The following is a 206,309-nucleotide window of genomic DNA, read 5'->3' on the forward strand; positions in this document are numbered from 1 at the left end:
AAATGTCCGTACGTATAAACAAAATTCCAAAAATCTAAACAAAGTCCTAAATAGGCTATGCGGCTTCCCTAAATTCAAGTTGCAATTGAATTACGGAGTTGAGTTCAGCAGGCAAGGTTCTAGGAGAATGGAATAATTGGAGGAGGGGCCTTGGAGGGCTTTTGGGGCGGCTTGTGAGTTCTTGCATTCACTTTCTAGTTTCTACATGCGCTTCCCTTTCAGGCACGTAGCAAGAGTTTGATGTTGGGGGGGGGGGCACATACATTTAATCGATCGACGTCCTGGGGAGGGGTCTAAAAAGTTCAACCGATCTTGGAAATTGGGGGGGGGGCACGTGCCCCCCCCCCCCGTGGCTACGTGCCTGTTCCCTTTATCTCATATTCATGATTGAGAAAAGGGGGGCTTAAAAATGGGAAGGGGGGGCCTGAGTTCCCAAGCCCCCAATTAGAACCGTTTCAGAATCAAGTGAATCTGGAGGTACATTCCCTTTGTCTTCTTTTCTTTATATTTCCCTTTTCCTTTCTTTCTTCCTGCCATTCTTTCTGTTCTATTTTTTTTTGGGGGGGGGGGGGGGTAGCGCCTATTTCTCTCATAATTTGACAAATTAGATTACACTTCCAAGCTTCAAAACATTTGCCGTACTTCCTCAACTCAGATGGATTTCACTCGATTACTACTTTTATCAGAAATTTATTACCACCATTTCAGGAGTGAACAAAAATATTGTTTTTCCTTTTTTTTTTAAATCGTTGCCAGTAGGCGTATTGGGAACGGTAGAGTGATGTCACGCAATAACTTGCTCCATAAATTGAATTTACCGCTCAACATGATCGTTTTCTTTACATTTTTTGACATTGAATATCATGTCAATTTTCCATCATGATCAAAGAAAATAAACAGAGATTAAGACACATATTTGCTAAATTACCGCAAATTGCCATGGTCCGATCACGATGATTTTCACAGTATGAAAATATTTGTTGAAAATTCCAATTATTATCAATAGATAACTTTAACAACATGACCGAACATCTGCTCAAGAAGCGGTGTTTCCGGCATGGGCACATTGCCAACTGATTGCCTTTCTCAAAATTTGAGAGATGGGTTAGCCTATATATGCTATTGGGGTTCATTGTTCAAGGCTCATCAGTACTTTCATAATATGGCCCAGGCTTTTCTACACCGAATAACATTTTAGTTGCCATGGGAACATAATAATCAAAATCATGTTGCATTAACCTAATAAGGGTATTCCTCTGCATTTCTTTAGCTTTATCCCTGATTTGCTGTTTATTTAAAACAAATCTAATTTCATGCATTGAAACATATTCTGAAAAGAGATATATGTAGTGCGCCATCTACTGATTTTGGAGTTATATCCTTGTCTTTTATTTCAGCATCATATGAAACAAGTATATAGATGCTATTAACCCATCAACCACGCGATTATCTGGATACATATAACCAGAGGCGGCGCTCGTGGGGGGGGGGGGGGGCAGAGGGGCACATTGCTCCCATTTTTTCAAGTACCCTAAAAGTGCAAATTTCATTAAACGGAAAAATGCCCCCTTTTACTTAAACAAGTGTCCTTTCTCGTTTTTTATAAGTACCTCTTTTATTTTGAAAAGTGCCCCTTTCCATTATGATAAGTGCCCCTCATTTTCTTTAATAAGAGCCCTTTTATCTTCTCATAAATGCCCCTTTTAATTTCTGATAATTTCCCTATTTAAATCTGATAGGTGCTCTTTTGCAACAAGTGCCCCTTTTTCCATTCTCATAAATGCCCTTTTTCATTTCTGATAAATGTCCCTTTTCAGGTACAAGAAATGCAATGTTTACCTCTGACAAGTGCCCCCTTCACCTCTGATAATTGCCTCTTTTCAAATCAGAGAAATGCCCGTATTACTTTGACAAGTGCCCAAATTCGTTTGTAATAATTTACCCATCCCCTTCTGATATGTGTTCCTTCCCCTTTTCATAAATGTCCTTTTCTGCTCTGATAAATACCCCTATTTAAATTTGATAGGTACTCATTTTCCTTTGATAAATTCTGATAATTGCCTCTTTTCAAATCAGAGAAGTGCCCGTATTTACTTTGGCAATTGCCCAATTTCCTTTGTAATAATTGACCCTTCCACTTTTGGTATTTGTCTCTTCCCCTTTTCATAAATGCCCTTTTCACTTTTAATAAATGTCCCTTCATTTTCCTTCAAAAAATTCCCCTTTTCCATTCTCATAAGTGCCTTTTCTTTCCATCTCTGATAATTGCCCTTTTGCTTTGACAGGTGCTCCTTTTCTTTTCTATTAAGTGTCCATTCCCATTTTAATAAGTGCCCTCTTTCCCATCTTCATTACATGTGCCCCTAATTTGAAGCGACTTAGTGCAATCTTTTCTTTAATTTCCCCCAAAGCACACTCGCTACGCTCGCTCGCATTCATAGTTGATAACATTATGTTAGTTATTGTAGGCCGTTCAGGCGCGTACGCAGGATTTTGTCAAGGGGGGGGGGGGGGGGGGGGGGGGTTGACATTTATAAATCGGGCCGAAAATTTCGCAACGACACAGCCAGCCACTGAATAAGCGGGGGGGGGGGGGGGGGGGGGGGGGGGGTAAGAGGACACTCTTCTTTTTTTTTTTGGTCCCAAAAAAAATCGCAACGACTCAGCCGACCGCTGGATAAGGGGGGGGGGGGGGGGGGGGGTAAGAGGACATTTTTTTATATTTTTTATTAGGTCTCGAAATTTGACAAATTTGACATTTTGCTCCGTTGGGGGGGGGGGGGTAAGGTCATGTTTTTAGGTCAGCCATGGGAATTTTTTTTTTTTTTTTTTTTTTTAATAATTAACCCCCCCCCCTGTGTACGCGCCTGAGGCCGTTTCAGTCTTTCATGATTAGATTGTGCTTGAAACCCATCGGGATTTGTTTTTGTCTTTCCCTCTTCATCACAACCAACTGCAAAGTATGATGCTCCAGCATTATCTTGTACCATGTAAAGAGAGAAACAGATATTGAAATCATCCCTGATAATGTAATCATAACTATGTAGGGGTATATACCAATGTCTAAAAATTGAATATTTTTGCTTTGAGGTTTCCCTTTGTAGGTACCGCTTTTTTTAGTGCTTCCCCCCCCCCCCCCACCCCCTTTGGAAGACGCTCCGCCGCCTCTGGATGTAACTTCCCCTTAGACATTTAAACCCTGGCAAATGGGCAACTACCCCGTGTTAACCGGACACCTACCCCTAAAATAACTATATACCAATTTGAGTAATACCACATGATAAATACTTTTAAGAATAACTATTAAATAGTTTTTCCCCTACGAACAATAATTACTTCTCTCAAATGGTGTCGAATAGTGATGTGGCATTGGTTTTCCTGTCTATTTCCTTTGTTCCTTTATATTTTTTTTTTTATTAGATTCATATTTATTTTTTTTACAAATTATTGCATTTTCTTTCTCCACTTCGTTTATTTCTTATTTTGCCAAACTTGTTTAATTCATGAATTTTGGTATATGATTTTAATTCTTCTTCTCTATTTTTTTGTACCGATTCCACGGCTAATCTTAATGGTGACTTCACACTTTAGTTTTAGACTGAGGAGGGGAACTTTGTCAAAATTTTAAATAAACTTTTATTTCAGATTGCCATCATGTGCAAGATATTATCCCACAACAATTCATTCCTGTATTGTACAACAGCAATGTTTTTTTCTTCTTTCTCTCACTCTGTCAATATCGAATGAGAGTGAAAAAGTGAATATCAGGCTTCATAAAAGGAGTCAACCGTAAATAAATTAATCGTGTCAGGAGTATAATGCAGCAACTTTAACTCATTTGTAGTATTTATCAGCCCCCCCCCCCCTAAATTGCAAATACAAGTATGTGCTTATAACAATACTTAAAAGGTGTCAATGTGAAGGCCTCCTCGAAGACACAATTTTGACTGGAATAAAATACATGACTGAATTCCATATTTGCACTGCACATGTGTGATATTATGCCGTCACCAACCCCCCCCCCCCCTCCCATACCAGGGTGATAAGGGGTCGCATACTTTTCACGAACGTATCAACATACCAAGAATACGGCTTGTGTGTGTCTGTTTTTCCACTGAATTGAGAACCTAATCGGCGCGATATATGATCTTTAAAAATGTGCCAGACGATGACAATGTTTTTAAAAAAGGATTCGGCCCGCGACCAGAGTGCACTCTGTAGCATTTTTGTTGTTGGTGCGGCTAAAAAAAATGCTACATTTCATGATTTGCTTCTATTTTGCTATTTACATTAAACAAACGATTATTGCGTTTCCCCTTAAAAACGTCACCATGATTTGATTTGAATTTGAATTGAATTTACTCGGACATTATGAAACACGTCCCAAGAAAACAAACGAACAAAACAAGGATTGATAACAGACATAATTATGTGTCTGTTTCAAAGATATGAAAAGCATCATCAAAAGTATAGCATTTTGTCTCCTAAATATTGAGTGCTTTTTTCAATTCATGTAACTAATAGTTTTAAAAATTGTGGAAGCTTCCATTTTATTTGAAAAGGGTATGCTTTAAACATTTAGATATGCTGGGGTAACGCAAGTATGTTTTTCAAAATATTTTTGTTGAAAAGAAACGAAAACAATAACAATGTTTTTGTAATATCAATATTCAATCAAATTAAATGATGTAGGAAGAAAACAATGAAATTTAATAAATCGATTGCTATACTCGCTCGTACTTTTATTATAACTGATCATAAAGTAATCGTACCAATGCATGAGCGAGTGTAGCGATCGAGACTTTAGATTACTGTTGCTCATAATCTCCGTCGCTACAACATTGTAAGCTAGAATTCTGGGTCGCTAAATTTGCTCGTACCTTCATCAAATCATGACGTATAGCGCGTCGGAGTTCGCAACATTATTGTCAACTGCAAATAATCATTTGCGATATCAAAATGTATTATACTAATAGATTATAAAATCTTTAACTTTTAGCCAGTCTATATTTTTCATACATAATAATAATACTAGGCATTTATATTGCGCCGTCTATCTAGACAATTCTATTCCGAGGCGCAAAAATGAATTATTACCCCAGCCATTACAGCGCTCTAGCATTTCATTTCAAGGAATTTACCCATCTACCTCACGTGGGTCTAGTGTGGCAAATGTAGATTAATGCCTTGCCAAAGGAAATTAGTGCCGTATCGGGGATCGAACCACGACCTTCGAATTTCAAGTCAAGTACAAGCTTAAACCACTCGACTACGTCACTTTGGTGGTGGTGGTGGTGGTTATTTTAAGAAAGCATAAATGCGTGTTTAGTAAGCAACCACCCGGCCGATGGCTTTAGGTCCTCTCCGAGGGACCTGAGGATTAATGCCTTACCAAAGGGCATTAGCGCATCGACTTGGTTCGAACCCGGGTCACCGGATTACACTGCTACCGACTGAGCTATCGCGCCTTCATAGATAATTATTTTAATCATTGCCATTTATTTATCTATCTTTCAACACGACAAGATCAATGCAATCCTTTCGATCCGTAAAAACGAATTCAATAATTAACAGGCCTAATTAACAATCTAACAAAATGATCAATAGTAAGTTGTATGGGTACTACTGGAATATACAACAAAAGAAACTTGGTTTTTAATGTATAACAATTTAAACAAAACAAAAACCATTCAATTAATTCCAGTTCAATTCAAAAAGGAATATGTCATGAGCTAGAAAACCGCTTCCGACGAGCTCCGAGATAAAATGCCGGCTTACAAGGGTGTCTAGTCCATATCTAGACAAACGTTTATGGCTCATATACATTACGTGCAGTCGAGAACATGTCTGGTTCCAAGAACATCAATATTTATGAATCTGAAACAGGAGAGGATTTCTTTAGGAATTAGATACTTTGAAACTCTTAATTTATGAAAGAAAGATTGCGTGAACTTTTATACTTACTAAGACAAACTTCGGCTCTTTATTGGTGAGTTGTTCTTGTGAAATTGTCCTGCTGTAATCCTCCTTCCCGATTTCTTCATGCTTGCCGTTCGGTGCGTCTTCCATCTTCCAAAGATTCCTGTGGGCCTCGCTCTTGGTTGACGTCTAACTCTAATCTCTTGAACTCCGTGGTCGTAAAATCAACCCGATCTTGACGTATCCCCTTGTGATTTATGCTCTGAACTTGGTTCAAGCCCTATCGAAAATCCTGGCTTCGAGAATCGTTTGTGTCAAAGAGGACGAAAGAGAAGGCGAGAGAGAGAGAGCAATGGAAAGAGAGAAATAATCTCATGACCCCCTTCTGAGCGAATAAGGTCACAACTCGTTATGTCAGGAAGAAAAAACAAAACAAGGAAAAGAAAATTTTCTATCAATCCCGGGTTTGTTGGCACGCGGCAGGGAACATTACGAGCACAGCTTGAAAAATAAATAGTACATCGACTGCCAAAGTTTTAGATAATTACATTATTTGGGAACGACAAATGCGATAACTTATTATTGTATCAGCATTATTTGGCAACGTATTGGTTTTGGTTGTATAACGGTTTTTATCTTTTTAATCCGTTTAAACTTTAACTAGAATGAGAAGCATTAACTGACTGAAGAAGGACATCGGTTCATGGGTCAGCATTCTATCTCGTAAAACTAGAGCAAAAATTGGTATCTGATTATTGAAACAGGTCATTACGCAGTCTGAAATGGGGATAATGATGATGGTGATGAAGATGATGATGATGATGATGATGATGATGATGATGATGATGATGATGATGTTGACGATGGTGATTATGGTGGTGGTGGTGATGATGGTGATTATATTGATGATGGTGATGGTGATTGTGGTGGTGGTGGTGATGATGGTGATTATATTGATGATGGTGATGGTGATTGTGGTGGTGGTGGTGATGATGGGGGTGATGATGATGATGATAATACTAATTTTCATATCAACGATAACTATGAAAATGTTAATGATGACGATGGTGCTAATGATGACAATGACAGGTCATGATGACGATGATGATAGTGACGACGAGGATGAAATGATGATGATGTGATGATAATGGTGGTGATGATGATGATACTAATAGATGATGATGATGATGATGTGATAATAATGGTGATGATGATGATGATGATAATGATGATGATAATGAGATGATGTGATAATAATGGTGATGGTGATGATGATAATAATGATAGATGATTATGATGGTGATGGTGATGATAATGATAGATGATAATGATGATGATAATGAGATGACGATGATCATTTTTATAATTACGGTGAAAGCAATTTATTAACATCGCAAGCATAAATACTCCCGGTCATCCGTTGGTTGCAATAAGGCAAAGTTTATTCTCTTGGATCGCTGCAATGAGTGCTGCATCACAATCTTAAATAGCTTCTTCCAAGTGTTGAATATGTCACCATAAAATATTTCATTATATATTTAATATTAATATATTATATCTTGTTCACTCAGGGTAGCCTCACCAGTATTATTACTGTTCTCCCTGAGGGCCCTGCAATCTTATCAATAGGCGGATAATGTTAATGTGGTAATTGTAAAATAAACTAATTTGCCACGAGCCATCTTTATATCCAAGCAGACCTCTATTCTTGAAACTGAATATTCTTCCAATATCATTATTACATGATTTTCAACTCTGTGTTTTTATGTATTCATATTATCACAACCTATTACCAGAAACTGATGTAATATATTTCAGAGCAATAACGATATTCATAGATATAATACGAGGACTTCAGCAGACACTCGTGTAATATATTGTCATTCTTTATTTTCAAACAGTATCTTTTTATGCCAAGGACCCACTATTTGGAACAAACTACCCCCTAAACTTAAACAGTGGGCATCTTTAAACAATTTTAAGCATAATCTAAAATTTCACCTGATGCAGAAAATTTGAATTTGACAAACGCATTTTTTTATGTGTGTAATTACCGTTGTATTATTTTTTTCTTTTTCCTTTTTTTTGTTCTTTGTGTGTACATTTTTAGGACCATTCACCTATAAGTTTTTGTAACTTTTTTGATGATCCAACCACTTCGTAATAAATTTCCTTTAGTGTATTTTCCATTTTATTGGTTCATCTATGTTTGCAAGAAATTATTGTATTCTTTGCCTTTGTATGTTTTTATACAAGTGGTGAATAAATTCAATTCAATTCGATTCAATTCAACTACTTATATCGCTGCGGCTTTCTGATATTTCGTATGTTAACATGTTTTTAAAAATGATGAAATTCTCCCAGCATAGAAACTAGGATTCTCTTCAGGTGTTATGTTGCTCTTGACCTTTCTTGACCTTCATGTTACATGTAATGACATTACAATTCTTTTCTTTGTTCTATCTTTGTTCTATTTTGCTGTCTAAAACATCAAAATATTATTTCTTTTCCATTCTTCGGAATGCGAACACACCCACAACTCCTCCCACGGTAGTCCTTCGAAAACCTGACACCGAACTGCAGGTATCCTGTGCAGCAGCGGTTTCAAATAATGGTACGAGGCATAGCATCCCCCGTCAAATTATGGCTGTACAATTCCACTTTCAATAAGTAGAGGTGTCGTGGTCGAGTGGATATGTCACCGGACTGTGGATCACAAGGTCCGCAGTTTAAGTCCCGCCGCGCGGCACCAATGTCCTTCGGCAAGACATTGATCTACATTTGCCGCACTCAACCCAGGTAAGGTACACGGGTAACCGGTACGATTATTCCTACTGTGCGCCGATATCGGTAGCCGGAGCTAAAGCTAGCTAGGGTAATATTTTCCGAAGCCTTTTGGAAGCTTACAGAGACTTATTATTATGCGCTATACAAGAATGGACTATTATAATCATCATTAATATTAAAATATCCTACACTAACTACACTCCTTATTACAATCCTGGTCCAAACACTGCACCTACACCTAAAAGTTCGATAGTTTGATCTGCTGTTTCTTGACCTTATATACCATGATAACGACATTTCAATATTATTTGGAAGCCCTGTCTAAAACCACAAAATATTTTTCTTTGCCATTCCTGAGAATGCACAACACACCCCCAGTTCCGCCCATGTCATGCCTTCGAGAACCTGAAACTGAAATTGGAATCCTGCAGTGTTCACCAACAGGACGCTCCAGGGGCAACATCCTGTCTCGTCATGCTCGTCCTTTCATGTACCCCCATAATAACATTTTGAAAAACAGACTGAAATCAAATACAGACATCGAAAACCACAGTTGTGTTTTCAAACATTAAACATTCCCAAGGTAAAAACCTTGCTTGGATAGAGGAGTATTTACACTGTAATCTATTGAATTGATAATACGTGTTTTGTCAATGGATCCACACTGCCACTTTGTGAAGCAGTTCATTGCCCCTCAAAAAGAAACAACAAGAATTAAAAGAAAAATTACAACTACCAACGGAGCTCAGACAACATTCTGGATCAATGAACTTTGAAAGCTTTTAACCCTATTTCTACAGCACCCCCAGCGATGGAACACGAACGTTCTGCTGTGCTGTGGGTTTTTTCCTGGGTGCTGTAGAAATAGGGTTAAAGATTGTACGTTTAACCCATCTGTGGCTTCTTCTTTTTTTAGTTCATTGTTTATAGAATCTATCCATACTTATTATTATATTATCATTTTAAGGACTAACATCCCATCTACGAGTAATTATTACTCATAATTTTACTACATTTAAAACTTTACCAAATGCCTACACAATTGTACACGTTTTACATAGTTACTTGATAACATCCATATAGTTAAGGTCACAAGATGGCTTTTGAATGACTTGATTCTTACATAGGGGCAGTGGCGAATTAGGGAGGGGGCAAAACACATACAATCATGTGACCCTCTTTTAAACACCATGGTTAAATCAAGTACACAAAAATGTCCCCTTTACTGATTTTTTTTTTCTCTCGAAATTGCGCTCTCCCCTTACTTCTGGATGCACCCCTAGTCCCCTGCATAATGAGCACATTTAGATAGAGAGAAAAACGTAGCAAAGCTTAAGATTAAGTTAAGAAATTACTCCTAATTGTCCGATCAAAATCGGGAACAAATCGGTCTTACTCCTACCCAGTTGGCGAGAATCCTACATGACTGTAATCATGGATGTAGGCACTTTTAAACATTCGCCCCTACCCCCCCCCCCCCCCCCCCCCTCCCCTCCTCCTTCTCCTCGTCCCCACCATATGAATCCCAGATTCAGCTTCGGATGATGAATGATTAAGAAAACAAGACTATATACTAGGAGGTAAAAACAAAACCTTTTCTTAAAGAGGAATGCAATTCAAATGGAATTAGTAAATACAAAATGCAAATAGAAATTTTCTTGATCATAAATCTACCGAAACGCTTATACATGCATTTATTACATGCCGTCTTGATCAATGCAATAGCCTTCTTTATGGCCCTCCGGACTCGCACATTGCAAAACTCCAGAGAATCCAAAACTCTGCTGCCAGGCTTGTAACACGCACGCGTTCTTGTGAACACATCACCCCAGTACTTCGCGAATTGCATTGGTTGCCGGTGACGTACCGCATTATGTACAAAATCTTAGTTTTAACTTATAAATGCATTTATGAATTGGAACAATTTATCTGCAAGAATTAATCGAGGAATACAAACCCTCACGCAGTTTACGGTTATCTTCACAATTAAACCTCGTATCTACTTCTGTGTCAACTCTTTCTTATGGTAATCGCTCCTTTCGCAAAGCTTCTGCTGAACTTTGGAACAGATTACCTTTAAATGTAAAAAGCTGTCGAACCCTTAACCTGTTCAAAGCTAGTCTCGAGACACATTTATTCAAAATTGCGTTCGATGATTAATTAACTCTGTTCACTTTGACGTGTATTTCATATGTATTGTAATTTGTATGTTTATTTACATTTTTAATTTTGTTTAAGATGTAATTGTATATCAGTCTATTTTGTGTGTATAGCGCTTAGAGACTTCGGTGGTAAGCGCTTTATAAGTAACGTTTTTATTATTATTATTATTATTAACGTCGTAATGCCCAAAGTACCTTTATTTATATTTAGTGTAATGTAATCTTAATACCTGACACGCTATAAAGCAGTAGCATGGGATATAATACACCTGTGAATTAAGGCTTACGTAATTAAGTGTGATAATACTGTTGATTAACTAGATATCATTGTTTTAATTTTTATCCCTGTTTCACGCCCCTCCCACTCTATTGTATAATTACCCCCTAATCTCCTCGCTCTCCGTGTCTCTCTCTCTCTCTCTCTCTCTCTCTCTCTTGTTAGTCTCTCTTCCCTCTCTCTCTATCCCGAGTCCGAGCTCCCCCTCTCTCTATTTTCCCATCAATTCTCTCTTTCTTTTTTTGTCTCTAATTATCCCTCCCCCTCTTCCTCCTCTCTCTGCATCTCTGTTTTTAGCATACAATAAACCCCCAACTCTCTCTCTCTCTCTTTCTCTCTCTCTCTCTCTCTCTCTCTCTCTTTCTCTCTTTCTCTCTCTCTTTCTCTCTCTCTCTCTTTCTCTCTTTCTCTCTATCTCTCTCTCTCTCTCTCTCTCTTTCTCTCCATCTCTGTTACATGCTTCGGCTAATAGGGCACAGCGTATACTATATAACGAAGTTATGCCCCTGCTAACGCCTTTATGCAAACCACTACAAGAGGAATTGTTTGTTTTTACCTTTTTTGCATGGAGGGAGGGGGGATCCGCTCTTTCTCTTTAACATCAATAATTCTACTTTTGTCTTTTTTTTACCAAAAGATTCCTCCGTCTCTTTTCAAATATCTCTGTTTTACTATCATACACATACGTACAAAGAACATTGCAGACATTTTGTATCAAGTGCCAGTCTCTCGTAGTAATTTCTCTTTGCATGCTTCACAGTAAAATAATTAATTTTTGCTTTCAACTATTAACAATAAAACCAAGCAATGTAATACATTAAACACAAACGTAAAATCAAAATGTAAATATCGATATTTTAAAACCAAAGACTTAATATTCGCTTGCATTCTTACACAATTAGTGACACACAATTTAATAACTTTAAATCAAATAGTATATGTAATAAATACTGGTAATGTTACGTTAAAACGATAAGGCAAATTCACGATTTCAAAATACTTATATACCTGATACCAAAATTATGTGGAAAGAAGCAAAAGTGATTTCACAATTATCATGAAAAGCTTTCTGGGATGATTGCCTATTAAACATTTGTACCTATCTCTGAAAACACAGCATGAATGTGAATTTATCGACCGCGTTCCCCGTATTACGAGAGTAACATTTTTGATCCCTATTCACAGTATGCTTCCGACATCAACAACGCCCCCATCTCCCCCATTTTGCAGATGATTATAATAATAATAATAATAATATTTAATTTTTATATAGCGCTTAATACAAATGTCTCTAAGGGCTTTACAAATATATATTATTACCCCGGTCATTGGATTCAGTGCTTGCCCGCACACACTGTGTGCACAATCTCCACTCCCTGGGGAGCATTCCAGCCGGGCGTTACTTGACGCTCACAAGCTGTTTGACCAACAATAACGGTCGCATCCTACCGGGTACCCATTTAACACCTGGGTGGAGAGTAGCAAGTGCAGGTTAATATCTTGCCAAAGGATATTAGTGCCGTGTCGAGATTCAAACCCTCGACCTTCGCATCTCCAGTCAAGCGCCTTAAACCACTCGACCACGACACTCCCACGTAATAGGTCTACGCTCCTGCATCACTATAGCGGCACATTTCATGGCATTGGTTTAATGTTGAAAATGAACACATAAAAAAAGGAAAATATTATGGTGTCTCGTACAATAGGCCACGTTATGGCAATGACTAAAATAACAATTGATGCAATTACAATAAAAGGCGAGTAAAATTGTGTATGAGATAGAACGGTCGTTTAATTTTGATGTTCATTGACCTGAATTGATAAACATTTCTTAAATTGGCAATCTTCCACAACCTGATATTCTGAAAGTCAGACGACGTAAAACCATGTGAGTGCCTAGATATATAGCAGAATAAACGGCGTATGGTGGGGGGGGGGGGGGTGGACCCGAGGCAGTTCCATGGATATTGAGAAATTCTGTTAGCTATTCAACTATACTTATAAGGCCATCGAAAATTAATTCCCAGTTTCTCGTTCGGGTTTATTTTTATCTCGACAATTTGGAGATGGGGGTTCGATGTTACTTTATATTTTTCTTGTACATGAAAAATACTTCTTGGGCAATTGTAAAACAAAATGGAAATAAATGTATTTTATTTATCCAGGAGCTCACAAAAGGGTGAGAATGCATTACATTACTGATTTCTGTCATCTGGCTGTCTAAATATATTCATATTCAATTCAATTTATCATTTAAGAACAAAAATTATAAAATGACAACAACTTTTGAGGTGGGCCAAACAAGGAAGGAGGAGGGGGACGAGAGATTAAGAATTCACTTTGTTTGGCCTAATGATTCTATCAACGAGAATCAGCATAGTCTGGCGATATATATAGCCGTAGGGGGTTGAGTGGAGAAGTAGTGGTATGGGACAGTAACCTTCCTATAAAAACAAATTTAAAAAAGGAAGAAACGCCTTTTCTAATCCAGCAGCACAATAATTAATTGAAAAAATAGAGAGAAGTGTAGTTACAATTAAGATACCATCTTTAGTCAATATAGAGGTTGCCACGTGATAAAAACCACATCACTTTCATCTACCCATGATGTTACCCGTCATTAATGATTTACTGGTTGTCTATGTACATCGAGATTGTTCTATAGTATCAACATGAGAGAACTCCGAAATATTCACTTCTACGAACGAGCTTGTATAGCTATACAGCCAATAACAGAAACAAAAACCATGAAGAGTTTGGCCGACCCGATTCGAGTTGGGCAAAATCACAATATGGAGATTACTGCTATGTTGGACAAGCACGAAACTAAACGAATTGTGCCATGCTGTGACCAACTAAATCCAAGTTGGTCAAATACTGTGGAAAGATGGCTTCGTAGCCATAGACGATATAGCGCCGTCTATAGGAGTACTTATACAAAGTACTTTCTACGTCCTTAATCTGCTTTCAAACGCAACGTGAATATTAATTTTTTTTTTATTTTGCAAGAATACCAAGAAAACAAAAGGCAAGTGGTATATAGGCCTACTACTTTTTTAATGAGCTTATAGTGCGTATGCGAAACAAGCGGAACATAAAAATATGTATTTCTGTTGCCACAAATAATGACATTCATTTTTCTTGAAGCTTTCCACTGTGTAAGCGTTTTAATTGCGAGAAGAAAATAATTGTTATTTTCAGTGGAGATGATGCGTGCTTAAAAACGTCAATTGCATGTCCAAAAGCCGTTGCTAGACTAACGCACGAAAAAACTGTGGAAAGAAATGGATCTGAAGCCGTAAACGCTATAGCGCCACCTAGGAGTACAATAAATTAGTTTCTACTTTCTTAATTAATCGCTTTTAAACGCAACATGAATACTAGGTGTTACTTGGCCAGAATACCAAGAAAACAAATTGCAAGTGGAACTATTTTTAAAGGTGCATTATGTGTTTGATTTTTTTCTTCTCCAGCTGAGTGCGTATGCAAAATAATCGTAACTAAGAGGTATGCATTTCTGTAGCCACATGTATTTTTCTTGAAGCTTTCCACTATTTGTAAGCGTGTTAATTGAGAGAAGAAAAATAATTGTCATTTTCAGCGGAGATGTGGGTTGCTTAAAAACATCACATGCACGTCCAAAAGAAGTTGCTAATTTAACGCGCAATAAAACATACCAAGATGAATAAGACCAGATCATTTTTAGGGGGCAAAGAAAGGCCAACGTTTTTGAAAACTTCAGGAACCTTTTCGGACAAATGCAATCGAATACATAAAAGGAAGCAGAGCCCAACTCCATCAAATAGTTTTTGAGTCATCATGGACAAAATATTTTGATAAGTTTGGGAGACAGAACGTTTTCATTTTCATGTATCATAAATGTATAAACTATTTTCAGGTATTGTTCCCTGAAGATGAAAAAAATATTACACCTCCTAAACTTATTTCAAAATATAATTTTCCCCTCTCCCCCCCCCCCTCCCTCCCCACCAATGTCAAATCCCCCCATTAATATCTCAAACCAGATTAAATAGAGTTCCAAGGGCCCTTCCTCTGTCAATGTATTTAATAATATGAGAGATACTGAAACTGCTCAAAACTCTTTTAAAAGATTGTTAATTAAACTTTGTCGTTGTCTGCGAGTGTTATTGTGGAATCCACAAATGTTTTTTATGAAGAGGGGCGGGTACATCATGCCTTTCCATTTGGAATAATCGTCGTCATGCAATACTCCGACGATCTCGTAGTATCTGACATCGTAATATCCGACATCGTTTTATCCGACATCGCATTATCCGACATCGTATTATCCGACATCGTCCCATTGATGCCGATGTCGACGTCACCACCAGTATCGACATGATGACGGGCAAGGTCCGGGCTAGGTTCCATCTCCACCATGTTCCTTTCATACGAGAACGCTATTCCCATTGCTCGCTCACCATCCACACGCTTCCTCTTTTGATTGCCTGATATAGCAGCGAAACTCGGTGGGTGACCGCCGTCCATGTCGGTAGAGGGCAACGACGCTCTCGGACTGTCTCTCGACGACGACGTCGACATGCAAACAATCTGCTTGGCGGCTTTCCAAAATGTATCGTTCGTGAAGGAGTAGATGACTGGATTGAAGCATGAGTTAACGTAAGGCAAGAGAAGGGAGAGGTTCTTGAGTTCGGGGTGCAGAGCTGTCGAGAAGTACTGCTGAACGATATGATAGGTGGCAAAGGGTGCGAAACAGATGATGAAACCTACGAAGACATAGAGAAGACTCTTGCATATCTTCCAGTGCGAGTTGCGGTACCGCTTCGGCACGGGGCCGCCGTTCAGGAGCTCACTTCGCAAGTACTGGTTACTTCGTTTGACGTGGACGACGATGCGGACGTAGATGATGGCGGTGATGATGACGGGTATGTAGAAGAGAAGGATGTTGAGATACACGGGTTTGAAGTCTTTCCACCACGGTCCGAAGGGGACGATGGCCTTGCAAGCCCAGGGCAACTTGCCCGGGTAAGAGATCGCCTGTCCTTCTCCGCTGTAAATACTCTGAAACATGAATAATGAGAACAACAAATTTATAACAAATAATCACTAAAAGACAGTCAAAGTATTGACAGAAAACGTTTGGCACTACTAATAGTAGTATTAGTAGTTTCACGCTTTTAAGAGACGCTTAAGAATACACCAAATGAACTGTACCAGAGATCAGTCATTTTTTTTTGTTTTAAATGATATTTTATTTCCTTCCTCATAATTTCACATAACAAGAAATTATCAAATTAAGCAATATAAAACAAGATCTTTGATACAAGACATTTCATGAGTTACATCAATCAATGAACATGGAAAAAAAAGGGGGAAAAAATTCTTGCATGTAACAGTGTATAATCAAAATAACCGTAGAGGAAGGTTTAAAGTGTAGATTTTTTTGTTTTAAATGATATTTTATTTCCTTCCTCATAATTTCACATAGCAAGAAATTCACATAACAAGAAATTATCAAGATAAGCAATATAAAACAAGTTCTTTGATACAAGACATATCATAAGTTACATTAATCAATGAACATAAAGGGAAAAAAAAGGGGGAAAAAAAAGTCTTGCATGTATCAGTGTATAATCAAAATAACAGTAGAGGAAGGTTTAAAGTCAGTCATCGATGTGTAAGAGAAGGCCATAGCGCCATCTCCTGGTGGATCACGAAATGAATTCAGCAGAACTATTTAGTATATATTTCCCATGTTTTTTATATTTTGTTTTTATTGGATAGCCTCTAGCCGAATCTAAGATAGCCAGTTTATGAGATGATTCATAAGAATGTATCCTACTATGTTTTTAAATAGGCCTTTACTTCTTAATGTCGTTCATGGTTCGTCATCAACATTAATTTTCACAGATCTATTTGACGATTGTATAATTCATTGAGAATTTCTTTGACTCTACTAGATTTGGAATCATTCACCATATGTATCCTACTATGTTTTTAAATAGGCCTTTACTTCTTAATGTCGTTCATGGTTCGTCATCAACATTAATTTTCACAGATCTATTTGACGATTGTATAGTTCATTGAGAATTTCTTTGACTCTACTAGATTTGGAATCATTCACCATAAGTATTCATGAGCTTCTTTCCAAGAAGCTCCATCTTGTACACAATATTGGAGACGGAGAGAGACAGTACGCACAACTCTATATCGCCGACGATGGTTTTAGATACAAAATTAAAATATTTTTCATTAATTTAATGAAAAATTCTTTAATTTTGTATCTTTATCGACAATATCTTAAGAACTTCGTCGAATACGTGACTGACCTCAAACATGAATGCGACAGGTAGAGCAGCGGTGAACGATGTCAACCAGACGAAGAGGAGAACGAACTTGGTTCGACTGACTGTAAACTTGCCCTTGTAGAGAACTGGGATACGAACTGCGAAAAACCTTAAAAGGAGAACAAGAAGCATAAACATTATACACAGTTATAATCGAGGAATGTAGGCTGCATTATTATAGTGCTGGAATATTATAATTGTCATTATATACCTCTCTTTAGAAATCTAGCCATCTGATTGGTCGAAATTGGAATCGTGATTTTAGCCATTCCCGTAAAGAAACGAACAATGCAAATGAGGTTCCCGCAAGATTCCAGGAACCGAGAAAATAGTAAAATTTTGCTGCGATCCCCATTGGTTTACGTGTTAAAAGTTAGTTTGAGCGAGCGCGGATACCAAACTGTGCTTTTTGTCTGCGATTCCCAAATGATCAACAATTTCAGTCACTTTTCCGGCAAAGATAAACAGACATTTTCTCAGACATCCGTGATGTTTTAACCAATCTTTACTCAAGAAAAGGATAATGTAAGAATTCTTGGTAGACTTTTTGTGTCAATTCCATATCGACTGCTTTCATATTCGAGGCCTGGCTGTCGGCTCTCGGGGACGTTGCATCCTCCCATGTCCCCTGGGCGCGCCGGCAACGTCTCCTTGAGCCTATACAACAGCCAGGCCTCTCATAGCAGTCGATATATCTATATTATCATTCATCATTATAATGCAGTAGCTATCGGAAAAATCATTTCGAGGTGGATGGGGAGTGGGGAGAGGTGATGTGGTTTTGTTTGTCTGTTTTTGTTGTTGTTGACGTACCTGTCAATAGCTATAGCCATCATGGAAAAGACGGTGCTATTGAAGCTGACGAACCGTAGGTAGCGATGGATCTGGCACTGGATGTTGGTCCCCCACAGTATCGGCCATGTTGAATGGTAGAATTCGGTCACGTGGAAAATTACCACCAGAGAGGTTAAAATATCCGCTACAGTAATCAAGATAGAGAGAAAAAATATGAAAATTGTGAAAATATGATTATTGTTAATTTGTACTTCTGACAAAATCGCAAGGACTTGAGAAAAAAACCAAGTTGAGGGCAGTTTCATATTACCTAAATCAGAGCCAACTATATATATAGCTTGGCCAAATTGGTTTCACTGGGTCACAACATGGCGCATATTCAGTATAGTTGCCCATATTGTGTCCAACTCGAATCGAGTTGGCCAAACTCTGTGTATAGATGGCTCTGACCTTAATAGATTATGTTCGGATAACGTGCTATTACGTAGAGGCGTCGCAGTCGAGTGGTTTAATTCACTTGACTAGAAATGCAAATGGTGTTGGTTCGAGCTCCTGCACGGCTCTTATGTCATTGAGCAAGGTATTTTATTTGCATTGCTTCTCTCCACCCAGGTTCTAAATTGGTACCCGTTTAGGATGCGAAGGAATTTGTGTTTGGATTGTGCATTTGCGTGCCCGTAAAACGGCGATTAGCTGGAGTGCTCCACATGAAGTACAGAATGTGCAGAATATGAGAAAATATAAACTTAATCTAAGTATACGGTTGTCACGATCATGAAAAGAGATAAAAAACATTATTTGAATTATATGGGCAACTACTGTATAGACCGCTTTTACGTCAACATGACTCAATATCCCAGACTTCCATCTGTTTTTCGCGAATTCACTCTCATCACTATTATTGGGTGTGTTTTTGAAAAAGAAGTTGAACATAAATTAATCATTAAAAAGGGCGTTATTATGCATTCTAAATCAATAATGAGGGGTATAAAGGATAATGGCCCTCGACAGTTGCTAAGAGACGTTACGATTTTGTTGTGAATTACAACTATACAGTGCGTCCCAGAAAAAACGAAACCGAGAATTATCGATGTTTGATCATTACTTAATCACAATTATAATTGATAAATTACACATATTTGGAAAGCTGAGATCCTCCTCTTTCATCTGATGGAACTCATATAATGCATATACTTTCACGCATGAGTGATTAAGATGAATTTGAAGAGAGGAAACCAAAAAGTCATTTGGCGGACGGTATCTGAATTCCAAAGAGAAAATCACTTTTCCAGAAAGTTGAGTTTCTGCCCTTTCATATGACACCTCAATCACGAAACATGAGCTAGGAATAACAAAGTTCTGTATGTTTAAAGTAGTGCTTGCATATCCATAAGTTTATCAAACGAATTCATTTTCACTGGCTGCCTGCCTAGCAACACACGGAATTAAGAAAAGACTTAACTCCGTTTCGTTGACAATCGGCCGTAGACGAAAGACTTCATGCATGGCTGATTGTCAACGAAACGGAGTTAAGTCTTTTGACAATTCTGTTTCTTGCTACGGCAGGCAGCCAGTGAAAACAAATTCGTTTGATAAAATTATGGAAATGCAATCACTACTTTAAACATACAGAACTTTGTTATTCCTGGCTCATTTTTCGTGATTGAGGTGTCATATGAAATGGCAGAAACTCAACTGTCTAGAAATGTGATTTTTCCCTTTGAAAATCAGATATCGTCCGTAAAATGAATTTTTGGTTACCTCTCTCCAAATTCATTTAAATCAATCATGCGTGAAATATGCATCAGGTGAGTTGCATCAAATCAAAGAGGAGGATCTAAGCCTTCCAAATATGTGTCATTTACTAATTATAAATGTGACTAAGTTATGATAAAAACGTCGATAATTCTCGGTTTCGTTTTTTCTGGGACGCACTAGGGAAGGCCATTTGATATGCATGGGAGCAACAAAATATTCTGAATAGGGGGGGGGGGGGGTGGGGTTGTATATTGTACAACGTGGAATTGAGGGAGGGAGTGAAAGGGGAGATTAAGACAGAGAGCGTGCGTGTGTCTGCGTGCGTGTGTTTGTGTGTGCGTGTGAGTGGGAGAGAAAGATAGAGAGTGTATGTGAGTGAGTGAGAGAGAGAGAGATAATGCTTGCACGATCGCTAGACTTTGACCAGTCGTAATGAACGCAAAACTTGATTGGGATAAAAAGAGATAAAGGACCTGGTTAGATGTGGATAGGGATCGATTCTTTTATAAAGGAAATCGTTCGAATTTAAAGTAGCATCTATACTAAAAAATAACGATGGCAGAACTCTTCTGAGAGTCTATTCAACTGTTTTGAGCTAGATCCCGGTTGTAAGAAACATGCTCTCACAAGAGGGAGGGGCGGAAGGAGGGAGAGAGGGAGATTAAGAGGGAGAGCGTGTGTGTGTGTGTGTGTGTGTTTGTGCGGGAGAGAGAAAGTATCTGTGTGAGAAAGGGAGAGAGAGTGTATCTGAGTGAGTGAGTTGAAGAAAGAGAGAGTGTGGGTGTGTGGGTGTGTATGTTTGAGTGAGTGAGTGTCAGAGAAAGGGAGAGAGAGAGAGTGATGAAAAGAGAGAGAGAAAGAGAGGAAGAGGGTGTGTATACGTGTGTTTGTACGTGTGTGTTTGACTGAGTAAGAGAGAAAGAGAGAGAGAGAGGGTGGGGGAGAGAAACTATGAGAAAACCAAGAGTGGTGCTTTACTGAGCAGACGGCCGTTTCTTTGTGGAAGAAAAAGCGGGCCATTCACACATTAAAGAATATCCCTATTTTCCGTTGAAGGTATCATTTCTACGTATACAACAAATGGTTAGTAAACAAAAAAGTATACGATGGCCATGAACCAAAGAAACAGTAATTGAATAACTAATTCAGTGCTCGCCTGCTTGTTGATTTAAGTGATATTTGAGCGGTGATTTTCAATTACTATGGCCATTAGATCGAACACATCGTATGACCGCTCGATCTCATTAAACCACGTAGTTTAATAGGTATTCGTCAGTTGGCAGCTTGGGGAGAGAGAGAGAGGGGGGGGGGGGTGCCACAAATATTGAACACTGAGGGAAAAAATGACATCATCCCTTAACCCTATTAAGGCCAGGGCCCATAATGCCCCCTCCCCCCGTCGAGTTTTTGCCGCTGCATCTAAACCCCTGAACCTTTGGCGCTGAAATTCAGTTTCATGAGTTTGTTCCCTTATGTCTTTTTTTGGTACCAATTTTGTGACCTATGGTGCTTTACTGAGCAGACGGCCCTCGCTTTGTGGAAGAAAAAGCAGGTCATTAAATAAGAATATTCCCTTTTTTCCGTTGAAGGTATCATTTCTACGTATACAACAAATGGTTAATAAACAAAAAGTATACGATGACCATGAACCAAAGAAACAGTAATTGAATAACTAATTCAGTGCTCGCCTGCTTGTTGATTTAAGTGATATTTGAGCGGTGATTTTCAATTACTATGGCCATTAGATCGAACACTTCGTATGACCGCTCGATCTCATTAAACCACGTAGTTTAATAGGTATTCGTCAGTTGGCAGCTTGTGGAGGGGGGGGGGGGTGCCACAAATCATGAACTCTGAGGGGGGGGGAATGACATCATCCTTTAAGGCCGGAGGCCATAATGCCCCCCCCCCCCCCCACCCCACCGAATTTTTGCCGCTGTATCTAAATCCCTGAACCTTTGGCGCTGAAATTTCATGTATATTTTTCCTCATGTCTCCCGCACATTTTGAAACCAAATTTGTTATGAGCGGACCTATGGTCCGGGTGTTAGGTGACAAAATATCAACGCATGTCATAAATAAATAAATATGAAATAAAAATTACCATCTTATTCAATATACTTCAATCTATCACCATGCTAATTTTCACAATACCTTCCTAGGCCGAGATCTTAGGGGAGCCATAATGCCTCCCCCCCCCCCCCCCCCCCCGGCCGTATTAAGACCTCAAATAGCACGGCCTTTTAGGGTTAATCACGGGGGCAGTGAGCAACAAGTGCATGGTCGACACCCCAACTCTAGTTGTATAGTACTTAAAATTTATTTCAAAAATCCATAAATGGTAAGAATTTTTAATGTCCATCGGGCCGCTTTATCAATTATGACTGTATATCAATCTCAATATATTTCAAAGATTACCAACTAATCATAAAAAATTGCCTACACTGTTAGAACGATGTTTAAAATATCACTGTTTAAAAGAATGTTGTTTAAAAAAGTAAACAACGTTGTTCAAAATCGAAAAATCAGTGCTCGATTAACTTAAACAACTATGTATTAAAAGACAAAAATATTTAATTAAACAGAGTTGTTTAAAAAGTCCCGGGGCGTCGTTGATATTTTCTCAATACGCGATTGCAATTTGCGCACACACATGCGATATGCACAAAGTACGTACATAATACATGCATGCAAGCATGCAGTGCTAGCGTGCAGTGCAAGTGCATACGAAAATGGCGGAACAAGGGCAAGGCGACGACTAATTGGTTCTTCTCGGCTTCGCCGATGGGGTTTAGGTGAAGTTATAGAGACAAATAATAATGTTGTCTGTCACTGCCATGAATATGATGAACAAATGTTGAAGTAAATTGGCAACAAGCTCTGCATGTTACAGTGTATACATCGTTGTGATTATTGCAGGAGTGGTTCCAGTAGGTCATTTCACAAATTCAAACAACCAGATAATAACCATTAAACAGTTCTGTTTAAAATTTAAGCAACTCCTTTTAAACAACCCAGTTGTGTAGTAATACTGAATAAACAACAGTTGCTTAGTAATTTAAACATTATTGTTTAAAATTTAAACAACTTGCTTTAAACAACCGAGTTGTGCAATTTTATTACTAAACAACTGTTGTTAAAAAGGTTTCCTAATTTTTAAACAACTAAGTGTTCAAAATGTAAACAACCTTAATTTGTTTAATTTTTAAACAACGTTGAGCGATTCACCGGTTAACTCGGTGTTGTTTAAAATTTTAAACAACTTGTTTAATTTTTTTCTAAGAAATTGAGAAAATATCAACGACGCCCCCGGGACTTTTTAAACAACTCTGTTTAATTAAATATTTTTGTCTTTTAATACATAGTTGTTAAAGTCAATCGAGCACTGATTTTTCGATTTTGAACAACGTTGTTTACTTTTTTAAATAACATTCTTTTAAACAGTGATATTTTAAACACCGTTCTAACAGTGTACATCAGCTCCTAAAACCAGTTTGAAGGGAAAAACATGCCACTCCAAAGAGCAGAATGACCAAGTTGACTTTATCATAACCTTAAAGATAAAGGCCAGTTATGGTCATGCGATTGCATTGTGAAAGAAACGTTGTGGAATCGATCAGAAAAGGTTGATCATCTAGCATATAACTATTGGTGTGTACTGCAAGGTTCTGGAATCATCAAAATGATAAGAAATTTGGCCCAGTCTTCGTAAAGTTACAAGCACTGTACACAGAAATATTTATATGGGACTACGCACAAGTGCGCGACACGTGCGTTTATCTCTCACATACCAATATATAAACTAATTTACCAAATATATCAATTAGTAGGCGGTTTCCCGGCAAAATTGTTAGCATCATGACTTAGTCAAAACATATTCTTTCACATGATTAGTAATAAGAGCTTGCATTTCATTTTTTGAAATTGGGGCATTTCCAATACTGGTATTTACCTTTAATATCATCAAAACTGAATTGAAACGCTTTTAATCCTCAGCACATTACATAAATGTGTAAAATCTATAAGCTAGGGCGAGGAAATCAATTTCATATTTATTTTTGTTAAAGATTCTGACTCAATCTCTGGTGGGTGAAATAATAGGAATCAAAACGTGTTCAACTGGATATTCAATACTGATAAAAGGACTGAGCGATAAGATCATGGAGATTATTTCTTAAAATTCCCCATCTATTTACTATAAATAGATTTATCCCTTACAGATTTTCTGAAAAAATAATAAGATATTAAATCTTCAAAGAGCTTATCTAATATGCTGTGTAGGTTGAAATAAATCCTAGATTACTTCATAAAAGTTCGGAAAATGCATCAATTATAGAAAATAATTTGTCCCCTGATCCTAACATCTCGAAAGGTTGATGGATTGAAAAGAATTATCGAGATTTTAATGCCCCCTTTCCGAAGGCACTAATCGTAGTTGGCAATACAAATATCATAGGAAATGTAATTTTTACCTTTTTTTCCGCAGAAAAAGGTGAAGCTACAATGCCAGACTAGCGCCATTCTTGCTATAAATCCTAATTCAAAATCATTTTGCTATAAAATCGAGATAATACATCGATACACCTTACTTTTCATACAATGTTGAATTAAGTTCAAACAAATTAGAGGGCGATAGAAAGAGGGAGAGAGAGAGTGCGAGAGAGAGAGGGGGGCGGGGCATTATACAACGAGTAGAAAGAGTTACATCTTTTAAAGACATTTTATCGCTATACACGATATTTTAAAATGTTCTAAATCGATATAACGCCTTCCTGACTACGGGAAGACTACCATAAAGAAAGTACATTTCTTTCTCCATTATTTTCGAGATTTCCTGATTCTTTTCTGTCATTTAAATGCATCACATGGATGACATAATATTTCAGGCGTGTTTAAGATTTCTTTCGATTCACAGGAATTCCCTGGAAATGATGACGTAGTCCATAATTTTAGAGAAATCTCCGGTCATTTAAAGATCTCCCTTTCTTTCTTTTTTTCATTGGAATGATATAAAAAAAAATAAAAAAAAGACACTTCAAAGTCTCTCCTTGACCTAAATTCGTCAAAGGAAACAAGGTATACGTCATTTGTCATTTTTGTCAGATATCTCACAAATGTGTGAGAGAAAGAGAGAGAGAGAGAGAGATAACCCGATATACTATTACAAGCAGATGCTAACACTTCACACTTCGCATTCGTAGCTCCCATTACATCACTCTAAGTGTAACATATGGTAACTTTTTTTTAAAGGGAATAGTTTACATAAATGTCCTTACCACCAACATCCAATGCATGCAATAAAACTATCATGATATATAACATTGTGCTCAAAATAATACAGTTTATCAATGATAGTATTTGCTAAAATAGAGAATGTTTTCGTTCTAACATGTTTAAGGTCTAAACACAATGTAACATTCCCTAAACAATGTCGACTGCGTATCCAGCATAGGGTTCTACCGTTGTATGCGCCTTGAAGACTGACGGAGAAAAATAAGGGATACTACATGTACTTAAAGATAAACTTGAGTTCTGGTAAAAAAAAGAAAATGAATTCTCACAGAATCTAACGAAACCTACACTGAATGTTCAAGATTACAAATAAATGTCACGTGCCAAACAAATTTGGAAGAAAATGTATACTGGCTGAGTAATGAGCATAGAAAGATAAGGAAATCAAGGTAGTACTAGCCCCGACACCATGCATGTTGTCCCATATACATCTTTCTGTGTAAGTGATTGTTACTTTACCAAGACTCTGCCAAATTTATGATGATTTTGATGACTCCAGAACCTTGCATTACACACCATTACTTACATGCTATATGATCAACTTTTCTGATCCATTCCACACCTTTTCTTTCACAATGCAATCGCATTACCAGAACTCAAGTTTATCTTTAATTTAACTTACAGTGAGTCTTGGATGGGTTACGCCCACTGGTTATCGAAGTATGGATACGCCACTAAAACGTATTTTCTTCACTCTGCTAATAAAAATACAATATCGGCATTCTGATCAAAAACATTTCGTTTATTTAATTCAATATACTTTCATAACAATATTTCCTTTGTACTATTCTTTTTGTTAATAAGACGTAGCTTTTATGCTCAGCATCTACCAGTAATTCGATTTGTCCTGGGCTATTGTACCTTCTTTGCCGTGCACACCTGATCAATAAAGTTATGATTTTAAAAGAGTGCACATTAGTGACATAATAGTGATCACGCTGTTGCTATAGTTCGGATGAATAGATACCTCTTTCAAAGTGAACATTCCGAAACTGTACTTTGTAAGGCCCTTTGGAAAAAATTGAAGTCTGATTTATTTTCTATTCGGATCAAAAGACGAATGTGGTATGCGATCAACATGGTATATTCTAAACAATTTCGTTCCCTTGAGCATTAATTTTAAGTCTGTTGTAATAACAGCCGTTTTTTTCTTGGGTTAACTCATTCAATTTTGATCCAAAGTCATGGTAAATTGCATTCAGATTTAAAAAGCAAAATAAATAGAAGAGCTTCATCGTTAACTCTCGCAAGTGATTGTCGTAAAAATTTGTTCAATAAAGCGACCCGGTTTTATGGTACATCGCATCGAAAATATAATTTGTTAGATGCATGCTTCTTACCTCTTCAGTCGTTATTGCGTTTTCTATTTTCTTTTTGTTTTTGTTTGTTTTCTTAGAATTTTGTTTCGTATTTCTTCGAGCCCAAATCTATGGTATAGGACTTCGTTTGATAAAATACGCTTACGCTAAAATGAACTATGAATTGTCATGATTAAATAGGAGAATTTTGAAAAGACATAAAGAACCCGCATCATAATTATCCTCGCCAAAAAAGAAGGACATAGGAAAGCAAGCAAAAAGGTACAAAATTAAGAAATGAAGCAAGAAAGAAAGAAAACTTCAGCAGAACTTCTGACGCACATACCACTTAACACGAATATGCTTTTCAAACGTATTTAAGCCCCTTATCCTCCATTTATTTTACTCCAAAGTCAAGGAGACCAACAAATATAATCCTTAGTAAAAAAAAGAAAAAAAGTATTAAAATGTTAACCTAATTTTGGTGAAACATCAGTCAATTAAGCTCATTCATTTCAGCTTCGTTGGCATTATAGAGGAATGAAAATACAAAGGAGGAAAGTAAAAACGAATAAAGAAAGAAAGAATAAGTAGAAGAAAGCAAAAAGAAAGACATGAAGATAGCAAAAAGAAACCAACCAGGTACTTTCTTTTACCTGAGAGAAATAATGGTGAATGATTTGAATTGGGTTAGGTACTACTCTTAGAAAGGACAAAATAAATCCCTTTCCGTCTTGATCCGAATTAATACGACATTGAAGAATGAGTAGATTATTGTCGAAAGAGTAAGTCATTAAGGCCATTAAGCATTCGAAATTTAAATGGAGTCACGTCAGCATCTTATTCCACAGGAATAGAGACATAATATGATTATGCAGATACTTACTTCAGGTAATCCGAACATAAAGCAGGGCTCCCACTTAGCCGAGTTAGAGCCTCGAGTTGTTGCGAGCTGGCGCGATCTTATGGCAAGCAGTTTTATCATTAAAACATATTTCTTGATATCAAGAATTTAATTCTTGATATCACGAAATCGAATTCTTGATATCAAGAATTACCATTGCTTTACAACATAAAATTATTTCTTGATATCAATTAATAATAAAACGGCTTGCCATAAGATCGCGCCAGCTCGCCACAACTCGAGGTTCCAACTCGGCTAAGTGGGAGCCCTGCTTAAAGGTAAAGACCAGTATTGAAAACGCCCAAATTTCAAAAAATGAAATGGAAGCTCTCATTAACCAATCATGTGAAAGAATATGTTTTGACTGATACATGATGATAACAAATTTGCCGGGAAACAACCTACTAATTCATATATTTGGTAAATTTGTTTCTCTCATAGTCTGTGAGAGATATAGGGTAGTCCCATATACATCTTTCTGTGTATAGTGCTTGTAACTTTACGAAGAATGGGCCAATTTTCTTATCATTTTGATGATTCCAGAACCTTGCAGATGCTAGATGCTAGATGATCAACCTTTTCTGATCGATTCCACAACGTTTCTTTCACAATGCAATCGCATGACCATAACTGGTCTTTACCTTTAAGGCATTATACAGTTGTTATGCACAATAGAGGTTGATGTCATACTCCCTATCATTCACTTTTCTTTTTCCATGACGACAAATTGAAAGCAAAACAAGGTGCTGGAGAATGGCGCAATAGGTCAAAGGGACTTTGCTTTTTACAATTCTCTCCAAAGACAGCGAGAGAGAAGAGACGAGAAGAGAGATAAAGAGAGAGAGAGAGAGAGAGAGAAAGAGAGAGAGAGAGAGAGAGAGAGAGAGAGATCAAAAGTTGAGGGACTTTCGCGTTTGTTCCTGTATAAGTTTTTTGGTTTTTCAAATTAGTATCCACTTTGTAGATCTGGATGATTGATCTCTGTAATTTGTTATACCAAACACCTGAAATATGTTTAACATTCCTTTCACTTCTTGATACTCATTGGTACCTGTGACAAAAACTATTATGCCATTTACTAGTTCATAGTATAGCAGGTAGCCGGTGTAATACGGAATTTTTTTCCAATTTCTTCTTCATTCATATTTTTTTTTTGTATACTGAATAGACCAGATAATTTTTTTCATAGGACTAAGAGACATCACCTTGTATCCTCTGGAAAGGGCGCTATATTATTATTATCATTATCATATTCATTATCATCATCATCATTAATGTTATAATTATTACTGTTATTATTAGTAGTTACTACTACTTCTACTACAACTGTAGTAGTAGAAGTAGTAGTAGAAGTAGTAGTAGAAGTAATAGTAGTATGATGACATGGAATAATTTTATGTATATATCCTTGGATAGATGAATAGAAAGATTGATCTCATATAAATCTAGAGGATATTAATTATTTATCTAACCTTAATCAGATTTTCAATCCGCCGGGTGTATATTGTCTCATATTGACATGGGTACCGGAGAGACAGTATTCAGATCAAACAATGGGTGATAGAGTAATTGCTATCCAGTGAATAATATATTGCAGGTAGTGTGGTACATGTAACTAGGCATTGTGCTTTAACTTTCCTCCGTCCGTCATAAGTGGGATTCCAGAAATACACCCATCGAGAAAAACTGGGAAAACTTGGAGAATCAAACTCTGTTTTAGGGAGAATGAGGGAGTGGTTGGATGTAAGAGAGAGAGAGAGAGAGAGAGAGAGAGAGGTGGGTCCTGGACTCTCTCTCCCTCTCTCCTTGAAGAAATAATCTATAACGGTATATTTCCATTTATTTGTTTAGGTATCTGCTCTTTCATAAAGAAGTGGGACGTTTCCCCTTTTCTTTTTCTAAATGGGCGAATTATTGATCGCGGAGGCATGATTTATTTATGGTACAAAAGTATAAATCATTCAGTGTTCAGATATGGTCAAATCTATCCTGAAATACCTTGTGTTGAAAGAGGAGTCATCTTGATCGGCGTTACCAACAAAATCAAAAGAAAAAGAAAAACCCATTTAAAATGTTAAAACATAAATCTAAGAAGTACCATAAACGCAATCCAATAAAACATACAATCCTTCAACTTTGCTGTTCTCCAAATTATGTTCGTAATTCATCATACTCCACCACGTATGGGACATTAATTAACAACGAACTTTCTATTCATTGTCATGGTCTCCAAGAGGAAAGATATATTATTTTTGTTATTATTACACTGATATCATTTTATTGCTACATTAATAGTATATCGCTCTACTATCGCTGTTTATCAAAGTTCAAAATTAAAGAATGTTAAAAACCAAACAATTCGTCGCGTGCTAATATTCAGGTGATTCTTGAAGAACGGGAATCGTTATAATTATTACGGAATAAGTTATTTTATAAATTCGGATGAATCCATTGGCAGATATCCGGAAGATGTGTTGAAATGATTGCATTCTGCTTTCTTACCCAAACTAATGCTTAGCAAGCGCTTTTTTTTTTATCATTATGCTTAAATTATGAAGTGTAATATAGTAAGAATGCATAATTGTATTTCTACTGCGAAAATGTGTCCCAGAAGCAAAATCATTTCTCAAAATAAAAACAGTATAACTCTCCACCGTTGTACATTATGACACACACACATGCACACGCTCGCACACACACAAACACGCACTGCCCTCCCACACCTTCATCCCTAAAACCCTCCCTCACACCCCACGCACAGCGATGTAGTTAAATAGCAATTAAATAGCAATATCAAATCTATTACCATTCGCTTTCAAATTCCACGTTACGTAAGGCATTCCTGCTCTCTCAAATTACTTTCTCCCCCTCCATTTCCGATTTGTCTCCCGTTTCCCCGTAATATATAATCACTGGCATCAATTGCAGGTGGTCTTCTTCCATTATACCTGATGTAAGTTGACGTCTTCTACCGGAGCTCATGAGTGTTATTCGGGAAGTTATCGGGTTCTAAATAGATACCAAGGGAATATTGGTGGAGTGAAGTTTTCTGTATACATTAATGATTTATTCAACCCCTTTGATCACTTGATTAATACATTTTTTCCTTTTTGGGGGCCGCCTCCTATTTTTTTTTTTTTTTTTTTCAAATTTTTTTTTTAGAAAAAACACATGAAAAACACTGCTAAAATGGATCTATTTCTGATTTAAAAAAAAAAAAAAAAAAAATGTCGGCGGCCATCTTGAAAAATAGCCTGTCAGGGAAAATGTACCGAGCGGCCATTTTGAGCGGCCATTTTGAAAGGAAAAAAAAGAAAAAAGGGTCTCCTCCTTCCTATTTTTCGAAAAAACAGGACGCTAAACATGTTTTTTTTTTTAATTTGGCCTAACAAATGATACGCCCACTTGTCCCTCCTACTCTTTTTCTCTTTTTAACCCTCGGTTTCTCAGCCCCGTAATATTTACCTAACCCGAGCTAGGAAGTCCACGGTGTTTTCGATAGCGGCAATTGCTAACCGCGGTGTATCTCTGTTTGGACACGGCGCGCGGCGTGTCTGCCTTCTCGGGTTAGCACCGCTTTTCCCTAGCCCTAAACTCTTTTAACTTCTGTTGTCACTTAAGCTCTTAGGACCGCACTTCAAGAGATAGCACCGCAATTGCAGTGTTTACCCTGCTTTTTCCAGATGACCAATTATCCTGTACTATCGGTGGGGCTATAGCTTTATTTGGTAAAATCGAGTGTGAAAACGAAGTGGGCTAAGGAAAATTTTGCGAATGTGAAAAGGATATTTATCAAGTCAAGGACCTGTCAAGATGTCTTCTCCCAATTCTGCGGTAAAGGGGATATTGCTGCTTCAAGTTTATCAGTCAATTTGAAATTACTTGTAGTGACACTGTCCACTGAGGTTTATCACCGTATAGTGCTCATCCACTTACCCCAGTCACGTATCCAGAGTTGTTGAAAAGGCGGAGGGGGCACAGATGGTGGTAGGGGTGGGGGATGAAAAACAAACTACTACACGGTCACACAGTTACACACACACCACACGCGCACAAACGGGGAAAGGTGTAGGGGCAGGGTTAAAGCCCCTCTAAAGTGTTGGGAGCACTTACGACACATTAAAGGCATAATGTGAAAGAGGATGTCATTTAAGACACACTTCTGCAAAAATCCCCCCCCCCCCCACAAAAAAGGGGGTTTGAAGACAAAATATATTGATAAAAGAATACATGAATTGGGTTTTCTGTTGGACGGAGAAAACCTAGATTTTGCATTCTTTCATCAATATTCGATTTCAAACACAATTATTTTGAAAATTCTTGCAGAAATGTGTCTTAAATAACATAAATCCTCTTTCACATTCTGATACAATTTAAGTGAAAAGTTGCATCAAATTTTTGGCGAATTAAGGGCTCCCAACACTTAAGAGGGGCTTTAATGTCTTGACCTGTTAGATCCATAGATGACCGTTTTCAGCAGATTTACGGGGGTGGCATTGCCCACCCCCCCCCCCCCACGTGCCCTCTGTCTATGCCTATGGTTTACCCTCATCTCTATTCCACTAATGCTCCTATCCGTAGGTTCCATTAATTCAGAAAAAGAGTGGGAAAGTGCCACGCTTTATCAAAGTGATGTCCACTCACAGATATCTCGCGGGAATAAATGGATACACATAAACCCCACAGCGACGATTAGCTTACATTAAAATTAGTGCTATTTGGGACACTCAGGCCATAAACAGATAGCTCTAAGGGTCATCTTGGAGAGGAATGGAAACGCAATCACATCTCCCATCACTAAATAGAATATTACAAACAACAATTTTGGTCGTATTCTTCAATTTGAGCCTTATGTTACCCCGAGTCTCAAATTACCTGTCCCATCGGGAAGTTGAAAGTAGCATTTACAAGATTTCGTTGATTGTAATAAGCTTTAGGCCAGCTGACCTGCTTTTTGTCACACAAATCTTGGTTAGAAAGCTCCGATGTTTTGCTTTTCTTTACAAAAGCCATTAATAACCTTGATTCTGCTGTATTTGCAATACTCGACTTGAAGAGTCTTTCTTTTATTCTAATATAATAATGTTGATGTTTCTTATGATAACGATAGTGGAATAATACGAAATACTCGATGATTTTTCTCTCCATAACAAGTGTATATTAATAGAGATTATTAATATGCTCCTATGCTCGTATGCTAAAAGCAATGACATTAACAAAAAAATGATGACAATAATAATAATGATATTAAAAGGGTACCTGGCAGGAATTAACTCCTTGAAATGCTAAAGCGTCGTAATGGTTGCCATGCTAAAGCCGGGGTTATTAATTGCGAAGCGCCACGAGTGTCAAGTATGACAGATATAAGCGCTGTACAAGACCCCACTTTTGGTATTATTATTATTATCAATCATAAACATAATGACATACTACTGGTTGTTTTCAATTATATTATAGGGAACATGTAGATCACGCAAATTAATAACTGACTCACGATCGTAAATGAGGACACAGTTCGAGGTTTTTTTTTCAATGGCAATGATTTACAAGTGGATACACGTCAAAGCAGAGCACTCGAAATCGTTTACAATTCTTTTTTAATTGCCCTACTGCCATTTGCACTGCAGAAAACGTTTGGAGCATGGCTATGACGGTGGATAGTTTTCATGAGCTGCACTAATTACCTTCCTCGTCGAATTCGGATATCCAAATTTTTGTAAAGAACATAACTTTAAAGGGGCACTGCACTACTTGTAGCTACTTGCGCCCTCTATATAACAAACAATGCATAATCGGTGACCATTGGTCCCCCATGATCCTCTTTTTCTTATGTTACCTGAGAGCTGAGTTGATGAGATAACCATCTGTCCTGTGACCTTGTACGGCGGTCTAATCCCTCCTGTAAACTATGGCAGATAAGCTTTAAAAGGGGCACTGCACTACTTGTAGCTACTTGCGCCCTCTATATAACAAACAATGCCTAATCGGTGACCATTGGTCCCCATGATCCTCTTTTTCTCATGTTAACTGAGAGCTGAGTTGATGAGATAACCACCCGTCCTGTGACCTTGTAGGGCGGTCTAATCCTGTAAACTATGGCAGATAAGCTTTAAAAAGAGTCGTGCTTCCAATTAACTCAGCGTCGTGATGTTTTAACATTCATTGTTCATAAGATGAAACGGTTTTTAAACTGATAATTTTAAGGAGAACCCCCCTCACAAAATCAGAGCGAAATCGCACAGGTGTATGGTTGTACCTGTATAACAACAAGTGGGGTCCATAGCTTTCAGTCCTATCAGAAGGACTGGGTGATGAGGATTGATGCCTAACCAAAACGGCACCAGCACATTACCTTGGTTTCGAACCCGGGATCTCACGGTCCAAGAGAGAACCACTCTACCACTGAGCCATCCAGCCCCATGGGCCTCTGATGATGAACCATACCTTGGCGTTCCCTAATCTACCCCAATAATTGTAATCTGTCGCTCCTAATAATAATAAATGAACAACGCTAATTGAGTACCTCATCCAATATGAAGAATATAAAAAAAGAAAATAGATATCCTAACATGGACATATCAGTGGGGGTATCCAGAAAGGGGGCGGGGTATGTTTGATTTGTTTTTTGACCAACCGAAATTTGCCGTTTCATTATTTGTGTATGTGTAACCGACTTCTCATTCTTCCTACGCTCGATACACCACTGCAATAATGCTCCTTTTTTTGCTAACGTATGATCATACACTGGTAATATATAGCTGAATCTGTACACTTTGGAGGAAAAAAAAAAGGTGCTTGCTTGTTACACACAGACCTCCCTGTAAAGTAAACAATTCAACAAGCACATTATTCATATGGAAGTAACACGTGCAGGAGAGACTTTACAATATCGGAAATTCTAAAGTAACCTTCCCACAGCGCTCAGTGTAAAGCCCCGGAAAGAAAATAAGATCAAGCCTCACAGAATTGGATATTACTGTCTCATCTTGTTAGTCCATGTTCATGATCTTCCTGGACCACTATACAACAGAAGCTCAGGAAACAGCTGCTTCGTAGTCGGTAACTTATCTAACTGTTTATAAAACTGCAAACACAGTACCCAACCCTAACCCTAACCATAATCATAACCCCTAACCTAACCCGAACCCGCCCCCTAACCCAAACCCTTACACTTATTATCACCATAACTGTAAACCTCACCCTACGTCTAATCCTCACCCTTACCCTTACTCTCACTCTAACCCTTGGCAGTCCTTCACTCTAACCCTATTCCTCACCCTCTCTCTAACCCTCATCATAACCCTCACTGTAACCCTTACCCTCACCCTAATCCTCACCCTCACTTTAACCCTCCCCCACTTTCACCATTACCCACACTATAACCCTAACCATCACCCTTACCCTCATCCTAACCCTTACCTCACCCTAACCTCACCCTCACTATAACCCTCACCCTCACTATAACCCACGCTCTAACCCTCACCCTCACTCTCACCCTCACCATAACCCACACTGTAAACCTAACCCTCACCCTTACCCTCATCCTAACCTTTACCCTCACCCTAACCTCACCCTCACTATAACCCTCACCCTCACTATAACCCACGCTCTAACCCTCACCCTCACTCTCACCCTCGCTATAACCCACGCTCTAAACCTCATTCTCACTCTCGCCCTCACCATAACCCATACTGTAACCATAACCCTCACGCTCATCCTAACCCTTACCCTCACCCTCACTATAACCCTTACCAGTCCTTCAATCTAACCCTATTCTTCAGCCTCTCTCTCACCCTCACCATAACCCTCACTGTAACCCTTACCCTCACCCTAATCCTCACCCTCACTTTAACCCTCACCCTCACTATAACCCACGATCTGACCCCCCCCCCCCACGTTCACCAGAACCCACACTGTAACCCTAACCATCCCCCTTACCCTCATCCTAACCCTTACCTTACCCTAACCCTAACCCTCACCCTCACTGTAACCCTCACCTTCGCTATAACCCACGCTCTAAACCTCACCCTAACTCTCGCCCTCACCATAACCCAAACTGTAACCCTAACCCTCACCCTCATCCTAACCCTTACCCTCACCCTAACCCTAACCTCACCCTCACTATAACCCTCACCCTCGCTATAACCCACGCTCTAACCCTCACCCTCACTCTCACCCTCACCATAACCCACACTGTAACCCTAACCCTTATTCTCATCCTAACCCTTACCCTAACCCTCACTATAACCCTCACCCTCGCTATAACCCACGCTCTAATCCTCACCCTCACTCTCGCCCTCACCATAACCCACTTTGTAACCCTAACCCTCACCCTTACACTCATACTAAACCTTACCCTCACCCTAACCATAACCCTTACCTAACCCTCACCCTCACTCCTACCGTTACTCTAACCCTAACCCTCACCATGTCTTTGTAAACAAATTATGGCGTGGTAATTATTTGTTCTAGTTATTAAAGAAAGGGAATAATTTGCATGTGAGAACTGGTGATGTAAAAAATTTGAAATATGAAATCTGATGATTTTACAGCAATAAAGCAAAATTAGATGGTCACGTGTATGACCGTTTGTTTCACTTAATACAGAATGGCTCAAAATAAAACTCAAACGCAACCCTGACCATCACTCTGTATCTTTGACGAAATACACTAAATTTGCCTAATAATTCCTTGGTGAAACAAACTAAAGGCTTTTTACAAAAATACTTAACAAAATATTTAAAAACATTTCCACATAGGGCCAACTAATGCAGCATACGCCAAATAATGTGCTCTTTGTTGAGGTCCTTTAAACTCGATTGTCGTGATGCAAGTCCATGTTCATGATCTTCCTGGACCACTATACAACAGAAGCTCAGGAAACAGCTGCTTCGTAGTCGGTAACTTATCTAACTGTTTATAAAACTGCAAACACAGTACCCAACCCTAACCCTAACCATAATCATAACCCCTAACCTAACCCGAACCCGCACCCTAACCCAAACCCTTACACTTATTATCACCATAACTGTAAACCTCACCCTACGTCTAATCCTCACCCTTACCCTTACCCTCACTCTAACCCTTGGCAGTCCTTCACTCTAACCCTATTCCTCACCCTCTCTCTAACCCTCATCATAACCCTCACTGTAACCCTTACCCTCACCCTAATTCTCACCCTCACTTTAACCCACCCCCACTTTCACCATTACCCACACTGTAACCCTAACCATCACCCTTACCCTCATCCTAACCCTTACCTCACCCTAACCCTAACCCTCACCCTCACTGTAACCCTCACCCTCGCTATAACCCACGCTCTAAACCTCATTCTCACTCTCGCCCTCACCATAACCCACACTGTAGCCCTAACCCTCACCCTTACCCTCATCCTAACCTTTACCCTCACCCTAACCTCACCCTCACTATAACCCTCACCCTCACTATAACCCACGCTCTAACCCTCACCCTCACTCTCACCCTCACCATAACCCTCACTGTCACCCTAACCCTAACCCTCACCCTCACTCTCACCATAACCCACACTGTAACCCTAACCCTCACCCTAACCCTAACCCTCACCCTCACCCTCACCATAACCCACACTGTCACCCTAACCATAACCCTCACCCTCACTCTCACCATAACCCACACTGTAACCCTAACCCTCAACCTCATCCTAACCCTTACCCTCACCCTCACCCTAACCTCACCCTCACTATAACCCTCACCCTCACTATAACCCACGCTCTAACCCTCACTCTCACCCTCACCATAACCCACACTGTCACCCTAACCATAACCCTCACCCTCACTCTCACCATAACCCACACTGTAACCCTAACCCTCACCCTCATCCTAACCCTTACCCTCACCCTCACCCTAACCTCACCCTCACTATAACCCTCACCCTCACTATAACCCACGCTCTAACCCTCACCCTCACTCTCACCCTCACCATAACCCACACTGTCACCCTAACCATAACCCTCACCCTCACTCTCACCATAACCCACACTGTAACCCTCACCCTCGCTATAACCCACGCTCTAAACCTTATTCTCACTCTCGCCCTCACCATAACCCATACTGTAACCATAACCCTCACCCTCATCCTAACCCTTACCCTAACCCTCACTATAACCCTCACCCTCGCTATAACCCACGCTCTAACCCTCACCCTCACTCTCGCCCTCACCATAACCCACACTGTAACCCTAACCCTCACCCTTACACTCAAACTAACCCTTACCCTCACCCTCACCCTAACCATAACCCTTACCTAACCCTCACCCTCACTCCTACCCTACCATTACTCTAACCCTAACCCTCACCATGTCTTTGTAAACAAATTATGGCGTGGTAATTATTTGTTCTAGTTATTAAAGAAAGGGAATAATTTGCATGTGAGAACTGGTGATGTAAAAAATTTGAAATATGAAATCTGATGATTTTACAGCAATAAAGCAAAATTAGATGGTCACGTGCATGACCGTTTGTTTCACTTAATACAGAATGGCTCAAAATAAAACTCAAACGCAACCCTGACCATCACTCTGTATCTTTGACGAAATACACTAAATTCGCCTAATAATTCCTTGGTGAAACAAACTAAAGGCTTGTTACAAAAATACTTAACAAAATATTTAAAAAACATTTCCACATAGGGCCAACTAATGCAGCATACGCCAAATAATGTGCTCTTTGTTGAGGTCCTTTAAACTCGATTGTCGTGATGCAAGGCTCTTTGAGGAGTAACGAGTACCCATCTTGAATTCCCAGAAGGATGGGTAAATATTTTGTTTTTAACCTTTCAAGAAACACAAAGTTTGTGTTTGCAAACTACCCATAACCAGACAGACTTTGCCGTCCCACATGCAATGCACGTAAGATTATGTTTGATGCACACACGGTCAGTGCATGCATGTACGTAATGTTACGTGAAATCAATACAGTCATGATGCACATGTGCAGGGGCGGCGATTTCTTTTCTATGACCGGGGGAGACGCAATGCGAGGGACGAGGGAGCATTTTGAACTTGAAGGATATTATGCGAGAGAGCGTAGCAACCGAGCAGGAAGACTTTTGCCATTTTATTAGTATAAACAATGCACTCTTCGGCCCACCGGAGCCTAAAAGTGTGTTGCAGTCTTTAGTCAGTATTTTGCTATACATTTTGTTCGCACTTTTTAAAAATTTCCGGGGGGGGGGGGAACGATCCCCCTAAAGAAATTGAGGGGACGTGCCCCCCACCCCCATCCCGCCCCCGGGTTCGCCGCCCCTGCACACGTGAGAGGCTTTTAAAAACCAGTCGTGGTGGTCAACACAATATCTTAAAAAAAGAACTTGGCAATTCCATTCAAAATATGTCATTCCAATCGAATCACAAATTTTCGTAAGAAGTTCTGACATTTTAACTTTAGAGGCGAAAGCTATACGTGGTTGATTCAAGGTATTCCTTCACAATTCAAATGGCTGTTTTTTAAGCGTACTAATCATTTAATCCATATCGTTAATTTACGTTATAATCTGTTTGTTTGAATAAAAAAATTCTTCTTCAGTTAAGCACTACATTGTTTCGTTCATTGGCGAAATGCATGCACGTATACACATGACGTAAAACTTGATAAAGTAAGATTTAATTTTATGGAGGTATAATATTGCACTAGATCTTTGTCATAACATTTTGCTTTACTTAAGAGGAAAAAGCTACGTGGTTGATTCAAGATAGTCCTTCACCATTCAATTTGACTCTCTTTCCATGCGTACTAATCATTTAATCCATATCGTTGATTTACTTTATAATCTGTTAGTTTGAATAAAATTTGTCTTGTTTTGTTTAGCACTATACATTGCTTTCTTAATCGATGAAATGCGTGCACGTATACACATGACGTAAAACTTGCTTAAATAAGATTATATTTTGTGGAGTTATAATATTGCCCTAGATGTTTATCATAATAGTTTGCTTCACTTAAGTTGATTCAGGATAGTCCTTCACAATTCAATTTGACTCTCTTTCCATGCGTAATAATCATTTAGATTATTTTACGCCTGGTTTACGCCTATAATCTATTCCAAGTTTTGATCAAATTCATCCTCTTTCGTCAAGCACTAAATTGTTATCTTCATCGTTGAAATGCGTGCATGTATGCATATGACGTAAAAATTGCTTTAATCTTATATTGTGCGGATAAAATTTTGTGGAGTTATTTATATTGCACTCGATCTCTGTCATAACATTTTGATTTACAACTTGCATTGAGTCATTTCAAAGATAAGATTGAGTTCTGGTCATGTGTGAACACTGTTCAAGAAACTTCATTTGACTGAACAAAACCTTGCTGTGGTTTTCTTTTCAATTTTGTTAAAAATGTGTGCCCAATCCAATTTTGTCATTATTTATATACAATATAAATAATTATAATATTTATGCCAATCACATGAATTCATGTATGGAATTGCAGTTTTTTTAATGAATGCATTTTACAAATGTTTTTTGTACAAAGATAAACCTGAATAAATTGAATCAAACTAAAACTGTTCTGTACCAGTTTGGATAGGATGAATATAGAGAACATAACAATTGACCTATAATCTGGTTTCGAAATTATAAAAATGAAAAGAGATTTGCTCATTAACATTCACGGCACAGGGAAATGGGTAAACGTACTAACATGTACCATGACATTTTGGGTCCTAACTTATCAGGTCATTCTCGTCATATTTCAAATAAGAGGGCATTTGAAGAAAAATTTAGAGGGCAATTCTTCCAATTCTCAAAACTGGCATACACAGAATGGGAAAGCCCACACTTTTTTCTTCATTTTTACCACAACTTAACTTTTGTTGTTAACATGTACAAAATAAGTGAGGTTGTAAGCCTACTTTAACTAGCCTTCCCTATATCTCACCCCTAATTTATTCATTTCCATGTCCAATTTTCTCATTAAGTGCATAATCAGAAAACACTAAGCTAGGGCCATGTGGCTGACTGATGTATAATACAACTTTCGTGAACAACGTTACAGCATGTCCGTGATACGAAAGACAAACGATAAGATTGTTACCACACTTCAGTGCTTTGCACTAATTGATTTTACGCTGTAAGATCGGTCATGTATATCAAGAGAAATGGTCAAGGATTTTTTCTATCATACGAGAATCCATGAGCAAAGTGACAATCTGGTATCAAGCTTATTAAAAAGTAGAGAAAATTATGAAGACAAAATTCGGCTGGCTTGCTAAGTGATATGCTCGCTCGTAATTAGGTTTACAGATGTTCACCCACCCCCCCCCCCCCGCACAAGTATTCGCGAGCTGTGTTCGTGATGTTGGGAAACCAAGTGTAGAATTGCAAATTTTAAGCAAATTAGACAGCGTTTAAGAGAATTTTGTTAACAAAGAAGATTGATTTCTAATATTATGGAAGCAGTGTGTATTTATACGACACGTCCACATCTAAATTAGATCACGCTTTCCATTACAAAAGCAAAATCAATGTAAAGTTTTACGGAAATAACACATCATGCTTCATTACAGTAAATTGATGTTTAATGAGATACTCGTTTACCAATTAAAGTTAAAAGCTTGTGTGTCATTCGCAATTTAAGAACCTTGGTGAAGGTTTATGGTCTTACAGATAGGCAATGTCACCCGGCCATGGTTGGACGCCTCAAGGATCAAATCTGATAGAAATGGAAGCGATTTTACCGAACGAATGAGGGGAATGACATACATGAGTGTGGGAGGGAATGGGTTGGGAAGGGGGGTAATGAGGGGTGGTAAGAACGAGGGTGTAGCATGCGCCAAGCCATTAAGAGGACGCTGTCACTGTGAGGTAGTATACCGGTCTCACTGGGAAACTGATATGTTAAAGATGAAGTTGAGTTCTGGTCATGCGATTGCATTGTGAAAGAAACGGTGTGGAATCGAACAGAAAAGGTTGATCATCTAGCAAAAAAGAATTTGTGTGTATTGCAAGGTTCTAGAATCATCAAAATGATAAGAAATTTGGCCAAGTCTTGGTAAAGTTACAAACACTGTACACAGAAAGATGTATATGGGACTACACGAACACGTGGCGTAAAAAACCTACCCCCGAGTTTTACGATGTTACTGACATATTTAGAATATAAAGGCATTTGAAGAGCCATGCTTTTCAGGGAACATGTCTTATCTGATGATCTTCCACACTTGCATAACAAGAATTATTACACTCACAAATTATTTTTCACCTCTTCCCAAAACTCAACCTTCTCTTTAATTTATAAGGCTTCTGATAAGGGAGAGGTTGCGAGAGGACCGATCGTATCGTCTTCTCGTTATTTTCCTATATTTTATCTGTCATTTTCTCCCATTTTATCCGCTTCCTTGTTTTCATTGTACTTCGGCAACCGATGGGAGGAAAGGTGCTCCATGTTAGATGTTTCGTATTGGCTATAATGGTGGAGCTTTTTATTTTATAACGATATAGACTGAAAACGGTCATATAGAGCGCGGAAAATGCATTTTCATCAAACTGACATATTTTTCACCAATACGTTTCTGAATTGCCGTAAGCCTGTCTATGACTTGACTTTGTAATGGGGGACAGTTTTTGCAAGCTGATACCGTAATTTTTGACGTGGCGCCACAGAACACGTTAACCCCATAGCGATATCCAAAATGTATCCCCAAGTGCGAACACAATTATCTAAAGTTTCTGCGGAGGTGTAGGCTGCCAAGCTAAAAAAAGAACTATTTCTCCGGATTTTAAATATACTTCATCGGAACATGATCCTGCTTGATCATTGCTTAGGGCATTTTCGTGCCATGCTTGATAACACCTACATTTGCGTGCTATTTCTTACTTTTGTTGGTTTTGACAATGATGATGTTTATCATTCCAAAAACGTGAAGACCGCACGAACACTTCTTAAGAAAACTCTCTGTACTAGACACTTTTATCAAGTCTCCATCGCAAAACTCAACGCACGAGTTATATAAAGTTACCCTAAAACCTTAACATAGCAAAAACCCGAGTGCATATCTCTTGTTCGAATCTAAAGTAACCTTTCTGGCAGTAGCACAGAGTTGTTTAAATCCTTGTCGGTGGTTCGTATTCTACTATATTTTAAACCAGCGTTGGGTTAAGCATTTGTTCGAAATCTGGTTCAAGAAAGAAAGCTAGTCTAAATTCTCCCTAGGTTTCCCTTTGTTTAACCTAGGACCTAGACCGAGGGTCGGGGTTAAATGTCATTTAATACGGGTCAATTAGTTCAGGATTTGAACATTATAGATTAGGCTTACATTGTCAAAAACAAAATGGCGACGGCTCTTGTATAGTGCGATAGTACATGTTGAACGGAACACAAAGATGATACAACGACTTAACTTGTTTTGCGCATACGCAGGTAGGGGCATCGAAAGACCTTTTTAAATGGAGGGGTGGAATTTTGGATCAAATTAGCCGACAAGGGTCCCTTAAAATGTCAACAAGTGAAAATTAAAATAAAATCGTCTGATTTATTACAGTTTCGAACAGATATGAAAATAAAAATCAGGTTACGCGATTCGTCATCGTGATTCTATAATATGCCAGCGATATCCCAGAATGTAGGTCCTAATTTGACATGTAACGTGTCACTTAACAAATATTTGGGCATCAAATTTGATAATATTACGAAAATAGTGTATTTACACAGCATTTTCATCATACAGTTGCTATGTGCTTTTGAGGGATACATAACAGAAAAAGGACCGGTAGAAAACAGAAAGGAGAACAAAATCGATACAAATTCAATTTTGAAACCTTTTTTTTTTCAACCGTAACACGATAAACCAAAGAGGGTTATTGATCACCTAATAAGACACCTAATAAGGCATCAAATTTGATAACATTTCGAAAATAGTATATTTAAACAGCGTTCTCGTCATGCAGTTCTGCTTTTGAGGGATACATAACAGAGAAAGGAGCAATAGAAATCAGAAAGGAGAACAAAATCGATAAAAATCCAATCTTAAAATCAATTCTTCAACCGTAGCACGACAAACCGAGGAGGAAATTGATCACTTAATCAGGCGTGCTTGAAAAATCAGCGATGTGAGAAATCAAAAGTGACCTACCGCAATAACGAATCGGGTTTAGGGACATGGTCACCTGATGGTTTCTGATATGCCAATGATTAGGTGGTCAATCAAGGGAGAAGTAGTGGTCTCCAGACAGTGGCCCGAATTCACAAAGGAGGTTTGTCGACAAACCTAGGTTTATGTGCGTCATAATCGTTTGACGCGTTTCAAACGAAGGTTACATAAACCTAGGTTTGTCGACAAACCTCTTTTGTAAAATGCGGGCCGGTATGTTCTCTAAACAATGATGCTATCCGGTAAAAATATTTGGTTTGCCTTTTTTTTTTTTTTGGGGGGGGGGGGTACGAGAAAGTCATGCTTTAAGACGAATTATAAGGTAATTTGATTCATTGATTGATCTTATTTACCGTGTATAAAAGCGTACAGATTAGTGCTTCCCTTCCGGGCATGCCATCCCGGACCTCCTGGTAACAGTCTCCAGTTGCCTTTTTTTTTTAAAGGAAATACCGAATTTTGATAGTAGTGTCAAGGAATTTTACTGGATTTTTAAAGAAAAATTCTAAAAATCAAACGGAATGTAAAGTGAACCTTAAAGTGAACATTATCATTCAACCATGTATTTTTTTAGCTCTAGAAACAGTGGCGGTTCCAGGTGAGGGCCGAATCAGCCAATACCAGCCAACAAATATAGAAAAGGGAAAAAGAAGAAAAAGAGAAGAAGAGAGGAAAAGGAAAAAGAAAGAGAAGAGGAAGAAAAGAAGAAAAGTACTATTCAAATAAAAATTGTTGCTCCGAGTAACGGGACGTATTAGATAGGATGGAAATCAAATCCCAGCGCAAGTTATGCGTATTGCCTGCATCAACGTATAAATCACTGGCTCATGGGGGATTTGGGCGACCTAAAAAATGGAAATGGGAAAAAGAGATAGCGGCGGAACGAAAAATGAGAAAAGAAAAAGAGAAAAATGTAAAAGAGAAGAAGATAGAGGGTATAGGAAAAGGAGAGAGACACAGAGAGAAAAAAGAGAAAGAAAAAAAAGGAAGAACATGAAACTTAAACTTACACTTACAGATTACATTTCCGACGAGTTGGCTCAACATGTGCCTAAGAAGTCCTTAAGAGAGGAAGAGAGTTTATTTCCGAAATGAAATTAAGGGGCTACGTGACTTTCAAGGAGGAAATTACAATTTCTATCACTCGTGACGACTATTTTGAATTTCCTAATTTAAAAAGACACCCGGCAACGGCTTTCCCCTTGCATTGTATAAAATTGGAGAGAGTTTTATGTAGTTTCTGTTTCTAACAACAACTCCCATGGATCTTTTAATTATTTACACAATGTCTTGCTGTCTGCTGCCTCGAGATCACTTGAGCGAAGAAAGTTAACAATGTTGGCCTATCGCAAGAACCCCTATCCAGTATTAGGACTAATCATTTTAATGCAGATAGATTCTTCTACCATTCTTGACCAGTAGTGTGTTTCAAACTCAATGAAGTGGGCATAATCTCACTGAATGTTGTGTCCAGTATTAAGGGCGTGTTGTGCTATTTGCTGCTAATCTGAAGGTTTCATGAGCGATAACAACTCTAATCCATCCCTTGAAATTTAAATCGCACTGCCCCCATTGTGTGGTCCTTTCAAAGAGCACGAAAAGTCCTCGGATTGAACATTCCATCTCATAAAATTGTCTTAAAGAGGGTAAGAGAGGTTATTTCTAAATTAAAATGAAAAGGCTATTTGACCTCATTTCATTTCAACTCAGAAATAACCTCTCTTTCTCTCTTGGAAACAATTTCTCTTTTAAAAATCAAATAAACTCGAGAGCATCCTGGGGCTCCGCCCCGGAAGCGTAATTTTTTTTACACGCTAGCCTGGCCAGTTTCGCCATTTATACTCGTAAAAGTGCGCTGGTGGGAAAGCGTACTCATACATATAATTATGCAGATACTTTAAATGTATAACTTTAGTCTTTAGTTATCTGTAGATGCCTCACTAATGTATTTGTAGAGCACAGCCAGTCTAGCTTTTAGTTAAACTAAAAATGCCTTTACTATATGTGTACATAGAATTTAAGTAGGCCTATGTGCACATAACATGTTATGAGTAAATACTATCTTTATGTTTCTCTTTTTGTCTAATAACAAATTAATTAATTGATATCAAGAATATTTTCAGTAATTCATTAAATCAAATATCAATTTCCTGGTACCAGTAACTCTCTTTTTCAATTGCTTCCCTTTACAAGGGAGTGGTGATGTAGTTAATAATAAACCAAAGAGGGAGAGATATGTTGTACAGTGTTAAAATGACAAATTCAAACTGATCGTAAACTTCTCCAATACCCCAATGTGGGGGACATGATAATATCATTGTCAATGTTGTCATATTGGTTGCTCACTAATGATTGCCATGCATGATGTTTATGTGTATATAAATGCACCTCGCATGTAGGCTGCTGGAGTCTAATATCAGTCGTTTTCATGGTATTTATCACAAAAATGGCCAGGCTAGCGTGTAAAAAGAATTTGCGCGCCCCGGAACCCCCGGCAGGGCTTTTCCATGTTGTACGGATCCACCAGAAAGCGAAATAAGCCCACTAAATAATTCATATTATATTCAAACGTCATAGCAATTCATCTAAATAAAAAACTCACGTTGGAGGAATTTTTATTTTTTATTTTGTATTCCTTCAAATTCCATGAAATTGTGTGTTCTTTTTCAGGAAACTCTATTTAAACAAGTGGAAGCACTGGCGGCTCTGTTTTTTAAACTGTTACAATTCTCCTTGGATCAGATATCGATCAATACAAACCTCATTATTTTCAGTATACAAGTGTCATTATTGTAAAATTTAGGACTAGATTGTTTAAGTCTGAAACAAAAGTGGGTAATGCTTGAGTCGTGCCCGGCTTTCCAGCAATCATAGTTAAGTTATGATCGATCATAAGAATTTTTAGACGAATGGCATCCCATGTTTCGGACTTTACAGCTTTCATAGAAATCACATCTGCACCGTCAAGAAAAATGTTAGAGAACCCCTGATATAGATTATAACATAATATGATATGACAAAATGATTTTCGGAAGGATCACCCTACTCAAATGTGCCATTACAGCACGGCTGTCTCTCTTATATCAACAATTTAAGAGGAGTTGTACAGGTAAGTTTTCAGATGTTTTGGTACTGTTTCTTAAGAACGAGGGGAGTTTGTTCCAGAGACGTGGGGCTAAGGACTGAAAGTATTTGAAACCAGCCTGTTTACGGGATTTGGGAATGACAAAGGTAGGAGCTGATGAAGGCCTAAGAGAATTTATGATGTTCTCTGTTGCTGAAAGAGTGAGAAAATGTATACAGGAAGGGTGGTCGACATAGATTTGAACAAGGTTTGAACAAGTATCCGGTATTGTATTCTATCAGCAACTGGTAGCCAGTATAGTTCATGCAACATTGGAGTAGCATGGGACCATTTCGGTTTTTGACAGATTAGACGAGCACATTTGTTTTGGAGACGTTGAAGTCTGCCCAGGTCCTTCTTACTTATACCACCAAGCAAGCATCCACCATAATAATCAAGCCTGGAGAGCACAAGTGCCTTAACAACATTGTGACATGTTTGTCGATTACTAAGTACCTTCTGATGTTTCATCGAGCGGTTCTTCTAACATTTAAAGGACCTGTGTGATGTTTATTTTTCCACATTTTCCTACAACATAATTATTATTTTAAAAAAAACGTCTTTAGCCTCCAATATTGTGGTGACGGAGTTTATGTTGACTCCAATATAAATGGAAAAGAAAAGGAACACAGAATGAGAGTGAGAGCGTGTGTGTATGTGCGTGTGTATTGGGAGTGTGTGTGTGTGTGTGTTTGAGAGAGAGATAGAGAGAGAAATGGAAAGAGAACGGGAGTATAAAAGAAAAAGAGAGATAACGAGACAGAGAAAGAAAAGAAGAAAAAAGAGAGAGAGAGATAGAAAGAGAAAGAGAGACAGAGGGGGAAGGAGAAAGAGAAGAAGAGAGAGAGAGGGAGATAAAGAGAGAGAGAGAAAAACAGAAAGAGAAAGAGAGAGAGAGAAAGAGAAAGAGATGGGAGAGGAGAAGAAATTCCGAGGAGGTGATACATAATATACGTTCACCACACATTTTTCGCTCAATCGCTTTACTCTCTTGCATTTAATGAAGCCTACACAGAAAATCATCGTCCCATACGAGATAAGCGCCCAAATTTCATAATAATTTATGGCAACCGGTAGGCCGAACCCAGGGGCCGAACAACATCTGCTTTCATATCAAGCTTTCCCAAACTAAGGAGAGGAGCATTGATCAAATCGTTAAAGGAACAGCGATGTCCTATAAACACTTTAGTGTGGTACGGTATGTCACTGAAACAGCTCCCGTAGGATTTTTGTGCCAAAGTTGATATTTTTGCATTTTTTGGATTCATTGGAGTCCAAGCTATCAGAAATTGATGGGGTTAAAATTTTCCCGAAGACACCAAATATCCCTATTGCGCGTTATGATATGCCATTTTGGCGCCCAATATGGATCCCCCAGGAAATGAAGGAGGGGTCTGCAAATTTGAACCTCATCATTTTGGGCCAATTGGGACCCTTTTGAAGCCGAAACAGCAACAACAACAAAAAAATCAACTTTGGCAAAAAAAACCTACGGGATTACATACCATACCGCACTGCTTGGTCGGACATGGTTCTTTATTTCTATAATAAGTGACTATGACAACGGTCAATCCACGACCTCGGAGATATCTTCTGATTTGAAGTTGTCTGCTCCTGTTAATCGAACATCAATCATAATTACAAGATCATGCAATGTCCCATACGAGATACAGTTTAAGAGCCTAATTGCCTATAGACCCCGCTACACATAATTTTACAGACGGTTCCTTTTCCGTGCAACGTTTCATTCCATGGTGGCAACCGGTAGGCCGAACAACGTTTGTTTTAGTTTTGGTATAGGGTCATGAATATGGTTCAAATGAACATATTGGAAGCATATGCGATCCTACAATATTCAATGATCTTTGTCGCAGTTGAAATCGAGTCACAAGTGATGAAATTGTGAATAATAAACTCTTTATGTTGTATAGCTCCCTCCCAAGATTGAAAATACTTTAGCTTCAAAACAACATTTCTTTACAGAAATCGACCGATTTCCTATTCCCGTTTGGAAATTATACATTAGAACTACATATTCCGAGATTTTCATGGTCGCATCTAACATTGTATTTCCGTATAGGGGCTATTTTAAATTTTATCAGGAGCACCGATAAATTTGATATTTCATTTCTCAAAATCATTAGCGTTTTAGATCCCAATTTGTTCAAAGTTGCTTATTCTAATACTAGTTTTCACAATGGTAATGCACATTTTAAAGTTCATAATCCAATCCTGTTGAAATATTGCCAAAACTTTGTCTTACCTTTAATATCAATTTTCCCCGCTAAACTGAAGCACATGGATCAAATTATTAAAAAAGCAGCGATGCTCTTAGTGGGAAATGGTTGTCTATGTCTATTATAATGGACCATGACAACGATTCATCCAAGATCTTGGAGCTATCTACTGATTTGTGGTTGTCTGCTCATTTTTGGCGCCACATAAATCATAACTGCAAGATCATGCAATTATAAAATTCCACGCTAGAAAATCAGAGAACGTACTTTTGACATTCTCTATCCCAAAGTTGATCTTTAATCTCATTTCATGTTGTGGTAATCGATACACAGAAATAAGCCTGGTTAATACAAATAGAAGCAGGTTGAGGATTGGCTAAGAGGAGCGGGCCGGGGAGGGGCGCAAACATGACTGATGACCTCGATCCCAGGGAAGCATAGAGTACCGAAGCTGTGACGTCATTAACAAAAAATCAAATTTTAGAATTTCTCATTTTTTTCCTCATTTTCCGAAAGAGCATCACAAATAATGTCTGGCTCCTTAGGAGCCAGAGCATATAACACTGAGTTCCTATAGGACATATATTTATTCAGATGGTCGTATCTTAGCCAATACTTGACATATTAAATTGGTTTTCGACATTTGGACATCATTTGTGATGCTCTTTCGGAAAATGAGGAAAAAATTGAGAAATTCTACTAATTGATTTTTTTTTATGACGTCACACTTCACCACTCTATAGTGTATGTAGCTACTGACTGTATTTTTCAGGGGGGGGGGGGGGTCATTTTCTTTCTTACCTTGATATTATACCTTTGCCAGCAAGGTTTGTATAACATTCTGGGTTCATAGCGCCCAATACATCGACAATGTATCTAAACACACACAAACAAATCAGCTATTAGCTGACAAGGGTAATCTAATCCACAAGTGGTGAATGGAATAATCAATTTGAATCAAACAAAACAATGTCTCTATCAAAGCGCTTTACAGGTCTGTGGTTTGTTTCGGACGTTTTGTTTTCATTCTTAACGTTTTCCTTCGGATAATTCAGGTTTAAAAATATTTATTTAAATATTTTTACATCGACAGAAAAATCAAGCTCTAATGATTATCCAGTCGTGTTTTTACTTTGCCTCAGATTCTTAAAAAAAATCATGGATTTAGATCATGCTGCAATCATAATTATAAACCTTTAAGTCATACATGTATCCAATGACTTTTACAAGCCTATCGCCTGTCTGGTTATCAAGATATCTATGATAGGAATTAGAAATGTCAGAATTCGTTTTCCTAACGTTTTTTTTTTATAACTCTACAGTCTTTTGGGGAAAATGAGTATGGTAAAACCGGTCACTCGTTTTGTCAAAGAGTTTTACTTTTTTGAGGCACTTCATGATCATTTTGAGGCGCAATTGTTTTAGGGCTTCAATATTACACCTGCACACCATGTCACAGACACTGGTACCACGTAGGGCCATGTATCTCAGATTTAACATTGTTAAACGATGCCTTAAATGGATTACATACGCATGGTACATAATGTGATGACATTGAAGGTTAATCGACTTAGATCTACGGGGATTACCATTTGGCAATCAATTTGAAAATACCTGAATGTGCCGATATACTTAGCCAGATTGGAAAAATTAATATTGAAAGGATGAATTCAATTTGAGTTGTTGGTATGTATATACATGTATGGGTTTCTATTGTACTTTATTTGTCTGTCCTGGGGGGGGGGGGGCGTTTCATGAAACAATTAGTCGGTGGTCACCGACTTATATAATGTTCACCGACAATTTAGTCAGCGCTGACTAAATTTGACCAATCACAGGCCTGGAAAATAGTCGGCGCCAAACAATTGTCGGTGAACATGATATTAGTCGGTGAAAAACACCGAATAAATGTTTACTGCCTGTTGCTGCGGAAGGGAAGCATATTTACACATTTGAGTTTTGAAATGGATTTTCAAATGAATCAACATAATCAACAACGTACGGTATATGAAAACTTTAATGGATATTATACACTATTTCATTACATAATGATGAATAATGGTTGAGGAACAAGTTCTGCATGAACCAAAATATACAATTGTAATCTGAAATGATGGATAAATAAAGTGAAACACATATATTCTGAGCGACTTTACTGTCTAATAAGGTACAGGCTTTTCACCAGCTTTCATTAGGTCCTGTAATTTATTGTTTAAGAAGAAAATCGAAAGTCTACGGAATTGCCAGCTTTAGATTGTCATCAAGAGAAGATATAAGAACGTATTAATACTGAATACAAATGTGACAGTGATCAAACGGTTGAATAGATGTCCCGACATTTTCAGCGTTAAAGCCCCAAATATATATGTGCAAGTACATCCAAACTGTATATCATTGAGATTGTTTATATTGCCAACACAATTCTTTGTATGGCGTTACGAAGTGTAACAACAAACACGAATTCAAGCCAATTGCTTTTATCTTATTCATATCTGAGCTCCTTCATCGTTTCTATTTTCTTTATGTCGTTTATTTCCTCTATACTCGTGTTCTTCTCCTTCTTCGTTAATTTTGCCATTGTAGTCCGCATCTTTTTAAGGGGAGGGCGTCAGAAAGAAAGAGACAGAGAAAGGGAAAAACACACAGAGAGAGAGAGAGAGAGAGGACTGGTGGAGGAAGAGAGAGAAAGGAGAGGAGAGGAATTGCAAAAAGGCAGAGATGGAAGGTGTGAGAGGGGAATAAAGGGAAGAGAGAAGACAGAGGGAGAGAGAGGGAGAGAGAGAGAGAGAGAGAGAGAGAGGACTGGTGGAGGAAGAGAGAGAAAGGAGAGGAGAGGAATTGCAAAAAGGCAGAGATGGAAGGTGTGAGAGGGGAATAAAGGGAAGAGAGAAGACAGAGGGAGAGAGAGGGAGAGAGAGAGAGAGAGAGAGAGAGGACTGGTGGAGGAAGAGAGAGAAAGGAGAGGAGAGGAATTGCAAAAAGGCAGAGATGGAAGGTGTGAGAGGGGAATAAAGGGAAGAGAGAAGACAGAGGGAGAGAGAGGGAGAGAGAGAGAGAGAGAGAGAGAGGACTGGTGGAGGAAGAGAGAGAAAGGAGAGGAGAGGAATTGCAAAAAGGCAGAGATGGAAGGTGTGAGAGGGGGATAAAGGGAAGAGAGAAGACAGAGGGAGAGAGAGGGAGAGAGAGAGAGAGAGAGAGAGACATTTCAATGACATTTATCTTTCATCTTGACTTTTATCCTTAATACTCTTTGCTGACGATTCATTGAAACATTGAATTAAAAAAATGTAACAATTTGGATTTCAGCAAAAAAACTTTCACTAAATCTTGATAAAAACCCATTTTATGATATTTAGCAATAGTATTACTTCATTTCCTGAACCTACAATTCCTAGCACACATGTATTCACCCAGGTTTCTAATAACAAATGTCTTGGTATTATAATTGATGACCGTCTAAAATGAAAATCCCATGTTACTCAATTATGTAAGAAGGTATCACGTAACACCGGTGTCATTAATACAATTAAACATTTCTTCGGGTGTAGGATTACCGAAGCATTTTTATACATACATTTTATAATTATATTACGAGCACTTGTAACTTTTTTTTTATTCTCAAGGGGTCTATAAAGTACAAGCCATGATTTTTAATTGACTCCTCCACTATGTTTTCACCATTGTGCCAATCCTAAGTGATTGATTTGAATGTCGTATCTTTTGTATAATATTATGTTATTGAATTTGTATGTATTGCATATTCATTTGATTATGTTATATATATATTTTTTTTTTTTTTTCCAAATTTTTATTGATTTTCGAAATTTTTTGTAACATTACAAAAACAACAATCATACAAGAATTAAATAATTGTATAACATTAAAAGAACAATAATCAAATACGAATCACTGTAACAATTACCCCCCCCCCCCCCCAAAAAAAAAACAACAATCAAACAAACAAACAAACAGACCTGATGTAAAAACTAAAAAATCAGTCTCGGGTGGTTTGAACTGTATCATTATCAAAATATAATTATGGATAATTAAAATAAATTCTCAATAGGGGACCATTTTCTATAGTGTATGTTTTCTTTGTGCTTTTGTTTAGCAATTACCAATTCTATATGTCTGATTTTGCAAATGAACATTTCAAAACCTATGAAACTTACTACTAAATTCCTGCATTTCTGAATATAAATGTATCTCTTCAATAAGATAATTAAGTGATTTAATAATATTTTATGTGGTCCCTTCCAATCCTTTATGAATCCAAATATCATTCTTTTCCTAGATAGATCCTCATATCTGACAGATAGCTTTAGACCAATTTTATCAACAAAAGCTCGTCTTAAATCTTCAGCAACCTTACACTCATAAAAAAGGTGTAAAGGAGTTTCAACAGAGGTCTCGCACAATGTGCAAAGTTCTGTCTGAACTTGCTTCATTTTAAATAGTCTCTCATTGGTATCAATTGTATCAATAATTGATTAAATGAACTTCCCCATTTCTTCCTGACTAGCGATACTATTGCCAAATATATCATGTAGTATTTACCTGGTACTCCTCTTGCTTTCCAAAGATTAAATGATTATGTTATATTATGTGGACAAAATAAAGAAACATTGAAAACCTTGAGACTGAGAAAGAGAGAGGGAGAGAGGAGACAGGGATAGATAGGAGTGGAGGAGAAAGAGAGAGAGAGAGAGAGAGAGGGGGGGAGGGAGATTAAGTGTCTATGTTACCATGGATACAAGTCCTAGCCTTATTACGAAAAAGGCACATCCACTTAAAAGTTTAAGACCTGATTATGAGATATACCCTAATATAAATTCGCGTTATACCACATCGGCAAAACAGCACTAAGAAATAAAGCTACCGGGATATAAAATAAGCAAAAAGAATTATGTGATCTAATTCAAAGCATTACAAAAAAAAAATTAAAAGAAAGATCTAGCACGCAATATTATATGACCTCCTTACGATATGATATAATACTATTGTTTTTAATATTATATTATATCATAATATAGTACCACAGTTATGTACGATAATGGCGCTATATATATATATATTTCAATGAATTATATATCTATGAACACATTTTGGGATTTATAGTTTATTCATGTATGTTTTTTATTTTCTATCTATCTATCTATTTTTTTTTTTATATAAATATTTTTTTAATCAATTTATTCAAAATAAATATGCATCCTTGATTATCTAATGGCTCGTTGACTTAATGAGTTATTTGCTATAAAATAATTCGGAAATAACGCGTCGACAGATGACTCAGGTTAACTGCTTGAGTTAGCTTTCATCCCCTGGATATAATTAATGTGACATTGTTCTTTCCAATAAACTGTTAGATTAACTGAATACCAACGGAGTAAACTTTGAATGACCTAGGAAGGGAAAAACACCCTTACATTTTTAGTCATGACGAGCCTTCAGAATAATGAACCCTATTTCGCTTTCGGAACCATGAACTCTGGGATAAACGAACCTCCGGAATAACCCAACAAATGTTCAGAATTATGAACCCTTTTCATGATTATGAACCCCTGGAATGGGAAATTTTGTAATACTGAATTTCGAGCCTTCGGAGAAACGAGTGTTTTCATTAGTCGTATACTTGAATCGTAATATTTGTACTTGTATACCGTATCCGAACCCAAAAATGATTCAATTAAAAGACACAATCACAGTTCTCGACATTATTGCAGTGGTGCATCCTTAATCAAATTCCGTACATGGACTTTCCGGTCAACAATTCTCGTTCTGTAAATAATAGATATTTCAAAGGCCTTACACAAAAAGGACACAGGTGAACTAGATGCAAACAAGGGGAAAGGATTAGGGAAGATACATGTATATCTTCTCTGTTGAGAGGTTGTATAAACATAATTTTATATATTCTTGAAGGGTCTTCTTATAGGAAAGAGCTTTATAAAGTAAGTATTTGTATGCCCTGTTTTAAAATTAGCAACAAGGCTGAATTTCAGTCTATATTTGCGAATGTAAGACTGGTTTGAAAAAATAGAAAGATGAACGGATCTTTCTCCATTATAAATGGTGGTTCAGACTGCTGAGTGATTTTTTAAGTCCTTTGTAAGACTCTTATCCAATTCCTTGATACGAAAAACAGCAATCTATTCTTAAAGTGTACAGATGCATCAATGAAGTCATACCTTTTGCCTCTTCTGACACTAAGCCTGAAAACATAAACAACACATAAACATAAACATAAACATGAACATGAACAACACATAACATGAACATAAACATAAACATAAACATAAACATAAACATAAACATGAACATGAACATAAACATGAATATAAACATGATATACAAAATATAATCCTTAACCTTAACATAAACATAAACATAAACATAAACATAAACATTATTTTTTTTGGGGGGGGGATCGGGTAATTACTTGGATGCACTTTATATCTGTTGGCATCTACATGTAGGTATTTTGTATTTCATATTCTATGCATGTATATATTCATATCCATTGCTTGTTTCTTTTCCCTTTGTTGTACAAATTTGAAACTATTATTATGAAGCCTCCAAATCACTCTCTAGCAAATGGGGACTTTTTTTTCACAAGGCCAATCTGGCTTTATTTTCAAGTTCTCATAATTCATTTTCTTACAATGTAATAGGCCTACTTATAATATTTATTGCTTTTTATTTCATGACTTGTAAATATGTATGTTTTTTGTCACGTACAACTGTCTGTACATTTTAGAAATGAATTGAATAAATGAACTGAACTGAACTGAACTGAATATAAACATGATATACAAAATATAAACCTTAACCTTAACATAAACATAAACATAAACATAAACATAAACATGAACATGAACATAAACATGAATATAAACATGATATACAAAATATAATCCTTAACCTTAACATAAACATAAACATAAACATAAACATAAACATAAACATAAACATAAACATGAACATGAACATGAACATGAACATAAACATAAACATAAACATAAACATAAACATGAACATGAACATAAACATAAACATGAACATAAACATAAACATAAACATAAACATAAACATAAACATAAACATGAACATGAACATAAACATGAATATAAACATGATATACAAAATATAATCCTTAACCTTAACATAAACATAAACATAAACATAAACATAAACATAAACATAAACATTAACATAAACATAAACATAAACATAAACATAAACATTAACATAAAGATAGACGTAAACATGAACATAAACATCAACATGAACATTAACTCATGAACAAGTAATTTCATTCTTGCTGGCATACGGACAAACAAGATTGATTTTTGGTATCTCGTCCGGATGTTTCAAACTTTGATGAGGTTTCCATTTTAGTTATCCTTCGACATTTTTCTTGTACATACATTATGCTATTGGGTCAACTTAACCACAATTATCTTAATCTAATTTCATTCCTGTACTCACTCAGGGGGCTCGTATAGCAAGGTGGAATTGCTTAAAAATGATTTGTGTGTGTTCCCTCGTTACTTAGATGTCCTAAGGTCCATATTTATTTTTGTTTCATAACAAACATATCAAAAAACAAAAGTGTTGAGGCGGGCCGCAGAATAAATTGATGGAGGAAGGGACGATAAACTAAGAATTGATTTTATTTGGTTTTACACATCAGGGAGAGCACCCAGGGGTGTAGCGTGAGCCTACTCATCGAGTGAGGGGGGGGGGGGTCAGGAACGATTGTGGGCACCGGTCTTAGTCAGAAAACTAATAATACAGATTAGGCGATGAGGGAGGTGGTCCATATAGACGTCTTCGTTGCTCGTTCTTCTCCCTCTCCCTTTTCCCATCGCTTTTTACTCGCTCTTGCTTTCTGTTACATTTTCACCACTCGATACAAGGGGGTACATGTCCCCCCCCCCCTCCCCCTGGAACTACGCCACTGGGATCACCATTACATGAAAGAGGAAATGTAGGTGAAAGGCAATGGCACTTAAAAACACAAGCCACTATTGTCCGTTTCGTCCACTTTTATATCAAGATCGATAACCTATTTTGCATTGAAGGTCAGCTCGAACACAAAGGACAGTTTGAAGCTGGAAAAGAGTTGTTTTAAATGATCATAAATATTTTATATATTTACATATTAAAAGACAGATTGCGATTTTTAAAAAAAAATCAATTAAAATTAATTTGTTTAAAAAAAAAGAGACGTGCAGCTCTGATGTTGTTTTTGTTCTCATTTAAACTTAATAATCATAAAAATGATTTATTGTCAATTATGGCGGTCATAAATATTGTGTCCTTCAATCTAAGCTTATTGCAGGTACTTTTCGTAATGCTATATATATATTAAAGAGGTTTATTCCTTAGTGGTTGCTCGATTTGGAATCCTCTAAAATATTTTAACAGCAAGAAAATGTCACATTTACATAATTGTTGTTTTATTGATGAGGTTGGACGTCGGTGTTACGTTCGTTCTGGGGTTGTTGTTGTTTCTTCATAATTATTACCATCGATGCTTGTGTAGCAGTCTGGTGCTACTTGTGTAAGCAGAATTTGTCCTTCCTATGATGTATTTATGGTTGTTTGCTCATCAAAGAGAAGATTTAGTTATGGTGGAAATGAAAACTAATCTGGGAGACTTCGCATTTTTTGAACGCCAGTTAGGAAAAAATCACAGTGGATAACTGTCTCCTGGGATTGATTGCTCTTAGAATGCCCACATATTCGAAAGGTAACAAGAAATAGCTGAAAACTTTGTTCCAAACGTTCGTGTTTATCCCATGCACATAATACTAATAATCGGCATTTCTATAGCGCCGTCTATCTAGAAATTCCATCCCGAGGCGCATGTATTATTACTCCAGCTTTAGCCTAGCTGCCATTACAGCGCTCCAGCATTTCAAGGAATTAAATCCTGTCAGGTACCCATTTACCTCACCTGGGTCGAGTGTGGCAAATGCAGATTAATGCCTTGCCAACGGACATTAGTGCTGTGTCGGGGATCGAACCCACGACCTTTGAATGTCAAGTCAAGTGCTTTTAAAACCACTCGACTACGACTCTGTCATACTCTTTGTGCTGTGCATATGAAATTCGCAAGATCGAGTCAATTTCTTTGTATTTTCATCATACTAAAAGTTATACAGCATACATCATAACGAAACCGGGCATGGTGGCTCAGTCGTTAGAGCGCCCGCCTCATGAACGGGAGGTCGTGGGTTCGAACCCCGGCCGAGTCATACCAAAGACTTATAACAATGGGACCTTCTGCCTTCTAGCTAGGCGCTCAGCATATTAGATTGGAGAAGGGTAGTAATAACATATTATGTTATGCAGGGCCCGCTGGAAGAACAGTTTCATAACTGAAGTGGCTACCCTGGGTAAATAAAAGTTATTATTAGTATTATTTATTATTAACCTTGACCGAAAATTGCGGTTCATGATTGTGTAGCCTGTATTATCATATCATTGATTTTCATTGAAGGATTCGTAAAGACATATATTTAGCTCCATGCAAATTGTTGTACCGTTATCAATTGTATGTAAATCACTCTCATCAGCCAAAACCAAGCACGAACAATAAGGCGCAAACTCATTTAGATGTCTATAGAAATGAATTGCCGACATTGCTGAGTACTCAATGATTTGTATTTTTGGGGTATGGACAAAAATAGCAATTATAGCTCACCTCCATCATACTTCGATTGGTGCGCACGCTTGATTGGATAGGGAATCGGGACGTCCTTAGGTTTGTGTTTATATGTAGTAAGAATAAAAAAGGGTAATATTTTTGCGACCCTGTCGTAATTGCTAATCCTGCTGCTTTACTTCAATTCATTTATACAACAAACGTTCACCCATATATTCATGTCAGCCTCCTCCCCTAGAAAAATGTATGTTGTTTATTTAATTTTGAAATTAGATGGTGATTATGTTCATCATCAATTTGTTTTAATTTAAATGTTCATCGCATTTTGAGCGGCACGGGACCTTGGTTTAGTTCTAGAGATTTATCCTAATGAGTTTTTAGGACAGATTGTCTCTGATCTTCTATTTCAGGAGAAATATGAATAAAATTCAGGAGACAGTATTTTTATAATATAGTCATTGTCATCGGTTACATTGGCCTGCCCCTAGAGACTGTTAAATAAAGTATTATTCCACTGCCGCCAATTATGCTAATTGGTTGTCCAATGAAGTAGGATTCACACCACAATAAGCAGAGAAAGAACAGGGATTTACGTTACTTTCTCATGCGAAGGTTGCTCCGTGTCAGTTTCCTTTATTAACAGAATTAATAACTTAAAGGGGCATGTTCCCCGTATTCCAGAGGGCGCTCAAAATACGTACGCGCTGGCGGACGGCGCTATAGCTGCCTATTGACACCAACAGAATACGGCTCTTACGCAGATGGCATGTTCCGATAACAACACTGGCGGGAACGTGTCGCTTTAAAGCCCGGATCTAACCCTGTCGGAACCCTGTACCTAACCCTAACCGTAAAGCTAAACCTAACGTAACCTAAACGCCAATTGCAAACCTCACCCTAACCCAGTAACCATATACCTTTGATCCTCCCACACCAACTACCATCATTGTAAACTAATTACCTTGGTGGCACCATGGACCTATGGTGACACAGACTACCAGCATTGTAAACAAAACTAACTTGGCGGCACCGCCTATACCAGCATTGTAAACTAAACAACTCTTAAAAACTGGCTCATGATATATAAACAACTGTTTACCCCTCCACTTTCCTTTATATAATACACACGTTTCGGTTCTGTTTTGAACAGAATGAGTCATATACGGTACAATCTTAAATAATTCTGGTATTCTTTATCGCGATTTTTGTAATTTCCATTAGTATTATTAGGTTTTTTTTATCCCGAAATCTAAACTGTGCAACAAACAAATTTCCTATTCATGTGCATGCATGCAATAGTTGAAGCTTTAATATTACGGTTTAATTTTTCTCGTGGCAGTCATTATTCAGTCATGGATTGATTGAAAAAGTGAGAGATTGAGATAGAGTAAGAGGGAGGGAGAAAGAGAGAGAGAGAGAGAGAGAGTGAGAGAGGGGGAGAGAGAGAGAGAGGGGGGGGGGGGGGCAGAGAGTGAGATAGAAGGAGATGCCAAGGGAAAGAGAGAGAGAGAGAGAGACGCATCTTCCACAGTGCTGTAAAGAAGCAGCGTCCATGTCAGTGTTACAAGTCCCTAGTCCGCCCCCATATTAAGTACTGTTCCAGCCTCTGGGATTCCTACAAGATCTCTGATATCCAGGATCTTGGAAAAGTACAGCACCATCACTGGGGGGGGGGGGGGGGGCAGGGGCTACAAGAGAACCAGCAGATCTGCGCACAAGATAGTCAATAGCCTCTTTGCCATTCCTTTGGAAGCACTGTTTTTCTACAACAAATCATGAACACGGAAGAACCATGATGTTACCTTCAATATGCACAAAGCCACAAGCGACATACACAAGTTTGCATTTGCATGTCCAACGCTTCCTCCCAAAATGAAACAGCCTTCCATAACTTCCAGGAACTACTCCTGATGCATCTCACTCCCCTCTCCACTCCGCTTGCAATCTTAAATTCATCTTCGTGATAGGTTGCATAGCCCTTTGCAGGTTACCAAAAGAAAGACGAAGAAGGAGAGAGAGAGAGAGAGAGAGAGAGAGAGAGAGAGAGAGAAAGAGAGAGCAGCAGCTGCTTGCATTCAACGTATTATGTAGTGGTGGTTATGTTTACAGTATAATTGTCATATTAAACACATGAAAATGATATGTAAAAAAAAAGAAATTTACCAATGTTTTATATGGATTTGCTTTGCACATGGTCAGAAATTCGATATGTAAATAAATTTGAAGTAAAAGATATTCCCAATGAAATACTGTGGAATAATAGTAATATTGTAATTGATAATAAACCTCTGTATTTCCCGTTGTGGATAAAAAAAGGAATTTGTCTAATCAAACATGTTATAAATCAAGGTACATGGATAGATAACTCTCTATTCAATAACCATTTTGATGTAAAAAATCTGTTGTTTTTATTTAAAATGTCAAAATTAAAAAAAGCATTCCCAAAATATTGGTCACAAAATTTACGTTTAAACAAAGCTCCAAGTCTCAATGAAACAATGTACATTGAGACAACTTTAAATGTTATAAACGTTGAATTTACTACGGCGAAAAGTTATTATAATTTAATGCTAGAAAGGAAAAAAGAGAAAATTGGTTTTCATTTTTGGCAAAATATTTTAGGCCTACCAGAAACATTTGTTTGGAAAGATGTATTTCAGTTCAAATTTAATAACATAAGAGACAATAAGATCAAACAATATAATTTTAAATTAATTCATAGAATACTGCCATCTAAAGACAATCTCTTTATATGGAAAATCGTACAGTCTAACGAATGTGAAATTTGTCGTGAAAAAGAAACTATTGAACATTTTATATTTCGTTGCAAGAAATTAAGAGTTTTCTGGAAAATTATCTCAAGAATTATATATTTCATTTTTAAAATAGAAATTGAAATTGATATGAAAATGTTATTGATTGGATATAAAATAGATAACAGAAAATATACTTTACTTAAATTTTGGATAAATTATGCTCAACTAGTTATATACAAAGACTACGTAAAGCGGAACTTTGGAGAAGTACCAACCAATCCAAAGAGGTTAATAAATAATTTTATTTCATCATTAAAATGTTGTTTGAAATACAAAGAAAATATAAAATACTTCGATATTGAGGAAGTTAAGAAAGTATTAGAAATGTTAAAATGATCATTTTAAGATATTATGTTGATCTTGTATATAATTCATGTTTCATTTTACTTGTTTTGTAAATAATATATATGTATTTTGAAATGGAACAATAAAGTCCATCTGAAGAGGTAAAGAGAAAAAAAAATGTAGTGGTGGTTATTTTACCTGACTGCTAAGAAATCATAAATGCTTGTTAGTAAGCAACCAGAGGACCGACGGATTCAGGTCTTCTCCGAGAGACCTGGTTATGAGGATTAATGCCTTACCAAAGGGCACTAGCGCATCGCCTCGGTTTTGAACCCGGGTCGCCGGATAACGAGACCACTGCTCTACCAACTGAGCTATCGCGCCGAGAGAGAGAAATAGAGAGAGAGGGAGGGAGGGAGGGAGAGAGGGAGGGAGGGAGAGAGGGAGAGAGAGAGAGGGAGAGAGGGAGACAGAGAGAGAGAGAGGGGGTAGGGAAGATGAGACAGACAGTGAGGGCATGATTTTTGGAATAACTTTAGCATAAACTTGCGGTTTATCTATATTATTTTCACTCTTAGGTTTCATTTGCAATAAACAAGGCACAAGGGCACAATTTTGACGAGAGCATGATTTCATCGACCAACCAGGGAGACCCTCCCATCTCTCTAGACCAACCTTGGGCAATTTTAATCTACCTTGTCCATCGCCTGTTGAAACGGCGGAACATCACAATTTCGTAATCCGGAAGGATTTCTATTTTTATTGGATTTCAAATGGGTTATTTTAGAGTTCCCTTGAAATTCATTCTCGGAAGTGTGTTAGATCATTTTCACGGGGGTAATTGACAGTTATCTTCTGTCCTAATATCAAACTTTACTGATTCTGTACTCGGCAAAAAAGAAATTTTGCATTTCTTTGAGTGAGTGAATGTAATGTCTCCTTCTCATCTCCTGCCCACGCGTGATCAATCAAATCACACGATTAAATCTGGAGTAAAATGACATTTCCATGTCAATTAATTATTGACTTTATTATTGACTATCATCCATCGTCACGTTCATGGTACACGTATACAATACGATACACGCACGTACATAGGACTTGTCCTCCAATGCAAAAGCTTCCAACTTGTTTTGTTCCAAATTTAATTGTCTCTTTCGCGCCTATTGAATGGTAATTTTATTGTTGTCTCGAGGGCACAGAAAACTACAATGAAATCTTTATTAGTGCCTGATTTCCGCCACGGCAGCCTTCCCAAAGAAGAAGGCCGAATGATTCAACATTTCCATTTTCCATGCATTATAGCACTACTTGGTGTGAAAAGGGATGTATTGCTCGTTTTTAATTAGTAACTCCTTATTTGTCTCAATTCACTTCAGGTTGACCCCGTAGGGAACAAAACATTTCTACTAGACCTTCTGGAGCGATTTGGTATACGTTTCAAATAAGGGACTTTTAGATTTGCGTGGACTGATACGTGTGACGTCCATTTAAGGCAGTGCATTAAAAGGACGTCGATCGTATTATTCCACATTGTCTTCGTGCGAATCTAAAAGTCCTTATTGTGAGCTCTGCGAGGGACTGGAAATTAATACCTCTCTGCCCTGAAAATGTTATCGAAACACGAACCATTTAATCGCTCAGATTACAGGAGAATGTGGAAGTTTATCCAACCTAAAGACATTCGTGCCTCTATTTGCCAAGAACGATTTCACCTGGAAAAAGAAAGGTACGATGATTTGTCTGACATTCCCTTTCTTAGCTTTAGAAAATAAAGCAAGGAAAGAAAAAGGAAAGAAAAAACTAGACCATTGTGTGTGATGAAAGACCACAATCGAACAATGCATAGAAGAGACTTTTGGCTCAGGAATTCTTGTCACTGTGGCCTTACTACATAATTACTATAATTTGTTTAATCGGCAAAGACAGAATCAAGGAACAGTGAATACAAAACGATAGTAAGATTTTAAATGAGTCACACCGGTAACAGAAAAGGAATAACTAAATAAACTACTTACATAAGGGCTTCTTTTCCAATCCATGTGACTTTACATAAATACGAAGCACGGAAGAGCGAGATAGAATATTGAAACACAAATAGAGAACTTCTGTAACGACCTTTTAGCATTGTAACAAATAAGATGTGACTTACTTGCAGCTAGGTTGAGGATGTACAAAGCGGCGTTGGATCGTCGAAACTTCTGTTTGGTGTAAACGAGACAGACAAGGGTGTTGCCGAATAATCCACACACACAAATGCATATCAGCAATGGCAATTCGAACTTGATGTCGACCACCTCGCTATCCGTGGTCATTGACGAGATCGTAGTGTTCCACTCCATGTAATCAATCTCAACGGACGAATTCCCGAGCTGTATTTCCACGGCGTCCATTGGGCGTTGCGTGGCGTCATAGTCTGTCATGTTTGGCAGATAGTTACGTTATCCCGATCACGGAGGCGGCAGTATACACTCAGTTGTTACAAACGAACAACTTAAAATTCCATAAGTATGACCTAGTGTTTAAGCGTGTTTAAGTCACGGTTTTAATAGGATTACTTATTGACGTAAAATGCACGAGTGATTCTAGGGTTAAAGATTGTAAAGGTATATACCAGACAACAAAAGCTTAAAAAGGTAATCACATGAATGAAGGGAACGCAACCCTGTTATCACGAAATGAGTCCTAAAAACGAAATAAACGTAAACACCACACGTTCGTTTGGGTGTTCAAAACAATGTGATCACTCAAGACTCGATCAAGTACAAGAGCAGCCGATACTGATTAGACGGACAAATGAAATCCAGTAGAATGTGAGAAGTGCTGGTAATGATGATTTTATGAGGTATTGCGTAACTTGAAGTAGCTTCCAGCCGTGGTATCCATTATATATAATCAGGCTACATTGTTTATACGTCTTAGCAATAATGTTAACCTTGTCCACATGCTCGTTAGCCCAGCCGTGGCGATGTTTCAAGTCGAGCTTTCAGGCACAGCAGACGACGCGAAGGTCACGTGTTTACAAGCTTTTTGATTGGTGGTTCGCGCGCCCGTACCGCCCGACGCCATGCCCTTCTGCGAGCGCAATGATGCATGTGTTATATCGGCCTTACGGTGTATACTGACAAAATGTTAATGAATGTGTTATATGTCTTACCATACTTTACTTTATATGCCATATCACATTCAGACTATATTTCTTATTATTCTAATCTAAATCATCAAATAATATACATTAATATTTATGCTCTGTAATCCAATACTTTCGTACGTCTCATGTATTGTTTTGATACAATCGCATTTGTATTTCATATTTAATTATATTTTTTACACGGCCCCATTGTAAACCAGCTTAAAAGGTGATCTTTTTTGTTTACCTTGTTTTTAAATAAATAAATCAATCAATCAATGAATCAATCAGTCAATTAATCAAATAGACTTCAATTTAAACAAACAAACAACATCATCAACACAAACACAACACACATAGAAAAAACACTATCGTTTGAGGGAAGGAAACACGAACACTTCCTACTCAAACGCAAAAGACAGGAAATCAGGAAAGAAAAGAATAATAGCATAAGACGATAAAGAGAAGGATCAATGATGTCTTATGAAATCTTTTTGTTTTTGTTTAATTGTTATATATTTCTTCAGTAGGTTTTATACACAAATTATTAAGGAATAAGCTGAACGTAGCAAAGACATGCATTTACTATATGCTTGCATGACTTGTTCATTAGACTATTTGAAATGCACAACAACAAAAAAATCCATATCTGAATGGTTTGATGAATATTCTGTTATTTTATAATTACATCATAATGTACGCCACAAGAGTTCAATTTTACTTCTCCTCTTGATAGTCATCAAAGCTTCTATGATGTTATCCTTCTTCAAAATAGTCCTTCCTCTGTTTTCTATATTCTATTTTCATCATTTCTTTCTTCATATTACTCCAAATTATTTTCGTTTAAGCGCACACTTCTTCTCCCTCATTGTTCAGTTCATGAAGAGAGGGATGAATACAAACGGAAATGTGCAATGAGAAAAATGCGACCATATGCTAAAGATGGTTATGATATAACATGGTATTTTTGAGATAAGGAAAACGGAGATTCGCAAGAAAATTTCGGCAACTCGTGAAAGACAGTCCAAGATTAAAGAAGAAAAAGAAAGAAAATGTTACCTTGACGCATAACTGAAAAATTTCTTACTTGACTGAAACACCGTGTTTATTCTCGAATACCTCGATGAGCATTATTAAAACAAAATAGTTCTACCTTTCATTATGAAAACTTCCATGGAAATAATGTTCTACGACCTCGTCTCTGCTACATTTTATCGTTGAAAAACAAGATTTTTTTCTCAATTAATCGCAGACTTTTTCTCCCTTATTGTTTAGTTTATGAAGAAAGGGATGAATAAAAACGGAAATGTGCAATGAGAAGAATGTGACAATATGCTGAAGATGGTTATGATATAACATGGTATTTTTGAGATAAGGAAAACGGAGATTCGCAAGAAACTTTCGGCAACAGGTGAAAGACAGTCCAAGATTTAAAGAAGAAAAAGAAAGAAAATGTTACCTTGACGCATAACTGAAAAATGTCTTACTTGACTGAAACACCGTGTTTATTCTCGAATACCTCGATGAGCATTATTAAAACAAAATAGTTCTACCTTTCATTATGAAAGCTTCCATGGAAATAATGTTCTACGAACTCGTCTCTGCTACATTTTATCGTTGAAAAACAAGATTTTGTTCTCAATTAATCGCAGACCTTTTCTCCCTTATTGTTTAGTTTATGAAGAAAGGGATGAATAAAAACGGAAATGTGCAATGAGAAGAATGTGACAATATGCTGAAGATGGTTATGATATAACATGGTATATTTTAAATAAGGACAACGGAGATCCGCAGGAAACTTTCGGCAACAGGTGAAAGACAGTCCAAGATTTAAAAAAGAAAAAGAAAGAAAAGGGTACTTTAACGCATAACTGAAGAATTTTTTACTTGAATGAAACACCTTGTTTATTCTCCAATATACCGAGATGAGCATTATTAAAACAAAGTAGTTCTACCTTTGATCATGAAAGCTTGCAATGATACAATGCTCTACGAAATCGTCTCTGCTTCATGATTTCGTTGAAGATAAAAAATTGTGACTATTATTCCAGCTTACCGTATGTTCGATTACCATTGCTCAGACTGAATATTCAGTCAATGAACAAAGAAGAATAAATGTATATTAGAGACAAAAGAAAGGGAAAGTTAGATCCGGAAGAAACTTTCTTCAAAGTTATGAAAGACATCAATGGCAAACATACGGGGTAAACCGGGGGGGGGAGGGGTAGCGGGCACCAGACGTATGAGATGAGAGAACATTGTTAGTAAAGATTATAATTCCTCATCAACCTCATCCTAAACGATAGCTATCTTCGAGTGACACCGCCCCCCCCCCCACCACCACATCACAGTGTTCCTTTCCAATAGCTGGACCCACGGTACTCGGCCAAATTTTCAACAACAAAAAAATGTGCTCTTACCCCCCCCCCCCCCCCTCCGCTTATTGAGCGGCTGGCTGAGTCGTTGCGAAATTTCTCATCAAATCCTGGACCCCCCCCCCAAAAAAAAAGGTGCTCTTACCCCCTCCCCCCCCCCCTTACTCAGCGGCTAGTTGAGTCGTTGCGAAATTTTCGGCGCGATTTTCAAATTTTAAAACCCCCCTTGGAAAAAAATCCTGCGTACGCCCCTGAGCCGCACAAAATAATGAAATACTCAACATGTTTAGTAAAATTCAAAGATCTGATATGACTATCAAAATAAATATAAAGAAAGAGTTAGGAAAATGTGTTCTAATGCTCGAAACGATGTCCGGATTACGCAATATGCCATTTGTAATGCTCATACATTTCAATAGGTGACTTGCAAGTCCATTGAAATTGCCTTAAATTTATTTTTGACATTTCTTGCGATCATTTTTTTTTTCTTAAAATTTGCTGTTTTTCATTTTTAGTCACCTATTATTTAAGCTGATTTTCCATTACTTATGTGTTTTTATTAACCATTGTTCTCTAAAGAACCCAAAGAAATAAACAAAAAATGGTAAAAAGAAATCTAAAAGTAAGAAGTAATATGACGACAGAAGAAAAAATGGGGAAGCATGGTACGTAAATTGAGCGATCAAGAGAAAAGTCAGAAAGAAATAAAGTCAAATGGAAAGAAATCCTAGATTAGGGTAGATGTTCCGTTAAGTCCTAAAAGTAGGATCACAATATTGAGATATTCTGATAAGCTTCTTTTCGATTTTTATTATAAAAGAAGACATGTACGTCGGGAAAAATTTGATCACACATAGCTGACCATTTATATTAGAGAAAAGAAAACTCGAAATTATATCCCATTAAAGAGTCGTGTATAATCGGTTTAATCCATTTCGTCATTTTATTGGCAGTTAAAAGAATAATTAAAAGAACTGACTTTCAAGGAGTACATGAAAATGCATCAACTCATTACTCGATAGATTAAACTACTACAGGACGGATTAAGGGCGTTGCTGCATACAGCTAGAAATAAATGGGTTTGTAAGAAAGTACATTGTCGCGTATTCGTTAAATTTATATGAACCTCAAATCCGATTTAGTGACAAACACACAAACAAAAATGAAAATATTGTTGGACATTTAAGCTGCGAATAAAAGAGTGGAAAATCGACAGAGAAAGACATGGAAGACAGAAAGAGACAGAGAGGAAAGGGAGAATAAAACAGCAACGTAATATAACACCTCAACGAAGGAAGTTTAAGATCAATGGAAAGAGAGAAATCAGGAACAAAACGAGAGAGAGAGGAAATCAGACAAAAAAGAGAATAAGAACACGGAAATAATTTAAAAGAACGAAAATTAAATGTTACAGACTATGCAGAAGCGGCTGTGAGTAAAGCAGTCACCAAATCCTCATAACAACCTGAAGTCATCAAATCATCATAACTTTAAGTCATCAAGTCCTAATAACCGTAAGTCATCAAAACAACCTTAACTCGTCAAGTTCTCATCACAACATTTAATTAGGTCATCATATCCTCATAACCTTAAGTCATCAAGTCCTCAGAACTGTAAGACATCAAGTCCTCATAACTGTAAGTCATCAAAACAACATTGACTCATCAAGTCCCCATAACAACCTTAACTCGTCAAGTTCTCATAACCGTAAGTCATCATAACAACCTTAACTCGTGAAGTTCTCATAAGCGTAAGTCCTCATAACAACCTTAACTCATCAAGTCCTCATAACAACCTTAACTCATCAAGTCCTTATAACAACCTGAAGTCAACAAATCCTCATAACAACCTGAAGTCACCAAGTCCTCATAACAACCTGAAGTCAACAAATCATCATAACAACTTTAACTCACAAGTCCTCATAACAACCTTAACTCACCAAGTCCTCATAACGACCTTAACTTATCAAGTCCTTATAACAACCTTAACTCATCAAGTCCTTATAACAACCTGAAGTCAACAAAATCCTCATAACAACCTGAAGTCAACAAATCCTCATATTAACAACCTGAAGTCATCAAATCCTCATAAAAACCTTAACTCACCAAGTCCTCATAACAACTTTCACTCATCAAGTCCTCATAACACCCTTAGACCAAAACAATACAAGAAACCAAATATGAACTATGATATCATTAGCACATAAGTCTTTAATGTAATTAAGTTCTATTATACACTATGTACACATTCATTATGATACAAAATAAATCTTTTCATAATCAATCTTCATCTTTCCTAAAGTTTGTAACGACAGACAGAGGTACATGAATTTACTGCTGCAATGAATCGAACAAAAATAATATATCTGCATATATCATAAAAACAGATGCTTTACATAGAGAACATTTCTATTCAGTTTATACATTTCTTTTGACACAAGGAATCATTTATCACACAACTGTTATCACCAAGTAGCACAAATATTGTTCCAAACTTTCCGTAAAATATTCTGCACTTCACAAAAATTCATACTTGCATGACAAACGATGAGTTATTTCCCATTCTCAGAATATTAGAGTGGCATAATGCCAATAACTATATAAAATCACTTTCATTGCAAGTTCATTACAATACAAGTACAATGAAATCACACAGCAAGTAACCACACATTTCAGTTAATCAGATTCCATGATAAAGCAGGATATTATAAAACAATTATCCCCTCAAAGCTACAATATAATGTAAGCTTAAGATTTCTATAAAAAAAACTGCATACTGTAAACTCCACAACATCAGTACACATGTATCCAAAGTCTATATGAATAAACATTCCCCGTGGTCAAACTTATAATGGTTCAGTTAGACCCAACAAGAGGATTACAGTCAAGCCAAACAAAGGTCAAACTTAGACGAGAAGAGACCTTAGTCTAACTTCTCTTGTTAAACTCCACTTATGGCCAAGCTTTAACACAGTGTTGGGTTTAACTGTGAATAAAATATAATAATGAAACATCCATTTACAATAGTGCAGCTACTACTGTGCTTAATACAAAGTTTCATATTATAACCCCAGCTGTAGCTGATCTGCCATAATAAAGTGCTAATGCATTCAAGGAATTTCTTTCTACCGGGTGTCCATTTACTTCACCTGGATGGAGAGTGGCAAATGTAGATTAATGTCTTGCCAAAGGACATTAGTGCTGCGACTAGACTCGAACCATGAACCATGTGATCCATAGTCCGATGACATATCCACTAGACCACAACACCTCTATAAAATATATGGACCAATGTCTCAAATATCTATAATGTTTCTACAACTTCTACCTTACTCAATGCCTACTATTCTAATACTACTAGTAACATGTCATATGACTATAACAACTATCTCTTTAACGACTATATCCCTTATTCCATATTACAAATAATCAATGGCTAACATAATAACATTTAAAATGTGACCTCAATCTAATTACATCCGTGTACAAAACATCAGGCAAGAGTGCATTCACTTAAGTGCTAAAACAATCTTACACTCCAGATCATGAAAGCATACAATATTCATTCTAATTTCATCCATGTTTGCAAAACCTATGTCTATATCTGTTGTTTTTTTTGCACTAGGGTGAAGAATATTAATGATTTTATAAACTATCTAAGATCTACTCAAACATCTTTGTCAAGTACATGTAAAATTATCATCTATGTGATGTCCTAAGGATCTATCTCACGTCTCATATCTACAGACTAATTGCTAGCTATATAAATGATTTTTAAATGCTTGCTTTCAAAATCAATACAATTGATGATAAATTGGTATAAATACACTTGTGAAGAATGAAGAATAAAACAAAATGCCATTTACAATGAGTTATAAAATCATAAATAATATTGCTCTAGTGTTAAAATCAGGGAGTCAGTTATACAAAAATTGAAGCGACATAAAAATGAAATCATTTTGGACAAATAATACACCTTATTGATATTATACTAAACAAGAGGATGACAATAATGAAGGAGTATAAACACTACTTGAGAAAATCACTAAAAACTTGCGAAAAATTGCACTTCAAGACATCACTCAAAGGAATCGTTTGACTAAAGAAGCTGAAGAAGCTGACTAAAGAAGCGATTCGGCAGTATCAAAGTGTATTGAATTCATAGGGGGAAAAATGTAATACATATATGTCATAAACACAGACAATTTTAATTTTGTTGTCCTGAAACAAAAGATCTAAACTGATGGATTAACAAAGCAAAATAATTCCATAGAACTCTCTTGGTTACAGAAAGATATTGCTTATTTTGTGTTAATACAGTCTGTTTGGAGGTAGAAGGGTATTAACTCCTATAGTATCAACAGATGGCAGGGAGTTAAACCCTTCTCATTCTGAATAGATGATTTGTAAATTTCATGGCAGATCTGCATTTGCTTTATACTGTTAATTGTGTTATTTAGATTAGGTTATGAAATATGAAAAGCTTGAATATGCAAAAATCAGTTTAGTTTCTCTTTAAAAAAAAATAATATATGAACTCCCAGATATACATATACTAATATATATAAGCAAACGGCATGCTTTAATTATCTTGCATTTGCGTAGACCTTGTATAGCTTTGCTCTGAGTAATCACAAAACAAATCATGCTGCTACCAGTGTGGCTGATTCAAGCCTACATATCAGGATGAAGTAACAAACCGATTTTAGAATACCTATAGTTCATATAATTGCAAAATGATATTAAGTAACATTTTAAAGTAAAACAATGTGCCTAATGGGAGAATACATCGCTACTTCTTAAAGCACAAGATCTCATTATTTATACATAAAAAATGGAAAAGGGAGAAAATGAGTGGAAGATATAATAACTGTGCATCTTATTAAAACGACTCTGTCCAAGGGGTCGCAAAGGGTCACATTTCAAATGACAGGCATATACCGGTAGAGCTGGAAAAATTGCAATCTCCACATAGCAAAAGTACTTGCCACCTAAATAGGGTCATTACATAGGAATTTGAGGAGATGAGTCACACACCTGTTCAAACTTGGGTCTGATCGGTGTCAATTTGTAGGCGAAGACAGAGAGCTGGGCCCCGTCTTATAAAGAGTTACGATCGATCCAAATCAATCGAAGTTTGCAGTCTCCTATCTCTTATGTACATAGTTGTGATTGATATCAACCGCAAATAACCTGCGATTGATATCAACTCTTTATCAGACATAGCCCTGATCGTACCACTGATATTATCGCTAGACCAACTCACATCTCCATGAATAATAAATTGCACAGGGCATTTGACGAGCTTTAAACCTAGTCATCATTGTGTGAGGGTAGATGAAGTTTGAGGAAGGCATCGTCGCTCTTAATAATGACTTGTTGCTTGAGTTCCTCATAACAGCTCTTAGCATAGTTGATCTGTTGGGATACCTAGGAAAAGAGAGATTAGAAAAGAAAAAAAAGGAATGGTTAATAACTGGAAGATCCACAAACTACAAGCACTGATTTTTGGGTGGATCCCTCCATTTCCTCAGAAATTAAGAATTTCTTGTAATAATTGTATTTTAATAATTTATTTATGTGTACAGTGTATTATATTTGTTCATACTTTTTTGTAGTTATATCTGTAATCCCTTTGTTTATCGTTCCATTGGAAATGAAATAATTACAAATTGAATTGAATTGAATATCAAAGATAAATAGATAGTAAAAGAGGGTGATTAAGGTTGACAAATAATGGGGGGAGGGGGGGGGGGGGTGGATTCCCACACAGGGAAAGTCCACCGATTATAAGGGGTGATGGGTTCTTCTGAAAAATGAATCAAACAGAAAACTATTTGTCCATGACTGTGTGCCATACATTTTTCAACCATTTGATCTGTTTTACTGAGGTTTGTAAGTTAATGTATTTCTAGTTAAATTCTAGAGATAATGTGTAGTTGCACCCTCAATCTCTCACATCTTAATTTCTTGTTGTGAATTTTGGAAGTATTTTTCTGTGAAGAATCAAATTTAGGCAAACTCACTCTAAGCCACTATTTAAAAAAATAATGAAAAGAGATAAAAGTCTGAACCATAAACAAAATACTTCAGCATACAATATTTGATTACTTTATGATCGACATTTGGGTGAATGTATCTCCAGAAAATAAAGAGAGGCAGTAGACATTATATCTCACTCTGAGAATTTCTAGATAGTGGTGCTACCATTTTAATCATGTCAGAGAGGGAATGTAGCTGTTGTGTATTTTGCTAAGTTTACCTCCGACATATTATATACACAAAGCACAGTGTAACCATAGGCAGCAGTTTGAAATGTAATAGCATAAAGACTTATATACGTATATACATGTATGCCGCAGGAAAGGTGCGGTAGTTTACCAGTGGTTTTATAAACGCAGTACACTCCCCATTTTTATATCTATAGCGCACAGATATTAAAGTAGGTCCATGTAGGACCTTTGTTGACCCCCTTACCAGACATTCAGTACACAAAAACTGCTATGTAAACTTATGCTGTTTACCATAGCATATGGGAGCGACACTAAAATAATTGTTGACATACCAAAAACTGTCATGCTGTCAACCAATTCAAAACTTGTCTTAAAGGGATTGGGTAACTGTGTCTCAGATTCTAAAACAAAATCCTGGATTTAGCTCATGCTGCAATGATAATTATAAACCTTTAGGTCAGTCAGGAACCCCATGACTTTTACCAGCCTATCGCTTGTCTGATTATCAAGTTATTTATGACTGGAAATCAAAATCAAATTTTGCTTTTTCCTAACGGTTTTTATAACACTACGGTCTATTGGGGGAAAACGAGTATGGTAAAACCAGTCACTCAAAGATTTTTACTTTCTTGAGGGACTTCATGATCATATTGAAGCGCAATTATTTTAGGGCTTCAATATTACACCATATCACAGACACTGATAACACGTAGAGCCATACATCTCAGATGTAATATTGTTAAACGATGCCTTTAACCTACTTCCTCCCCACTTGCATGTCATTCAGTATACAAAAAAACTGCTATGAAACCTATGAGTGAGCCTAAAATAAAAGAAAGGCCAGGCCTTACCTTCTTGGCGATGCGTTCATTATCACACCCAACCTTGGGTCTTTCTTTGAGATCCAGACTAGGAGCTGATACACCTGCCTCTGTGTTAGCCACCTTGGTCAGCTCTATGTAATGCTTCCCAGCTGAGAACAAAATCAGATCGATGAAAAAGGCAAAAAATTACAAAATCATGTTCAAATTCAATTCAAAAGACTTTATTTCCATTAAAAACAAACAAATATATGATGTGATTTAGTGCAGACAGTTCAAAATAAATAGATCATAAGCATTAAGTCAATTTAAACAAACTGTGAAAATGAGTAGCAGGAAAAGGGAGCACCTGTAGAATGCTTGTTAGGAATGAGAACTAGAGTTTATTAAAGAACAGTGTTTCACACATTAACCTGTTTGCATTTGAAGCATCCATCAGTAACACAATGATAGAATACATCCAGTGTATTCAGCTCCTTAAGTTCATCATGATCAAACGTGTTTTGCTCTTGATGTACACCGTTTCATGTCGCTTTACATAAATTGTCAAGATGTGAACTTCAAATTTTGCTTCTATAGAGAGATATATTCTTCCTGTACAGAAATTATATTTTAGGTGATTGGTAAATTTTAAAGCCCCACTGCACTAGTTTGGCCAGGAGGGATTAGACCTCCCTGCATGGTCACTGCCAGGTGGTTATCTCATCGAATCAGCTCTCGATTAACATAAGATAAAGGGGGTCATGGGGGACCAATGGTCACCGATTAGGCATTGTTTGCTATATAGAGGGCGCGAGTAGCTATGAGTAGTGCATTAGGGCTTTAAGAGGAATGTTCTGTGGTCTCCAAGGCGCTTGGTGAGCTCCTAGTCCAGAATTTAGATGGTGCAATTTTGTTTCGCGATCTCTCCCATCCCCTACCCGCTGCAAGCCACAGATCATGATGGTGTGATATAAAGAGATACTGCAAGTTTTAATACATGTTTACATGTTTACAAGTTTACATGTTAATGAACTCTTAATTAACGTACATGTAAAAGTGACATGTGAGTAGACTTTCAACAGTATGTGCTCACATGAAATACAACACTATGACACCCAAGACTGACTTGGGTTCTGTGTGCTGGGTTTTATGTTACCGTACTTGTTTTTTTATTTCCTCCATTCTCTTCATCTGTTGGCCAGTAGAATCCCAGATGGGGATATTTGTGGCTGATTTCATAATACATTCTAGCTGTACACAACTTTATTTTTGGGTGATATGTACACTTTAACTAACCACTAATACACAATGCTATGTTATAGTGGGTAGTGCTGTGTTAACTCAACTTAACTGTATCAAGTAAACAATGGGTCAGAAACATGGAAAATACAAGTAGGAAAATGAGATGACACACATTTTCATGTTCATGAATGCAAAGATAAGGATGATATAACTAAAGAGATGATTGGTTCAGAGATGACATTCATGAATTTGTACATCAAAATGTTACCACTAAAACAATGGTAAAACGATGGTAAAGCAATGGAGAAACCGGCATTCAGCATCTCCTGAGAAACCATTTCCCTGAACCAATGACATTGATGAAATGACAGGACTACTGAAGATGCACATGTACAATGTATCTTGCAACTCTTGGTTACTTTATACCATGAATTGTACATGTAATGTTGAGTTCTGGGGGGTGTTTCACAAAACTTGACATCAGTGACAAATAACAGTTTTTGTTATAAGCTACTGAAATCCTTGCTTCTGATTGGTTTATCAGCAGATTTGTCACTGATTTTTGTTCTTTATCATTGAAAAAAAGCTTTGTGAAACGCCCCCCCCCCCCTGGTCATAATTGAAAATACAGTCAAACCTGTCTATTAAGGCCATCCAGGGGAAACAGAAAAACTGGCCACTGTAGACAGGTGGCCTTTCTAATCCAACAAACAATTCACTGCACAATAAACATATTCAGAGCCAGTTTCTACTTTTGAAATGCAGTTTCATCACCAGAACTAAAAATTAGTTTAAAATTTGCAAAGAAATACTTTACATATTGCATAGTCCTTTTTTATCACCGAAGGTAACATGCTAACCAGTATTCAGAAATTCAAAAATCATATGTTGAAAGCACGAAGGTTGTTAAAGTTCTCTACATGTAATAAAGTAAAACTATTTGAGTTAAGGCCCTCCTGGCTTTCAAAAGCTGAATCGCTAATGGTAAGTTGCTCCACTTTTCCCATGAAAAAGGCATGGAATTCTTTGATGTGTTAGGAAGAGAGAAGGCTTGGTAGAAGTTGTTTTAGAATGATAAATTCAAAGGCCTTTCTGATTGAAATACGCCAATAAACTAAAGTATGCCTATTATTATTAGCACAATATGAATATTTTAAAATGAAATTGCTTGCAAAAATACAACTCTATAATCAAGTCTTTCTCTATGATGACATGAATATGAAATCGCCAAAGAAAAAGAGAATGTTCGATGGGTAACATAGAATGTAAGGCGGAATATACAACACATACTTATGTTACAGGTATGTAGCATTGCAAACTACATGAAGCTACATGTATTTTAAAAAAGTAAGGCCCTACCCAACACTGTTGTATTACAATTGACATTTATAATTTAGTATAGAATTCTAGTTTTGGATACTGAGATGATACAAAAATAAGATATAAACATCAATAATGTAACATAACAACACTGGATTCTCGTATTGTGCTCATACATGTATACTATGCAGTTGCATGATTCTCGTCCCACTAAAGCTGGAGTCCTGTTATTGTGCTCAAAGCATTCAACAACCCCCTTCCAACCAGACACCAACTTCCTACACCCGCGTTACAAGAGGCAATTCAGAATGAAAGGCCTAATATCAGAGGACATAAAGGGACATCCTATTACAACTGACTTCTCTTATCTCCATGGGCTTAATACAGAGATCACCTGGTTCCTGTAGGCAACGGGTGAAACACTTTTCTACAACAACCTTGAAATAGGAAATGTCACAAGAAAGGCGGACCATGAATTTATCTTGGTAATAATGATCTGTTTCTATCTATGAAGGTAATGATACATTTATAGTTAAACAGAAAAATTAAAGAAGGATTTTTTAAAAAACAAGGCCAATGAGAGATCACAGATCTTAACAAAAAGTGAACTTAAACCATCATGCTCCATGTTGAAATTAGGATGGGAAATGTACTCCTCCGCAGGCAAACCCCTATTCTAGCTAATGGACTGTCCCGCTATTTACCTTCCTGCATAGGCCATGCATGGTGGAACTTGCTATGCCACACATATTGAGAGGGGTGTAGCAAAGAAGTCAAGTGGATGTGCTGGAGTCCCGCCGCATATTGGTAACGAACAGCTGGTACAATTATGTGTAAATGCACAGCATACATGTTTGTTAAAAGTGTCCACTCTAATTAAAAAAGGTTACAATCCTGTGTTCTGACACTCATTCTAACCTCTGTACACCAAAATTGTGTTAATTAATAGGTCGATAATTACAAACAGTCACCCCCCCCCCAAAAAAAAAAAGTCAGATATTTATACAATAATAGATTAAAAACCCCAAAGTGGGAAATTCTTTCAGGTTACTGTGCTGACTATATATATATATATATATATATATACTGGTATATATTTTTTAAAAATTAAATAAAATCCTTTTAAAAATATTTTCCCTTTTTTTTAAAAATTTGTTTTTATTTATTATTATCATTATTATCATTATTATTATTATTATTATCATTATCATTATTATTACCGTATTATTTTTTTTAATTTTTTTTATTTATTTATTTATTTATTTTTTTTTGGGGGGGGGGCTTTGCATTCTTACATTCACTTTTTATGTGTGCCTTGTAATGATTTTTTTTTCTTCTGAGGGGAGGGGGGGGGGGGGGGGGGGGGGGGGGGAGGGGGGACTTTAAAAAAAATTCAGGGGGGCACCAGAAAAGAAAGTCTAAATCCCTCTTCTTAGCTAATGCAATTCAAACCAATGGATTGAGAGAAGAACAAAAATCATTTCTACTCCAAAAATGCACTAAATAAGAGGATTATTCCATTGCCAAGATATACACAGTTAGTATGCGAGAGTTGCAATGCAGAAATTTCCACCACAACTTACAGGTGCAATGCAGACCTTGCTTATGACGGGGTTTATCACTCTCATAGTAAGTAGCTTATGAATTAAGAACAAAAAAGGACCCACTTTCAATTCTGTTATTTTTGTATATTTCAAATATTTAGACACTTTAAAAGGGTTCATGAAAATATGTTATTATAGCTATTTTACTGTGATTATTAAGACACTTTAAAATGATTTATGAAAATAATGTTCATATTATATTTATTCTTGGGAACCTACAAAAACAAGCTATGCTTTTCAGTAGGTTCCTGTTTCATTTCATAATTTTCAAATTAATTTGTCAACCATGTTCTTTATTGTGCAAACAATTGATATATGAAATGGAATAAATTTGAATCTATCAATCAATCACATGTTTCTGTTTTTCATTCAGGTCAAAGGTTACTGGTACCCCTGCATAAATCAGTTAACTGAAAATTAATCCACCGAACACAATTTTATCCTCTAGAGTATATCGGTGAGAAATGCATGATATGAAAACAGGATAATTGATAAATATCTCTCACTTCATGATGTGGTAGTGTGAAAAAAGAGTAACAAAATGGGTAAACCTTTAAAAAAGTGAAGGGAATGAAATTGCACCTCATAAAGGCCAGGGAGGAAAATACATGAATACATGATCCAAAAAAAAATCCAGGATTTAGCTCATGCTGCAATGATCATTATAAACCTTCAGGTCAGTCAGGAACTCCATGACTTTTACAAGCCGATCGCTTGTCTGATTATCAAGATATTCATGATTGGAATTACAAATTTCAAAAACAGTTTTTATAACACTACATTCTATTACGGAAAATGAGTATGGTAAAACCGGTCACTCAAAGATTTTTACTTTTTTGAGGCACTTCATGATCATTTTGAAGCGCAATTTTGTTAGGGCTTCAATATTACACCACATCACAGACACTGATAACATGTAGGGCCATGCATCTCAGATTTGTAAAACTAGAAACCTTGTTAAACAATGCCTTTAACAGTCACCAAGGTTACTAAAACAAAATACAAAATCATGCTCACAGATTCTCATCTTCATAACTGTGATAAAGACAAGGCGATCTACCCCTATTACTGAATGGTAGAGTCCGGTTCTTACCTTGTAGTATATGTTTAGCATGGAAGAGCTCGGAATGGAACACACTTAGAACAGGTTCCTGAAGGTTTATGACGGACAAGAAGTAGGTGCATTCACTGGTGATCAGGACTTGCATGCCGTCCGATGGGTGGTTCCGTAACTCGTCCATCATGAAGTATCTGATGTAAAATGTTGATTGGTAATATATTAGAAATGCTCGAGACGTTCTAAAGCTAGGATAATAGACCAGTTCACAGTTAGCATGACCCCAAATATCCACAGATCTTCAAAACATGAAGAGGTCCCACTTTGTACATTTTGAAATAATCACTCCTACAGTGATGGAGGTGCTACATATTTATAGCCTTTGTTTCCCCTTTTCAAAAAATACTATCATGGAGTGCACTGCTTGTGCATACATGAATAATGATTAACTAACTTTCATGAGCACGTATCTAGTATTTTGTCTCCGTGTATTTCACAATTCGGTCTGCAATGACCTTTATCTGCTCATGCTGCAACTATGAACTGGCTTATAGTGCATAGTGAGTCTAATTCTTAGATGAGTATTTGTAAGGTGACGTGCATATACCGTCTGATGTAGGAACAGAAATCACTGGAAGTTTTGGTGTGTTTTAAAAAGAAAAAATTAGTTTTACCCTTTGATTTATTCTTGAGAATACTATCATAAATTCTTGTGCTGAATCAAACAGCTGTATGATTTTTTTTTGCAGCTGCTGGAGATGCCCAGATCTAAAGGCAAAATGGCAAGGAAACATTTGCAAACTAGATGGAATTTTGACTGCGCGCAGTCGAAAATGATGCCTCCGCCATAGAGCAATTTAAACAAGTTTGGAGTTTAAATCTCCAGTGGTTCTTGAGATATCATGATAACAATCTCAATGTATGGAATTTCATAAGTTGACCTCTGTGACCCTTGACCTTTGACCTACGTGCTCCAAAATCTAATCAGATTGTCTTCCTATGGTGATACACACTATCATTAAGTTTGAAGTTTAAATCTCCAGTGGTTCTTGAGATATTATGATATGGTGATACATACTATCATTAAGTTTGAAGTGAAAATTCTCCAGTGGTTCTTGAGATATCGCGATAACGATCTCAATGTATGGAATTTCATAAGTTGACCTCTGTGACCCTTGACCTTTGACCTACATGCTCCAAAATCTAATCAGATTGTCTTCCTATGGTGATACACACTATCATTAAGTTTGAAGTTTAAATCTCCAGTGGTTCTTGAGATATTATGATAACAATCTCAATGTATGGAATTTCATAAGTTGACCTCTGTGACCCTTGACCTTTGACCTACGTGCTCCAAAATCTAATCAGATCGTCTTCTTATGGTGATACATACTATCCTTAAGTTTGAAGTTTTTACATCTCCAGTGGTTCTTGAGATATCATGATAACAATCTCAATGTATGGAATTTCATAATTTGACCTCTATGACCCTTGACCTTTGACCTACGTGCTCGAAAATGTAATCATATTGTTTTCCTATAGTGATACACACTATCACTAAGTTTGAAGTTTAAATCTCCAGTGGTTCTTGAGATATCATGATAACAATCTCAATGTATGGAATTTCATAAGTTGACCTCTGTGACCCTTGACCTTTGACATACGTGCTCCAAAATCTAATCAGATCGTCTTCCTATGGTGATACATACTATCCTTAAGTTTGAAGTTTAAATCTCAAATGGTTCTTGAGATATCGCGCTAACAAACTCAATACAAGGAATTTCATAAGTTGACCTCTGTGACCTGTGACCTTTGACCTACGTACTCCAAAATCTAATCAGATCGTCTTCCTATGGTGATAAATACTATTCCCGAGTCTTAAGTTTAAATCTTAAATGGTTCTTGAGATATTGTGATAACGGTCAAACGGGACGGACGTACGGACGTACGGACGGACAACCCGAAAACATGATGCCTCCGGCACCACCTTCGGTGGCGGAGGCATAAAAATGGATAGAAAATAACCTGGGCCTACCTCAAGAATGACAAAAGCCTGACATCCCTCCCTGTGGTATGGAAATACCTGAATTTTCCACAATGACCAATTTTCTTTTTGCTGCATGAAGTTTTTTTTGTTCAAATAGGGGGGAAAAGTTTTGTTAGCATGCTCATACACTCACCTTTCTCCACTGGTGCCATCACAGAGCACACTGACAAACTCCATGCCCCTGGAGTCGTGTAATGAGTACCTAGCAAGCACCCCTGAGGGACTCCTACAGCACCGTGGTGGTCTGACTCTAGGGGGCATCAGGTGGCTCTCGCTGGTGGTGGAGCTACGGATGGCATTCATGGTACCCGAGGCGAGGTCAAAGAGACCGGCAGCTGGTTTGGTGACGGTACCCATGATGCCACGCCCTATCCCCTTCATCAGTCCCTGAGGAGGGGGGGAAAAAAAACCGATAAGGCATTTAAAAAAAAGATGTTGTATTGCCCTTTGCGACCGACCGACCCCAAAATCTTGAAATCTATGGTTGGGTTTTTAAAAAAGCTATAAAATCGCAATCATTTGCGATATTACTTTGTGAAAAGTTTCCACCGAGGATCAAGCATCTTATGAGGGTTCGAAAACACATTTGGAGAAAATCCTTGTCTTGGGTTCAGAGATGGCGGATACTTAAAGGAGGTGTAGCATAGAAAATACTGGTTAACACCATCTAAAATTTCTTGTAGACAACTGCACGTAAACGAATGGACTTGATTAATGGTCAGCGTGTGCTAGCGTTTTGCGAAACAGACCGAAGCGCTCCTCACGATTGGGTTTCACATATGTTGCCCATCGTCTGTAGTCGTATTACACCCGATTGACCCTGAGGAAAGACACGTAGTCTCGTCATGCTACACCCCCTTTGTATACTTCACACATACACTAATTTGACGGGCATAGCCTGACTCACCTCCACCCCATCCTCTGAAGCTCCTTTGTAGGTCTGAGTGAACATACTGGTCAGTCCACCGACCACTCCAAACGCAAACCCCTTGACCCCTGCTGACAGATGACCGGAGCTGGTTCCCCCGTGCGTCTCTCGGATCACGCTCCTCATCTCCTGATGACGGTTGTCAAAGGTTGCCGTCCCGATCCCGTCAGAGATGGTTCCAGTCACCTGTGCGATTAAAATATGCAGCCCATTTAGCAAACTATATTCATGAAACAATATTCACGGTCACTACCCTGTCAGGATGTTTGCTTCATTCAGTTCGATTACCGGTACATGTACAAATGTACATCTAGTTTGACTTAATACAGGGGTGAGAGTGAGGAATTAAAAAAAAATTGTTTCAGGAAAAAAAAATGGCATCTAACAACATTCCCCCTTTCGAGTAAGAAAAATTGGAAAAATTGGAAAAATAGGGAAAAATCGGGAAAAGAAAAAAAATCCAGAAAAAAAATTTAGTGAAAAAAAAAAAAAATCTGCAAAAATGAAATAGGAAAAAATATTGAAGACATGCTCAATGAATCTATATATACTACAAAAGTTTGTAAACTTTGTAGCACTTGGTTGTTGAGAGCAAACATTCTTTAGTACAGGGGTGGGGCGATGCAAATACAATAGGCATAAATGGGGATACACAGATGACACAGACATCGACTGCGAGTGTGGAACATCCGGGCAATCTACGTCACATTTATTAAGATGCCCAATGCTGCCTGGAAGATCTAGTGGCAGCAAATGAGAAAGCTCTTCAGTGTGCAAGAGACTGGCAGAACATTTGAGCTCAGATGATGGACACAAAAGGAGGAATGCATTGTATAATAGTCTATTGGGATAAAATCTTGTATGATAATATACCTTTGCAGCTGTGTTTGACATGCCATGGGTCACATTCTTGACCAGACCCGTCACACTCCCTTCTAAGACCAGTTCCTTGAGACCATCCTTAAAGTCCTGGAGCAGACCGATGGGGTTACCCAAGAAGTCCACTGAACCTAAAATCTTCACTGCTTGACTCTTTAGCTCCTGGGGAGAGAATTTTGATCAAAAAGGAGAGTAACAAAAAAGAAAAATAAATCCATCTGAGACCATGTTACAGTGTTTAATACTACAGGGGGATGTTTCATAAAGATCCTTAGTTGAACTTATCTCTAAGTTTGACTGAACAATTATGGAAAACTGTTAGCATCTATGAAAATATTTTGTAAAAGTTATTTCAAAAGGCATAAAATGTTGATTAAAATCATTCATATTTTCTTTTACCAAGGAGATTTTATGTTCTTGATGTGGAATTTATGAAAAGTCTACAATACTTGAATTTTTGCTTATGAATATATTTCATTTCAAGGCTACAAACGGCTCTCCAAAATGTTCAAACCCAACTTAGTATTAAGTTTGACTTAGGATCTTTATGAAACACCCCCGAGGGCATAAATTCCATAAAAAATATCAGCTACATGTTTATAGCACCAGGCCTATCAGATAAAGAACATCAATAAAAGTCCGCCCGGAGCTACAAAGAACATTGTTGGTTTTGAAATGTTCAAAGGAAATTATTCAAAAAATGCAGATAATTTAATCAAAAATTTCGCTAAATTCTACATTAAGGATCTATTGATACGAACGGAAAATCTACATGTCAATCATACAGCACAAATATTCTCGAAATATCATACAGGAGAACTAAAGAACAAAATGCTACAGTCTTGCAAACACACCTTTGAGCAGTGCTTACAAATGGTCAAAAGTAAATGTCATAGCACCATATTCTCCACTAAGCGCAGGGCTAACAAATATCCAAGGTAAAAATAGCATTGCCCCACACACCCACCTCTGTGTAGTGTTTGGCGACAGACTCCAAGAGAAACTCCTGCGTCTCAAAGGGATGTTGTCTCGTGAAGGGATCCAAGGAGACCGGGGCTTCTTCAAACTGGATCAAGAAGAGCCTCATGCTTGTCTTGAGTTGATTGAGGTCTTTGGGGATCTTGGTAGAGGTGTACATGCTGAGACGGAAGTCCTTGGCGTGGATCTTCAGGGTCTCAAAGAAGAACCGCTTCGTAGGCTGGTTGTTGTCTCTGGGACTGCAAGGAGAGGAAAAAAGACCCTGATAATTAACACTGTTTTTCTATCCCAATATCTTCTGCATATACAATATGCTGTACAAGCCAATGTTTTTGTGCAAAGATACTTTCCACAATAGAGGGTTAAAGGACAATTTCGCAATTGTTGAATTTGTTTTAGGTCACAACCATTACTGATTTTTTACTTTTTAAGAACTATCGGTCTGTTTCTGTGGATCATGAAATCATTACAGTGTAACACAATCAGCATAATATAAGAATTAGTCTGGGATTAACAAAATTGAAAATAATCTATTGAAGTGCCCCATTACCATCAGTGTGGTGATGACTGCATGATGACACTAAAAATGTTGATAATATTTCTTGCTAATTTTTCCTTATTGAGGTGTCATATGAAAGGGCAGAAACCCAACTTTTTAGAAATATGATTTTCTCTTTGAAATTCAGATACTGCCCGCCAAATGACTTTTCGGTTTCCTCTCTTCAAATTGATGTTAATCACTCATGCGTGAAATATGAGTCATATGAGTTGCATCAAATGAAAGAGAAGGATCTAAGCTTTCCAAATATGTGTCATTTATTAATTATAAATGTGATTAAGTTATAATAAAACATTGATAATTCTCGGTTTTGTTTTTTCTGGGACGCACTGTATAGTGCTTAATAAATAATGTCTGTGAACACTTTCCATATATCATTACCCCAGTCATTAGATTCATTTACGTACAATGCAGACCATCTCCACTCCATGGGGAGTTTTCCAACCATATAGCACCGTGAGGGCATTTGGTAATTACTAACACAAATATTGATGATGGAGATAGTTTTAAGAGATGACGACGATGATGTTGGTAATGAAATTGATGATGGTGACAAACCTGATGGTATCATAGTGCGTCTCATCTGTCGTTTCCGTGGTGATATCTGGTTGAGAGAATCCACTCATTTGAAGCAGCTTGAGAAGCAGAAGTTCTTCCACATTCAGTGTCATCTTACTGACTGTCAGGACCAATCTCTGAAGTTCAAAAAGAGATAATCCAGCATTAATATCTGATCTACATGTATATTACTCTCTGTACAGGTGTATATCTGTCTGTGCCTTTTTCTTTTTCTCTAAATCTATCTGTCAGCCTGTCTCTACTCTCTACCTGTCTCTTTATCTGTCTGTCTGTCTGTCTATCTTTCTGTATGTCAGCCTGTCTCTACTCTCTACCTGTCTCTGTATCTGTCTTTCTGTCTGTCTATCTGTCTGTCTGTATGTCAGCCTGTCTCTACTCTCTACCTGTCTCTGTATCTGTCTTTCTGTCTGTCTATCTGTCTGTCTGTATGTCAGCCTGTCTCTGCTCTCTACCTGTCTCTGTATCTGTCTGTCTGTTTGTCTGTCTATCTATCTGTATGTCAGCCTGTCTCTACTCTCTACCTGTCTCTGTATCTGTCTTTCTGTCTGTCTATCTGTCTGTCTGTATGTCAGCCTGTCTCTGCTCTCTACCTGTCTCTGTATCTGTCTGTCTGTCTGTCTGTCTATCTATCTATCTGTATGTCAGCCTGTCTCTACTCTCTACCTGTCTCTGTATCTGTCTTTCTGTCTGTCTATCTGTCTGTCTGTATGTCAGCCTGTCTCTACTCTCTACCTGTCTCTGTATCTGTCTGTATGTCTGTCTGTCTATCTATCTGTATGTCAGCCTGTCTCTACTCTCTACCTGTCTCTGTATCTGTCTTTCTGTCTGTCTGTCTGTCTGTCTGTATGTTAGCCTGTCTCTACTCTCTACCTGTCTCTGTATCTGTCTGTCTGTCTGTCTCTGTCTCTGTCTCTCTCTCTCTCTCTCTGTCTGTATCAGCCTACACATCTCACCATTGTGTAGTACATGTACATACACATATCCAAAGTAACTAATCTAGCCTCCCACACTCACCGATGCATAGTGCTTGCCATCATTGTCGCCCTTACATCTTTGTTTCTCCTTCTCCATGCCCCATACATGTACATGTTCTATAGCACAACCAGATTTTGTTGTGACATGAAATTTTTAAAATTAATATAGTTTTGTGTGTCATGATTCAAACCTTCTGTGGCATGATGTTTTCTCGAATCAGGATCATTTTCTAAGTCTGCGATAGTTTCTAGCATGCAAAAGTTTCTGGTCTGAGAATAACTTACACCTATCACTTCTTGCACCTCCCTCTCTCAAATATTACTACATATATTGCAACATTGAGTTACCCTGGGCATGTAAGTACAATAAATAAAGGACTAAGTCAGGGATGCCAGTTAGAATTGATCCGAGGGCCTGAAAATCACCTAGAATGAGCCAGTTTGTACACAAAAGAACCTAAACGATGGTATGAAAATAACTTGCCAGGGCCTAAATTCAGGCCATTGCCTGAAAACTGACATCCCTGTTAACTAGTTTGCTTATTTCTGTAGCCCTCCTGCATCTAATGTATGTTAATTATGCATTCAATATATTTGTTTAAATTCGTTCATTATCTGTATAAAATTATATACACTTAAAATATTGTATCAAACCATATTATGTTCATGAAAATGTATGATGAAAAAAAAAAAAAAAAAGATGCAGAAACCAATAAATCAAATCAAATCAAATCAAACGATCTACATGTATTTGGCAAGAGACTGATATTACCTTGTAGATTTCCACTGTCGGGGAACCCCCTAGCTGCTTGGTAGCTACTAGGCTGAGAGCTGGCCGACCTTCTTTGTCTGATGCAAATAACATGACTGGCTTCTGGGCTTGAGCAAGCTGGTTGTCAATCTGACATGGAAAGCAAAATGTTCAAAGACGGAATAGGGATTGTTATCTTGATACAATATAATCTCATTTAGTGATAGACTCTTTATAACTGAACACCAACATCACTTAAATTTTTCTTGTCCTCAGTTTCTGTAGCATCAACATTATGATGATCATCATCATCCTCTTCATCATCATCACCACCACTACCACCATCAACAACAACACTACCACCATCAAAAGCAACATCACTATCACCATCACCATCCTCATCACTAACTTCACCGTCATCACTACCACCACCACCACCTTCTCATATTATCATCATCATCATCATCATCATCATTATCACCATCATGATCCACATCATCGTCGTCATCATCGTCACCATCATCATCACTAACTTCACCGTCATCACCATTATCACCCTCTTATATCATCATCATCGTCATCATCATCATCATCATCATCGTCATCATCGTCATCATCACCACCACCACCACCACCATCACCACCAACATCATCACCGTCATCAAACTCACCTGAATTTTACAGACGCTAGCATTGAGATCGACCTCCTTGCTTGTCTGTATGTAATGGACATCAATGCCAGACAGGGTAATATAAGCCAACTCCTCAGGAGCTCTGTTAACCAGAGACAGGCCAACACCTTCCTTCAACCATAGGGCAATCTACAACATACAAAGAAATAGAAAGAAATAGAAAATATCCACAGAATTAGCCGAAAATTGTACAACTTATTTTCAATACAAATGACATTGTTATAGAATATATCTAACAAAATATTAATCTTAATTTGCTCTCATGGCATATGAGTTTTATGACAACTTATAAATGAATACTAGGTATAGGTAATGGATTATTAAGATGTAACAATAATTAATTACTGTTTTCTTCATTCCGCCCACAGTTATCTTGATAATTCATTGAATAGATAAATTAACCTTTTTAGATGTTATATTTCTCAATTTAGTCACATGAAAAATTGGAGAAGAAACTGCAAATCACTGCAATATCATTTGAGATATGAACAATACATGTTTTTTACTGAAACACAGTTTTCTCCTTTACCTCTAGCTCTTTGCCCTTCTTGGAAGTGCTGCCCTGTTGATTCTGGCTCTCTGCTGTGACCTTTGACATCCGAGCTTTGACCTCTACCATCTCAAACTCATCTACGGAAGAGCCTGGGATGACGCTGGCTGGTTTCTGGGGTGCAGACTGTGACAAACATAATCAAGTTTAGCAGTGCATATCAAGGAGAACAAGGAATGAATTACATGCAAGACAGCCACATCATGTACATATTTCATATAACAGTCTGTTCCAGCCACTAAAATTGGACACCTAAACAAACACAACTACCAACCTGTTGGGTGTTGTCATTGATGTGCAGGGATCTGGTTGGTCCAGCAGTAATGACCTTGGCACTGAAGTTGCCTGATCCTGATCTGAAGTTTTAGAAACATTTTCCCAAGCCGTTCAAATATGTCAAGCAACACTTTTTACCAGTTGGATGTTGGCATTTCTGTACAGGACTCTGGTTTAATAGTCCAGCAGTAATGGCCTGGGCACTGGATTTGCCTGACCCTAATTTACAGAAACATTCTGTCCTGCCTACTCAAACATGAAAACTCTACAAACAACTAACAACCTATTGGATGTTGTCATTGATGAACAGGGCTCTTGTTGGTCGATCAGAAATTACCTTGATGCTTGTCCAAGTTGTTTTTACTCAAACATCTGGGGAGTGTTTCACAAAGACTAAGATAGACTTTAAGTTGGACTTAACTATGGCAGGCTGTTCATGCCGCTGTTTGCTCTCACCATTTACTGGTATTGGTCTCTCAAGGGACGTACAAATCGTGCTCATAAATCTACAGAATGTACCTTTTTTGATAGTTCATTATTGAAGGAAAAAATATTATCTAAAGATCAGAATTGAGAGACCAATGGTGAGAGCAACCAGTGGCATAAATGGCCTGCCATAGTTGAGTCCAACTTTAAGTTAATCTTAGCTTTTGTGAAACACTCCCAGAACTCTATGTACACATCTACACCTACAGTAGTTTAATACCTGCTGAATGTTGTCACTGATGTAGAGGACTCTTGTTGGTCCATCCGCTACGACCTGGACAGCGAGGTTGCCTGATCCTGGAAGGTTCTTCTGTCTGGTGATGACCTGCTCTAGAGGTATCTCATCCTGCGAAACATCCAGTCTGCCACCGGCTATCAGGATTAGCTCACTCCCTGAGGATACAAAAAATATATTGTAAGAAAGGGTCATTATTCTGTCTGGGCCCTCTTGCATAAAGAGTTGCATTTAAAAGCAAACGCAAGTCCTGAAAATCAAACCATGTTTGCGTTTGAATGCAGCTCCATCGCATAAACAGTTGTGTTTGATTTCAAACGCAACTTTCAAGCGCAACTTTCAAGCGCAACTTTATGATAGATATATGACCAAACGCAAAGTTGCATTTGTTTTCAATCGCAACTCTTAATATGCAATGTGCAGTTGCGTTTGATTGCAAGTATAATATTTGCGTTTGATCTGAGATGCGATCAATCGCAACTTGACTTTTATGCAAGAGGGCCCTAGAGTCTCCTAAAATATTACAGGTAAATGATACAAGAATACAATAAAATTTTAGATTAGATCAGATACAAATAAAAAGACATTCTTTTGTATCTTGGTGATCTGTTCTAAAGGAATCTTATCTTGAGAGACATCTAGTCTGCCACAAGGTACAAGGATTAGCTCACTCCCTGGGGATACATTGAGAATATTACATTAAAAGGTTGTTCTTCTGTCTAGTCATGACTTGCTCTGATACAATATCATCCTGAGAAACAAATGTCATAATTTTATTTCCGTTCATGTCCATAAATGCATCTATTACCCTTGGAATAATAGCAGGAGGAGACGTGATGGCCCAGTGGTAGAGCAGTGGTCTCGTAACTGGGAGGTGCCGGGTTTAAAACCAAGCTGATGCGCTAGTGCCATTTGGTAAGGCATAAATCCTCATTACCAAGTCCCTCAGAGAGGACTTAAAGCCGTTGGTCTCCTGGCTGCTTTCTTAGCAGTCAGGTAAAATAAACCATCAACCCAAAGGTAAAAGTTGTCTTGTTTTTTTCATTTCATAACGAAGTCTGTAGAAAACAGATAGAATGGATGAAGAGAAGAAGGCAGAGGAAGAACAAGAAGGAGAAAGGAACAGAAGCACCGATGTTACACTGACCTTCCTTGAGGCTGAGTAGACCAAACTTTGGCTGAACGACATAATTACTGTCTTGACACCTCAGTCGCCCATCCTGCAATAAATGATAAACATGTAAGTGGAAACTCTTTATCAATGTAAATTACATATTGTTTAGGCAATGAATGTATAAAATATATTCCTCTTATACTTTTCTGTTCCAAATGATGTGACAAAAAATACACAGAGTGTGTTTAGAGAGGCAGGTTAATATCGTTTTTGTAATAATGTTGTGCTTATCTATGCATGCTCATGTAGCTAATGCCAATCTGATTTTACAGTATATCAATGCGGAAAGATAATCCCAGTGGAATATACAAGTTTACACTTTGGGTGAAATAATGTTTTTTGAAATAAACAATGACAAGGTTTAATAGAGCAGCATTGCTAAATGAGAAAACCATGAAACAGTCTTGTTTTATCAAGTCCTTTCAATATTAAAGGCCGTCTGTACTAGTGTGAACAGGAAGGATTAGACCACCCAGCAAGGTGACTGACAAGTGGCTATCTCATCAACTCAGCTCTCAATTAACATAAGAAAAAGAGGATCATGGGGGACTAACAGGCCCCGATTAGGCATTGTTTTCTATATAGAGGGAGCAAGTAGCTACAAGTAGTACAGGGGGGCTTAAACCAAGTGGAAACAACAATACCTTGCCAAAGTACCACGTCTGTGTGTTCTGTCTCGCCTCATCTGGTCTTCTTAGCTTCAAGATCATCTCATCTCTGGACGTGAACTGACCATTGCTGATGTCCAGGACCAGACCATTCTTAGTCAGACTGCTCCTCCTCTGACCGGGATCCCTGGGGGCAGCAAATGCTTCGTTCTGAAGCAGACCGGTCGACGTCATGCGCCATAGCTGACTCCTCTTCCCAGGCTCCTGTAAGGCACATCAGATATTACCAAAAGAGTTTAAGGTTGTCCTACATTTTGCCATTGTGTTTATGATATTCAAAGTAAAATGAAATGAAATGAAATAAAAATACAATAAATACAATTCCTGGAATGCTTCCAGTGTCTCTAGGCAGCTTGGCGAAACCAAGAGTAATACAAGTACTTTGTAAGGTTCAGGGATGCCAGTCAGTTTTACTCACTGGGCCTGAAAAAAATCCAGAACACATTAAAGCCCATTATGTGCTGTACAATATAAAGCCTGAAAAAGCCTGAAACGGGAAGTTGTCAGGGCCTGAATTCAGGCAAAAACCTGAAGAATGGAATCTCTGAAGGTAATTGCTATTATCTCATCAAAATAAAACTATGATGCTCACCTTCTTGCGTAGGACGACTGGTGAATCGGCATGAGGGACATCCAAGACAAGCTGAGCCGAGGACCAGAAGTTCTTGTTAGATGATGACTCTCCAAATGACTGTAGACTTGAAGCTCTGCAGGGGGAAAAAGTGTTTGTTTTAATTTTTGCTGGTGTTATTTCCCATACAAGTCCAATGTAAATCAGTCCTTGGACTTTAAATAGGGATAGTTTTGTTTTTTAACAGTCTCAAATCCCTTTAGGGAATTATTTTTATAGCTTAGTATAATGATGTCAAAATAATTGCTTTTCTATTTGGAAATTTCTCTCATAGAAGTGTTATTACTTGTGACTCTTTAGTAAAAAATAACAATAATAAAAACAATACTTATAAAGTACTTTCCACCAAAGTCTCTAGGCGCTTACTATAAATGACAGTCATCAATCAAAAGTCACAGAGAAGAAATTCTAATAGTGCATTAGGTTCATTCAAGTTTTAAAGGTGGGGTCAATAGCAATGCAGATCAAATGTCCATAACAAAAACAAAAGCAGTTTTCCCATTCAAGCTTGTCTAGATTATAGATAATGTTGGATCCGCCTTTATACCCCTAATCATTATAACTTACCCTCCTTTCTCAGCCCTCATACCGGTATCATTACCCCTCCCTAATACCACTTTCAATATAATTTACCCTTTGAATGTGGAGTCCATAGCAATGTAGATGAAGATTTTATAGTAGAGATGGTTACCATCTTCAAGCTTGTCTAGGTTATCCTCCTCTCTAATACCCCTAATCATTATCACTTACCCTCCTTTCTCAGCCCTCATACCGGTATCATTACCCCTCCCTAATACCACTACCAATATAATTTACCCTTTGAAGGTGGAGTCCATAGCAATGTAGATGAAGTTCTCATAGTAGAGATGGTTACCCCTAATCATTATCACTTACCCTCCTTGCCCATCCCTCATACCGGTATCATTACCCCTCTCTAATACCACAAGCAATATAATTTACCCTTTAAATGTGGAGTCCATCGCAATGTAGATGAAGTTCTCATAGTAGAGATGGTTACCATCTTCAAGCTTGTCTAGGTTATAGACACTGCTGGAGCCTCCTTTCACTTCACACACCATGAGAGGGGGGAGAATCGGCTCATCCCATGCATACGGAACTGAGAATTAAAGAGAAGATAGGTATAACACATTTAACGAATAGTAATGAAGAAAGACTTATGGGGCGTTGCAAGAAAGTTGCAAAATTTGCAACTGATATTTACAATCGATTGCAACTCAACTTTCTTGCAACGCCTCACTAGTCTCCTAAATTTCCTAGGATTTTGTTAGGATTAAGTTTTAACAATGGCATTAAGTTAACTAGATCTAGCTTTTATTCTCCTCTTTTCTCTCTCTCCCTCTCTATCCCTGTCTTACTAATGGCAAGAAATTGGAATTGCAATCAATTGCAAATTTGCAATTAATCGCAGGACTTACACTTGATTTTGGGGATTTGCTATTGATTGCAACTTTCTTGCAACGCCCCATTGGAGAAGCTTTTTTATTAAATGACTGGCTTCCCTATATTTTGGTCAAATACTAGTTATTCTTGGTGGAGAATATATTAAAAGGTAATTCTTTGATTATGGGCCCCCTCCCCCCCCCCCTCCTCCCATGTTTATTGATCAAATACTTATTCTTGGTGGAGAAGATATTGAAAGGGAAATTGTTGATCATTGATTAAAATAATACACAACTATGAAAAGGTTATCTGAAACGGGTGAATCTTTGGTATATTTTTAGAGGACTGCCATTTACCTGACATCTTTGGTCTTAGCATAGTCCTAAGTGTTGGGTCTGTCACTCCTCGCTGGTAGTAGATGATATCAACCTGATAAGAAAAACAAAACAGACACAATTCAAATTCACTCCCTCTTCTACTACTTTACTTTGCTTCCTATGCCCATAGCTATCTGTAGGAGGGATTACTGTAGCCGAGACTACGTAGAAGTACGTTAAAATATGTTCAACTGGGTTAAAGCGGGACTGCACTACTTGTAGCTACTTGCGCCCTGTATATAGCAAACAATGCCTAATAGCAGAACCCGTTGGTCCCCCATGGTTCCCTTTTTCTTATGTTAATTGAGAGCAGAGTTGATGAAATAACCACCTGTCAGTGACCACCCGGGGAGGTCTTATCCCTCCTGGCCAAACTAGTGCAGATAGGCTCTTCAAAAAGTAAGCTAAAGTACTGCCAACAATTTGTATGCATGAATGTAAAGCCATTGATAAGTATGCTAAAGTAAAGTACAGTACGGTACGGTGAACTAGGTTGAAGTAAGTTGAACAACGTGTAACTACATTAGAATAAATTACTGCTACATTAATAAATATGCTAGATACCGCTATTTTTTTATCATGCCCAACAGATAAACTTCTGCGCATGATTTTTGCACATGAATGTCCAAGTTATTTCTACAGATATCCAGCCACGGATGGCCAGGGATGGCTACGGTGCACCCGTGAGCCTATGTTAAGCTACAGAGGTTTCCAATAAACTACGTAACTTCATGTATGTGTCACGATCCCATTAAAGGGATTGGGTAACTTTGTCTCAGATACTGAAACAAAATCCTGGATTTAGCTCATGCTGCAATGATAATATTTAACCTTTAGGTCAGTCAGGAACTCTATGACTTTTACAAACTGATTGCCTGTCTGATTATCAAGATATTTATGATTGGAAATCGAAATTTAAAAATTTGTTTTCCTAATGGTTTTTATAACACTACAGTCTATTCGGGAAAACAAGTATGGTAAACCGGTCACTCAAAGATTTTTACTTTTTTGAGGCACTTCATGATTATTTTGAAGCGCAATTATTAGGGCTTCAATATTACACCATATCACAAACACTGATAACATGTAGGGCTATGCATCTCAGTTTTACATTGTCAAACGATGCCTTTAAGCAGAGGACATAACAATGGAAGAACATTTCTCACCTCTGACATGTTGTCTATCCTGTAAGGCGGAGGTAGATCTGTTGTATCAGTGAAGATCACATAGAACGTAGCTCCTCTAAGGCGTACCTCAACGTGGACAATGTTTGTCTGGTTGTTGTTACTCCTAACAATGATATGAATGATATGTGTACATCAGCAATAATCATACTGAGGCCTATTGAAATAACTGTGCTAATTGATTACTATACAATCAAATAAATAAATTGGATTTGTTACGACACAAAGCAGTCCAACACTAGTTATTACACCGGGGCCTTGTCATATAAAGAGTTGCGATCGATCCAAATCATGAGAAAGTCCTTGAATCAATCCCAAGTTTGCAGTCCCCTATCTCTTATGTACATAGTTTCCATTGATATTAATCGCAAATAAGTTGCAAATATAAGACGGGGCCCTGGTCTAACTTACCTCATAATAATAATAATAAATCCTGGTCTAACTGTCTTTGTAGGGGTTAAATTAATTTGTACAATTTGGACCAAAATGTACAAGCCTTGCTATTAGACCATGGGGGCGTTTCACAAAGATCCTAAGTCAAACTTTACTCTAAGCTGGACTTAAACATTATGGAGAGCCATTTGTAGCCGATAAAATATAATCAAAAGCAAAAATTCAAATATTTTAGACTTTTTATAAATTCCACTCAAGAATATGAAATCTCCTTGATAATAGAAAACATGGAATGATTTGAATCAATATTTTATACCATTTAAAATAACTTTGACAAAATAATTTTGAAGATGCTTATGGCTTTCTATAATTGTTAAGGCCAACTTAGAGATAAGTTCAACTTAGGATCTTTGTGAAACACCCCCATGTCTAACTAACCTTGTATTGATGTTGGTCTATGCAAATTCCATCAAGAACCCTCCAGGTCATGATGCATATGAACACACACAGTAACTTGTCAAGGTCATAGTACTCCCATCATGACATTGCATCAGAATAAAAGTAATCTGAGTCTAGAAAATGTCTAAGACCAGTTATTAGTGCGAGTCTACATGTACCTTACCTCATATTGATGTTGAGAGATCCTGGTTGGTCTATGCGTATTCCACCAGACCATCGACAGCCCTCAAGGTCATGCATACGAACACACAGCAGTCTGTCAAGGTCATCACGCGGCCAGTGAAATATGACCTTTGACCCGGATGTAATGGCAAGATGATTCCTGGGATTCTTGGGTCCCTGTCATGTGAAAATGACATTAAAAATTTAAAAAATAAAGACACAAAAAAAAGCATAGATCTAGAATGTTCATACAATCTGTAATAAATACACAAACTGATAACCTGAAACGAATTATACATGTATGCTATCTAAACATAATGCATACTCAGTGTTCAAAATGAAAGTTAGATTCTGTATTAATTTCCTTAATTTGCTGCTGCTCATAAAATCCAATCATCTACTGGTTCAGTATTACTTTCTCTCTTCCTGGTCTGCATTTTAAACCACTTTCTTTATTTATTTTTGTTTTTGTTTTTGTTTGTTTGTTTGATTTACCTGACTGCTAAAAAAGCATGTATTTAAAGTAAGTAACCAGGGGACTGATGGCTTAAAGTCATCTCCAAGAGACTTGGTAATGAGGATTAATGCCTTACCAAAGCACACTAGCTCATCAGCTTGGTTTCGAACCCAGGACCTCTCGCTTATGAGACCACTGCTGTACCACTGAGCCATCAGGCCTCCTCGACTTTAAAGGCCAAGTCCACTCCAAAAATAACTTACTTAAAATAGAAGCAGAAAAATCAGACAAACCAATCAAAAAAAGTTTGAGCAAAATTGGATAACTAATAAGGAAGTTATGGATTTTGCTCAAACTTTTTTGATTGGTTTGTCTGATTTTTCTGTTTCTATTTTAAGTAAGTTATTTTTGGAGTGGACTTGGCCTTTAAACCATTTCTTCCTCTGCTCCCTTCCCTTCCATTCCCCCCTCCCCCTCTTATCTCTCCACCTCCCAAACTTACAATGCCTGTAGTGAGATGTCGCTGAGCAAAGGCAAGGTGATGAGAGGAGCGGTTCTCCAGCTGGAAGCGAGGTACGAAGGTCACAATCTTGGTTTCATGATAGCGCCCCCTACCTGGCCGAACATCAATACCGATGTTGTAGACTCTGTAAAAGAACAAAATACAAGGTGACTCGGTAGCATTGTCTCAAATTCTGAAACAAAATCCTGGATTTAGCTCATGCTGCAATGATAACTATAAACCTTTAGGTCAGTCAGGAATCTCATGACTTTTACAAGCCTGTCTGATTATCAAGATATTTATGATTTATGATAATTTTGAAGCACAATTTTGTCAGGGCTTCAATATTACACTACATGTATATTACAGACACTGATAACATGTAGGGCCATGCATCTCAGATTGAACATTATTAAACGATGCCTTTAAGAATAAGCCACTGCAAGCATTTTTTCATTCATCCATCCATCTACAACATTGAAACAAAAAATTAAAACTTAAAATCTGACTTTCAAAAATTCAACCAGGGGGGGTGTTTCACAAAGATCTTAAGTAGAATTTATCTCTAAGTTGGACTTAACATTATGGAAAGCCGTCTTTGAAAATATTTTGTAAAAAGTTATTTTAAAAGGCATAAAATGTTGATTCAAATCATTCATATTTTATATTATCAGGGAGATTTCATGTTCTTGATGTGGAATTTATGAAAAGTCTAAAATACTTCAATTTTTGCTTTTGAATACATGTACATTCTATTTTAAGGCTACAAATGGCTCTCCATAATGTTTTAGTCTAACTTAGAGTTACAGTGTAAGTTTGACTTGGGATCTTTGTGAAACACTCCCCTGGTATTACTGAACGTGGTGATGGACTTCTTTGAATTTCTAAGCAAAAGAGGATCTTACATGTGAGGTCTGCCTCCGTCTTGATGGATCCTGAGGGATCGTACTCCTGTACCGCCCTCTAGTGACATACGATGGCACCAGTTAGGTCTGCCTTCTAGCCCGATGATACTCTGTCCAAGACGCATCACACACCTGTTGGTAGTAGTTACACACTTACATGTCAATGCAGACTTCATTGAGTGATTTCAATTTGAGGGTTTAGGGCGGGTGTTAGTGTTTATTAAACACTATCACCAGCCATAAACATTGAAATGAAAATCAGCTAATCTTAAGGCTTTGACCTCTGAATATCGTCAACTTCTGGTAGCTAGTGTTATCGATTTTGCAAAATTGACCTTTATATGGCTGGTGTTAATATTTTAGGTACAAACGTCCAATTCACTAACACTAGCCCCTAGGGATTAAGCAAATGTTGATTTCTAGTTTGGTGTTAGTGTAAAGCTATCAATATTATGGTATCTGGCTCTTAATTTCATCAGCACATTTTTAGCTTGATTTAAGAACTCTTCATTGCTCTAAACACTAACACTAACACCCAACTTGAAATCACCCATTGTTACACTTCACATGATTTAGATAATGAACATACATGAATCTGTACGACTTACACATAGTTATAACAGGAATCCATACATGTAGGTAGTCAAGGGATAAGAACCCAGTACTGACTTCAAATTTGACCAAGCAATGATTTAAAACCCAAATTTTTTGCAAACTCTCAACAACAGCAATTTTTTGCAACAAGATACCTTTGCATTAATTGTAATTTAAATATGAACCATGAACTTTGCAAATCTTGACCACTCTATCTCTGTTATATGTGAACTAAGATGAAATTAAGAATTTATTATCCATTCTGAATATCAGTTTTTCGCTTGTAAAAGTTTATAGATCAGTTTACAAAAGGAAATCATTATCATAGACAATTACAGTAATTGTAAAATACAGTCATAACGGCTCTAGATGGATAAGTTACACAAAATCAGTTGTCTACGTTGATGCAGGCGCCCAAACCCCCTAAACAACTACAAACTGAAGAGGACTGAAAACTGAAAAGGAAAAAAGTAGTCTCACATGTTATCTGCTTTGCCCGGCTCCCTGTATGACAGCATGAGAGGGGCTACACTCCTAGCTCTCTCATGCTCATCGTACTGACCGGCTGCATCGAAATCAGCCCCCTCCTCACGGAACACCAGAGGCAACCCAGACTTGTTGATCAACCAGTAGGGTGCTGAGACAGACACCTGCAAAGAATGATGACATATGCATTACAAATACTACAAGGTGCTCTACTACTTCTAGGTTATACCATGGTTTCTACTGGTGGCTACTCTCTAACGCATTCACTCTTGCTATTTTTTTCTTCACCTTTCAAATTCTGAATGTTGTCTATCACCTCCACCGCCATCACCAACACCACCACCACCACCACCACCACCACCACCACCACCACCACCACCGCCATCACCACCACCATTCACTTACCTTGAGTGCTCTACCAGCAACACACTCCACCAACAGCAAGCTGTAAGCTCCTCCTCTTAGGATGTGTGTCTCGGAGCTCAATGTAGGCACACCACCATCACCACCACTACCACCACCGCCATCACCACCACTACCACCATCCACCTACCTTGAGGGCTCTACCAGCAACACACTTTACCCTAACAGCAAGCTGTAAGCCCCTCCTCTTAGGATGTGTGTCTCTGAGCTCAATGTAGGCACACCACCATCATCATCATCATCATCACCACCACCACCACCACCACCATCCACCTACCTTGAGGGCTCTACCAGCAACACACTCTACCCTGACAGCAAGCTGTAAGCTCCTCCTCTTAGGGTGTGTGTCTCTGAGCTCAATGTAGGCACACCACCATCACCACCACAATCACCACCACCACCACCAGCACCACAACCACCACCACCACCACCACCACCATCACCACAACCAGCATCCACCTACCTTGAGGGCTCTACCAGCAACACACTCTACCCTAACAGCAAGCTGTAAGCTCCTCCTCTTTGGATGTGTGTCTCGGAGCTCAATGTAAGCACACCCATCACAGTTGTGTTTGGCCGGTATGGTGAGAGGTTGAGTGCATTCCCTGAAAGACTCAGTGAAGAACTTGATGTCTTGTGAATGGTCAAGGTCAGCCTGTCATAGCACCAATGAACAAGCAATGGAGAAAAAAAACATTGGAATAACCACTGATTCATTAAATACTTTGAATCTCCCATCAGATATATTTACATATTGGCATCAATAGCCATGCTGCTGGTACCATAGACCAGTTCACAGTTAGCACATGTCCCAAATGACCCAGAATATCCACAGATCTTCAAAACATGAAGAGGTCCCACTTTGTACATTTTGAAATTAATCACTCCTACAGCGATGAAGGTGCTACATAAATAGACTTTGTTTCCCCCTTTCAAAGAATACATCCTCCTCTGCATCATGGAGTGTACTGCTTGTGCATAAATGAATAATGATTGCAAAACTTTCATGAGTACGTAATCCAGTATTTTGTCTCTGTGTATTTCACAATTTGGTCTGCAATGACCTTTATCTGCTCATGCTCAGACAACTATGCAACTATGAACTGGCTTACTGCTCCATGATCAATTTCTCACACTAGTGGAATTCTTAACTTCAACCCCTGACCGAGCAATATACCTCACCCTAAACATAATTCTAAATCTAGGTTTAACAACATATACTATGGTGGCAAATGCTTAGTGTTCAAGATCCTACACTTACTGAATTCTAATAGCACTACATCTAACCCTAACTCTAACCTTAAATCCCGGAGCGGTAATTCCTGGGCCTCGTCTTATAAAGAGTTGCGATCGATCCAAGTCAATCGTAAGTCCTCTAATCAATCGCAAGTTTGCAGTCCCCTATCCCTTATATACATAGTCGCGATTGATATTGATCCCAAATAAGTTGCGATTAATATCTACTCTCTGTAAGACGAGGCCCTGGAGAATACATCTTGAAGTATGCATAAGCATCTACACCTGACCCAAAACCCCAAGCAGCTTTAATCGTACATCTTCAACGCATATCGGATCAACTTGTTAGGTATTGAACTAACCGTGTAGATAGGTTCATCCATTCCTGGTCTGATGCAGCCTTGGACATTGGATTTGACCACCAGGAAGTTGAGTTCCATGGGCAGGAGATTGGTGAGCACCATGGGAGGCAGGATGGTCAAGGTGTGGCCAGGCTGAGCGGCCAGCGTCTCCGTCTTCTTGGCTTGAGACCGTCGGCCGAGGGCACCCTTGAAGGGGAAAGCTTCGTGCTTCACGAACAGACAGAACCTATCGCACACAGAACAAATTTCATCAGTAAGATATTGTATACATATGAAAAGGTATTGTGGTCGAGTAGATATCATCATGTCTCCTTAGAAGAGTGTGAATACTGTTTGGTCATCATGAAAAGATCAATTTGACCCAGGAGAGTCCTTTGTTTGTCCATGTTTGTCAACTGCTGTACAGCGCCACTAAACATGTTTCCCAATAAGGATTCTTCATCCTAATGGCAACGAGGGGCAAATAAGCTTTTAACTTAAATGCCTACTTCCCAGATATATTTCCAAGTTGTATATGCACCCCCATTGGATGTATAATTCTAGAAAAATGCATTTTTTAAAGTTTAGATCTTTCTTTGACATCTCCAGAACACATTTCAGTCAGTACATTGTTTAATAACAGCTATAATGTATCTTTGTTACCTTTTTCTTTATCCTCTCACTTAATATTGATAAACTTTACTAAAGTTTGTGTTTGCATTCTTCTTCCTGCAACAGGATGCATGCCAACTACATGTAGATGGCATAATGCTGTAATGAACACTGAACTATAATGCAAGTGTCATTTGTAAAACGCACCTCTTGACCCCAGGGATTATTTAATACGCAAATAGGCAACATGTTTAATATGCAAAACGCAAGTGGGGACAGGATCATTCTGCTTTGAGGTGTGCGCAAAATGATGTGCGTCCTGGGTCCGTCATTTTCATGAATCGGTGCGTCACAATTTTGACTCAAATATACGTCAATGTTTCCTAATGGTGAGTCAGTTTTTCTGACGGAGGGTGCATCATGGTGCATAAAAAGGTTGCGCACATCGATACTATGATGCTCCTTTCCCAGGGGTCAAGAGTTGCTTCATACAAATAACACCTGCATAACACTGGAGAAAACCCTCAAACGTAGCAATAGCAACACAGGAAAGATCCTAGCTTTCATACTGTGCATGTAAAGCTATAAGAAGAACCCTAAAATCAGTTTCATTTGTCGAATGCACATGCATCAAAGTGTTAAATATTAGATATTTCATGTATTAGTTTAATCATGTCTATATTAGTTTTATAATCATTGAATCCAATCCTGTTAATCCAAAGTTCCATTCAGGGAAGGTCAGATGTATTGGTAAAGGATTCTCGTGGTACATGTACATGTACGTTTCTATTAAAGATCCATTTCTTCACATGCACTATGGCACAACATTTTGGAATGTTTTGCACCTCTACGGGATGTCAGGATAGATGCAGGGACTACATGGAATTCATTGCTCTATCATCGACTTTACTTTTGGAAGTATCTGCTCTTAGAAAAAGAGCGATGATCAGGAGGGTGATTTGATGAGTGGGTAAAATGTTCCACCAAGAGATGTAACCTGTCAGATACATATGTATGTTTAAAGTTTAAAGACCCTGTCAGAAGTGAAAAATGAAACAGATGAATCATGTATAAACGGAAAGTTTACAACAAAAAGCCATAGACTGCAATGATATCAATTATTTGCTATTTTAGTGTCTGTCAGAGGAGTAACAGCTCCTTGAAAATTCGAAATGTAAAGCTTTGAAAATCAGAAGTTGTCAACCTAAAAACTAGCGACTCGATGACATCATCTTACGTGGAGTACGCATATTCATGACTTCACATTTTCTCTCCTTCTCAGCTACATGTATATAGGTTAACCGATCAGGTCCACATGTTATTTTGTCACTGTAACTGCAACAAATTTGACCCCTTTTGACGTGTAATTTGGAGTGGTGCGGACAATGAGGTTTAATTTGTTTTTGAGCAATACTGAGGGTTGAATTATTTTGTATTCCTTTATATTTGTATTCTATGTTCATTTAGCTTTCAATTGATATCAAATTGTATTTTCATCAGATAGGGTCTTTAAAGTTACTTCACATTTACATAAAGAATATGACCCATAATATATGAAAACAAATGTCATAGATTGTATTATTAAAATGATATACATAATCCACATGAAGCTACAATTAAAAAAAACATGGAAATTATTGGTTCCTTGCTCACAAATTCTCCAACTACAAAAAATATACAATAAATGTGCTCAGGAGGGCAACCTCTTCCTAATACATGTATTTTTCTTTACATAAAACTTTATTTTCAACAGAAAATAGCCTCCTCTTCACACACACGCTCCTACCTGAAGATACCCGAGTCTCCACTGTCCGTCCTGCACTCCATAGGGAAGCTCTTGGAGTCACCCGGGCACTGGGCCTGTCGCCATAGCAACGGTTTGTCGCAGTACGAGACGGCCCATCCTTTGGGTCTGAGGTAGATGTCCCAGGATACACAGGGCAGTGGGATGGCTACCTTCTGGTTGGGCTCTAATGGTTCCAGGACCTGGGGATCTAGGGAAACATTCAAGAAAATGCAAACTTTCTTTTAACTTTCACTACAAAAAGAAGATGGCTCGCAAAGTTGATATAGCGGCATGTTCACATGGTCAGCTCTCTGTCTTTGCCTACATATTGACTCAGGCAACCCCGGAATTCACTGTTGAGCACCAAACTTATTATCTAACTTTCACAAATTGTTAACAACTCTTATTTTGTTGCTCTAGTTAATTGTAAAATTCAGAGCAATGCTTCAGTTTAAGTTTGCATCAAGAACTTGCAAAACTGAACAAAGTTAAAGAAGTTTCATACTTGCCAAAGATTTTGGTTTTACAGATCCTATTGATTCTTTTGAATCAATAGGAATTTTCAAGATTATTGTGCCTTTCTTTCTTTCATTTGAATTGATTTTATGTTAATAATTGGTATTCTAAAGATAATTGTTAATTGCTAACAGATAATATATTTATAAAAATGAGCATTTTCACAAAAGTTAAAATTTAAAAAGCAAATGAAATTGATGAAACAAAATAATAAAAATATGAAAGTAATACTTGTACAACAAAATTAATGATGACAAATAAAATAAATCAAATCACTGATATAAATAAATAAAATTAAAGCTGAAGAATCAATGAAATTACTGAAATGAACCACTTACTGTCGGTCGGAGACTGGGGATTGACCAGTTTGAGTTCAATGGGTACACTCAGACGACTCACAACCATCAGCGCTGATCGGACCGTGATCAGCTTACGAGCACCACCCTCTAGGCTCACATGAAACACAACCCTGGCTGGTTGCTGGTCTGTGAACTACACAGTAAACATAGGAAAACTTTAACAGTCAACATAACAATCTCTAACAATATAGAAAACAGAATTATGCAAAGATTTCAGATTTTCTGGGAGTAGTCTTGAATGTGAGAATTCTCGTTCAAGTCATATTCATTCAAGAGATTACCTCAAATGGTGGTCCCTAAAGACCTATAAATCAGGTAAATTTATTTCAAGTACACTGTAGGTTTGTAAGCACAGGAACAATTGTATGCATTCATACAAATATACAGTGTGCCTGAAACTATTTAGTTTCATAAAAACTTACAAGCAAAATGAGGAGTTCATCATCAATTATTTTATTTCTTAATGAGTATTCACATGTACATTTGTAATTCTCTTTCCTACCTGTTCCAATTCTCATTTAAAATGAAGTAAATAGTTATACGATTTTAAATATAGACACAACAAGCAGTTAACAATCCAATTTAAAAAGTAAAATAAAAGTTGGTCATTATCATCCTCATCATTATTGCAAGTAAGCTGCTACAATGTAGTTTCTAAACAGAAGTTGACAGAAATGAATGTATTGTATAGTTTATTAAAATACTGAACCTGGCAGGTCATGATGTGATTTACATTGAGTTAACAAGGCAAAGAAAAAAAATTCACTTGCGCATCATTGTTGTAAAAATTATCATAAAATGTCAAAATGAAAAGGGTACAAAGAAAGACTTACGATGCTAGAGAGTTGATTATGATGCGGTTTGGCCAGTCTGAAGAAGACTCCGACCTTGTCAACAGACACTGGTGTGAGCTGCTCCCAGCCATCAACCTTCACAACCAACTGATGAACCCTCAACTCATGGGTGTTCTACAAGAAATACAAAGAGAACTTAAAGCCCCACTGCACTACTTATAGCTACTTGCGCCCTCTTTCTAGCAAACAGTGCCTAATCGGTGTCCGTTGGTGCCCCATGATCTCCTTTTTCTTATGTTAATTTAGAGCTAATTTGATGAGATAACCACCTGTCAGTGACCATGCAGGGAGGTCTAATCCCTCCTGGCCAAACTAGTACAGATGGGCTTTAATACTTCCCTTGTTTTCTTAGCCTCTCTGCATGGTCACTCACTTGTCACATGTGCAATTTTGCACAAAACAATAGGCACCAATTGAGAGAATGATTACTTTGAGCAACACAACTTTGCAAAATTACTGATTTCAGACCTTGATTAGCTCCTATGACAACCGTATGAACACCGGTATCAATTAATCTTGCACGGAAAACAGTAAAATAATCCTGAAGCCTTTGGTATCCTATCTATCCCATTGGCCTGGTCTCTATGAACGGTAAATCACATTGTCGGTTAAACTCTTCTGTGCAACCAAGTTTACTAATAACTGCCATAACTGAAATTTCATAAATCAAATTCTGAATTTTCATTCTCTGTATCAGTATCAAAGATTGCATGAGATAAAGTCTATGGGTAAAATTTTACATTGCATGCATTTACATTTGTTTCACAAAGTTAAAGTAACCATTTGGGGTTCAAGTTCATGCAATAGCATTCAAGTTCTTGGGTGGGATTTGCTGCCCATGGCACAGAAGGACTCAGGGTCAGGACTTTGAGAGGCTTTTTTTAACAATAATTCAACAAATACGCAACAATGCTTCTAACCTCCTTTTCAATATAAAGTGTATGGAAAGTTATTTTCAAATATTATTATGATCTTCCATGCTATTTTTTTTTCCTTTTGAATGACAAAAGGCAATTCTGAAACTCAAAGAACCAACATTTATATATGAATAAAAAAAGGTTGCACTGCAGCTAGCTTGAATTGACTGATTTCCACGATGATGGGTAGAAGGGCAGAGGAAGAGGAAGGAGAGGAGAGAGAGAGATGGGGGAGAAAGGGGTGAGATGGGAGGGAATTGAGAAAACATAGAGATAGAAAAGAAGATGGGAGAGAGATTGGGGAAGAGAAGGAATGACAGGGTGAACAAGAGAGAGTGAGAGAGAGAGTGAGAGAGAGAGAGAGAGGGAGGGGGGGGGGGGAGGAGTTGAATGTAGTACTTACCCTGTGCCTTGCCTTGCCCTTCTCTTCAAACATGAAGGGTACCTCTTGTCCAGACTCTACCTCTTTCCATGCACTGAAGGTTCTCTCTGTATTCATCTTCTCTTCAGGTGACGATACAACCCTGTAAGAGAAACGTGACTCTCATTGAGATACATGTACATGTGTCCGGACAACTTCTGAACTGTTATTCCTTCAAACATATGTTTGTTCTTTCTGTGTTCATCTTATTAAGTTATAGAAGTACCACTCTGTACAAGAAAACAGGATTTTGACTGAGGTACATAGACATCCAGACAACTTCCTTACTGTTACCGCTCAACAAACTGCCCTCACAAACAAACAAACAAACAAACAATAAAAAAAAACAATAGCAACAAAAAAATTATTTCTGTATATATCTTCTTTCCAATACAGAGCACCAATCTGTAACAGAAGAATGACCTCCAACGAGGTAGTGTATCTAAATAATTATAATAATATGGATTTATAGAGCGCTCAATTTGAAATACCGTCTCTATGCACTTCACAGATATTATTACCCCGGTCATCGGATTTATTCATGCACAATGCGCACCATCTCCACTCCCTGGGGAGTATTCCTACCATATGGTCACCTCAAGAGCATATGGCAAGTACTAACACAAAGGCTTTCATCATCCTACCAGGTCCCCATTTATCCTTACCTCCAGCATTTTTCTCCCCAGGACATCCCTATTCCTCTCTTGTTCAAACATGAATGTTCTTTCTGTATTCATTATATTTTCAGGACAGAACATCACTCTGAGTGAAAAATGAATTCATATAAAACATATCCACATCATAACCCATAAACAACAAAAATCATTACAGTGCACCTTCATGAATAAAACTGACATTAGTCAGAAGCAGTGTAAACTAGAAACCAAAATAGTGACTCACTTGTTGGGGGTGGTTGTGAGGGTTGCAAAAGAAAGCCTGCAACCCGACTGGTTCTTGATTGCAAAGGGCACAAATGGTGATCTCGTCCTACCACTTCCAGAGGCCCTCCTGTAGGGAAACGAAGTACACAAAAACAAAAGAATAACACATAATAATCTATATACCGGTATGAAGAATTTATTTCCAAAAGGAGCTACATCCATTTTTGGAACTTCATAGAAAAGAGAAATTGTTTACCAGATTTTGTACAGGCGTCTACGGAAAAGTGATATTAGAAGGTGCATTTTTTCATAATTGCTCTCAAAATTTAGGTAAATAATTTTTTTGAAAGACAGGTACTTTAGTGAACAATGTTCTGATATCAATAACTCAATTTTCATAAAATATGGATTTAGCTCCTTTTGGAATTAAGCTCTTCATATAGTATCAGATGCAAGTATTCACATTCTTTTATCCTTTAACATCATATATATATATATATATATATATATATATATATACAAATGTAGCCTTTGCCCCCATGTTTTTTTAATTTGAAAAGCAAAGCTCCAAATATGTAATATAGATTATGATTTTGGCAAGTATTGTGCATTTCTTTAAACAGATTGGGGAGCAATTGAAATTTTCTATGAATCTATAAAAAACAAAACAACAACAACCCACACTTAACGGAAAAATTAAAATGTATTGTAAATCTACACAATTTCACCAATAAATATATTTCACAATGGAATAGATTCCAGAGGTATAACAAAATAAGAAAAAGAAAAGGAAAACCAGTACCAAGAAACAAACCTGATAACTGTATTAATGATACACAAATTTAAAATATCACCTCCAGTTAATATTAAAAACAAAGAAGAAAAAGTTCCTATTCAGAAATAAGCACCACTTATATTAATACAAGCACCATCCACTGACCCTCCCTTGCTATAGTAGTCTTCTGTCCAGCTCTTCTTTGTATTGCTGTAGAGATCGATGAGGGCGCTAGTCACGTTCAGATCCAACCTGTCATTCACTGTAGATATTACACGAACAAAGAGAATTTCAAAGTACAGTAATGTAGAAGTTGAAAGCCAGTGAAATACAACGTTGTATAACCTGGGGTGTATTTCACAAAGACTAAGATTGATTTTAAGTTGGAATTAACTATGACAGGCTGGTCATGCCACTGTTTGCTCTCACCATTATGATCTTTAGATAATATCTTTTCCTTCATTAATGAATTATCCAAAAGTGTACATTCTGTAGATTTGTGACCATGATTTGTATGTCCTTTAAGAGACCAATCCCAGTAAATAGTGAGAGCAAACAGTGGCATGAACGGCCTGCCATAGTTAAGTCTAACTTAAATTTAATCTTAGTCTGTTGTTTCATGCATTTCATAACTTGCTTTTCATAGCTTGCTTTGCTTTTCAGTGGACCTCTCCATTTTTATCAAAATATAAATGCAATTAAATTTTAAAATTCATTTTTTTGTCTTCCTAAAATGTATAAATTATTATTAAGATTTGTTTATTACCAATGTAACTATGTTTTGTATACATTTTACATTGTATTCGTTATTATGTATTGTATTTTGTTGGAAATGAAAAAATAAAAATGAAATGAATGAAATGAAACATGGTTCGATGCCATTCCACTGGATTACATATCTATGAATTTTCCGTATTTGTTTGCTATACTAAACAAATTTCTAAGCTTATGCATCAGATTAAAATATATTATCAATCTACACAATGTCACAAGAAATATATTTCACAATGTATTAGAAGCAATAAACAGTTACAATTAACAGTTTTCAGTCTATAGAAATGTAGATGATTTCCGACAATATGATGTATTTGAGCTGGTTTGTGTGTTAGTTTGTTATTTTTGTTTAGTTAGGTGTGAGAAACTTACCTTTCATTTGAATGAAGAGTCTTTCCCCATACATCTGGCTTGCGGCTTGCTGGATCCATTCCACATTGCACCTACACAAACAACAACAAGAAAATGTTACATGCTATACACATGTAGGTAGACTAAAGGATGTTATCTTTCATCACGATATGATCTCCAGATTATCATTAAACCATAAACATCCTTCTAACCACCATCTCTCTCTCTCCATCTCCTTCTCCTCTCTCTCTCTCTCTCTCCCTTCCCCATCTATCTCTCTCTCTCTCTCTCTCTCCCTCCTTTCTCTCTCTCTCTCTCTCTTTCCCTTTTCCCCTGTCCCATCTACAATGTATATCCTTGAGTTTGTTTTTTCTCTTTTTTTTCAATCTAGACTAGTCTTTAAAAAAAATGTACTTTCAATTGCAAAATACACCAATGCACTATACCATTATTTTTTTTAAACAATTGATGTTTGCACATTATGTAAGTTTGAAGTGTTTAATTATACAAGTAATACTTTTTAATATGGGTTTTTCTGTTACTCTTATTTCCTTTTAGTGGACCTTTTCAACCTTTTCATCTGTAAACATTTCCACAATTCAGCTCTTAGCCGCGACATATTTATCTTACATTATTTTTGTATATTCTTATTTGTAGTATTATTTGTATTTGCATGTTTTCATAACAAACCTTTTATTGAATTGAATTTAACCATAAACACCCTTCTAACAACCATTACAACAAAGATCCATGCTCTAAGGTAGTGATTAGCTAAGAGCAACAATGATATCCTTTCAACAAAGATTGGTATATTTGATAACAGCATACCCCCAACTGAACTAAGAGACTTGCTTCCATGGCTCTAAGCAAGGCTCCCAGACCGAGAGACCGCTAAGGTCATTTTCAGCAGCTAGCAACTATGACATCCTTTCACAATGAACATTACATTTATTTAAAGCCTGTCTGCATTAGTTTGGCCAGGAGGGATTAGACCTCCCTGCATGGTCATTGACAGATGGTTTTCTCATCAAATCAGCTCTCAATTAACATAAGAAAAAGGGGACCATGTGGGACCAATGGTCACCAATTAGGCATTGTTTGCTATATAGAGGGCGCAAGTAGCTGTAAGTAGTGCAGTGGGGCTTTAAAAAGAAAAACAAACAAACAAACAATGAAAACATTCCAACCGAACCAAGACACTCACTTCCATGGTTCTAAGCAAGGCTCCCAGCCCGAGAGACTCCTATGATAGTAGTCAGCAGAGAGAACACAAGCAGCTTGACCTTGGGCGCTAGGGAGAAGCTTCTGAAAGAAGTTGAGGTTCTGGCAGGAGATCTCTATCAGAGGGATGTCGATGTTACCGCAGTCATCGATGAGGGTGATGGCAAGGGAGCCAGCTCGCACCTTGAGCGAATAGAAATAAATTGGTGTAACGCAATGAATATCAGATGGTACAAAGATCAATTTTTGTGTTAGAAATTATCACTATGATATTAATAATTATTAATAACGATGTATGACTGTTGACTGTGATGTTGACTAAAACCCCCGAAATAGAGTGCTGAGCTATTCATCTATCAATGTGAATCACATGGTTCGCAGTTCGAGTCCTGCTGCGGCATGAATGTCCTTTGGCAAGATATTAATCTACATTTGCCACTCTCCACCTAGGTGTGGGAAATGGGTACCCAGTAAGAAGAATAAATAATGTTTAAAGGGCCCTCAGGAAGAACAGTGTTAATACTGATGAGGCTACCCTGGGTAAACAAGTCCATTGTCATCTCCATCATCGTTATTATTTTCATCATCATCATCATCATCATCATCATTATCATCATCATCATTACCATCATCATTATCATCATCATTATCATCATCATTATTATTTGGATCATCATCATCATCATCGTCGTCATCATCATCATCACCATCACCATCATCACCATCACTACCACTACCACTACCACTACCACCACCACCACCCTCATCATCATCATCATCATCATCACCATTATCATCATTATCATCATCACCATCATCATCATCATCATCACCATCATCATCATCATCATCACCATTATCATCATCACCATCATCATCATCATCAATATCATCATCACCATCACCATCACGACCACCACCACCATCATCATCATCATCATCATCATCATCATCATCATCATCATCATCATCATCATCATTGCATTCAGGCCCTGAACTCCTATTCTTGGTAAAAGATCAAACATACCTCGATTCCTGCAATCTCCATCTTGCCGCTGCCCCCATCCTCCCTGTCCGGTTCCCTAGGGCTATGAGCCGGGCTCGAAGCAGGAACAGGCTGGGCATTCTCTAGGAGCCATCCTGCAGCTAGGTCCAGTCTGTAGTTACTCCTCTCCAAGGCCTTGCGACAGTCTTGAGTATGGAACCCTAACTCCTTCAACTTGGCGACTAAGATGGAACACAATGAAAACAAAGGTCACAGAGGTCAACTTCTGAAATTACCAATAAGTGGGCGTTGTGGCGTACGCCTGTAATCAAGCTAACAATGGAAGTTACAAACTGATTCAGCCAAGGACGCAGGTTCGAAACTGAGTCACGTCTTTCAGATGCTGACGTTAAAGGTCAGTCCCCAGATGTAAATAATCATATCTGATTGATACACGTCTGTAAAAACACAATTATACACACACACACTCAAGACAAAAACTGATGCTCAAATATTATGAACACTCTAAACTGATACATGGATTTTATGTGTACCTCAAGTTGATACCGTATTTGCCGGCGTAAAGGCCGCAGTATTTTTGGAAGAGAAAATATCAAAAAGTCGGGGTTCGGCCTATGCCACAAAAGAGTAAAAAAAATTATAAAAAAGTAAGTCAAAACCAGCCCAAATTTGCACATATGGGACTAGATCTACGAACAGTACAATAACTATACATTTCCACACATCTTACCGACAATTTTATCTTGCATTGTTGACATGAAGACGAAAATAAACTTCCATAAACAACATATGCCAATAGATCTTGATCTAAGTTCGTGCCAATGCATTGCAAAAGTAAAAGAAGGGCCCGTTTAACGGAGCTGCCGCGAAGTCGCTATTTTGAATCCATTTCAATACACAAGAGAGAGGCACAATGTATACATCACAAAAAACTACATAAGCTAGCATCAGTGCGGGATGGCCGAGCGGTCTAAGGCTGTGATTTTAGTCAAATCAACATTTATACGTAAGAGATCAAATCCCGACTTTGACAAAAAGTTTTTTTTTTTTTTTTTTTTTTTTTTTTTTTTTTTTTTTTAAATGTCAAAATCGGGGGTGCGGCCTATACGGCGCTGCGGCCTTATCGCCGGCAAATACGGTAATGACAATAATTTGTTGCCATACACAATCTCGAATGGCAGTGTGTGGGATAAGAATTCTAGAAAATGCATCTGATTGGAAGCTTACTTTGTCTCTTAATCTTTGACTTGGATTGCGTCTTCTCCTCTGCCTCGTTCCTCATATTATCCACCGCCTCCACCTCTTCCTCCTCGTCCTCAGAGTGTTGTTTCTTGATCATCTGGGATGGCAGTGAGTTCATGATGCTGAGGAACAGCTGAGCATCATGGTAGGATACGCGGATGTTCAGCGCTTGTATGTGAACCTACAAATGACAGAGTAATAATATTAATAAAAATTTTAAAAAACGTTTTTCTATAACGCAGAACATTTACCCATAATTGCATGTCTCTATGCGCTTAACGTAGCAAAAGAAGAAAAAGTGGTTATGGTGCACTGGGCTATAATTGTGAATTGTTTACAAGCTACTAAATAAGTATGTTTTCAAATTGTTTCTGAACTTTTTGTATGTTTCTATATTTCTAAGGTATTCCGGCAAGTTATTCCATGAAACAGTGACTGCATATGACAAAGACCCTTCCCGGGAAGACTTTGTCATAGTTCGTTGGACATAAAATGGAGACTTTTTACTGTAATGCAGCATTCTTTCTGGTTTAAACTGTACAACCACTTTCACAAGTGATATATTAATTATTGTTTGATTCAAACATAACATCCTAAAAGTTCAATAAAAATGTATGCATTATAAAGCAATTATTAGAGGGTGTCTTCTACCCACATAGGTGTATCCAAAATAATTTTAAAATATTTAAATTTTATTTGACCCCTTTGACATTTGGCATGTAAAAGGAAAATGACAAAAGTCAGCTTTACAAGTACATACAGGAGCATGTACATATGCTAGCATATATGTGATGATCAACGCCTCGATTTTGAGGATGTCTAGCTACTACTACACCACTTGGTTTTGGAGTCTCCTGTGTGTCCTCTGATGGCCAAAAAATTGCCAAGTTTGGACTGGCAGAGACATCCACAGGTTAGGCAGGCAAATTTTGCTGCTGTTGTACCACTGATCTTTCTCACTGCTCATTTGCCATCTCAAGCTTATATATATGGAGGTTTGATATGAAAGGCCTACCGTGTACTTAACAAAAATAAGACCTTCATAGATACAGGAAAGTAATTTTTATATACAAGAGGTCCCAATAGCAGGTATGAATGTTACAGCATTGTATTTGTAGTAACAGCAGTAGGTACATGTAGTAGAAGTAGTATTTTAGTCAAACCTGTATAACAAGAGAACAGCGAGGTGGTCTTTTTAATATGCAATCACAAAGACAGTTGTTATTGGCCCTGTCTTACAAAGAGTTGTGATAGATCCAAAAATCAATCACAAGTTTACAGTCTCCTATCTCTTATGTACATAGTTGCGATCAATATCAATCACAAATAAGTTGCCATTGATATCAACTCCGGGCCCTGGAAATTAATGGACTCACCTCCAATATAGCATGGGCATCCATGATGTCTAGCAGCCCACCGAGCTGCTGCCCGCTGTGAAGGTGAGATGACGTCCCCTTCAGCTCCACGTTGATGGTGCTAGGATCAACGATGGAGAGTGCGGTGTCCTCTTCACTACTCATGCAGCAGGAGAATACCTCCAACCCTTCTAGACCGCATGAGAAAGGGTTCTCCTTCGAGACGGGCTTGTAGGTAAGCACTGCACAGGTAGACTGTGACAATAAAACAATGGAGGAAAAATAATGACTTTGCAAGGAACTGCTGACAAAAAGATGTGAAAATCTGTTTTCTAACAAGTTTTCCCCACAAAAGTTACTTTTTAATTACAGTAAGTTGAATGTACCCACAATTTGCGAATGTGTAGAAAATACATGTATATATTCATATCATCTGCATCATATGATCAGAAATTTGTAATATATTGACCAGGTTCTGAGAGATACATGTATAGGAAGCTGGATAAACGTATACATATATGGGATTTTTGCACTTTATGGTTTTGATCTTCCTTTGGTTTTGATCTTCATGCTACAAAACTGAACAACTGAAAGGTCTGACCGAAAATGTGTGTTTGTGTCCTTCAGCCAGGCACAATGACAGCTGACAATTAGTGTGGCAAACAGAGTGCTTAAAGTGAATCATAACTCATAATATATTCTGTTTGAATATTACCCCAGTTATACCTGTGGACTACCGATTTCAGTGCTCACATAATTCAAGGAATTCCTTCCTTCCAAGTAAGTATTTAACCCCTGGGTGGAGAATGGCAATTGTTAATTACTGTCTTGCTAAAGAAATCTATTGTACCTTAAAGATGACAGCATTGGAATTACTAGATGATGTATAGTCTGGGATCACAAACTCTGTTACAAATACAGCACTGTGTGAAACTTTGTGAAAATGGCACACAAAGTACTCTCATGAATACTATAATGCTTAATAAGGAACGTTTGTGTTTGTGTGTTGTTGTATTTGTGGGGGGGGGGGTGGTAAATGCTTACCTTCAGGATGACTGCATTAGAATCACTAGATGATGTGTCGCCTAAGATCACAAACTCTGTCTCAGTCACATTCACCTTGAAGTCTGAGTTCTTCTCAACCTACAACAAGAAGGATATGGTCAAGAAAATAAAAAAGCAATACTTTATCGTACTCTTTTGAAGAGAAGAGGGCATATGTTTTTCTCTAACTCAATTCACTATGTACAAGTGTATGGCTAATCAATTGTACAGTATCTTTCACATTATATGAGATGTTACTCTATCTCACATTTCTAGAAACTAAAGAAAACGTCTTTCATTTATTTCTCTATCCATCCTTTCCTTCATCAATTTATCTTTCCATGTATCAGTCTGCGGTGTATAGTCTGATGAGTGGTTCTACAACTGTCCAGGAATCTAGTATTGCAGTCACATTAGTACTGTATACTGTATCTATCCATCTATCTATCTATCCTTCTATGTTTACTTACTTACTTACTTTGATGTTGAAGTATAAAGATAAACTTATTTGCACCTCTAAGTAATGATATCTCTCTGGTATGGACTGTACTTAATCTTTCCATCTATCCTTCTACCATTCATCTATCCATCTATCTATCTATCCTTCCATTCCGTTTACCTGTTCTCTGTGTGGTACCCTCTTGGTGAGTATGCCTGTTCCAATGCTGACCGGTGACCTGGATCTCTTATCTACCGTCGTTACGTTAGAAGACTCTGTTGAAGGGTCCAGGGATGTTGAGGCTTCTGACGATGCCCGGGCGCTTGCTCCTTCTGATCCTGTCATAAAAATAACTGAAGGTTCACCAAACTAGTACAGGACTTTTGTGCAGAAACGTGTATACTCTTCATTATCTGACCAATATAGGGGAACGCCATCTACATTTGTGCGTCTCCTTTTGGACAACTGCGCGTAAAAGAATGGAATTGATTAATGGTAATCAGCGACTTAATCTCTACATAGTCAGCATTCTCAAAACAGACCGGAATTCTCCTCAAGTACTGGAAACTATTGCATGCTTTTTCATGAAAAACGTGGGATAGTCTCAGTAAATGAATCCCACGTGACCATGCATGACCAATCATTTGATTAGGATCTGGGAGTGAGTTGTATAATAACATATGTCCTATGAAAAAAAAGATAGCTTGCCTTGTACTGCCTGTGAATCATAGGCCAGTAAGAAATCCTTGACCGCTAGGAGGAGGTCAAAGACACATATGACTCTCATGTTGTTGAGCAGGGCCGTTGCTCTGGTACTATCAGCCTGGGATGTGAAGTGCAGCTCCAGCTGAAGAGGGTTCGGGTTGCGACTGTGATGTCTGGTAGGGGTCAGGATCTCCTCAAAGACGTTGCTTCTCTTCTTACTTGTATCACCTAAAATGAAAGAGGAAAGAGTTGAGTGAAGGTTACGCTTCTTCTTCTTCTTCTTCTGGTTAAGTCTGCCTCCTTCAAATTGACTGAAGATTCTTGCAAACTATGTGCGTGTGAACAGCAATTTAAATCCATTTGTGTGCTATTTACATTATAATACAGTTTATTTACAAATATTTACAATCTTATGTATAAGCTTACAGAAGCAAGAGCTGTCAATTCCATTGCCTGTATATTGCCTGAAATCGAACCAGCTACCTGCAATCGTGAAGGAGCTTCATCTGTGGAATTCCTGTATAGTCCTGTATAGTTTGCTTGAGAACATAGCTTAAAGGTATAGACCAATTTTGGGAACGCCCCCCTCTCAAAAAATAAAATGAAAGCTCTTATTACCAATCATGTGAAAAAATGTTTCGACTAATACGTGATGATACAAATTTTGCCGGAAAACCGCCTACTAATTGATATATTAGGTAAATTATCATATCGATTCGGCCTGGACAGATATCGCGAATGCCCTTTAATATTGAACATTTGGACATATATTTCTGATTTTTTGTGAATTTAGGTTGAAGTATTACCATCTAAACCTCTGAAGGCAATATTTAAACAATATTGTATGGATATTTTGCACCCAAAACACTTGAACCGCAATTTTACCACTACCGGTCTATATCTTTAATTGACTCAACTGGTCTCATTGAATTGATATATATCATCTGTCCAGAGCCAGAAGTGAATTAACTCTGTGCTAAAGCACATGAGTTAATGCCCTTCTGGCTCCAAACAGACGATTACTTTGTTTAAACGACCAAGACCTGTGGACTGGAGTGATGTGTGTGAAGCACTTCGTAACTGCAAAGAGAAGGCACGACATCAAATACCTTTTGGATTAGATTGGAATAGAATTGAAAAGCTGGAAGCCAGTTGAAACCATTCTCTTTAAAGCGGGACTGCACAACTTGTAGCTACTGGTGCCCTCTATACAGCAAACAACTCCTAAGCGGTACCTGCTGGTCCGCTATGGTCCCCTTTTTCTTATGTTAATTGAGAGCTGAATTGATAAGATAACCACCTGCCAGTGACCATGCAGGGAGGTCTAATCCCTCCTGGCCAACAAGTGCAGATAGGCTTTAAAATGCTAGAAGCACTTAATTCAAATCTTGGTTACCATCCATCTAATCACAAGGGTCAACATTTCTTCCACATACCTTTCCATCTGGTATCATACGCTCTGATGGCATGTGACACCAAGTCCACCGTCTTGGCTCCGTTGGACTGGCTCATGAACGAGAACTTGGACTCCATGAAGTTGAATTGACCCAACGACCTCTCGGGCACTGCCTCCTCAGACTCATTACCATGGACACCAACGACAGGGTCAGATGCATGCTGGAGGAGGAGTTCAAGGGTCACGTTGACAAGGTTGATATGCATGGAGATGTTGGTGCAGGTCTGCCCGCTGAGGACCGTCTGGGATTCGGGATTGGAAGGGCGGGGCAGTGTTTGGAACTCCTCCAGAGGCTCGCCCAGATTGTGGTCCAGGAACCCACGGATGAGCTGGTACTGGGAGAGGTCCAGGCAGCAGTGGACCGATGAGAGCAGACCATCTATTTCCATGTCTGGAACTACAGGGATATATAAAAGTAGCATAATTACATGTACTAAATATACTTGCTGTATTTTGCATATATTGTATTGTCGTGTTACTACATGTATATGTGCATATTAACATGCATTTACAATGTATCTGTTCATTGTACAGTGTATTCATTCTATGAACTTTTGTCTATGTTACCATACTATGATGTGCATATGTATACTATGATTTGTAATCAGAATTGGAAAACGTATTCGATACTACTTCATATACATTATCTCATGATTTCTTGACTTAGGGTAAAGATTTACAAATTGCGACACTGATAGATATGCATCGGACTACAAGAGAGAGAAAAAAAACGGGATTGCGCTCTGACCTGTCCTTCTGATGTCAATGTCCAGATTACGGTCCACCTGCAGTTTCAGAAGGCATGTCTGCTTCAACAGTTTGCCACCCTACAAAGAAAAGAACCAAACCAAACAGCATTATAATTGGTAATAGGATGACATACAACCAGGTCAAATTACTGGCAATTAATTTCAATAGATTTTCACAAAGATGCACATAATTCTTTAGCTCTGTGAATGAAATCAGAGCACAAACAAGAATATGTATTCTCACAAGTAATCTTTTGTTCCGTTTAATGACGAAAAGAAATTCTAAAAAATCTAACAAAAGAGTAACACCGAGCATTCAAGAGTACACAATCATGTGGCAATTGATTTTAGTACAGTAATTAATGGATATAAGGAAATTGAGTTACGAAAATGAAGTAGTCGCAACCCAAAACAACAAAAATCGGTCTCATTCATGTACACATTGTGCTTTTCAAGAGGTAGGGGTACCTGTTTTTAAACCAAAAATAATGCTAAGAATTATGATAATACACATTGAAAATCAATAAGAAGAGATGAAAACACTTAAAGATAAGATAAGAAGTCTAACCTTTCTTTGGACAATGAAAGACGGAAAGATCAAAGCTGTTCCATCAGACACATCAAAGTCTGTAGGAGACACCCGCTCTGCAGGGTAAAGATCCATGTCTTCAAGATCGATCTGAATACAGTCTAGAAGACAACTCGTATTCTCCTCCTTCTTGCTGGCATCCACTTCCGCTTCACTCGCTTCATCAGCAACTCTTGGAGAATGCTTTGGCGTTGATGAATACTGTGGTCCATGGCTGGACTTAGATATTACTGCAGTTCTTGTGCTGGCTCGTGTCAAGACACCAGGGGCAGTTCCTAGGCCAAGTCCAGGACTGTCTTCTAAATTTAGACCATGAGCTGTGGCCACCTTCCGTGGTGTTTCTCTGGCAGGTTTGGAGGATTCTTCCGAGGGCTTAGGGTCCTCGGGGCGAGGTTTAGGAGGAGTGGTCTTGTGGATGATGGTTCCGGGTGTCCCAGACATCAGGAACTGGTTGCGTAGGGTCAGGGCACCAAGATTGATGACCAGTAGGTCCTTGGACTGGGAGCTGACGGGGGCTAGTATGACAGGAGAGCCAGCCTGGACATCAAGCATGATGCGAGATGTACGAGTTGGTTCAACAGATACCTGAGGTGTCAAAGACATATATGACAAACATTGTAACGTAACCTGATCAACTCGTACAATAACATGAAAAATAATGAAAACTAACTTCTTTTCAGTAACCGTCATTAAAATCAACTCATTAAATATAAAATCCATAGACTACCTGGTGTCTTCCAGCAGCTGTCCTCAATGGTTAAATGACATTTTGAGGCAGGTTGAAGTTCATTATCATCATCATTTCCATCATCGCCATCACAATCATGCATCGCATCACCATGCTTACAATCATTATCATGATATCTTCAGTATTACCAAGGTTATTGTCTTCATTGTAATCATCATCACAACCATCTTTATCATCATCATCACCACTACAATCATCATCATAATCCTCAACATCCATCATCATCATCATCATCATCATCACCCTCACCCACCCCTCCCCTCCCCTTTCCCCCTCCCCTTACCCTCCCCTTCCCCCTTCCCCTCATCCTCTTCATCATCCTCACCTCATGCCCTGCAGCTGCAGCCCTCATAGTGCCAAGGACTTCCTGGAGTTGGTTGAAATGCTGTGCAAAGGCCACAACTTCTGACTGGAAACGGTTCGTGTGAACATAGCGGACCGTTGACATCCTCAGTTTCACCCTCATGTCAAACTCTCTTTGAGACTTCTTTTGAGAATCCTTGCGGGGCTTTCCGTACCTAAAGGCATGAAAAGTAGCATTAGTAAATAAACTATCGTTAAAAAAAATGGCTCGGTAACCATCTCAAAACAATTTCTGTTGCCACACATAGGTGTGCAGTTCCATACACCTATATCTGTTGGCAGTGCTGTCATTATAATTCAGCAAGATTGGGTCAGCTATTGTGTCATTTTAATGATTCAATGTAAATTCAACTAAAAAAATAAATAATGAGAATAGTTTATTTCACAATGCATCACAAATGGCAAGAACTCAAGGTTCATCTTAAAACTTCAACATATTCCTCTGTGACTTACTTGAAAATATGGAAGCTGAGAGCCTCTTCTCCTTTCGTTGTGAACCTCTCCCTGTAGAGCCTTCCGTGTGGGGTCAAGTCCAGCACCGACATGCTTCCCATGTGACCTTTGACCTCTAGGTTGCCCTCCATGTTGGTCATGTGAGCATTGACCTCTGACACGCTGGCCTTGGCGAGCTCGTAGTCAGGTTTGTTGAGGATGAGAGAGAGGGATGCCAGGTGCACCTGCATCTCCATGTTGTTACCTTCTGGTTCACCTACACCTACAGTAGCAGACAATTGAGTGAAAACACAACATTAATTTCTTAATAAAAATATATCTTGCCCTAACCAGCATGAAAAGGTCTTGAAGGATTGTATAGAAAATGATGTAATTCCATGCACTGTAATTTGAATTTCTTTCTTTCTTTTTTTTTACCTTTCAGAGAGGAACTTTCCATCCTTAACCTCTACACAAAATCTGAAGACAAGGGCCAAATTTTTCTAATTTTCACTAAAAACAATTTAGAATCAGCTTTCTCTTAAAGTGCCATTTAGGGACATGAGCCCCGCCTAAGTAACAGCCGCGATCGCATCTACGTATATAAGAGATAGGAGACTATAAAATGTTGATTAATTGGAGAACTTGTGATTGATTCAGATCGATAGCAACTCTTTATAAGACGAGGCCCAGAACTAAAGACTACATGTAGCTTTATGATGTACTAATATATTCCATCGGCCAGCAACTACTCACTTGTTACTTGAGTTGGCAGTGGTTGTACGTCAGATGTCTGTCTCTGCGGAGCACTGGTTCTGGTTGGAGTGTCCTGTTGGACGTTGTCCTTAGGTAGTGAGCTACCTATACCCAGGAAGTCCAGGAGAACCACCCAAGTCTGCTGGTTGATGGTGATGTCCAGCTGGTTGAACTCAACATCAACAAACTGGTTGGTCTGCACAAGTAAGGAAATTAATGGTGATCAAATTGATTGATTGATTGATAATGGTTTTATTGAAAATAAAAGAACAACAAACAACATCGGGTCAAATAATCACCTAACACATGTTAAAGGGGGACCAAACAGAACAGAGATATTCTGCTCTGTACAATTTAAAAAAAATATATTTGAACAATAGCATCACCAAATATTTAATGAAATGTGCTGAAACAGCAGACTCTCACTGAATGCTTTCGTAGACCAATCAAGTGGTTCACTGCATCTCACAATGACTAAATAATTGCAAAGCATGCAGTACAAAGGGACAAACTAATACACAACACAAAATAAAAGCAAAATATGAAATTAGGTCACATCATACACCCATGTTCAAAACATCAGTTCCAAATATCAATTTAGGTAGCAATACTACAAGTTTGAATACACTCTACATGTCAGAAGCCTTATAAAATTTGACACACTTGTACGCACACATATGCACAGGTAAGCTGAATCGAAGTTAGCTTCAGTTTAGGCCTTGTTTTGAAATAAATTTGTCACTTATCCTCTATAACCATTAACCATTAACCTCTCTAATCCTTAACCATTCAAATTCCTCACCTTCTTGTACTTGGTAGCGTACTCTGGACTCTTCTTGTCTACCAGGAGAACTCTGATCTGTACCAGGGCATCACTGGTAGGGACTGTATCTGTTGATACGTTTATGTCCTCCAAGGAGATGTTCAGAGAAGGAGGTGGTGTGGAAGGGTACATACCCCGGCTGCTACTGCTTGTTTGTCTACTGTACTGAGGAGCATAATACTGATCAGGGTTGTTTAGTTCCGAAGGCACTGAGCTGGGTCTGATGGGCGACATCGCCGGCATGGCCGTCACTGATGGACACGATGTGGAGTGGACCATCTTGGATGACGGGCCACTGCCAGAGCGTCTGGTGCCACCATGAGATGCTACGAGTTGGCGATGCTTGGAGTCGGGGCTTTGAAGGAGGTCCTCAATCACCAGAGACTGCAGAAGGATGGTGACCGACGTCGCGGCTGGAGTAGACTTCTCGTAATCGATGCTGAAGTCTGAGAAGCACACATTGACGATGCCTTGATCGCCATCACTGAGGTCACCCCGCATTTGAATACAGAGGTCTGGCATGGCAAAGTTCGCACATATCCTCATCGGGAGCTTACTTCCAGCAGGTCGGATGGGTGTACTTTCTGTGGTTCTACGATACCCAGGTGTCTTTGATTGTGTCCCCAACGGCTCTAGTTCCTTGACATTGAAGATCCCTGACTTTCTGCCTTTAGTTTTCTCTAGGTTAACAGGAGTGGAGGGTACCTTTGTTGGTTCATCATATGTCAGGTTATCCAGGGTTTGCAGGATCTGTTCATAGATATGCTTGGACAGAATGACCTTCAGGTGGGTGACCACCTTACCTACAACTTGCAAGGTGGAGGAGTGGTGGTCAAGGTCGAGAGGTTCTTTCTCCTCAAGGTCAGGGAATGCCATGCTGTTATCCATGACCGGTGGACCAGATTCCGATGGGATCTGATTCACGATGACCTCCAGAGAAGTGTTGTGAAGGATAGGTGTCCCTGAATAAGGTCCGGAGGCAGCGCTCATGATGTCCGAACTGATGCTGGTTACGCTCTGCTCCGATGGCACGTTTGTGTCTTCGTGGTTGAAGGAGAAGAGGTTCACGTTCTGAATCCTCAAGAAGAGGCGGGTCATATCCGGATTTGGGTCGAGTCCCAAGGTGCTCTCGATGTCCATGTCCCGACTGATGTCCGAAGACTCGCTGTTGGTCAAGCTGATCTTTCCTAGATGGGCGACCAAGAGCTCTGAGCTGGATGCTGTCCTTGGGATGATGATTACAGGCGTCTCCATGACGATATCGAAGTTCATACTGGTGTGTGACTTAGCACCGATACGTGAGTCAGTCATGTCCATGGATGAATCTCCAAAGGTGTTTCCTCTTTTCCCAGGAGACTCCATCATGGTGTTGAACATACTTGGGGAGAAGGACGTGACAAGGTCAGGCATCTGCGACTGTATTAATTCCCTGGCTGCATCGCCGGCTGCCTTCTGAATGGAGTTTGCAAGGTTGGCGATTGAGCTCTGAAACTCGTCCATGCAGAGGGTGACTTCATGGAGAAACCGAGGGACATGGATGTAGCAGAGGGATGCAAGATGAAGCGACAGGTTCAACTGCTCATCAATATCCTCTCCACCAACTTGTATCTTGATAGGTGATCCCAGAGACATAGCTGTTGCGTTCTCAACGTCTCTTCCTTTCTTGAAAGTAAAGGAGAAGGCTCTCAGCACTTCCTTGCCTTTCTTGTCTTCCTTGACTTCCTTGTCTTCCGTGTCTTTGATCGTGCTAAATCTCGAGGTATCCAGGGCAGATTTGTACAGGTCCGTCTGGTCACTTTGTTTCATTACTGAATCCCTTTCAAGAGAAGTCTTCTGGCCTGTTGTTGTTGGGTCTTGTCCGACACTGAAGACCTTTTGGTGTCTGCTGCCCTCTGGCGTTAAGTCTAAGAGCTGGAGACCACCAAGAAACCCTCCCACACTCATCTCCCCACCTGGTATCAGAATACAAAGAGAACATGTTCAAAATTAGCTCTATTGATACAAGTCATTCTTAAGTATATTGATCACAGGTACAAATTTTTCATACATACACAGGGTACTCAGGATAAGTATAGTCTGTACAACTTTACAAGCTTACTCAAATTGCAGTGTTTAGATTGTACATGATTACATTTTAAAATGTGTTTTAAACGAAATTACGATGTATGTAATTATGAATTTTGAAGCCAAAATTAGTACATCCATTCTAAAGGGAGTTTTTTATTCATTGTCTTTATTGGTACAAATTATAAACAGGATGTGAAACAGATGAAGACAAAAGGCTACTGTAATTTCTTTAAATTTCATTTACATGGAGCAATATTTTTTGGTCTTTCTAAATCCTTAGCCCGATTCTTTGTATTGCTAAAATTAGACCCCCCAAAAAGACTTTGTGTGATTAATTCACATATTCCAGGTAGACCATATATATTTACCTAGAGTTGCATGTACGTGAGCCTCACTCACAGTGGCTGTAGCAACTTTCTGACCTCTGACCTTGGTTCCCATGATGCCCCTGACCATGACTATGTTAAGGCAGCGGAAGTCTGCTGAGATCTCTGTACGGGTTGGTGTCTGGCTGTTGGAAGGCTGGATAGGTAGAAAAGGATAAGAAGGGTAAAGGTTTGTTAACGTGACCCTGCAAACCAGTGTTTGTTTTTTTTGTTTTTTTTAATGACGTACAAGCGTTCTATGTTTCATATTTCTGTATCTTACTGTATAACACACAAAGAGTGAGTATGCCATTAAAGGACCTTTGATGTGCGCAGCTACCTTTTTCGATCCCCATTTGCCATTCTTTTAGATTTAAAAAAAAATCTGGGTAAACTACGTCGTGTGTTTTGAGCTATAAGTTTTCATCTCAAATGCTAAAGAGATGTGTACTTGGACAGCTTTCTCACTAGGACTAGGACACCTAGCCTTCTAGGATGACTACAGGACTTACTTATATCTATTCAGGAACAATATATACAAATTAAATACTCATTTGTTATACTCGCAAACAAGAGGTTCATTTTCTTTCCTTTTCATACATTTAGGAGAAGTTTGAGCCTCTGAATTTCATGAAAAGTTAATTTCTTCTTTTGGATAATTTTAGATAATTTTCTGAATGGTTTAGCCTCAAAGGCTCCTGACCAGATACAGACTAATTTAGAACTGCATGACTATGGATTTACAAACAAACTATACATGCAATCATGAGAGAAAAGTAAAGAACCGTAGATATACATGAACATATTGTAATATGATAATTAAGTGTTTTTGTATAGTACATAACACATAGACATAATAGCATGTCTCTATGCACTTTACAGAACAGAATACAGAAGGAGTTGAAATGGTGTACTTGGTTCATAATCATGAGATCTAAAGACGTAAGTAGATATGTTTTCAAATTACTTCTGAACTTTTCATATGTTTCTATATTTGTACAGCAGTCCAGCAAGTTATTTGATAAATCTGATGCAGATGAAAATGACCCTTCCCCATTAGATTTTGTCACAGGGGGACACAAAATAAAGACTTTTTACTGGAACGTAGCATTATTTCTTGTTTATAATGTATTAACAATAATAATTATATGTTCTTATACTGTATAAGGCTCCACGCGCTCTACAATAATGAGGCATAATAACCCTGGCTTTAGCAGAGCAGCTGTCACCCACTCTGCGTTTCAAGGAATAAATTCCTATCAGGTTCCCATATACTTGCGAGTGCAGCACAACGTGGATGAATTTCTTGCTGAAGGGAATTAACGTCCTAGAATGGGACTCAAACTCACGACCTTATGGTTGAAAGACGAGAGTCAGAATCACTACACCATGACGCTTCCACACAATTCAATGAGACATCATGAGTACAACGGTAGAAAGACTGTACCTCTATGATACTTGCTTCCCGTAAGAGTGAGTTGGTGAAGCTGGATGGATCTTCAGGGGACTGCTTGGGTTTGTTCTCGTCTTCTGGGAAGGCTTGCTGGAAGAAGGACAGGAGCTCTACTATAGTCTCTTGATTAGCTGGTCAGAAAGAAAACAAAGTTTGAGATAATAATAATATTTAATTTTTATATAGCGCTTAATACAAATGTCTCTAAGCGCTTTACAAATATACTATTATTCCCATCTAAGCTAAGCTGTCACCGTGTCCCTAAGGACGTTGGCTCCACAAACATATTCAAAACATTTTTTCCTATCTTGAGCAATTCTATATGCCTTCTGGAAAGTGTTGTCTACTAGGATGTCACTTTCCCATCATGACTTTTAAAAAAGCAAAACTTTCTTATTGCTCATCTCAGTTCTGTTAAAATTCACAAATCTACAAGCATTTTTCTGCTTTCATTTGCTGTTACTGTTTGATTGACTTTCTAATTATATATAAAATTTAATGGGACCCATGAATAAGGGTATGTCAATACTGAAATAGAAATACACTGTATACCTGAACATCATTTTTGCGGTGTTATACTTTATTACAAGGCATTGTTTTTTAAAAGCTCAAGTACTGTCTTACCTATGACATCCAAGCTATTGACCTGAATGACAGCGACTTGCACGGGACCCTCATTGTTGGTGTTTGATGGACGGTCGGCATTGATGAGCTGTAGTTCCACATGGATGAGCGCTTCCTTATCATTAACCACAGGGTCAAAGGGCGAGAGAGCAGGCGGGGCAAGGGATGACGCGCCTGATTGGTTACCTGCATGTACAGAATATCAAAGCATAGCACAATTAAATCAAGTGTGGAGTTCCACAGGGTTACCTTTTGGGTCCATTACTACTTTTTAACTACCTTTTTTTCCTGGGGGGGGGGCTTTACATTTGTGATTAAAAAAAGCAGTGATATGCTCTATCTTTATGGTGATGAGAGGTTCACAATCCTCAATATTTTGCAATGATATAGATAAATAATAATAATTAATTAATAATACATACAAATAGTTATGTTTGATTTTTAATGCAAAAGAGAAAATTGTGTAATTGTTGTGATATACACATTAAACAAAATACAAATAGGTTTTAAACTTGTTATTTAATAATGATTTTATATAATCTTTATCTCTAAAGTTGTAGTAGATGTGTAGTTACATATACAAATCAATATATTTTAATCTACTCACCCCCTTTGCTATTGGCCCCCATCTGTCTAATGGCAGATGCCAGTTCAGCATGTGAGGTTGGTTCCATCATCTTCTCTGCGGGGGAGGCAGGTGATCTAGGCGAGGTGGGTGATCGGAGGGACCTAGGAGTGGAGGCTTCGCTGTCCACGATGCTTCCACTAGGGGCATGCATGCTGTAGTGACATCACAGAGAGAGAGAGAGATGGTGTAAGTTGTTTCAAAATTTTGTGTGAGGTAGTACAGTGTACTTGGAAGATTTAAAGGATGCAAGATATTAATCAGAAGTTTTCTTCACAAGCTTGTTACAGTACATCTCAACTTCAGTCCCATACATGTACATTCAAATTCTGTTTTATCCATATATATATATATATATATATATATATATCACTGTAAATTGAAAATCATTGGACGATTATCAGGGTTGGTTATAACCCGGTTAAAGCCCCACTGCACTAGTTTGGCCAGGAGGGAATAGATCTCCCTGCATGGTCACTGACAGGTGGTTATCTCATCAAATAAGCTCTCAATTAACATAAGAAAAAGGGAAGCATGGGGGACCAATGGTCACCGATTAGGCATTGTTTTCTATAAAGAGGGCGCAAGTAGCTACAAATAGTGCAGTCCTGCTTTAACAAGCTTGTTACATCTCAGCTTCAGTCCCATACATTAAAATCTTTCTGTTTTACCCAGTTATATATCACTGTAAATGAAAATTATTTGACGATTCTCACAATTAGTTATATTTAAATATTACTATGCAGCACTAATACATGTAGCCACACAGGGATGCATGTAGGAATAATTTACATATATGTACAGACTGGAAGAAAGAAGGAATGAAGGAGGAGTATTTTACCTGAGGTCCTTATGTGAGGCAAGAAGAAGTTCAAAGTCTGGTCCAAATTGCTGAAGAGCATCAATAACAAGTAGACTGTGAACACTCAGAGAGATGGAGGAATCAAAGGGACGCTTGACCAGGTCTGTCCGCACTCGAGATATCTGGAACTCAGATATACAACGTCCTAATATGGGGATAGAGAGAGAGAGGGGGGGGGGTGATTATCATAATATCTTACAAGAGACATAAGACTTACAAAATGTTCATAACAGTATACATGTTTATGTACAAAAAGTTGAATAATGTTCACTTCTACTAAAAGGTCATTATGGAGACCACCGTTAATATCATCACTTGTTGGTTGGCTGCTCTACACACCCGTTATTGTTCTTCTTTTGTATATAGACAATGTAACAAATGAATTATGAAAAAGGAACCTTATTCACAAGCATAATGCTTCTAAGGTATCCTCCTCATTACTGTAGATTAACATAGCATCCTTTGTATTTAATGACATGCATTAAATCGTTTTTATTGTTTTAATACCATCTATCTATCAAATATATTTATATGTTTTGTTACTTTGTATGTGCGTTACTTTGTAAATTCTTTTCCTAAGCAGTTAATATGGAAATATAACCTTTAAAAAACAATTACAAAAAAGTGCTTGAGGAGAAATGAGACAAAAGTACGCTTTCAGAAGAAAAGTGTCACCATTTACTGACCTCACAGCTAGTGCATGCAATCTGTTTCATTCAACACAGGATAATAAAAATGTTCCGTGTAGCTACACAGGTAGCCTATATTTTTTTGTAAATGAATAAGCCTGACTGGAATGATTACCTCTGCTATGGATGGCTAGGGACATTTTGTCGACAGAGAACTGCATCTCCAGGAGCTTGGATTCCTCAAGTAAGGCTTGGGATTTCTGTTGTATGGTGGCCTCAAAATCTGATTGACTGTGGAAAATAATGTTTCAAAGGTTAAAGGGACATCCAACCTTCATAACAAACTAAATCAAATCTAATGCAGAAAAATCAGAGAAGTACACTAATGAAGGTTTGAATGTAATGAAACAAAAAGGTGAAGAAATTTATGAAACAATTTTCCCATTTGTTCCAACGCATGAATTGACTAAAATGTCAGTTTTCCAAAATGTTTTACTCTCGAGGATATTTTATTTCTAGAGGACCTATAATAATATGCTATCCATCATTTTGAGTAGTGCCCCAAGGTGGAGAAGTCACTTTGGAGAAAACAAAAATTAATTATATTTTTGTACAAAATGAATGGGAGAGTTGACGATGAATACATTACAATCCACTGGCAAAATTGTAAATTCAATATTTGCCTAGCTTTAGTGATCTCATATGTTGACAGCAAGAAAGATCTTCGATTTCGATGGAAAAAAAAGTTACATTCAACAAAAAATTCATTGAAAGAATTAGAGTACGTAGACGAATTACAAGTAATTGCAAACGTAATTATGACTCTTATGAAATGGCATTGCTGTACGAGAAAAAAAGTGATAATTCTCACCTTGTATAATGTGTTCTACCCTGAGGTCCTGGATACTCGGTGTCGGAAGGAGGGGAATACCCTGCAGGGGAAACCCCTGATTGGTTGTTGGATCCAGACATGAGCTTCAAGCATTTATTCAGCGCTTGAATCTAAAACAGGCAACAAAATAATTAAAAATAGATATAACAAACATTCTCGTGATAGGAGTGAAAGCGAATATATAGGGATCATTTTTATATTAAGACGGAACAAAAATAGACAATCACATTTTCCCCTCATAACCCACTAAACATTAGTAATGTCTGTCTTCAACATCTATTTCTATGTGTATGCACAATGCACTCAAAACAAGATACATGTATTTTTTTATTTAATGTTATGTTTCCTTGGAGAAGTTTCAATTGTTGTAAAGAAATTTATGGCTTGCACCCATTTGTTTTTGAAAATAAGTCCGGAAAAATCAAGGAATCTGGGGGATATACAGTACATAAATATCATATTTTAAACAGTTCTTTGATAAAATCAAAAGAAAACAGAAAAAGTTAAACTTTTTCAAGATGACGAGGTTATAACTTACCTTCTTCTCATTGATATGAATAGATAGACTTGGTAGATTCCCAGACATCAACATGCTCGGCCACTGAGGATCCTGCGTGAAGGTTAGACGGCGCTCAACTTTCACAGAGATGGAGAACTTATCTAGGACCTGGAAGGGACAAAGCCCTCTGGAGTGGGCTGTGCGCCAGTTCTCGGAGCCTTTGGCAACAAGGATCTGCAGATCTGACATGTCCAGTGTGTATCTGTTGGAAGGAAAAGGGATAGTTGATTGTTTGCTCATGTCGCAAATTTCAATATACTCTTCAGGTGTCGAGACTTCACCTGAAAATCTATTGAAAGGATTATCAGATGCAACAAATTAGGCTACACTGTGTATTTCAAATTCAGAAATATTGAATCTTAAATTGGAATATATTTCAGGAGAAGTGCAATATGCCTAAAGGACCAACAGAGGGAGGGTCCATGAGTCCAAGGGGAAATCCCCATGCTCAGGTGAAGGAGGAGTAAGAGGAGGAGGATGGTAATGATGACTATGACTACAGCATTGAAAATGACAAATGATTTTAATGATAGTAATGACGATTGAGATGATTAAAATATCAAACATTGATGAAGATAATAATTATGAAGATGGAAATAGAGATGATGTTGATGAAGATAGTGATAATGAAAGTTATGACCAATATTGTAACAATATTGATGTTGATGAAAATAATCATGATGATGATGAAGGTGATGATGATATTGATGTTAGAAATGATAATGATAGTGATGTTAATGATGTTGATAATGGTGATGATGATGATGATGATGATGATGATGATGATGTTAAAAATGATAATAGTGATGTTGATGTTGATGATGATGATGATGTTGATGATGATGATGATGATGATGATGATGGTGGTGATGATGACACTGATGAAGAAGATGATGTTGATGTGATCAATGATGATCATGATGATTAATATATAATGATGCTTCTAATTGTAATGGTAATTAAGATGATAATAAAAAGAAATTCTTCAGATCGCATCTTACCTGTCGTACATCCTATCCCTGAGAGCCTCGGCAGTGATGGCACTGTTATCAAAATCAGCTACATCAATCCCAGAGCTCGTTGTCATGGAATCTATTTTGGCATCGGTCGGCACAAAGTCCAATGCTTCGTGGGGTGGAGTCGACAGAGGAGTGAGGAAGTCATCATCTAAATCATCTTGAGAGATTTAAATGTTTTTTTTTATTTAGCTGGCAATTTAAGTTGAACTGAAAATGTTCATCAATGCATGGCTCATCCACATGACCTCTTCGACATTGCAAAGAAAATAACCAAAATACAATGCATTTTAAAGTCCCTCTGCACTATTTTGGCATGGAGGGATTAGACCTCCCTGCAAGGTCACTGGCAGGTGGTTATCTCATCAAATCAGCTCTCAATTAATATAAGAAAAAGGGCATCATGGGGGATCAACAGGCACCGATTAGACATTGTTTGCTATGTAGAGGGCGCAAGTAGCTATAAGTAGTGCAGTGGGGCTCAATAAGATTTCTTCCTGTAGGTGAAGAGTCAGATATTGTACTAAAAAAAGAAAAAAAAATCACTTTCAAAAGTAAATCATCTGAGTCATCTGTACGTAAGCCACCTGCATGTAAAAGGGGAAGGCCTTTAAAGCCCCTCTGCACTAGTTGGCCAGGAGGGATTAGACCTCCCTGCATTGTCACTGACAGGTGGTTTTCTCATCTAATCAGCTCTCAATTAACATAAGAAAAAGGGGATCATTGGGGATGAACAGGCAACGATTAGACATTGTTTGCTATATAGAGGGGCAAGTAGCTATAAGTAGTGCAGTGGGGCTTAATAAGATTTCTTCCTGTAGGTGAAGAGTCAGATATTGTACTAACAAAAAGAAAAAAAAATCACTTTCAAAAGTAAATCATCTGAGTCATCTGTACGTAAGCCACCTGTATGTAAAAGGGGAAGGCCTTTAAAGCCCCTCTGCACTAGTTGGCCAGGAGGGATTAGACCTCCCTGAATTGTCACTGACAGGTGGTTTTCTCATCTAATCAGCTCTCAATTAACATAAAAAAAGGGGATCATTGGGGATGAACAGGCAACGATTAGACACTGTTTGCTATATAGAGGGGCAAGTAGCTATAAGTAGTGCGGTGGAACTTTAAAGATGGTGTGTTTCTCACCTTCATCTCCTGGCGATGACAGCTCTGCTTCATTCTCGCTCTTCTTAGAGCGACGTCCCTTGGCTGTCATGCTGAACAGCTGTAGTCTACCCAAGTCAAGAACAACCTAGCAAATACAACACACATACAAAGCCTATTAGAAAAACAACCTGAATGCAGCAATTAAAAACAAGCAAATTGTATTTGAATTTAGGAAATACAAATATCGTCTGCTGAAAGCCGGAAGGGCGTTAACTCATACTTTTAGACAGAGTTAACTCTCTTCTGAATATCAATAGACGAGCTGAAAATTGGTCTGACATAACTTTGATGTACGGTGTACAAGTAGGTGATCATAACTCCTGCAATAACCTGTAATGTTGACTACACTATTTATATGACTATTAAAATCCCAACATGAAGATTTCAAGGGGTTCCAAGCATCTTGTTAAAAAACCTAATTGACTTTCCCCTGAAGATGTTTCAAAAGTGAATGATCAGTTTTTAGCCAAAGCCATCTGGCTAAAGAGAGAGAAAAAAAAGCACACATGTAATACTAATTTTTTTTTTTAATCATAATTTCCAATCAAGTGGATATGCTCTTTGGACAACATTTTGTCCACTTTGGGGTCAACGAAATTCCTTAATATTTCCTTGATTTCAAGGAATATTCTCTGAATCTTCCCTGACCGGATAATAAGGAAACTCCTATTTCCAGTCTTCCCTAATTTTATGAATAGCTAGGAATTCCAATTTACATGTATAGATTTTCACATCCAAATAATATTACAATTTCTGCACATAATTTGATTGGACTCAGATTGCAGTCAAACCGTAGATTATGCAGATGGCGTGCGTCTTAAAGGCATCGTTTAACGATTTTAAATAAGAGATGCATGGCGCTAGTGTGATCAGTGTCTGTGATATGGTGTAATATTGAAGCCCTAAAAAAATTGTGCTTCAAAATGATCATGAAGTGCCTCAAAAAAGTAAAAATCTTTGAGTGACTGGTTTTACCATACTCATTTTCCCCAATAGACTACAGTGTTATAAAAACCGTTAGGAAAATGCAAAATTTGATTCAATTTCCAAGCATAGATATCTTGATAATCAGACAGGCGATCGGCTTGTAGAAGTCATGGGATTCCTGACTGACCTGAGGGTTTATAATTATGATTGCAGCATGAGCTAAATCCAAGATTTTGTTTCAGAATCTGAGGCAATGTTACCGAGTCACTTCAACTACTCACCAGTGTGGCATCCTTGTTGAGGAAGTTGTCTGGGATGATGATGAGAGGGGCTGAGATGTCAAAGTGAATATCCCATCTCTTTACTTCAGAAGTCTATAATTAAAGAAAAATATGAAAAAAATTGTAAGGAGAAATCATAATCCCCTTAAATACAGTGTATAGACATTTACATGTACACGTTTACAGGGGATGTAGCATGACGAGACTACGTGTCCTTCCCGTGGCCCGACTCAGGGCCAATCGGGTATAATACGACTATGGAGGATGCGACCGCAGCAATCACGTGCGTGCAACATATGCGAAACCGAAGCGTGAGGAGAACCCTAGCATGAGCTGACAGGTAATCAAGTATTTGCCATACTACACCCCCTTTAACATATTTCCAAGCTGACAATCATTGTAGGAGGATGACTTTATTTAAGCAAGAGGGTTGTGTCATTCTGTCATAAAAAGCTGAACCCAAACTGCAATAAAATAAGATTGACCACACATCATAGTAAATTTCAAACAAAACCTACATATCTGTAGTAAGGTAAATATATTGTACTTTAGTTATAATTTAGCTGTCCTTCCACCTCCCCCCCCCCCCCAATCTCTCTCTCTCTCTCTCACTCTCTCTCTATCTGTTTTGCTCTCACTCTCTCTCTCTCTTTCTCATCTTGATTTTCTTTTTCTTATATTACTGGTAAAGCTCAAGTCTGCAGAAGAATAGTCATTTGAAAAATGTCCTTTGAGAATAAAATGAACAAGCAAACAAACCTGCTTCTCTCCTTCTAGCAGTGAGTCCACGGTCGAGGCGAGTTCTTGTTTGGTCTGAATCTTCAGCTCCTCGTACCTCATTCGAGCAGCCTTAGTCAGCTGGAGCTCAGAGGCTCTTGAACCGAGACCCTTGCTGCCTCTGCCTTCGGCCTTGAAGAAGTTGGAGACTCTGTCCATTGCTGTTGGGTTGTAGACAATGTCAAGGGGTCTGCTGATGATTTCAAGCCTGGAAGAAAATTGGAATAATGACAATGGTAGTTTCAGAGGACTTTGAACACCATTAAAGGCATCATTTTAAGTATGACATTATTCAACAAAACTCTTGAAATACAACTGGATCACCCTACAAGTATGTCGCTTGAGAAATATAATTGGTACTCAGTATTTTTTTTTCATTTTGATTACCTAACAAGCAGCATACTTTAAAAATACATTTTGCACTTACAATGGTTCCAAGAGATAAAATATAATCCGCTCTAATTCCACTTTTATTTGATCTTTCACATAAAATGGGATGTGCGCTAGTGTTAAAGCTGCGTGCATCACGTGTATAACTCTAATGGGCATGCAAAAAGTAATAGCTCGAGATAAAATGACTGATAAAATCTGAGATAAAAAGTGGTCTCAGAATACTGATTACTTTATAAAGATAATATAAAATCTATCAGAGATAAAATCGTGCTCAGAATACAACCGAAGGACAGAAAAAGCAGAATCCAGGATTAGGCCTGATTACTTACAACAATTGATAACAAAATATCCCCTGCATGAAACCTTCACTCTCAGTCAAAATCCTTGTTAATTCCTCCCTCAATATCAACAAATATCTATGGTGCGAGATCCTTTCAATTGGCAGCGGCAGAGTTATGGAATAAATTACCTAGTCATCTTAAGCAGGTTGATACAGTAGAAAATTTTAGAGTATCTTAAAGACACATTTTTTCGTTTGTTAAATTAGTACACTGTCATGACAAAGCAGTTATTCTTTCTCTTCTCTTCCCTAATGTCTGCTATTATCCCTTCTTTTCTTTTTTCTGAGTGCATAGGGACTTAAATTTATTTTTGTGATATCGTAATTAACGTTGACTCACCACTCGGAAACTAGAACAACACTCAAATTTGTCTGTCATCTTGGTTTGAAAGTAATTTTTCTGATAGATCTCAAAATGTAGTTTATAATAATAATTGCTCCAATTTTTCTTCTATTACACATGGCGTACCACAAGGTTCTATCCTAGGTCCTCTACTGTTTTTTAATTTACATTAATGATCTTACACATTCAACTGCACCTCGCAGTTAAATGAAAGGCCTCTTTTTTTTAGGGCGAAAAAGAGGGGTGCGGTTTAATACACGAGGGCGGTTTTATACAACGTTAATTACGGTATGCGCTATATAAGAATGGTTTATTATTATTTTTATTAATCCAGTCTTTCACCTAGAATCAGCATTTGAATGAGGTGGATTTGATTCATAGGACATCTCAAAGAGAGGGAGGTCTGATGAAGGCTGCTTGATGTTCGTACTGGAGGAACTGGGCGACATGTATGAGAAGCTGGCAGATGCGGAGCGCGAGAGGAGCAGAGAGTGGGACTGTCTGGGTCCTAGCGTTTGCTCCTCCTGGTAACAGGAAACAAAATAGAAATAAAATAATTTGAGGGGTCAGTGACACAAAGACATAACTCCATTTTGGCCATTTTGAGAAAAAGTTGTTTATGTGTCCCTGAGTACTTGGGCCTTAAGGAGTTAAGTCTATGTGTCACTAGCCATTGACTTCAATGGGGTGTTTGGTGGAGTTAAGTCTTTGTGTTTCCTGGAAAGCCCAAATTTTTGTGAACATTTTGATAACAAAAACCCATTTTGGCAAAATATGGAGTTATGTCTTTGTGTCACTGAACCCTCGAATTGATAACAGTGTATACATGTACATGTACATACCCTGTTTCTACCCATAAAGGGCACTGGGCACACAAAATGACAAAAGTCTCTCATCTTCATCTGCCCACTACCACAATAATGAGCAGAAACTTGAATTCCTATAGGCCTAGGCATGTATAGAGATAATTATTAGTTACTGATATAAAAACAAAAATGGATAGCAAGTTATGGGAATTTCGTTATGAATGCTAACATTCAATTTACTCATCTTCCTTTGCATCAGAATTTTTAACCATCATTTGATAACATCTGCAAAGAGGGAAAATGGGATTAACTCTGAGGAAACTGATGAGTAATAATATTTCTGGCTCCCTGCAAAAAAAAAACATTGAACTTGTAAAGAGGACCTACCCTCTTTTGCTGTGGAGCTACCAGGTGTGGGAACAGTGAACCCTTTGTCATGACATCATGGATGAACAGCGCCCCCAACTTTGCAGTGAAGAGGAAGGAGCTCGTCCGCAGCCTCCACTCAAAGCTCATCTTGACGCTGGCGAACTCCAGCTCGATGATGGTCTCGTTCTCGTTTCCCCCCGGGTCTCCCGGCGGGCTGGTACCAGGATCCAGATGAGATGAAGGGTGCATTGAGGTGGAAGGGGGTGCCGACTTGGAAGGGGTAATTGGGGTGGAAGGGGTTCTGGTGATGGGCGTGGTACCGCCAAGGTCACTGTTGGTACAGAGCTTGATGGAGCCACCCTGGAGCTTGAAGTTGAGGAGCGCAAAGACATGATCCCGTCGAAGGAGGTTGTTGTCTGCTGATGGGTCCCCAAGCACGTCTAATAATTCTTGCTCCTCTGTGTTTGTTCAAGGTACATGTATAGACATGGAATGGAATATTTGATTAAACTTATCAAAACAATCATAAAAGAGTTTTTAAATGAATTATCATTTCTCGTGAGAACTGAGTTACACTAGTATAAGCATGTACACAAAATGGCTGGGGGCTGTGTCTGCATATTCTGTCGTTTACAAAGAACATGAACATTTGATTTTTTTTTTTAAATGTACTTGACATGAACTTTGCTCTTCAGCTTGTAAACCTGAATTTTCATTATAATCTGCTGAATTTGTATTTACCTCTTTGTATCTGTTATAAAAATGTCATAAAGAATGTAGTTTTCTCTTCAATTTGTCTAAGAAAATTAAACATTCAAGTATAACATTTTCCTCAAAACATGAGTTTTATATTCATACAATTTTCACAAGATAAGATTTTATATTTAATGACTCAACATGAACAATGGCCTGTTGAACATGCAACGTCTATTAAGTCGTAATATCGACAGGATTATTGTGCGTTTAAAAAAATATATCCATAACCAAACAAGAAAGAGGTTAGGAAGGAGAAACCCCACTTCTTATTTTCATCTCCTTTTTTATTATTTCTTAGGTTCAAATAAAGAATATATTTATAAATATTTATTCTTGAGAACCTATAAAAGACAAGTTATGCTATCCAGTAGGTTCTTGTTTCATTTCATAATGTTGTATTTACTTTGTCAACTATGTTCTGTATTGTGCAAACAATTGATATAAAGTGAAATAAATTCAAATCAATCAGTCAATCAATCAATAAAGAACATTTGTTTCTCTCACCTTCAACATCAATGAGTGGCGGTGGTGAGGGGGAGCGTCTGCTACCGGCCCCAGAGGGCGTGTCATCCACGCTGCTCTCTGTGCCGCCCTCAGCACCCCCCTTCTGTGAGTACCAGCCGCTCCAACCCCACACCCATCGCTGCATGATGCCCCCCTGCTGGGCCTCCTCAGGCTTCTTAAAGATCTCCTGTAATAACAATTATATTCATATGTAAAGCGCAATCACTATGTGGATATATTCTACTGCGCTGCAAGAGTTTGTAAATGCTGTGCTATACATGCTACATGAACAAGTGAGTTTTCAGTCTTGATTAAAAATTTTCTAGTGATGGGGCTTTCCTTACTTCTAGCGGTAATCTATTCCATATTCTAGGGGCAGCACAAAGAAATGATCGGTCTCTGAGGATTACTTTGGTTTTATATGGGGGGGGGGGGGGGGTATTTGCAACATAAATGTGTCTTGTGTAACCAAGGAAATAGAATACCATCAAATATCACGGCAGAGAAATCGATAGAATACAATAGAAATAGAGGGTTATAGAAAGAAATAGACAGAATAACTACTGTACCATATAGTAAAAACAATAAAATGGAAATAAAGTAATGGACTAATTTACCTCTCCACCTCGTATTCTCTTCTCCAGCTGGCTAAAGACCACGTTTCTTAGAATCCTGATCTCTTCAAATGACAGATCCTTCTCAAACTGTTTCATCACACTCTGTAATCAATAAAAAAAGAAGTTTTGATAACTACATGTAGTACAGGTATCAAATTCTTCCTTCTGTGATAATGGTAGAGAAATATGAACAAACGCATGACATACATATATACACATAATTGTTTTGCAATATTAAGACAACCAGGATCATCCAATGAGCAGTTGTACATGTATATCATGCCAACAAGATCATACCCAATGTTTACCAAATGGACCACGGTGACGATAAAATTCTATTCATTTACAAGTATGTTGATTACTGATGTACTATTTGTAATATGGTTAAAACAAAAAGGTTGCATTATAACAGTTGATTATTGATTCCTAAATTTCCTACTGTATAAACATATACCGGTAGATTACCTATGTTGATTCATGATGTTATGTTTTCATAGTTTCTGGAAAAAGACTGAATATTACTTTCTGACCAATTTACGTATTCAATAAAAAAAAAACTTTACCAGTCATCCATATTCCATACTCATATTGGACTATTATACTTAGGATCATGCATCACATACTAATATGAAATCAATCACCCTTCATGTGAAAAATGCCTACCAAGCATCAAAGCATACCTACCAAACCTTTAAAGCAAAAAATAGGAATCCCTCAATGCAAATTAAGGAATATACTCATTTGTATACTTTTTACACAGCAGTTTTCAGAAAATCAAGGAATGTTGGATTCATAAAATAAGTTTGAGGGCTAGAAACTAGGAATAATTCCTCCGAAATATTTATATCAGATGCCATACTCGAGAACTGAATCACATCAGCAAGAAGAAGAAGAAGGAGGAGGAGGAGGAGGAGACGACGACGACGAAGACGAAGACGAAGAAGAAGAAGAAGAAGGAGAAGATGATGATAATGAAGAATGGTTGGCAGCTATGAAGCAAATGTGACAAATGAAAAGAGAGGATCATACCATGAGTGATGCAGGGTCTATATCCTTCGCCTCCAGGAATCTAGTATAGACTGTGGTGTACTGTTTGTTGAGACCGATCCGTTCTGAGATGAACTTGGGTGTTCTCCTGCGTCTGCGGTCCTTGATGCCATGTAGAACACTGTTGATGGCAAACTGCCACCACTTTCTGATACTGGAGCGAAAAGAAGAGAGAAAGGGTGTCTCATTATTTAATTTTAAAAAAAATTAAATGTTAAAAAAAAAAATTGAGTGAATAAAAAAATATGTATTAAAGTATTCATAACTGAGAAATATCAGCCCAAAAAGGGGGAGAAAAAAAATTCTGACTGACCGACCAATGTTTTGGCACCAAAAGGGCAAAACAGCATCTTTTTTTTATAGGCCATATAAAAAGTTTGAAAATCACAAAGGAAAACGATGTATCTAAAGGAGGGGGGGGGGGGCCTACAAACCTTTCCTTGTCGCCAGTCCAGGCTTCCGGCCTCCACTTCCTGTAATGCCTTGCTTTGCCGTTGCGCTCAAATTCCTTCATCAGGACGGTGATACCTCGGTACTGATCCTCGGAGAGAGACAGAGGAATCTTCTGAAGCGTCAGGTCACAGACGTAGCGGGGCGTGGTGCGAGATCGCAGCGGGAGGGCTGAACCATTCCGCTTCAGTCTGGCTTCAGCACTCACCGGTTCCACCATGTAGTCATGGTTCTACACGTACATGAGATACAGTAAATAATCAACATTTAGCAATCATAATGTATATGTACCTCAATTTACATTACAGCAGGCCTACATGTACCATATAGTCATTCCTTCTCCAGGCATTTCAAGGTACACATACCTGCCAACCTTTCACAGCAAATATTAGGATCTCTCAAGGCTAAATTTGGAATACAGTCTGGTTTGTATACTTTTCACATTGAATATTTCAGAAACAGAGAGGAATCTAGGGTTCTAAACAGTAGCTCGAAGGCCCCAAAATAGGAATCATTCCTCCAAAATAGAATTGGTTGGCAGCTATGTGGTACATGTACATTATATAACAAATGCAGTGTCTCATATGGCAGCCTCATATTTTGTAGGAAAAGAGCTGATATAATCCAGTAAGTAACTAATAAACCAACATTGATCTCGACAAGATGCTTTGTTTCTTGTTTTGGAATATGCCAACACTATACACATTACTGTGTAGGACACAAATTCTTAAATAATTCCAAGCTGCGTGGTTGGTTGGTTTGGTTAATTTAGTTGGTTTGGTTGTTTGGTTTGTTTTACCTGACTGCTAAGAGAGTATGCATATGCTTGTAAGTAAGCAACCAGGGGACTGGCTGCTTTAAGTTCTCTCTGAGACACTAGCGTATTGACTTGGTTTCGAACCCGGGACCGGTTACAAGACCGCTGCTCCACATGCAGCCATCATCATACACGCAAGGTTTTTATTAAGTTTGAATTAAGAACCCTTGAAGTACATGTAGGGGCTCCCCCGCCAAGTTTTTGGATAGGAGGTCTGCATTACAATTTAAAGGTTCAAAAGAAATGGGTCTTTACATGTATAATTATTTTGAATTATGAATGGTCCATAGAGGACTTTTGGAGGACCATGCTTTCCTGACCATGTTAAGCCTCATTCACATATGATGCAGCAAAACCCAAAAGGCGTTTTTTTTAATGATGGCGTAAAGTGTGATATCGTTTTACATATCTGTATCTTAAAGATGAAGTTGAGTTCTGGTCATGCGATTGCATTGTGAAAGAAACAGTGTGGAACCGACCAGAAAAGGTTGATCATCTAGCATATAAGAATTTGTGTGTATTGCAAGGTTCTGGAATCATCAAAATGATAAGAAATTTGGCCAAGTCTTGGTAAAGTTACAAACACTTGCACAGAAAGATGTATATGGGACTACACGAACACGTGGCGTAAAAAGCCGGCCCCCCCCCCCCCGATTTTTACGATGTTACATGCATTTTTAGAATATGAAGGCATTTGAAGAGCCATGCTTTTCAGGCTGTTCTTCCACACTTGCATAATAAGAATGAGTAATGCTCACAAATTATTTTTCACCTCTTCCCAGAACTCAACCTTCTCTTTAAAACACAGAACTCGGTGAAAACGCTTAGGACCTTTGGTGCGCGCAGTTGCGATTCATTTGCACATACAAAGCCATGGCGTTTTCTTTGAGAAGGTTTACCGCGTCATATCTGAACGAGCCTTCCGTGTTTAGCCCCGCCTCTAAGGCAAGGAAGCAGTCAAGGCATCCTACTACAGCCAAACCTGTCTATAGCGACCTCCTAAGGGAAACACAAAAAGTGGTCTTTGTAGACAGGTTCCTTTAGCACATGTTTCAATGAGAAACCGTTTTCAAAGGAAATAAAAATTGTGGTCTTTGTAGACAGGTGGTAACTAAAGCAAGGTTGACTGTAATGTTCATCCTACCTTGATCTGGTTTTCAGTTGTACGGCACTTTTCGCTCATCAGAGCATCCTGCGAAAGAAAAAAGATCACAATATTTTAATAACACATTATTAGAGGATACTGAGGAAAAAGAAGGAAAAAGATAAGATCAATGAATAAAAGTAGAGTTGACTAGTGGGAAACGACATGATGTAGTCATCTCCAGAGTGTTTTGGACGGGTAACTGTTGGAGTAGTAATGGCCAATGGTTGGGTGATTATTTGGTCAGAAGCTGTCCATGGGGTACCGTGTGGTCAGAATCTGTCCATGTGGTATTGACCCAAGGATAAATGCAGTTGTCTAAAACATTATGTTATCTGAAACGAGCAAGAGAAGGGGTTAATAGTCTTGGTCCCTCTCTTATAAACAGCTGCAAATGATTCACGTATCGTTCGCAACTTGATATCGTTGCAAGTCTTTAAAATAAAGTAGAGATATGCAAGTTTGGGATTTATTCAAGGACTTACAATCAAACCCATAAAAATCACACGTCTATAAGAAAGACTCAGAGTCTGCACTCCTCTGATTGCCCATCAACTTTAAAACCCTTCTGCACTAGTTTAGCCAGGGGATTAGACCTCCCTGCAAGATCACTGACAGGTGGTTATCTCATCAAATCCGCTCTCAATTAACATAAGAAAAAGAGGATCATGGGGGACCAACGGGCACTGATTAAGGCGCCACGGATTTATTCAACTGGCATTCGGAATGCATGTAGAATGCCCTATTCAGAATCTATTGTTCCGTTAATCCACATTCCAGAATGTACCTAGAATGTACCTAGAATGCGGTAATTAACGACTTAATTGGCGCATTCTGGGTGCATTCTGGATTGCTCCATGAATAGGCCATCCGAACAAAGGCGATATCGATCGGCAGCGACTACCTTCTTGATATTGCGTGCCGGAATAGTTTCGATATAGAATGAACCATAAGAATTGATAGAAATCAACAGATATTTAATTGGTTTCGCTTCTGTCTCTCCCGCGATCGGTCGCTCTTCGCATTTCTCGAGCGCAGGTGATAATGGACTTACTTTTATTTTCTTCAGCTTATTAAAGATGGTGAAAAGAGTAGAAGAAAGATTGAGAAAGAATGAAGACAGATTTATTATGACATTCCCGCCAGACCGCCACAAATATGTTCTGAGTCGGCGCTCTCAGAACAAAGGCGCGTTACAGTGTCAAATATACGCGGTGTTTTGAAACGTTGGTGTTGATTGACATGATGCCTCATTAAAGATGGTAAAAAGAGTAGAAGAAAGATTGAGAAAGAATGAAGAAAATATTTTGCATAAAAATGCGGATGAATCTGAATGATCAAAATGAGAGGAAGAAAGAGGATGCAAGAGATGGTGGGTGTTGAAAGATCTGAGGACTAATGAAATGATACATTTAGATAAAAAGCGAGAGTGGATATTTGTGGTTACCATCTTATTTTTAAACTTTTTTTATTGGCAGGGATGGGGGGTCCGTTTTTTTTTTTTTTTTTTTTTTTTTTTTGGCCAGGGAGGAAGCGGCCTGGCCCCGTTGCCCCCCCCCCCCTCCATGCGTCTGTGCCTGAAGGAAAGCACATGTCGTTTCGAATAATCTTATCTCCAAACCGAGACGGACATTATTTTGTTTGTGGTCTGTGCTTATATGTTGTGTATAATTTGTTTGTTAAGCGCACACTATCCTACCTTACCCCCCCCCCCCAACCCCCCTTTTTTTTACATCACCTACTTCATCAACCTTCTCTATTTTTTTTTATTCCATCTCTTACAAATAATGATTTTTTTTTGTTTTTTTTTTGTTGGACTTATATCATATTTCTTTACGGAATTTCATAAAGATTGTAGAGGGTGTGATTATTTATTCCAAAACAAATAAAGAGAAGGTCATATATAGATCAGTAGATAGTGGGGGGGGGGGGGGGAGATGAAAATTAAGTGAGCCGGAGGGGAATTGCCCCGGCCCCCCCCCCACTCAGTGTTATTTAGGGTACGCATATGCGTGTTCCAACCGACCCCCCCCCCCCCCTTTTCAGCAAAAGTCCGGTGTGTAAAGTCAATACGGCTCGACCTTTTTCTTTTGTATACGAGCCTTTTTCCGCACCCCCCCCCTTTTCAGCAAAAGTCCGGTGTGTAAAGTCAATACGGCTCGACCTTTTTCTTTTGTTACGAAAAGGACATTTTGGCAACACGCATGCGGTCATTTTGAAACCTGAGTGGGGGGGCCGGGGGAATTGCAGAGAACGAGGGAAAGAAAGAGAATGCAAGAGACTGATTGTAGTCTTTTTTAGAAAAACAAGATTTCTTATTTCTTATTTCCAATCTAAATGGTCCGCATGCTCTAATAATTGAACCAATGTTATCTCACGCCACATGGCATGCGGACAACAACATGACATGTGCCGCAACAACGACATACAAATAATGACAGATTTATTATGGCATTCCCGCCACAAATATGTCGGCGCTCTCAGAACAAAGGCGCGTAACAATGTCAAATATACGCGTGTTTTAAACTTTGGTGTTGATTGACATGACGCCTCATTTTAGATAAGAAGGAGACAGTGTTTATTCGAGATTGAGATGGATTTATTATTATCGAGAGAGAGAGAGAGAGAGATTACAGGTTTAAATTGGCCGTATGCCTATAACAATCCTAAAATGTTGGAATTTTTTGTAATACACAAATGTTTTTGTCATCAGAAATAATTGCTCCTCACCATGGCATTTGACCAGTCGCAACAAGGACATTCAAATAATGACAGATTTATTATGACATTCCCGCCACATGTCGGTGACCTCAAAACAATCGTAAATATCGCGGTCTGTTCGAACTTGGGTGTTGATTACAACATTTCCAAGATACAGTCATCAATCCAACTTTCATATCCCCACCAATCTTTCGTGGTCGGGGGAAGGAAGGGGGGGGAAGGAGGGGGGAGGAGGGGGGGGGGGGAGGAGGGGGAGGAGGGGGGGGGAGGAGGGGGAGGTGGGGGGGGAGCATCATCTATTGATATTTTGTTGGTTCCTATCTAGTGAACTTAAATTGACAGTCGTAATGGATAACACTAGGTCTGTACCGTGAAACTACGAGACGTCCGGTAATATGAATACAAGTGTATCTATATATATGGCACAGATAGCATAACATAATATCGGCCTTTAGAGTTATTGGACTAATCCAGCACCGTAATGTGCCCCTATAAAGAAATACGGGGTTCTCGAGCAGGGACATTTGATAAGTCTGCGGGCACATACACTATATCTTGAAAGATATGAAAGATATATCTTGAAAGTTTTTTTCTATGCAGGGAGATGTGAGATTCCCCTGGTCTAGATGGTTGTTTCGAGAGGTACAGTACATGACGTATTGCAGTCTCTTAAATCAGACTCTATGGCCCGAATTCACAAAGCAAGGTTTGAGCTCAGACCAAGGTTTGACCTCAAACCTCCTTTTGTTTCGCCAAACCTCCTTTTGTTATTTACAAACCTGGTTTGTAAATAACAAAGGGAGGTTTGGCGGAACAAAAGGAGGTTTGAGCTCAAACCTTGGTCTGAGCTCAAACCTTGCTTTGTGAATTCGGGCCAAGATGTTTGTGTATTACGACTGACAAGGGCTTTTGTCTGCGAGCTAATTTTGATCGAGGTAGAGTAGACAAGATAGAGAGAGATATACGTGTATTGTAGGCCTGAGTGAGACACAGTGGCCCGAATTCACAAAGCAAGGTTTGAGCTCAAACCTCCTTTTGTTTCGCTAAACCTCCTTGTTTGTAAATAACAAAAGGAGGTTTGGCGAATCAAAAGGAGGTTTGAGCTCAAACCTTGCTTTGTGAATTCGGGCCAATTTGTTTTGTTGTAAACTTTCAATAATATCGGTTGCGTGTCTTTCTTTCTACAACTGCAAAGTGATAACGTATTAAACCCAGTCTATTCAATTATAAGGCGCACTATTTATGCCCGAATCGGGAAACAACAGACCTGTTCAGCCTACGCGTTGGCTCCGGTGAATAGCAAAACAAAACCGGTTTTGCATCAGGTGTGGGTTATTGAATGGCTGTTTTCGCACCCCGCAATTAAGGCCTTTGTTTTGTTATCTGTTCTTGTTTATCGGATCGTTTTTCAAACTTTCATGAATACGTTCCCCTGATTTTGTTTGCTTTCCTTTAAAGCAAATGGATTGCACATTTATTTTAATTAAGTACAATTTATAAATGCCAAGTCTCAGATGTTTCATATATTCCCATCAATCTTTCGGGGGAAGGGGGGGGGGGGAGCATCGTCCATCGATATGTTTGGTTTCCTAGGGAACAGTCGTAATGGATAACACTAGGTTAAATATCCGTGAAACTACAATTTTCATATTCCCATCAATATTTCGGGGTCGGGGAAAGGGGGGGGGGGGGTAATTACGAGCATCGTCCATCGATATTTTTTGGTTTCCTAGTGAACTTTAATTGACAGTTGTAAGGCCCCCAAAAATCATTTAGTTGTCCTCGATTGCTTTTCTGTAGTAGGGGCGGGTGGGCAGAATTTTTTTCCTTCCCCATTAAAAAAAAAAAAATCCATAAAAAAGTAAAATAATTGGGAAGTCAGGCATTTAAACAAACAAAGTCTATAAAACATTTTAATATGGTAAAAGACTAGTTTCCCATGTGACGGAGCGATTTCGGTTACATCGCCAGTAATGGAAAATATGGCGGTGCTTTCTACTTTCATTGCTCATTGCGCATCATTCAGTCAATTTCGTGATATGTTTGTAAATATACAAATGAAAGTTCGGACTTTTTTTATTTCTAAAAATATAAGTTTTGTTCATCAATACGAAAAATAAGGTCCATTATTTTTTTAGGGAAATTGCCGTCTTATTTTGCTGAAGCTTTTCGTCTTTCCTTCTCAATACACTCACAATACAAATTGCGTAAGATCGGTTGATACCTCCATTGTTCAATTGATTCATTCCCCCATTGTCAATGATTGTCGTCTGCTGAAGCTCGGCCGATTATCAACCGAGCCATAAATAATAGGCCTAAGCCTTCGTTTTACATGGGTTTTATAAAAAAAAAATTGTAACGATATTCTGACCAACATTATGCCATGATCTACACGAAATGCCCTTTCTTTTAAATGTGCAAATCAAAATATAGGACTATTTGGGAAATGAATTTTGAGATAAAAAACAAAAATAATATTTACTTTGAATACTTTTGACTTCGTTTCTCATAATTTGAAATATTAATTTTGCCATCTAAAAAAGGCCGTCGTGTGCCTTACCATATTACCATCTTACCACTATTGCCTAAATATATTTTATAAAATAAAATGACACACAAATCCCATTTATCAGGATAACCATTGAACAGCTAGACTTGTTTGGGTTATCCCCTCGTGAAAATTCAATTTATTTGTCTTCGTCTTCATCTGTGTTCTCGTTCAACCTATCTTGTCAATAAAACTTTGTTAATCCTCGTTTCATGATCAGTTCTGTAGATGGCATGTACATGTATACATGAAGTGATGATGATGGCGATGATGATGCTTACAATATTGTAATAGAATAGTAATGATAATAGAAATTAATTTCTTCATCTTGCAATCGCTTGTCTTTATTGCCAGAAAACTTGTTTTTTTATGTTGCCTTGCTTTTGTTCCCTTTAACAATGGTAGCATCTTTGCCCAGGAAAAATCTCATATTCGTGGCTATACCTATTACTCAAACCTGCTCTTAAATGGCTACATGCCCTCGTAAAGGTAAATAAGTTAGAGTGGTTGTTTTGTATTGTCATGTAGTTTGACCTACGTTTAGGCCTACATCCTCTTCTTTCAAAACGTTAATCTTCCAGAGTAGTTACTTCTTTACATTCGTTTGTTCCTCTTATTGTGGGATCCGGTCCAGGCAGCTGAGATAAGCGTTTCATAATAGAGGAGGTCCATACATGAATGATTCGCTAAATTGATCAAGTTGATAACATGAAAAGCGTATTGTCAGAGTTCCGACACTGGTAATTACAGGGGAGAAGAATTACCAAGTCAGGGGTGGTTTATTTAATGGCTATTTTCACACCCCGCAAAGGCTTCTGTTTTTGTTTATCGGATCGTTTTTCAAACTTTTATGAATGTTTCCCATGATTTTTTTGCTTTCCTTTACAAAGCGAATTTCCACCACAGGGTTGGATTGCCCATTTTTTTAAATTAAGTATAATTTATGAATGCCAAGTCTCAGATGTTTCATATTCCCATCAATCTTTCGGGGGAAGGGGGGGGGGAGCATCGTTCATCGATATTTGTTGGTTTCCTAGGGAACAGTCGTAATGGATGTCGATGTTAATACTGAATAATTATGATGTTCCCACTGAGTAAAAGACGTCCTTTGCCTCCACCGTTAAATCTTTCCCTTGCATTTATTGAACGTGTAGTGTAATTTACTTGACACCCAGTTGATTTGAACGAAAGCAAAAAAGGCAACAACAACAACAACAAAAGAGAGAGAAAGAGATTGATGATAGTTTGACCGAGTTTGAAGAATTTGAAATAAAGCGGCCGCAACTTTTTTATGGGAAAATGGAAACGTACTACCAAGATATTTGTTTTCCTTCAATTAGACGACGTGTTTCCGCTGTTATCAACTTCAGAAAATCAGAAGTTGAGAGAACGAATGTTATATCTTGTTTAAAAAGATAAATAAAAATAGCTCTTTACTCCTTCTAAAAGTGCTCCACGCTGTCAATATAAAATGATACTTATTCATATTCCAACACTATGCCGGCAGAAATTTGAAAAGACAAACAATTTATTTTATATAAATGTTATCTTTTTCGAGCGGGAAAATACTTGTATTAGAACTCGTTCGTAGCGTCAAAATTCATTTTACCGGGGAAGAAATAAAGCGGCCGCAACTTTTTTATTGGAAAATAGAAACTTAATACCAAGATATTTTTTTCCTTCAATTAGGAGACAACGTGTTTTCGCTGTTATCAACTTCAGAAAATCAGAAGTTGAGAGAAAGAATGTTATATCTTGTTTAAAAAGATAAATAAAAATAGCTCTTACTCCTTCTAAAAGTGCTCCGCGCTGTCAATATCAGATGATACTTATTCATTTTCCAACACTATGTCGGCAGAAATTTGAAAAGACAAACAATTTATTTTATATAAATGTAATGTTTTTCGAGCGGGAAAATACTTGTATTAGAACTCGTTCGTAGCGTCAAAATTCATTTTACCGGGGAAGAAATAAAGCGGCCGCAACTTTTTTATTGGAAAATAGAAACGTAATACCAAGATATTTTGTTTCTTCAATTAGGAGACAACGTGTTTCCGCTGTTATCAACTTCAGAAAATCAGAAATTGAGAGAACGAATGTTATATCTTGTTTAAAAAGATAAATAAAAATAGCTCTTTTTCCTTCAAAAGGTGCTCCGCGCTTTACAAAATGATACTTATTCATTTTCCAACACTATGTCGACAGAAATTTGAAAAGACAAACAATTTATTTTATATAAATGCAATCTTTTTTCGAGCAGGAAAATACTTGTTTTAAAACCAGCTTGTAGCGTCAAAATTCATTTTACCGGGGAAGAAATAAAGCGATCGTAACTTTTTTTTCTTGGGAAATGGAAACGTAATTCCAAGATTTTGTTTCCCTTCAATTAGGAGACAACGTGTTTTCGCTGTTATCAACTTCAGAAAATCAGAAGTTGAGAGAACGAATGTTATATCTTGTTTAAAAAGATAAATAAAAATAGCTCTTACTCCTTCTAAAAGTGCTCCGCGCTGTCAATATAAAATGATACTTATTCATATTCCAACACTATGTCGGCAGAAAATTGAAAAGACAAACAATTTATTTTATATAAATGTAAACTTTTTCGAGCGGGAAAATACTTGTATTAAAACTCGTTCGTAGCGTCAAAATTCATTTTACCGGGGAAGAAATAAAGCGGCCGCAACTTTTTTTATTGGAAAATAGAAACGTAATACCAAGATATTTTGTTTCTTCAATTAGGAGACAACGTGTTTTCGCTGTTATCAACTTCAGAAAATCAGAAGTTGAGAGAACGAAAGTTATACCTTGTTTAAAAGATGAAAAAAAAAATAGCTCTTACTCCTACTTACTCCCGCGCTGTTTATATAAAATTATACTTATTCATATTCCAACACTATGTCGGCAGAAATTTGAAAAGGCAAACAATTTATTTTATATAAATGCAAAGTTTTTTCGAGCAGGAAAATACTTGTATTAAAACCAGCTCGTACGTAGCGTCAAAATTCATTTTAACGGTTAAGAAATAAAGCGATCGCAACTTTTTTTTTATTGGGAAATGGAAACGTAATTCCAAGATATTTTTCCCTTCAATTAGGAGACAACGTGTTTTCGCTGTTATCAACTTCAGAAAATCAGAAGTTGAGAGAACGAATGTTATACCCTGTTTAAAAAGATAATTAGAAATAGTTCTTACTCCTTCTAAAAGTGAGCCGCGCTGTCGAACCTTATGAGGTATAGTCGCATTTGAAATCACGCATCTCTGATTAATCGCCAGCGTCTCCGGCATGCTTTTTCATCGCCCAATTCTCAAAAGTCCATGCGTTTTGCGCCTTTTGTCTAGAGAACAAAGGGGCATTCCAGAATGCATTCCAGAATTCGTACAGAATGTGCGCATTCTGGAATGCCCCTTTGTTCTCTAGACAATAGGCGCAGGTCGCATCGATTTTTTGAGAATGTGGCTAGAATGTGCGCATTCTGGATACATTCCAGAAAGATTAACAAGTGCATTCCGAATGCATTCCGAATGCCAGTTGAATAAATCCGTGGCGCCTAAGCATTGTTAGTAATATAAAGGGAGCAAGTAGCTATAAGTAGGACAGTGGGGCTTTAAGACTTACCCGGAGATCTGTAAGATCAAAGTCTGAGACTGGAGCAGAGTCTGCATCCCAATAGATGGCAAAGTTCTCTAAGCGGACAAGCTTGAACTTCATACCTCCTGTAGCCTTCTCTCCACCAGTCTGTCTGGGTGACTGCAGGGATGAAAAGACACAAGAATAAATTACATTATAATATATTCATCATGGGTAGACTGAGATGGTATGGTTGTGTGGTTGGTAAAGAGGAGACCCAATGGGTACAAAAAGCCATTCATTCTGTACCGTAAGTCATTAAAACCAGTTCCACCACAAATCCAAAAGATCTTTACATATCACAGCTCGATGTCACGTCCGAGGATGGTGTCTGAACTAAAAACATTGAAACTGTCACAGGTCAAAATATTTTGATGAATCATAGAACTGATTCCTTGCTTGTTAACATGCTTGTTATCAATGATGGCAAAACTGGAATGCTTCATCTAACATCATCCAGGAAGCGTGGCTCAAATCAGGAACTGTCTCCACTCACGGTTGGTGACACCAGCATTTCTAGCAGCACAACTGTTCGAGACCTTGGAGTTGTGCTCGATAATCACTTAACTCTACGTCAAAATGTGAACTCCATCTGTCGGAATGCATCCCTATCTCTCTACAAAATCGGAAAGATAAGAAATCTCCTCGACAATCACACAACTGAGATCCTTGTCCACTCCTTCGTCACCTCTCTTCTCGATTCTTGTAATTGTCTCCTCATAAATCTCCCCAATAAAGACATCGCCAAGCTTCAGCGAATTCAAAATTCAGCTGCCAGACTAGTTTCCAAATTACCAAGGCAAGAGCACATCACTCCCACTCTTCAGGAACTCCATTGGCTGCCCGTATCCCAGAGAATCCAGTACAAAGTCATCACTCTAACTTTCAAAGCACTTCATCAACTCTGTCCCAGCTACATATCTGAACTTGTTACACCTTACATACCCACTCGATCCCTCCGCTCTGCATCTCAACACCTAATTGAACCCACGAAAGACAGGACCAAGTCATACGGATGCAGAAGATTCTTATCTGCAGCTTCGCATCTCTGGAACTCTCTCCCCACTACTTTCCGAACCATCACAGACTTAGCTTTCTTTCAATCTCAACTAAAAACCTACCTGTTTAAAAACGCTTTCTAATGTCATTTAAACTGTATTATTGTATTCATCAAAATTTAATTACATTACTGTACTCTTATATAATTTGCCTTCATTTCTGTGTTATGGGTGTATTTAATGTTTGATTATTATTAATCTTTTCCTTATTTTGATATATATCTTTAGTTCATGAATTAGTTGTTATGTGTAATTTTGTTGTATTAATATTGTAAAGCGCATTGCTATTTTCTTCGAAGATGAAATGCGCTATATAAGTCTAGGTTATTATTATTATTATTATTAATCATAAAAAAAAGAATAAACAAGGGAAACGCTCTTGGCGGTCTCGTCTGCATTATGCAATTTGATATGATGAAAAATTGAGGTGGGGACATTGTTTATAGGCAAAGTAGCCCATTAGCAGGCCCCCAAAATGAAATCCTCTGAATATAATCAGCATTTTGAGGTGAATATTGACTAAGAAACATCAGAAGAATTATTTGCTATAATTTGTACCAAGATTGATAACTTAAATGGAATATGAACAAATAACAAGGATTGATTTATTAATTCTCATATTAAGTTGTGGAAACATGATCCAAGTCTACTGACCTAAAATGACCTTTGACCTTGACTTTGTGACCTTAAATTCGTGTCATATGATTTGTGATACTTGATAACCCTTGTGTACAAGTTTCATGGAATTTGAACTAATAATTTTGAAATTATGCTACAAATTAAAAATCTTGATGTTGATGCCACAACAAAGTCTAAGTTTGCAGAGCTGAAATTACATTTTACCTTGACTTTGTCACCTAAAAGACTAATCACATGATTGATGATGCTTAATGTTCAACTTTCATGGAATAGGAATGTGTACTTTTAAAATTATGATAAAAATTTAAAATCTTAACCTTTGGTTAAGTTTTGATGTTGATGCCACAAAATAGTCTAAGTTTGTGGACCAGAAATGACCTTTGACCTTAACTTAGTTACCTAAATTCTACTCATATGATTGTGGATACTTGATAACCCTTTAGTCTAAGTTTCATTGATTAAGAACTTATACTTTCAAAATTAAACTAAAAATTCAAAAAATTAACCTTAGGTTACGTTTTTGATGTTGACGCCGTCGCCGCCATTACCGAAAAAGCGGCGCCTATGTCTCGCTTTTTGCTACGCAGGCGAGACAAAAACTTAACTATACGTCAATTGATCCCGATGACCTTTGACAAAGTACAGTAACCCAAAATTAAATGAGGTAATTTAGCTACTGTGATACATTCCTTGTAGCACATGAATTGCTTTTGATAATGTTAGGTGTTAAGGGCTTGAGTATCATTTTTATCACGGAAGTGAAAAATCGTGGGGCAGCCATTATTACATATTCCTCTATGGCTAACGAAAGTGAAAATAGATATTTATAAGTACACTTTTTTATTTTGTGAGGTAGGATGATTAATTTCAATGAAACAAAGTTGTTGCATGGCTCTAATGACTTTGGTTCCGTCATCATTATCCGGATACTGGACAATGCAAATTCGTCTGAAATATGGATATATCTCACACAGGAGTTTCATAACGGTTGACAAGGCTAAGTACCCATCATTTGCCAACGGTACAATCTACAGTGGACAATCATTTATAAGGAACCACCTACTCTAAACCTTGCACATGTTTAAGGATTTTGTGGAAACCATTATTAATTGATTGAAACAGATGTGCCTTTTATACAGGCAAGCAAAGGATTTATAAAACTATTAGACTGATGTAGTCACACAAGGCCCTAGAGATATTGCACTTTACAAAACTTTGAAGATGTTCAAGGGATTGTTTTTCTTCAGTAGCAGCTCTTAAGATATGGTAATCTGAAATGCTGGATATCTTGTGGAAATCTTAAAGTGACAAAAGCAAACGTGCCCTTCAACAAACATTGATGAGACTAAAAGATCGCTGCATGAACAAAGGAGGCCGAGACATGTAGTTATTGCAGTTAGTCTTCAAGAGAATTTCTTCTGCAGTAGATCAGAAATTCCTATAATGAAAATCTTGTAATTAATTGACAGAAATGAACTAGCGCTTAGATACAAGGATCGATGGGACCATCTGACTGCTGTGAATGAAGACCGAGGATTATCCAAGAAGGTGAGATCTTCAAAATCTTGAAGGGTACGTCATCTGTAGTAGAGGCCCCAAAGAGATTACAATCTTTCAACAGTGATCTTGTGCAAATCACTCATTCACATAAACAAATGGGCCATAACGTGAAACATTTACAGGAATTTTTGACTGCAGTAAGGTGGGCTAAAGAGATATTTTGGATAGTAAGACTTTAAAAATCTCCAAGGGAATTACTTCTGCAGTAGTGACATCCAAGAGATCACAATGTTCAAGTCTAAGATGACTTATGCAACCTCAAGGATTCCTCTCTGCTTGTGGATTGCATGTGTTTTATCCTTGCTATCTGGAGTATTGCCTGGGAATGACATAGCGGGCAAGGATGAAAATTGGAGCTCTGTCTCCCCCAGTGGCTGCCAGCTGACGAATACCAGCCTCGGTACCAGAGCTATGTGTACTCGTCTGGGTCTTCGGTCTGTTCCTCAAGATCTTCCAAGCAACACGACAGTACTTGATCTCTCCATCAACCTGATAATAACCCTGTACAATGAGTCTTTTTCCTATCTCCCAGACATTGTCACACTTGCACTCGGAAGTAATCAAATATCGGTGATAGAAGACGGTGTCTTTGAGCATTTGGGTAATCTCAAACAATTAATCCTAGAGAGAAACCGCCTAATGTCTCTTCCAGCAGGTTTACTTAGTTCAAATAGACTTCTCTCTGTGTTCCTCCTTGGTAGCAACAATTTGAGTTCTATTCCAACAGATGCTTTGCCCTGGTCTGATAATATCAGTTTGTTTGATCTGACCAACAATACCATCTCCTTCATAAGACCCTTAGACTTCACACCCCTTCAGAACTGTCCATCGATACGACTATATCTCGGCAACAATGCATTAAACAATCTCCCATCAAATGCTTTCTCAGCTTTGAATAAAGTCAACGAGTTGACTCTTTCAAAGAATACTTTTCAGGAATTTCATATCTCTTCTATTTTAGGAATAAATGAAATTGATAAACTGTCCTTGAAAGAATGCAATATACATCATGTAATTCCACTGAACCAAACTCATAACCATATTGATGGTTCCCCCAAGATTTATTTCATAGATCTCCGAGTTAACATGCTGAGCTCCTTCCCAGATTTTGTGTTTTGGGGTTTAAATCAGACAAGTATTATATTACTTCAGCACAATCAAATCAATATTTTATCAAACAAGACTTTTTGTGGACTAGACCAGCTGGTTGAATTAGATCTATCCTATAATGGCTTAACTTCCTTACCCCTAGGCATGTTCTCCTGCAATAAAATGCTACAGCGATTGATGCTTGCTGAAAATCATATTGCAAGCTGGTCCATTGGTATATTATCTAATCTATCCTCTATTAACCACCTAGACCTGGCTTATAACAATATCAAGTATATTGAGAGAAAAAACACCATAACATTTCCTTCCCTAGCATATCTGGATCTTTCTTTCAACAAATTCACAAAGATCACAAAGTATTTTCTATGGGGTTTCCCTAATCTCAAAATACTAAACATGTCTCACAATGAAATCAAAGATACCTATTCTCCAAATGCCTTCACGAAGCTGAAGAACCTCAAAGAGCTTTATCTCACCAATGAACCTCACCAAGACATCAATGGAGCTTTTCGCTACATGGATGCACTTTGCACATTAGATTTATCAGTTTCAGGGGCATTTATTCATTCGAAACTCCAATTTACAAATACTACATCTCTCATGAAACTGGCTATGCGTGAAAATGGTTTGATGAGCACAGATTTATTTGATACCATGACCTCTAAATCACTCTTTTGGGGACTCAGATCGTTGGTCAGGCTGGACTTAAGAGGGAATTACCTAAATATGTTAGCACCAGGAACTTTCAACCCCATGAAGAAACTCGAAATACTGCTCCTCTCTCAGTCTTCTATTAAAGTCCTCAATTCCAGTGTTTTTGACAGTCTGACTTCTCTCACAAGATTGGATCTTCGTGACAATGAGATCTCAGCAATTCCTGGAGATTTACTTCAAAGTCAGCCCAGGCTTGGAGTCTTCATCATAACCAATAACAAACTTGATTCGATTCCCAAGACTCTATTCAATAGAGCGCAATCTCTGCACCACCTGTTCATGCAAGGCAACAGAATCACCACAATAGAACCTGGAACAGTATTTCCTAAAAACAGGACAACGAGCATAGACGCATCAGGAAACCCTTTCTCATGCACATGCGACTTGGGTTGGTTTGTGGAGTGGCTACATTCAGGCAATATCGAACTCATCCACCCTGATGACACACTTTGCTCACTCTCTTCCATCGAAGACATGGTGCATTCGCCAATCCTTTCGTTCCATCCTGATCAATACTGTGGCACGAATATCCTCATCATCACAGGTGTGTCCTTCTCCGTAGTTCTGGTAGCCATCCTGTGCTTGGTGGCATATCGAAAACGACGGTGGCTCAACTGCAAGCTCTTCCTCCTAAGACTAGCCATCTTTGGCTACGAGGAATTCAACCAAGACTTTGATGCCCAGGACTATGAGTACCAGCTCAACCTGATGTACGATGAGGATGACCAGGAATGGGTGGACCAGATCATGAAGCCAGTCCTGCAAGAGAGGTTTCCACATCTCCAGAAAGTGGCCTTCGGCGATAACAACCTCAACATCGAGATGTACTACATCCAAGCTCTCCACTACGTCGTTGAGAACAGCTTCAAGACTGTCCTCTTAATAAGCAACAACTCTGTGGATGAAGCCTGGTTTCTGACCAAGCTACGCATAGCCTTAGAGCACCTCAATGAGACCAGACTGGACAAGGTCATACTGATTTTCCTTGAGGACATCCAGGATGATGATCTCCCGTACCTGGTCCAGTTGTTCATGAGTAAGAACAAACCCTACATGCTCTGGACAGAGGATGGAGATGGCCAGGAACTCTTCTGGGCTCAGTTTGGAAAGAGCATGAGAGGCAACAAGGTGATCAATAGTGTTATTCCTGTTTAACACGACCGTTACTATTCACCACAAGGCAAACTAATTGTCATCCAACAAACATTAAAAACCTCCAAAACAATATTGGCAAATTTGATTACCGGCAAAGGGCTGAGAACTGCATGTGTAATAATCAATATGTATGCCTCTAAGGCCACATTCGCAGTTCCCTTGTCCTATATGTGTATTGAAGTCCGAGGTATTTTGTCCCTTACTTTACCCACAACATCAAGCTGCTGCAATTCGTAACTGAACATAACTAATTTTTAAAATTCATACCCCTTGAAAATTTGATGTTTTCTGTGGGTTTTTTTGTAACTCAAGAATATAAGCTGAACTGATTGAATACTTTTAGATGTAATATGTCACATTCTAAAGTAAAATAATTTGGGACAAATCTATTTTCACACATTTGAAAAATTACAAAACTTGATAAGCGTATGAATAATATAGTTGTTAACTGTACATTATTCATTCTCTGTAACTTGTCAAATTTACATTTCTGTCTTTTTGTGAAATATGAAACAACTTTGACTCGTGAATTTTGAGTGTTTTCGACAACTGAAGAGGTGTTTGATAGCCTTTTTTAATTTGGAGAATGAATTTGTTGCTAAATATACATGTTTAATGGTACAACTTCTACATGTAACAAAGGAGGCATAATAATACAAAGAATACTGTATGAATGGTCAAGATTGTAAATATATACGTATTTTTAACAATATAAGAGTTGTTAAAGATAAGGTTGAGTTCTGGGAAGAGGTGAAAAATAATTTGTGAGCGTTATCATTCTTATTATGCAAGTGTGGAAGAACATCAGATAAGACATGTTTCCTGAAAAGCTTGGCTCTTCAAATGCCTTTATATTCTAAATATGTCATGTAACTCATAAAACTTGGGGGTAGGTTTTTTACGCCACGTGTTCGTGTAGTCCCATATGCATCTTTCTGTGTACAGTGTTTGTAACTTTACCAAAACTTGGCCAAATTTCTTATCATTTTGATGATTCCAGAACCTTGCAATACACACCAATACTTACATGTATATGCTAGATGATCAACCTTTTCTGGTCGATTTCACACCGTTTCTTTCACAATGCAATCGCATGACCAGAACTCAACTTCATCTTTAAGTATTTTTTTTTATTTTGAAGCATCAATGTCTGACCTACATGTAGTATGTTTAGATTTATGATGATAATGCCTACAACTACTAGGTACATGTAGTGGAAATGTAATACTGTGCATTTTTAGACTACGTTATGGAATGTAGATTGCTGTAATTAAATATTTCTGAAAGTTTCCACTTCCCTTACCGGTAAGTACTTTTACTTGTACATGTATACCAGATCCGAATTCATACTCCATACTCTAGGCTCAGTGTGTTAATTCCTTAATTTGATTTTATCAAGATTTATATGACATATCGTCTGCTGAGAGTTGGGAGGGTGTTGGGTCTATGTAATGAATATGAGTTAACCCCCTTCTGTCTCTCAACAGACAATACACGCTACCATCACTCACAACTCCATTCTGAATCTATGTAATATTGGTGATCTGTGTTTTATCCATCATCATTATTGATTTCATTATAAACTGCTCAATTTATAGACAAACCTACCCTAATTACTTCAAATGTTAAATACAATTATTATGAAATGCTGTACTTATGAGCTAACGTTAATTTATTTGATAATTTGTCATGGAATGATTGTAGTACATTGTTGTTTGTATATTTATGTATCAGATTCTACAGTTTTTTTAAAAAACTTGTGTACATTATTTCTACCGTTGTTATCTATCTGGTTGTGATTCTATTTGTGATTTTATTTATATTTTAAATTGTACCACAAGTTTTAGTTGCAATTAAGGAATAATTAATTCTTTAAAAAGATATAATTACTGTGTATATTTCAACAACAGAAGAGCTGTTTAATATTTTCTAATGTGTAGAATGAATGTGTTATGATTAAATATTATTCTTAATTTCTTATGATGATTAGCAATGGTTTTATCATTCAGGTGATATTAGTACTTTGGCAATCATCTACAGGTTTTCCAATATGAGCAGGTCTTTAAAATATCCTTTAATTCATTTTTCTAAGTGTATGATCAACGAATTTGCTCCATGTTTTATTGGGATAACATATAATCGTGTACTAAGATAAGAAAGTTCTACTTGGTACACTTTATTAGAATTTTAAATCTACAATCAATTCATTCTTGAAAAACTTGATTATTATCTGATTTGTTTAAATCAATATCAATAAATTGGATCGAAGCACAATTGATGTATGGTTTCTTACTTCCATGACCTTTGACATATTGACCTTTACCCCTGGTACAGTTTATTCATTAAAGTTTAGTCATTAAAATACAAGTCTGCATTTTGGGCTGTGTTATGAATTGTATAGCCGGGTTTGGGGCTTGTATAATCTTGATCGATATTGCAGACGTTCTGTCGCATGTCAATTAGCTGTTGCACAATCTGTAAATTGGTAAACTATTAATATGACTAATAGAATTTGAGAATATAACTATAATGGCCGAGAACGGTCGTGAAAATCAACAAGACGGAGAAAATTCTGGTTCGCTCGTGCGCAGATTGATTTTTTCACTCGCGTTACCGTCGTCTTTGCCTTCCGTCATGTTTGCGTGATATCATGATAACCATCATTTTTGTGATTAATCAAGGTTTTTTACTTCTGACCTCTGACCTTATGAGTCAAAAAATAATTTCATCTCCTTACAAGGGTGCATACAAGACTCAAATTCAGTTTACTGTTTAAATGATTCATAACAAATTGTGTTGACCAAAGTACTGTAACACATGGTAAATACAAAACAAGGGAAACGCTCTCGCCGGTCTCGCCTGCATTACGCAATTCAATGTGATGAAAAATTGAGGTTGGGACATTGTTTATAGGCAGGGTGGCCCATAAGCAGGCCCCCCAAAATGAAATCCTCTGAATATAATCAGCATTTTGAAGTGAATATTGACTAAGAATCATCAGAAGAATTATTTACTATAATTTGTACTGAGATTGATAACTTTAATGGAATATGAACAAATAACAAAAAAAATGATTTATCAATCCTCATATTAAGTTGTGAAAACATAATCCAAGTCTACTGACCTAAAATGACATTTGAACTTGACTTTGTGACCTGGAATCTGTGTCATATGATTTGTGATACTTGATAACACTTGTGTACAAGTTTCATGAAATTTGAACAAACGCTTTTGAAATTATGCTAAAAATTCAAAATCTTGATGTTTTGATGCCACAACAAAGTCTAAGTTTGCAGACCTGAAATTACATTTGACCTTGACTTTGTCAACTTAAAGACTAATCACATGATTGATGATCACATTTTCTTGAAATTATCAAAAAACAAGACAAAAGCGACTGTCTCCTCTATGCCCTCTTTGTGGCCTTTGACCTAGTTACTCCAAAATCGAATCAGATTGTCTTCCTATGGTGTACATGTACATACTATCATCAAGTTTGAAGTTCATATCTCTGGTGGGCGTATTAAAGGTAATACAAAGTTTTGGTATGGGGTCATGAATTTGGTTCAAATGAACATATTGAAAGGGCCATTGAAAGCATATGCGATCCTACAATATTCAGTGATCGTTGTCGTGGTTGAAATCCCTTTATATTTTATAGCTCCCTCTCAAGGTCAAGATATTACACATACACAGGGGCATCCAAATATATATCAAAATTGTAAAGAATCACTATCCAACCAATGTTCAAAATTTCCCAAAACTTTGTATTACCTTTAAGAAGCAAAAACATGTAAGTTTGAAAACATGACTGCCATCTCAAGTCTCCAATGTGCACGCGTACATGTACATGTACAGGCTGTTTGTATCAACTCAATACAGTCACATAATCCTTCTAAAGCCTGGTACACTGTAGGTATCAAATTAATCCTGCGGCCTTCAATCAGATCATACATATGCAGTAAACATGGATTGTTCCTTTATGTGACATGCTCTCTCAGACATTCACTACAGATGTAGCATGCAGTCGTGAAGAGACATGGTTTCCTTTTCCATTTAAGCATTTTATACTGTTGCTGTTGAAGTAATCATATACAGCTCTTTCCCACATTCACATAATGTGCCCCCTTTGTAAATTTCTACCCATTTTTTCCATCAAATTTCTATGAACTGTGTGCACACTTTTGGAGTTGAATATGTACATATATATGTCTATGTACTAAGTTTTGGGCAAGAATGTAGTGTATGTGAATTGTCAATTGGCAAAAATGTCATACAGGTCATATAAAAAAAAAGAGTACTTTCCGGCAATATTTTGGCACTGCTCAATTTTGTTCACCAATGTATGCACATACATGTAGACATCAGTTCAGGGAACTGCTGATGATACACAGCATACCAGAATTACGGTATATTTTTCATAACAAAATTTCTAATGTAGATAACTGTTGTCAGCTTGCTGCTTACTAAACCAAGATTACTTTTGTACATCATATCACTGGTTAACAAGTTTAAAGCCTATCTGCACTAGTTTGGTCAGGAAGGATTAGACCTCCTTGCATGGTCACTGACAGGTGGTTATCTCATCAAATCAGCTCTCAATCAACATAAGAAAAAGGGGACCATGGGGGACCAACGGTCACCGCTTAGGCATTGTTTGCTATATAGAGGGCACAAGTAGCTATAAATAGTGCAGTGGGGCTTTAAGACTTACATAGTTCTCATCGGTGCTGACAGCAGAGATGCTTTTGATGGTGATCCCGAAGGCTAGATTCATGCCGGGCAGGATGGTCGAGTCCTCGTACCGGATATGGACATCCTTGATCTTGAGCTGTGGAGAGAACACAGAAAATAATCAAACTTAAAGGTAATACAAAGTTTTGGGAAATCTTGAAAAATGGGTGGATAGTGATTCTTTACAATTTTAATATATTTGGATGCCACTGTGGATGTATTAAAAACACCAGAAATTTGAGCCCCTAAAACACTTCTGCTTTCGAGAAAAATTGAATATAAAGATTTACCGGTGCTCCCGGTAAATTTTGATAAATTTCAAATAGCTCCTACGGCCGTACAATGGTAGCTGTGACCATGAAAATCTCAGAGTATGTAGTTGTGGTATATAATTTTCGAACGAGAATAGCTAATCAGTCAATTTTAGTCAATAAACATTGTTTTATAGCTTAATTAATAACTTGACCTTGAGAGGGAGCTATTCAATATAAATTTCATAACTTTAGAGTCGATTTCGACCGCGACACCGATCACTGAATATTGTAGGATCGTATATGCTTCCAATATGTTCATTTGAACCAAATTCATGACCTCATACCGAAACTTTGTATTACCTTTAACCCATTGACTGCTGAATTCTCTAATCCGTATATAGGCTCAAAGGTACTATGTCCCATTTGCAGGCCAAAAAATGTAAAAGTTAAATTCCAACTGCATTTGAAAGATAATACTAATTTAGAACTTCCCTAAAAACGATGGGGCTTGAAAATGTCTTCAAGTGGGAAAATAACGACTATTAGTTGTCAAATTGACTTTAGGGCTATAGAGCCCAAAAGTAATAGTCTTGATTTTCAGACGATTGTACCGAATGGTCATACGTTTTATGCTGCGCAAAGATTCAATCAGTTTAGTCTTGGCCATCACAAGAAGTGGGTTATTGATGTAGACAAATGCTCATGTACCCTTTACAACTCTTTTCATGTATGTTATTACCAAAGAAGAAAAAAAGCCAGTCAGACAATCAATAGTGTCTGACAGTGAAGTCTAGCAAGTAAATGGGTTTCCTTGCATAATTTGAATATGAGGACACTGCTAATGTTTAAATTTCACAGATAGGACATACGTGACATATTCATAATTCCTGCAAAGTTCTACAGCATTTGAGGTTGGCTGCAAAAGGGACATAGTACCTTTAATGGAGGGAACATCCGGTTCCAGTAGGCAAATGGTTAACACATTATATAGAGAGCAATCCCACAAGGGCAGGAGGTAATGGAATGAGATCATTCTCCGATACCATTGAATGGCATTTACATACAAAATGTTTTCTGTTACCTAAAGGACCATTGTAGTATCAATTAGTAAAATATTATTTGGAAGATTGGAATGTTACGATTTCTCGCACATGAAAGGCTTATTCATGTACAGTAGTAGTAGCTGTCTGTCGCGAAGCGACAATGACCGCCTTCATTTTCACTTTACAGCTGTTCTCCATACAGCTCGCTGGCCTGCAGCAGTTGTCCAAGTCTTGGTTTCTATTTGCCTCCGCTTAAGGTTCCTCTTGATCGTGTCCTTGTAGCGAAGCCGTGGACGACCAATCCCTCTTTCGCCAGCGGGTAGTTGCGAGAATAGTACTTGCTTTGGTAACCTCTCAGAGGGCATCCTGATGACATGGCCTGTCCATCGTAGGTTCTTCCTGATGAGCAGGTCCTCCATAGAAGGAAGGTTTGCTCGCTCTAGTACCTCTTTGTTGGTCACCTTGTCCTTCCAACTGATTCTCATGATTGCTCGAAGGTGTCTCATCATGAACGCGTGAAGTTTCTTTACTTGACTTGTGTAGAGAGTCCAGCTTTCCGCACCGTATAAGAGAGTGGATAGGACGATAGCCCTGTAGATTTTGCACTTCACTCTTGTTGAGACATGATGGTTGTTCCATAGCCTGGTTCGCAGTCTTCCAAAGGCACTGCTGGCCTTTGACATTCTTTTCACCAGCTCAGAGTCGATGTACAGTACAAGTATATCAAAATAATGACGACAGCATTATTGCTACATAAATAGAGAATCTAGAATTCATCTCAATTAACATTGCAGTCAATGTTAAACACCTATTGTCTCCAGCTCTTTCCATGAAGACATTAATCAAGGTAAATTCAAATCTAATTTAATCTTTATTTCCCCCAAAAAATGGATGGCCTCACAATATTTGTGTAGGAATTATGTTTACGTTATTTTTTCAGCCCAATATACAATTTCTTATCAGATACCATTATAATTTCTACCCTCTTGTAATATTGTCTTTTTATGTAGTACCTATATCCACACTGTAATGCTTGTGGCGCTTAAAGATAAACTTGAGTTCTGGTAATGCGATTGCATTGTGAAAGAAAAGGTGTGGAATGGATCAGAAAAGTTGATCATATAGCATGTAAGTAATGATGTGTAATGCAAGGTTCTGGAGTCATCAAAATCATCATAAATTTGGCAGAGTCTTGGTAAAGTAACAATCACTTACACAGAAAGATGTATATGGGACAACACACATGGTGTCGGGGCTAGTACTACCCTGATTTCCTTATCTTTCTATGCTCATTACTCAGCCAGTATACATTTTCTTCCAAAATTGTTTGGCACATGACATTTATTTGTAATCTTGAACATTCAGTGTAAGTTTCATTAGATTCTGTGAGAATTCATTTTCTTTTTTTTACCAGAACTCAAGTTTATCTTTAAACATTATTACCCCAGTTATAGCTGAGATGCCAAAGTAACTAGTGCACCTGGGTGGAGAGTGGCAAGTATAAGTATACCAGTACTTGTTAATACATGTGATGTAAGAGAAAGATGCAGGAGTACAATTGCTACAAGGAAAAATGTACTGTAAATCTCTGTGTATAAGGCGCACCCCTATTTTGAAGACTAAATTAAAAAAAAAATTAAAAAATCTGTCATCTTTAGTTTTAAAACCAACATTATTACTAGGTCTTACTTAGTTCCAATCGGCAAGGTTTTGTTGCCCCTACAGAGCTCTAAAAACAATAATTATCGGCAAGGTTTTGTTAAACGTTTAGCACAAAAAACGTAACGACTCAGGCTTATCGAAAACCACTAAAAAGTAGCATTTTGAGGACTCAAAATATTCTGTACCTGTGTATAAGGCGCACCTCCGATTTTTTATTTTTGCCGACGGAAAAAAAGTGCGCATTTACAGTAAATGGAATGTATTTTAGTGGATTCCCCCTTTGTAGTACATATTAAATCAGCACAAAATTGATAGTATTGACTTTTACATTCTAATAATCTAAGATACAATGTAAGGCCTGATTGGATCTTATCTTGTTGCTAATTTTGATTTGAACTTTGAACTGTACTTTACAATTACTCATCTACATGTACCCGATACATGATGACACATACAAGTCGCATACATGTACATATAATCTATCATGCTCTGATTATATCCCCTAAAACGTTACCAAATAATTAAATATGGTTATAAGCTGTATGGGGCAACATGTATTGTTTGCTTTTAAAATTTATTTTTGTCAGTCTAGGTCGGAAAAAGTGCACCATTGAACGTGCATATGCTATTTATGGACCACTGGATGAACTTTAGGACATGCTGGTAGGTAATGAATCGGTACTATTAGTATGATGTTACATAAAGTATAGATGTACATTTCGTATAAACCGTACATGTTGCATTGTACAGAGCATTACAGGTAAATAGACCCTATCCGATGGAAAGCTGAATGAACATAGAATACAAATATAAAGCAATAACAAATATTTTCTCTGTCAGTATTGAACAAAAGCAAATCAAAACCTCATTTTCCTTCCAAGTTATGGGTCAACAGGGTCAATTAGGCCGCAGTTACGGTGACGACATTACATGTGAACACGATCTGCTCGTCTATATAGCTGAGGCAATGAGCCATGCTTTATTTAATGCAAAGTCATTGTGAATCTGCGTATTCCACCTAAAATGATGTCATCAAGTCGATAGCTAGGTTTAAAGTCAACTACTTCCGATTTACAAAGCTTTAAATTTTGAGTTTTCAGAGAGCTATACTCCTATGACAGGCACTAAAATAGCCTATAATTGACATTGCTGCAATCTCTGGCTTATAAGCTTTCTGTTGATATGTAAATTTATCTATTTCACATTTTTTATTCCGACAGGGTCTTTGAACATCAAACATCATTAAAAGATCTATACACAAGATCTTAGTCTGATTCAGAGGATGTTGAACTGTGCTTTCTCTGCATTCCCTCCAATTTCACAAATTCATTCAGCAAATACTTACTTGCATTTTGCAATATTCAGTGGCAATATGATTCTGAGACAGTTTCATTCATGACTTCCAAAATTATGATAGGAGTAGGTTGATGAAGAGAGACTGACTTACTTGTAGATTCTCCAAGACATTGTAGAAGATGTTTGTAGAGTATGCATACCAAGATGTATCCTCATTCGGACCAGAGGCTTCCATTTTTCTCTAAAAGTACAAGAAAAGAAGTTTGTATCATTAGAAAGGGCGATTACAATAAATGAAATAATAGTAAAGATATAATGACTGCTCTAATATTTGAGGGATAGTTGTTTTTATAGGCTCAAGGGGATGTTACATACTGTTATCAGCCCGTAAAAAACGTAATTCCGATGAAAAAAATTTGGATGAAAAACAGAGTAATTCCGGCAAAAACGGAATGGTTGGCAGCTCTGGAAGTGCATCTTTTGGAAAATGACATCAAATGTCTTCAAATGTATCATCATCTCTCAATTTGATGGATGCGGTAAAACCAGAAACTTGCACAGGCATGCTAATGTCATGCATGTGAGAGTGAATTTTCAGGATGCATCTTATAACAGCAAAAAAGTAGATGGCACTTCGACTGTGCTCCGCCATAGGGTGATTTTACAACCCAAAACGGAAGCAATTTTTTTAAATTCAAGTTTGATTGTAATCGATCTGCCAGTTCTAATGATAATGCGATCACAAGCTATTTTTGAATACATAATGAGCCCCACAACTTTTGACCATTGACCTCATGACCCTAAAATCTAATCAATTCATTGGCTCTGCAAGATACATACATGACCCAAGTTTGGCGCTAATCTATCCATCGGTTCTTAAGATAATGCGACCACGAGCTATTATTGCATACATATTGAGCCCTGTGACCTTTGACCTTGTGACCCCAAAATCTAATCAGTTCAGTGGCTCTGCAAGATACATACATGACCTAAGTTTGGCACGAATCCATCAATTGGTTCTTGAGATAACGCGATCACGAGAACCGGACGTACATGTACAGATGTACTGACGGACGGACAGCTCGAAAACATAATGCCTCTGGATAAAAATTATAAAAATTTGTGATGTATCATCTTCTTACCTTCCATTGAGCCTCGATGGCATCCAGCTGCTGCTGCTTCCTGTCCTGTTCCGGGGCCTCCTCTTTCTCATCGTACTTGGTCCTCAGAGCAGGACCAGCTACCAGGTACAGGTTCTCTATAGAGATCACCCATGGCTCCGTCTTTAGATGCGTGACTGGGATCTGAAGACGAATCTTTCCAATGAACCCTGCAAAATTAGATGTTGAAACCCACATTTTTTTTCTTCTTTTGATCAAACTGTACAAACTTAATAAAAAGTTAAATTGAAAAGAAACAATAGAGAAGTTAAATTCATGTATACATGTATACTCAGTATTGAAATACTCGTTACAGAGAGAAATACATGTAAAAAGCAAATTGCTATCATTTTTATGACAACCTAAACTGTAAATCAAAAAGGATTATGAAAAAATTAAAAACACAGATTTAGATAAATAGAACTAGTAAAGGGGACAACAAAATAAAAAAAGACAACAAATTAGAGACGGTGGCAGAGGATGGGGATAATCTTCACAAGCTATGGTCAAACCAGAACCTTGAAGAAAAGAAGAGACTTATATAAAATGCAAATATGTTGTGATGTGATTCATTTATTTTGTAGCATAAAAATGGAAAGCACCCTAAATTTCACAACAGTGGTCAAAATTATTGGTTTTACAATAATGCTTCTGAACAGACACGTCATAACATCTGTTTTGAGCCAGAAGGATATGAACTAATATAACTAACACAGAGCTAACGCCCTTATGGCTCTAAACAGACAATATAAATCAGCTTGATCCATACCAGCTTTGACTTCGACGGGCAGGTCTAATTCTTTCAAGGCATCTTTCCTCAATGGAAGATTTTCCAGTTCAACTGCACCTGTATTAAAGAATTTAAAAAAAAAAAATGGATGAGTTATCACTCAATCTCGGAATTTGAACAACAACAAAATGGAAAATTAACACATTGCCTACTGGAACCGAGTGGTTCCTGTACAAAGTCTATAGGAATTAGAGAATTCAGTAAACAATGGGTTGTGAGATCACCACTATGCAACACAAATACATGTTAATACTGCTCTACATCCCTTTTGGGGCATTCCATATTTCTGTAAACAACACATACCTGTATGACAGTGAAACCAGTGAATATTTGCTGCAAGTAGTTGAGAATTTGTCTTCACTGCTAGTCGCATATCAAACATACATGTACAAAATCATTTGTAATAATTGAAAGAGATATACGTGCAATACAATTCACACATTACATAGGGTCACTGGAATTCCAGTCATTTTTTAGAAGAGCTTCTCAATTCTTCTACTTACATGACATGCTTAGAAGCCTGGCCTGGATTCCTTAACCCATTCAATACAAACTCTCTTTCTTCCAACACATCTCTATGGGTCTATATATTATATTTACATGAAATACAATAGTATCAAAAAGGGTTAATAACATACCAGACAGAAGTCCTATTGAGAGCTGATCTGTGTTGAGGTTCTCAACATATTCTCCCAGATAGGTATTGAGAACCCATGCTGCCAACCGTTCTAACATCACGGCTTGACTTGGGAATCCTCTAGGCTAAAGAATCCTTAACTGCATCATTGAAAATCTAATTTCTGCGGTTTCTCGTTTCTGTAAAGACACTAAAAAAAATTATTAATGAGAAAAAAGAATAAAAATAGAGGCAGAAGCTGTTCTCGTCTGCAATCAAGGGTAACTTATCCCTGTATTTTTATGAACATGTATATTGCATAAGAACTAGGGAACAAAAGCACTGGGTCATTAAAGTGCCATCTAGCAATAGCATGTATTTGGAATATATCTTTGATTTTGGAAACCAACATACTGCAGCGGTAAATTGGTAGATGGGTACCTGGTAGGAAGAAATTCCTTGAATGCTTTTGGCGCCTTTTCATGGTAGCTCAGCTAAAGCTAGGTAATGATTTTATGATTGCAAGTCTCTAAGGGAGAACAGGACTTATTACTGATGATGAGGCTACCTTGGGTAAACAAGACATATTATTATTATTATCATTATTTTTTTTTCTTCTTCTTTTTGTCTCATATCATCCAAAGTGAAGAAAGGTACATTGATATTACTACTGTAGCATAACTAGTCCAGTAGTTTAGTAAGACGTAGAGGGCGTTATAGTTAATTGTGAAATATATATGTGTACATCGTGAGATGTCAGGGAGTCAGCGCTTAGCTGCCATTGGGGCAGGTTCTACATAGTTGTGATCTGTGAGTCAGCGTCGGGCTGTCGTTGCGACAGGTCCGTTACCAGGAACGAGTAAAGTTACTTGAACTGCAGATACTGTGCAATTGTTGTTTCTTTAGTCCTGTCAGACATTCAGTGATTGCTGGAGTGAGTAAAATGAGAGCTAGTCCACGTTATTTCTTACACGATATACTTTTGTGAGAGCCCACTGAGAGTTGAATGATTGTCGAGAGCGTGAACCGGGTTTTGAGAGACTGCAAGGCAGAACGCTACCCCGGCAGAGCCCGGTTACGCCACACTACTTTATCAATAATTGTATTATGTATTTATTAATGAATTCATAGCGGAGGGGTCATTCAGCTTTGTCTTTTTGCCATGAATTATTGGATCTCTGTACAACTGTACCATGTTGGCGTCAACCAATCCATTTATAAATAGAAATAAGAATACTTGTTTTCATTAGCTTCCGCTTGTAAACAAAATCCTTTAAACACATGTTATTAACCAAAGGAATTAATTGAATAAAAAAAAATTCACAGAAGTTAATTCAAATGTATTTGTAAACCAATTACAGCATCAGATTTCAATCATTAAAGCTGTGACCATAGAATCGGTGTGACCATTTTTGTTCGACTCAGTTTTGGCCACAAATGAATCTTTTAATAACTGCTTGACAAACTCAAGGACATGTTGTTACAGATGATGGTGAGATCCTTCCAGTCCTTTGACCTATTCAACTTGTAGGTTGAATAGATGAGAGAGCTTGCCATTAATTTAACAAGAACAACAAAATTATTTCAATTTTCTGCTCGACTTGTTTTGTCTCAAAACATTTGCCATTTGCATGATTGTTCTTTCCTTCACTTAGTCTAGTCAGTCTCAGTCATTCTTTTGCCTCAGGAAGATAATAAACATCTTCATATATCACATTAGAGAGGACAATCTATCTGATATACCAGTCCAGGATAAATAAGATAGCATACAAAACTATTTGCAGTGGTGACACATCAACGTTCAGACCTCGGTCCTCTTGGCCTACACAAAAATCAACACACGGGACCGAAGCCATACAAACTGACATTTCGGTCAGGATATCTTATCACGTAAAAATGACATAAAGAATAACTTTAACCCGAATTTTCTCATACAGTTCTATTTCACATATAATATTACATAGGTAATTAGTACTACCAAGGATTGAATAACTCGTTTTATCCCACAAATCATAATTTATATTTACCAGTTTGGGAGTGTCTTCTCCGGATCAGATTTAGAGAAAGATTAAATCTAAGATTGATAACTTTCATCTAATAGCATACGCGTTTGATGTATCGTAATTTCAGGGAGCTCGAAGCGCGCAAGGAGCAACGGGCCCTTATATAAACTAGATAAGAAATGTACACTGTTGGTCATAATGGTGGAAAAATTATTTTTACCCCAATTTTTTGAATGATTTTGACAATGATTTATTCCTAATAGATCTAGATAATAGTATACATTCTCAGATTTTATTGAATGACAATTGGGGAGTGTTTGTTTTGCGTGACTGCTAAAGCAAAGCAACTAGGGTATGTCCTTAAGTCATATCTGACAGTAATGGGGATTAATACCTCTTAAAAGGGCACTAATATAGCACATCGACACGGTTTATATCCTGGGGGCTCACAGTAACGAGGCCATTGCTTAGTCAATGAATCATGACTGACGCAGTTGTACACTGTTGGTCATAATGGTGGAATAATTATTTTTACCCCAATTTTTTGAATGATTTTGACAATGATTTATTCCTAATAGATCTAGATAATAGTATACATTCTCAGATTTTATTGAATGACAATTGGGGAGTGTTTGTTTTGCGTGACTGCTAAAGCAAAGCAACTAGGGTATGTCCTTAAGTCATATCTGACAGTAATGGGGATTAATACCTCTTAAAAGGGCACTAATATAGCACATCGACACGGTTTATATCCTGGGGGCTCACAGTAACGAGGCCATTGCTTAGTCAATGAATCATGACTGACGCAGTTGTACACTGTTGGTCATAATGGTGGAATAATTATTTTTACCCCATTTTTTTGAATGATTTTGACAATGATTTATTCCTAATAGATCTAGATAATAGTATACATTCTCAGATTTTAATGAATGACAATTGGGGAGTGTTTGTTTTGCATGAGTGCTAAAGCAAAACAACTAGGGGACCTATGTCCTTAAGTCATATCTGACAGTAATGGGGATTAATACCTCTTAAAAGGGCACTAATATAGCACATCGACACGGTTTTGATCCTGGGGGCTCACAGTAACGAGGCCATTGCTTAGTCAATGAATCATGACTGACGCAGCGGGCGCTAGGGTACGTCGACGCGACCCCACACAAAAAAACAAAGAAAATGCAATAAGTTTTCGATAATTCATTGCATTTTGCCCCGACCCCCAACATAAATGTTGGCATGCCTTAAACCATAATGCATGGCCGTACAGAGGGATTTTTCCTGTTGGGGACTGGGGGGAAATGCAATGAATTATTGAAAACTTATTGCATTTTCTTTGTTTTTGTGGGGGCGTCGACGTAACCTAGCGCCCGCTGCATACAGTCATGATTCTTTGGCTAAGCAATGGCCTCATTACTGAGAGCCCAAAACCAAAACCAAAACCGTGTCGATGTGCTATATTAGTGCCCTTTTATGAGGCATTATACTGTCAGTTATGACTTAAGGACGTAGGTTCCCTAGTTGATTAGCATAGTAGCACACAAATGCTTCAGCAGTCACGCAAAACAAACACTCCCCAATTGTCATTCAATAAAATCTGAGAATGTATACTATTATCTAGATCTATTAAGAATAAATCATTGTCAAAATCATTCAATAAATTGGGGTAAAAAATAATTATTCCACCATTATGACCAACAGTGTATAGAGTATCCTGGGCCCGGCTTTTTTTTAAGGGGGATCAAAGATAATGACAATGAATAAGTTTTAAATGTTTTCGAAACGGAGTCACACCCCGACATTCAAAAAATCATCACCCAAATAATCTCCCCCTCCCTTTTCCTTTTTTTTCCCGCTATATAAGTACAGGCCACCGTCGTGTATATTATCGTACTGAGTAGTCACTTCAGGCGCAGATCCAGGATTTCTTAGGGGGGGGGGGCAAATTTGAAATCAATTTGAAATTTAGTGTGCTTAAATTTGAAAAATCGTGCCGAACGCTAATTCGTTCAGTGTGTGGGGGGAGGGGGGGGGGTAGTGATCACTAATTTTTTTTGGCTCTCGAAAATTTGAAAAATTGCACCCCCCCCTTGAGGGGCATCTCCAAAAAAAGAGGTAAAATAAACGTATTTTTACACTGTTTTTTTTTAAATAGCTATATGTTGTTAGAAAAATTCCATTTATAGATAGGTCAACATAAAGTTATTCCATTATTAACGAAATATAGTTTTTAACTATCTTGTTTTAAATAGTTCTATTGTAGATTTTTTTTCAATGATTGTTCTTAAACATTATTTTCCGTAGAATCAAATTGGAGGCACTAAGAGTCAGTGGGGCCAGTGAGCCAGTAAGATGACGGTAGTTTAAGCGTACTTTGGTAGACTCTCCAGTGGCGTATCCAAACCTTGGCCTCAGGAGCTAATAGGGCAAAACATATCAGTTTACTGTGATTAAGTTCACACGGCGGAAACAACTTTTGAGAAACGTGTTTTGTGGAGAGGTTGGGGGCGGCCGGGCGGGGTTATATTGACCAAGTGAATTATTATTGGATTATTTTAATAAGTCAGAATGTGTCTTTTCATGCGTTTCCATGCATGTATCATCGTTTACATTTATTACACGGTAGCCTACTATCTGACATTCTTCAATCAAAGCTTTGCTATTGTTTGTTAAACTTTTGTTATAAAGTATTGATGAGGGGGGAAAGCATCCATGTCTTTTCTTGTCTTTGCTGGGATGAACATGAACATGAGTCAAATCGGCTCAGATGACTGAATTTGTTGAATTTCTGTGCGATGTTTATAACTGATTCCCTGTTTTATCTCATTCAATCTTAATATCCTATGTACTTACTTCCTCAAAACCAAATGAAACATTAAAACATCAACCAATTTAAAATATCGACAAATGTTCGAAATTCATACATCCAAGCCTGAGTCAATTTTTCAAATTTCCTCAATTAATCCTCAAGACATGCAGGCTTACGAAGTAAAATACACATTCATTTATAAAAATGTACATTATGATATGGAAGAAGGGAATACAATAAACTAGGCCAGGTCAGGAGCTCACGTCGCGACACTCAGTGATAAAGTGGTAAGATATTATGACGGCACTAATATTTTCCCCCTGACACGTTTACCTCTGACATATTTACCTATAACATTTTTACCTGGCACCCCCTGCCCCCCCCCCCCCCACAAACATAAGGCTGGCAGTTTTTTAAGAGGGGCTGCAGACTAAAGCCCCCACCAGTACCATGGTGGTTAGAGCGATCCATCAAGAGAACGATTGTTACCCTTCTCCATTTATTGTTCTATAAGCTTTTTTTTTAAAGTTGAATTTTGTGTATTGTAATTATAAAGAGAAAACTAATTTTGCCCCGGAGCACTGATCGAGCACTTGTCACGTACGCACACTGTGTACGTGTACGTAAACATAGATTTAGTTCTTTCAAAAGTAAGTTATCTTTCGCATATCGCGTCTTACGTGTCAAGAAATTGCATTGAAGAAGGTCTCAGCTCACGGCGGGCCACGGAATTATTAGCCACTTTTGCGAAAACTCGACTTATTCTTTAAGACGCCCCTGTTCGAGTAATGAAGATAGGAGCATTTACCATGTTGACCATTTACTCGAGCCTTGCCTTTATGGTGCTTATATCGCTTTCTCATGCCTTATCTAAAGACGAAGTTCCTGCCGGTAAGTACAAGCGGAATCTCTTGTGTCCAGTGCCCCGTCGCGTCGGCAGAGGACAGAGCTAGCTGTCGATTGGTTCGGATCCGCCTCGCCTTGCCTTGCTTGAACTTCGCTCACGTTCACAACGTACACGAGCTCCGTTCGCGCCCCTAGCCAGGGCTTAGGTCAGGCTGGACTGGACCGACAGCTAGCTCAACCTGCCAACACTTAGCGACTAACCTAGCGTTTTCCCCTTAGCATTAGTTGCATGTTGTCTAAATCAAAATGAAATTGTTTTCTATTAATGATTATTGTACTGTTTTGCCTTGTTTTGTGTAGACTACATTTGTTGATTAATTGTATAGATCTACGTTGAAAAATGCTGCCCCATTTCACATTCTTCTTCTTCTTCTTCAAGATAATCTGCCTCCTTCAATACTGAAGATTCTTGCAGATGCCGTATACTCGGCCTGATTGGGGTGTGCAGGTGGACCATTACACCGAGGTTTCCCCCTACTCTTATACGAAAAGTGCAATGGGTTCTTAACGTGCAAGGGTAGTGACTCTCCTGTACACGGGGCCTCCATTTAACGTCCTATCCGAGGGACGGAGTGTTTTCCACTTGACATAACCTGCGTCTATGAACAAGGGAAGGGGCACGTTAGCACACAACGCAGACTTCAGTCATCCGCCTCGGTGGGAGTCGAACCCGGGATCTTTGGTTCGACAGGCAGACGCTTTACCGACTGAGCCAACTCGCCTCCTCTAAAGACTACATTACCCCTCGAACATCATCCTGGAAGATCATCTCCCTCCCTCCCCCCCCCCCCCCCGCCCATATCCTGGAAAATCATTTTCATCGGACATGATCTGGGATGTTTTTACCCCTGGATAACTCTCTGAACGTTGCATCCATGGGGTGGGGAGGGGGGGGGGGGGGTACTCACATAGGACATATTGTGCCGCTGTAATGGATCACTTTTTCACAAAAAAATTCTAAACATTGGTCCCACATGGGTCAGTTTTTTCAAAATTTCCAACATTTTCAAAACACTCGAAAAAAACACCCGAAAATTGTGAAAAATAGGTTTTTTTTGGAGAAAAATGACCCCTATTAATGGGTAGGGGTCTCGAGGCTTTGGCGGCACACCCCCGTCCAAACCAAATATGAGTACCCCCCCCCCCCCCCCAGGGATCCATACCCTTGAATTACATCTACATGTAGGGGTACCAGTAATTTTATTAGGGGGAAGTTATCTGAGGGATCATCGTGAGGGCAGATATAGTCCAGGAGATCTTTATTTGTGTGAAAAAAATATGTATGATTTTATTTGATATATTTCAATGTTGTATCACATCACTAATATCTATTCTACATGTAGCACTCTTATGGAGGTATACTATAGTCTGTTGTTGATAATGCTACACTATACTTCATAGAACAGCAAATAAATAGATATATAAAAAAATGATTAAACAATTGATGAAATTCATAGAAAACATAATTAAACGTGACATGCTGCGTCAACTTGGATGGACCTCCCTCCAGAAGAGAAGAGAGCATCAATGTCTTACCTTACTGTACAAGATACACTACTCTTTGGTTGACTTTGACATCCACCACTACATCCAACTGGCAACAGTCGTAAGAACTACAAGATCGTCTCGTCCTTACTGTTATCTTGTCATGCAGTCACGAACAGAGCAACATATTCACTCCTTCTTTCCTCGCACTGTTCGAAAGTGGAACGCTCTCCCTCTTGAGGTTGTCCTGGCTCCATCAGTGGAAGCCTTCCAGAGACAACTAAAGACTGGGGGGAAGTTAATTCCGGCAATATTTTTTTATTGGCACTATGTATATATATATATACCTCTCACAGGTCTGCACACCTGGACATCCCCATGTCGCCACACACATGCACTCGCACACATCTGCAAGAATCTTCAGCAGTGAAGGAGGCAGATTATTTTGAAGAAGAAGAAGAAGAATGTGATCATTTGGAAATAGCCTAACTATATGTACTATTAATCGAAAGTAATGGTATTTAGATATTGTTTCCAATTAAGAGGTAACACTGTTATTTGAATCGCAATGTATTATACATTATTCATCTTTTAACGTTTACTGTTTTACAAGATGTATAATTGATATGAACAATATAACACTTGTATCTCCATATGTCCACATTATCCAGGAAATGTGTCAACCATCCTACTTCATAGTAGAGATTTGTATGCATACTTGACCAGTATAGTCCACGCCTGCTCCAATTTGAAAGCTGACACTACAAGCCATGTGCCACGTCTCACTGCAGTCTTGGACAAAAGAAATTTAGAATACCCCCTTTCCTTAATCCCCTTACCAGTACCTGGGCTGGAATTCCTGGAAAAAAAAAGATCGTTTATATGTAACTTAGAAAAAGGGACTGTTTCTACTTCAGTGATTTTGGTTGTGCTATCTTATTCTTTAGAATACCCCTTTCCTTAATCCCCTTACGGGTACCTGGGCTGGAAGAAAAAAAATTGTTTATATGTAACTTAGAAAAAGGGACTGTTTCTACTTCAGTGATTTTGATTGTGCTACCTTATTCTTTAGAATACCCTGTGGCTTAATTCCAGTAACTGGGCTGGGAAGAAAAAAAATCATGTACATGTAAATGAACAAGTAACAAGTAACTTAGAAAGTGGGACTTTTTCTGCTTCAGTGATTTTTGTTGAGCTACCTTATTCTTAATATGTACATGTATGTACATTGTATGTATAAATGGGACTTACATGTTGTCTGTTTGAACCCAGAAATGCATTAGCTCCTATCGTGTAACACAGAGCTACATGTACATGTAGTTAACACCTTTCTGGCTTCGAGCAGACAATGTATTTTACTTATTTAACATGTCTGGGACCCATTTTCACATACCAAACTTGTAACTTTCTTCTTTTTCCCCTCTTTTTATAGGGGTTTGCTAAAGTTGTCACTGATCTGTTTCTCTATTTTTTCTGCTTTTTTTAAAACCAACTTGATATCAGGGTGGACTTTCCCTTGAAACAAGTAACAAACCCTCAAAATCGAAAGATGAATTGGTATACCAAATTCCCAGTAATAGCCTGGCTTCAAATCTTTTCAATTCGTAGCCCCATACACCCCTGTACCTATGGAACAAACTGACTGCATCTTTAACAAACTGCCTGCATTTTTAACAAATCATAGTTGACTTGATTTAAAAAAAATTTTAAAACAAAGCTCTATAATTATTATTATTATTATTTATTTGACCAATCGGAAAACATACAAAGAGTATAACAATCAGATAATACATAGACATTTCATAATACATTCAAACAGCTTTAGGAAAGTTGAGAGGAGATTGAGAGAAGGATACAATCTGCTGGCCAGGGGTGACAAAAGCAATTTAAATTGCTATTACTCGAAAACATGTCACCCCCCACAGTCTGCATCCTGGAAAATTAAGAGTAAAGAACAGAATAAACATTCACAATATGAGAAAATAAATAAATAAATATATATCAGGATAACAATAGTTGGAGCAATTACTATTATATCCTTGATTACTTTCATTACATTATTATGTCATTACCATGGCTTTACGTTCATCACATAAATATAAAAACTTTCAAATCAATAACCTGGTGCTTATATTAGAAACATTTGATATGATTATTATTGGGAAGGAAAGTTACATAATGATATAAAATGCTTAACAATAATTAAGCAATATTGATATTATTTCTAAGTGACAAAATAAACAAATTAGTCAGTTATGATCTAGGTAAGATGTATAATTAATCTTAGGGTTTCCAAAAAGACACAATAAAATTACATATCGGTTGCTTTTAAGTGACGATCAGCTTGAGAGAAATGGACAGAATTTGAAATCTTGAAGACTAAGGGATAGCACCTTCTATCCTCGGGAAAAGGAACTACATGTAATTAGTAATTATGTAAATTATTTAATTATTATTAATATCATTATAACTCATTAAGACTCATTAAAGCTTATCTGCCGTAGTTTACAGGAGGAATTAGACTGCCCTGCAAGGTCACTGGACAGTTGGTTATCTCATCAACTCAGCTCTCAGTTAACATAAGAAAAAGAGGATCATGGGGGACCAATGGTCACCGATTAGGCATTGTTTGTTATATAGAGGGCGCAAGTAGCTACAAGTAGTGCAGTGGGCCTTTAAGATAGGTTAGACAAACATTTGAAGGAAAAGGCATACAGTCAAACCTGCTTTAGTGACCATCTGTCTATAAAGACCACATTTGTTGTTTCCCTTGAAAATGGTTTCTCATTGAAACATGTACTAACGAACCTGTCTACAAAGGCCACTTTTTGTGTTTCCCTTGGACCGTTGCTACAGACAGGTTTGACTGTAAGCATTTATCCTATTTCATGTGACTCCTTTTCTCTCTAGATCCTGTGTTTGATAAGTATGAAGAGATGGTTGCGTTACCTGGAGGAAAGTTCATGATGGGGTCATCGAAATCAGATGGCAAGGATGGAGAGAGTGTCCAGAGAAAAGTCACTGTGAAACCTTTTAAAATCAACAAGTATCCTATTACTGCAGCATCATTTAGGTAAAGATTGTCATTATCATGTCTTTGTTGATTTCTTTGTATGAAATTTCTCATTAAAGAATCTGTGTAGAAGTAGAAAAATCAGTGAAGCAAATTAGGGATAGTTTTAGATCTCTTTTCATTATCGCTTTTTCATCTTTTATGATTTAAAAGATATTTCTCCAATAAAAGGGGACACTTGCATGTTTTTTTTTACAACGTACATGTATGAAATGCCCCTTCCATTATTTCTGAATTCCTTTTAGTACAGTATGGCTGGGAACATAGTCCAACTATGACATCATATACACTACTGTGAATGTATTGCCAGTTGAAGGTTCTCCATATCATTAGTGATTTGACCTTAAAGGTCACAAGTTGTGTAACGTTTGTTTTAATTTGTCTATTATCAATTGAGTATCAGATTTTTTTGTATGAAGGTCTGGTCCTCTAAAAAAAGAAAAGACAAAATTAGGTACTAACAGAAAGAATAACGCATTAAAGAAGCTTAAACTATTTGTTCTTTTGATATTCTCTCCCCCCCCCCCCCTCCCCACGTGTTTCATTTTAAAAATAAAAGTCATCAATCTCTCTTCCTTCTGAAATACAAATAATATTAAAATGACATGTACTGTGTACAGTGTATGATACATCTGCTGAAATTGAAATATGATCCTTCTTTGATAATATCCTGGTAATTTTGTTCCTTGATTACCAGAAAAAAAATCTTTATCAATCCATATTTCAGTGCTGATACAAAAAATATTAATGCAGGTACCATTTTGATACATCACTCTGTAACTATGCAATCCTTGAAAAGGCTTATCATTCATTTTCTTAGTTTAGACAGTACCAGTAAATTTGAAAAGTTTTAAATCTGTACATTTGCTGATTTGAACTTTGAAGCAGAAAAAAAGAGAGGTGAAATAAAAAGCATGTGTTCTTTCATTTTGTTTTATAGCGAACTTTGAGGCATTATATCAAAGGTAAAGACCAGTTATGGTCATGCGATTGCATTGTGAAAGAAACATTGTGGAATTGATCAGAAAAGGTTGATCATCTAGCATCTAGCATCTGCAAAGTTCTGGAATCATCAAAATGATAAGAAATTTGGCCCATTCTTCGTAAAGTTACAAGCACTATACACAGAAAGATGTATATGGGACTACCCTATATCTCTCACAGACCATGAGAGAAACAAATTTACCAAATATATGAATTAGTAGGCGGTTTCCCGGCAAATTTTTTATCATCATGTATTAGTCAAAACATATTCTTTCACATGATTGGTAATGAGAGCTTCCATTTCATTTTTTGAAATTGGGGCGTTTCCAATACTGGTCTTTACCTTTAAATTTATATTGAATATAAATCAGATTTTTACAGTGAAGCTCAAAATTTATAATGTTTTTGAAATAATTTGTTCTATGTATGCCAATGCAATCTATGTCACCTAACAACCAGTCATCATGTATCATATACATGTTGTAGTATACTGCTATATTATGGATCTTCCTATTAAAGCTTGATTGAATGATATTGATTTGACAAGCTGTTACCATTATAGGAGAGTTTTCCATCTCGGTTATTTTATGCAAACAATACTCACTCTAATTAATTAAATATTTGTACTGTAGATACAGGAATTGAGAAATGTATTATGTGTGGTAACCAAATCAAATTATATTAGAGATAAACTTGAGTTCTGGTAATGCGATTGCATTGTGAAAGAAAAGGTGTGGAATGGATCAGAAAAGTTGATCATATAGCATGTAAGTAATGGTGTGTAATGCAAGGTTCTGGAGTGACTTCATCAAAATCATCATAAATTTTGCAGAGTCTTGGTAAAGTAACAATCACTTACACAGAAAGATGTATATGGGACTACACAAATGGTGTCGGGGCTAGATTACCTTGATTTCCTTATCTGTCTATGCTCATTACTCAGCCAGTATATATTTTCTTCCAAAATTGTTTGGCACATGACATTTATTTGTAATCTTGAACATTCAGTGTAAGTTTCGTTAGATTCTGTGAGAATTCATTTTCTTTTTCTTACCAGAACTCAAGTTTATCTTTAATAGTAGGCATATAATTTTAGATATCGGTACATGTAATTATGTTAGGTGCATGTAAAACATGTTAGTTAAACAATTGTTTGTTTGGTTGTGTATTTCATGAGCCCGCCATAAAACATGCATCGTACATGTATGAACAGTGTCGGTGAAAAAATTTGTGTGGTGAACAGAAGGGCATTGAATTCTATCCTCTTATTTTACAATTAACATTCTTCTGCTGCCCTGGAGAGGGAATACACCCGGTTTCCACATTTTTTATGGGATGGTGTATTTGAAAAAGAAGAAAACAATATGTGCCCTTTTTTATTTGCAATACTGCAGAACTCACCAAAGAACTCTCTACAGAGTAGTACAATACTCGTAGAGGTATTTCAAACACAAAAGAAGGTCTCAGCACACAATTTTCAGATGGATGTACATGAATGAATATATTCCAATTATGTGTGTTAGCGATTTTGATCTGTTTCATTCTTCTAGGAAGTTTGTGAGAGCAAAGAAATACAAGACAGACGCAGAGAAATATTCGTGGAGCTTTGCCTTTGATGCGTTCGTTCCAGAGGCCATCAAGAACACTATTGAGCAGAGATTACCTGTAAGTGAAGAATACCCATTTTTATTAAGATTTAAGAACAGAATATTGGTCTATCTTTGGCTTCATTACAGATCTCAAACACTTTATATTGCACACATATACCGTACATGTAGCTGGATATGAACAGATACCATGCCTATTTGATAAGAATCATAACAATACACCTGCATGTGTGACCACACCTGTGAAGATATTACATTAGATTTCTAATTGTGTTTGCTGAACATTGCATTTTCTTTTCTTTTCTCATGGTTTCAGTTTGTTATAGGTACCGGTATACATATATTTAAATCTTTCACAGTGTTATTTATGGGAGGGAAGGTGGAAGTATGTCATATAGTTAATTTTTTCTTTTTTTAATTTCAGAGTGCAATTGCATTTTAACACCATTGTAGTTGAATGCATGCAGATACATGATGCAGATATATACTGTATGATGCAATTTGGTAGCAACTTTGTACATTTTTTGTAAACATGCAATGAAAAATCATGATTGGAAGAATGGGTCACTATCAGCTCACTGTAAAACATTGAATAAGTTATCATTTTGGTTTACAGGGCTATATCTAAAACGGTGCTTCAATGAATCATGTAGGCAATCTGTTAAAAGAAATAAAAATATACCAGTCATTATAAAATGAAATATCTGTTTGCTTTAGGGTGCACCCTGGTGGATTCCAGTTCAGAATGCTTATTGGAGACAGGTAAGAAGTGATTGGGAATATATGGAATTCAATTGAACTGAATTGACTTGAATTTATTCACCACGTTCATAAAAACAACCAAAGTCAAATAATACAATATGATATTTCTTACAAATCCAGATAAGCCAATAAAATGAAAAATACACTTAAGGAAATTACAAAGTCAATGATAAGAGTAACTTTAAGTTTTGAAAAGTAATTAGAAAGTTTGTTATATTGGCCAGAAAGCATGAGTTGGCATCATTTCAAATATTTCACAGTCAGAGCAAATATGTAGAACTTTGTCTTAATACATTTACTGCTTGATGTACTGAGATCATTCAATATAGTGTTGACCTCAAATTCTACATTTTCACTTTAAATTTCAATATCCAGTTTCCTTAAATCCTCTACATGAAAGTCTATAATTTATGCACTACTTTCATTGAATTTTGTCAATGGATTTCAAATACATTTATTCTATATAAAGTTGCTTCATTTTATTTATATATTTATTTCTGAATTGAACACAGGGACCTGTGAAGAGTATGTAATAAGATCATCGCAATACCAATGTGCTCTTGGCATTTTCACTTTCAAACATCCATAAATTCTGTATGATTTGTTGTCATTTTTTTTTCTTCTTCAGAATTTGTCTTTGTTGTGTATTATATTTATTTATTGATGCTTATTGTTGCAATAGTTGTGAGTAAAATACAAGGCCTTTAATTTGTTTTTAGCCAGAAGGTAAAGGAAGTGGCATCGAGAATCGATTGAACTACCCAGCCGTTCACATCAGCAATGTCGATGCTAGAGCATTCTGTCAGTGGCATGGATGGAGGTTACCAACAGAACCAGAATGGGAGTTTGCAGCTAGAGGGAGTCTGGAAGGTGAGTGTATTGGAACGTAATAAAGGGGTAATGAGTGGTGTTCCACAGGGATCTATACTAGGTCCACTTTTGGTCAGCTTCAGGTTTGACTAGAGTCATATCGATGCTAGAACATTCTGTCAAGGGTATGGATGGAGGTTACCAACAGAACCAGAATGGGAGTTTGCAGCTAGAGGGAGTCTAGAAAGTGAGTGTATTGGAAGGTAATAAAGGGGTAATGAGTGGTGTTCCACAATGCTCTCTACTAGGCCCATTTTGTTCAGCAACAGGTATGATGAGAGTTATTCTGCCTATGGCGTAGATGGAGGTTACCCACAGAAGCAGAGTGGGAGTTTACGTGTAGAGGGGGTCTGGAAGGCGAGAGTCTTTAAGCATCTTTCCTCAATGTGTATAACATGTGGTCCCAGAGGACTGTCTACTAGGTCCACTTCTATTCTGCGTCAGATATGGTTAGAGTCGTATCAGTGCATGAAGAATACCCAGGGTCATTCCATGTCAAATCACCCAAAAAATCTGAAAATCTTAACCCGACCATTTTTGATTTTGATGAAACTTAGTATACTTGTTGAGTGTGATCTCACAACACCAAATCCAAAATTTTAGGTCAATCAGGTGAGGGGTTTGGGAGATACGGCCCACCAAATTTTGAGATTTTTTCAAAAATGGGGGTGGCGGGCCTACCTTTGAACCCTTGTATCTCGGGACCTAATGGGTCATTCTTCACAAAATTTGTATTGTTTTAAAGGGTATTCAATAAGGATTCCAAATCTGCCGCCATTTTGAAGATTCGTACATGTTGGGGTACTTTGACCTCTTGACCTCAGATTTGACCTTGAAATTGACCTTGTGGATCACGTAACTTTGACAACATTTTTCATGAAATGTAATCTCTGACATGTTCACTAAAACATATTAAAGTTTCAGAGATATAATATTTTTTGTTTTGGAGTAATAAGGATTGAAAGTATCCATGCTCACAGATATTCACAATAAACCCTATTATAATGTATACAATACATGCAATATGCACAGTACAACATACATCTTCCACATGTTTTTTTGTTTTAGTCACATCCATCCTAAATGTCAGCAGTACTTGAATAGAAATAAAATGACAAGTTCATATAGGCCTAAAGGGTTAACAGAATGTATGGCTTTAGACCTCTGAGTCGGTTCTAGGATAATTACCCCCTGGAAAATTCACCCCCTGAAAACTACCCTCTAAGGACAAGTACCCCAGAGGTCAATTACCCCCCCCCCCCTATTCGTTAAAGTGGAAGTCCAAACTGATAATAAGGTGGTTATAATCAAAGCAGATTTATTTTTTGGGGTATATTATTCTTGAGGGGTAATTTTCCCGGGGGGGGGGGGGGGAATTGTCCTAGGGGGAAATTGTCCGGGTGTTGATTGTCCTTGGGGGGGGGGGGGGACAGTTTGTCCTAGGAGGTAATTTTCTGAGGGGTAATAATCCTCTGGGTGTGATAGTCCTTGGGGGGTAATTGTCCTCAGGGGGGGGGGGGGGAATTTCCTGAGGGTTAATTTTCCAGGGGGGTAATTATCCTAGAACCGACTCAGAGGCCTAAATCCATACATCCTGTTAACCCTTTAGGCCTATATGAACTTGTCATTTTATTTCTATTCAAGTACTACTGACATTTAGGATGGATATGCCTAAAACAAAAAAGCATGTGGAAGATGTATGTTGTACTGTGCATATTGCATGTATTGTATACATTATAATAGGGTTTATTGTAAATATCTGTGAGCATGGATACTTTCAATCCTTATTGCTCCTAAACAAAAAATATTATATCTCTGAAACTTTTACACGTTTTAGTGTACATGTCAGAGATTACATTTCATGAAAAATGTTGTCAAAGTTACGTGATCCACAAGGTCAATTTCAAGGTCAAATCTGAGGTCAAGAGGTCAAAGTACCCCAACATGTACGAATCTTCAAAATGGCGGCAGAATTGGAATCCTTATTGAATACCCTTTCCAACAATACAAATTTTGTGAAGATTGACCCATTAGGTCCCGAGATACAAGGGTTCAAAGGTAGGCCCGCCACCCCCATTTTTGAAAAAATCTCAAAATTTGGTGGGCCGTATCTCCCAAACCCCTCACCCGATTGACCTAAAATTTTGGATTTGGTGCTGTGAGATCACACTCAACAAGTACACTAAGTTTCATCAAAATAAAAAATGGTCGGGTTAAAACCATTGGGTGATTTGACATGGAATGACCCCCCACAGAAAAAAAAAGTAGTTTGCATATACATAAAGAGGGGTCTAGAAGGTGAATGAATTGGGGAGGGGGGGGGGGGGGTAGAGCCATCTTCTCTTAATACCTGTAACATGTGGTGTCCCACAAGCCTCTGTACTAGGTCCAAATCTATTCTAGCCAGGTTTGATTTGGAGGTTTTATTCTGATTTTTAAAAATGTTCGACATGAATTACATGGAAGGGATCTTATTAATTCAATATCCAGTGGCCATAAGAAAAAACATTTGAAACGTTATGAATGGTACCCAGATTATTTTAAGATATTAGAGATATTTTATATACCAAATATAATAGGTTAATATCAATATTTATCTGCACTATGTATGTATAATTTTCTCTCTTTTTTCTCTCCATCTCATATTCTGTTTACTTTACAGGCAAAGAGTATCCTTGGGGAAAAAAATTTGAGAAGAATAGGATGAATATTTGGCAGGTGATACACATGTTCTTTTTTTCTTTCAAAGTCTTAAGTAAAATGGTGATGTTGAAATTCTTTTTAACTCAGTTGAGCCGGAGATGTTGATATATATTATTGAAATAAAAAACAGAGTAACAGGAAGAAAGATCTTTGAAAAGAGAATTAAATCCCCCCAACAAAAAACTGTGTTAGTATGAGATCTTCTGCAACTCATGGAAGATCAAATCATCTTTTGAAGATTATGCAATGAATATACATGTATGTAGTAGACCCCTGCCAGATTCATTTGATTATGTTGCTTCTCTTAACAATATTTTGCTCAATATTTGTTTCTTATTTTTACCAGTGTTACGTGGATATCACATTTGTATAACTTTACGTTTAGGTCTATAATATTGATTCACCATGAAGCTAGAGTACTTCTAAACATAGTTGGCTATGCTTTTTAAGCTGAAAATAATTTGAGCAAACATTGTTATGGTTGATAGGAGACATGGTTTCTCACTTCTAGTATGTCACAAAACTTGCCCAAACCCTATAGAATGATCCATCTTGTTATGTAATATGTCCATACTTGTTCTGTTGTCTTTAATCTTTTTCCTTTTTTCTTTTCTGCTGGATAGGGCAAATTTCCAGAAAAGAATACCAAGGCTGATGGGTATCACGGCGTAAGTCCTGTTGATGCATTCCCACCTCAAAATGATTATGGTGAGTTTATTTTCTTTCTATTCTACACTGTGTTAGCTTTCAATTCTAGTCAAAATCGTGTTGATTTGAAGTTGATGAGTGGCATGTTGCTGTCTTTGCCTCTCTGCACAGTTGCTTTTTTGCCATTTGTGCTCTTTTCCACATAACAACAGGAACCAATTGACGGAAGAATTACTTTGTGCAGCATGAAAATGACCCAACTCTTGTCTTGATTGGCTCCATGACAACCCTTTTTACAATTTTATAGATTAATCTTGCCCTGGAAATAAACAATCTTGAAGCTTTTGGTATATATCTACATACCTGCCAACCCTTCTGAACAGTCTGGAATATTCTGATTTTCTGGATTTTTAGGACCTGAAAATTCGGAATAAATCTGATTTTTGATTTGTTTTTGTGCTAATACGGTAAGCCAAATTAAGCTTTTTTTTTAATCATGGGCTGGTGGGTGCGTTGAAGGCTGCATGATCGAGCAGCGAATTTGTGTTAGCTTTTTGGTACAGATTTACCGCGTATTGCCAGTTACACTGCCGCTGCAAGTGCAATTTCTTATTTTCAAAGGCATACCGTGCTAAAAATTCTTAATTCTTATTTTCAAATGTTGGCAGGTATGTATCTATCCTATGATAAATACAGTGTGGCACAGGGTGATTGTGTATGTGGCATGTAAAAAGTTAATGGCTCGATATTCACCAGAATCTTGACAGACCTCTCAGAAGGCACAAAATTTGTTGCTGAAAACCAATATCTCTGTACAAGTGGGGTTTAGTGTGTGTGTGTCAAATATAACTTGCATTACAATTAGAAAGGTATGCTGCCTTTAATTTTGTCACCAGTACATTTTGTCCAACAAGTTTGAATTATCCATAATAAATGAGGAATGAATACTAACACAAGTAATATTCATAGTATACACCAGTCCTGTACATGTATATGTATATTTTTAATGTTAGAAAATGCCTTGATCGTTATTTTGAGCCCAATCTCAGTTGTTTATTTTACAATTTGGACGTCTTTTCTATGATACACATACAACATGTAATCACTCTGTGTATGGTGCTTTATAAATTCTGAATTCTCATTCTTTTGCTGATTTATTCAATAACCTCTCAATGCTTTGGTAGATCTGTATGACATGATCGGCAACGTCTGGGAGTGGACGTCGACTAAATTCAGTGCCACGCCCAGTGCCAAAGATGACGCCCCCTCCCCTGCCGGAGAAGAGGAGAACCCCTCCCAGGTGCGCTTTGTCTTGAGGGGAGGCTCATACATCGACTCCAAAGATGGAAAATTCAACCATGCTACTAGAGTCACAACAAGGTTGGCATTATTATTTTTTTCTTCTCAATAGAGCAGTTCACGGTTTATTAGCACATGTCCCAAATGTCCCCAAATATCCCCAGATCTTCAAAATATGAGGATCCACTTTGTACATTTTGAAATAATCACTCCTATAACGATAGAGGTGCTACATAGTGAATATAGTGAATACTCTCTTAACAGAGGAGGAGGAGGCACGATAGCTCAGTTGGTAGAGCAGTGGTCTCGTAATCCAGCAACCCGGGTTTGAAACCAAGTCGATGCGCTAGTGCCCTTTGGTAAGGATTAATCCTCATTACTAGGTCTCTCGGAGAGGACCTAAATCTGTCGGCCGTCTGGTTGCTTACTAACAAGCATTTATGCTTTCTTAGCAGTCTAGTAAAATAAACACCACCACTTTTAACATTCTACTAGTAATAAAAAAAACTTGTAATAAGATCAGGAGTAAGATTAGAACCGTTTCCATTTTTTCCCTTTCTCAAAATGTTCTTTTTTCAGAATGGGTAACGAAGCAGACGCTGGCTCCGACAATTTAGGATTCCGATGTGCTGTCTCGTTACCTACTGGTACCAGCGAAAAGAAACCAAAGGGAAAGAAGAAGAACGCAGACAAGGTTGCAAAAGAAGAACCTACAGTGACGGAGCTTCCAGAGGGCGCCAAATTTGTGCGGCCAAACCCAGCAGATTTAAACGGGAAGGGAAAAAAGAAGAAGAATCGAAATGAACTTTAATGAAAATTTCCTGTTATTAGTTTTAGTTATTAACCAATTTCAATTCGGTAGCAATACATGTACAATCCAAGGAAGAGGTTTACAGTGTTGTATTTCAGGGTTTCCTTCTAAACTGAGATGAACTTTAATGAAAATTCCCTATTATTAGTTTTAGTTATTAACCAATTATAAATCGGTAGTAATACAATCCAAGGAAGAGGTTTACAGTACTGTATTTCAGGGTTTGCTTTTTCTCCTCTTTACTACTGAATTGACCAAATTTACGTAGGTTTAACAAAGGATCTCCCAGTTACTGTTAAAAGCTAATGTTTAGCAAAGCTGGTGCTATTTCTGTAACATGTTTTAATGGGCTGTCCTAAAAAATGAGACTTGTGGCGGTTTCTTGCAGCAAGTCCCAAGTTCTCCATATTTTGCTCATTATGATGTAATTGAATCTGGAGCATAAATAATACATATAAATGTCAAACTGAGGGTAATTCCACCAGGAGAAATAGCTGCACAAAATTGTTTAATGTGATTTTATTTAATATAGATGTATATGAATATTTATTTTTAGAGCAACTAATGTCTTTTTCTCAAAGAGGTATAGAATAAGTGTTGTCAGGAAGAGAACATCCCTCCACTTCCATGTAAACCTCTCCTTGGATCTCATTGGGAAAAAATAATAAATGTGGTGGACTTCAAAAGTATGTTTTTTGTTTATTAGCTATGTACAGGTGTTTGTTACTTTTGTGTCAATGTAGCAAATATCATAGTCATAGTTTATTGTTTATTTTCTATTGGTGCCTTTAATAGCATTTACCAAATTTATATTAGGAATTTTTCTGGTGGATTTATATACAGTGTAAATGTTCTTTCCCTGTTCAAGCAAAAGTTGGAAAGTCAGTTGAGAACAAATCATTTCATTAAAAAACACATGGGATCAGAAGGGTGTCATTAGTCTGTCGGTCTTTGATATTTCTATATTTAAGTTGTAAAAGATTTAACAAATTTAAAGAAATTGCCGAAAAGCAGGCTCTTTACAAGTACATGTGATATTGTATTATCCCATGAATTGAATTAACATTCTTCTGAGTCTTTTTGGACATCGTATGGTATGTTTTGATACAGGGGGTGTTTCACAAAGATCATAAGTTCAACTTATCTGTATTTACTTATCTCTAACTTGGATTTAACATTTATGGAAAGCCATTGGTACCTACACTGTATGCAAATATTTCGTAAAAACTATTTTTAAAGGCATAAAATGTTGATTAAAATCATTCATAATTTCTGTTATCAAAGAGATTTCCTGTTCTTGATGTGGAATTTATAAAATGTCTAAAATACTTGAATTTTTGCTTTTGAATATATTTTATTTTAAGGCTACAAATGGTTCTCCATAACTTTAAAGTCCAACTTTGAATAAGTTTGACTTAGGATCTTTTTTAAACATCCCCCTGCTGACTCAATGTACATGTAGGTGTGTTTTCAACTGTTGGGATAGACTTTACAGAATACATGTGACATTTCTAATGTTATTTCTATGAAGGTGATGGTATTCATATCTTTTTTTTTACAAGTGAACTTAAAGTTATTTACTCTCTATTAACTCCCACCTTTTTTGTGTGGTTCTCTAACCCCTAAATGCGATGCTTGGCCAAAACTGTTACCCCTTGTTGGCAACTATCTGTTAATTTAAATGGGATCAGTTTCATGTATGAACCAGTCATTACCCTGTGAAAATACAAAATTATTCCCATAGGGGTCTTGACCCTCCAGTTAAGACCTATATATACTGCTCCTTTTTCTTGGATTTTTTCCTCCAATAATTTGTCCTTGTTTTCACGAAGTGACGGTAGTGAGGAAAATCATAACGCAAAGTGAATGCAATTTTTGTTCACTCCCATCACTTCGTGAAAACAGCGACGCATTGTGAAGATTGGTAGTAATCCTGAAAAACAAGTTGTTCTGCTCTATTCTATTATTACAACTGATAGAAGTACCGGTATTGTACAAAGGGTATTCACTCAATGGACCTGTTTGTTAACTCCTCATGGGAATAACCGATACATTTCGTTAAATTTGGCAAGAAAAGGCATGTTCATGTATCTGAAATGAATCTTTATGTATAAATTGTACATGTTAACAAAGAACTATTTCACATTGCAAATAAAACTATTGCCAGTTTGTTAGGATATATGAAAGAACCTTCTATGACAATATTGTAAAAGCTGATGTACACCTGTACTCATACATGCACATGAAATGTCAGTTCAAAGACAGTGTACCAAGTAGTATAATCATTTTTTATAAATGTAACGCTTCCTGGGAGAAATTTCAATAGTTTGAACATATTTGTGGCTTACACCCAGTAAATAAGATCGATTGATCAATCTGAAATTGAAAAACATGTCAGAAATATGTTCAAACTATAGTATAATCATGTTTGTCCAGAATTTCCATTCAGTGAACCACAATTTGTATTATAGCATACAACTAGCAATAAATATAACTGTACAACAGTATGTAATTTGTTAAATTTTCAAAGGCTGATATAGAGGATATTTTTGATAATCTTCAATATTGTTTGAAGGCAGTAATACATTGTAACAATGTGTATACATACCATGTACCAATCATGATAACAAATTGGTCTTCCATTTCATGCATGAAAAAATGGTAGCGTAATAAAGTTGGTTCGCGGCTTACATTCTTCCACAAGAAATCATTCAATCAAATAAGAATTAGTAATTATGTTGGTGATTTAAGACCATTTATGTTCCCATATGGTGAATTAAGAATCAATTTGAACCCACATTCAGCTAAAATTTAAAGGGAGATCCAATTTTGATAACCTTTGGCTTTAAATCATGTGGAGATACACTCGAGCAGGTACAAATAACGAAGGCTGGATCCGTTTCGAATTTGTCTTTTAAGTACAGGCATGTTTGTTGATAGAAGAACCTCGTTTTTGGCTGGCTAGACACTAAAAGTTACCGGTAAGCTTAAATGAAATTCAAGACTGCCTTATACTGGAATTTGTTGTATGCAAAGGTTTAGTATATGAAGGGGTTTTGTGAATTTTTAAATTAAAGGATAGAGTGGAGATTTCAGGTCTCAAAATATCCCTTTAGATTATCTAGTCTTTGAATAAATATTTTTTGAGTAATTTGAATTCCATTTTTCTATGGTGCTCATGTTACAAATAGAAAATATTTCATTGACCTGAACATGTATTGCTCCACAAGAGGAACTTCATATACATGTATGTCAACATTTAAATATAAATGCCCTAAAGCATGTAGATGATATGTGCTTTTAAAATACATACAGCAAATACCAGAGTGCTTATAATCTGTCAATTACCACCTTGAATTTCATTATGGATGTACATGTATCATCAACTTACCTCTTTTTTGTTTAAAAAAATTTCAGATGTGATTAAATCATAAATTAATAAAAGCAAATAAACTTATCCCAACTGCCCATGCATTCATGTGATTTATAATCATGTGATATTTAATGTGCATGAACATTTGAAAATGTATTTCTTCAGAGGCTAAGCAATTGCATTATGTTTTGTTATACAACCTAACATCAATAAAATACAATTAGAATCTTTAATACTTGTGTGCTTGTTTGTGAAATCTTTGAACTCCAGTATGAGAAGGTGATAACTCTTGTCCCCATCCCAATGACTTTGGACAGTTGCTGCTTAAACTGCCAACCCTGAAATGATTTTATTTTCCCTTAGTGATCTATTTCGATTCTCCCCCCTCAAAAAAAAGGAAGATATCCTTAATGAAAAGAATTACATCTTTGAAGGAAATGCACGTGCATGGAGTCTACACTGTGCACATGTCGATGTAGTTGTTAGCCGTCAGTAAAAACTACCCAAGCTCCAGCTGTGTATTGTGACCTGTTGTTGCAGCGCGTTATTAAATTTAAGAATATGACGAGAGAAAGGAAAGAAGTGAATGAGAGGACTGAAAGCTTCATGTAATATTGAGTTATGGTATTAGTTGAAGAAAAAGTCACTCTAAAATGTTTATTCAGGCAGTTGATCTACATGTAGCATTAGAACTTGGAAAATATAAACAAACAATAACTAGCTCAAAATTGCATGAACTAAAATAGAAGAAAAAGAATATCAATAGAGCGTGGGTTTTGCATGTGTTGAGATACACTTGATTAATTAAAAAAAAAAAAACTTTCTCTCCTCGTTATGAAAGCAAACATACTTTTCTACCATAACTACATGACAATTTATTTGTATTCTAGAAAAATTCAGTGTAACTTCCTCTTATTCTATGAGAAATTATACTTTCCCAACAATAACAGAACTCAAATAATATACACTGTCCATTATACCTATAAGGAATGGATGGGATAAAATGGAGGAAAAACAAAATCAGTCAATTTGGACTACAAAAGTGATACCAACTTTGTTATTTTATTTCAACATACAAATTGAAAAAGAAAAATCTTAACAAAGTGGCATATAGAACATAAACAACCTTGAAAATATCTACTAATCCCCTATAAATGTATTGATTAAAATGATATAGAATAGAAATATGAAATACATTATACCTTTACCAGTGTACAAGTATCATACAAGTATCATATGAATCATGCAAGATATACAAATAATCATCTAATCAAAATACATTCTATTAGAAAATGTATTAAGATACAGGATGTCTAATTGACTTGCATAGTTCATATCACATCACCCATTATGTGCAGGCAAGCAAATTTAAGAGAAAACTATTAATATTGAACTAGATACAAGCAAAATTGCAAATTCTTCTTGACATTTTATGAATAAAACTTTCCTTTATGACTTTACTCCATAACTTTTGAAGGCACATTACATGTTACAGACAGTTACACATTTGAATCACTAACACACGATCCAATTACGTGAACTTTGGCAAGACATTAATCTATATTTGCTGTACAGCTTTTTCATTTACTTATATAGGTGAATGATTTTCCAATAGTAATTTCAATAGTCAGAATGCAAATTAGTTATATTAATTGTTGCTAGGTAGGACAAAAATTATGGCTCGTCCTACCTTACCACACGGATTGTAAGCAATTCACATTCTGACTATTGAAATGCAATTATTTAAATTAAACAGGTGAATGAATTAATTTGTAACAAGTCGATTAAAAAAGACGTGTGCATTTAATTTGATTACATTACGAAAATTGTTCAATTGGACAAGATACAAGCAAAATTGCAAATTCATCTAATAGAATTTTATGAAGAAAACTTTTCTATGAGTTGACTCCCTAATTTTTCGAAGGCACATGACATTCAACATTTTTGAAGACTTGTCCTCTTCAGGTTTTTTTTAATGATACTAACAGTCACACACTTGGATCACTATCACAGAATCAAAGTACATATACTTTGGCAAGACATTAATCTACATTTTCCTTACAACTTTTACATTTACAAGTAGATGTAGGTGAGGTGAATGATTGCCTAATTGGGGGAAGTTCCTCAACAGCTTGAATGCCTCTGGTACTGGTGTGACATGGGTGTGGTTTCACTAAATCGTCATAAGTACAAGTTCATCCTATGATAAACACACGATCAGTGAGATATCTGCGACCTTGTACTTTTTACAGTTTCATGAAACCCTGCCCAGTTGACAAAAATTACATAAATCTGTTGGTACCTGAAGTGGATATCGTTCGCAATTGCACAAAATATAAATGTACAGGAAAAGTAATATTACTTTGATTGAGGCCTCCTTGTGGGCAACAAAACAACATTTCTTCTCCATAATAAAATAAACTTCACAACTGAAACTTAATAAAAAATAAAAATATACTCTAAAACAAATTATGGTGGATGTTTTCATATTGCTAAACAAATGGATACAAGAGTAACTGTAAAAAGGATAAAAATATAAAATATAAAGGTCAATAATTCTTGATTGTATTATACAGAAGTGAGTGCTCCTCAGCCGTGTACTTATTGTATTTAATGCCCATTAATATGTTAGCTTCTGTGAAATATTCAACTCCTTGAACTATAAGCTCAATAAAAAATGATGATACAAATTCTTTTACGAATGCTTCCAATTTCTGCTCCAATGCCTCATTTTCTAATAAATAGAATTTTCGAAAAAAATAAAATCTGTATTCTTTTCTCTGCCATATATTTTAAATTTATATGATTTTATCCGACATGTATCTTTACTTGTCCTGTTAAAATATCATATTATAGCTTTTTTTTTTGATGAGGTAGAAATGCTTTTGAGATGTCACCCGTGAGATGTATTATTGTTTTTTTGAAAAGTTTGAGTATATATATTTCACTTCACTAGTTCATAATAGTTTTCTTTTATAAAGGAATGTTAATAAGACATTGAATACTCTTATTTTATAAAATACATATATATAACAACTAATTCTTCATTAAAAAATAGTATCATTTTTTAAAAAAGATAAACCCATTGCTAATTTGAAATGAGTGAATCCTACATTTATACTATGGAAAATACAGCATTGAGTTCAGTTATTAACAGGAAAACATGGATAAATCATTAAAGGAGATTTTAAGTACTATTGGGAATCTGGTTCACATGTATGATGCATTAACCTATTACCGGACACTTAACACTGTTTCTTTGTACTACAGAAAAGCTTTTCAATGGAATGTCTTGAAAAGTTGGTGACATACAAATACAATACCGAATGAACTGAATGAAGTCCACTACCTTTGAGAGGAACTTCAAAACAATGGAACAATTCAAATTTTGTATGAGTACTTTGTCAACATTTCATGCAATGTTTGAGCTCTGGCATTTCAGGCTAGCACTCATCACTCACAGAAACATTCCACACAAAAAAATGCATTAAAAATAACTGCCCCCATGACCTTTTCCAAAATTGCCAATAATAGTCACAGCAGCACGCCCCAAACACACACAAATAAAGTATTTAATTCTGGATTAAAAGATAGATCCAATATTTAAAAAGATGGCCCAAAAGAAACATTTATTTTTTCTCAATAAAAATAAAATCATCAATAAAAAGGAACTTTAATTTGATAGAGTTGTATATCAGTTTGTACAAGGAATGAAAATATAACAAAAATAAAAAAGAGATATCTAAGCACAATTTCAAAGGATTTTTTTTTTTACAGCAGTGACTACATTACTAAATAAGACAAATTAATTAATAATTATTACACACCGAAGGAAGGAAGGAGCAAACAATTATGAAAGAATGCTTCGAAGCAAGGCTTGGTTGTTGCTTTGTTTGAAAAATGCTGTAAAAGGTTTACTGGATCCATTCAAAGAACCCCTCTGCTTGGAGATCCTTGCGTATCAGTTCACGCTCCTCTGGGGAGGGGTTGTGAAGAGGGGAACGGGCGGGGCCCATCTCTGGTCCGACCAGTGACATGATGGCCTTGTTCGTGCCTGTGTGACCGCCTGCATACAAAATACAAAAATGATGATAATAATACACCGTTCTTGTATAGCCCATATCTCTTTGCGTTTCAGAAGCACTTTGGATGTTATCACCCCAGTTTCAGCTTCAGCTACCATATTGCTCATTATGGACTTTTAAAGTTTCACATAATTTCATGAAACACATAATCACATAAACTGTATGGAAATGAGCGAGTTATATATATTACGATAAGTTTAACAGTAATGGTGATTTTGCACATATTGCATGAGGATTCAACCCATGTTTTACATGTACATTCTCAGAGCTGAAAACTGAGGGGATGACATCATCAACTCATTACTTTAAACATAGCCTATGTGATGCATATCACTGTTCCATGAATTTAAGTGAAACTTTAAACTTTCCTATATTTCGTCCAATTTCAATGAAACTTTCACCTTTTTGTTTGATTTATTTAATTTGTCTTTATTTATTCAATCAACTTGCAAATCAGATGGTCTAGCTCTTTAAAGGAACTTGGTAACATTGTTCAGATGAGAGAAAGTGGTGCTAAGGTAGTGAATTCAATGCATGTCAGAGGGTTAGTACAGAAGAAGGAATATAATCAGTAACATTTTATACAAAATAAAGCAATTTTTTCATCAAACTTCAACAATGTTACCGAGTCACTTTAAGCAGCTTATTGAGAAAGTTGACGTGAGGAAAAACAAGACCAAACCTTTTAAAGTATTTTCACATCTACTCCGGATAGTTTGTGTTCATAAATAATTCTTATGTATAATTTTTTTTAAATACAATACATCTAAGATCGTAACTTTTCAAGCACATTTCATATCTATCATAGTATCTTTGACACTCCAAAGGTTTATTACAACATTTCTACACACCTCTTTGTTCTCCAAATTTCTCGTAAACTCCAATTCTGATTTGTTATTTCAGTTTTAATGTTTTGGCTTCTTTGGCACTAATATCCTTTGGCAAGATATTGACCTGCACTTGCTACTCTCCACCCAGGTGTTAAATGGGTTTCCCGGTAGGATGCAACCGTCATTGTTGGTCAAACAGATTTTGAGCGTCAAGTAACGCCTGGCTGGAATGCTCCTCGGGAGTGGAGATTGTGCACACAGTGTGTGCGGGCAAGCATTGAATCCCATGTCCGGGGTAATAGTTTATCTGTAAAGCGCTTAGAAACATTGTATTGAGCGCTATGTAAGCGGAATATTAAAGCGGAATATTCTTCTTTTATATGAAAGGTGTGTTTGCTTCCAACACATCATCACATTCATATTCAAACTGTCCTCGAAGGACTACTGCAAAATCCTCTCTAGCGCCATCTCAGGTCAGCTGTAGCAGTATGGTCCCGTAACCCCTGCCTCCCTAGCTGCACTGATGGTTCTCGCATTGGGTAATGGGTTACGCACTGTTGGCAAGTGGACCATGGGATGGCGCTGTGCAATAAACAGTATCAGAGCCATCTATACACAGAGTTTGGCCAACTTGGTTTCACTGGGAAACAAAATGGCGTATATTCTTTTGTTTCCTGAACCGACTTGGCCAAACTCTGTGTATAGATGGCTTTGAACAGTATGCTAGAGCAGAAAGTTCATCAGTTTAGTATCGCTTTAACACTTACCATATTTTATAAGTACAGACACAAGTGCTTGGATTCGGAACTGGAATTATAAAAGAAAGATAAAGCATATGAGAAACACTGTCTGTGCAGAAAAGTCAATTACCGGTACAAATTTCATAGATAACTGTTTATCATAATATTATGCTAAGGACTTCTGACATGCTATGTTTATGATGTGCATCTAAGAACTCAAGAAACAGAACAATTCTATTTTCTGTTGTCTTCATGATAGCATCATCCGTCTTGAAGGAAAACATAAATGCCCAACACGAAGACTAATAATTAAGATTTTGTCAAGGTAAAGATCAGTACTCCTGTCTGATATAATGTTTTTTTGAATTTTTAAATAATTTTTATAAAGCTGATTTTATTTTCAGGGCTTAAAGGATGACAAATAATTAATGCTCTTGAAAATGAGCTAATATTACAATAGAGCTGCCTAGATACCCATGCAGTACTAACCGTCAGTATTTCACACACAAATTTTAGGGAAAATGTTTCGAGTTTCATACAAAATATTGATTACGGTAATAATGTTTCTACTGTTTTATCACTGCTCAGTGAATCACAAAATCGTCATAAGCACAAGTTTGCCAATAACCCATCCAAACGTGTGTATTCAAATGGGGTGTAGGTGAACTTGCATTTATGACGGTTTTGTGAAACGATGCCCAGGTGTAAATCCTTTAAGAAATACTGATTACTTCAACAAAATACTAAATTTCAGCCTGTTAATACACTTATTAATTTTCTGATGAAAATTTGTCACCTCAGCAAAAAGGATGCTGAGATTGAATTCAAGTATACAAAATACAGAACTATGAAAAAAAGAAAACTTAATTTATTAAAATTCACCATCATTAAGATTATTACAGGGATCCGTTTTCATGGAAATCATATTATAGATTCATAAAAACAAGCTTATTAGGATGCAAACTTACTTGCTCTTTTCTGGCACTAGGCATATCACCGGCCTCAAATGCTGTCATTATTCTATTGGCCACTCTGCCTAGATAGTTGTAAGTACTAAACAGGAAAAAATACCAAGATAAACATTTATGAAAGATTATGAACTGTTAAAGGGAGTTGGGAGTCAGTTTCCACGTGCAGTAGGTCATAATTTGCTGACACCAGACTTTGTGGAATTATCATTAATGGGTGTACAAGTATTGCACACAGCAAAACTGTCAAGAAAGATAGCCCCTAGTCTCTCTGCGAGTCTTCAACTCTTTGGGTGCGGGAACTACTTTTCAATATGGGATGATTGGTGGTCTGTTGGTCATTAACATGAAAGCTAATCCCGGTGACTGACAACACTTGTCATTGGGTGAATTAACACCCATATGGTGTCAAATTCCCCATGAGAGCCCACTACTATGTGCCTTTAATACAGGTTTACTACCTTCTGTGCAAAAGTGTGTATAGTTTTTTTTAAATACATGCACAATAAGGAAATTGAACTCCAGACACTTTGAGATCATCTGACGACAGCTCCAAGGGTGTCAACTCATACCATTTTAAATGGTCTCAAAGTGTCTGGAGTTCAATTTCCTTACAGTGCATGTATCTAAAGAACTGAGTTGATATTCTTCTGGCTCGCAATAGATGTATGCATAAGTCAAGTGTTGAGTGTGGCAAATGTAGATTAATGTCTTGCCAATTCAAAGAACATTTGTGTTGCACCTGGATTCGAAACCTGCATCTTTGTGGTTCACTGTCCACTCAACCACAGCACCTCTATAATTAAGTAGCAATCAATAAAAATAATGAAAGGTCAGAGACAGAAATGGAAGAGAGAGAGAGAGAGAGAGAGAAAGAGAGATGTACATTGAACATAAAGAGTGAGTGATGTGTGTGTGTATGTGTGCCCAAGAGCAAGATATCAAGAGTAATAGAGGGATTGAGGTACTGTGGTCCAATGGATAAGTCTCCGGACTGTGAACCACAAGGTAAGGGGTTCCAATCTCTATCGCAGCATTCATACCCTTTGGCAAAACATTAATCTACATCTTCCACACTCCACCCAGGTGAGGTAAATGGGTATCAGTCAGGAATTAATTCTTTTAAATGCTTGAGCAAATTGTAATGGCAGCTGTGCTAAAGCCAGGGTAATAATAATGGAGTACCAGAAGTGGCAATGTGCCAGACACGAATGCTATACAAAACTCCTCTAATATTATTTTCAATATAGAATACAGGACGGAGAGATAGAGGAACAGAGAGCAGGAAAAAGAAAGATAGAGAGGAGTAAGGAGAGAGAGGGGGATGAGAGGGGGGGGGGAGGAGATGGAGGGGAAAGAGAAAGGGGAGGAGAGAGAGGGAGAGGAAGGAGATGGTGGGAGGAGAAAGGGGTAAGGAGAAAGAGGGGAGGAGAGAGAGAGAAAGAGAGAGAGAGAGAGAGAGAGAGAGAGAGAAAGGGGGGGGGGGGGGAGGTGACATAGATAATAAGGTATAGAATTTTAAATACCTGCCAATAAATGCCTCACAACCCATTGACAATCCTGGTAAAAGTTGCTGTTTCAAGAAAAGAAAAAAAAAACACACGTAAATTACAAGATATAATTTTTCATTATTAACATCTTTCTACTAAAATAATAGAAGTTGACAACAAATCAGTACTTTTTTCCATGTAAAAATCTAAACAATTCCAATTCCTGAGCGTGTCATATATTGTACTCAGTACAATTTAAGAAACAAACAAACAGATTATAAACACAAAGAATGTGCATAAGACTTAACCCTGGACATTAACTGTACACAAACATTTTGACTTTTCTATACTTAATGTATATTCTACAGTTCCGCCTGCGATCAACGTCACAGTGGATCGCGCGCATACGCGTGCACTTGCGCGCGAACGCGATTGATCGCGATCAGCTTAGTGCGTGGAAAACATTGCTAAAATGTAATGCAGTCCGTCCGTATGAAATGTCGCCCTCTGTTGGCGATAGTTTGCTTTTTTATTTTTGTCAGTTATTGTTGCTACTTACGCATATTGTTGCGGCGGGAATCTCAAAGTGAAATCTAATCGGCGGGGAAAAAATATATTAGACGTTCATTTTTTGACTAAATTGAAGGCGGATGACTTTGAATTCGCTAAACCAAAATTAAATCGGTAGACTTGTTATCTTATGAGACGCAATATTTATCTATTTTTCAAAAGACGATTTAAGTTGCGGCGGGAACCTCAAAGTGATAACTAATCGGCGGTGAAAAAATATATTAGACGTTATCTTTCAATTTCGATTGAATTTAAGGCGGTTCCTTTTTTAATTCGCTAAACCAAAATTAAATAGGTGGACTTGTTATCTTATCAGACGCAATTCTATTTTTCAAAAGACGTTTTAAGTTTCGGCGGGAAACTAATCGGCGAACAAAAATGTATTAGACGTTATCTTTCTATTTTTATTAAATTGAAGGCGGATCCTTTTCAAATATCTAAACCAAAATGAAATCGGCGAACTTATTTTCTTTTATGACGCAATTTTTGTCTCTTTTTTCCAAAAAACGATTTAAGTTGCGGCGGGTCTTTTGGGGAATTTTAAAGTGAAAACTATTCAAGTGACAGTTGATCGCGCGCATATGCGTGCACTTGCGATCGCAATCACTTTAATGCATGGAATTGCTAAATTGAATGCGGCACTTAAGTGAATACTATGTTATCTTTCTTTAGGCTAGTTGATTAAATTGAAGGTGGATCCTTTTCGAACTCTCTAAACCAAAATCAAATTGGTGGACTTGTTATCTTATCAGACGCAATACCTTTCTATTTTTTCATAAGATGATTTAAGTTGCGGCGGGAATATGAAAGTGAAAACTAGTCGGTTACGAAAAAATATGTTAGACAATATCACTCTATTTTTTATTAAATTGAAGGCGGAACCTTTTCGAACTCTCTAAACCAAAATCGAATCGGCTGACTTGTTATCTTTTATGACGCAATATTTTCTATTTTTTAAAAGATGATTTAAAAGGTCTTTTGGGAATTTTAAAGTGAAAACTATTCACGTGGCAGTTGATCGCGCGCATATGCGTGCACTTGCGATCGCAATCACTAACTTTAATGCATGGAAAACATTGCTAAAATTGAATGCGACAGTTTAGTGAAATCTATGTTATCTTTCTTTAGGCATATTGATTAAATTGTAAGTGGATCCTTTTTGAATTCGCTAAACCAAATTAATCGGTGGACTTGCTATCTTATAAAACGCAAAAATATTTATCTATTTTTCAAAAGACGATTTAAGTTGCGGGGGAACCTCAAAGTGATAACTAATCGGCGGAGAAAAAAATATTAGACGCTATCTCTTTTGCAAAAAATGATTTAAGTTGCGGCAGGTCTTTTGGGAAACTTTTAAAGTGAAATCTATTCACCTCACAGTTGACTGCGCGCACTTCCGAACACAATCGATCGCAATCACTTTAATGCATGAAAACATCGCTAAAATTGAATGCGACAGTTTAGTGAAAACTTTGTTATCTTTCTTTAGGCATGTTGATTAAATTGAAGGTGGATCCTTTTCAAACTCTCTAAACCAAAATCAAATTGGCGGACTTATTATCTTATATGACGCAATATTTTCTCTTTTTCAAAAAATGATTTAAGTTGCGGCGGGTCTTTTGGGGGGGGGGGGGGGGACTTTTGAAGTGAAATATATTCACATCACAGTTGATCTCGCGCATATGCGTGTACTTGCGAACGCAATTGATCGCAATCACTTGAATGCATGAAAACATTGCTAAAATTGAATGCGACACTTAAGTAAAAACTATGTTATCCTACTTTATGCCTATTGATTGAATTGAAGGTGGGTCAAAAATTGTATTTCTATACCCCCCATTCACATGAAATATTAGTAGCGGATCTGTATCCTACCGCGTAGCGCGGAAGCTCTGACGTTTCATTAAATTGTTAAAGAAAGAAGACGATTCGTTGTACCATTCTCGACTCTTAATCCTTGTCTAGATTCAGTTTCTTTTGACGTTTCATTAAATTATTAAAGAAAGAAGACGATTCGTTGTACCATTCTCGACTCTTAATCCTTGTCTGAATTCAGTCCCCCCCCCCCCCCCCCCCCTTCCCGCGCGAAGCGCGGAAGCTTTGATATTTCATTAAATTATAAGAGAAAGAAGGCGATTCGTTTGTACCGTTTTCGACTCTTGATCCTTGTTTGAATCAAGTTCCAATTCCTCCGCGCATATAGCGCGGAAGCTTTGATATTTCATTAAATTATAGAGAAAGAAGGCGATTCGTTGTACCGTTTTCGACTCTTGATCCTTGTTTTGAATCAAGTTCCAATTCCTCCGCGCATATAGCGCGGAAACTCTGAAGTTTCATTAAATTATGAAAGAAAGAAGACGTTTCGTTGTACCATTCTGGAGTCTTTATCCTTGAATGAATTCAGTTTCTTCCTCCCCCCACCTTCCTGCGCGAAGCGCGGAAGCTTTGACGTTTCATTAAATTATAAGAGAAAGAAGGCGATTCGTTGTACAGTTTTCTACTCTTAATCCTTGTCTAAATTCAGTTTACTTTGGCGTTTCATTAATTATTAAAGAAATAAGACGTTCGTTGTACCATTCTGGACTGTTAATTCTTAACTGAATTCAGTTTTCCCCCCCCCCCCCCCATTCCCGCGCGAAGCGCGGAAGCTATGTCGTTTCACTAAATAATTAGAGAAAGAAGACGATTCGTTGTACCATTCTCGACTCTTAATCCTTGTTTGAATCAAGTTCCAATACCTCCGTGCATAGCGTTGAAACTCTGACGTTTCATTAATTATTAAAGAAAGAAAACGTTTCGTTGTACCATTCTCGACTCTTTATCCTTGACTGAAGTCAGTTCCCCCCCCCCCCCCCCCCCCTTCCCGCGCGAAGCGTGGAAGCTTTTGCGTTTCATTAAATATTAGAGAAAGAAGACGATTCGTATTGTACCATTCTCGACTCTTAATCCTTGTTTGAATCAAGTTCCAATACCTCCGTGCATAGCGTTGAAACTCTGACGTTTCATTATTAAAGAAAGAAAACGTTTCGTTGTACCATTCTCGACTCTTTATCCTTGACTGAAGTCAGTCCCCCCCCCCCTTCCCGCGCGAAGCGTGGAAGCTTTTGCGTTTCATTAAATTATTAGAGAAAGAAGACGATTCGTTGTACCGTTCTCTCGAATCTTTATCCTTGTCTAAATTTAGTTTCTGTTGACGTTTCATTAAATTATTAAAGAAAGAAGACGATTCGTTGTACCATTCTCGACTCTAATCCTTGACTGAATTTAGTCCCCCCCCCCCCCCCCCACCGCACAAAGCGCGGAAGCTTTGATATTTCGTTCAATTATTAGAGAAAGAAGGCGATTCGTTGTACGGTTTTCGACTCTTAATCCTTGTATGAATCAAGTCCCAATTCCTCCGCGCATAGCACGGAACTCTGACGTTTCATTCAATTATTAAAGAAGAAGACGTTCGTTGTACCATTCTCGACCCTTACTCCATGTCTTAATTCAGTTCCTCCCCACCCCCCCGTTCCCGCGCGAAACGCGGAAGCTTTGACGTTTCATTAAATTATTAGAGAAAGTAGACGATTCGTTGTACCGTTCTCGACTCTTAATCCTTTTTCTTTTTACGTCCCTCTCCTTTCTTCTTTCTCTCTCTCTCTCTCTTTTTTTTTTTGGGGGGGGGGGGGCGGGCGACCGCCCCCACCGCCCACACCCCCATGGCTACGCGCCTGTATCCTCTGTTTCTTATTCCTACTCTCTACTTCTTTTTTTGCACTTTTGCGCTTCGCGCTTAATATTTAGCTTTTAGATTGAATAAATTGAATAAATTCATCAATTCCTGATGAAGCCGTATGAGCGAGAATTTAATTTATTCTTGTCTCATATACGGTTGTCTCATTTGCGTATGTATCATGAAATGAGATAGCAAAATGTGTATATTGATGGTCATCTTGCGAGTAATAACCGTTAACTACTCTCATCGGGCTTTTTTATGGTAATGTACAGGCCACCCCCACCTGAAATATTGGGGGGGGGGGAATATATCCCCCCATCCCCCACCCCCCCCCCCGGATCGACACCATGCCCTATTTTTGTATTAAATTGAAGTGGATCCTTTTCGAACTCTCTAAACCAAAATCGAATGGGCGGACTTATTATCTTTATGACGCAATATTTGTCTCTTTTTCAAAAATGATTTAAGTTGCGGCGGTCTTTTGGGGGGGGGGGGGGACTTTTAAAGTGGAATATATATATATATATTCACGTCACAGTAAGTTGATCGCGTGCATATGCGTGCACTTGCGAACGCAATCGATCGCAATCACTTTAAATGCATGCAAACATTGCTAAATTGAATGCGACAGTTTAGTGAAAACTATGTTATCTTTCTTTAGGCTAGTTGATTAAATTGAAGGTGGATCCTTTTCGAACTCTCTAAACCAAAATCAAATTGGCGGACTTGTTATCTTTATGACGCAATATTTTCTATTTTTAAAAGATGATTTAAGTTGCGGCGGGAATCTCAAAGTAAAAAACTAATCGGTGGCGAAAAAATATATTAGACGTTATCTCTTTTTCAAAAAAATTATTTAGAGTTGCGGCGGGTCTTTTGGGGGGACTTTTAAAGTGAAATATATTCACATCACAGTTGACCGCGCGCATATGCGTGCACTTGCGAACGCAATCGATCGCAATCACTTGAATGCATGAAAACATTGCTAAAATTGAATGCGACAGTTTAGTGAAAACTATGTTATCCTACTTTATGCCTATTGATTGAATTGAAGGTGGTCAAAAATGTGTATGCCTATACCCCCCCCCCCCCATTCACCGTAAATCCTAGTAGCGGATCTGTATCTTACCCCTATACTGATATTTTCAAGCTCTCTTCATTTCCCAGGTTCCTCATATGATCTACATGTAGGCCTACTAGGTTTTTTTTCTTTTAATTGACACTTTTTATTGATAATAATCAAAACTTCTAAAGCCTAGTGCCCACTGTGCGATCTGAGCTTATTATTTATCCGATTTTTCTCAAACCTTCACTAATGTGCTTCTTTGATTTTTCTCCATTTGTCCAAGCAATCTGCTTTATAAAAGGTTAATTCTCCTTTAATGATAATTCAGTGTAGGCCGCCTACATGTGACGCCTGACGGAAGAGTTGTTGTACCTGGATATTTCTACATCATAGTCGAGTGACCAATATGCTAATTTGAGATTCACATAGTCTAGATGTATGTTTAAGGGCAAGGAGTTTTCTTATTATTTCTTTGTCCGGTTTAATAGTTCAAACTTTCAACTATATATTTCTTTGATTTTTCTGTTTTCACACAATTACAAATTGTTACTCGGGTTGGGTTTCCCTGCATTTATGTAGCTAGTGTATTAAAACCAGAATTGGATCATTTACGTAAAAACACATGTATATATACACATCTCAATTATCAGATTACACTAATTATGCACAGTTTGCTTTTCTAGTATCGCATGCATATCATGCGCACATGCCGGACATAATTACACACACAAGTACCCAGAACACTTATAACACACGCGCTACATACACACACATACAGCATACGTATGTGTATAAATCACACTTGCACACATACTAGACGCGCATTAGTACATAGTCGCACTGAGGTCAGTGCATAGTCGGTCGTCGTGCGCTATGCACACAATAGAGCACGATGAGTAATGTTATGAGAATGAGGTCGCCTTTTCAGAGAGGTCAGGTCGTAGTCT

The 206,309-nt window shown here is 37.5% G+C and overlaps 6 protein-coding genes across 8 annotated transcripts in view; 1 reads left to right on the top strand and 5 right to left on the bottom strand.

The window, feature by feature from the left end:
• Positions 1-15,311: 15,311 nt before the first annotated feature.
• On the bottom strand, positions 15,312-18,465 carry LOC100888316 (somatostatin receptor type 4). Its single transcript, XM_003729058.3, has 3 exons — positions 18,288-18,465; positions 17,457-17,583; positions 15,312-16,188 (listed from the first exon to the last, which is right to left on the bottom strand). Exons 1-3 carry the CDS (start codon positions 18,308-18,310, stop codon positions 15,337-15,339), a joined length of 1,002 nt encoding a protein of 333 aa, XP_003729106.2. The 5' UTR covers positions 18,311-18,465; the 3' UTR covers positions 15,312-15,336.
• A 51,010-nt stretch (positions 18,466-69,475) lies between these two features.
• LOC115918691 (vacuolar protein sorting-associated protein 13D-like) lies at positions 69,476-92,824 on the bottom strand. 2 transcript variants are annotated; one of them, XM_030987100.1, is made up of 16 exons: positions 92,772-92,824; positions 91,917-92,031; positions 91,301-91,528; positions 90,630-90,702; positions 89,468-89,640; positions 88,465-88,611; positions 87,915-88,064; positions 87,265-87,393; positions 85,498-85,634; positions 84,370-84,619; positions 83,397-83,564; positions 82,503-82,709; positions 81,729-81,982; positions 79,585-79,742; positions 74,374-74,495; positions 69,476-72,719 (listed from the first exon to the last, which is right to left on the bottom strand). In XM_030987100.1, the coding sequence occupies exons 1-16, from the start codon at positions 92,789-92,791 to the stop codon at positions 72,603-72,605; spliced, it is 2,448 nt and encodes an 815-aa protein (XP_030842960.1). In that variant the 5' UTR covers positions 92,792-92,824; the 3' UTR covers positions 69,476-72,602. The 2 variants fall into 2 exon arrangements, with proteins under 2 accessions (XP_030842960.1, XP_030842959.1); XM_030987099.1 differs by lacking the exon at positions 92,772-92,824 and adding an exon at positions 92,589-92,657.
• An 87-nt stretch (positions 92,825-92,911) lies between these two features.
• LOC115924718 (vacuolar protein sorting-associated protein 13D-like) lies at positions 92,912-138,512 on the bottom strand. The gene is made up of 46 exons (XM_030987486.1): positions 138,416-138,512; positions 137,799-137,985; positions 136,557-136,996; positions 135,706-135,887; positions 134,270-134,495; positions 133,511-133,603; positions 132,282-132,387; positions 131,127-131,301; positions 130,105-130,327; positions 129,546-129,676; positions 128,850-128,965; positions 128,025-128,190; positions 127,166-127,338; positions 126,559-126,744; positions 125,929-126,065; positions 124,485-124,638; positions 122,029-124,001; positions 121,227-121,422; positions 120,492-120,753; positions 120,001-120,193; positions 118,907-119,512; positions 118,338-118,416; positions 117,570-117,986; positions 116,137-116,361; positions 115,609-115,766; positions 114,990-115,088; positions 113,967-114,200; positions 112,576-112,771; positions 111,370-111,569; positions 110,326-110,525; positions 109,143-109,213; positions 108,162-108,258; positions 107,241-107,348; positions 106,323-106,443; positions 104,982-105,116; positions 104,128-104,281; positions 103,274-103,481; positions 100,897-101,122; positions 99,762-99,953; positions 98,870-99,039; positions 97,796-97,927; positions 96,891-97,035; positions 95,933-96,108; positions 94,900-95,023; positions 93,713-93,785; positions 92,912-93,072 (listed from the first exon to the last, which is right to left on the bottom strand). The coding sequence occupies exons 1-46, from the start codon at positions 138,509-138,511 to the stop codon at positions 92,912-92,914; spliced, it is 10,122 nt and encodes a 3,373-aa protein (XP_030843346.1). The 5' UTR covers position 138,512.
• A 926-nt stretch (positions 138,513-139,438) lies between these two features.
• Positions 139,439-170,644, bottom strand: LOC576236 (vacuolar protein sorting-associated protein 13D). The gene is made up of 10 exons (XM_030987487.1): positions 170,593-170,644; positions 168,588-168,765; positions 167,929-168,006; positions 167,142-167,329; positions 166,151-166,240; positions 161,725-161,841; positions 150,763-150,894; positions 141,874-141,921; positions 139,897-140,144; positions 139,439-139,616 (listed from the first exon to the last, which is right to left on the bottom strand). The coding sequence occupies exons 2-10, from the start codon at positions 168,682-168,684 to the stop codon at positions 139,439-139,441; spliced, it is 1,176 nt and encodes a 391-aa protein (XP_030843347.1). The 5' UTR covers positions 168,685-168,765; positions 170,593-170,644.
• Positions 170,645-174,056: 3,412 nt separating this feature from the next.
• On the top strand, positions 174,057-188,959 carry LOC754717 (inactive C-alpha-formylglycine-generating enzyme 2). The gene is made up of 9 exons (XM_030987101.1): positions 174,057-174,265; positions 178,676-178,838; positions 181,373-181,487; positions 182,147-182,191; positions 182,911-183,061; positions 185,724-185,779; positions 186,388-186,472; positions 187,597-187,792; positions 188,291-188,959. The coding sequence occupies exons 1-9, from the start codon at positions 174,163-174,165 to the stop codon at positions 188,520-188,522; spliced, it is 1,146 nt and encodes a 381-aa protein (XP_030842961.1). The 5' UTR covers positions 174,057-174,162; the 3' UTR covers positions 188,523-188,959.
• A 4,430-nt stretch (positions 188,960-193,389) lies between these two features.
• Positions 193,390-206,309, bottom strand: part of LOC105444881 (N-acetylneuraminate lyase-like) — a 51,855-nt gene continuing 38,935 nt past the window's right edge. For both annotated transcript variants that reach the window (XM_030987102.1, XM_030987103.1), the window contains exons 10-13: positions 200,045-200,091; positions 198,519-198,603; positions 197,578-197,617; positions 193,390-195,961 (exon numbers count right to left, since the gene is read on the bottom strand). In XM_030987102.1, the coding sequence (XP_030842962.1) occupies positions 195,810-195,961; positions 197,578-197,617; positions 198,519-198,603; positions 200,045-200,091 (324 nt within the window). In that variant the 3' untranslated portion in view covers positions 193,390-195,809. The remainder of the gene's footprint in view (positions 195,962-197,577; positions 197,618-198,518; positions 198,604-200,044; positions 200,092-206,309) is intronic.

The sequence above is a fragment of the Strongylocentrotus purpuratus genome, unplaced genomic scaffold, assembly GCF_000002235.5.
Source record: "Strongylocentrotus purpuratus isolate Spur 01 unplaced genomic scaffold, Spur_5.0 spur5_scaffold_16, whole genome shotgun sequence".
NCBI lineage: Eukaryota > Metazoa > Echinodermata > Echinoidea > Camarodonta > Strongylocentrotidae > Strongylocentrotus > Strongylocentrotus purpuratus.

Excerpts from the sequence above, each read along its gene's own strand:
- LOC100888316 (XM_003729058.3), bottom strand. The coding sequence starts at position 18,310 with ATGATGGCTATAGCTATTGACAG. Across the intron at positions 17,584-18,287 it reads ATGGCTATAGCTATTGACAG|GTTTTTCGCAGTTCGTATCC; the intron begins GTACGTCAACAA and ends TCTCCTTTTAAG. Across the intron at positions 16,189-17,456 it reads CTGTCGCATTCATGTTTGAG|AGTATTTACAGCGGAGAAGG; the intron begins GTCAGTCACGTA and ends TTCATGTTTCAG.
- LOC576236 (XM_030987487.1), bottom strand. The coding sequence starts at position 168,684 with ATGTTAGAACGGTTGGCAGCATGGGTTCTCAATACCTATCTGGGAGAA. Across the intron at positions 168,007-168,587 it reads CTCAATAGGACTTCTGTCTG|GTGCAGTTGAACTGGAAAAT; the intron begins GTATGTTATTAA and ends TCTTTAATACAG. Across the intron at positions 141,922-150,762 it reads TTGATCTTACAGATCTCCGG|GATGCTCTGATGAGCGAAAA; the intron begins GTAAGTCTTAAA and ends TTTCTTTCGCAG.
- LOC115924718 (XM_030987486.1), bottom strand. The coding sequence starts at position 138,511 with ATGAAACAGTTTGAGAAGGATCTGTCATTTGAAGAGATCAGGATTCTA. Across the intron at positions 127,339-128,024 it reads GCCTCACATAAGGACCTCAG|CATGCATGCCCCTAGTGGAA; the intron begins GTAAAATACTCC and ends ATGTCACTACAG. Across the intron at positions 106,444-107,240 it reads CTCACAACCACCCCCAACAA|GGTTGTATCGTCACCTGAAG; the intron begins GTGAGTCACTAT and ends TTTCTCTTACAG.
- LOC115918691 (XM_030987100.1), bottom strand. The coding sequence starts at position 92,791 with ATGGACTCCACCTTCAAAGG. Across the intron at positions 74,496-79,584 it reads TGCTAAACATATACTACAAG|CTGGGAAGCATTACATAGAG; the intron begins GTAAGAACCGGA and ends TTTTGTTCTCAG. Across the intron at positions 72,720-74,373 it reads ATGAACGCATCGCCAAGAAG|GTATCCCAACAGATCAACTA; the intron begins GTAAGGCCTGGC and ends CTCTTTTCCTAG.
- LOC754717 (XM_030987101.1), top strand. The coding sequence starts at position 174,163 with ATGAAGATAGGAGCATTTACCATGTTGACCATTTACTCGAGCCTTGCC. Across the intron at positions 178,839-181,372 it reads ATTACTGCAGCATCATTTAG|GAAGTTTGTGAGAGCAAAGA; the intron begins GTAAAGATTGTC and ends TCATTCTTCTAG. Across the intron at positions 187,793-188,290 it reads GCTACTAGAGTCACAACAAG|AATGGGTAACGAAGCAGACG; the intron begins GTTGGCATTATT and ends TTCTTTTTTCAG.